General features: G+C 38.4%; 3 long non-coding RNA genes across 12 annotated transcripts; 2 read left to right on the top strand and 1 right to left on the bottom strand.

The window, feature by feature from the left end:
- The first annotated feature begins 3,946 nt into the window (after positions 1-3,946).
- LOC145530100 (uncharacterized) lies at positions 3,947-127,419 on the top strand. Of its 10 annotated transcripts, none has more exons than XR_014071451.1 (6): positions 19,808-20,062; positions 20,536-20,641; positions 36,185-36,310; positions 37,344-37,454; positions 38,086-38,249; positions 39,378-41,209. It is a non-coding gene; the product is annotated as an uncharacterized LOC145530100 (long non-coding RNA). The 10 variants fall into 10 exon arrangements; XR_014071452.1 differs by lacking the exons at positions 19,808-20,062; positions 38,086-38,249; positions 39,378-41,209 and adding exons at positions 45,750-45,912; positions 72,784-72,844; positions 74,028-75,194 and having other exon boundaries at positions 20,546-20,641; XR_014071450.1 differs by lacking the exons at positions 20,536-20,641; positions 38,086-38,249; positions 39,378-41,209 and adding exons at positions 20,231-20,491; positions 45,750-47,084 and having other exon boundaries at positions 19,841-20,062.
- A 471-nt stretch (positions 127,420-127,890) lies between these two features.
- LOC145530102 (uncharacterized) lies at positions 127,891-138,635 on the bottom strand. Its single transcript, XR_014071458.1, has 3 exons — positions 138,513-138,635; positions 137,248-137,316; positions 127,891-128,787 (listed from the first exon to the last, which is right to left on the bottom strand). It is a non-coding gene; the product is annotated as an uncharacterized LOC145530102 (long non-coding RNA).
- Positions 135,076-151,655, top strand: LOC145530101 (uncharacterized). The gene is made up of 5 exons (XR_014071457.1): positions 135,076-135,318; positions 140,876-140,983; positions 141,858-141,944; positions 149,214-149,324; positions 150,235-151,655. It is a non-coding gene; the product is annotated as an uncharacterized LOC145530101 (long non-coding RNA).
- Positions 151,656-243,793: the final 92,138 nt, after the last annotated feature.

Genomic DNA, 243,793 nt, shown 5'->3' with positions numbered 1-243,793 from the left:
AACCCTAACAAAGTATCTTTGTATAGTTAAGTCTGTGATTTGGCCGACAAGATAATACTTCCACAATGATTTTTCATGTCTGATATAAAAATACAAAATAAGAAGTTAAAATTAAAAATTATTGTGGAATACCTAGGGAGAAATTAAGTGTATTTAAATTGTGTATATCTAACAGTTTTTAAAAGCACAAAAGTTTGTTGCCTGTTAAATTAGATCTCATTGCTCTTAAAAGATAATGTGTTTTTGGAAATCAGATAGTTATTCTGATTCTTTTAAGTAGATTCACTATTTCCTTTTCAATAGATGCTAGGAAAACCTTATTCTCCTTTGGGTTTTAGATCAAAGAAATATTTATTAAGTTAGAAAGTCCTACTTTAAATAAACACACATATCTACACAATGGCAGTGGGAATATTCATTTGTAAGGTCCTTTTCTGCTGTGGTTTCATACTACTCAACGATTCACAAAGCTCTGATTGATAACAATATCTTTCTTGAGGAGACCACGATAGTATGACAGAAAAATAAGTCTACATCCATCTTTTTATAGAGACTATAAAATAGTTTGAGTTAATGCTAAAGGATATTAATATCAATATAGTCCAAACACTATTTAAAGATTCAGTTTGCTATCAAAGATAAGGTTTCCTTATTCTGCAGTTTAATTAGCAAGGAGGAAGCATTTTATCTGAAATACTGATTTTCTAATTTAGTTTGCTGGAAGGTATAGAAATATGATTGAAGGCTTTTTTATTTTTATTTTTCTAATTTTAAATAAACGTGTGGCGGCAATGGAAACAGGACAAAATTTAAAAAGCCTTAATTATCCCAAGAGGGAGTCGCTTCCAGCAAATGCAAACCAATCACCAGAATGGCACACCAAGAGGAAGCGCCGTGTATTCACAGTAGAGGGCGCTGTCTTCTAGTTCTACCTCAAGCTAAAAGAGAAGGTCACTCAGTCTATTGATAAATCACACTGCCGTGATTCCTAACTGACAGCTCAAACTAACATCAAGCTGGATGAGGGAGAACAAAAGGCCATCAAGCAGCCATTTTCTTGACACTTTTATTCAATCACCAGCAGATTGCTTACGACAGCAATAGCAGCTGTTTTGTCTTCATCTTTCCACATTTGATAAAAGGTGTCAACTCAAATTTTTGTAAATAATTCACTTACCCCTACTGCACACACCAGCACTGTTCAGCATATGTATTTTGTGTGAGCTGATCACTGAGGCAGGTCAGAGCTCAATGACATCCGCTGAAGGTCATCTGTGAGCTAAAGGGAAGTCTCGATAAAGCTATACAGTCCCTCAAGGTCAGAGATAAGAACTACGGGTAGGTATTCGTGATGGGAACAAAAGGTTCAACAACAGGGAGAAAAAGTATGAAAATGCTTCCTTTAATATACGAGTGCTTTTCTTTGTTTAAGAAACCTCATTGCTAGCTCCTTGGTCAATTATCAATGGAAGGTATTTGTAAAGCCACCTAAGAGATTAAACATCTAAATTGTTCTTTCAAAAGTTTGAAAAAAAAAATTATTTGTAGCATGCTATTCATCATGACTGTACGGCAGCCAGCACTGCAATTCGTTTCTATGTTCTTTTTAAAAGAATCATAAAAAGAGTGTCAAAAATTAATACAGTTAGATAGAATTTCATTTATCTAGTTCATTTAAAATTCTACCCTGAAATGCATTTAGGCTTGAGAGCCGAGAAAAAAATAGAGAAAGAAGGTGTTTTATATCATAAGAGCTTCATTTGCTTTAAGGGCTTAGAGAAACTAATAGAGAAATCCTTGAATTATTGCAATAAGATACTCTATCTGGTGTTGGCAGTAGCTAAAAGTGCTGAGATTAAAAATGATACATCCTTCAATGCTGGGTTGTTTTTTCAGTTACATTACTCACAAAATAAATCTAAACAACAAATAGTCACTATTTGGTTTATATTTTCTAATAGGAAAGTCCATGTGCTTTTGAGATCCTGTCTTAGCTCCAACTGCAGGGGGATTTATTACCTGTAATTGATGTGCACAGAGATCAAAGAGCAGCTTCCTTACATTTGCTCCTATTCTTTCTCCCTCAGAAATCGGGGGGCAATAACTTACTATTTCATTGGAATAAGTGTAAAAGAATGAAATGAACCTGGATAAGGTATTGCCACAGTAATCCAGGGCATTAAAAACATTTAAAGAATCCAAATGAGTAATCCAGTTTCTGATGTAAATTTAATTCCCACAAGAAGAATTAATATTTTCCCATTGATAAAGTAGGGGACAAACTAAGATTTAGAAGAACGTTTTAATCTTCTGAATTTACAAGTGCAGTGTTACTTTCTCATGTTCTCTCTAGGTTATTATACATTGGCATCTTCTGTCACTGAACATACATCATTATATATTAGAACTCGTCTTATGTACATTCCTTATCTTCCCAACTGGATTGTGGGAAGGCAAGGGCAAGAGCCATTTTTTAATAATCGTGCAACATTGATACTTTTATATTTTCATAAAGCATACAAAGTACTTGCAAATCTTATTTGATCTTCATAATAATCTCATGAGGGGGTCAGATCAAAGATATTGTAGACAAGGCAACTCAGGTCCAGAGATGCACAAGATAACCCTACATGTATGTTAGTGGAGGCAGTACTTGACACAAGGTTTTCCAGAAGGTACCCCAGTGCTCTTTCCCATAATCTCAATATATAGAGAGAATCAAAGAGACTCCTAGCAAGGGGTCCCAAGATGGAGCAGAGTGCTGGCACATGGCAGATATTGAATACACTGTTAAATATTTAGCTCAGAGATATGTACAAGGCACTCAAAAGTGTTTGCTATTTTTATTGATAACAATGGTTTGGGCAGTAGATCAATTCCAAAGTAAATATGTCTCCAGGACAAGAAAACGAAAAGTGTAATGTCTTTGGTCTGTAGGAGCTTTCATACTAGGCAGGGGCTGGATGTGTTTTCATGATGAAGAGTTAAGTTCCTTGATGGTAAAATGGGGATAATAGTCACTGTTTTATTATTTCATCAGATTGCTGTGAGGATCAAAAGAGACGGTAATGTGAAAGCATTTTGTGAGCTGTGAAGTGCCATATATACAGGTGAACTGCTTTGTTGTGAGGAAGGCAGTACCTGATTACTGCCAGGTGAGGGCGATATGGAGGTGAGAGGAAGGTCTTCCTGGAGGAGTGTGGGAAATACTGAAAGCTTGATGGAAAAAAAAAAATGGCATTTCAAGAAAGCTGGGAGATGTAAACCCAAAGCTGGAGGTGGAAAAGAATAAGCAATATGCGGCTTATTGTGAGGATGGTGATTGCTCTCCATTTGATTAATTGCATATGAGGAAATCAGAGAAGACTTTAAGGGAGCTAACCAAATTCTTCAAGAGAAAAATGACTTCCATGCACACAGGGAATGTGTAACTATTGGGAGAGAAAGGGTTCTTCAGATACTGTATAATAATAACAATGTCTTACTTTACTGGGTACATGCTATATGTCTCATATTATTCTAAGTAAATTACATAAATTAACTCATGTAATCTTCGTAACTGGAGAAACTGTTACTATTTAGCAGCTAACTGTGACTTTAAAAGCTTATCCAGGTCACATCACCAAGAAACTGGAGAGCAGAACTCAGCCTCGGGAGATATGGCCTCAGAGTCTGGCTCCCACGCTTTTGTGGTTGTGATGCATTGTTAAGTTCAAAAACACATCAAATGTAGTGATATTAGGTGTGTTTACTTTGTGAGAATCTGATTTATGCAATTTTCTGTATGTATCTTATACTTAAGTTAGTGCTACAGTTAAAAAATATTCTATATATCTAAAGAAGGAAAGAGTAGAAAGATACATACAAAATTTTAATCTGATTATCTTTGATTATGAGGAATAGGAATAATTTCAGTTTTCTTATTTTAGTTGTCTCTGTTTTCTAGATATTTGACAGTTATACTGTAAAATTTTTGCAAGAAGAAGTACTGTTGTAAGCAAACAAGGAAAATTTCTGGTGAGGAGGAAATGAAACCAATATTGATTTAACAATAACTGTGAGTGGTATCATATTTATTATTTATCTGGTTCTCAAAATAACCATTTGAAGAGTTTGGTACTATCTGTTGCCATTTAAGCATAAAGTGAATTTCAGAGAGATAAATAAGCCCACATCACACACAGCATTCAGCGCACAACCAAAAGACACAGGATTTGAATCTAGGACTGATTCCAAAACCTAGTAAAAAACAGAGGTGAGAATTCAAACATGGAGAAAAGAAATTCTAGATGGTAAGTTCTAATATGTTGTAGTAGGACAATTAATCACCTTGAAAAATTGCTAAACAAAAAGAAAGCAAAAAGTAAAGATTTTCTATTATATAAAGGCCAATATAGTTTGAAGTTTAATAAGCGGGTTATGGATTCTTTAATGGAACTTACTGGGAAAAGGGAATAGCTTCATTTTTTGACTCATCATTGATGTTTGCCCTAAACAGAGCTGAATAAATCATCGAATTTTGTGCATGACCCTGGGAAGTTTGATTTAAAAATATTATTAATTTTTATTCTATATAAAGATTTTTGGTTTGATTTTGCTTTCATTTTATTTTGTTTTACCCTGTAACCATGTTAACATCCCTCCCCCCTCCTTTTTTTTTTATAGCAACAGCACCCATTTTTTTCTGGACATTTTATAGTAACTATATTGGACATGAAGCAATTATGTGACTGCCCAATTTAGAAGAACTAAAATGACCAAAGCAGTTAAAGATTTTAAGTGTTTTTTGCAGAACTGGGCAGAGAAGTGAAGAAAGAGACAATGGATTCTGATGAGTATAATAAGAAGGGGAAAACATTAAGTTTTCCAGTTTTAAAACAGACAAAACCACAAACCAGGCGTGTGACCTTGGCCAGATTATTTGAACTCATTGTTCTTCTGTGAACCAAGTGTAAGGTAGCGTGAAAAAGACAGTCTCTGGGCCACGAAAACTCTGTATTTGACTTGAGGTGCTTTGGCTAAATAAATTATGTCTTTATTAGTTCAGTCTGTGACAAAAAGATGAAATTCAGTTCCCTGCAAAAGATGTTTTAAAGGTTCATTCTGTTTTTCCTCCCGCAAATTTTCTCATCTACCCAGGTGAACACTTCACAGTTTATTGCTCACTTCTTAGGAATTTGGGTAGTTGATAATAATAATAATAATAAACATGTATTTTTGCTTTCAGTAGATAAAAGCGCAGAAGGGAAAAACCTATTTTTTTTTTTTTAACAAATTTCATGATATTCTTCCATGTAGTTGTGTAGATATGGCTTTACACTTTCTGTTTTTATATATCCTGGTATTTATTGTTTTCTTGTTTGTATCAGTGAAATGACTGGTTCTGGGAAAACACAGGGCTAATTCAAGAAAATATAACTTATGAGGTTGATGATAACTCTGAGAAAATTTCAGAATGTATGGCTAAACAAATAGTTTTTGAGTAATTGAAAAGCAAATGGTTTTTGGTACTTCTTAGAACTCAACAAATTAATAAAATGTATGAGAGTCTCCCAAGATATTCAAATATTCCCACCTTAATGAGCCTTTATTGATCACCCTACTTGGAATTGTAACATTTTGTATTCTCCACCCTGCCTCATTTTTCTCCTTAGCACTTTCTGTCATCTGAGGTACTATTTTATTACATATTTTGTGCTTTCCTCTAGAATGTAAACTTCACTAAGAAAGGTGTCCCCCCTTCCCCAACGCTGTTCTCTTAGCAGCTGTATTCTCAGCATCTAGGACAGTCTATACTACATACTAGGTGCTGAAAGCAGAATTATCTCTGTGAAGATATTGACATACAGACTGAATGATAATACTGTTATTTGGATTGAATGATCAGTGTCCTAAAGACAATCTCAAGAAAGGTCTCAGGTGCACTAAGTACTTAATAGCTCTGATGATTCTCACTAAAGGCTGTTGAAAATACAAAAGCCAGGCTGAGAAAAACTTTCTGATAAACCTAAGCAAGGAAGAACCACTATACAATGACATAACCAACTTTAACTTGATTTTTGAGGGACTAAAATGCTGAACTCAAGCAAGAAAGTTAAAGCATAATGGAAAAAAATATATAATCTCATTTATTGAGTTGAAAGAGTTGTATAGCAGAGAATAATTTTTTTAACTTTCCAAGACCACGGTTTTTTCTCTTCTGTATTAGAGGGACCTGACTAGATGTTACTTCTCTTCTAGGTACTGAGATTTCTTGATGTTCCAAAGCTAAGGAGTGGGCAGTTGAATAGAAGTCATGGCAGTAAACAGCAGAGGTAGCAGTTATGAGAGTGCCAATAAGGGGCCAATAAGACAAGGGCCAATAGTGGTTGAAGGGAGGGCTCAGTTGGAGCTGTGGGTAGAGGAAGTAGAAGAGGAAGAGGAAGAGAAGATATCCTCGCCCTCATCTCTGTGCTCTTGCAACATTTTCTCCTCTCTCTCATTTCTGCTTTGATAGGAACACTCATTGTCTTTGGGGAATGAAGCAAAGCAAACCAAAACAAAAACCTGCCATGTCTTTTAAAAAAGTTTTATTTTATTAAAGTATAGTTGATTTACAATGTTGTGTTAATTTCTGCTTTACAGCAAAGTGATTCCGTTATACTATGTGCTGTGCTGTGCTCAGTCGCTCAGTTGTGTCTGACTGCAACCCCAGGGACTGTAGCCCGCCAGGCTCCTCTGTCCATGGGGATTCTCCAGGCAAGAATACTGGAGTGGGTTGCCATGCCCGCCTCCAGGGGATCTTCCCAACCCAGGGATTGAGCCCGGGTCTTCCGCATTGTGGGTGGATTCTTTACCATCTGATACGTTCTTTAGCATATTCTTTTCCATTGTGGTTTATTATAGGATATTGAATGTAATTCTCTGTGCACTACAGTAGGACCTTGTTGCTTATTCATTCTATGTATAAGAGTTTCCATCTGCTAATCCCAAACTCCCAATCCATCCCTCCCCTGGCAACCACAAGTCTGGGTCTGTGAGTCTGTTTCTGTTTCATAGATAAGTTCATTTGTGTCATATTTTAGATTCCACATATAAGTGAGATCGTATGATATTTGTCTTTTTCTGTCTGACTTTTTAATACTTCACTTAGTTGACAATCCTGAGGTCCATCCATATGGCTGCAAATGGCATTATTTCATTCTTAACCTTCCAAGTCTTGAATAAAGCTGGTAATGGCATTCCACTAGTAAACTGAACAATTGTTGTCAGGAAAGTTTTGTGCCGGTGCTTCAAAATTTAGCTAACAGGACATACTCTAAAATGAGCTGGCATTTCTTTATATGATAAAGAAGTGCCTCTAAGGTGGAGAATATCAGATTTTATTAAGGTAGCTAGTGCTTCAGTTGTGTAGGCTAGTGGTTCTCAGACCTCAGTGTGTCAGAAACACCTGAAGTCTTGTTAAACACATTGTTTTGGGTCCTACTCTCAGAGCTTCTAATCCAGTAGGTCCAGATTGGACTCAAGAATATGCATTTCTAACAGGTCCCAGTTGATGCTGATGCTGTAGTTCCGGGACCACACTGAGAACTGCTGTGCAGGCTGTGTTCTACACTAGGACTCCTGGCAATGGGGGTGAGCAGAGGATGCAATCCACAGGTTGTCTTGCCTGGAAGTCCCATCAAGGAGCCCCTGCGGCCCTGCTTTGAGGATTTAAGATTCTGTTACATTCAAGTATGGAAAACAATATTAAACTCACTGTTGATACAACCCACTATTCTTTTCAAAGAAGGGAGATAGACTCAATGAGGAAAACATGTGGAATGCAATAGGCTTTGGTTGCAATTCTTTTTCATAACTGCTACCATTTTTCAGTGAAGTGTGTGTGTGCTCAGTAGCTCGGTCATGTTTAACTCTTTATAATCCCATGGACTGTAGCCCACCAGGCTCCTCTGTCCATGGACTTTTTCAGGCAAGAATACTGGAGTGGGTTGCCATGCCCTCCTCCAGGGGATCTTCCTGACCCAGGGATTGAACTAGAGCCTCCTGCATTTCCTGCATTGCAGGTAGATTCTTTTACCTCTGAGCCACTGGGGAAGCCTGAGAAGAGGAGAAATATCATTGGCCCTTAAGTCAAGAGACTTAGATTCTAGGCCCTGCATTGACTTTAACTAGTTGTGTGGTCTTAGACAAGTCACTTAATCTCCTGGATTCAGTTTTCTTATCTGTAAAATGAGAATGTCAGGCTATGTAATATTTAAGATCTCTTCCTGCTTTAAAATTCATTTGGTATGATTTTAAGTCACAGGGAGCATTTGCATCACAATGGCAATTGACCAGCTTCTCTTTGGGACAATTATACTGCTTTGGAGAGTTGTTCTTTATCATTGAAGGAAAAGTCTTAGTGATTCAAATTTTCTCAGAAATTGAATGCACAGTTTCTAATAGTCGCTAACACAATATTCAATAATACTCTATCATTTCCCTTTCTTTATTCCTAAATTAATGATTCTTTGACAAAATTTGAGTGTTTTATTTTTAGTTCAGATTAGAAAAGTCTGTTTTTTTTGGAAAATGTAAGAAAAATTCAGACCCATTATTTGGTACTTGTAATCCCATCTCTTGCTCTGGTTGTTTATGCATTTTGCCACCAGATAGCAGAATTACTCTTAAAATCTTTTTATGACTTAGATGGGTTTATTACTTTTTGAAGATTCTTTGATAGAGAAATGTGGGAGAAGAAATCCTCTTTGCTTTTCTCTGAGGATAATTGGTAGTAGAGAAAAAAGTCTTCTTGAGTGAATCCATTTAAAAATGCTGGCCAAAATGTAATCAGGAAAAAAAGGCTTGAGTGGGCTTTATCTTGAAAAATAAAGTTAACAGTTATAAAAATATATTCAATTACTTTTACATTTTAACCAAATTTAGATTTTATTTTCAACTATGTACCAAAAAATGAATCAAGATTTTTTGGGAGGAGGGGGACAGAATCTAGTTTGCGTTTTGTTGGTTCAGCTCCGCCTCCTGGAGGAATAGCTCATTTCTTGGCTTATTTGCATACTATAATCATAAAAAGTTATTTTTGTAAAATTATTCAACGACTTTGTCAGTGTTCGCATAGGCATCCCTTAATTCTTTGATATTTGAATCTATCTCTTAAGAAACACATGGAATCATTATACTTGTTGAAATTTCTGTTTTTCAGTTGTTGACTGGTTTAACTCTACAGTTGCTTTGCAGGTGCTATAAGTCTTATGACAGTATGTCCCTTGACTTCATGGAATCCTGGATTTTTGGTAAGATTTGCAGTTTTGTTTTGCTGTTTACAAAAACATGTTAATCTGAAATGTGGGTATAGACATTAGTGTTTTGGGAAAAAGGGTTGATTTTCTAGGAGAAGCATTATTTAAGCTGTATAAACAATTGGCCTGAAACCTGTTTGTGTATGTGTATGTGCGTATATACTCTATAAGAAAATATACAGGCTTTCAATATATGTTTGTTTAATATTTTAAAAGCATTTTCAAATTCAATTTTGTTTCCATTTATTAAAAGCATACAAAACCCTTATCAGTAAAATTAAGCCCAAACTCAGTGGCTTAAAACAGCAATCATTAATTCTCATGGATATGCATATTGCCTGGGTATTAGGTGGTATACAGTGAGTAGAGGTAGGAGGGAATTTTGAATGAGCATTAGTTTTTTTTTCAAGATTAATTATTGTGCTGGATCTTTATTGCTGCATGCAGGCTTTTTCTAGTTGCAGTGAGTAGGGGATATTCTTCTTTGTAGTGCACGGGCTTCTCATTGCAGTGGCTTCTCCTTGCGTAGCTCAGGCTCTGGTTGTATAGGCTTCAGTAGTTGCAGTACATAGGCTCAGCAGCTGTGGCACATGGGCTTAGTTGCTCCTCGGCATTAGGTATCTTCCTGGATCAAGGATTGAACCCATGACCCCTGCGCTGGCAGACGGATTCTTAACCACTAGATCACCAGGGAAGCCTGAGGATTAGTCTTATAAGTGGTCAGTTCAACAGGGATTTATTTTTTCTGGTATGGTATATTGACTTTCTATGAAGCAAACTTCTATACTGTCTGGATTCTAATCCTGGTTCTGTTCCATACTAACTTTGTTATCTTGGATAATTTACGTATCTTTCAACGCCTTCATTGCTTCATCTGTTCAGTGGGGATAATAATAAGACTCATTTCACTGTTTTTTCATGAGGACTGAATGAGGTAAGCAACCTAATACATATAGGGTGTTTAAGAAATGTTAAAGTTATTGTTGTAAAGAGAAAAAGTTCTCTTACTATTATTAAAAGGCTAATGAGTTGGGTAAAGGGGGAGGGAAAAAGCATGGAGTTGGAGAAAGAGGTAATGTTTGAATTTATCTCTAGTACTCCTATTATATAAATCAAAGAAGTTAATATAAAGAATGTTTTACTTTAATAAATACAGTAAAATTTTGTTAGTATATTTTCTTAATGATAATTAATGGAGTTTCCCTGATGGCTCAGATGCAAAGAATCTGCCTACAATGCAGGAGACCCAGGTTTGATCCCTGGGTCAGGAAGAGACCCTGGAGAAAGAAATGGCTATCCACTACACTATTCTTGCCTGAAGAATTCCATGGACAGAGGAGCCTGGTGAGCCCAGTCCATGGGGTCACAAGAATTGGACATCCAGTTGACGTACTTCAAATCCCAAAAGATGATACTATTAACGTGCTGCACTCAGTTGAGTTCAGTTCAGTTGCTCAGTCGTGTCTGACTCTTTGTGAGACCTCCCTGTCTGACTCTTTGTGCCAGGCCTCCCTGTCCATCACCAACTCCCGGAGTTTACTCAAACTCATGTCCATTGAGTTGGTGATGCCATCCAACATTTCATCGTCTGTCGTCCCCTTCTTCTCCTGCCTTCAATCTTGCCCAGCTTCAGGGTCTTTTCAAATGAGTCATCAGGTGGCCAAAGTACTGAAGTTTCAGCTTCAACATCAGTCTTTCCAATGAATATTCAGAACTGATTCCTTTAGGATAGACTGGTTGGATTTCCTTGCAGTCCAAGGGACTCTCAAGAGTCTTCTCCAACACCACAGTTCAAAAGCATCAATTCTTCTGTGCTCAGCTTTCTTCATAGTCCAACCCTCACATCCATACATGACTACTGGAAAAACCATAGCCTTGACTAGACGAACCTTTGTTGGCAAAGTAATGTCTCTGCTTTTTAATATGTTGTCTATGTTGGTCATAACTCTTCTTCCAAGGAGTAAACGTCTTTCAATTTCATGGCTGCAGTCACCATCTGCAGTGGTTTTGGAGCCCTCAAAAATAAAGTCTGTCACTGTTTCCACTGTTTCCCCATCTATTTTCCATGAAATGATGGGACCAGATGTCATGATCTTAATTTTCTGAATGTTGAGTTTTAAGCCAGCTTTTTCACTCTCCTCTTTCACTTTCATCAAGAGGCTCTTTAGTTCTTCTTCACTTTCTGCTATAAGGGTGGTGTCATCTCCATATCTGAGGTTATTGATATTTCTCCTGGCAATCTTGATTGCAGCTTGTGCTTCCTCCAGCTCAGCGTTTCTCATGATGTACTCTGCATATAAGTTAAATAAGCAGGGTTACAATATACAGCCTTGATGTACTCCTTTTCCTATTTGGAACCAGTCTGTTGTTCCATGTCCAATTCTAACTGTTGCTTCCTGACCTGCATACATGTTTCTCAAGAGACAGGTCAGGTGGTCTGGTATTCCCATCTCTTTAAGAATTTTTCAGAATTTGTTGTGGTCCACACAGTCAAAGGCTTTGGCATAGTCAATAAAGCAGAAATAGATGTTTTTCTAGAACTCTCTTGCTTTTTCAGTGATCCAACGGATGTTGGCAATTTGATCTCTGGTTCCTCTGCCTTTTCTAAAACCAGCTTTAACATCTGGACATTCACAGTTCACGTACTATTAAAGCTTTGCCTGGAGAATTTTGAGCATTACTTTACTAGCATGTGAGATGAGTGCAATTGTGCAGTAGTTTGGGCATTCTTTGGCATTTCTTTTCTAAGGGATTGGAATGAAAACTGACCTTTTCCAGTTCTGTGGCCACTGGTGAGTTTTCCAAATTTGCTGGCATATTGAGTGTAGCACTTTCACAGCATCATCTTTTAGTATTTGAAATAGCTCAACTGGAATTCCATCACCTCCACTAGCTTTGTTTGTAGTGATGCTTCCTAAGGCCCACCTGACTTCGTATTCCAGGATGTCTGGCTCTAGGTTGGTGATCACACCCTTGTGATTATCTGGGTCATGAATATCCTTTTGGTATAATTCTTCTGTGTATTCTTGCCACCTCTTCTTAGTATCTTCTGCTTCTGTTAGGTCCATACCATTTCTGTCCTTTATTGAGCCCATCTTTGCATGAAATGTTCCCTTGGTGTCTCTAATTTTCATAAAGAGATCTCTAGACTTTCCCATTCTATTGTTTTCCTCTGTTTCTTTGCACTGATTGCTGAAGAAGCCTTTCTTATCTCTCCTTGCTATTTTTTGGAACTCTGCATTCAAATGGGTGTATCTTTCCTTTTCTCTTTTGCCTTTCACTTCTCTTCTATTCACAGCTATTTGTAAGGCCTCGTCAGACAACCATTTTGCCTTTTTGCATTTCTTTTTCTTGGTGATGGTTTTGATCCCTGCCTCCTGTACAATGTCATGAACCTCTGTCCATAGTTCTTCAGGCACTCTGTCTATCAGATCTAATCTCTTGAATCTATTTGTCACTTCTACAGTATAATCATAAGGGATTGCTTTAGGTCATACCTGAATGGTCTAGCACTCAATCTGCCAGCAAATTTGGTAAACTCCACAGTGGCCGCAGGACTGGAAAATGTCAATTTTCATTCCAATCCCAGTGAAGGGCAATGCCAAAGAATGTTCAAACAACTGCACAGTTGCGCTCATCTTACATGCTTACAAAGTGATGCTCAAAATCCTTCAAGCGAGGCTTCAACAATATGTGAACCAAGAACTTCCAGATGTTCAAGCTGGTTTTAGAAAAGGCAGAGGAACCAGAAGTCAGATTGTCATTTGTTGGATCATAGAAAAAGCAAGAGAATTTCAGAAAAACATTTACTTCTGCTTCATTGACTATGCTAAAACCTTTGAGTTTGTGGATCACAACAAACTGTGGAAAATTCTTAAAGATATGGGAATATCAGAAAAAACTTACTTGCCTCCTGAGAAACCTGTATGTAGGTCAAGAAGCAATAGTTAGAACTGGACATGGAACAATGGACTGGTTCCAAATTGAGAAAGGAGTTCGTCAAGGCTGTATATTGTCACTCTGCTTATTTAACTTCTATACAGAGTACATTATGCAAAATGCCAGGCTGGATGAAGCACACTCTGAAATCAAGATTGCTGGGAGAAATATCAGTAACCTCAGATACGCAGATGACACTACCCTTATGGCAGAAAGTGGAGAGGAATTAAAAAGTCTCTTGGTGAAGGGGAAAGAGGAGAGTGAAAAATTTGGCTTAAAACTCAACATTCAAAAATGAAGATCATGACATCTGGTCCCATCACCTTATGGCAGCTCATGGCAAGTAGATGGGGAAACAATGGAAACAGTGACAAACTTTATTTTCTTGGGCTCCAAAATCACTGTGGACGGTGATTGAAACTATGAAATTAAAGGACACTTGCTCCTTGGAAGAAAAGAAATGATGAATCTACCTGTGCTGTTCTTGGTTGCTCAGTCATGTCTGACTCTTTGAGGCCCCATGGACTGTAGCCCATCAGGCTTCTCTGTCCATGGGGATTCTCCAGGAAAGAATACTGGAGTGGGTGCCATGCCCACCTCAAGGGGATCCTCCAATCCAGGGACTGAACCCAGGTCTCTCACATTGAAGGCAGATTCTTGTTCAATCCCTAGGTCAGGAAGATTCCCCTGGAGAAGGGAATGCTGCCCACTCCAGTATTCTTGCCTGGAGAATTCCATGACAGAGGAGCCTGGTGGGCTACAGTCTGACAAAGCTAGGTAGCATATTAAAAAGCAAAGACAGTACTTATATGGTCAAAGTTATGGTTTTTCCAGTAGTCATGTATGGATGTGAGAGCTGGACCATAAAAAAGGCTGAGCGCTGAAGAATTGATGCCTTCGAACTGTGGTGCTGGAAAAGACTCTGGAGAGTCCCTTGGACAGAAAGGAGATCCAACTAGTCCATCCTAAAGGAAATCAGTCCTGAATATTCATTGGAAGGACTGATGCTGAAGCTGAAACTCCAATACTTTGGCTACCTGATGTGAAGAGCTGACTCATTGGAAAAGACCCTGCTGGGAAAGATTGAAGGCAGGAGGAGAAGGGGATTCCTGAGGATGAGATGGTTGGATGGCATCACCGACTCAATGGACATGAGTTTGAGCAGACTCCAGAAAATGGTGAAGGACAAAGAAGCCTGGCGTGCTGCAGTCCATAGGGTCACAAAGAGTCAGATATGACTGAGTGACTGAACAATGATAATAATTAATAATATAAATATGTTGCATATTCATTAAATACAGTGCCATTTACTGTGTACCAGACTCTTTCCAAGAACTTAACAAATATTAACTCATTTAATTCTCCTAGCACCCCTAAGAGATAGGTATGATTATTGTCTCCATTTTATAGATGAGGAAATCTAGGCACGGGCCTGAGAGGTTGTATGACTTTCCCGAAGAGTGAGTGACAGAGCTGTGATTCAAATGCACGTGGATCTGGCTGAAGAGTTTGTGGTATTAAGGCTGTGGGGCTTGTCTGTTACAGGGAGCAGCATCTTAGATGGTCTAAAATATATTTAACTTATGGATTGAGTTTAAAGACTTGGCTTTATTCTCTCTTTCTGAACCTGGAGGTTTTGAAGTGGTCCTATATTCTCTGTCCCTTTTGTCCTATGTTCTCCCCTCCGTGCAGCTTATTCCAGGGTGGAAAAGCGATTCCGTGAGCATCAGCTGCAAGCTGCTGGTGGCTCACTTCGTACACATGTGGAGCCTTCCCCAGGCTCATTGACTGTTCATTCTCCTACATACGAGGTTGAGAATCGGATCACCATATTGTGTTGTTTTTGCTCTTCAGTAATAGTGTTTTTATTGCTAACTGAAAGAATATGTGTGCTGGGTGCCAAGATGCTTCAGTTGTGACAACTCTTTGCGACCCTATGAACTGTAGCCTGCTGGGCTCCTCTGTCCATGGGATTCTCCAGGTAAGAATACTGGAGTGGGTTGCCATGCCCCCCTCAGGGGATCTTCCCGACCCAGGAATCGAACCTGCATCTCTTATGTCTTCTTCATTGGCAGCTGGGTTCTTTACCACTAGCACCACCTGGGAAGCCCCCAAAAAATATGGGATGAGTGAAAACAACCTGGGTTCTACATCTAACTCTACTCTGTACATCTAACTAGTCTGTAGATCTACTCTGTACATCTCTACTCTTTACATCTAACTCTACTCTTGTAGAAGACTCTTGAAAGTCCCTTGGACTGCAGGAGATCCAACCAGTCCATCCTAAAGGAAATCAGTCCTGGGTGTTCATTGGAAGGACTGATGCTGAAGCTGCAACTCCAATATTTTGGCCACCTGATGTGAAGAACTGACTCATCTGAAAAGACCCTGATGCTGGGAAAGATTGAGGGTGGGAGGAGAATGGGACGACAGAGGATGATATGTTTGGATGGCATCACTGACTCAGTGGATGTGAGCTGAGTAAACTCTGGGAGTTGGTAATGGACAGGGAGGCCCAGTGTGCTGCCATCCATGGGGTCACAAAGAGTCAGACACAACTGAGTGACTGAACTGAACTGAACTACTCTGTACAAAGGAGAACATACCATGCTAATAAATCTACTATACAAAAATTACATGCACACAAGGCAAAGAATGCTGTTTATAAATCTAACTGAATTAAACTTCACTTTGGTACCTTTCAGGGGTCATAGTTCAGACAGGAGGAGTATACAGTTCTGAAATGCTATCCTGTGGGTCAGCATTGCAGGTGATTGCCCATTTGAGTTCAAACATGATGTCTTATAATAAACTTAGCTGAAGTTCTGAAATAGCCACTTAAGACTGCAAATTGTCATGGGTGGGCTGGTTGATATGTGCAGCGATGCTCAGTATTTGGAATTACATATTTTTATTTGGTTTTGTTTACATCTCAGCTGAAGCAGCTCTCTTTGATTCAACCAAGATAGGGTGGTTTTTATTAAAAATTTAACACATATCTCATAGCAATATTTACTTTAATGTGGTAAATCAAGGAATTCTTCTTTTTTTGAATGAGATATGTTGGTGAGATAAACTCAGTGCTATAAGGTAAATATTAACTTTATAATGAAAACTGCAGAATGCCTTGTCTGGCAGGCCCCTTGTATCTGTATTTCACTCAGGAGATGGAAGTCGTGCATACTTCTTGCTCTACCTTGTGTGAGAGCGTGAGAGGCAATGGTTTAGATTTTAATCCTTAGTTATCTGCCCTAGCTCTCTTTATAGTGCCATCTCATCCTGTGTTCTTCAGCTTCTAATTTTAAAAATATTGAATATGTTTACTCATGCAAAAGATGAGCTGATTCAAGAGTTATAAAAGTACAACTAGGCACTTTTGCCTGCAGTAATCCATGGAGGAAATGCAAACTTGGTAGGCAAAACTCATGGGTAAAAAGGAGATTTTTGAAAGTTTTGAAGTTAAAAAGAAATCTGGGAACTCTGATGTACACGCCCTAAAACATTTCCAATTAGAAAATGTTTGAGTGGAGTTCAAAGGACACCTGTGATCGTTTTGATAAAGTTACTGTTGTAGAAAGAACTGAGATATACTACTTTTCGCCATGGTGATTGTCCATGTATGGGTACCTTCATGCAGTGGCACCAGTCATGAATCCTATAAGTGACCTATTAATAACGGAGATATGAATGAAATGTGCTGCCTAGAAAATGAGGTTGCCTGGCTCTCATAAAATACCATTTTCTTTTCATAATTTACGGGATCTGTTGTCCAAGGAGATGAAGTGTTTCATGTTGGTCAGTTTGGGCTCTGCAAAGGCCTGCTACTATGTGGGATATTTTTAATGGTTGACTGATAAAACATGGTTTCCTGCAACTCAGCCCTTTTTTGATTACAAACATCAAGGCTACAAACACAATTTCTTACTTAGGTTCTTTCTTGAGTAGTTACAAAGACTGTAAGTTAAATAAAGCGACCAAATGATACATTTTTATTGCATGCTATTTAACCTGTGAGAAATTCAGAATTTAACATGGTCCTTGCTCTCAAGAGGCTGATAGTCTCAGAAGCAAAAGATTAATTCCCTGTAAAATCTATGTTAATTAACCAATTGCATAAATTTTTAAAAATGTTGAACTGTTGTTGTGATTTATTATACCAGTTCTTTTCTTAAAATTGAAGTATAGTTGATTTACAATGTTGTGCTGATTTCTTGTGTACAGAAAAGTGTGTGTGTGTGTATGTGTCTGTGTAAGGAATCTAAAAAAAAGATATGAATGAACTTACAAAACAGAAAAAGACTCACAGATGCATGGAAAACAAATTTATGGTTACCAAAGGGGCAGGGTAGGGGTGGGATAAATCAACAGCTTGAGATTAACAGATACACACTACTATACATTAGAAAATACATAAAAAACACCAAGGACCTACTGTATAGTAAAGGAAACTATATCCAATATTTTGTAATAACCTGTAATGGGAAAGAATCTGAGAAACAATTCCATCAATTTTTATATAGTTGATTCCCATAAGGAATCATACTCAGAATAAATGCATTTCTAATCTTTCCTCAAAACTCATGCATGTTGAGTTACTAGCAGTAAACAAGGGATGCAACGAGTGGATTTGAAATACTTTAGCTCATCCAGTGTGTACAATAGATGATAGAAAGTTTCCATCTTTAAACTTCAAAGTTTCCATCGTCTGTGTATGTTCAAAGCAGAAGAGAGTGCTCAAACTATATCCATTCTTAGAGATTTGCAAAGTGCTTTACAAAATGAGTCATATAATCAAGTCTGTAAATAATTTGTGTATAAGGAAGCTGTGGTACATATACACAATGGAATATTACTCAGCCATTAAAAAAATACATTTGAATCGGTTCTATTGAGATGGATGAAACTGGAGCCCATTATACAGAGTGAAGTAAGCCAGAAAGAAAAACACTAATACAGTATACTAATGCATATATATGGAATTTGAAAGATGGTAACGATAACCCTATATGCGAGACAGAATAAGAGACACAGATGCATAGAACAGTCTTATGGACTCTGAGGGAGAAGGTGAGGGTGGGACGTTCTGGGAGAATAGCATTGAAACATGTTTATTATCATATGTGAAACAGAACACCATTCCATGTTTGATGCATGAGACAAAGGCTCAGGGCCGGGGCAATGGGATGACCCAGAGGGTTGGGATGGGGAGGGAGGTGGATGGGGGGTCCAGGAAGGGGAACACATGTAAACCCATGGCTGATTCATGTCAATGTATGGCAAAAACTATTACAATATTGTAAAGTAATTAGCGCCCAACTAAAATAAATAAATTTATAAAAAAAAACAAGGAAAAAAAAAAAGAATGTTGCAAAAATTTCATTTGACTTCCTACATGTGCATAATCTTGTTCTCTTTTTGATACCTTCCACATCCTCTCTGTCCAGGCTCTTTGCTTTCCTGTTGTGACAAGGCAAATATTGGCAACATTTTTTTGCATTCCCATTCCAGGCCTATAAGTAAGTATTATGACAAGAGCAGTTGCGGTCTCAGTCAGACTAAGACAGGGGAGGACACGTGTGAGTACAGGTTGTGTTCTCATTGTGTTAGTACTGGATTTCCGGTGTGGACAGGAAGTGAAGAGATTTGAACTCACTTTTAAGGCTACAGAGTGGTGGCTGGGACAGGGCACACGCGTGGTGATGTGGATAACCCTCCTGCTGCAAATCATCCTTTATTTTATAAAGAAAGGTTTCTGTTTCTCTCTTCCATACCATACCCCAGTTCTTTTTGGGAAAAACCTATTTGTCATTTTGTAGGTCAAAAAAATAAAAAAAAGCGGTGTCCAATATCAGCAATTTCAAATGGTTCCAAAAGAAGATAATACAGTGTCTAAGCTGGAGATGGATTGAATTTTTCCCGTCATCTCTGCACCTCCCTTGGAATGTGACCTTGAGCAAGTCTCTTAATCTGGAAAAGCTTTATTTTTCACACTTGTAAAATAGGGTAAAACATATACTCCCTCATAGGCTTGTTGGGAATATCAAATTATTAATTAATAATGCATAGATATTTGTGCCTAGCATGTAATAAACACACAGTCTAAGTGATGTCTAGGACACTTCTTATTTATTACTTCAATTTCTGAGTCTAGCACCGTTCGTGTTTGTACTAGGAACTCAGTAATGTTTGTTCAATTAGAAAACAGCCAGGTTGAAGCCTATGGTTATGGTAAATGCCCATCAAATACTTATTGCATGAGTGAGTGGTTCTTGTCCCAGATTAAATGGCCCAGAGAACCACCTGGGAGTTACTCATCGCAGAGTTAACTCTGAGAATTCTAGCCTGCGGGAGTTCCACTTGAAACAGGGATTCTCATGAAAAGCAAATCAAAAGTGAATTTGAAGGAGAAGCAAAATACATTATTTCTTATTAGGTCTGCTGTTTGATTTTCATTAGGCATCCTGCCTGATTCTTATTAGGACAGCCCTGATTTCTTTTAGGTCTTGGTCATTTAGGGTCAGTGCTCATGTGCTATATAATGATGTCATTATTTGCCTTTATTACATACATGATGTAGGTAATGATTCAGGGTTTATTCCAGAAAATAATCCTAAGTACCTAATGCTGATTGGCTTAATGATACAAAAACTAATTTGGAAAGAATGGAAGGTTTCCTAGGGCACAGCTGATGATGTGAATGTGAAAAGGCTTCATTTCCCACATTTAAAGAATGGAAACAACATGCAATTACGTGTTCTTCGATGAGGTGTTTTCTTTGAAATGGTAGAACTTGGAAACTCTCCACATGAGAAAGGTGGAAAAATTGAAGTCATTGTACCAAGGTCAGTTTTCCTTTTTTATTTCCTTTATTCTTGTTATATTTATTCTTGGCTATAAACATATGCTTTCTCATTTTTTCTCTTTCTTTTAATATGAAAACCTAATGGGGAGACCGATGAGATTGGCCGAGACTGTGAAATTAAAATGAACTTTGTAATTTTGTTTATCAGCTTGGGGTCAACGACACAGAAATTTTGCCGGTTACAGATGTAAATAGGAGCATGGGTTCCGTGTGTTGCACTCGTTCATGCAGAAGGCGGCCCACTCCCGCCCCCTGTCAGAGCCCGCCTCCCGCCAGTCAACAGTTAGCCAGTTAAATAAGCCACCTTGGGGTTCTTCGTGACCGTTCTGCTTGGCACCCTGAGGTGCTGATCCAGGCTCTTTCAGAGAGATTTGTTCTTGGATCTGATGCTTGTGATGCACTAAGACAGGTGAGAAACTGGGCATCCCGCTTTTTAAAAATTCTTTTCCTTAGGATGGGTTGGACTAGGAGAGCTGAGAGAGTGGTCCCAGTCACTCACCACAGACGTATTTCAAGTGCCAACTTCACTGACTTGAGTTTTTCAACTGGCCTTCGTTAGGTGAGTAAATGACCACTATTTCTGTTATTTGATTTTTGGAATTGCCCTTATCTCACAACGCCTGATTTCTCTCCCCCCACTTGGGACTTCCTTGATGGCTCAGACAGTAAGGAATTTGCCTGAAATGCAGGACACCCCGGTTCGATCCCTGGATCAGGAAGATCCCCTGGAGAAGGAAATGGTTACCCCCTCTGGTATTCTTGCCTGGAGAACTCCATGGACAGAGGAGCCTGGCGGGCTACAGTCCACGGAGCCCCAGAGTCGGTCACAATGAACGACTAACACTCTCTTTCTATCCACCCACTTACCAGGTGTTTGCAGTCACATACTCTTGTCTATTTTCCTGGGTGTTGTTTTATTCTCACCATTTCTTTGGTTTTGCCAATTCTTGAATTTTTTTCCCCCATGGCTGTTTTCCCCAGTAAGATTACTTTTATACCTGGAGGAGGAGATTGTAAATATGATAGTTAAACATAAGGAGTTCAGTTTCTCCTGTTCACTTTTTTCCTTCTCTGAAGAGGCACTGTCAATATCTTCTCTCCTGTCATTTATCAGACACTAAAATGGCCTGTTTCCAAACTTTATAAATTCCCTTCTCATTGGATTTTAAGCTTTGTATTCTGTTACCTAATATCTCTATTTGTTGTTGTCAAAAGTAGTTCTTCCCAATTTGTATATTTGTTTTTCAGTGTTTGGGGCAGAAAACCAGAGAGCAACGTGAATCCAAGAAAGAGAAAAGAGAACAGAATCAGGGGAGCTGAGTTTAAGCTTTGACCTTGCTGGTTTGTTGAAAGTCTTTGGGCCAGTCCTGACCACTCTCAGCTCATAGTCCTGACATGTAAAATAAGTGGTTTAAAATGGAACTTCCAAGGTCATTTCCAGTGGAGACTGGATCTTTTTCTCATCTATGAAATGGTCATACCATTAACACCTGCCTTGTAGAATATAGACTTGGGATTAAATCAGATTTTTTTTGTGTATGTTTTACATGGTCTCTGTCATTGAGTAGGAGGTCAGAAAGTCGGTAACAGTAAACCCTGCAACAGCACTAATTAGATACATTCTTCTGTCCAGCCCTGTTCTCAACTAAACTTTCTTTTCCTTCTGTTGGACATTGTGAGCTAAGAGAAAGTAACTTGGAGGGAAGAGAGTTCTCAGGGTGGTCACTGAGAAGCTAGGTCTCTGGGTTCTCAGTATTCTTCTAGCCTATTCACCTTGGATCAGATCATCAAAATGAAGCTGGAGTCCTGAAATCAGTGTCACCTGTCTTGGGAGTTCCAACCAGTCGGAGGACGTAGAATCTGTGTGTAAAACAAGGTGGTCAACCCCTCCCAGACAGCCTCAAACAGCAGCTAGCATGAAGTCAGATTTGAATTATGTGGCCAAAGCCTAGAACAGCCCCGTTAGTTGTGCAGACTCATCCCAGTTACCTGGCTCATTTTGCAAGAACAAGACCCTGCATTTTATACATTTCCAGTTTTTAGACCCCATTCATGATATTTAGTTCATTTGTGGGTGAAATATATCTGTTAACAGAGAGAGCTTTACATATTCCGCAAATCCAAGGCCCTAAGTATAGACACCTTTTCTTACAGTTTCATGCCTCATTTCTTCGATTTAGAATCATTCAAGGCTATTTTGGTACCAAGTAATAGAAGTCTAACTCAAACTAGCTTAAACCTCAGAGAAGATTTATTACCTCAAATATTTGAAAAGTCAGGCCTAGTTGCATCCAGGTATTCAAAAGTCAGTTAGAACTTGGTCTTTTTCTCTCATTCTCTGTCACATCTCTTGTCAAAACTTTTCTATCTTCTGTTAAAGTCTCAGACAGTTTCTTGCCTTGTGGTGGCATAAGTAAACCCAGCCCTTCATTCAACTAGCTTTAAATCTGGCAGATAGAGAAACTTTCTTCCATAACTGTGCTGGCTAAGGTCACATCATTTTTCCCCATCCAATCGGTTTGTCCAGCTGGATGGAAGATATTGAATAATCCAGTGATCACCCCACTACTGGTTTGGGGTCAGCCCTATATGGACCAAATGGGTTAAGGCAGATACAGTCTGGTATTCCCAAAGGAAATAGGATTCCTTTACCACAGTCTTCTGCTGGACAGGTAAAACAATGGAAACCATCAAAGATCTCTTTTCCTGGAATTTGGCACTTAAAATAAGAAGCAGACTCACAGACATAGAAAACAAACTTATGGTTACCAAAGGGAAGAGGTGGTAGGGGGATAAATTGGGAGTTTGGGATTGACATATACACATTACTATATTTAAAATAGAAAAGCAACAAAGATCAACTACTATAGCACAGGGAACTCTGCTATATTTTCTATAATAATCTAAATGGGAAAAGAATTTGAAAAAGTTATACATATATATGTATAACTGAATCACTCTTGTACACCTAAAACCAGCACAACATTGTGAATCAGCTATAGACCCATATAAAATACAAATTAAAAAACGATAGAGAAAGCTTAAACATAAAAATTTTTAAAAATGAAAAATACTTTTAATTGTTCAGTTGAATGTTTAAAATAAATCTTAATGGTTTCTATGTTGAATGCCCCGCAGATGTCAGCCTTTACAGTGATGACTAGAAACATGGAAACATGCTAGTTATATAATGATAGGTAGAAAAATATGAAACACAAATTTTATGTTTACAATGGTCACAGTTATACAGATCAAGTCTGGAAGGGAAATTTAAAATATGAAAATAGTTATTTTAGTATGAAAATGTTTAGTGTTTTCCTTTTAAAAAAGTACCTTTACTTAAAGAAGTTTCTGAAAAGAAAAGAGAAAGCAAAGCGAATGAATGAAAGTTGACCTCATTAGACAGAACGTGTGCAGTTTGTCTTGACATCATGACAACTGCCTTTAGCGTATTTGTAGTAGCTTCGAGAGAGATTCCTGTGTCCTTCATAGTGTAGTGCCTGGGTCAAACATTCCACTTTCTCACTGAAGACTAGCCCTGCATTCACTGATTTTATACATTACCAAGATATTACACTTTTATTTAATCTTACTAGATATTAATCCTTCACATTTTCTCACCTTGATATCCTTCACTTTGATTTCTGCTTTCTCCATAGCATAGAATTAAATTATCCAATCTCTCCTCCCATCCTCACTTCAAGGTTTTACCAGTCAGTTATGAGATCAGGGACTGTTGGGGATAGGATCAGAATGACACCTAAGCAATGCAATCAGGTTCCTGAGCTCCTGCAATTTTCCATTCTGATTTAAGAATCTTGAAACTTGAGGGATTTCCCTGGTGGTCCAGCAGTTAAAAACCTTCCTTCCAATGCATGGGATGTGGGTTCAATTCCTGGTTGGGGAACTAAGATCCCACATGACATAGGGCAACTAAATTCACATGCTGCAACTAGACAGCCTGTGAGCCACAGCTACAGAAAGTGCATCCCCCTCAACAAAGACCCAGGACAGCCAAAGAAAATAAAAGAACCTTGAAACTTGAAAGCCTGCCTATCAGTATTCTTTGATCATTTGCCTATTTATTTTTATTTTGGGTTCCTTATATTACCCCTTTGAACGAAATAAAAGAACAAGTCAACTGACTTAATGAATAAGACATTCCAGTATATAGAAATTAAATCTCTGGGATATTTTTCTTTACTTTCAAAGTAATCTTTTGATCTATGCTTTTTCTTTCTATTCTGAGTGTATTATTATTTATGGAAGAATTCTCAAAATTTGTTGTTATTTGCTATTTCTATATAATGAAAGTGAAAGTGTTAGTCAGGCATGTCCAACTCTTTGTGACCTCATGAACTATAGCCCACCAGGCTCCTCTGTCCATGGGGATTCTCCAGGCAAGAATACTGGAGTGGGTTGCCATTTAACCCTCCAGGGGATTTTCCTGACCCAGGGATCAAACCTGGGTCTCCTGCGTTGCAGGAGATTCTTTATCTTCTGAGCCACCAGAGATAATCTATATTATAATATTCCTATTGAATCTTAGTCTGTATTGTTTACCCATCGTTACTCTTATGAATTCCTCTGGACCTTCATGTATCCTCAAAATCTATCTTTGAGAGAATAGGTGTGACTTTGCTATTTTAGAACTGGGCCCCACTACTTCCCCAGGTGTCTGACTGTAACCTCGTCACTTATTGATCTGAGTATTTGTTTTCTCAGCTGTAAAAATGGGGATGATTATGTCTACTTTTCTTGATTGTAGCAGGTATTGAGTGAAAAATATTAGATTGATAAGAGGAACCTGACTATATTTGACCTGTGAAAGTGGTCGTTTCAGGTGGCTGGTATTTATAAAGTCTGAGCACAGTACAGTAGGTCCTGGTTCCATAGATAGTGTGTATTGCAGTGATAGGGGTAGAGAGCACAGAAAGTTTAGGAAAATAAGAGGTCTAGTTTGCAGTTCTGATACACAAAACCTCTGTTATCATTCAATCCAAGTTAAATGGAAGAGTTCGCCCTGGCTCTGGGCCAGACTGAGGCAACATTCAATGGTAAGCAACTCTTAGCAAGTTGGAGGGGATTGGTGGACCCTGTGAAGATAAAAGATACATGTAGCCTTGGATGAAAACCTTGAGTGGTAGATGAGAGCCTCCAATGAGATACAACTTATCATACCTGAGGCCATAGAGTTCTCTAAAATGTTCTCCAGTAATATCAGGTATTTTAGGGTCCATCTATGGTATTTATATGAAAACACTTACAAGCAGAGGTTAAACAAAGTTCTTGTACTAAAAAGTTTCATTAGATTGAAATAAAATGGAAATGGCAAATGAAATACAATTAGTAACTCTGTGTGGTTCAGAGAGAAAGTCTGTGCTTCCATGTTGAGCATTTGCAAACAGAAAGGCTGAGACCCCTTCAATGTTAACATGTCAGCATCAAGGTGGACATGTGAGCTGTCCAGCATGAGATGAAGAACAGACACTCCTTTGTCATTTAATACAGTGATGAGAGTCAATGATCAAAAGCTAGAGGTAAGAGTTATGATGACAAGATTGAGTAAAACCATGTAAGCAATCAGTACTGACAGTCTTAATTACAGAGATACATTTGGATATAGGCTCAGCCACACAGGAGAAAAATGGATGGATGGTGGACCTGGAGGAGGAATGGAGGTGATGGAAACCAAAAGAATCCCTTTCTTACCACCTTTCTTATCCACAAGCTTTCTCAAGGAAAGCCTTTAAAAATGGAAGAAGGGGGATACAAAGAAAAGTATCCTCTTTCTCTCTCTTAAACCTTTGGTTTGCCTCCTTCTGTTCAGTAAAGAACTTTTTCAACAGTACTTCATTTGATCCATACAACAGTCCAAAAACAGAGACTGAATGAAAGTCTTGATTTCATGTGACAGTTGAAGTGACTAAGCCTCAACAAAATTCAGCGATTTACCTGAGGTTGATCTTAGATTTTAAGTTGGGTGTTTCATCTCCCAACATGTTTCTGTTTTCACTAAGGCATTTTATTCTCATGAATTATTTGATGTTGAACTACACTTTTTGCTACATAGCAAAAAGTATACCATAGTATAATATAGTATACCAGACTATACTATATATAGTATACCAGGCTATACTGTACACATCTAGTATAATGTCTATTACTAGACATTAATAGAAATTTTCTAGTAATATCTATTAAAAGGAAATTTGGAATCTGGGCAGCGGAGCAGTATTGGATTAGAAATCAAACAATATATGTCTAATTAATTCAATGAATACGTGATTAATATTTGGCAGTTGCATTTTCATTACAATGTAATTAATTAGAATTTCTAGATAAACAACTTCATGCAGTTGCTGTGAGAATTAAATGTGATAATGTATGTGAAAGTGTCTAGCACAGTGACTGGCAGTTAGGAGGGACTCAGTTATTTGAATATGAATCTTATCAAGACTCATTTTCATGAAAATTTCTTTGAGGTAAAATTTTACCCTTTGGTAAGGAATGAACAATGGAGAAAAGCCATAGAATGCTACCAATAATAACTAACTTCTAAAAAGCAAAGCTCAGGGTTTCAGTTTGGAATCTCTCCCTGCATATCTTGTCATCATCTCAAAATTGCTGCCTCTAAAAAGTAATTTCTAATCTTCTCATGTGAAATATCAATAACCGCAGATATGCAGATGACACCACCCTTATGGTAGAAAGTGAAGAAGAACTAAAGAGCTTCTTGATGAAAGTGAAAGAGGAGAGTGAAAAAGTTGGCTTAAAGCTCAACATTCAGAAAACTAAGATCATGGCATCCAGTCCTGTCACTTTATGGCAAATAGATGAGGAAACAGTGGAAACAGTGGCAGACTTTTATTTTCTGGGTTCCAAAATCGCTGCAGATGGTGACTGCAGCCATGAAATTAAAAGACCCTTGCTCCTTGGAAGAAAAGTTATGACCAACCTAGACAGAATATTAAAAAGCAGAGACATTACTTTGTCAACAAAGGTCTGTCTAGACAAGGCTATGGTTTTTCCAGTAGCCATGTATGGATGTGAGAGTTGGACTATAAAGAAAGCTGAGCACAAAAGAATTGATGCTTTAGAACTGCGGTGTTGGAGAAGACTCTTGAGAGTCCCTTGGACTGCAAGGAGACCCAACCAGTCATCCCAAAGGAAATCAGTTCTGAATATTCATTGGAAGGACTGATGTTGAAGCTGAAACTCCAATACTTTGGCCACCTGATGCAAAGAGCTGACTTGTTTGAAAAGACCCTGTTGCTGGGAAAGATTGAAGGTGTGAGGAGAAGGGGACGACAGAGGATGGCATCACCGACTCAATGGATGTGAGTTTGAGTAAACTCCGGGAGTCGGTGATGGACAGGGAGGCCTGGTGTGCTGCAGTCCATGGGGTCACAAAGAGTTGGACATGACTGAGCAACTGAACTGAACTGAATCCTCCCATGTACTTTTTCCTCTCATTCTTTTCTTTTTCTAACAGAGCCAATCAGATTCCAAGTCATGAATTCTCTCTTCCTTTCAAATACCAGTGGCCAAATTCTTTTAAATTCTCTTCTGAAAGGTTCCATTTTAGTTATCTTCCCTCCGTTTCTTCTACTACTGATCTCCCCAGGTTTTTGTCAACTCATAAGTGAATTACTACCTCTGAAAAGTCTCCATCTTCTTGATCTTGTCCATGTTGGAGACTTTCTTGGACCAATTTTCCTGAATTCCCACTTTTATTATAATAATATTGTGATTAAGAAATTTCCAGCCTTCTGAAACTATTATATATAGAATGGGTAAACAAGAAGGTCCTATTGTGTAGCACAAGGAACTATATTCAATATCCTGGATAAACCATAGTGGAAAAAAGAAAAAAAAAAATTCAGGCTTCCCAGTATCTCATGCACCAAGTCTAATATCCTGTTGGTTTTCAATTACTTTTATAATCTGATCTCTTCCAATTTTTCTAAACACAATATCAAGTCACATATCATCTAGAAGTTTGAAAATCCAACCTTACATTTGGTTTCCTTTTTTTCCTTTTTCTTCTGTGTTTATCAATTACTTAATGCTGTTCTATACTATTTAAGTGGAGGAGGGCATGGCAACCTACTCCAGTATTCTTGCCTGGAGAATTCCATTGTCAGAGAAGCCTGGCAGGCTACAAGTCCATAGGGTCACACAGAGTTGGACGTGACTGAAGTGACTCAGCATGAACACATACTATTTAGGAACTGCTTCTACTTTCCTGGCTTTATTAAGACATAACTGACAAATAAATATTGTATATATTTAAGATGTATAGCTTGGTATCTTGGTAATGAAATAATGACCACAATCTAGCTAATTAACACATTCATTATCTCACATAGTTACCATTTTTTTTTTCTTTTTCTGGGTAAAAATACTTAATATTGATATTTACCCTCTTAGTAGATTTCAATATGTTTTTGTTAATATACTCACCTTGCTCTAGGTAGATCTCCAGAATTTATTCATCTTGCACATCTGAATGTTTTTACTTTTTGTCCAGCATCTCCCCATTTCTCCTCCCCCACATCCCTCAGCAACCAGCATTCTGCTGTCTGCTTCTATGACTTTAAATACTTTAGAGTTCAAATGTGAGTGAGATAATACAATATTTGTCTGTGTCTGGCTTATTTAACTATGAAAGTGTGTAACTTACTCAGTTGTGTCTGACACTTTTTGACTCCATGGACTGTACCCTGCCAGGCTCCTCTGTCCATGGAATTCTCCAGGCAAGAATGCTGGAGTGGGTTGCCATTCCCTTCTTCAGGGGATCTTCCTGACCCAGGGATTGAACCTGGATCTTTTACGTTGCAGGCAGATTCTTTACCATCTGAACCACCAGGGAAGCCCATATTTAATTACACATCAGTATAATGTCCTCCAAGTTGATCCATCTTGTTGCAAATGGCAAGATTTCCAACTGTTTTAAGGCTGAATAGTATTCCATTGTGTATTGCAATTTCTTTATCTTTTTCTCTGTTGATAGACACTTGGGTTGTTTTTGCTTCTTGACTACTGTGAATAATGCTGCAGTGAACATGGGAGTGCAGATATCTCTTTGAGATACTGACTTATTTCCTTCAAATATGTACCTGGAACGGGTATTGCTGGATGATATATTAGTTCTATTTTCAATTTTTAAGGAGCTCCTTTACTGTTTTCCATAACGGCTCTAACCAATTCACATTTCCACCAGTGTGTACAGGGTTCCCTTTTTTCCCGCATCATTATCAGCATGTTGTCTTTTGTCATTTTGATAATGGTCACAACAATCACTTCTTTTATTTGTTTGCTTTCTATCTCAGTTCTTATTTACCATTAGGATAAGAGTTCCTATGCTGTACTTACGTGCTTCTAACAGAATCTAAACTAATTCTAAAAATATTGTAGTAGCTCAATAGATATTTATCAAATTGAAATGGATTTAAGTAGAATCTACCCATGGAATTTTGTTTTAAGGTATGTATAAAAGGCTTGCACAGAGCTGTCATCAGGTGGCGGCAAAAAATTGCTTGTCACATAATTTGCATATAATTGTAAATTATGACCTTATATGACTTAAACTTTTTTAAGCTTTCCAGTTTGTGTGTGTGTACTTTAATTGAAATATATTCTGAATAATATCAATGCATTAGCCAATTGTATAATTTTTATGGTTAGGGCAAATGTACAATCTTTTGAGAATTAGAGATACCTCAAGGGCATAATTTTAAATAAATGTGTTTTGGATTTAAAATGAAAAAAGAATGCTAATATTCACCAATATTTTAAAAGAAGAGATGTGTCCCAAATACTCAAAGATCCTGTGATGTTGGGAACCAGGTAAGTTTTGGCATAAGCTGTGTAGAAACCTTATCATGGTATGATTTTTTGGTTAAATTTCCATCATTGGTCCTTTTCATGAATATTTATTTAAATCTCAATGGAAATCATTGCTCATCTGAAAGGGAGTTAACAATCCTTAATAGCTTCTTCTGATTTGATTGATGTTTTTGTCACTTTCCTTGAAGTAAATAGGTTCCATTAGCATACCAAATATGCTATCTGTCCTTTTACCTCTACAGGCATGTAACTGACCACTCACTTAAGATTTAAATATCCCACCTAGGGTTTTATTGTCAGTTCAGGGTCAATGTTTCTAGGGAGAAAAGGAAAGAGCTTTATTTAACTAGTGAGTAGTTAAAAAAATGTAGGGAAAATAGTTTTCTTGATAATAAAATCCACCCCAGTTAGATCAGTTATTTACTCTACCATCAAAGTGTGCAAAATATAAAAATAGTTGAGATTACTGAAATCAGTGTGTATCGAGGAAAAAATTGAAAAAAATACTGGGGATGATTGGGAAGTGGTTAAAATATTCAGTAATCTTGAATAAAAGAGATAAAAGTAATTCTTGAAAATAAGGTGTGGCATCCGGAGATCAATAAATCTGAGCAACAGACCATTTCATACATATTCTCTCAGAGAGTAAATGAATCCCAGAGAGACATGTGTGAAGTTGTGGTTGCCTTTTCAGACCACTAGCATTCAGGGTTGATTAAAGAGTCTGAGTGGCCTGGAAGAGGTCACTCTTGGGACACTCCTAATTTTTCTAAGGCACTTGGGTACCATTCAGATGTGCTTGTGGTCATTGAGAAACCAGAAGTGCTCTACACCCAGAAATTCACTCCTCCCAGCACAAATTCCTTTTTGATTAAATTTCATGGAGACTCTGAGTATATTTGCTCTAATCACGTATAACAGTTCATGAACACAGAGATCAAGAAGGGGATGTGTGATGGGAGATCAGGGGCAGACCAAGTGGCCCAATACAGCCCTGGTAGAATGAATGGGCTTTGGATGAGTCTGATGCTTTCAGGTGTGGAGAAGCAAGGCTAAGTTTGTTTGCTTGACCAATTGTTTACAAAAATGTTCCTTAATGATGCCAAATTTTTTTTTTTAGCAAATTTATTAATAATAGCAAAAATGTTAAAAAAAACACAGCAATCCAAATGTCCATCAACAGGTAGGTGGATAAATTGTGGATTAGTCATGCAATGTAATACTACTTAGCAATAAAAAGGGGGAAACTCCTTATCTCATAGTCATATAATAAGAGAAAGAATATAAATTTTAAGATTCTGTTTATATTAAATAGTAAAACTGGCAAAACTAGACCCCAGTATTTAGCAAAGTGTCTTGGGTCATAAAATTATACAGGAATGCAAGGAAGTAATTACCACAAATGGCAGGAGAGTGGTTACCTTTAAGGAAGGTCAAGTGAGTGAAAGTCGCTCAGTCATGTCCAACTCTTTGCGACCCCATGGCCTATACAGTCCATGGAATTTTCCATGCCAGAATACTGGAGTGGGAAGTCTTTCCCTACTCCAGAGGATCTTCCCAGCCCAGGGATCGAACCCAGGTATCCCTCATTGCAGGTGAATTCTTTACCAGCTGAGCTATCAGGGAAGCCCAGGGAAGGGGCACAAAAGGAGGTCCTGGGGTTCCAACAGTATCCTCCATTTTTTTTTTCTTAATGTATATATTTTAGTGAAGTATAGTGGACTTACAATATTTCAGGTGAAACCGCAAGGTGATTCATATACATATGTGTATACATATACATACACTTGAGTCATGAAATTATACAGGAATGCATATAATGCATATAATGTGTATACACACATACACATATGTGTATATGTGTTATACATATACACATATATTATTTTTCAGATAATTTTCCATTGTAGTTTATTACAAGATACTGACTATAGTTCTCTGTGCTACACAGTAAATTTTTGTTGCTTGTTGCATGTCTATTTTTTAAAATTAGAAATCTAGCATTCTATTCATACTAAGTCAAACAAGTGAAATCAAAATGTCGTAAATTTTTTAGTTAGGCAAAAATTCATAAGTTTTCTAAAATATATATATATATAATACATACTACTTATATATATGTATACAAAAGCTTTTCTACTACACTTTATTAAGGCTTGAGAACATCAAAAAAAGAAGGGATGGAAAAATTGGAAAACATAAATTAAGTGAAATGGAAGCACTGAATATGAAATAGAAAAAGTGAAACAAGCTAGATAAAAGTAAAAGAGCATCATACAGTCCAGTTGGTTTTAGCATGGCTGCTCATTAGAAACATATCTGGAGCTTTGGAGAGAAAAAAGCAATACCTGGGCATTTGTGATGCCAGACTTTTAAAAGACCTCAAAGGAATTGATTTAAGTTTTTAATTATAGAGAAATGGAATGGTATGTAGAACAAATAACTCTGTGCTTCAAGTAGTAAGCCTTTGACTCCCAGTTCTGACACTTTAATGTAGATACTCTCTGAGTTTGTTTCTTTTCTCAGGGAGAAAAAAAAAGCTGTGAGAACAATTCAGTGAGATAATAATGTAGAATGTGAACACACTTTACAAAGGGTAAATTTTCAATCAGATAAAGTGTAATTTTGAGATCACTTTCTAGTTTCAAGATGGACTTGCTCCTACCAAGGGTACCACACTAGCAGACTGAATCTTAGATGACTTTCTGCCACTTAGATGATCCCCTGGACCAGAAATGCTGTCTGTGCAGTCAGCTGATCCCCAGAAGTGGAGCCAGCTCTGGGCTCTGTACTTACTTCCTTGTTACTTCTCATCTTAAACAAGGTCGACTATGTGGTCCCAGCCAGTCAGGTGCTTTCTATTTTTTCTCTCTTGTTCTTTATTTTTTTTATCCTGTACAAGCTTCCTGACTTCTGTCTCATTTTGCAATTCTTCAAGTGGAGATTGTCTGCTTCATAAAGTGTTAAATAGAGTTTGTATCATCGAAATTGTCTTCTCTAGTCATGTGTTAGCACACCTATTTCAAACAACTCTTTGTTTTGAAATAACAATAATTTCAGATTTATAGAAAAGGTGCATAAATTAGTACAACACTTGCAGATACTTCCACCCTGATCCTCAAATGTTACCATTTTACTGCATTTGCTTAGTCCTTCCCTTTCTTCTGTCTCTGTTGCTCTCTTTCTGTTTCTTTCATAAAAAGCTTTTTTGTCTTATTTATTTGGTTGTGCTGGGTCTTAGCTGTGGCATGTGGGATCTAGTTCCCTGACCAGGAACCTAGGCCCCCTGCAAACCTGGGCCCCCTGCATTGGGATCTTTGAGTCTTAGCCACTGGACCACCAAGGAAGTCCCTCTCTCTCTATTTGCTTGGATTTTTTTCAGAACCATTTGAGAATAAATTGTGGGGATAATTCCTTGTTCCCCCTAACTGCTTCAGTATGTGTTTTCTAAAATTGAGGACATTTTCTTACATAATCACAGTACACAATAAGGAAATTAACAGTTAATATAGTACCATTATCCAGTTTACAGAGCTATTCAAATCTCACCAGTTGCTTTCTAATGTCTGAGATTTACTTCTATCAAATGGTCAACAGTTTTAGAAATATGCACCAGAACACATCTGATTGCTAGGAGTCAGAGAAGATGGAAAGGAAAAATAATAAAAACAAAGTATGGTAGTTTTACTCTCTGAATAAAAGCTCTTTCTCTTTTTAAAAAAAAGAAAATTCCTTCTAAAAATACTGTGTCCATCTTTGCATAGATTGTCATCTCTGGAGAAGTGATGAGTATTTATCCACTAGTTCATACCTCATGAATTCAGTAAATTCAGTGAATTTATTGAGTTGCCACTATATGCCAAATAGTCTGCTTAAGTAGTAGGAAAACTGAACTATGGTTTTAGCCTGAAAAGAGCTCTGAGTACTGTTGGGAAGATACTCTTTTCAATATGGATAAATAATTGATTCAATACCACGTGAAGAGGAGAGAGGAAAAGACAAAACAAAGTCTCTCCTTTACATGATTTTAGACACAAAAGGGACAATATAATTTCATGAGTTGTGTTGCTAATGATTGGGACATAGGTGAAGGACTGTTTGTTTGCCTGGCTTAAGGAAAACATATTCTTAAGTCCCATAAGTCCAGAGATGCAGTGTTAACTCACTTTCTATTTCTCTATTATTGGGAATCATGTGTCTGAATCAATAGATTCAGATTTTTTTTGAAATTTGGATAAATATTATTTTAAAGGTTATAGCATAAGAAACATAGAATGGAAATTTTTCTATAAAATCTCACATTCTTCTTTATTGTTGAAACTAAGATAATCATTTGTTCTAATTATATTTCCTTTGTCCTTATATTTATTTAGATAGAGTATAATATAAAAGGAGAAATATACAAAATAATTTTGAGATATATGCATTTCCAGGAGATATGTACTTTGGGAAATAGGATATTCTAATGTAGTCATTTTTTACAATGACTTAGCAAGACATATATGTGCTAAAATAAATACTGAAGCACAAAAAGCACTAAAACTAAATTCAATTAACTTATTAATGCTGATGGTGGATGACTTTACATTTTTTGTAACAGTAGACAAGGGATGTATAAAAAGAGGCATCTTTAACTGATTCGATAGACCTATGATTATCTTTCAAGGATGAAGTTTATTTCCACCTCAGCCAGGATCTATAAGAGCAATGATACACAACAAGTCACACACACATGGACAGTGCAGTGAATAAAGAAAAAGGAAATATCCAGATATCACTTAAGCCTAGAATACTGCATTAGATATTAGGTGCCTCAGAACCAATAATTTGAAGAAAAATTGGAGCTAGGCCAGGAGAAAGCAATTGCAATGATTAAGAGAAGGAAGGGATTAATTTATAAGAAAAGATTTAAGTAGACAAATATATAGCTAGGCAAGTAATGACTACATGGTATATTATAAGATTCTACAAATATTTGCAAGTTAAAGAGGTGGGAGTAGAATTATTTAAAATGATATAAAAGAGTAAGTTACCAGGAGTAATTTAGTCAGAAGAACTCTTTGACATTGAAAATCATTAGTTGTTGGAAAACTCTTCTAATAGGAAGTTAAAAGTACTTATTCTTTCTGAAGATTTGAACTGAGGTGGGAAATAATTCTTGATTGAGAGTAGTGGTTTTATGGTAAGTGGAAAGACTGATCAAGTCATTCGACTCCATCCTTCTTCATGAACAAAGACATCAAAGATACTAAATCTAAGATTGGTTAACATAGTGTCTACCAATCACTCAAAAGTTCATGTTAATTGCTAGTGCCCAATAACATGTTTAAATAATGCTACAAAATTAAACTCCCCATTATAAGCAACTTCAGCAATTTGTTATCTTTATTTGAGGGGTCATAATTGGTTTGAGGCTTCATATTTTCATTGCAAACAGTGCCTATCATGATGTGTTGGGCAACCATTGTGACCTCATATACACTTTTAAGGTAGAAAGCCATATTTACTTTGCAAGCAGGGTGTTTATATTTGAATTGATTCCAGAAAAAAAAATTGAGATGTTTACTTGTCCCGCTTCTGATCTGGAAGATTTGTTTACATGTATGAAAAGACTTTTCCACTGCTTCATGCCCCACCAAACTGGCTGTCAAATAAAAAGGTTTATTTGAGGTGTTCTGTCATTTCAGTTCCTATTTCTGTCTTGGTTTAGACCCTTTTCATTTCCCAGGAGTTCAGTGCAAGAGCTCACAGTCTCTAACATCATCATTATCCATTTTCTGCTGCTCCTCTACCTTGCTACCAGAGACACCTTTCTAATGCAAATATGATAGTGTCTTGTTGGCTCATAAATACTCTGTGGATCACAATTACCTACAGGATTAAGTTTAAACCATTTATTCAGGTCCTTCCAGGATCTGTTCTCGATTTACTTTTTTCAGCCTCATCTCTAGTTCCTTCCTGGGTTTCAGGTCCTAGAGACTGCCCAGTCTTTCTCACCCCACCTCTGCTCATGCTGATCTTTTTGCCTAAATCCTTCTCACCCTCCATGGTTCCACTCAGATCCATTCAAAAGAAACTTTCATACGAGCATAGTTTTTCAACTTTTTGCATTTCTGGTAGCATTTGTGTTGCTTACATGACTCAAATTAGTTTTGTGTCTCCTTTTCCCCTGACGTTACCTTTTTTTGAGAACAAAATCAGGATCTTATTCACCAGCACACTCCTGAACATGTGGCCTTGTACATTCTAGGTTCCTAATACATTTTTATGGAACGACAGAATGCTCACCATCTTCATGTGGAAGAGATCCCAGAAATGATGGCAAAACAGATGAGTTTTTCCAACCATATTGGATTCTCCTAAGGTCTCCAAGAGGGTAAAGTATAATACACAATTATTTTTAGGTTTCCTTAGGCAGTTTTAAGATGTGACTCAATTTAAGCAACATAAATGTGTAATAGTCTATGACACACTTCATCCTTTACAATATTCTGACTCTTGAGCTGTGTGCTTTTCTTTTCAGCCATTATCTCCACCAGATGTATTATACAATTATTTAATCAGTTATGAGTTCTTTTCTATCCTTGCATTCTGGACTGTGAGCATCATGGAAGTAGTGTTTTCTTTTTTGTTCATTTTTTATCCCCACTGCTCTCAGCAATGCTTGACAAAGAGCAAGTGTTTAAGTACTTTTGAAAAAGTAAATGGTCTTACATTGTATCATTTATGTTATTAAAAGAGCTACTTATTTTGTTACTGTCAAGTTTTGGACCATTACATTTAACATTTTATAAAGCACAAAGCTTTGAGTCATCCAGAAAACTCACACTGATTCCTCACAATTTTTATTTTTATGGAGGAAGTGATTGCCCACTATCCATGAATGTTAGATTAGTTATTAATAATAGCAGTCTTGCAGAACAGAAAAATGTTAAAGATTTATCTATAAGGTCTTAGAATTTTTACAGAAAATGGTATAAACATGAAATCCAACTCAGCTTCCCCAATAATTGTTTGACTTTGGGGATAAAAATGAATCTAATTTGACATTATTTTTGGCACATCATTGTACATCATTTGTTTTTCATCATCCTTGTTCTTTTCACTGTCATTGAAAAAGCTGTTCCAATTCCTTTTGAAACTAGCATATCATGCCAGTAGAATTTTTAAAAGGACTTACACATTTTAAAAGCTGGGCTTCAGGAGGAAAAGTCAAATGTATACCTGCCTTAAATTGTATGGGATAATCATAGAGCCTTTGATCTTAGGTTGGCAACTTGCCCCAGACACTGTGCTCACCATCCACACGTGTACATATGGATTTTGTTAAAGGACTTTTAAAGTGAATATGTTCTACTATCTCCCTTTAAAAATTAAGTCAACGCTTTTTCTGTCTTTTCTCTTTTTAGGATATGAACATCTAAGTATTTATGAAAGTGAAAGTCAGTCAGTTGTGTCTGACTCTTGCGACCCTATGGACTTGTAGCCCACCAGGCTCCTTTGTTCATGGAATTCTCCAGGCAAGAATACTAGAGTGGGTTGCCATTCTCTTCTCCAGAGGAGAAGAGAACCTGGGATCGAACCCAGGCCTCTCATATTGCGGGCAGATTCTTTACTGTCTGAGCCATTATCAAAAAATTTTGCATTGTATTTGTAATGAAGAGAGATGGAAATCATAGTTAATATAGAAGTGAATAGTAACATAATTTTTGTGTTTTAAAAATTTTCCTGAGATTTTTAGGGCATTATTGTTTGTCCTCTTAATATCTGGAGGGAATACTTGATTTCCTTTAAAGAGATGGCTTAATTTCTTGCTTTATTACCACTACCTCTCTCTGTGTGAATGTGTGTGTATGTATGTGTGTGTATTGTCTTGTTTTTATTTATTGTTTATTGATAATTTGGGGCTTTGATATACTAGATTTTCTCCAAATAGAAGATAGAATTTTCTTTGGACTTTCAGGATTTGTACACATATCAAAGTTTTGTTAGGGTTAAAATCGGGTATTTTTAGTGAAAGTTGCTCAGTCGTGTCCAACTCTTTGCAATCTCATGGAATTCTCCAGGCCAGAATACTGGAGCGAGTAGTCTTTCCCTTCTCCAGAGGATCTTCCCAACACAGAAATTGAACCCAGGTCTCCCCCATTGCAGGCTAATTCTTTACCAGCTGAGCCACAAGAGAAGCCCCAGAATATTGGAGTCGGTAGCCTATCCCTTCTCCAGCGTATCTGCCCAACCCAGCAATCAAACTGGGGTTTCCTGCATTGCAGGTGGATTCTCTACCAACTGCACTATGAGGGAAGCCTGAAAATCAGGTATAGTAATGCCTAATTGAGGAGGAGAGTTTTTATTTTCTTTTAAAAGAGTGAAGCATTAATTTTGACCGTTTTATAGATTTACCAATTAAAAATGCCAAATTCAGGAAGCACACTTTACAGATAAAATTAGATTACAATCATTAGCATGACTCTCTACATGCTAATTTACAGATAAAGGAATGCCAAAGTTAAGGCAAATTTGAGACATATCATTAAGAAGAGATTGGCAAATGAGATATGAAAAAAAGAAGAGATTGGAAAGAATTCTGAATTCATAAAAGCACAAACTCTGCACCTAGTTTTGCTACAGGTTTTTCTCTGATCTTGGCAAGTCACTAGCTCCATTTGTCTTAGGGTTCTCATCTGTAAAATTGTAGTCATCAGACTTGACACTGCCTTTCTTAAAAGGAGATGTTATGAGGATGGATAAGGTAATGCATTGTGGTAAAATGCTTTGAGGTCCTGAGAAGAAAGGTGTTACATATATACAGAGTATTATCTCACATGAAAAATAGCTGCAGAATTTTAAATATAGCTACTAAGAGGCACAAGCAACTCCTAATCTATATTTTTATGCAAAGTGGAAAATTTCTTGCTAAAAAGAAGTGATGTTCACAATTTGATTAGCAAATACATCATCACCTCTTACTCTTATTTTGTCACTAACACACTTTTAAAACTTAACGAGTTATCAAACTTCCTATCACTGCATCCTGTTCTTCCCACTGGGAACTTGGGAGTCATCTTCAGTTCTTTTCTCTTTCTTGGCCCCTTAATCCTTACTACTTTTTGTGGGTACTATTTGTTAACTCTCTGTTTCTTTCTCTTTCTATCCCTGTGCACCTCCAGGAAGTTATAGTGGCTAACAGATCACATCCAGGAGCCAGATCACTTGAATTCAAATTCCAGATCCTTCATATACTATGCAAATTAGACATCTTATTTAACCACCCTTGGCCTTAATTTCATCATCTATAAAATGGGTATAATGATGATACTTATCTAAAGAGGTTGTAGAGGGAAATAAGTAAGCTAATACATGTAAAGTTGCCTGTGACTATGCCTGGCACATAGTAGGGTGCTTTTCAGGTGGCTCAGTGATAAAAGAACTGCCTGCAAATGCAGGCTGCATGGGTTTGATCTCTGGGTCAGGAAGATCCCCTGGAGGAGGAAATGGCAACCCATTCCAGTCTTCTTGCCTGGATAATCTCATGGCTAGAGTCTCCTGGAGGGCTACAGTCCATGGGGTCTCAAAGAGTCGGACGTGATTGAATGACTGAACACACAAGCACAGCACACAGTAAGTTCTCAATTAAGTTTAGCTGCTTTTATTATAAAGACACTTGCAATCATCTTGTATTCATTTATTATTCTTTACATTTATTAGGTAATAGCCTTCCAATAGCTGATTTTTACAACACAATTGAATTTTCTTTTTAAACTTATTCTTTTTCCAATTTTGTCTTTTTTTTGCTTTTTTTTGACATTCTAAATAAGCTGGTACTTACTTGAAAATGAATATGAAAATTAAGTAAATGTCCATACATACGGTTGTTGTTCAGTCGCTCAGTGTTGTCAGACTCTCTGCAACACCATGGACTGTAGCACCATACATTTGAGGTTTAAACAGATCCAGAGATGTTGCCAAGTGGACAGGAGAGGTGAAGTTGTGTTCTTCAGATCTGTGGTCTTCCATGTTTCTTCTTGGTTTTCATCCTTTGAAATGTCTTAACTTCCATGTTCTGTGTACTCTTCAATAAAGTAAATTTGTTCTAAGCTTTTACTATATTCCGTGCACTTTTCTAGGCTGAAGGACACAGAAATTAATAAAACCCTTGAATGTTCATTCTCTCCGAACTCACATTTTAATGACTGCAATCTTTTTGATAATAGTATACAGAGGTTTTAAAGATATAAACCAAGGAAAAACAAACACTTTCTGTAAAGGGTCAGACAGAAAATATTTTAGGGTTTGTGGGCCACACATGACCCTTACTGTATACTCTCTCTTTTTTCCCCTTTACAATCTTTTTAAAATGTAAAAACAATTCTTAGCTCAACATCCTTTTTCAATTTTGCATCAAATCCTCCCCAAGCTCCCAAATGATCATCTTCTAGTTCCTAACCTTGTTGTTCAGTCACTCAGTCATGTCCTACTCTTTGCGACGCCATGGACTGCAGCACGCTAGTCTTCCCTCTTCACCAGCTCCCAGAGCTTGCTCAAACTCATGTCCATTGAATCAGTGATGCCATCCAACCATCTCATCCTCTGTCACCCTCTTCTTCTCTTGCCCTCAGTCTTTCCCAGCATCAAGATCTTTTTCAATGAGTCGGCTCTTTGCATTAGGTGGCCAAAGTATTGGAGCTTCAGTTTCAGCATCAGTCCTTCCAATGAATATTCAGGACTGATTTCCTTTAGGATTGACTGGTTTGATCTCCTTGCAGTCCAAGGGACTCTCAGAGTTTTCTCTAACACCACACTTCAAAAGCATCAATTCTTTGGCACTCAGCCTTCTTTATGGTCCAACTCTCACATCCTTACATAATACTGGAGAAACCATAGCTCTGACTAGATGGACCTTTGTTGGCAAAGTGGTGTGTCTGGTTTTTATTAATGCAGTGTAGGTTTGTCTTAGCTTTTCTTCCAAGGAGCAAATGTATTTTAATTTCATGGCTACAGTCTCTATCTGCAGTGATTTTGGAGCCCAAGAAAATAGTCTGCTACTGTTTCCATTGTTTCCCTCTCTATTTGCCATGAAGTGATGGGACCAAATGGGACCAGATGATCTGTTTTTTGAATGTTGAGTTTTAAGCCAGCTTTTTCACTCTCCTCTTTCACCTTCATGAAGAAACACTTTAGTTCCTCTTCACTTTCTGTCAGGAAGGTGTCATCTGCACATCTGAAGTTATTGATGTTTCTCCCAGCAATCTTTATTCCACCTTGTAATTGACCCAACACAGCATTTCTCATACTCTGCATATAAGTTAAACAAGCAGGATGATGATATATAGCCTTGATGTACTCCTTTCCCAACTTGGAACCAGTCCCTTGTTCCATGGCTGGTTCTAACTGTTGCTTCTTGGTTTCTCAGGAGGCAGGTAAGGTGGTCTGGGATTCCCATCTCTTGAAGAATTTTCCACAGTTTGTTGTGATCCACAGAATAAAAAGCTTTAGTGTAGTCAATGAAGCAGAAGTAGATGTTTTTCTAGAATTCCCTTTCTTTTTCTGTGATCCTGTGGATGTTGAGAATTTGATCTCTGGTTCCTCTGCCTCTTCTAAATCCAGCTTGTACATCTGAAGTTCTTGATTCACTCATTGTTGAAGCCTAGCTTGAAGGATTTTGAGCATTATTTTGCTAGCATGTGAAATGAGTGTAATTGTGTAGTATTTTCAACATTCTTTGGCATTGCCCTTCTTTGAGATTGGAAAACTGACCTTTTCCAGTCCTGTGGCCACTGCTGAGTTTTCCAAATTTGCTGGCACATTGAGTGCAGCACTTGAAATCAAACTTCTAATATTCCTCAAGAACCACTTGCATCCACCCAGACTATCTACCCTCATTGCCAATAATGTAGTCTGGTGTGATCCTTCAAGCAGGTCTATATCCCTGTCATTTTTCACCATTGTATCCTCTGTTTCCACTTTGAGCTCCTCCATTTATTTTTGAAAAAATATGCCAACCCTTTTCCTGCTTCACATCTCTGCTTCTCTATGGAGCCTTTTCCAGTAATTCCCTCCTTCTTCTGACCTATCTAATCACCAACAATATTAACTTATCAGCGTATTCAGTTCAGTTCATTTCAGTCTCTCAGCCATGTCTGACTCTTTGTGACACCGTGGACTGCAGCATGCCAGGCTTCCCTGTCCATCACCAACTCCCAGAGCTTGCTCAAACTCATGTCCATTGAGTCAATGATGCCATCCAACCATCTCACCCTCTGTCGTCCCCTTCTCTTCCTGCCTTCAATCTTTCCCAGCATCAGGGTCTCTTTTCCAGTGAGTCAGTTCTTCACACCAGATGGCCAAAGTATTGGAGTTTCAGTCCTTCCAATGAATATTCAAGACTGATTTCCTTTAGGATGGACTGGTTGGATGTCCTTGCAGTCCAAGGGACTCTCAAGAGTCTTCTACAACACCACAATTCAAAAACATCAATTCTTTGGTGTTCAGCTTTCTTTACATTTTTTTACATTCTTTACTCTTTTTTTTTACATTCTTTATATTCTTCACATTTACATCATTTACATTTCTTTACATCAGCACATTGTGTAGATCATTAATGTTCAACTGACCCTGATTATGCACTGGATGTGTTTGTATTTTTACGTACAGTGAACTTTATATTGCTTTTTAAATCAGGGTGAGGCATTCATTATCTATACCTAAGTGAGGAGTCTGGAGACCTTTTTTTCTTTGCTGTGGGCACTGTAAATTAGACAGAAATGGGTCTTGTATGTGTAGAGTTCTCTGACAGGCTTCTGAAATTATCCTTTGTTGATTTTACAGTTCCAAAGCACATGCCTCCTCTGACTTCCTGTTTAGTCTCTTAGGTCCCCAAATTTTTCATGAATTGACATGTCTGCTCTTTTTTTTCTCAACTCTTCCTCTCAAAACTTTAATAAAATCTATTAATTTGGGCTTACCTGGTTGTTCAGCAGTAAAAGGATCCTACCAGAAAATGCAGGAGACGTGGGTTCAATCCCTGGCTTGGGAAGATCCCCTGGAGAAGGAAATAATAACCCAATTCAGTATTCTTGCTGGGAGAATCCCAGGACAGAGGAGCCTGGTGGAATGCAGTCCTTAGTCCATGGAGTTGCAAAGAGTTGGACACGACTGAGTTATTGAGCATACAGATGTCCTATTAATTAATGCTGTGTGTTTGTGCATGTATGTGTGTATAGAATGGGATGTTAGGGGAGGGAGGTTGGCATCTGTCAAAATTGTACAGGAGGGAAACAGTATATCTATAAATAGGTTTCTTGGAGGCAGAATTAAACATGAGACTGAAAAGTTACTTCTCTAGAAAATACAAAAATCTCTAAGAGGGTTTCAGACTTCCATAGATCCAGGTTTTGGATTTGAGCCAACTTATTTACATCTCATGGGACAAGTTGACCCCACCTCATATCTGGGTTAGACACATAATGTTATAAATTAATAAGGATAATTTTTATTGTATTCATTTGCAATTTTCATTATTTAGAGCTACAGGTTATCTTCAGTAGAATACCATGGAGTGTTTTTAGAATACTAGGCCCATCTCCAGGTTTACCAAAAGAATCTTTGGGGTTGAGTATAGAAATTTTTGTGCACATTATAGTTTAAGAACCGCTACCTTTGAAGCATATCTCCTATTTTGTGTATATTTCCTCTTTAGACTATGGTTATCTTGAGAGCAATAATATTTTATATTTTTGCAAAATTTATGGGATTTCTATTTAATTTGTAAGTCCCTTGGCAACCATCCCATCACAAATGCTCAATAAATATTGTTAAAATGAAGTGGAATTATGACAAATGTATTTGCCATTTTACACACTTCCAGAAAATCTCACAAAATCTCAGAAAAAAAAAAATATATATGTAACTATGAAAATGCATGCTCTCTTTGCTCTCTTCTTTTGAGGTTTCTGAGCACCAATGCATTAAACGACAGTTGAACTATGGTGGGAATTGACAAAACTATTATCTTATAAGGCAAATATAGTATCCTTCCAAACCTCCAAATTGTGGCCAATTGTAAGTCTTCTGATCATGTCAAATGACCTTTGCCCCAGGCACGGTGGTAAAACTGTGAGAAGAGTAAAACTTCACAGATCTTTTGGTCCAATAATCTCCATAGTTGCTAGTGGCTCTTTACACTTCAGACCCATAAGGCCAGCTTCCTTCTTGTTCTTAGTTGCAAAGTCGTGTCCAACTCTTTGCAACCCCACGGACTTCAGCATGCCAGGCTTCGCTGTCCTTCACTATCTCCTGGAGTTCGCTCAAACTCATGTCCATTGAGTAGGTGATGCCATCTAACCGTCTCCTCAGCCGCCCTCTTCTTTTGTCTTCAATCTTTCCCAGCATCAGGGTCTTTTCCAGTGAGTCAGTTCTTCCCATCAGGTGGCCAGAGTATTGAAGCTTCATCTTCAATATCAGTCCTTTCAATGAATATTCACAGTTGATTTCATTTAGGATTGATTGGTTTGATCTCCTTGCAATCCAAGGGATTCTTAAGAGTCTTCTCCAGCACCACAATTCAAACACATCAATTTTTGGGCACTCAGCCTTCTTTATGTCTTTTTTAATGTCTAATAAGACTCCAGTGATCTTGCCTGGAGAATCCCAGGGACGGGGGAGCCTGGTGCGCTGCCATCTATGGGGTTGCACAGAGTCGGACACGACTAAAGCGACTTAGCAGCAGCAAGCACCTGAAACTCAACCTTCCCGTTGCTCAGATCAATGTCCTTGGAGTAATTTTCAGTTCCTTTTCCTTTTTTGGACCAGATCTTCCACATGAGCAAATATTTTGGTGTTGCTTTCAAAATATGTGTGTAGAACCCAATAACTCTTTAATTTTTTTATCCCTGGTCCAAGTCACCATCATCTTTGGCCCAGATCATTGTATTAGCCTCCTAACTGGTCTTTCTACTTCCACATTTGTCTCTTTTGGTCTGTTCTCAACCCAACAACCCCTGAGAGAAACACTTACCAGATTATGTTATTACTTGGTTCAAAACTCAGTGCTTTCCATTTCACTCAAAGCTGAAGTTCTTACAAGAAAAATCAGTTTTATTTCAGCAACATAGCCAGTTTTATTTTAGCAACATAATATAACCATATTAGAAGGAAAAAAATGGTGAACTTAAACATGACATACTAGTTAAGCTCCTTTAAATTAGTTCTTACTATGGGCATTTAAAAAAAGAATTTCTCACCATAAACATGCATTTGTTATACTTTATCCATTAATATTTATTAAAATATGTACCAAGCATAGTGTTTATGTATTAATATTTATTTATTAAGTGAAAATGAAAGTCGCTCAGTCATGTCTGACTCTTTGTGACCGCATGGACTATACAGCCCATGGAATTCTCCAGGCCAGAATACTGGAGTGGGTAGCCTTTCCCTTTTCCAGGGGAATCTTTCCAACCCAGGGATCAAACCCAGGTCTCCTGCATTGCAGGCAGATTCTTTACCAACTGAGCTATCAGGGAAGCCCCAATTATTAAGGATGGCTCAGTATTTGACCAAGCACTGTGAATATCCAAGAGTGGGTGGAAGACAAGGTTAATTGCAGACCACTGGGAAAGCTGGGTAGAGCTGGGACAGCTAACCACTGGAATTACAGGAAACTTTTTGCTTCCTTTAGCTTACTTACTGCTAGAGATTATAATCTTTGCTGACTTTTTCTTTAGAAAGAAAAGTGTTATTACTCTTTTAGTTTTGTTTTAAATATTTCTTCTTTCTTTAGTGTATTGCCTTTCTAACTTGTTATGATTGTAATGTAGGTCATCTTTGGAGAAGATGAGTGAAAGAATTGAAATTTGGACATTGTCTTCATAATTTTTACATCACTTTGCAATTACACTCCGAAAGAAGAATGTGAATCCTACAATGAAAAGAAAATCCACCAATTTCAACATAGTGGATATTTGAAACCAAATAGAAAAAGTAAGTTTTATTCTTCTAAAAAAATTAATATCCATGTCAGTTGAGAGTGCCAAATCTTAACCATTAGATCACCAGGGAAATTGAGACAGTGTTATAAAGATAAAACTAAAAATAAATCCATAGCCTACTTGTAAATGGTTATTACAGATTTGGCACACTTTTATATTTTAATATGTGATAATATGAAATGATATTAAATGACTAATAACCAAATACTTTACAAACATTGGCACCTTTTATAGAATGATGAGAAAATCTGTGATTTCCTCAGTTTTCCAACACTTAAAAAAAAGTAAACCCAGAATTGTAGGAAATAAAGTTTTTACATCTTTTAAAAAAAAAATCTAAAAGTCTCTCTGGGACCTGATAGCCTATAGAAAATGTTACACTACTGTATGCCTTTCAAGGATTAGAAGAAGTACTGTAGCCAGCCAGGCAGCCTTCACTGTATTAGTGTTATGGCTGTACAGTCATATATTTTAGTATGTTATTTTCTTTTCAAAGGAAAAATTGGAAAGTAGTACTTAGGCTAAAATATAATCCTATCAATTTTACATAAAATATTGATAAGAAAAAAAAATTTAGCATCTATGGTGTGAATTCACTAGACGGCATAAAATACAAATATATAGATTAAGGAAAGTTAGCATAATCCTTTTATGAGAACTAAAATCAATTACATGTCAGCTTTGTAGTATTATAAATGTATTTAGTCAGCATAGAATTTTTCCAGCAGTGTTTCCTGCAGATTGAAATTGACTAACCAGATGTTAAATATTAAATAGAACTAATCAAAGCATGGTTCAAGAGGCTTTAAAAACAATGATCAAAGGGAGCTATTTATTACCTGATTCATGTTACTGCTGAAATATTGGTTCTGTGATTTTATATTTAAACTTAGTTTTTTCAAGATCCTGTTTTCTAGCTTTACGTGAACAATAATTAATGTTAATAAATTAACTCATAAACTATGTAATTGGATCATTGTGCATAATCATGGTTGGAAACTTGACCAAGAAATTTAAAGCTCAATTCATAGAAATAAAACCTTAGTGGGATATTTAGTACATATATAAAGTTTAGCAATAGCATAAGTATTGAAAAATACTAGAATTTATTTGGTCCATGTTTGCACACACACACACACACACACACACAAATAAAAACAAAAAGGTGAACAGTAAGAGATCTCTTGGAACAATCATCTGCTCAGGCCTTTTACTTTCATGAAAGCAGTTATTCAACTTTTAAAAATATATAAATAATGATTTGGGGGGAATATTTCCAGAAAAGGCATTTTATAGCCACTCATAAACTTATCTCATTATACTCCATTGTGCCAACATCTTTGCTTATGTTTAGCAATAACTTTTCATAAGAGTTTATTTGAGCTTATTTTTCTCTTAGTACATATATGGGAAAGCAGAGCTGATAGACTTTTCAGTACCTGATGTTACTAATTTTACTATTATCACAATATTTCATATAATTTAAGAAAATATCTTTCAAAATTTAAAGATAATGATAATCAATGAAATTCATACTATTCACACATCATTAAATATATTTTACTAACATATAAAGTTTTTTTTTTGTATTTCATGTTGAAAGAAAAAGAGAAATGAGGTCACAGTACTGAAACTATTCAGAATCAATACAACTTTCTTCATAAATTTTCTTGCTCTACTAAGTTGTTTTTCAGCCAATTTTCAGGTGATTTGCTTTAAATTAATCATATTCTGCTGATAATCACTTTTAAGCAATTATTATTACAAATTTTCAAGGGAAAAAATCTGTTTTGATGTAGGTGACATTGATTCTTCTGCAGAAATGAAGATTCTTCTACAGAAATAACATTTGCAGATGCTCTGCCTTGATTATGTTGTTTCATTATACTTTTAAAAGCAAATCAAGACAAATTTATTCACTGGAGCTGCTGCTGCTGCTAAGTCGCTTCAGTCGTATCCGACTCTGTGCGACCCCATAGACGGCAGCCCACCAGGCTCCGCCGTCCCTGGGATCCTCCAGGCAAGAACTGGAGTGGGTTGCCATTGCCTTCTCCAATGCATGAAAGTGAAAAGTGAAAGTGAAGTTGCTTAGTCATGTCCGACTTTTCGTGACCCCATGGACTGCAGCCTACCAGGCTCCTCCGTCCATGGGATTTTCCAGGCAGGAGTACTGGAGTGAGGTGCCATTGCCTTCTCCATTCACTGGAGAGAACGGTATATATTCATATACCCCAACTATGCATGTCTATCATTAAATTTCATTAATACATTGTCTTAAAATGACCCTTTCAACTGATACAAAACCCACTGTCTTCAAAATTTCTTCCCCCAGATGGTTCATATTCCACACTTAAACCTCCTTTTGTCTTTCCTCCTCAGTTTTATTGAGATACAGTTGACATATAACAGTGTATTAGCTTTAGATTTACAACACAATGATTTGATATATGTATATATTGCAAAATGATCACCACTTTAGTTAACATCCATAACCTCTCATAGTTACAATTTATTTTTATGATGAGAACTTATAAGATTTACTCTCTTAACAACTTTCAGACATACACTTCAGTAGTGTTTACTGTAGTTGCCATGCTGAACGTTATATCCCCAAACTTATTTTTCTTATGATTGGAAGATTATACCTTCTGACCATCTGCACCCATTTCGCCCACCCTCTACCTTCCACCTCTGAAAACCACCAATCTGTCCTTTGTATGGACTTCCCTGGTAGCTCAGCTGGTAAAGAATCCAACTGCAATGCAGAAGACCCTGGTTTGATTCCTGTCCTCTGTATGGGGGCTTCCCAGGTGATGCTAGTGGTAAAGGACCCGCCTGCCAATGCAGGAAATATAGAGGATGTGGGTTCGATCCCAGGGTCATGAAGATCCCCTGGAAGAGGGCATGGCCACCCACTTCAGTATTCTTGCTTGGAGAATCCCATGGACAGAGGAGCGTGGTGGGCTACAGTCCATGGAGTCGCAGAGAGTTGGATACGACTGAAGGACTTAGCACGCAGGCACATACTCTCTGTATCTATGAGTTTGGTGTTTAAAGAGTCCACATATAAGTGAGATCATAAAGCATTTGTCATTCTCTGCCTGACTTCCTTCATTTAGCATAATATGCTCAAGGCATGTGGTCACAAATGGCAGATTTCCTTCTTTTTTTAATGACTGAATAATATATTATTGTGTATATATATATCTCACATTTTATTTAGCTATTCATCCATTGATGGTCATTTAGGTTGTTCCCTTTTCTTGGCCATTATAAATAAAGCTTCAATAAACATGGAGGTGCACTATCTATTTGAAATAGTGGTTTCATTTCCTTTGGATAAATATCCAGAAGTGGGATTGCTGGAGCATGTGGTAGTTCTACTTTTAATTTTTTGAGGCATCTCCATACTGTTTGCTGTAGTGGTTGCATCAATTTACATTCCCACCAACAGTGTACAAGTATCTTTTCCCTCCACATTCTTGTCAATACTGTTGTTAATATCACTTGTCTTTTTGATTATAGTTATTCTAGCAAGTGTGAGATGATGTCTCATTGTGATTTTGATTTGCATTTCCCTGATGGCTAGTGATCTTGAGCACTCTCAGTAATTTAGATTATATGATTATACATTAGTTTTTGTTCTCTTGTTGTTTCATTTATTTTAGCTTCCAAACCAGTATGAATGTTGTTGAACAAAAATTTTTCGAAGGCCTTATATTTGTATACATACTTTGTACGTAAATGCGTATGTACATCATTATGGGATCGTGGTCTATTGAACTTTATTTCATACTAGTTAGCTGCTAGTCGCATCAACCACTTGTGATTATCAGATTGAACTATGCCTCCTTGGACTTCCTTGCCTGTGTTCTTGTTCTAGTAGACACTCTTCTCTTGTTTCTTTGCCTGGTTAACACAGTCTCATCCTTCAGAATGTCTGAGCTTCCCTTGGAAGTTGCCTCTGATTCACACATCCAGGTCAATTCCTTTCCTTGGGGCTCCCAAGTCACTTTTAAGATCACACTGTTTTGTTTTTCTGTGTCTGTAGTCTGGGGGCTTCCCTTGTAGCTCAGTCAGTAAAGAATCTGCCTGCAATGCAGGAGACCCAGGTTTGATTCCTGGGTTGGGAAGATCCCCAGGAGAAGGAAATTGAAATCTACCTCAGTATTCTTGTCTGGAGAATCCCATGGACAGAAGAGCCTGGCAGGCTACAGACCATGGGGTCTCAAGAGTTGGACATGACTTAGTGACAAAACCACCACCCAACCTAGTAACTTTGTAGAAATAGGGATTCAGCATATTTTGGATTACCTTGAACAAGTTCCTTAACCTCTTTTGTATATGTCAATTTCCTCATCTATAAAATAGGGATAAAAACAGATCTGCCTTTTTGTGAGAATTAAATGAAATAACAGTCTGGTTTACCCAGTCTCTTGGCATGTGATAAAAATTGCATGAATATTAGCTAGTCATGGCTCTTGCATGAATTAAATTTATCTCAACTCTTCATGAATCTCATTTGTTTTCATTTTACACCACCTGTTGATGCAAAATTTCAGAGTTCAGGCTCTGATGTGAGAAGAACTTTCATTTGTCTTAAATGCACTTCTCCAAGTTTTGAAATGCCTCATTTTAGCATTCCAGTAATTTAAAAAATAAACTTGGAAAATAATTCCACTCATTATGCATCTATCTAAAATATTTCAAATTTTAAATCAACATTTCATTATGCATTTCCCTTTCTTCTTAATGTTCAGTATATTTTAAATGATTTTTAATTCAGCAAGCAAATCAATTCATCTTTACTTATTGATCCCTCATAGGTGTCACAATACTATGATGAATACACAAATATAAGAGAGAGACTTACAGTCTAATCAGGGGTAATAATACTAATGTATGCACAAAATTGGAGCTTCCCTGGTGACTCAGTGGTAAAGAATCATCTGCCAATGCGGGAGACCTGAGTTCGATCCCTGGGTCAGGAAGATCCCCTGCAGAAGGAAATGGCAATCCTCTCCAGTATTCTTGCCTGGGAAATCCCATAGAGAGAGGAGACTGGTGGGCTACAGTTCATGAGGTCACAAAAGAGTCAGACATGACTCAGCAACTAAACAACAGGAATTCACAAAATTAGCAAATAAGCAATATTTGTGTGTTATGTACTTTACTGTAGTATTTTTGAATAGAACAGAAGAGATATATAAATGAAAGCTGAAATAATTATGAATGGTTACATGAAGAAGGGGATATGTTAGCTGGATGTTATATCTGAATAGGTATATCAGGGAGTAGAAAATGCAAACGGATTTTCTTTTCTTTGCAAAAAGAGTCAAAGGGATTAAAAAGGGTAAAAGCCAGGATGCAGAAAGAGGTTTCAAGAAGAAGAGGGTAAAAATTATCTTTGCTTCACAAATGTATAAAAATAACACTATCTTTAAGCCTGCTTAATATTACAATCTACAGTTATAAGAGAATACATTTATAAAAAGGAAAATTTAACTTCCAAAAAAGAGTTTTAAGGCAGAAATCATTGCTTAAATGAAGCCATATATCCTTTAATGTTCGTAAGTTTTGCTTACATAATATTGGGCACAAAATGGTAAATAGGAGCATCCCTCAAACACTGTAGCAAGAGCAGTAAAGAGGGTGTGGGGTACATCCACATCTCTACAAATGACCTAGTTTTGTTCCTTTTTGTGGCTGAGTAATATTCCATTGTATCTATGTACCACATCTTTTTTATCCATTCATCTGTTGACAGACATCTAAGTTGCTTCTATGTCTTGACTATTGTAAAAAGTGCTGCTATAAACATTGGGGTGGATGTGTCTTTTTGAATTATGGTTTTCTTAATGCACTGTGGTGTCCTAAATGGAAGGGAAACCCAAAAGGAAGGGGATATATGTATGCATATGGCTAATTCACTTTGCTGTGCAGTAGAAGCTAACACAACATTGTAAAGCAACTACACTCCAATAAAAATTAACTAAAAACAGAGAGAGTGTGGGGTGGTGGGAAGGTATTTTATTTGGAATACTTCATGGTATTTACATTTCTTCATTGCCCACTGTGCCCACTGGGGGCACTGTGCCCACAGAACCCCCTCCCCCTCCACCTTGTTTTTTTTTTTCCAGTTTGGATATTAGTTAGGAGTTCTGGTAAAAAGACATTAAAATTGTCTTCTTTGCTTCACCATGACATTAAGGTGAAGACTGGAGAAGGCACAGATGGAGTCACAAGGGCTCAGATAGTCTTGAGAAAACAAAGGTGACAAGTATAAGGGATTTATTTGGCAAAGCCTGTTTGAGAAATTTGTCATTTAAAACCTAAACATTGAGAAAGGAAACAGAAATGAAAGAGTGATTGTTCTGACACTGTCATGACACAACCTTGCGGATGACAATAGAGGGACCAAAACAGCATGGACACAGAGACCATCAGTAGAACTAAAAGAACACAAGGTCTCAAATCTGGATCAGACATAAGTGGGCATATTTTATTATCCATTTGGAGTTAAGAAATTTTAGCAGGTCTCTAATGAGAAATTTTAAGTATAGTCAGAATTTCACTTTATACACTGTATTAGTTATATGCATATAATTATGCTTTAATTAACTGTACAATTACATAGCTATATACAATTTTATTTTAAAGTATTGTTTTCATTTTTAGTGTGTTCATGAAGTTACTTCAAATTAAAATGAATCATTTCAGACTCTTCATATGATTTTTGAGAATGACAATGATGCCCATTGAATATTCTCTGATTGTTATAATTAAGATTCTTGTGCCCAGAGCAGGGAAAATGGGGTAAATGACAACCACTTAGAGAAAGTTGCTTTGGAAAGACTCTCTGAGTATGCTACACATTATGTAAGGAATCTAGGTTTTCTGAGTGGCAGTTTTTTATGTAGTAGGTTTTGTGTGCTTAACAGATTAACTGCTTCTTATGTTATTCTTTCTCCCAGGATTCAGGAAAGAAAATGACATAATAGGTTTTTTTTTCCCTGGGATCACAGTAAACCTTAGTCAAACTCAGTTGCTCCTTGGGAGGTAAAGAGCGAACTAACCTATGTTTCTACAAGTTAGAAAATCATTTACATTTATTACCTTTGCACGCTGAGGCCCCAAAGCCTCAGAGCTATGATTCTCCAAATCACTGCATTCTAAGCTTGACTGATTGGTTTAAAAGCTTGTGAGAGATTTATAATGATTCACTGTGTAAGCCAATGATTTTATATTTAAGACAGGAGACCACTTATAAATGACAGAAAACTTTAGATTCTCTTTAGAGTCAGCAGGTGACCAACTGTTTTCATAGGTTTAGATAAAAACAGCATTTCCTTTGCATTGTTTGAACCCTAAATTTATAAAACACACACATATTATAACGTATATTATTTTTTTTTTTTATTTGCATGTGCTCTCAGTCATGTCTGACTCTTTGCAACCCCATGGACTGTAGCCTGCCAGGCTCTTTTGTCCATGGAGTTTTCCAGGCAAGAATACTGGAGTGTGTTGCCATTTTACAAGTATTGTAATGTTAGCTCCCAATTTATAGTGTTACCTTTGGATAATTTAGCTATATTAATATCTATGTATATTCACTATAAGAACTTTAACAATTCCGTTGGTTTGAATCTTTTCTTATTTACTCATAAACTTGGATTGCTTCCCCAAATTTCAAATTTGTTATTTAAATGGCAGATATTGCTGTACAGTAAGTTTGGAATAATAACTATGCTTAATTCATTGTGCTATTTGACAATAACATGTAATGAAAGTGTAAAAGTCACTCAATCGTGTCCGACTCTTTGAGGGTCCAGGGAATTCTCTAGGCCAGACTACTGGAGCGGGTAGCCTTTCCCTTCTCCAGGGCATCTTCCCAACCCAGGGATGGAACCCAGTTCTGCATTGCAGGCAGGTTCTTTACCAGCTGAGCCACAAGGGAAGCCCAATAATACTGGAGTGGGTAGACTATCCTTTCTCCAGCAGATCTTCCCGATCCAGGAATCGAACTGGGGTCTCCTGTATTGCAGGCAGATTCTTGATCAACTGAGCTATCAGGGAAGCCCAACATGTAATAGCATTGTCTTTTACTATTTACAAGTTTATATAAATAAACTGCCTTTATATATGGTATTGGTAGAGACCAGGGACGGCGGAGCCTGGTGGGCTGCCATCTATGGGGTCGCACAGAGTTGGACACGACTGAAGCAACTTAGCAGCAGTAGCAGCAGAGACCAAACAATATTGATGGAGTACACGTTTAAAAAATATAAAACTTTATATGATGTTTTATCTTCTTTGATTAGAATGTAAGATTTGTGAGAACGATCAAATATTTCCATTAGGATATTATCAAGAGTAATAAAGTTATTAAGGGTAATTAAAAAAGACTGCAGAAATATCTATTTTATCAACACTCTGAGTCTCTGTCAACCGGTGTGTTTCCTTTCCACCAGGAATGCCAAAGGCTCAACTGGACTGAAAGCAACATTCATGAGGGTGCAGTTTCTAGTGTTTTTATTAGAAGAAAATTAGGTCAAGCCATCGCTCTAGTCTGCCTCATTAACCACAATTCAAGCCACCTTGTTCTCTCTGCATCTCTACAGCCAAGTTCCTCTAGCTTATCTCTTGTTCTCTGGTTCCTTTCATTCCTCTCATCGTCCTTCTGCCTGAGATACAACTGGCTTTCTACTGCTGTCTTCTTCCCCAGGCTCCTGCCTATCAGATCAGTCTGCACTGGTCTCTCCACATGACCTGATACTGCTCTGTCGTATCTTGAAAAAATGCCCCAGCATTATCCCAAGTCCAGTTTAGTATTTAAGAGCACAGCCCTTACACTCTGCTCTCCCTTCTTTCATCTGTTAGCTGTATTCCTTTGGTCAGGTTACTTAACCTCTCTGAGCCTCAGTTTTCTTGTTTGTAAAGGAGGCAAATAATATATATCTAAAATGATTTGTGATGAATACTGAAAAAAAGCTAATTCATGAAAAGTGCCCAGCACCATTCTTGGCACAGTGAAGTCTCTTAGTCATATCCGACTCTTTTGTGACCCCATAGATTCCCCCATCCATGGGATTTTCCAGGCAAGAATACTGGAATGGGTTGCCATTTCATTTTTCCAGGGGATCTTTGTGAAAGTTTTAATTGCTCAGTCATGTCTGCCTCTTTGTGACCCCAAGGACTATAGTCCACCAGGCTCCTCTTGCCCTGGAGTTCTCTAGGCAAGAATACAGCAGTGGGTAGCCATTCTCTTCTCCAGGGGATCTTCCCTACTTAGGGATCGGACCCACATCTCCTGCATTGTAGGCTGATTCCTTACCTTCTGAGCCACCAGGGAAGTCCAAGTAAATCAATACTATTATTATTAAATTTATTCTAATAAATTTAAGTTATTAGATTAAGATTAGATTATTATTAAATTAAAATTAAATTTCATTAACTTGTTACCCTAATAGAATAGCCTCCTCCCATACAAAATAATTTCCCTAGAATCTCTTTATAAGAGGCGTGCATGCGTGCTAAATGGCTTTAGTCAAGTCTGACTCTTTGTGACCCTATGGACCATAGCCCACCAGGCTCCTCTATCCATGGGATTCTTCAGGCAAGAATACTGGAATGGATTGCCATGCTCTCCTCCAGGGGATCTTCTCTACCCAAGGATCGAACCTGTGTCTCTTACATTTCCTGCACTGGCAGCCAGGTTCTTTACCACTAGCATCACCTAGGAAGCCCCCTTTATAATAGGGACCACTCTCAAATTTCTATAGTTCTTGTTTCTTGAAGTGGTTATTCTCCCCTTACTAGAGTTCATATATATCCATCTGTGTACCTAAATATCGTGAAAGACTGTCACAGGCTTTGCTTAAAGTTCACAAATACAATGCCAATGGATTTTTACTGAACTACTAATGTAGCTTATTCAAGAAATCAATGAGGTGAATCCTTCTTGGTTAACTCACATTGTCTTCCAGGAGCTTCCAAATACCCCTTTAGTCATTTGCTATAGATTCTTACCTAGATTTGTTGTCAAAGTCTTGGCCTGGCATTTGCAGAATCTACCTTTCCTTTTTGTTAATTGTGACTCATCCTCCTCCTTCCCCATCCCATCTCTGTTCTTTGAACATTCTCTTTTCTATTCTCTTTGATTATTATTTGAAGGTTGCTGTCAATGGCTAGGAAACCCCTTTTGCAACATCTCTCAATAATCGACTATAATTTGTTTAGACCAGGAAATTGAACTTGGCAGAACAGTAAGTTGCTCTCTTCAATTGCTCTCCTAATCTTAGGATTTGCTTTTTTCTTACCATCGTTAATCGGTAAGCTAATTACTTCCACATCTCCTGTTCTTTCCCATCCACTTCTTACTCACTTCTGTGGCGACCATCCCTTTCTTTCATGCTCCAGCAAATGTGAAAGTTTGTGTGCTGCATCTGTCATTGGAGGGGCTTGCTTACCTTATGAATGTGGTTTATTTGGTTTCCCTGTGACCCTGTGATGGACTCCACAAAAGTTATGATTTCTGTATATTTACCTGGATTTTCTCATTGTTAGGTCAATGACATGCTCTGAGGCTCTCTGCATCATAAGTGGAAGAGAAACTGCTCCTCATCCCACATTTTTAAATCCTTTGGAACACCTTTGGCATAACCAATCTAGAAAAACTACTTTCTTGAAGATTTTCATGAGTTTTCTATTGGTGCATTAGTCAGCCTTGCTTCTGTAACAAATTACCCCAAATTAGCAGTCACTTAAATAACTATTTTTTATGCAACATATGGTTTGTTGTGGGTTGATTGGTGCTCCTCTGGCTTACTTTTCTCAGATTTATTGGGCTACCTGTCTATCCCTACTTGTCTCTCCACCTGTCAGAACCCAGGGGAAGAGACAGCCACAGTTTGGGATGTGCAGAAGGAAATGATAAGAATACTCATGAAACTCACTATGTCTCTAAAAGTATCTACATAAATGTTACAGAGACTCCCTACACTCACATTTTATTTTCCATTCACATCCAAGGGAAGATATCTACTCCTTTCACTAGAGGCTTGGGCAAGTCACATGCCAAGGAATAGGAATATACAGTCTTCTTTCAGGTAAGGGGAGGTGGGGGTAAATAATTATGAAGCAGAATACAGCCTACCCAATACGCTGATTAAAATATATATATTTTTTCTCACATTTGCCTTGCCTGCAATATTTGAATTCTCTTACTTGCACAATTTTATTGGTTGGAAAGATTTTTTTCTTCAGGAAATTGTTTTAAACCACAAGAAAATATATAATTTTACATAATAAGAAGCCAAGAGGAGATGGAATCTAGACAGCATGTTAGAGCTGTGAACTATTCTCTTCTCCCTCCAGTTTGAGTTGGCCTTGTTCTTGTATCAGCTTCACTCATGGGTGCAAGATGGCTGCCAAGGGTAGCTGTTGTGCCATGTTGCCTTGGGCATGACTAGAACACTGCATTATTCAGGAATTCTTCCCTTCAATATGATTGAGCCAAGATGGGAAGTGTGTACTCCCTGGACTAATGTCAGCTTCCAGGGGGAGTTTATTAGCCTGGGTGGTTTAATCATCTGAGGTAGAACTGATATTGCAGAGTCAATCACAATGTTCATTAAAGCTATCTTGATCTTATGTCTTCCTAGGGTTCTTTGTTTCTTTCCTCTATGTGTAAACACACACATATGGACACACACTATTCAGAGTCTCCTCTTTTTTACACTATGTCCACACTCAAGGGGCAAAGAAGTCATGCAAGGGTGTGAGTAGCAGGAGGTGGGAGCAGTTGGGGTCCATGTTAGAATTTGTATGCTACAGTTCTCAACCTGCAAGTTTGAAAATTAAGTATTTGAAGGTTTCTGAAAGGTGCCTGATTCTTGGAAAATTTTCTATAAAGGGGCAGGATTATAGTCTCTCCTAATAGTTGTGAAGGCACTCTTAAGAGTGTACATATATATATATACATACACACATATATATTTTTTTTTACTGTGCTGGCTCTTTGTTGCTGCATGGCTTTTTCTCTGAGTTGTCGCAAGTGGAGGGTATTCTCTAGTGGTACACGGGCTTCTCATCGTGGTGGCTTCTCTTGTGGATCATGGGCTGTAGGGAGTGTGGACTTCAGTAGTTGTGGCTCTCAGGCTCTAGAGCACAGGCTCAATAATGGGGTGCACGGAGTTAGTTGCTCCTCTGTATGTGGGATCTTCCCAGATTCAGGGTCAAACCCATGTCTAGTGTGTTGGCAGGTGGATTCTTTACCACTGAGTCACCTGGGAAGCCCAAGAATGTATATTTTTGTATACATCTAATAGCTCTTATAACTGCTGCCTTGGTATACAGTTATTTGTGTATATATTTAACTTTAGTACAGCATTATAAGTTTTTGGAAGGCAGAGACAAATCCTTTTATATTCAGAAAGTGCTGGATACCTAGAATGATGCCTTGCTCAGAGAGATAATAAGTTATTTTCTCCCCGGGCTCCCATCAGTTTAGTTCAGTCGTGTCCAACTCTTTGTGACCCCATGGATTGCAGCACACCAGGCTTCCCTGTCCATCACCAGCTCCCCATGGTCTCATATATCTGTACTACAGCTCATCTCAAACTATGTTACAACTTGTTGAATAAACTATTTCTTCTACTAGGTGGAGTGTTCCTTGAGGGGGAAAAAAGACTTGGAGACTTTTTCTTTTTTATTCTTCCCCTCCTTCCTGGCTCCCCTCTCCTCCACCAATGTCCTCTTATGAAACACCAAGTACAGTGCTTGGCTTATACCATATGCTCAAGAAATGATAGCATTGTGAATGGGCTTCCCCTGGTAGCTCAGCTGGTAAACAATCCAGCGGCAATGCAGGAGACCTGAGTTCGATTCCTGGGTTGGGAAGATCCCATGGAGGAGAGCTTGGCAACCAACTCCAGTATTCTTGCCTGGAGAATCCCCATGGCCAGAGGAGCCTGGCAGACTAAGTCCAGGGGGTCTAAACTAAGCACACATGGTGAGTGTGTAAGAAATACTTATTCAGAAGCAAATTTACAAAGAAATTTTAGGAGGTAGTATCTACCACTAAAATCATATGGAATCATACAAAAGAAGTTTAAAAAGGTATAATCCCCCCCCATTTTTACTTAAAAGAAAAGTTTCTAAAATAAATCAATTGATTTTTGAAAACAAGTGGATTGCAGAGTACAAAAGGAACCATGGTACACTAAAACTACAGAGCTGAGGTTATGGTTCCCTTCTGATCCATGAAATTGCTGAAGCCTCTTCAACGGAAAACAGGCATGTTTAGTATCTGTTGCTGTTTATTATTGTGTTGAGTTTGATATCTTGACAATCTGACATAATCTACCTCATTAGGATTGTTGTAGGGATCAAAAGAGGTATTATGTAGAAAGTATTTAGCACAGTTAATTTCACAGCAATTTGAATTTTGGATTCTTTAAATGTTGTTGAGTCATTTTGCCAGCCTTCAGTGAAAGCAAAAAGGAGAATCTCCATGAATTCTCTTTCCAGGAAGTCTGATATCTGACACTTGAAATGCAAGAGGAATTTGAATCAGTGTACTATTTCTGTGAGTTAAATATGAATTTTGAATTTTTATTATGATTATGAGAATAAAAGAATCAATGGCCTTACTGGGGTTGAGTATTTTTTGGTGAGAGTTGGGTAAGGAAAAGAGTGGGCTATTTCCTCCTGAAATCTTGCCTTGTTGATAGCTGCCTGTTGAAGGGTTTCCAGGTAACCTCTAGTGACTCGAGTGACTAGCTCTTAGCTTAGTATACAGGAAGTGCTTAATAAAAGCCAATGGATTTGATTAATTAATAAAATTGGCCCCAGGTTCAGGATTCTTCAACAGATAGTGAACTTTCCAATGTAGAGACCACAAATTATTGTCTGTATCTCCAGGTCTCAGCAGAGTCCAGGCTTCACAAGGGTTGAAAAGGAATGTCTCAGCTGACAGGAAGTGTCTCATTTCCGATTTTCAAAGAATATCATTTACAGTTTGCTGGTTTGAGCAAGTGTTTGTACCTTGTCCATCATGTTCAGTGATTGAAGAGAGGGCCACATGTTGACTCCATTTCATCCTGGACACTCCCTTCATGAGCCCTGTGGTCTGGTTTCATCTCTCACAGTTCTGCTAATCTGTTCTCTTCCCACTATTTTTAATGTTACAAAGCATGTATAGCATAACATTTACCATTTAAAACCTTTGAATGTGTACAATTCAATGTACCTGATGGCTTTAAGTACATTTACTATGTTGTGCAACCATCAACACCATCCAACTCCAGAACGTTTTCATCAGTCCCAGACAGAACTCTGTACTCATTAAACATCCCCATTCTCCACCCCTGCCTCACAACACACACCCAGTCCCCCACCTCACCCTTCCCTCCAGAGCTTGGCATTCTCTATCCTACTTTCTGTCATTGTGAATTTGCCTTTTCTAGGTATTTCATGTAAGTGGGATCATATAATATTTATTTTAATGGACAAATGTATCTGTTATTTTGGTTAGCATAATGTCCTCGATGTTCATTTACACTGCAGCAAGGGTCAGAATTTCATTCCTTTCTAAGGCTGAATAATATGCCATTGTATGTATATATGTAGATTTTATTTATTGATTCCTCTGTCAGTGGATATTTGTTAGGGGAATCACTGACCGAAGCTGCCTGCCCTGGCCAGGCATCATGGTAACCATTTGCATGAGTTATCTTACACAGGAGGTCCTGGTAAGAAACTTGGAATGATTATAACTGGCTACCACCAACTGGAAGAATTTGGGAAAGGTCAAAAGGAGAGAGGAGAGGAGAGTCCAGTCCATTTGTTTTACCAACTTCCCAGAATCCTTTTTGGCTGGAATCCTTCTTGGCTGAGTGTTGCACACACCACCAGGAAAGACTCTGGGTCAGAATGATTGGCCAAAGAACCTGGGAGCCAACTCATAATCATAAAACCTGAGACAGCGGGCAGAGTGGCAGAGCAGTCCTCCTGGGTTCTCTTACCCTTCTGATCCCCGCCCACGTGTCCCTTCCCAATAAAGCCTCTTGCTCGGTCAGTGCATGTGTGTCCGAGTGTTAGACAAAAGCCCACTCTTCAGTCCTGGAAGGGGCTCTCCCTTCATGTAACACATTTGTGTTGTTTCCACATTTGGCTACTGTGAATAATGTTTCTCTGAACACTGGTGCACAAATACTTGTTCTTATCACTGATTTCAATTCTTCTGAGCATGTACCCAGTAATGGAATCGTTGGATTGCATGGTAATTGTACATTTATCTATTTTCCATAGCAGCCACAGCAGTTTATGTTTCTCCCAGCAATGCACAAATGTTCCATTTTCTCCCATTCTCTCCAATACTTGTCCTTTCCTATCCTTTTGTTCCCTTCCCTTTTCTACTTCTTCTCCCTCTTTCCTTCCCCATCTCCTCCTCTTCCTCCTTCTTCTTCATCATCATTTTAAATTGTTTTAATAATAGCCATTCCAATGGATGTGAAGTAGTATCTTATTGTGGTTTTGATTTGCATTTCCCTTAATGATTACTCATCTTGAACATCTTTTCATGTTCTTATTGGCCATTTGTATATGTTTTTAGATAATTTGCTATTAAATCCACTAACTGGCCTTCTTCGGAGAAGGCAATGGCACCCCACTCCAGTATTCTTGCCTGGAAAATCCCATGGACGGAGGAGCCTGGCAGGCTGCAGTCTGTGAGGTCACTAAGAGTCGGATACGACTGAGCATCCTTGCTTTCACTTTTCACTTTCGTGCATTGGAGGAGGAAATGGCAACCCACTCCAGTGTTCTTGCCTGGAGAATCCCAGGGACAGGGGAGCCTGGAGGGCTGCCGTCTATGGGGTCGCACAGAGTCAGACACGACTGGCTTCAGCAGCAGCAGCAGCAGCAGCACTTCTTAGATTCAGTGGTGTCTCTCAGCTGCTAACCTCCTTGAATCTGTTGCTATTTATTTGTGCATTAGTACTTTTTCCTTGACTCAGTATCATCTCTCAGTGCTTTGAAACGGCAGGTACCACAGTCTCCTCAACAATTACTCTTTTGCCTGTATCTTCTTTGTTCTCTTTACTGGATGTGAGTGACCAAAACTCAGGGTCCGATGGTTCCACTCCTGGGACCTCTTTCTCACTGTATATTTTAAGACAATCTTTTCAAGCTCTCAATTTCTGGTCAAATACCTTCAGCTGCCTCTAATATATTTGTTCTTGGTTACTTCCAGTTGACTTCCAGTAACTTCCAGCACTGTTACTGTTAATTCCAGCACAACATATGCAGTTGACCTCCAAACAACACCGGGGGTTAGGGGCCCTAACCCTTTGCATAACTGAAAATCCATATATAACTTACAATCATCTCCCCGTATCCGTGGTTTCACGTTCTAAGATTCAGCAACCATGGATTATAAGGGCGATCTCGGAACTAAAAATTCTTGAAGCAGACCTGAAGTCAGTTTTCTTACTAGGGAACACTCAGACTTGTCTATGGAGAACAGCTCCTCAGAGAAACCAAGTTTCCAGGAACCTGGGCTCGGATGCACCCACCGGATCTCTTCGTGGATGGCGTCCAGCTGCTCCTGAAGCGTCACAGACAGAGTCTCGGCATCACCCTGCCCGCTGGGCGACAGCAGAGCGGCCGAGCTGAAGAGGGTGACCCTGTCGCCCTCGCCGTCAGACACGTCCATGTCACTCTTGAACGCCTGGGCCACATTGGTCGGCACGCTGGCTTGCTTTGCGCACTCGCAGTCCCATTCTTTCAGGGTCTGCACCTGGGCACGAGAGGACCACGTCTCATCAGTGACATTCAGGGCAGCTCAAGTCTATGAGGAACTGAACACAATTTTACATGGAAGCCCTGACTTTGGATAAATGGGCCATGCTTATGAGACGCTCGGAGAAGGCAATGGCACCCCACTCCAGTACTCTTGCCTGGAAAATCCCATGGACGGAGGAGCCTGGTAGGCTACAGTCCATGGGGTCGCTAAGAGTCGGACACGACTGAGCGACTTCACTTCACTTGTGATGGACAGGGAAGCCTGGTGTGCTGCAGTCTGTGGGGCCGCAGAGAGTTGGACACATCTGAAAGACTGAATGACAACAACACTGGAAAAAAATCTGTATGTAAGTGGAATAAATCCATATTGTTCAGGGGTCAACTGTATGCCACTTAGATTGTCATTCGGGTATCACCAACTCTTTCTCAGTTTCTATTCACTGTCCTGGTTTTGATCTTTGTGTACTTTTGGTTTTATCTTTATTTCCTCTATCTTTATCATCCATATCAACTAGTTTCCAGCTCTGTTTTATCCTTCCTTCACAGTTTAAAACTTTATTCTGAGTTGGTGCAAGCTAAAACATTCCCATGATTGGTTGCCATACTTTCTGTCTAATGATTTACTATTTGTGAAAGAATTCATTAAACCTGAGGTAAGATGTGCAATTGTGTTGGTTAGCACCATGCCTTGCACGTAAGAAGCAGTCAGTAAATACTTGCTGAATGATTTGAGTTCTCTCTGACTATTGCACATTAGTCAGCATACAAGTCTATAGTCATTTATTGTTAAATTTCATCCTAACACGTATTCTGTTTAAGAGGAAAAAAAGAGTATAGATTTCAGAAGAAATGCAAGGAATATACAATTAAGTTTTCCTAGAATGTACCACATACTAATGCCTTAAAAATGTAAATTATGCTCTGTGCTTTTAAAAATGTTATACTTAAAAGGTTTTTAAAATTTAAAATGGTCTAGTCTTGCTTACATTTGGTATCAGATATAAGTGATTAATAATTCCATGTTCGCTGAATTCTTGATTTGTTTCCTGTGTCAGAGATTTGAGACTATTAAGAGGCGATTAGGGAGGATATCCTTGAAGTCTCCTTCACACCAAGAATCTCCCTTTTTTTTTGGTTCACTTAACTTAATGTGGGAGTTGCTTGTGATATTTTCTACATTTCACCTTCTGAGGTTATGGGCCCCATTCATATGCCATATCTCCCTCTCAGATGAGTAAGTATGACTTTTATGAATTTTTCTTCACTTGTAGAATTTAATTTACATGAATAATTAGTAAAGGACCAAGTGAAATTCCTCTCTCCCTGCACAAACAATCTTAAGAAAATCAACTGCAAACTTTTTCCTTTAATATTTTTTTCTTTGCACCTTTAAATTTATTGCTTGCTGCAAAGAAGCGAAATAAAAAGAAATATAAGGTACTACAACATACGGCTCTTTTGCATATTGATATCTGAATAATTACCTTAGGACATATTGAGTTATAATATGAAATACTATTCCCTCAGGACATTATCTTAAAGTATTTTACTTATTTAGCATATAGTTCAATATTTTAGAATTATGTAAAGAGTATAGTTGTTCACCGATATGGAGTGTGCTGGCAGAAACAAAAAATTAGAAGGACCTAAAAGGAAAAGGGAATTGTTCTCGGAACATTAAGAGTATTTAAATGCTGTTGCAATATAGTTTGGGCCTCCCTGGTGGCTCAATGGCAAAGAATCCACCTGTAGTGAAAGAGTCAGAGGAGACTTGGGTTTGATCCTTGGGTTGGGAAGCTCCCTGGACAAGGAAATGGCAATCCACTCCAATGTTCTTGTCTGGAGAATCCCATGGACAGAGGAGGCTGGCAGACTACAGACCATAGGGTTGCAAAGAGTCAGATACAACTGAAGCGACTAAGCACACAATATGGGTTGGTCAATTATAATAGAGAAGGCAGCAGTGAGTCTGTATAGAGAGTTAGTATGTGCATATTTTCCATTTAAAGTGTGTTTCACATGGGATTCTGTTTGATATCCATACCTGTAATCCTATCTTTTTAAATCCCATTTACATACAACCAGAAGTCAGTATTTTTTTTTTTTTTTTTACACTACAAAGGCTTGAAAGAGATGTCAAAGAAATAGTGTCTGAAAACTAAGAACTACACTGTTCATACTGTGAGTCAGTGGCCTGCTGGGAATTGAATACAACAGAGCACGGCTGTGCAGTGCAGGCTGATGTGGATGTGATGTGACACATCGGGTGCCTGCTTCTTAGAACCTGCTCCGAGCAGTCTAGTTTGTTGTTGTTCAGTCGCTAAGTCATGTCTGACTCTTTTGCAACTCCTTGGTCTGTCCATGGGATTTTCCAGGCAAGAACACTGGCGTGGATTGTCATTTCCTTCTCCAGGAGATCTTTCTGACCTAGAAATTGAACCTGCGGCTCCTACTACATTTCTGCGTGGCAGGCAGGTTCTTTACCACTGGGACCGTTTAGGCGGCTGGAGTACACAGACTGGGTAGCTTATATGTGTACTAAGTTGCTTCAGTCGTGTCCGACTCTTTATGAACCTATGGACTGTAGTCCACCAGGCTCCTCTGTCTATGGGATTTTCTGGGCAAGAATACTGGATTGGATTGCCATTGGGTAGCTTACAACAGAAATTTATTGCTCACAGTTCTGGAGGCTGGGAAGTCCGAGATCAAGACATCAGCATGGTCATATGCTCTTAAAAGCCTTTTTTTTCTGGCTCATAACCAGTGCCTTCTTGCTGTGTCCTCACATGGTGGAAGGGGGTAGGAAGCTCCCTGGAGCCTGAATAAGAGCATGTATCCAACTGATGAAGGCTCCAGCCTCATGGCTTAAACACCTCCCAATGTCCCATCTCCTGATACCATCACAATGGCTATTAGGGTCTTATATGAATTTTATGGGACACAAAACTTCAGATCATAGCAGGTTATGTGTTCCCTAATAAGCCTAGACCAGAGGAAAGCCCACCAATGTCAGGAATACCGTGGCAAAGCTGAACATACTGGAGCATTGCTTTTTCCCATTCCATGGGCTATGTGACTGTCACCACGTTATTTAAAATCTCCAACTCCCAGTTTCCTCACCTGTAAAGTTAATTGCGTGAAATAAATGAGATCATGCAAGAAAAGTGCCCTTTTATTTCCTGAGGTTATTACTATTATTGTTGTTGCTATAATGAGACCGGATTTTTACATTCATAAAAAATAATTACTGCCAGTCAGCTATTAATAATCATAATCTGCAGCATGAATTCCACATGAAAGGGTAAAATGAAAACAAACCTTTATTTAACATCTGAGGTCATGAAGTGTGTTTGCTTTTAAAGTTGTTTTTGATATGCCTTCTTCAAGGTTTAGGAAATTAAAAATGATCATACATATTTGTTTAAATAATTTTCATCATGTGGCTGTTTTGTAACCAAGGGTGTATTTTGTTCACCTCGTTTATCATAAAATTGGTCAATTTCTATTTTTAATGCTCTGAAATAGTTATTTCTCAGTTTCTGCTGTTTGAGAAAAAATATTATCCTACTTTTACAGATGAGGCAACCCATATGCAGGTTACACAGTAGGATAGATGTTATATTCTAGGTTTAGTGGCAAAGCAAAAATGAAGTTGAGTTACTTTTTTCCCTGGATCTTGCTAGCTTCACTACTTTTTGTGCTGCTGTTGTAAAAAGAACACGAGGAAATTTTCAGCAATGAGAACTAAATTATGGATATTTAGCATGTCTTATACCAACCTACCAAAACCTGAGTTGACTTCTACTATGTTATCAAATCATTTTATAAAGTGCATATATTTCTCATCTATTAGTGCTTTAGCCAGTGCCTTCTAAATTTCAACAGTAAGATGACCAAAGGAAATGTAAGTTGCCATGTATTAAAAATCAATTGAAATAACATTTCAACCTTCAGATGCAGCAAATTCTCTGAGAAAATTAAGTGCAATCCAAGTGATAGCAGTGATCGGTCATGGGCTATTCTAATCAATTAAATGTGTGATTCTTAAGGCTTGCCAAGTTAGACTTTGCTATCTGGATGGACCCTTCTCTGACCCTTCTTCTCTTTTCTATACCTCATTTCTTAGTTACCTGTTACTTTCCTGCCTTGGTTCCTCTTGTCACAGAGGGAATGTATCCCCAGTTAATTTACATTTAGGTTACTAAATGTTTTTGTACAAGACCAGGTAATACTAGACTCAAAGAAGCAAGTCTCTAACAAGGTGATTTCGGGCACTGTGATATTTGGGTGGGAAAAATATTTTGCTGGCGGCAGAGTCTTTAGCTCCACCTCAGATCGTATCCACTTTCTCTCTAGGGCTGTCTCTGCTCTTACCTGTTTCCGGGTAGGTGTGTCTATCTGTGATTCTGTAGAAATGCCAATTGGGTCAACTTGTCTAATGAGGAATGAGAACTCCTGATTAGCTGTTGTTTCAGGATGACTGAAATGTTGAGTCAGGCAAAGTAGACGATGATGAAATCTGCCTATGTGAGATGGAGAGGGCTTGATGAAGGGTAGAGATGGATGGAAGGCCATGCCTGTCAAAGTGTAATAAGAAGAGAATTGTGAAAATGGGTGATAAGTTCAGGGATTGTTCAAAGCCTGCTATGTGATGATCTATGGGGAGATACATAGTAATGACTGATTGAAATCAGACTGTGGAGGGTTTGAGGGTCATTGCGAGGAGTTTGGCCTTGAGCCTGTAGGCAGTAGGACTGTGGAATTTCTCAATCTGTACCCCCTATAGCCACTGGATGCCCTCACAGGAGGTAGTCACCACCCAAGGACTGCAGAAAAATCATAGTATTTGGAATCAGAATTCTTGGGTCAAACCTCTTAAAGACTGTGTGGTCTTGGGCAAATTATTGAAGCATAGAACTGGTGAACTAGTTCCCCTGCTTTATAAAATAGTGCTGTATGTTGGAGTTCAAGCTGGTCTGGTCCAGTTAAATAGAGTGTGACAGGTACATTAGGACTAGGCTTGGAACATCCCTCCACTAGGGTGGGACACAAGCAGAGCACAGGTGCTGGAGGAAGGCTCTCTATTTGGGAGACTAGAAGATCCAGCAGCAGATGCAAATCCAAATGTCATCTCCTCTGAAAAAAAATCTCAAAATCAGTTATTTGCAGCCACTTCTCAGCTTCTGCAGTTTGTTCTATGTGCTTTTATTATAACATTAATTGTCTTATGCTAGTATTAAATATATGAATATTGTATGTTTGAAATGCTCTTTTGGTTGGAGGTAATAAAACCACAGAGGGTAGTGTTAGGAGAAAAGGCAATTTAAAGTCTACTGAGGTGAAGAGAGAAGGGAGTCAGGGTCCCCAAGAGTTGGAAATGTACCTGAGCTCAGGTAGTGACTTGAAATTAGTAATAAAAAGTTATTAGAAATCCAGGCACCATTTTCGTCAGGTTCATTTTTCTTATTCTACAGACCAGCTTCTCTGCTTCCCTGTCCCCTACTGAGACACATGGTGACTCAAAATTGACAAGTTGCAATTCTAATCACCTACAGAGATGAACTGGTGTTCCCTGAATCTCAGTTTCAGATTCTCTGGAGAAACGCATCTGGTGGTTCATTCTTGGCTCACTTGTCTCTGCTATCCAATCCACTGTGTCCAGAGGAATGGAGTCACGTGACTCTTGTCTGTCTGTAGACACTGACCTTCTGAGTGGGAACAGCTTTCTGGGCAGGGACAGTCAGTTTTGGGGCTGGACAGACACTTCAAAGGGTTTCCATGACATCGATTTTCTGCGTCTTCAAGGTTACAGACCATGATTCATTGATGTGTTTGTCACTAGTACTTTGCATACTATTTTGCCCATACCTAATAAGCATTGATATGTCAGTGCCTTGCACATTCTGAGCTTCCCTGATGGCTCAGCGGTAAGGAATCCACTTGTAATGCAGGAGATGCAGGAGAGGTGGGTTCCCTGGGTCGGGAAGATCCTCTGGAGAAGAAAATGGCAACCCACTCCAGTATTCTTGCCTGGAAAAATCCTATGGACAGAGGACCCTGGTGGGCTACAGTCCATGGGGTCACAAAGAGTCTGACATGGTTGAGCATGCACACACTAATAAGAATTGATACATTTTTGGTAAATAAATAAAATCACTCCTGGCTAAGATCAGAATTCCTCATAAAATAGTAATATTTGCAGAATTCAATATTTTCAAGAGACTTTTGTAATCAGCTTATGACATCATCCCAATAATCTTGTGAGTGATTAGATATGTTGTTATCATGTAAGTAATGATCATAAACATGACAGTGTCTAAGATTATGGAGAAGTTCAATTCTATAATAAGAATGAATATTGCAATCAAATAATCAAAAATATCCTGATTTTCATTTAAAAATAGATTGATGACTTCTTCCTCCTATTCATCTGAACTTAACATGCATGGGTTTAGTTTCTGCTCATGACAAATTGGTCATATTTGGACTATCCATTAATAAAAGTAGAAAGTTTATGATACAGGCAGTTATCTAAATGATTGCAGTTATCTTTGAGCAAAAGTTTTGTTTTATTTTGGTTAATTTGGTTTCTTCAGTGGAGAGAGGAGCAACAGAACTTTCTGAGTAATTTATTGAACTTTTCATTTTATTTATGGAATGCTAACTCAAGTAGTAAATAATAAATAAAATATAATTTGTGATTTTTAGACAGTTTTGGAAAAATTATTTTAAAAAGCATGGCCACCTATGTATACTTCAAGTTTGAAGATAATTTATAATCAAGTTGTAAAGTCCTAAAAATAGGCAAAACGTTGTATTAAGAGGTATATACTAATATTATTTGTTAGTTGACTACTGATTATCTTATGAAGAAGAAAAGATTAAACAACCATCTCATAATAATAATAATTAGACAAAGGTTTACTGAAGTCCAATCTTTATGAGCTTCTGTGGAATAAAGATAGTAAAGGTTAAAGTAAAGTGCAAATATTTAAAAGATATTTTGACATTTTCCCCAGGAAAGAAGATAATAGCTATAAAGTAGAGAACAAATAAATGATGGTAAAACAATCATTTGTTTATCCTGATCACTTGTTTGCTTTTAGTAATTTTTAAGAGATTTATGAGTCTCTATCTTTGTACTTCAGCGACAAGTAGATTCATTATGATCATTAGTTTCCTGCGGCGTTGTTATATCAGGTATATTTTCATCAGGACTGCTGGTGAAATTATCAACCATAATATTAAGATTAGAATAAACAAGAGATTCTTTCCTTATCCAATCAATTCACATTTTCATTTCATTAAAGTGTAAGATGGCACTGTTAGTAAATTGCTATTTAGACTATTACCAGGCTGTGTTAATAGTCTTAATTTATCAACATTTATTTTAACCTTTGCTATAAAGCCTTGCAAATAAAGCTGATCATTATTAATTTTTAGGTAAAAACAAAACTAATATTTTGTGCCCGAGTTCATCACAGTCTGTTTCTAGCAGAAGATTACATTCTTGAAATGATTTTCTCCTATGTGTGTGTGTCTTCTTTATAAGTCCAACCTGTTTTCTTACATATTTGTATGTATGGATATAACTTTTAAATAAACACTCTGGTAAAGTGTTGTGCTATATAATGAAGTATGATTCTGGAAGGAACCTGGGCTTTGAATATAGAAGACCTAGGTTTGAATATTGGACCTGCTCATTACAAATAAATAAGTTTGGATAATTTAACCTCTAAGCTTCACTTTCCTCATCTGTACAATGCAATAACACCACCTATCTTGTAGGTGCTCTAGAAATGGCCACACTGGTTATGTAAATTACAATTTAAGTACAGTGGCTAAAGGGAACACATACTTTAAAGATTTTTTGGCCATGTGATATTTTTTGAAGTATAGTTGATTTACATTATTATATTAGTTTTAGGTAAGCAACATAGTGATTCAATATTTTTTAGATTATATGCCATTTAAAGTTATTGCAAAATAATGGCTCTATATCCCTGTGCTGTACAGTATATCCTTGATGGTACTGTGGTGTTTTGAGGTCAATCAGACATTTCTTTACATGTGAATAATTCAGTGCAAAACAGGCTCTGATTTTTTTGCAGAATTAGCATGACACCATCATTATGCCACCCTGGTGCATTAGTTCAAAAGCATAAAATTGAAATGTTAAGTTTTTGTGACATAATTTTAATTATGAATCTCCATTTTAGTTTACACTTACCTATGAAAAATCAAAGATGACTTGTCATACAGCATTTTCTTTAGTCCATTGTTAGCACAGACTCAACACAGTATCAAATATTTTATGGAGAGATAAATGAATACATAAGGATGTGGGTGGCAGAGTCTTAATGTAGGTACTGGATCCATCTGGTGAAATATTTCATCCAAACCTTCCTTGGAAGTCATTAAGCTCCATGGGGAGAAGGGCTTTCTAGCCAAAATGATTAATTAGTGTCCTGTGAAGCCTAAATCTGTTTTACTGTTTCTCTGGGCTTCCTCCCACAATTTTACTCCTGTTTTCTGATTGGTCAGTGGTTGCAGTTGCAGTCAGTCTTACTTTAGGAGTTAAGTACTTATGTTCATGAGATAGGTATCTCAGATCAAAGACTGAAATGCCCTAACAGGGAAGGTCCCTTCAGCGAATCACAGCTCCTTGTCGCTCTTTTCAGACAGGATGATGTTTTAAATCGATCCTGTAGGTTGGCATTGGAATGTAGGCTAGGAAATCAGGCATAATAGTATAAGCAAACTGTTAATTTCTAATCATATGTTTTCCTTTACAACTATTTTGATTATAAATATATGTAGAGAGCATATTAAAAAGCAGAGACAATTACTTTGCCAACAAAGGTCCACCTAGTCAAGGCTATGGTTTTTCTATTGGTCATGTATGGATGTGAGAGTTGGACTATAAAGAAAGCTGAGCGCTGAAGAATTGATGCTTTTGAACTGTGGTGTTGGAGAAGACTCTTGAGAGTCCCTTGGACTGCAAGGAGATCCAACCAGTCCATCCTAAAGGAGATCAGTCCTGGGTGTTCATTGGAAGGACTGATGCTGAAGCTGAAACTCCAATACTTTGGCCACCTGATGTGAAGAGCTGACTTCACTGGGAAAGACCCTGATGCTGGGAAAGATTGAGGGCAGGAGGAGAAGGGGACAACAGAGGTTGAGATGGCTGGATGGCATCATCCACTCAATGGACAATGGTTTGGGAGGACTCAGGGAGTTGGTGATGGACAGGGAGGCCTGGCGTGCTGCGGTTCATGGGGTTGCAAAGAGTCAGACACAACTGAGAGACTGAACTGAACTGAACTGAACTGAAGGCGTTCAGGAGATTTTTTCATTAAAAAAAATTATTGAAAGTCTACTAAATGTCAGACCCCAAGCTGGCCTCTGAAAATGATACTGATTTTATCCTTAAAGGTAGTAAACATACACACAAACACACACATAGCATGATAAGGTATACAGTTTTGGATGTCACAAAAGAGAAGCAGATAAAGTACTCTATGAGTAGATGGACAAATGGTGTACAACAAACAAGGCCAAGCATGTAGTTAAGGCATTCAATAAAATTTAGCTCATTTCCTTTCCTTTCACTAGTTGGAAGGATTACTTTTTGTATATTATAGGTGTGTGATTGTGTATGTGAGTGTATATGCATACTTATGAAATGTATGAAGTATATTTCATACATACATACTGGATTTGGGTATTAGAAGATGGTGGGTAAAAGATATTCTAGATAAAGAGCATAGTGTATGTTAAGAAATTAGAGGCTGGAAATTGCATAAGGGAAAAATCTGCTTGTTTAGTTTCTTGGAGCATAGGATTTGTAATGAGTTGTGAAGAATAAGGTTAGAAGGAAGTTGAAGGATTGTGATGGTGTTAAGGTGAGTGTTCCCTGGATCACCTTACAATAGTGTCTATTCTGGCAATATTTGTAAGTCAGCACATCTGAAAAAAAATAAGCTCCCATGTGAATTAAGTGAGGGTTTATATATTAAAAAATACTATTTCTAATTTTTGTTTGCCCAAAATTCAGAGTATCATGACTGGTGAAAATAACTTCTGAGACTTGGACATTGTCCGATGCATCAGCCAGGGTAAGTTATGTTGTGCTGGAATAATGAAGCCTAAATCTCTGTGGCTCATTCCACCATGGTTTCTTTCTCACACAATGTATTCTGTCTTAAAAGAACTGGCATAACATTCCAGGATGCTTTGATAGTCCAACTCTTCCCTATTTAAATATTCTCCCATGGTTTCTATGGCAGGGAAAAAGTGTGTGTGTGTACTAAGTTGTGTTTGACTCTTTGTCACCCAAGGACTGCAGCCTGGCAGGCTCCTCTGTCCATGGAATTTTCCTGGCAAGAATACTGGAGTGGGTTGCCATTTCCTCCTCCAAGTAAGCTGGACAATAAAGCACTCCAGCAAGCAATCATTTCCCCGTGGCACATGTTACATGCCATTTCCATTTACACAATTTCACTGGCTACAGCAGGTCATTTGGTGCTGCCTATCTTTTCTTCATATTGTCTGCTTCTGCAAAGTATAGATTTTATTTCATTTATGTTATTTTTCCCCAATGCCTGGCATTCAATAAATGGTTTTCATTTTATTTTTCTTTAAACACTTTTATTAAACAAATACTTCATGATGAATATAAGTATTAAAATAATACAAAGGTGAATAAAATGGAAAGTGAAAATGTTCCTTCTCATAATGTTTCAAGAATGAATGGATGAAAGATATATTTTAAGCTCTTTAGTACAGCATATAAGATCTCTTACCAGTTGAACCTAATTTATCTTTTAAGTCCATTTTCCAACATTTACCCACATGGATTATTTTCTGTTAAACACATTCCCAAATATTACAATACATTCTTCCACACCAATGAGTCTTTTCTTTTCCTTCTTTCTTTCTTTCTATCATGATCAAATAAAAATAACGTAAAATTTACTATCTTAACTATTTTAAGTGTATAGCTTGCTGTTTTATTTGCCTGGAACTTTCATTCACTTTTCTACACTGGTAAAACTTCCTTTGTGAAGCTTTAAAAACTCTTCTTGACAGTCCTAACCCCCTCCATGCTTCTGTAACACCTTGTGTGGACTTGTCTTATCTGTCTCTTCTCTCAGCCTGGGTTCCTCAAAGGCAAGGAGGGTCTGATACACCCTGAATGCCCACTGCCAACACAGGGACTGTGCAAAGAAAGTGCTTCATCAGCTGTTCCAACACTCCCTTGTATCCTTGATATTTGTTTCTGTTTAATTTTTCCATCAGCCTGGAATCAAGATTGCTGGGAAAATATCAATAACCTCAGATATGCAGATGATATCACCCTAATGGCAGAAAGTGAAGAGGAACTAAAGAGCCTCTTGAAGAAGGTGAAAGAGCAGAGTGAATATGCTGGCTTAAAACTCAACATTCAAAAAACTAAGCTCATGACATCCGGTCCCATCACATCATGGCAAATAGGTGGGGAAAAATGGAAAGAGTTGACAGAATTTATTTTCCTGGGCTCCAAAATCACTGTGGACATTGACTAAAGCCATGAAATTAAAAGACGCTTGCTCCTTGGAAGAAAAACTATGACAACCCTAAACCTAAACAAGCAGCATATTAAAAAGCAGAGACATTACTTTGCCGACAAAAGTTTTTTTAGTTAAAGGTATAGTTTTTCTAGTAGTCACGTACAGATGTGGGAGTTGGGCCATAAAAAAGGCTGAGCACCGAAGAACTGATGCTTTCTAACTGTGGTGTTGGAGAAGACTGTTGAGAGTCCCTTGGAGCAGGGAGAACAAGCCAGTCAATCCTAAAGGAAATCAACCCTGAATATTCATTGGAAGGACTGAAGCTAAAGCTTCAATACTTTGGCCACCTGATGCAAAGAGCCAACTCATTGGAAAAGTCCCTGATGCTGGGAAAGATTGAAGGCAGGAAAAGGGGGCGACAAAGGGTGAGGTGGTTGGATGGCATCATCGACTCAATGGACATGAATTTGGGCAAACTCCAGAAGATAGTGAAGGACAGGGAAGACTGGCATACTGCAGTCCATGGGGTCGCAAAGAGTCGGACACGACTGAGCTACTGAACAACAATAACAATCCTCCTCTATACACACTCAATACTCGCCTGTTCTCCTAAAGTCCCCACCTGATCCTCTGGACACAGTCTTAGCCCTCTCCTCTGCCTTGCCTTCAAACGTCTTGAGAAAGAATTGCCCACACTTGCTGCTCCTACTTTCTCACTTCTGTTTCAATTTTTGATATTCAAGTTTTGATAGACTTCTACTTGGTGTATACTTTCAGAAGTTCACAGCAATGATCTAGAAGATCTGGCAAATGATCTAAATGCCAAACCCAATTACAGTGTTTCAGTTCTTATTTTTAAATAACCCTTCTGATATATTTTAAAAAGTTGAATTAAAGTAATACTTGCTCGTGGTAACAACTGTTTTCCACCCTCTTCCTCATCCCTTCCCCCATTCCCATCTCAACTCCTTTTCCCCAAACAAGACTTACTTAAAAATTTTCAACAGTTTCATCTAGTGGTAGCTTCCGCATCTAAAACTATTATGAGTAGACTGATATTTCTTGTTGTGTAATTAAAAATATAATCAACTAAGTGTCTCCAGGACATAGGAATATGTTCCATTTTCGAATTTCTCTTTATATTTCTATCAAAATAGTTATACTTTTGCTTATTGTTCCATTCATAGCAGTTATTCCTTAATCCTACTTTGTAATATATCATCATTCTCTTAGTTTCCCTTCCACTTCCTAACTCCTGACATATATGCTTTTGCTGTGTCACATTGTGTGCAAAGGACATATTTATGTAAGTCTCCTTGTACACATGTGAGAATTCTCTGCATATATATATTAATATATATAATTTCTAGTTTTTGTTTGTATGAACACCAGGTGACGCAGTGATAAAGAGCCTGCCTGCAATGCAGGAGACCAGGTTTGACCCCAGGGTTGGGAAGATCCCTTGGAGAAGAAAATGGCATCCCGCTCTAGTATCCTTGCCTGGAAAATTCCAAGGACAGAGGAGCCTGGTGGGATACAGTTCACAGGGTACCAAAGAGTCAGACATGACTGAGTGACAGAGCACACATGAATATTTTCAACTTTAGTTAGTGATTAAATTAGTTGTTGGACCACTAAATTTAAATAATTTTTATTTTAAGTATTATTTAAATTAGTTGTTTAAATTAGTGGTTGGATCAGTTTTCACTTCCAACAGCAGAATAAGTATCCTCATTTTTTATCCTCACTATTACTAGTATTATCAGACCATTTTTTTTGTTTTTTTTTTAAGCAGAAGGATCTATTACTTGCAGCAAGTAAGTAGAACACCAGAGATCTTTCCCAAAGCATTGTCTTCCCAAACAGCAAAATTAAGGAAGTTTTAAGCTAAGGATACATGCATATTCATCCATCAGACTTTAAGTTTTGCCAAAACGTGTGTGTAATAGAATCACATTGTCACAATTAATTTTCTATTATTCTCAAATTTGTGGACATCCTTTGTCAAGTTTTTCTCCTTTCCCATTATCTTTTACCCTGTGTTTTTACATTAAAATTTTTTACCATCATTTTTATGGTGGCTTGAGAAGTTGAAATTAACATGCATGTTAAATTAGTCATGTTGCTTACTTTTATTTCATTGCATTTCAGTTTCATTGCATTGCAATGTCAGCTCTCAAGACGCACAGAACTGTGTTACTAAGGACTACGTGTCCATAGTATACACACATCTATTTCACCCCTGTATTGGATCTACTCTGATCCAAAAAAGTTGAGATGTTCCCATGTGTGTGCTTTGCTTTGCTGCTATTTTCTCCTTTATAATTTCAAAGTGCTGGATTTCATGTTTTTCTAAAATTTTTCAGATCAATATACTCATCAATCTTCAATTCTACCTGAAATTTTGGGGGATGGGGAAATCAAAAGCAGAAACTATCTCTACTTTCACAAAGATCACTCATCATTATGAATGACTTCCAAATCCACTGGCTTTTTCTTAGTTTTGTCATTTCTGACCTCTTCACAGTATTTGACAGTGTTGACTATTTTATCCTTAAAATTCTCTCATCTCTTGTCTTTTATATGACACAATAAACTTGGACAAATTACATACTGATCCATTTATTTCTTAATGTGTCAAGTGTCTCCTGCATGTCAAGGAGAGTATGTTGATTTAGATAAAGTAATAATAGTTTTTTCCTAATAGTCCAGTATCCTTTTGATTTGCTAATTTGTTAAATCGGATAGAGATGGAGCAAAATATTTTTCTGAGCTATACGTACAATTTGTATGTAGATTTCAGGCTTAGTTTTCAAAGTAATTCCTTTAATTTTCAACACTTGATTAAATGCCAGGATTTAAGTTGATTAAGGTCCAGTTTGAGGAAAATATTGCTGGCAAGTTATAAGACAAGAAGAAATAACATCCAAATGTAATATGTTGAGTTTGTAAAAAAAAAAAAAATCCAGAATAAATAAACAAAGAGAAACTTAAAGGTTTATATGAAATCTGGAATAAACAGAGAGAAACTTGAGGTTTATGTGAAATCTGGAAATAAAGAACACATATGAACTATTTGCAACTGTACCTAATATTTAGAGGACTTGACTGAGTTAAATAATAGCTCTACTGCCAAAACTCAACCTCAGTTTTAAATGATTTTTGGGGGTTTGATAGTGAGAAGAGGGAATATTTATGGTATAGAAAACTGATTATGTGCACAGTAGCAAAGATACTTCATGGCAACCCATTCCATATTCTTGCCTGGAGAATCCCAGGGACAGAGGAGCCTGGTGGGCTATGGTCCACAGTGTCGCAAAGAGGTGGACTTGACTGAAGCGAATTAGCATGCACATCTTCCAGGCAACATTCAAAACAGAGCAGAAGGAATTTGCCCTTTAGAGACACAAGTAGTCACAGTTTCTCCAGGTGCCATTCTATAGACATGTGAGGTTCACCACTGATACTATTAATACAAATAACAGCATTTTTGAGGGAAGTGAAATTGATAAACAGCATGAAACTGAGACATGAAAAATCCACTCCTTAAAGCCTGAACCTAGAACAGCTGAAAACAGAGACTGAGTCATATTGTTGTGACAAAGTGGACTTGATTAGGACTGTGGACTTAAAGCAGTGTGATTACAAAACTGGCAAAGTCAAGCAAAAAGGAAGATTCACACAACACTTCCAAAAGCCTTCTGGAGGTCCAGTAGAACTTTCTAGTCTTCGCTTCCACTTCTACCTTTTTATGCTTCATTGGTCTGACCAAACTAGACAGTAAAACTTGTAGCTTTACTATTGCTGTAAAGTTCTGAAAATTTTAGATCCCCCTTTCTGTTAAATTTATTACTATATTAGTGTTTACACATCTTTAGAAATTTGGAAAATTGTAGTTTCTGCCTTTGTTATTCTTCTGGGTGATAATTTGTCTTTGTTTGCTAACTCTTCCTCTTGAATTTCAAAAATTACTTACTTATTCATTATTATCATTGACATTTCCTGTGCTTTCATTTGTTTCTCTACCACTGACTGTTTCCTCAATTTCATTATTATCAAACAGCCCTTCTATGATAGACTGCTGTTCCCCATCTTCATATTGATTAATTTCATTTTCACATGCATCATTCTGATTTCCAACATCTTCAGAAGATGAGTCATTTGCAAAGACAGATTTTCATTAGTGGAGCCATCCTCGGAGTCAGAATGTGATGGTCTGTTCGCAGGAATATTGTTTGCTCCTCTGTGTCTTTCATTATCTCTTGGAAGGGATGTGCCTGATGTAGTTGCTTAGTCATTATCCAAGTAATTAAAATCAAATGTACTTATTTTGTAGATTAAACAAGAACATTCTTTATTATGATTGTTTGCAATTGAAGCTTCAGGGACATTTTAGGCTAGATATTACATTAAATATTATTTTCCATTTAAATTAAAACATTTAATCAGAAATTCTGAAAAGCAAGATATGTAAGCTAATGCTTTGTATGTGAAAATCACGAAGATGCAGTTCTTCATGTAATATTCTTTTGTGAAGTTAATACGCAACAAGGTTTAAGAGGTTCTCAACACTGATTATAGATTCCAATCACTAACGTAGTTATTGTTGTGTGTGTCTAAGTTTCCAAATAGTTTATAAACTGTTTAGAACTGGGTTCCTTTAAAATTTTTAATTATTTTTCCCCCCACTGTAGGGACATTGTTATAAGTAAGGACATTTTGGATAATTAACTGATTACAATTTCTATGTAAAAATGTGCAATCTGATAGCTACGTTAGCATTGGAAAGAAAGAAATTATCTTGTGTACCCCAAAACTATGAAGTCTATGTGATCAAAGTGTGTGTCTGTTTCTCATGTTAGATGATCAAGGGGTTTGGTGACTGGGAGCTCTGGGGTCATATAAAAATGCAGTTCAAGAGTGAGGAAAGTTTAAGGGTCTGGAGGAGAAAGCCTAAGGAACCTGCACTCCATGGATAGCATGTGGAGGGGCTTGTCTTTATTGAAAGTGGGTTGGCAAATATCATAGCTGAAGTAGTTAAGAGCCAGAAGAAGGAAGAGTGTGGATTTTTCACATACAGGTCTTGAGGCAGTGAACCCCATTGACTGGGCTATAAGGATTCTGGCTTCTTGAGGTAAATCAGAATGAAAGTGAAAAGAAAGTGAAAGTGAAGTTGCTCAGTCGTGTCCGACTCTTTGCGACCCCATGGACTGTAGCCTACCAGGCACCTCTATCCATGGGATTTTCCAGGCAAGAGTACTGGAGTGGGGTGCCATTTCCTTCTCCAGGGTTCTTCCCTACCCAGGGATCGAGCCCGGGTCTCCTGCATTGTAGGCAATGCTTTTACCGTCTGAGCCACGATAAGAGAGGACAAACAGGGAACTAAGAAAGTGTGAGAGTTCACTAGAATCAGCATAAAAAGCAAACACTGCAGAAATATAGTTACGTCTCTCACATGGCAAGGGTTAGGCCAAGAGCCTTTCGGGTCTGCTAGCTACACAGAAGGAAGGTAGAGTTGTTTCAGAGGAACAGCTGCAAGGTACCACTGTGAGGAATTGTAGTTTGGGGACAACTCAGAGCAAGGCAGCATTAAGCCTAGTGAGGGGAAAGAGGTACTGTGATTCTCCACTTTCAGCCCCAGGGATATCAGAAGCCACACAGCTCTAGGAGCTGTGAGGAAGGAGGTTTCAGTTAGGCTTTGAAAAATCTTTAGTAGAGGGGGATACTGTAGATCCAATTGGATGTCTTAGTCAGTTAGAATACTGGAACAAGAAAGCCATGGACTGGATGACTTAAACAACAAATACTTATTTTCCATAGGCCTAATAGCTGGAAATCGGAAATCAGGGAGCCAGAATCATCAACTTCGAGTGAGGGCTCTCTTCCTGGCTTGCAGGCAACCACCTTCTTGCTATGTCCACACATGGCAGAGAGAGAGAAAAAGAGTAAGCTTTCTCTGTCTCTTAAAAGGGTAGTGGTCCCATCATGAGAGCCCATCTCCACTTATCATCAAGTTGTGGATTAGGGTTTCTGCATATGAATGTTGAGGGGACACACACAATTGGTCCATAGCACTAAGCGATGCAGGCTTTCCCAGTGGCTCAGTGGTAAAGAATCTGCTTGCAATGCAGGAGACACAGGAGATGCAGGTTTGATCTCTGGGTTAAGAACAGCCCTAGAGATGGGCATGGCAACCTACTCCAGTATTCTTGCTGAGAAAATTCCATGGACAGAGTCTGGTGGGCTACAGTCCATACAGTTGCAAAGTGTCAGACAGGACTGAAGCAAATGAGCACACACATGTGCACTAGGTTATGCTGTCCTTTGGAAGGCGTTGTTTAATAAGTTTTTGTAGCTGAAGGGAAAACAAATCTACTCTCTTTTTCATCCTGAGGCAGATAGATACTCAGCAGACCCTATTTCTAGAGCCTGACTTGACCATACTGCCTCTGAAAGGTTGGGCCTGGTCCCCATACCATAGTGGTGGGGGATGGATTCAGACACTGCCCAGGCCTAGTGCTGACTTAAGTAACAAAAACCCATGTCAACTTGCGATAATGGTGATTTGGAGGCCCTGCTGGGTATTTTTGCCTCATTCTTGACTTATCTGTTGAATTTGGGTCTACTCAGTTGAACCATTTATAATTTCTCTTGATTTTTTTTAACTAATTAATTTTTTCAGTTAATTTCTTTTTGTACTGTTTACTAGCTTTATCCATTCAGTCCTTCTGTGCATGTGTGTGTGTACAACATAAAGTGTATTTTAACTCACAGTTAAAATTGAAAATTTTTAGTGGAACTATACTATCTAGGGTTTTGTCTTAAGATTTTAAGAGAATCTCTTCAAACTACAGTTCTATTGTGTGTACCACACAGCTTATGTCATGTACAGTGAGTTCCTTATTCTAATAAAAGATAAAAACAAAGCAAATGTATTTAGTTGTTACTGACATTGAGTATGATATTTTCCCTCTTCTTTAAGCAAGTTAAAATTATTAAAAGAATAATTATGAGTGACCATTGTAGGAAAAATGAATTGCCTTACTGTGATTCTATTATTAATAAGAAAAATGAAGTTGACAAAACAAAAGACTGTATCTGAGGTCTGCAATAGAAACTACAAAACCCAGACATCTACTTAAAATAAAAAAATACCAGCTGATAGATTCTAAATGATCATAATTTGGGCATATATAAAGGAAAATGCAAGGCACATTGTAAAAATGAAAATCATTTTTACATGATTAGGTGCTGCTACAAATATCATTTTCATATCCCATTTTCAATCATCTTACTTTTTGATAAAATTTAGAACATTCATGGTGGTAAAATACTACCTCCTGATTTTTAAAAGTCACACAGAACCAATAGTGAAGTACTGGCTTAATCACCCATCCCTCCTCACCATCTATTTAAGGCTGTGTTCTTTGTTTCAAGGTCCTGTTGAAATAAAACAGAATGAAATTAGTGACCTTCATACCGACTTCCCTAACCAGCTTCTGGCAACCGACCCAGCCATCAGTCTGTCAATAGCTTGTGCCGTTTCAGATTTCATTCGCAAAAAGAAAAAAGAAAACACTCAGTTCCTTGTCATAAACATCGTATTTCAATTGTTTCTTTTAAAAAAGCTAATTACATTTACACATGTTATATACTAATGGAGACTTATTTTGTTGGTAAGCTTTCTGCAGAAGTGAAACTTAATTGGAAATATTTTATATGAGGCATATGGAGAAAGCTGCATTAGTGAAGCAAAATATTTATAATTCTTCCCTGTTTGGTTTAGATTTGTCAATCTTTTCCCTTCTTTACATAAAACAACATCTTGCATACAAACTGTTTAAAAGTTGGAATAGTGGCATTCCAAATGGAGCAAGACACAGGGAACTATAGTTAAACTGAGAAAAGAAAATGTAGGTAAAGGCGAAAAATGCTGTCATCTAAGATTTGGATGCCTGGGAAGAGCTTCAAGGTCTTAAAAGATGAAGAATTGCTAGTTTCTGTGAATAAAAACAGAGAAGGGCACACAGCTCAATCTTTATCTTTTAATCTTTGTCCTAAATTTAAACTAGTTTGTTTAATAGCTTATTTCATCTTTTTTTCCCCCATCTTGACGTTCCTATCTTTTCAATAAGAACTTAAAAAAAATCCCATCTTTCTGTTTTTCTTTGCTTCATGTATTTATTTTCCTGCCTATCTTCAAGAGTGGCACATTGAAAATCTTGTCCTTTTTAAAGATACCCTCAGTTGTTTCTGTAGAATATTGCAGAAATTCTTGACATTCTGTCCCACAGAAGTCTTCTGCAGAATCATAAGCTATTTAGTTTCAGCTGTACCAGCAAATAATGCCTCCTTTTCGGTAGTGGATTTTCTATTAGTGAATTCCTCGGGGTGTGACACATTTCCTGACTCAGATTTCCTGAAGTCACAAACATTTTATTATTTCCTTTATTCTTTCATGACTTTGCATTTCATCCCCTGTAATATTTATGATCCCTGGATCCTAGATGTTTCCTCACTGTGACCTTAAAATTACTTCTCATCCAGGCTAAAATTCTTGTGTTTGGTCCAGAATGGCCTCATTTGGCTGTGGTTCTGTGCCTTTGAAGATTTGTTACATCAAGGGTTAACATTTTAGTCTTAAGGAAAACTCTAACTCCAGGATTATTTCTAATATTTTATATTTTTAATGCAATACTTGAGGGGATTGTTGAGCCTTATTAGATTTGATGTAAAGGAAATTTTGTGTTTGAGTTGGTACAGCGTGATAGGAGGAACAACTCAACATGTTTTTCAAAAAGCAGTTACTAGTGTGTCTTTGAGGGAATTTCTTCTGTATTTCAGACAACCTAACGTAGTTACTGTTTTGAGAGGCAGGCTGAAGATAGGAAGAGATGGCTTATATCTATTTTCTAGACTTCCACAGTCTGTTGTGTACACTTGTCTTATTTTCTTCCCCAATCTTCTCTCGAAGTTGGAACAATCTGTCATTTAAAATATGCTATGCCTAGAAAGAGTTGTCTCATAATATTTTAAATATTTTCTCTTGAAGTTGATACTTTCAAAAATAATTTTTTCCATATACTCATCTACCTGTTATTCTGTTGAGGCAAGAGCAGACTCCTTAGTCTATCTAGAAATATCCCCCTGGGACTCTTTTCCACCTAAAACGAACAAATCCAGAAAGCTATGAGACCAGAGATCTTGTTGAAGAGCAGTGCGGTGAGAAAGAGCTTCTGGCCTTAGTGGGGTCAGATGCTAGCTCGAGCTTAGTGCATTAGGACAACTTGCTAAACTTTATGAAGTCTCAGTTTATCCATCCATCAAATGGGGGTAACAATATGCATTGCAAGGATTAAATCCTTCTCTGCTCTCTTGTCTCCAATCTCCTGGGATTAACATTCTTGGCGCATTAACAGAAAACAAACAACAAACAAAAAATGTCTTCTGCAGTTCTCGCCTCCCACTCTTTTTTCCTTATGGCTTGAACATCACTGAGCAAAAATGGAAACCAGAGTGTTTTCTGCCACATTTATGTAGTCCAAGATGCTGCCTGGCTGGGTTGGTCTAATGTAACTTGAAATCTCATAAGCTGACAGTTGTATAGAGCAAACTGAATTGGCCTAGGGAACCCTGACCTACTTCTCAAATAAATCTCCACAGGATAAAGTTACATGGTACAGTTGAACAATAACATTCTATGGAGCCAGCACTATTTCGGTTCCCATTCTGATTCTTCCATCCAGGCTGTGGTGTCTTTGCCTTGTCCTGTGGTGTGTTTGCCTTGTCCTCCCCAAGTCTTCTTTTCCTTGTCTGCAAATGATGCTAACTGTATTTCCTGTTCAGATTGCCAATTATATGGAATTGGGTGTATGTAATATCTGGAGTAGGTTGTCGGGGTGGGTGTGAGTTTTAACCTTAAATTTGCCACCCCCACCACCTCCCTGGGTGAATAGGCCAGATTACTAAATGGGTATGTCAAAATTAGACATTTTAGAAAGGAATTACCATTTTTAAAAAATATTTCCCCAAACATATCAGGAGTGTAAAGAAGTTAAGTGAAAGTCCAGAATATTATTTCACAAACTGTCTTTTGGTGCCACTTTCAGAGAAAGAGGAGAGTTGGAAGCAGGGTACACTCTACCATTTGGTGATTTGTTTTGTTCCTTTGACATGTGAAGAATGAAAGGCTGAGACTTATTTGGGCTCCCTGGAAGGTAGAATGAAGGACTGGGTAACAATTTCTTTCTCTTAAAAGATTTTTTCCAAGATCTAGAAATAATCCAAATTTATAGTAGATATTCCTGACTGTTAAAGACTGCAGAGCATTCTGGGAGTTAAGTGAAGTGAGTCTCAGAGTTTCTGAAAACATGTTAAGACTCCAGTCAGACAGCAGATGGCAACTGACCTTTGAGGGGTTGCATACCAAATTGGGTTAAAACCCTATTCAGGGAGACAAAGTTTCAGATGTGTGTTTTACAAAAGAAACTTGAAGCTTTTCTATCATTTAGAATGTTTGTTGTGCTTAAGTTGCTTCCCCCTTTTGAGTCAGAAGGGTGCAATTCCAGGTTAATTTGTAGCTTCTTTAATTGTATGGGGGAGCTTTTGCCTCATAAGGTTCCATGAAATAATGAGCAGATAAGAAAGCCCTATGGCATCTGCATAGGAGTCCATGACACATTTATCTGCATACAAAGGCTCTTTTCATTTCTAAGGAGTAATAGAGACAAATAAAATTAAAAAAGAAAATACACTGGATTGAATGACAAAGGAAATAGTGGTGCCCCCTGAAGGTTTGCGCTGGACCTCCCTGGCCTGAAGGCTGTGACAGGGCTTGCTAAATGGCAGGCGGTGGCTGTACTTCGGCTGTCAGGGTTTCAGCAATTGTCACTGTCAAAACGTAGCACATTCATTATTCAGGTACAAAACTATAATTAAGAACATTGGCCAAGAAAGGGGGAGGGGAATTGGACGGTTCAGGGAGTTGGAAGTAGGATAAAGAGCAGTTCTCCTCTAGGTCACTAGTTCAAACTTGGCCCATCTTGGTAATGACTGACAGTCATTAATAGATGATGGCTGTTTGATGGCCTATATGAGTAGGTGCCCATATCAGAAAAGTCACCATTGTAATTGGCATTAATTGGCACTTCTGTTGGCAGCGTCAGCCGAGAGGCTGAAGATTGAATGGGCTATAGCGAGTGAATTATCCTCTCATCCGGAGAAGTGGGCCTCCCAGGGCCGAGATGAAGCACCGTCGCAGGGCATTGTGGGAAAGCGGCTGCGGTCCCGGCTCCTCCGGCGCTGCAAACAGAGGGCAGCCGTGTGCAGTGCTCTCCCTTTGGCACCTGCCTTGTTGAGCACTGAATCTACTTAAAAATCCGTCGTTACCAAAATGAAACAATGGGCCTCGGAAGAGGAAAGGGGCCCAAGTGTGAGATAATGAGAAGTACCTCTGGGGCACCATCCTCCCCTGGCTTTTTTCTTGTGAAGGCCGTTGGTGAGAGAGGTGAGCAGCCTCGGATGTGATCTGCAGCCATGACTTGATTGTAATTTGAGCTTAAAAATAATATACTCTGTTTGGAAATGAAAAAGCTAAAGGCTGTCTTAACGGCCTGCAGTAAAACACTGTTGAACAAGCCACCATGTTGACTTTTTATAGTTGAAAATTAAAGGTCCACTGTAATGATTTTTTGCTCTTCATTGATTTAAGGACCCAGTCTAATAATAATTTAGACTCAACTTTTCATCTCTGCGTAGATTGATGATTTGTAAGCTCTTTCTGGCAACTGTCTCTGTAATACCAATGAAATGTCTTTTTATTCATCTTAGTTTTTGGCTCAACTCCCTCATAATTAGCTTTTAGGTCAAAGGAACAAGTATTAAGACTAAATTTCTGTGGATATCAACTCCTAAAGGACATTTCACAGCAGTAGTACCAGTTACTATTTCTTTAGGATTTTTCATTTATCTTATATTTATGCTGAGGTAAAGTATTTGGGCAGTGTGTTTCCTAAAAGAATTAAACATCAGAAAGAAGTTTATTTGTACTTTAAATGGTTATTGTTTTCAGGTTTCACCCAGGCAGATTGCTAAAAGTACAGTTAACACAAAGCAAAACAGAAAAATGTTTAAAGAATAGAAAAGTGTAATGGTTTCATTTGAATTATTATTTAAATTAGAAGAAAAGGTATTCCCGTGGTCTTATCTGCAAAATAAGAGCACTTTTTCCTAAATAGGAAAAGTTGTGTCTTATAATATTTATATTTTTTATTCAAATAATTTTGTTCAGTTTCCTTTTTTGAGGTGATTTGGACTTACATCTGAAACTAAACATCTCATTTCCTTGTTACTTTTTTTTGTTTAAAATTTCTGCTTCCCAACCTTGTAATTTTCTGGGGTTTTAGCGTTGTAAAGTAAATGTGGAAGTTTAACTATAGGTGGCGCTCTTGCATACAGCTTGTTTTTAGAAACATCCCTCTACATAGAATGAGTTTGGCAGGCAAGTTTAATGGAAGCTGCTTAATAGTATACATTATATATCATAAATTCTACTTAATGATTCTGCCCAGATAAAGAGCCATGAGCCCATTCTTCAATGATTGATATGCTTGTTTCATCCAAATTACCACCATTTGGTATATTATGACTTTTATTAGCAATCCAAGAATTTTAACAAGTAGATCATGGCTCACCCACATTAAAGTGTGAGAGAAATTTGGATCTTTCCATTCTCTCCCCAACTGCAGAGATGTCACCCTTTATGTTTCCCATGTTCAAAATAAAATTTTCAAGACATGATTAAAGGAAGGTGGACAGTATACTAAAAAGGCCAATTCACTGTCTTGGTTGAAAGCTGATGGATGAATGATTCTCACACCAACTCAAGTAAAGGGATGTTTACAAGTCAAAATGGTACCCAATGATTTGACAAAATTCATTATGCTAAGAAAATTACCCGTTATACATATTATCATTAATTTCAGCTGAAGGAAAAATACCATGGAGATTTTAATGTTTGAGAAAGAGACTAGATTAAGAAAGGGGATGAACTGCATGTGTACTTGAGAGAGGTGGCAGGAAAATGAAAGAAAAAAGAGGAGATTAGGGAACAGAGAGAGGAGGAAGACTTTTTCCTAAGGAGCAAGCTGATAGGCTGTTTCTAGGATGGCAGAGTCTTTCCTCTGGTGAGTATTAAAGCTCCTCTCTGGAGGGAATTCCAGGGATGCTGGTGTTCTTCCCAGAGGGTCCTCATAATTTGGTTTACATCTAGTTTCAAAGAATGGTATTTTGCTAATTGGTTAAATCTGTCCTGTGGCTTGTGTGTGTGTGTGTGCGCCCCGTCACGTCCAACTCTTTGCGACCTCATGGACCGTAACCTACCAGGCTCCTCTGTCCATGGAATTTTCCAAGTAAGAACACTGGAGTGGGTTGCTATTTCCTACTCCAGGGGTTCTTCTTGACCCAGGGATTGAACCTGTGTCTCTTGCGCTGGCAGGCAGATTTTTTACCACTGAACCACCTATTCTGCTTACCAAGTATCTCAAAGAAAATGTTGAAGAAAATTCATTGCTTCCATTCTGTAAATCTCTTCATGCTATTTTGAAAAATCTGGGGATAAATGAATTGCCTCTGATCCAAGTTATATATCACCTTAGTGCACTAAATGAACAAAAACCTCTTTCTGTTTGACGTTTCATATTGAGAGAGCGCTTCTTGATTTTTTTCCCCAGCCTTTACATAACAAGTTAAAAATAACCCTCCTTGATGACTTAGTGGCATGAACTGAGATTAGAACTTCAAAGACATTTGCACACAAGATGCACTTATTGTTCTTGTGGTCCCTTTAAATGTTCTAAAATGTCATGTTAAAAATGTCATTGCCATTTATTTACTTCTTCTTGTTCTATATTTGTTTGTATGGAATGCAAAATCTCCACTTTTAAGACCTTCACATTTCCCCTTAAAATAACAGTTCACATTTACAAGAAACCAAACTTTCTCTGTACAGAGAGGAAGGTCATAGTTCACCAATCATAATTCTATACTTTTCAAACACAAAATTAGCAGTTTGATGCTAAATATAGAGCACACAAGAAAATGCTTATCTTAATAGTGAGTGGGATATATCTAACACAGCAAAATTTCTGAGGTCGTTTTCTGTTTTTAATGGGTGAGTAGATTAATATTGCATTGTCCCCTCTCCAGCCAGCACCCCATTTTATAAGACCAAAAGAAATGATGGGGAGTTTCCAAAAAAAAAAGTCCTTTCAGTATCTACCTCTTTCCGTTAATGTCAATACTTTAGCAATGATGCTGTTCACATCAGCAGTTTGGTACAATGGGCCCCAAGTTAGCTAGGAAAATTTATTCATCAGCAAACCGTTATCAAATGCCTAGGTGCTAGGCAGTGTTTTAAATATATGGATAATTTAATCTTCCTTCTAACTCTGAGAAGCAGTGTTATCAGGCTTGTGTTACAAATGGAAATCTGCGACACAGAAAGCTTGAATAAGCGGGCGAGTGAGGTTCCATAGCTAATGACCAGCACTTCTGGGATCTGATGACCGCCAACTGACTGTGGAGTGGGCATGTTCACCCGTCACTGAGACAGCTTCTCAGTGCTGCCAGGAGCTTTGGGGGAATACATACACAAGAGCATATGTTTGGTGGTGAACCTACTTCTACAACTGGGCACTTCCAGAGATTTTCTTTGTTTTCTGGGTGTTTGGTCATAAGTCTTTAACTAGGACTTGAGGTTCAGAGCTCAAGAGAAACAAAGGGAGCTTCATGTGATTATGAAATGATTTTGCAGGGTCCTCGGAACTAAGACAAGGGATTTGGAATCTTAGCCTTATGCATTTCAGGACAATTTTACTTGTATTTTCTTACTGGTGGAAGGATTTCTGCCAACTTTGATAAATGGAAGGAAGTGAAAAAGCTAAGGCAGGGAACCAAAAAAGTTATTTTTCTTTACATTTTAAAAATTGAAGTATAGTTGATTTACAATGCTGTATCAATTACTGCTGTATAGCAAAGTGGCTCAGTTATACATATATATATATGTATCCATTCTTTTCATATTCTTTTCCATTATGATTTACCACAGAATATTGACTATAGATCCCTGTGTTATACAGTAGGACCTTGTTGTTTATCCATTTTATATATACCAGTTTGCATTTGCTAATCACAAACTTCCAATCCATCCCTCTTCAACCTCTCCCCCTTGACACCACAAGTCTCTTCTCTATGTCGCTGAGTCTGTTTCTGTTTTGTAGATAAGTTTATTTGTGTCATATTTTAGATTCCACATACAAGTGCTGTCATAAGGTACTTTTTTTCTCTTTCTGACTTACTTCACTTAGCATGATAATCTCTAGTTGTGTCCCGAAGAAGTTATTTTTCTGCTTTGAGCTTGTTGGACTATGAGGACGGAGACAGAAATAGGGAGTCCAATAGGAATTCAAGCTGGGAAAATGTCCTGTGCTTCATCAGTATTGCTACGGTAGTTGCTTTGAGCATTGAAGAATTCTCAAAATATCAGATACGCAGAGAGTCAAATAAAGCCATTAAATGCTGTTGGGAAATTTTCTCCATGGGTCTTTCTCTGCACTTTTTTTCAGGCAGAGGCACTCATTGCTTGTGTTCTGAACTATCTTTCCAGGCATGTTTATATAGTGAACAGCCTTGGAAGACAGAGATAGAGTCTCCCTCTGGTGCAAAGGGCAGGCATGTTTACTGTCCGTTACAATAAATAATTCAGGAAACCCAAGTTCAGGGTTTTTCTCCTCTAAGGCAATCTCCTACACATTCAGGTGTCACCTGACCTTCTTTGCATCCTCCTGTGGGAACTGGAGCTTGGGAAACCTAAGTAAAAATATTGATACTGTAGCTACTGCATTTAACTTCCATTTTTTCTGAGCTAATAGTATTGTGTCTTCTGCCAGCATCTGTGAGACTACAGCAGACCAACTGGGTAGCTTGCAAATAGGGTTATATCTTAGACTTTATAGTGCTTGAGAAATACATCCTAATGTTGAAAGATCATTGATTATTCCTTGGATGATATTTTCTTTTCACTGATGTGTATAATTGAATTTCGGAGAAGGCAATGGCACCCCACTCCAGTACTCTTGCCTGGAAAATCCCATGGACGGAGGAGCCTGGTAGGCTACAGTCCATGGGGTCGCTAAGAGTCGGACACGACTGAGCGACTTCACTTTCACTTTTCCCTTTCATGCACTGGAGAAGGAACTGGCAACCCACTCCAGTATTCTTGCCTGGAGAATCCCAGGGACGGCAGAGCCTGGTGGGCTGCCGTCTATGGGGTCGCACAGAGTCGGACACGACTGAAGCGACTTAGCAGCAGCAGCAGCATGATTGAATTTAGCTGTCACTTCTATAATATATTCCTATTGATTATATAATTTATACTTTGAAAAATTTCCAAGCAAATTCAATGATTTCTTCCTCAGTTTACCTTCTTTCTTTGCCCACACACATTCTTTAACACCCTTTTACTTCAGCACATTCAAATTTTGGTACTCATATCCAAGAAGAAAAAATATGCATAGGGCTGTGTCAGGGAGAACTGAGAAAAACACAGCCAAGACTCACTGGAAGATTGTATGGGAGACAATTTGGAAATCATTGTTTGAAACCATTACATCTCTGCAAGGTGATCAAACTCCGTTTCCCCTCCACCATGAGCACAGAATATTTTATTCATCAGAGACCTTCCATTTAGTTTAGTAACAAAGTGGTTTAACAGAGTTCTTGATTAGTATTAGGACACCTAACTTTTAGTCTTTACTTGGTCAAGAGCGCTGTGTCAGCAAAATGTCTCATTGTCTCTTTTATGAAAAAATGGGGATAATAAACCTTGCCACCTGCCTGCCTCACAGCAATATTGAGAATACTAATGAGAGTCTCTTGAGAGATCTTGAAATCTGCAGAAGGAGTATGCTATATAAATACGCAGCACCAAATCATATCATTTTAGATAGCTCACAGAAAGCATTTGGGCTAATCCCCTCTTTTTTCCGTGGAAGAAACCAAGGTCCAGAAAGGTGAACTGCCTGGTCTAAGATCATAGACTTGGTTAGTGTGTAACAAAGAACAGGAAGCTCAGTCACCCAGTTTTCGGTTTTTAAAAGAGCTGCTTACTAGTAGGAAAAAAAGATGAATAACCCCAGGGAGTTCTAGATATACAGTGATGTTATTCCCTTAGTGACTTGATATAAGGTGGGTTGTTCCCCAGAGGCAAGTCAATTTGGTAATTGCAGTTCATCAAGAATTTTACTTGCATCAGATTGATATTTGGCTTTAGGCAGTTGTACCGATTCTACCTAAGTGAATGGCATTCTTGAAGATACCCTTGGAAGAAGAGCTGGTACCTCAATTACGTGTGAAAGGAATTGATGAACTTTTTCAGGTGACTGTGGCTCAATATGAGGCATATACATGTGAATATGCCGTCCTTTTCAGACCCCCATATTTTCGCTTTAGTAATTTACTTGGTGTGATTGGTTTCCTCCAACTGCTTTGAATGTTTGCTAGTGTACACTTGCCAAGGAGCCTCAGCATCTTCCCTGGGCTCTGTGGTGCCAATGACAGCTGAGAGCTGTCACACAGCCAAAACTCACGGGAAACTGTTTACCCATATCCAGGTGCAAACATGGGGGCCCAAACCTGCCTCACTTATTATGTCGGTGCTCTAATTAGGTACTAATTAAATATTGTGGCTGGAAACTTCCTCTTTCTGTGGTATGGAAGCCTCATTTAAAGCAAACGCTATTGAACCAAAACAGACAAATATGTTAAGTCATCAGGAATTTCCAGGTGTCTTACTGGTAGCTCAGCTGGTAAAGAATTTCCCTGCAATGCAGAAGACCTCGGTTTGATCCCTGGATTGGGAAGATCCCCTGGAGAAGGAAACAGCTATCCACCCCAGTATTCTGGCCCGGAGAATTCCATGGGCTACAGTCCATGAGATTGCAGAGTCAGACATGACTGAGCGACTTTCACTTCACTTCACTTTATGCTCTTAAGTGATCTTTCATTCAATATGTAGTAACCCAGCTCTCAAAAGTTTGTTCACATACCATTTGGAAATATGTCTATTCTGGGCTTGGTCAATTCAGGACACCAGAATTTTAATCTTCATTTGTTTCTTAATTTTTGCAATTAAATTTTAAACTAAAGGGAAGAATTTTTGAAAAAGATCATAGGGTTTGTGGAGACTGACTGAAATTGGATCCTGAAAAATAGCACCTGTGTTTTACTGAATGTACAACATACACTAAAGGAAACACAGTGAACTTCTAATAACAGGTTTTAGTCCTACAAAGAGCTGACATGGCAAGGGGATTAGTCTCTGTTCTGGTTCAGCCCAGCATCCCTTCAGAGAGCCCAACATGGCTCTTGCCTCAGATCATCTTCCCCCAAATCACCAAATCCCGTTCCACTTGCAGGATGTTCCCTCTAAATAACATATTTTGCAGTCCCTCTAAAAGTCCCAGCTGCCTGAGCTGTCAGTGACTGGGCTGTCACTGTGATGCTACTATGCTGTCTTTGCAACTTTGAATATCTTTGTTCTCTTCCTTGTGTTCTCCGTCTGCCATGACTAGCGATGCATCTGGTGTGAAAGGAACAATTTAAATACACTTTGGTAAGAGCACCAATGGACCACCTCCCTTGTCCTTTCCCCACCCCTCCCTTGCATAGTGCCATGATGTGACCAGCGAAACACCATTTATCATTGTCAGGAACATGTGGCTCCAAGCCATTATGTGTTTCTTTAATTCACTTCCAATATAGGTAGATAGAGATGTGCTGTTTATCTGATAAGACACATTGGCAATAGTCTCCTGCTTTTGACGTGTCCCTGCCTTAATTTGGACTAAATAAGTTACTAATGATGATACTAACAATTCACATTTATTGAACACTTACAGTGTGCTAAGACATTGTTTTATTATAACTTATAGTTTATATGTTTTATTATAACTTATGTAATCCTCAAAACATAGAGGATAGATATTCATCTGTCTACGTGATTGTTTCTTTCAGCAGCAATAAGGGGACAAGTACACACAAAAAATATTTAAAGCTAAAGTTTGATGATTCTGGGACTTCCCTGGTGGTTCAGCTGTAAAGAATCCACCTACAGTGCAAGAAACCCGGTTCCATCCCTAGGTTGAGAAGATCCCCTGGAGAAGGAAGTGGCTACTCACTCCATCATTCTTGCCTGGGAAATCCCATGGACATAGGAGCCTGGTGGGCTACAGTCCATGGGGTCACAAAAGATATGGACATGATTTAGTGACTAAACAATAACAAATGATGATTCTATTGAGTGTCCTATGTTAAAGCAGAGGTGATCTGAGAAGTGTCTGGTGTTGTAATCTTGTGTCAATTGTGATAACTACACATGGGTCCCGGTGTTTAAAGGAAGATTGTCTTGGATAGGAGAAAAGAAATCTTTCCAAATGTTTTGCAGAGACTAAACAGATAACTTTCTAAAATGTCAGTAAAGTATACAATTTATTGGCATGATCAAATGAGACTGTGTGGGAATACTTTGTGATTGAATAGGTTTATATTGTTGTGTAATTGTTAAAACTAAATTACAGTATCATTAGGCTATAGGTGGATACTTATTTAGAAGAAGTGAGGGAATGGAGCAGTTTTTTTTTCCCAATATCAGATATATAGTTCATGCGGGGGTCAAGGATCCAGCTTGTATTAGGATTTCCAAGGCAAAATAGAACAACTGTTTAGGCAATGGTACTAAGTATAAGCCTTCCTTCAAATGAAAAAAAAAAAAAAACATAAAAATGATACCAGTTTGTGGTTTGACTTTTAACATTAGGTATGTTATTTCTTAAAAGAAATTACACAGAAAATTAAAATTTTACATAGCCTAAAAGATACATACGTCCATTCCCTTTACCATTTCCATTTGTTGTTATATTTAAAAAATGTGTCCTGTATTAAAATTATGTCTCATCATAGTTTTCTTCTGATAGCTTCTAAGTTTATTCTAGGACTGACAAGGGTGTGCATCCTCAGTCGCTCAGTCATGTCTGACTCTTTGTGACCCCATGGACTATAGCCCACCTATCAGGCTCTTCTGAAATTTTCTAGGCAAGAATCCTGGAGTGGGTTACCATTTCCTACTACAGAGGATCTTCTCAACCCAGAGATTGAACCTGCATCTCCTGCACTGGCAGGAAGATTCTTTTCCACTGAGCTACCTGGAAAGCCCAGAACTGACAAGGGAATAATCTCCAAAATATACAAACAGCTCATACAGCTCAATTGAAAACAACCCAATCAAAACGATCTAAATAGACATTTCTCCAAAGAAGACATATAGATGGCCAAAAGGCATATGAAAAGATATTCAACATTGCTAATTATTAGAGAAATGCAAATCAAAACTAGAATGAGGTATTACCTTGCACTAGTCAGAATGGCCATCATCAAAAAGTCCACAAGTAATAAATGCTGGAGAGAGTACAGAGAAAAAGGAGTCCTCCTACACTGCTGGTGGGATTGTAAATTGGTACAGCCACTATGGAGAAGAGTATGGAGGTTGCTTTAAAAACTAAAAATAGAGCTACCCTATGGTCCTGCAATTCCACTACTGGGCATATATCTGGAGAAAATCATAATTTGAAATGACACTTGCACCCCAATGTTCATGGCAGACTGTTTACAATAGTTAAGACATGGAAGCAAGCTAAATATTTATACACACACAATGGAATATTACTCAGCCAAATTTTTGATTTATCTGGCATTTAAGTGAGCAATGCAAAGAAATAGAGAAAAGAAATAGAATGGGAAAGACTAGAAATCTTTTCAAGAAGATTGGAGATATCAAGAGAACATTTCATGCAAGGATGGGCACAATAAAGGACAGAAACAGTAAGGACTAAACCGAAGCGGAAGAGATTAAGAAGAGGTGGCAAGACTACACGGAAGAACTATACAAAAAAAGTCTTAATGACCCAGATAACCATGATGGTGTGGTCACTTACCTATAGCAAGACATCCTGGAGAGTGAAGTCAAATGGGCCTTAGAAAGCATTACTACAAGCAATATTAGTGGAGGGTTTGGAATTCTAGTTGAGCTATTTAAAATCCTAAGAGACTATGCTGTTAAAGTGCTGCACTCAATATGCCAGCAAATTTGGAAAACTCAATAGTTCCCACTTTTCTGGAAAAGGTCAATTCTCATTCCAGTCCCAAAGAAGGGAAATGCCAAAGAATGTTCAAAGTACTGCACAGTTGTGCTCATTTCACATGCTAGCAAGGTTATGCTCAAAATTCTTCAAGTGAGGCTTCAGCAGTACATGAACCAAGCACTTCCAGATGTAAGCTGGGTTTAGAAAAGGCAGAAGAACCACAAAATCGAATTGTCAACATTCGTTGGATCATAAAAAAGCAAGGAAATTCCAGAAAAACATACACTTTTGCTTCATTGACTACGCTAAAGCCTTTGACTGTGTGGATCACAACAAACTGGAAAATTCTTAAAGAGATGGGAATACCAGACCACCTTACCTGCCTCCTGAGAAGCCCATATGCAGGACAAGAAGCAACAGTTAGAAGCAGACATAGAACAACGAACTAGTTCCGAATTGGGAAAGGAGTACGTCAAGGGTGTATATTCTCACCCTGATTATTTTACTTATTTGCAGAGTACATCACGCCAAATGCCAGGCTGGATGAATAATAAGCTGGAATCAAGATTTCAGGGAGAAATATCAACAATCTCAATTTTGCAGATGATGCCACTTTAATGGCAGAAAGCAGAGGAGCTAAAGAACTTTTTGATGAGGATGAAAGAGGAGAGTGAAAAAACTGGCTTAAAACTTAACATTCAAAAAACTAAGATCATGGCATCTGGTCCCATCATTTCATGGCAAATAGAAGGGGGAAAAGTGGAAACAGTGACACATTTTATTTTGGGGGGCTCCAAAATCACCTGCTGATGTTGTCTGCAGCCATGAAATTGAAAGATGCTTGCTCCTTGGAAGAAAAGCTATGACAAACCTAGACAGTGTATTACAAAGCAAAAACATTACTTTGCCAACAAAGGTCCATATAGTCAAAGCCATATTTTTTCCAGTAATCATGTATGCATGTAAGAATTGAACCATAAAAAGTCTGAGTGCTGAAGAATTAATGCTTTCAGATTATAAGGTTGGAGAAGACTCCGGAGAGTCCCTTGGACTGCAAGGAAATCAAACCAGTCAATCCTAAAGGAAATCAACCCTGAATATTCACTGAAGGACTGATGCTGAAGCTGAAGCTCCAGTACGTTGGTTATCTAATGTGAAGAGATGACTCATTGGAAAAAACCATGATGCTGGGAAAAATTGAAGGCAGGAGGAGAAAGGGGCGGCAGAGGATGAGATGATTAGATAGTATCACTGACTCAATGGACATGAAATTGAGCAAACTCCGGGAGAGAGTGAACGACAAGGAGGCCTGGCCTGCTGCAGTCCATGGGGTTTGCAGAGAGTCACACGATTTACTGACTGAATAACAACAGAAAGACCGAGGTCATTATCTAACTTTATTATTATTATTTTTTAAAAACAATGACAATTTGCCCTAGTCCTATTTATTTAACAGTTCAGATTTGATTTGAAATGACATTTTTATCATATGATTAATCACTATGTACTTCCAGGAATGTCTCTTCTGTTTCACTGATCTCATTACATATTCTTATACCACATAGTTTTAATCATGATAGCTGTATAATACATTCCCAAATCTTTTACTGCACTTTTCTCCTTCTCTCTCTCGTCAGCCTTCTCTTTCCTTTCAAATTGTCCTAAATATTTTTAATGTTCTTACATACTTATTATTAACATAATCATTCCGAATAAAAAAAATCTTCTGGGATTTGAAAGAGAGTTGCATTAAATTTATGCAATAATTTAGGGAGAACTAGTCTTGTTACAACATTGAATCTTCATATTTAAGACAAGTTTTATCTTTTCATTTATTCAAGTCTTGTCTCTGTCCCTTAGTACAATTTTATAGTTTTCTTATTATAGGACTTATATATTTCTTTATCTATATATTTTGGGGAATAAAAACATATTTTAAATGTATACTGTTATATAACTTGTTAAATGTTTAACTACTTGTGAATGAGATCTCATTTTTTACAAATATTCTTTTAAAAGTATTTTTTATTTGGCTTGAAGGATTATCAGAGGGAAAAGATAGTCATATTTCACAAAATGATTACAAAAGAATGTTTTAAGTTTTCATCAATGATGGACCAAGTAAACTTTACTGATATGTACTAATGAATACAATATGGCAATGAAAATGATGACATGGATCCACATTTACTGAGATAAAAAGGATGATCATAGCATATTGTTGAGTGAAAAACATTAAAGAATACCATTTGGCATGATATAATTATTGAAACATCATATGTACATAATCCATAATGTACAGAAATGTTTGGAGAGAGGTCTAACATGATTATTTTCCAAAGTATTAACTAGAAAGAGATTATTTCTGCATGGCAGTTTTGGGGATGATTTTTATCTTCTTTTGTACATTGTTTTTCAGTGGCATTTATCACATTTTCCAAAACAGTGATGCAGTATAACACAGACAGAAAACATTAGACATTGTATAAGGGTTAAAAAGAAACACAAAAACTTACGGTTTAGCATCATGTTTTCCTTGTAAAGACATTCTTATGGATTTGATACAATGTTTATGAGTAGCCTTGAAAATAGCTTATAATTTTATTAGGTCTACTAAAATCTATTCAGCCTGCAAAATTGTTAGTAATTCGGTTTACTTAAGCTGTACCAATCACACTGGCAGTAACATCCTCACGTCTGAAGGACAGGATGACTTGTACTGGATTTCTTTGCTGTGCCATCATAAGTCTATCCTTGAGTTATTAATAGCACTCTGCTTCTCTCCAGCTGAAAATGAAAGCATCTAATACTGTATTGGTTATTTTTAAAATTCCATGTGAAGCTTTAAAGGTGTTAGCATTTAAATAAAACCTTTTTAAATAAAAGAAGTAAGCTATGATGGCAAATTTTTTTTTCTACTTCCAAAATAAAAGAAGTAAGTGATGATGGCAAATTATTTTTTTCTACTTCCATAGTTTGTTTTTATAATTTGAGTCATATCCCTGACAAGTAAAGATGGAATTAAGTTGAACTAAGCCTCATGCCACGTATCTAACATAATTTCTATAGTTGATAATCATTTTATGAATTGATAGAGTTAGTTATAAAATTGCTAAATTTCCTTATTGACAATGTGATCATCATTGTTCTTATAACCACCAGAACACTGATTATTACATTCTTACAATGTGTCAAACATGCTTTATGTGTATAATCTTACTATTCTTTACATATATAATCTTACTACCAACTATTTCTGAAGTAGGCATTGCTATGAGACCATAGAGATGGGGATTGTGAGGCTCAGAGACCAAGGAACCTGTAGGTCATCACATGGGTTCAGGAGAAGTTGGTATTTGCCCAAGGCCAAATCGCCTACGAATTTCAAACTTCAAGAAAATATTAGCAGTCTCCAAAGATTTAATTTCCAATGACACTACCCTTATTTTTCCTTTTGTTTACCGTTCTTATATTATGCAGTTGCCTTTTCTAATTACCTCCCCAAAGGGTGATTCAAGAAGAGATTAAAGGTTGTACAATCACTTCATATTGTTAGAGAGGGTAATCAAGAATCAGTTAAGTGTGACTTGGTCTAAATGCACACAGTGACTTGTCTACATTTTGCTTCATTGACAAAAATTTATCCAACATTTACTTTGACAAAAATTTATCCAACATTCCAGATGTTGTTTTATGTACTTTCAGTTCAGTTCAGTTCAGTCGCTCACTCATGTCTGACTCTTTGCGACCCCATGGACTCCAGCATGCCAGGCTTCCCTGTCCATCACCAACTCCCAGAGCTTACTCAAATTCATGTCCATTTCATTGATGATGCCATCCGACCATCTCATCCTCTGTCGTTGCCTTCTCCTCACATCTTTAATCTTTCCAAGCATCAGGGTCTTTTCAAATGAGTCAGTTCTTCGCATCAGGTGGCCAAAGTATTGGAGTTTCAGCTTCAACATCAGTCCTTCCAATGAATATTCAGGACGGTATTCCTTTAGGATGAACAGGTTGGATTTCCTTGCAGTCCAAAGAACTCTCCGAGTCTTCTCCAACACCACAGTTCAAAAGCATCAATTCGTTGGCACTAAGCTTTCTTTATAGTTCAACTCTCACATCCATACATGACTACTGTAAAAAACATAGCCTTGACTAGACGGATCTTTGTTGGCAAAGTAATGTCTTTGCTTTTTAATATGCTGTCTAGGTTGGACATAGCTTTTCTTCCAAGGAGTAAGCGTCTTTTAATTTCATTGCTGCAGTCACCATCTGCAGTGATTTTTGAGCCCCCCAAAATAAAGTCTCTCACTGTTTCATTGTTTCCCATCTGTTTGCCATGAAGTGATGGGACTGGATGCCATGATCTTAGTTTTCTGAATGTTGAGTTTTAATCCAATTTTTTTCACTCTCCTCTTTCACTTTCATCAAGAGGCTCCTTAGTTCTTCTTCGCTTTCTGCCATAAGGATGGTGTCATCTGTGTATCTGAGGTTATTGATATTTCTCCCAGCAATTTTGATTCCAGCTTGTGCTTCATCCAGCCTGACATTTCGCATGATGTACTTTGCATATAAGTTAAATAAGCTGGGTGACAATATACAGCCTTGACATACTCCTTTCCTGATTTGGAACCAGTTCGTTGTTCTATATCTGGTTCTCACTGTTGCTTCTTGACCTGAATGCAGATTTCTCAGGAGGCAGGTAAGGTGGTCTGGTATTCCCATCTCTTTAAGAATTTTCCACAGTTTGTTGTTATCCACACAGTCAAAGACTTCAGCGTAGTCAATAAAGCAGAAATAGATGTTTTTCTGGAACTCTCTTGCTTTTTTCAATGATCCAGCGGATGTTGGCAATTTGATCTCAGGTTCCTCTGCCTTTTCTAAATCCAAGTTGAATATCTGGCAGCTCATGGTTCATGTACTGTTGAAGCCTGGCTTAGAGAATTTTGAGCATTACTTTGCTAGTGTGTGAGATGAGTACAATTGTGCAGTAGTTTGAACATTCTTTGGCATTACCTTTCTTTGGGATTGGAATGAGAACTGACCTTTTCCAGAAATGTGGGCACTGTTGAGTTTTCCAAATTGCTGGCATGTAGAGTGCAGCACTTTAACAACATTGTCTCCTAGGATTTTAAATAGCTCAACAAGAATTCCATCCCCTCCACTAATATTGTTTGTAGTAATACTTCCTAAGGCCCATTTGACTTCACTCTCCAGGATGTCTTGCTCCAGGTAAGTGACCACACCATCATGGTTATCTCGGTCATTAAGATTTTTCTTGTATAGTTCTTCTGTGTATTCTTGCCATATCTTCTTAATCTCTTCTGCTTCTGTTTGGTCTTTACTGTTTCTGTCCTTTATTTGCCCATCCTTGAATGAAATGTTCCCTTGATATCTCTGATTTTCTTGAAGAGGTCTCTAGTCTTTCCCATTCTATTGTTTTCCTTTATTTTTTTGCATTGGTCACTGAGAAAGGCTTTGTTATTTCTCCATGCTGTTCTTTGGAACTCTGCATTCAAATGGGTATATCTTTCCTTTTCTCCTTTGCCTTTAGTGTCTCTTCTTTTCTTAGTTATTTGTAAGGCCTCCGCAGACAACCATATTTCCTTTTTGCATTTCTTTTTCTTGGGGATGGTCTTGATTACTGCCTCCTGTACAATGTCATGAACCTCCATCCATAGTTATTCAGGCACTCTATCAGATCTAATCCCTTGAATCTATTTCTCACTTCCACTGTATAATCGTAAGGAATTTGGTTTAGGTCATACCTGAATGGTCTAGTGGTTTTCCCTACTTTCTTCAATTTAAGTCTGAATTTGGCAATAAGGAGTTCATAATCTGAGCCACAGTCAGCTCCCAGTATTGCTTTTGTTGACTGTATAGAGCTTCTCTGTCTTTGGCTGCAAAGAATATATTCAATCTGATTTCAGTATTGACCATCTGGTGATGTCCATGTGTAGAGTTGTCTCTTATGTTGTTGGAAGAGGGTGTTTGTTATGACCAGTGCATTTGCTTAGCAAAACTCTTGTTAGCTTTTGCCCTGCTTCATTTTGTACTCCAAGGCCAAATTTGCCTGTTACTTCAGGTATCTCTTGACTTCCTACTTTTGCATTCCAGTCCCCTGTAATGAAGAGGATATCTTTTCTGGGTGTTAGTTCTAGAAGGTCTTGTAGGTCTTCATAGAATCGTTCAACTTCAGCTTCTTTAGCATTACTGGTTGGGGCATAGACTTGGATTACTGTGATATTGAATGGTTTGCCTTGGAAATGAACAGAGATCATTCTGTCATTTTTAAGATTGCACCCAAGTACTGCATTTCAGACACCTTTGTTGACTATGAGGGCTACCCCATTTCTTCTAGGGATTCTTGCTCACAGTAGTAGATATAATGGTCATCTGAGTTAAATATACTTTACAAGTATAAATTTAATCCTGCTGATAGCTCAGTGAAGCAGGTATATTATCATCCCCACTGGACAGATGAGAAAACTGAGGCATCCTAAAGTTGAGCAACAGAGCCACTGTCACATATTTAGCAAGTGCCAGGGTTGGAGTGCCGGTCACTGGGCAAGTCTTTGCCCTCATTCACTCTGCCATGTTGCCTCGAACAAGAATCCAGGGCTGTTGGTTTCCACTTATTTTTTCTCTTACCATGTTGGCCAATTATTTCAATTTGTGTTTAGAAAATGAGTTCTCTGGACTGTGCCATTGAAAAATAACTAGTTTTATACATTTTCAAAAAATGAACTTCAGAAATACTGTTAAAAAGTAACCATAGTCTAAACAGGGGGCACTGTATATTTTTAAAATGATATTCTGAAGCAGTGTTTATGGTTATATAGGCTTCCCTGGTGGCTCAGATGGTAAAGCATCTGCCTACAATGCAGGAGACCCAGGTTCATTCCCTGGGCCGGGAAGACCCCCTGGAGAAGGAAATGGCAACCCACTCCAGTACTCTTGCCTGGAAAATTCCATGGACAGAGGAGCCTTGTAGGTTACAGTCCATGGGGTTGCAAAGAGTCGGACACAACTGAGCATTTTCAGTTCAGTTCACTTCAGGACTTTCTTAGGGCTTCCCTGGTGGCTCAGCAGTAAAGAATCCTCCCACAATGCAGGAGACGCAGGAGATGAGGGTTCGATTCCTGGGTCAGGAAGATCCTCTGGAGGAAAGCATGGCAACCCACTCTGGTATTCTTGCCTGGAGAATCCTATGGACAGAGGAGCCTGGCTAGCTACAGTCCATGGGGTCCCAAAGAGTCAGACACTACTGAAGCGACTAAGCATGCACACAGAACTTTCTTATTGATGACAGCTTTTCCACCAATACCTGCTGATCTTCCATAATGCTAATTTACACCCAGTGTTGACACTTGCCAGACTGTCTTTGCAAGCATAAATATTAGACATACCAAAATTTGATTCTGGCTTATTCTTTACTTTGAATAAAGAGATCTAAAAATTAATCTGTACGAGCTGCGTTTCATTTTCTATGAGTAGAGGTCAAGTATATCAGGGCAAGCGTAGTATTAAAGGTAATCTAGGGTGTCAAAGTAAATGTATTAGGTAAGCAGTTTTAAAAATTTTAACTTTCGTAGGATACACAAACTTTGAATGTTTTATTTTCCACTATCTTGCAACAGACCTTTGTGAAATAAAGCATTAGTTCTTCCTGGGTTATATATATATGTGTTTAACTCATTTTTTTGTAAATGGGCCATTAGGGAAAAGAGCTTGTAGTTTCAACATCTCTGAGTCCACTTACTAGTGATGTGACTTTGAGCAAGTTACTTTATTTTCTACAGACTTTAGTTTCCTCATGTGTACAACAGAAATCTTATTCCTAAATCATGGACTTGTGAGGATTGAATAAGATGATACATTTAATCTGTTTTGTTAATAGAAGCTGCAATTTATTTTTAAAGTGTCATCAAATGATGTTAATTCTACTGACTGATTCAGCACCCAGTGGTGAGGCAGGGTACAGCAATGGGTCACATGCTTGATTATGATTTACTCCATTGGATTTTAATCTGAGCTCTACTAGTATACTCACTGTGAGAGCCAGGACAAATGTCTGGGACTCAGACGCTTGTACAATCCAAGAGCTGAACTAGGAAAGCTCTCAAGTCCTTACCAGGTAAGAGTTTATGTTTGGAATGTTCTGAACCACTTGCAGTCTAGTGATCTGAGCCCAAGGTTAGGATTACAAGTCTTGGAGCTAAAATGTTCATATTTGACACTGATTATGTATAAAAATGAAAATCGCATAACTTTATAAACACCTTTTCCCCCTCTAAAAATGAGAATTGATATAACTAAGCAAAGACTGTCATTCAAATCCAGAAATTCTCGATCTTTTTTAAAAGCAACAGAATCCTTTTACAATTACAGTTATAAGGGAAACCCCAATATGTAAAAAAGTTTACCAAATACATAAAATACGTAAAAATGCAGATTCTTTCCTAAAATAAAGACCTAGCAATTGAACTCATTGTCTTTCTCTCTAAACCCACTCTTCTTTACTCCTTATTACCCAGTTGGTTAAGACAGTACCTGTGAATTATCTTGGACTTTTGTTCATACTTCCTCTAATATATCATTGATCACCAAGAAAATTTTACCTTCTGTATAATTCTTGAATCCTTTTTTTCCCTGTCCACGCTCACGGCCACTCTGCTCCTTCAGCCCTCTTGTTTGGCCTATTATAATAACCATCACGTTGGTCCTCCTCTAATCCATTATACCACTGCCAAGGGGTCTTTTTGATATACAAACCTGAATGCAGCCATTTCTCCTCCCATTTACCTGCCACAAGGACCTCTAGAGCACTCTGATAAGATATGGGGTCTCTGGTGAAAATTTTTAAAGAAGACGTAGAATTGTAGTCATCTGCATTCACTCTTGGGCTTTCCAGGTAGCTCAGCTGGTAAAGAATACGCCTGCAATTCAGGAGAACCCTGTTTGATTCCTGGATCAGGAAGATCTGCTGGAGAAGGAATAGGCTTGGTTTTCATAGTGTTTTAAGGTGGGAAGAAACACCAGAAATCCCCCTGGGTCAAACATCTATCACTGAGTCAGTCCAATTTATAACCTCCCCTTCTTCAGATAAAGTCTATTCTGTCAGTGTTCTCTTTCCTCTTTTGAAAGTACAGTCTAAGTTTATAGTTTTTTTTGTTTTTTTGCCAGCCGTACATTAAGTTGTGTCAGTGTGTACATTGTAGTCTATTGAACTCATGTAATTACTGTAAACCTACAACAGCTTTACAAAAATACATTTAGTATTTGCCAGGGCAAATCCTTAAGCAGTTTTCTTTCTAAAAATATCCTTGATTATCAGGCACGTTATTCGTCCAGAAGAACTTTAGATTCATTTTGTCAAAAAGCTCTGTTGACGTTTTCAGTGGAAAAACTCTTAACTTTGTAGATTAAGAAAGAACTGACATTTAACCAGTATTAAATCATCTTAATAACTTCTATGCTTTTCTATTTTATTTGTTTAAAAACTTCTTGTGGTTTTTCATGTAAATCTGCATATTTTGTGTTTAATTTATTCCTAGATACTCTATATATTTTGGTGCAATTGTGAGTGGGATTTAAAAATTACATATTTCTAATTGAATATTGCTGATATTTAGAAATAAACTGTCTTTAGTGTATTTCTTTATTGGACCATTTGTAGAAAATGTACATGGATCCTTGATTTTATATCAAAGCCTGGTTACTTATAAAAAATTCCCTTCCTCTTCAAGATCAATTATAACTCTCGGAAAGTGAAGTCAATTTTATTTTTAGAATTTCTTCCCTCTTAGTTTACTTTCCCAGTTAGAGTCTATGCCTGTATGATTCATATATTTTCCCTGCATTTCTGAGAGTACAACTTAACATTGAGCCCTCATATTTTTTTTTTTCCTTTTTGAGTGTAAGTTACTCAGAGGATATGATTAATGCTTCTTCCATAGAGCAAAAGTGCCAAATACCATGACTGTAACTATAACAATGAATTTGATCTTTTCCGTTCCGTGTTCATCAGACTCCCCATGAATGTGACTTATACAACATATCTAGGCTTTTAAAAGTTTCTGTTGGTGATTCCTTTAACAATTCTTTGTCTTCATCATAAGGGGAATTGCTCTCACATAAAGTGAGCTGAACTTTATCATTTGTGTATATCCAGCTAAATCACTTCTATAAATAGCACAATCTCTGTTATTCATCATTGTTAGGAAACAAGCTATTTGGTTAAGTAAATTTTCTGAGAACTTTATCTCTTCAAGGGTCAGAACTTAAAATTTATTTCATATTTACATCTTTCCAAAATACATGCAACATAATATATGATATTTATTTTCCAACCTTGGTAGCTAGATTCTTTAAAAACACAGTACTGGAGAAATTTAGCCATTAAATGTAAAAGATGATGAGAGCTAACTGATGTTTAAGTAAAGCTATTCAGGCTCTTATAATATTTCTACACTAAAATTGTGTGTTTAAACAGTGAGTGGATATGTTCACTAAACTAGTAGAGAACAATTAAATTAAGAAAATATCAATGATGTTTTAGAAATGTTAAGTAACAATGGTAATTTGTACTAATTTTTACTTACTATCCGTTTGTTAGTGGAATATTGTCTTCCAGTCAATGAGAAGCTTAAACAGCAATTTAGTTTTACTTTGTTGCAGATAATAAGTTTTGTAGGAGGTACTTATTTTTCATAACTTGTTGTTACCTCTTGTGTTCCCCTCAAATTCATATGTTGAATTTCTAACCTCCGGTATATCAGAAAGGGTCTTTACAGAGGTAACCAAGCTAAAAGGAGGTCATTGGTGTGTTCCTTAATGTAGTATGACTACTATTGGAGAAGGAAATGGCAACCCACTCCAGTACTCTTGCCTGGAAAATCCCGTGGACAGAGGAGCCTGGTAGGCTGCAGTCTGTGGGGTCGCACAGAGTCGGACACGACTGAGCGACTTCACTTTCACTTTTCACTTTCATGCATTGGAGAAGGAAATGGCAACCCACTCCAGTGTTCTTGCCTGGAGAATCCCAGGGACAGGGGAGCCTGGTGGGCTTCTATCTATGGGATCCCACAGAGTCGGACACGACTGAAGTGACTTAGCAGCAGCAGCAGTGTCCTTATAAAAAGCAGAAATGTGGAGACATATACACACATACACACACACTAACACACAGAAGATGCTATTTGATCCTTAAGGCAGAGATGTGGGTAATGCATCTATAGCCAATAAATGCCAGAGACTGCCAGCTGAGGAGAGAGGCAGGAACATATTCTCCCTTATAGATCTCAGATGGAATCAGTCCTGCTGACAGCAGGATCTCAGACTTCCAGAATTGTGAAATAATAAATTTCTAGTCTTTAAGCCATTCGGTTTGTGGTACTTTGCCCTGGCAGCCTTAGGGGACCAATGCAGTGGTCTTCCATCAACAGTTAATGTCTTGATGATTTTATGAAGAGGATTACTGACTACAACCCTGTAGGTCCCATCTTCCATATCTCACCATGGTTTCAGAGACTTAGAACAGCTTAGCTCCTGAAGATGAAAAGGGCATAGGATATTTGTAGGTATGTATACGCCCACCCCTCATATAGCCAAGATCCATCCACCCTCCCATTGATTCATCCATGCATCTATCATTTACACATCTATCCAATATTTACTGAGTGTTTGCCATGTGCCAGGCTATGTGCTAGGCTCTGGGGATACAGCAGGTAAAGGAGACATTGGCTTTACCCTGTAAAACTTGCATTGTAGCAATTACATGCTGTGTTCATACAATTTGCTAGGATCACATTAGCTCAGTTCATGAAAACTGCAAACAATAAGATATGAAACCCTCTTAAGCTGGTCTACCATCCCTGATGGCTCAGATGGTAAAGCATCTGCCTGCAATGCAGGAGATGGGGATTCAATCCCTGGGTCAGGAAGATCCCTTGGAGAAGGGAATGACAACTCACTCCAGTTTCCTTGCCTGGAGAATTCCATGGACAGAGAAGCCTGGTGGGTTACAAGTCCACGGGATTTGCAAAGAGGCAGACATGACTGAGTGACTAACACTAAACAGGTCTACATATTGTCCTTCACTGGTACGCTGACTAGACTGCAGTTACAATGCCTAAGTTTACTTTTTCTGATCATTTTGTTTTCCCTAAGGATTTTAGCATGAGTACTTGCTAAATCCTCTACCTCCTATTCTTCTTGCTCCATTTTCTCTTTTAACATCAATAATAATATAGTTTATAGTCTGCATAGTCTTGAAAGGCAATGATAATGACTCCAGAAAAGGACTGTCAAGATTAATTCTCATACACTAGTACTAATGGTTGAAGAGAAAACTCTCCTGTCATTCATTCAGCGAATATTTATATTTTCACCTTTTCTAGCCGATGGTTGCTATGGTGAAAGTGCCCATGTAAGTGATACAGAAAATATAGATGACTGAGTACCAGTCCTAGCAGTGGGGTTGAAATTTAGTTTTTAGAAAAGAAAAGCCCTACCTCAGTCTGCCTTTGGGTCATTCTTTTTCTCATAAGAAGGTGGAGGGATGCATGTGCAGCTGCAGGACCTCTAGGGAAGCTGCCTTTCTATGAATTTAATTAATAAATCAAAGGTGAGTGCTGTCTCTCCCAGGTGTTTTCTTGCCCGCAAAATCACCCTCCTGACTGCTCTCATCAGTGTCCTTTGACTTCTCAGCAGTAAACAAAGCATCCTGTATTACTGCATCCCAACTCCTCTCTCTGGTTGGAAATAAGTGTCCTTGCAGAGAGCAAAGGGAGACCCCTCCCCTCTCCAGTGACCTGGTTAGGGCAATGTTTCCAGGACTTGTCTGGTGAGAGATATGGAATCAGAAGCCTGGGGACTTATTTTTAATAAACATTCCCAGTGATTTCTGTAATTAGGCACATTTGAAAAATTGTGTGCTATAGCTTCTTGAGATATCAGTACCTCAATTGTTTTATATCCTGCTCAATAAAAGCCTGTATTTTCTAAATATTAAAACCAAAACAAACCTAGTAACAGGGAAAGTCACACGGCAACATAGGCAAAAATTTAGAGATTCTGTGTTTAACCTCAGTTGACTAATAGTTCAGGACAAATTCCGTAGCTTTTATGGGTCTTTGTACAAAACAAAGAGATTGAATCACATTCATTAATTCTTCATTTATTTAACCACTTATCAAATATGTGTTGAGGCCCTACTGTGTGTTAGCTCTTATTCTAGTTCTTGGGGAAATAGTACAGAGTAATCATTTATTTACTCTGTGTGTATTAGTCGCTCAGTTGTGTCCAACTCTTTGTGACACCATGGACTATAGCCTGCTCCTTTCTCAGTTATCACCCACCTACCCGGCATCTTGTACTTGGTGGAAGAACAGCACTTTGTATTGTTATATTGTACTATTGTTATAGGAGGAGGCAACGGCAATCCACTTCAGTATCCTTGCCTTGAAAATCCCATGAACAGAGGAGCCTGGCAGACAGAGGGTCGCAAAGAGTTGGATAAGACTGAGCAACTGAGCATATTCTTATCACAGTGCTTTTTTTCCCGGTCATGCTTCAGTTGTTCAATAAAAATCTGAAATTTATTCTATTGAAAGAAGTGTTTTCCTAACAGAGCTATGACAAATCTCATCCTAAAGACCTTGGTGAAATTATCCAGACTCCAACCAGCTTCTATTTGGCTTTCAGGATGAAATGAGGTGAGAAGTTAATATTAGATAATGCCATTCTGAAGCCAAGATGGAGAAGTCTAACTGGGCTATACTGAAGTTGAATCATGAACGAGGTCTCCAAATAACTTAGTCAAGGAGCCTACATTCTCGAGTGAAACAACAAAATGCCCCAAAGTTATGAGTGCAAGATCTTCAGATGAAAGATTGGTAGAGTTGTAGCTAGGATGGGGGCTAATTTTGTTTCACTCACCTCAGTATATTTGTTTCTCATTCAACATGACTCCCTACATTGATTGCCATAAAAAATTTGGATCATTTTGTCTTCCAGCTAGGTCCCAACAAGATCACACCGATGGTTCTCCAAGCCTGACCTTTCCTTGATGTCTCCTAAGGTTATAATACAGATTTGGGGGGGCATCTGGCTAATTTCCAAAAGTCCTTTAAATTCAATATCCTGAATTTTAAACAATTAGGCTCTTTAAGTACTGAAAAGTCCTTGAGATGAGTGAGCAACACTTTTCCTGTAGCTTTCCCAAACTGTCTTTGGATCTGGATTTATTGCCATTCTGTGAGAATCTTTAAATTCATATCTTGACTGAGTTATGAAGAGCAGTGGTTTTAGGTGTCTCATTCCCACAGAGCACCGTCTTTAAGGTCAAGAGGATAATTTAAAATTGGAATGGAGGTCTGTTCGGAGGGGTCGGAATCTATTCTGAGGGCTAATTATCTTTTGTTGCTGGTTTATCCTTAGGCCTCTGAGTCATAGGCTGTTATTTCATTTGCTAAAGGCAAAGAAGAGAAAATCTTGAAAATTTATAAAACATAGTAAACAAATTAAGACAGAAAAATTGTCAAACTTTATGTTTTTTTCAAATTGAAATATAGTTGATTTACTGTGTTGTGTTAGTTTCATATGTACAGCAAAGTGATATGAGTGAATATATATATATATATATATATATATACACATATTCAATTCTTTTCCATTATTGGTTATTACAAGATACTGAATATAGTTTCCCCTGTTACACAGAAGGTCTCTTGTTAGTTACCTATTTTACAGATAGTTGTGTATATCTGTTAATCCCAAAGGCTTAATTCATCCTTTTCCCATCCCCTTTTCCCTTAGATAACCATACATTTGTTTTCTCTGCCTCTGAATTGGTTTCTGCTTCATAAATAAGTTCATTTGTATCATTTGCTTTAACAAAGAGCAAATCCATTGTCTGAAACAAAATAAAAAAACATGTTGCCCAAAGCTTCCTGGCTTTGGTGAGGCCTCCTGGATGTGAGATCCTTGCTCAAAGTCCTGGGAGGAGAGAGGAGACACTTGGGGCTCCAGGACTGTGAGATCAGCATACGGCCCGGACCTCTGAGTCCCGCCCCTCCTCCAACAATGCAGCTGCAATCAGAGGTATGAATGCGGGGCAGAAACATTCTTCTAAAATATATCATCTTAGCACAGGGAACTCTTCTCAATGCTATGTGGCTGCTTGGATGGGAGGCAAGTTTAGGGGAGAATTGACACATACATATGTATGACTGAGTCCCTTTGCTGTCCCCCTGAAACTATCACAACATTGTTAATCGGCTATACCCCAATATAAAATAAAAAGTTAAAAAAATACATCATCTTAGGCACGTCACAGTCTCTCTTTCTTATTTTATCAACTACTAAAAGAAGAAAATAAGACCAACAGCAGAGCATGGCTGATAGGATTGAATATGAAATTATAAAACAATAGTCTTGCACAAACCCGACACAGAGTAGGGAGTCAAATAGTATTTCCTGGATCGATGGCCATGTATAATAGAACCTGTATGGGCATATTTCTTAAATGTAGAAAATAAGCTTTGAATTTACAGGTTATTTGGACTTAAAATGTATCTTGTTAGGACCAAAGAAATAGTGTTGAAAATATGTGGGGTCCATCTCTGACGATGCAGGAGTATATCAACTGAGCCTTGGCAGGCTTGGATTAGAGGTACTCAGACGCTAGCCCATGGAATGATTTGAGGTTCCCACCTGTAGAAATGAAAATGCATAAATGTCATAACTCTTCTTGTGTGTTACTGGGCAGGCAACTCCTGTTCCATACCTCACTCTGCCACCCGCTATCTGATGTGTTGTCACCTCCTCAATTATCTAATCCTTTGCTTTGATTCATTCCCTCACAGTGTGTTTGTCCTCTTGTAAAAGCTACCTGTCTTGCACAGGGTTGCTTATAGACCTCATATCAGATTTCGAGGACTGCAAGATTTGATTCCTCTCTTCTCCTCCGTATTTTACAATAATTTGACATTGGTGAAAAAACAGGCAGCCATCGTTTTATTACAGATGCTACTGCGCCGCAGCTCTCTGAGTTTAACCCAGCGAATAGTTGTCCTTTGTCTCAGCAGTGTTTCCATTTTTGATATATGTTTTCGATACTTAAGATCATGCAAAATCAGACAACATTACAGAAGAGTCGCTACTTGGGCTATTGTGATTTTTAATAATTTTCTTCGTCCCTATGCTACATCTACAAATGGTAAATCTATGAAAGTAAATAATTGAAAGACGTTAGAATCAATATTTTTCTTGCAGTATTTATCAAATTAAGAATTTTTTACCTTTATATTTCTTGATGGGTTATACTTCTATTATATCTGCATGTCTGTTCTGATCCTTTCATCTATTAGAGCAATCATCAAAATTTATATTTTGTTAGTTACATTATTTATATTTTATTAGTCAGTCAGATTTTGTCTGAATAATAATTTGACTGTATTCTCCTCTATGTGTTCTTGCACATACATTGAGAATGAATACCCTCTTTTGAGAAAGTTTCTGTCATTGGAGAGGGAAAATAATATTTATTTGAGATTAAATTTTTTTTCTTTTTGACCATGCCACAGGGCATGTGGGATCCTAGCTTCCTGACAGAGATCGAATCCATGCCCCCTGCAATGTAAATGAGGAGTCTTAACCACTGTACCACCTGGGAAATCCTGAAAATATTATTTATTGAATGCCTGCCTACTGTTTGCCAGGTGCTTTATGTAAATTGGGCTTCCCCTGTGGCTCAGCTGGTAAAGAATATGCCGGGGAACCTGGGTTTGATCCTTGGTGTTGGGAAGATACCCTGGAGAAGGAAAAGCCTACCCACTGCTGTATTCTGGCCTGGAGAATTCCACGGACTGTATAGTCCATGGTCTGCAAAGAGTCGGACAGGACTGAGTGATTTTCACTTTCACTTTATGTAAATTATCTTGGTTAATCTTCGTGGCATGCTTCCATTTATTGTCCCCATTTTACAGATGAGGAAACAGGGGCTCACAGAAATGGCAGAACCAGAAGCTGAACTTGGCCCTGTTAAAGTACACACTGTGCTCTTTCCACCCTATCCGGTGACTGTGATTCCCGGTCAGATGTGGGGCTCAGGCTGAACACTGGCAGCAAAGAAGCAGCCTCAGTGTGGTTTTCATTGCCCCCTTTTCATGAAAGTGATTTCTAAAAAAGTTTGTTTGTCTCACTTTTGCATGTTGGGTATATTGAAAGGGTTACTGAAGAGGTAATCTCTAGATTGTATACATTAAATCCATATATATGTAATATCTAGGTTATATATAATTATGTGTCATTAGCTAGATATTATATAAAACTATTATGTATAATTAAGATATATGTATATATATATGAATCTGCCATCTTTACTCTCCAAAGTGGGATCTCAGCATACATACTGATAGATGTAGAGAAAGTGTGGAGATTCTTGGTATTTGTAGAGATCAAAATGGATATTGATGTTGATTGGCCATGATTGACCTCAGAAGAGAAAAAGAACTGAGCACTCTTTTTTTTTCTGCTGTTCTTTGCATAGTTTTAGAAAAGCATTGGGTTGGCTTTGCTTTACAAAAGTCAAGGAAGCAACCATCACCTTACAGTGCGTAAAGAACGACCAGTAAAAAGAGATTGGCTAGAGTTCAGCTAGACCTGAGTTCAAAGTACAGCTCTTCAACTTGATGGCTGTCTCATCTTGGGAGTGTTACCTGCCCTCTCTGAATATTAGTTTCATTATCTGTAAAAATGGGTTGATAATATCTTGTAGGAGTGTTATAAGGCTTATTTGAGGTATCACACTTCAAAACACATAGTGGAGACCTTGCATATAGTAAGTACTCTTATCAAAGTTAACATCCTTCCTTCATCTCATATCAGCTTTATTTTATAAGCTGGAACACACAAAAAATGATTTTATGAAACTTGTGAAACTATTAGAAGTGTCTTGCTTCTATTTGTATGAGATGACCTTTTAAAAATCCTTTAATCTGCAGATAGTATTGTATGCTAATTATAAAATTAATTGTTATTATTGTATTTATTCAGCTCAGTTCAGTTCAGTCGCTCAGTCGTGTCCGACTCTCTGCGACCCCATGAATTGCAGCACGCCAGGCCTCTCTGTCCATCACCAACTCCCGGAGTCTACCCAAACCCATGTTCATCGAGTCGGTGATGCCATCCAACCATTTCATCCTCTGTCGTCCCCTTCTCCTCCCGCACCCAATCCTACCCAGCATTAGGGTCTTTTCCAATGAGTCAACACTTCGCATGAGGTGGCCAAAGTATTGGAGCTTCAGCTTCAACATCAGACCTTCCAATGAACACCCAGGATTGATCTCTTTTAGGATGGATTGATTGGATCTCCTTGCAGTCCAAGGGACGCTCAAGAGTCTCCTCCAACACCACAGTTCAAAAGCATCAATTCTTTGGCGCTCAGCTTTCTTCACCGTCCAACTATCACATCCATACATGACCACTGGAAAAACCATAGCCTTGACTAGACGGACTTTTGTTGGCAAAGTAATGTCTCTGCTTTTAAACATGCTATCTAGGTTGGCCATAACCTTCCTTCCAAGGAGTAAGCGTCTTTTAATTTCATGGCTGCAGTCACCATCAGCAGTGATTCTGGAGCCCAAAAAAGTAAAGTCTGACACTGTTTCCATTGTTTCCCCATCTATTTCCCATGGAGTGATGGGACCAGATGCCATGATCTTAGTTTTCTGAACGTTGAGCTTTAAGCCAACTTTTTCACTCTCCTCCTTCACCTTCATCAAGAGGCTCTTTAGTTCTTCTTCACTTTCTGCCATAAGGGTGGTGTCATCCGCATATCTGAGGTTATTGATATTTCTCCCAGCAATCTTGATTCCAGCTTGTGTTTCTTCCAGCCCAGCGTTTCTCATGATGTACTCTGCATATAAGTTAAATAAGCAGGGTGACAATATACAGCCTTGACGTACTCCTTTTCCTATTTGGAACCAGTCTGTTGTTCCATGTCCAGTTCTAACTGTTGTATTTATTATTGTATGTTAATTTATAAAAAAATTTTAAAATGCCTTAATATATTAAGTTCAAGATATACTTGTATAAGATCTTTCATTTCTTACTGTCTCTATTTATTTATTTTATTACTCCTGATTGTCCTTCATCCATTAACCATTCAAACAAGTACTTATTGATAGCCTTATATGTCAGCATGAAGTTACAGAGAAGAAACACAAGATGGTTCTCTGTCTTCAAGGTAATTATACTTTAATGAGGAAAAATTGGCACATGAAAACAATGAAAAAATGAACACGTGAAAACAACTCAAGAACAAGTAACTAATGCATGGAAATATTTATTATAACGCCAAAGGAAGTCTAGACAAGTTTCAGAGTCCGGGATATAAATGGGGCTTGAGGAAAGGAAAGGATTTGGACAAGCAAGAGAAAATTAAATGCATTAGAGGGGCTTCCTTGGTAGCTCAGCTAGTAAAGAATCTGCTTGCAAAGCAGGAGACCCCGGTTTGATTCCTGGGTCAGGAAAATCCCTTGGAGAAGGGATAGACTACCCACTCCAGTATTCTTGGGCTTTCTTAGTGGCTCAGCTGGTAAAGAATTTGCTTGCAATGAGGGAGACCTGGGTTCGATCCCTGGGTTGGGAAGATCTCTGGAGAAGGAAAAGGCTACCCAATCCAATATTCTGGCCTGGAGAATCCCATGGATTGTATAGTCACTCAGACGTGACTGAGCTATTTTCACTTTCAAGAATAGACTGACCAATGTATGGGAGCATGGAATGTGGGAGAATATTGAGGAAATTTTCTTCCCTGCAACTCAGGGCAAGGATAGAGGGCAGTGAGGAGTGAATATTAAGTTGGACCCTCAAGAAGAAATGGATTCAGTGCATGCAGATTCTCATCCTTACAGCTTCTGTCTTCTTGTGTCCTTTTAATTGTGTACAAGCTGAAGCATCTTGTGGATGGACCTGAATCTGGACAAACCTTGAGCAAATTATTCATTTTCTCTTTCTCTGTTTTCTGTATGGTGTATAATTGACAGGATAATAGTATCTAGCTTATCAGGTTTTTCCAAAGTTAAAATAAGCTAATGTGTATAATGCATTTAGAACTGGTCATTGGAAACACTAATAAATGCTAGATTTTGCATTTTAAATAATCTTTAAAATGAAGAGCTGTACAAGATTTTTAAGTGTAAAGAGAGATCAACAGATGCATGCATGCGTGTGCCTGGGTGTATGTATGTATGGCTTAAAGTTCTCTATTTGGCCAATCTAGATTACTTACTAGATTCATGTACTAGGATACCTCTTCCCTTCCTTTCATAGTTGGAATATCCTGTGTAACTCCTTGGTGTGTGTTCTTTGTTTTACAGACCAGCTCTTTGACTAAGGGATCTAATTAATCTAGATGAAACATGCTTTTCATTTTTTTGTGTCTTCTTTGCCTCCCCTTTAAAAAACAATATGTTGTGGCCCATTGACATATGTTCTACAGGAATTAGATATAATAGTATGAGCTGCCTTATAGGTAGTCAGATGTAATGGTTCTGACTTCAGAAGGGAAGTCTGGGCTGGAGACTGATGGGGAATAATGAAAGGTGCTGCAATAACCATGAGAATGATTACCTGCCCTAAAGGAAGGGGCATACTGTGAAAAGAGATCTTTCAGGAACTCAACCTTTAAAGGTAGGTAAAGAAGTAGAACTCACAAAATATCTCAAGAGATAGGAGAAGGTGTGCAAGAAATTGTGAATGTGTGTTAAGGCCCAGGAGATAGTCTTTAAAGTGAGAAAATATATAAAAGTTTTACGTGCAAGGGTGGTCCAGGAAGATAAGGAAGAAGAGGGATGGTTTGATTTGACATCTAGGAGGTCACTTATTTTCTAAGTGAGGGAAAGTGTAGAATAAGGGAATTAGAGAAAGAGAGGTTTGGAGAAAGAACGAGACTGGCACTTTACAAGAACAGATCACTTTTAATGAGGCGAGAAGGGGCAGCAGCCAGATTAGTGAGCTGCTGCACTAACCCAAGAAAAGAGTAAGTATATATAGGCATATATGTAGAAATCTACCATCTTAAGGGGGCCTGTTCCTCTCCAAGGTTGTTCAGATTAGTTATCTCTTAAACGGCTGGGGCAAGGAATTCTGGAGATCAGCCACAGGCTGGGACCGGCTGGGAGCTGGGCGTAATCAACCTTAATGTCCATTTTTTTCTTTGGGTGAGAGTTCTTTGTTTTGCATAGAATGGTGGGGAGGACCCGGAGGGGAGTTTTAACTCCAGGCTATTTTGAGCCATGTAGAAGGAAGTGGCAACCCACTCTAGTATTCTTGCCTAGAGAAGCCCGGTGGACAGAGGAGCCTGGTGGGCTGCTGTCCATAGGGTCGCATAGAGTCGGACACACCTGAAGCAACTTAGCATGCATGTATGCATTGGAGAAGGAAATGGCAACCCACTCCAGTATTCCTGCTGGAGAATCCCAGGGACGGAGGAGCCTGGTGGGCTGCCGTCTGTGGGGTCACACAGAGTTGGACACAACTGAAATGACTTAGCAGCAGCAGCAGCAGCAGCAACTTTCTTTCAGAAAGTGTGTCAGTAAATTGGTGGATTGAGATATAAGTGGGAAGGCAGCAAGCATAGACTAGTCTTTCAAGAAGTTTGTAAGAGATGGGAAGAAAGGAAGAGAAAACGAGTCGGGAGGAAAGGGGGACATCCCGTCTGTTTGTCTATCTGGCCATCCTAAGGAAAGGAAGACTCTGTTCATGATCTGCTTTGTCTCCCTGGTAAGAGTAGGCAGAATTCAGTCCCGATGTCTTCTCCTTAAGAGATGTTATTAACAACTTCAGCTGAGCGCCCATTGCATGTTGTGAAGATACACACACAGATGTGTTACAGCACTCACCACTCTGGTGGTCACTTTGGTGTTTGTCTCTGAACAGGTTTCGGTTATTTGAATGAAGACACTGTGTCTTCATGATCTTTAAATTCCCAGTCTCTACCATAGTGCCCAGCATGTATTAGTTGCTCATGAAGGAGGAAACAGAACAGACTCCATCTTGAAAGCAGGACTCCATCTTGGGCCGGACTGCAGACTTTGAACTATATGCCCAGTATCTATGCAAACGACATACTAACTGGAAAACCAGACCCCTCTGGATGGAAGACCCCCAGGGCTCATACCTAGACTCTCTGACACCTAAAAGAATACCCTAATTACCTGTGTAACCAAATAGAATCATAAATTCTATTATGCTTATTGGGGTATGACCACAGGCCTATTGATAATTGTCCACTGTTAACTACCTAGGCTTAAGGCATATGAATCACAGGTTTAAGGCATACGAATCACAGGTTAACTTTGACTGTATCTTTCTTTTCCTTTGTTCAGACTAGTTTCAGAAAATTTGGGGAGGTGGGTTTGAACATGTACACTTAGGGTATATAAGGTTTTCACAAAAACTGGTCAGATTCCTTGGCTAAGAGGAGACTCTGTCTTAAGCCCGCCGGTGTAATGAACTGCCCTCCACTATCTGCATTGTTCTTCTGAGTGAGTTTGTTTCCCAGAACGCGTGGCTACAGCACTCAGATTTGCTCTTTGAAAGTATGAATGAACAAGACAAGGTAAACAGGTGAGCGAGGAGTCCTGTGGGAAGGTTAGTCTGGAAGCAGATGTAGAGGAAGCCAGGTGGGTGAAAGAGGACGCAGTGAAGCCCGCTTGAAGGTGCGAGATAACCTACTTAGAAGGGCTTGGTGTCCGAACTCAGGGACTAAAGAAGAAGAGGCTGTTTTAAGAACGACTTTAATGGAAGACATGCCCAAGTTTGGATAAAAAAGAAGAAAGAATCAAAGATAACGGATGTCTAATCTTTAAGAAGAATAACGTGGAAAGCGAAATCTTGATGGTGGGGTTTGGGAAAGGCAAAGAGCACAGTGATGGGGGATGAGTTGGAGTTTTCGTTTGTTGGGTGGTCTCCTGAGCAGTCTTTTATTTTTGTCTCCATGCCCTGTTCTTGGATCTTTCCCAGCAGCATGCTGTCTCCCCGCTCCCCTCTCTTTTTTGCTTTTGTTTTTGGTACTTGTGTCAAGCAGCTACCTCTTCTCTAGTCATTTCCTTTCTACAAGAGAAAAGAAACATTTCTTCAATAAAGACTTTCAGCACTGGTCCTCCACTTACATCAAAAACATGTCAGAATAAAGTGAAACTTCCAGCTACTAAGATTTAACAAGCACGGCACAACTTGACCGAACTTGAAATGTCTCCTTAAAGTGTTTTCTAAGAAATACCATTTATTGGTCAGACAGGATAATCTATGTAGAACATCAGATGTATCCATCTGTGTTTATACATTTATTTTTAAACAAACGTCCACATTTGGGTCTTTACCATTCCTTGGCAGTAGAACACGGACTCTTCTTTTTAGATTAGATTAATTTCACTCTGCTTGGTAGAACTTGCATTTACTTAGCAGCATTTGCTTTTCTTAAAAAAGTTAATTTTATTTATTTATTGGCTGCACCAGGTCTTTGTTTCTGCACAGACTTTTGTATAGTTGTGGCGAGCAGGGGCTACTCTCTAGTTCTCTTGTTGTGGAGTATGGGCTCTACGGTGTGTGGGGTTCAGTAGTCTGCAAAGCAAGGGCTCAATAGTTGAAGCTCCCAGGCCCTAGAGCACAGGCTCAGTTGTGGTGCAAGGGCTTAGTTACTCCTGGGTGTGTGGGATCTTCCCGGGCCAGAGATTGAACCCATGTCTCCTACATTGGCAGGTAGATTCTGTACACCACTGAGCCACCAGGGAAGCCCTATAGAAAGCTTTTTGATAAGAATTAGAAATTAATCTGAAGCTTCCATTCATTTTAAGAGTAAAAAAGATGAAAAGATTGGTATTATGAAGAAGAGAGCAACTGATTTGGCAGAAGGAAGGTTAGCTATTATCATTCACCATTCATCACCATCCATTTCCCCAACGTAGCCCCTGTCTAAATCTCTTGAAGGCCACCTTCACTTCTTTTCTCTCTTTCCTTGCCACACCGATAAAATCGGTCATCCCCTCAGCAATAAGCATGTAAAATGACTTCTTTTGTAGGACAAACCCTTTGTGTGTAAATAATTTGTTAGCCCCCTCCTCCCCACAAGCATTGTGTTGGAAAAAAATATCCAACATAAATTGATTGTATAGATAGCCTGATTGTAAAGCAAGATTAATATGAAAACACAAGGAGTCTGCAATAAAACCTACTAACTTAAATCATTCACATTTGTGTACAAGCATTCATATTTAGCAACAGTCCCAAGGCTGAGATTAAAGCTGTTTGGTAGGTTACTTCAAGGCCTTTTTATTGCTAAATCTTATTATGTCTCTAAAATGTAGAAATTAATCACCTGTCATCAAAGCTGCAGTGGATTATTGACTTCTAAATGTCTCTACAAATTGATTCATGACAGAATGAAACAGGAGACTGAACTAGCATTGAAATTCCTTTGCATGTGATAAAAAAAGGTCTATTAAAAGCATTTCAACAAATGCTGCCTATTAGGTAATCATCACAAAGTACTTTCCTATCAAAATGAGGTGCTTCTGGAATAGTTTTGATGAGATACATTTTTTTTCCAACAGAGATATGGTAACATGAAATTATTCTGAAACCCCAGGAAGATGATTTTGAAATCCATTTAATTTTTATATTACAGAGCACATGACTTATTTCTTAGTTCTAACACAATATAAAGATGGTTAGGAAAAATCTACTTCATTTGTATGTATGTTTTTGTATGTGCACATGTGTCAGATAGACCCTCAAGTTTATTTGGGTTAAGAATTTGGGAGAATGTTTGTAATCTACAGTAATGGGGTTACAGTAATTTTTGTCATAAGGATTCCTTCCATTGTCTCACTGTATTTTGGCTATGTCCTGTCTCCTTGTCCCTATTAGTTTAAATCAATGGTTCTTGAAACAAATCAGTTTTGCTTCCCAGGGGATATTAGGTTAAGTTTGGAGATATTTTTTGGTTGTCATAACTGGTGTGTGTTTGGGGTGCTAGTGGCATGAAGTGGGTGGAGGCCAGGGATGCCGCTAAATGTCTCACCATGCACAGAACAACCTCCCACAACACAGAATTACCCAACCCAAAGTGTCAATGGTGCCAAAGCTGTGAAATTGGTTTACAATAAGATTTCAAGAAGACAGTCCTTGAATGGATTTAGGGGGAGGTTTTAAGTAGAATCCAGAACATTTTCTTTAATCAAAATTGCCTCCTTACTTTAGTCCACTGGTCTTTCCTTTTTGGTAAACATTTAACTGCCAGTGATGATTTCCTTTCTTTGCAGATTTTTCTCCCAGGGAGCTTCTCCTTCCATTCTTTGCTCTATCCACACTCCACACACATCAGTTTCCCCTCCAACTGAACTCAGCTTTTTATCTTTTTTAGCTTTGTAGAGACTCTCAAGGGTCAATAGAATGAACACTCACTGAACTAATCTCTGACCAAAGTACACTCTGATGTTTGATTAACATTCAAGGAGAGGAATAACTATTTTTGATTACTATTACTACTTTTGATTAGCAGGAGAGGGAACAGTATGGAGTAGGAGATTTCTATTTTGGGTTTCTGTCTTGGAAGACTATCAGTTCAACGCAAGTACCCCAAACAATTTATGAATGTTTCATGAGTAACCAGTGTTACTATTTGATAATATTGCTTTGGACAACACGCAAGTTAAAAAAAAATATTGCTTCCACCAGACTGTGAGCTCCACAAAGCCAAGAACAACATTTTATCTTTTCTTGAATCTCAGTGCTTAGATCTTTGAATAACTGAATGTATTTTAATCCTTAATATTCAAGAATAACTTAAGACAAGCACAAAATTTAATGTATAAAGTCTTTGTGGTGATCACAACATCATACGCATGTCTTACAGGCAGAGATACAATCATACAGTATTGATAAATATTTTTCCTATCCGCCTTATGTCCTGACCAGTTCCAGGAATACATCATGCTCTCTCCTTACTCTGGGCTTTTCTAAAAGCAATTCCCTTTGCTGGGGAGGCATTCTGTTAACATCAGATCTTCTAGGACTGCCTGTAACTTGGAGCACTTTGCCTGAGTTCCTGTGGTTCTAACCATGATTAATAGACCTACCTGTTTACTCACTTAGATTTTGCTCTAGACAACCAGCTCCTTGAGGACATGGGTTGTGTCTTGATCATCATTGAATGCCCCCAAACTTAGCACAGAATGTGGAACTGGCTTGTAATTGTCATCCACCAAATGTATGGGGCGTGAGAGAGGAAAAGTGGAATGTTTCATTTGGATTAAACTGAAAACCTCTTCCATCAGTATAGGTAGCACAACTGACATAAACCTGTGAAGAGCTGTTTTCCATAAGGGACCAACAGGTAGGGTGCTACTGAGCGGGTCACAGAGTCCCCAAACAAAGGGGCCCAGGCTGTGGTAGCTGCATGCAGCCCAGACAGTCTCTTCTCCTAAATTGTGAAGCATGAGGAGGAAAGGCTACCAAAGTCACATATGACAGCTGACTCTGCAGCCCTGAATTCTGCTTCATATTTCATCAAAAAGAGGGATTCCATTTCTTCTTCAGGATCTTGAGGGAATAAAACTAATGCCGTGAGTAGATAATACACTGGAGTTTTGTTTTCCCAGAAAAATTGGTTTTGAAGAGTCAGAGCTGTCCAAAGATCAAAAAAAGGCTGTGTTTGGGATAGGATGCTCCTGGTCTCTGTCTCTACAGGCTGGGTGAGAGGGGCAGAGACCCTGGACAGGGATGTGGGCATTCAGCTGGGTGTTGAACCCATGCCCCTGTGAGACTCCTCATCACTGTGAGACTCAGCGATGTTGTATGTCCCTGGTGTAGAACTTACAACCCTTTCCTGGAATCCAAGAAACACCTTTACAGCAGTCACCAGGTAAAGATGAGGGATCCCTGGATAAGGTCAAAAACTCCAACCAGGCTCCTCTCACAGGAAGTCATACCCCTTCTGTCCACAGAAGTCCCTATACACAAAGGGCTTCCCTGTCACCTTGGAGACCTCTGGGGCGACTCCTTATTGTTAGCTGGACTGTTGATACAAGGCGTGCACGCACATCAAGGGAATTCCTCACCTGGTTTCACACAGGAGCATCCATTTCCATTTCTCTCCCTCTCCCCGCCCCTCCCTCTCGGCTCAGTCTCTCTCTCTTCGAGTCTCAGTTTTCTGTCTAGCTGAAGATCTAGCACAACCTGTGAAACGGTGGAGAGATGTAATGAAACTAATGCCCTGTCTCTATGGAAGACTCAAAATACGTGCAATTAAGTGTTAGGCAACTAAGGCAGAAGATTGAACATGGAGTCTAGAGAGATTACCCTGATATATAAAGATGGTTTTAGACTTTGGACTCGATTTGTCAAAGAGCCTGGGATAAGCTTCAATTCAGGCATAACAGCTTCTGGTAGAGATTTACCTGTACTGCTCTAAAGATGGTGAGCATTTATCAATGCTTCATGCATAATTATTCTGTTACATTCCTTTTCAAGTCTCCTGAGCAATCTCTTCGGAGATATTCTGGGGAAAGTGGTGGCAGTGATCTTGAACTGTTAGCCCTTTGCAGTCTGATTGCCATCAACCATTTCAGGGTGTATATTATCTGTGTATTTATGCTATGAGGCTTTCTCTAGTGCTAGTTTTTTTTTTTTTTTTTTTTTGTCTTTCAAAACTCCTAGATCATTTCTGGCACTAGTTCCTGAAATATTTACAGGGAGCTAGTTAAATTTTAACTGATATTTAGGGAAAATTTTCCTTAGCAAAGACTGTTTATGCAAAACTCCATCTCATAAAGAATCTCCAGTCTTTTTGAATACCAGAGAACTTAAAAGTGAGTTTTTGGGCTGAATTCATATGTCTTTGTCTCTCTTTTAGTTGATTTTGGCAACACCTCACATGTAACCCAAGACCAAAATAAAGTTGTGTTCGGAAGGCAGTCACGATTCAGTGATCTTATCCTGCAGAACGCCTTCTCCTGGCGTTGACATCATATGATTTGGTAAGCGGTTTACACATTGGCTCCTGTGATTTTCAAGGGGCTTTTATGATCTGCCAAGTGGACAAATGTCAACAGGCTTTAAGGATTGATTTACCAGGATTTCTGTCTCTTGTGAACAGATTACTGTAGCTCATAAGAAAACACATGTAAACAAGCCCAGCAATCTTAGTGGAAAATGTGGTTCCCACCAGACGTGGTGACTTGATCAGTAGTCCTAGCAGAGAGGTTTCTGCCCTACTCGGTCCTTCAGGAGTCACAGCTTTCCCTTTTACACAACCATCCTGGAAAGGCTCCGAGCCTACACTGCCTCTGTGCAGCCAGAGGATAAAAGTGGTGAGGTGTGAGCACCCAGGAGCCCAAGGCTCATAGGCTGCAACTCTTGCCGGAAACTCCTGCTCTTCTTTTTTTTTTTCCTGGCACTCGCCTCCCAGACTTGACCCTTGGGACCTTGAACCTGTTTGTATAACCATAGGTGATGCCCTGCCATGGACTTGGTACAAGGGCAGCAGGCAGGCAGTTCTCAGCTTCAAGTGAGAACTAAACTGAACACCTTGGCAAGCTGTTGGAATTACTGATCTCTTACTTTTTGTAAAAGAAAAAAAAGTCATGTCAAATTGTGGCAATTTAGGTCTTTTAATTTCTGTGTTTGAAAGTCTTTGTGTCTTAATTCTGGTCCTTTAAAAAAAAAAAAAACTTTACCCATGATGAAGAGCAAAAGGAAGACAAAAGACAAGGGGCCTTGGTTCTCCAGCCTTGCTTTGTCAAGTACCTAACCATTTTGTTGCTAAGATATGGAAGCACACTCTCCATGCTGTCCAGGGACCACGGCAGTTTTGGGGGGACTGGAAGAAAGACACAGCAGAGGAAATACAGCCCCATCTGCTTGCATAGAGACCCTTCTAGAACTAGCACGTGGGCTGTTTTTAGCATCTCCACAGCTGTCCCAAGGATGTGGGAAGGGGTTGGTTGCTGTTGTTTAGTTGCCAGGTCGTGTCCGACCCTTTGTTACTCCATGAACTGTAGCTCTCCAGGCTCTTCTGTTCACGGATTTCCAGGCAAGAATACTGAAGTGGATTTCCATTTCCTTTTCCAGGGAATCTTTAACCCAGGGATCGAACCTGCGTCTCCTACACTACAGGCAGATTCTTCTACCACTGAGCCACCTGCGAAGTAGGACAGCCTAATTGACATATTCCCTTTCATCCTGGCTCTATGTCCCCCAGGCATAGAAATCTGGAGTTCGCAAGGGTGTGTTGAATGTAGATTCTCTCTAAAATTTCCATTTGCTGTGGATTTGCATACAATATTTATCTCTTCCACTTAGACTGGCTTTTCAACCTTAAGGAAATGACTTAATGTCTGTTTAAAAGGGAGATACTACTATTAAAATATATCACAGAAGCTTAAAGGGAAGGTGAATTAAGAAACCTATATAAAAAGCCTTGCACACAGGAGACACTCAAAAAACCTTAATGCGTGCTTCCCATCTGAGTAAACCTGAGGCTTCTATCAGTTCCTGCCTGTGTGGACCTCTGCCCACTCATGCGGGCTCTTTCAGATCTCTTCTAAGCCCGGTCGGATGGGCCCCAGACATATGACATGGGCCAATCGGATTGAATTGGAACTTTCAGTTTTGCCTTGAATTGGTTCCCCTGTGTCGGCAGTCTGTGTGATAGCAACCCTCTCCTTCAGGGAGAAAGAGGCTGTGTGGGCATGGGTATTATCTTCATAAATGCAGAATAAAACGACATCAGCAGGATATTTCAGTGAAATATCTCGTTTGAACTTTCCTATTCATTGGCTCTTTTATGCATTCGCAGCCAGGGGTTTTGAGCCGATGCATTTGATTGCTCTCATGTACTGAGTGGAGAGACAGCAAAGAGGGGATTCCTGTAGATTCTTAACTCGTTGACAAAGGCTGTTGTGACTGTGGCAAGCCCCGGCGCTGACAGCCAGTTTCAGTCCTTTGTTGGGGTTAAGAGAGGGAGACAAGACAGGGATAGAGGAGGATGAAATTTTAATAGAGATACTGAGTCTGAAAAGCGCCAGAAGAGGGAAGCCAGGGGCTCTTGGGGCATCACCAATGGGACTCTGGACTCAGAGACCCTCAGTTCCTTCCTGCCTCTTCCTCTGCTGGGCATGCATTCTGTGACTCGGCTGCCTCCTCTGTGACCAGCATGCTGGGCCAAGCAAGTCTCAGGAGATACTCAGGCTAGGCTCAGGACCATCAGCTGTGCAGTCGTGGGCACACCCCATCACTTTATCTCTTTTCTGTGGCTATGTGCTTTTTAATTTGTAGGAATCATTTACACATAAACAGGCTTGCCTTGAGGTTCCATTGCGAAAAGACACCTTATAAATAAAGTGTTATGACATAAATGTAGCACCATCATTTATTTTCTTCACTCAGAATTTATAACAGGAATGATCTTATGCTGAGTATCTTACTGGGGACCATTCTGGGCCTGGGATAAGGGTAGGGAGCATGGAGTGGGTGGAGAGGAAGAGATGTTGAAGCTAATTGTATTGGGTTGGCCAAAATATCACTCGGATTTTTCTGTGACATCTTTACCAAAAAACCGAACTTTTTGGCCAACTCTATACTTACCACTGAAAAAGCAAGTGTGAAGTCAGTTTGGTTATCATTTTGTTGTTTTTCAGTTAAGTCATGTCCAACTCTTTGTGCCCCCATGGACTGCAGCATACCAGGCTTCCCTGTCCTTTACCATCTCCCGGAATTTGCTCAAATTCATGTCCATCGAGTTGGTGATGCCATCCAATCATCTCATCCTCTGTGCCCCCTTATCGCTGTGATGTATTAAATCTGTGAAAGACAGAACATGTTCTAGCCAAGCTTCCTTTCTAATGGCGTGTCTCAGCTGTGTAACTGGGTCACAGAGCTAACAAGATGGACATCTGGGTTCTCTCCACTCCCTTAGTCTCTCAGCTTACCTTTAGGAGCAGCACAGAGCTATTTACCAGGCCGTTGGTTTCAAGCTGGAAAGAGTTTCATTCAGGGTGGCAAATGGGTTTTTGACAGACTGAACTGACACTCGAAGAAATCTCCAGTGGCCTTTGGTTCCTATCATGCCCGTGGTGAACCCGCTTAAGACGCCTGATGCCTGTTTTTCTTTTTACTTACCCTGAAGCAATTTCCTGATAGCAAATCTCCCCCACCCTCCCATCCCCAAACCAAGGAGTCCTTGACAGGTGTGGATAACCAGAAAAGGTGAAAGGTAAACCAATAGTAAAATTAATTAATTCTCGAAATGCATCTCTCTTTTTTTTTTTTGGGTATACCCCAGGACTTCTAGTTGGCAATCTCTAGGCTGTTTTAGAGTTTGCTTTAATTTATCTAACTAACGACATGAAAGATATAAAATTGGTAAAACTATAGTGTTTGGCTTGCTTAAATTAAGTTTATGAGCTTTGCTTAAGCCTGCCAAACAAGTTAAATATTTCATGGCTTTCACAGGCTACGGTTCTAATATTTATAACTCTTGTGTACAGATTTCAAAAAATTATAATTACAACTCCCAGGATCCCAGATATAGCAGATGTTCAATATTTTCTACAATGTTGGCAGAAATGCTTCTCATGCTCTTTTTGATCCCCAACCCATGTATTGTATCTGTTGGAACAAGCTGTTGATAAGAAAGTCTACTGTCATTCTTTCATTTTAACGACCTTGGAAAAAAACTCTAATGTAAAATAGGAAGGGAGATGGAAAAGGTGATTGCTACCCTCCTAAAAATATATTACTGCATGGAAATACTGTCTTACCTAAAGGAGAATGACATAAAAGTGCATTTTGCCATAAGCCACATTTTATTTACTTTACGACCACAGTATTTTTCTGTATAATTTCCATCTTTCTTTAATTAAAAATGCAAATTTCCTTTTTGGCTGTGACTGACTTTTCTTGACCCCTTTAAAAAAACAGCTACCTCATTTGCCTTCCAGAAAAAATTTGAAAACCCTCTACCAGTCACTTCTTAAGACTTTGAAGGGCTTTGGATAAAGGTAGTGTGCTATCAACTCTGGTCGTTGTCCTCCCTGGTACACGCATGTATTAATCCAATTTTTTTTGTGTTTGTGTCATATGCAGACTCGGAGAGAATGGGCACAGGAGAAATTAATTTTGTGTTTGGAAGTCTTTGGCTTCTGGGTTCTAGAATGCGTTCCGTGGGATATAGGTTTGGAGGGCTCTGAAATATTGCACTTTTTCTACTTTCCAATTTGCCTGAGGCTAGTCTTGGATAGAAGGGAGACATACTAATTCTAAAATGAAATAGAACTTACTCTACTCTTCATTCAGCTTCTGCACACAATTAGTAGCAAAAAGAGACATAAAAGAATACCACTTATATTTTAGTTGATTTTCTTAGTGTTTTTATTTAAATATTTGAAAGACTTCAGAACTCTCACTCTTTGGGGCCATACTGGTACCTATAATCTGTGAAAGATATTTAAAAAAGTAAAAATTTTCTTAAAAGATTAATGAACCTCAAATTCACAGATTCAAGTATTTCTCTTCCCACAGACTTCTTTGTCTTCATTTTTAGACTCCAACATTAAAAATAACTCTGTGATGAAATGAGATGTGACTTCCAGAAGAGCTTCTAGCCTGAGGAGATGCTCCAGGGGTGTGCTTGGGAGAGGCAGAACTCCTGGAAATGGATGTGTGAGCCGTTGTACTTTTAAGAAACTAAGAATTAGAAAATGTACCCAACATGACTAACTATGACCTTCAGGAATGTGAGCTGGTTTCCAGGAGGCACCCAGCTGGGGAAAGAGCATCTTCCGGATGTGCTGCCTTGGTGCTTACCTTGTGGAGTCAACACAGCCAGATTACCCAGCCACATGGAGTTCCTCTCCACCTGTGTGCTGAGTGCACATGGGCACATTTGAAGGGAGAGTTCCAAGGATGCAGACTAGAAGGCTCCATCAGCTTTTCCCACCTCTTTCCACTCTCCAAGGGTGTGCTCTCCGTGTTCTTCATTGGTTCCGCCTTAGACCTCTTTAAGTGACACTGAAGGGATCATATGAGAGTGTCTGTCATCAGCTCTATATCTATGTTGCTGTTGAGGATAAGGAAACTGAAAGAAGCTCTTTCTAGATGCTGTAAATTTTCTTCAAACTTGCTCTGAGAAATGACCAAAGTCAGGCTGAGGACACGTGGTCATGCTCCAGCTGGTGTGTTCCAGGTAGAAGGGTAGGAAAAGGGCATGGACTGAGTAGCCCAGACATGGGTGCATTCAGAGCCCTGAGGAGGTAATGTAAGACATTTTAGAGATTTCATCTATGAAACAAGGAAAATAGCCATTCTACAGAGTTGTACGATTCTAATGAGTATAGGTTTCCCTGGTGGCTCAGACAGTAAAGAATCTGCCTGCAATGCAGGAGACCCGAGTTCAATCTCTGGGTCAGGAAGACCCCCTGGAGAAGGGAATGGCAACCTACTCCAGTGTTCTTGCCTGGAGAATTTCATGGACAGAGGAGTCTGGCAGGTATAGTCCACGGAGTCACAAAGAGTCGGACACAACTGAGCAACTAACACTTTCACTAATGAGTACACACAGTACCGGGCAACGAGTAGATGCTCGACACTTCTTAACTCTGCTGGATGCTTGGGATACAGAGATAAACAAAGCAGGATCTGTGCCCACAAGTTGTACACACTCTAGTGGAAGAGAGTAACGCTTTATATTAATGTGATTAGCTCCCGGCAACTCTGCTCTTATGGCCTTCTTTGCAAAGAAATTGGATTGACTGGTTCCCCTGGGCTGATGGGCATACTTGCCTGGCCAGATTCTTATCATGAGTTAATTTTAATAAAGAGGAAAGCATTAAATGGTCACGATGATTTCCCAGATATTAATGATGCTAACATTTACAGGTCCAAGGCACTTAACACTTAAAAATCTCTTTCCAATGCATTATATCCTTGAACCTTACAAAGACATTGTAAAGTGGGTAGGACAGGTATTATCTTACTATTTTATAGACAGAAAAACTAGGGCCTGGAGCAGGATTTGAACCCCGATTTCTGACTCCTAGGATGCAGCTCTTTTCGTGATGGCATCGATTTTCTCTTTGACAATACTGAACTAGGGTCTTGTTCAGTAAAATGAAAAGCCCAGAGGCTTTAAAGACTTATGGATTGCCCTATAAAATGTGTGGTTATCTGAAGGATCACATACATGCCATGTTTTCTGTCCTGAGTATGAGTAATGCTTAGGCCAAGTCCAAGGCCTGGAGAAATCAGTGTTTAAATCCTTAAATACATTTCTTCTGGATGCTACCTAGTCTTCATAATAATAGCCCCATTGCTCAAAATCAGCACCCTACATTCTCATTAGGCATGCCTTATGTGGGCTTCCCCTAGCAAAATCCATTTAATAGCCCACAGAGATTTGTCACGTTGGATTTATCTTGCTGTCAGCTTCCAGAAATGTATAAATGCTACTATCACCCTTTTTCCTTTTTGGATTAAATCTGATTCACTTTCCCAAAGTTGAAATACTTAATAAAACATTTTAAGGCTAGAGAACCTGAAGCAAAGATCATTGCTGTTGGGAAAATAGAGAAAGAAAAAGAGAGAGACATCCTTGGGGAAAAGTTCAGGGCTCTGTCTTACCTTCTAATATATGGTATGCATTATTATGTATTTTGGAAAAATCAGTATTAGGCATGTGCTTGCAAGTTTTAGTAGGTGATTGTTCAAATTATTATGAAACATTTTACACCAACTGCTCAGAGAGCAAAATAGCGCCCTGAGTTGTGGAATCGATTTGCAAACTCATAATGCCTGGGAGGGTCTGGTTGCAGTGTTCTCTTACTTAATTTAGCACGAAGTATTACCTGAGAAATCTCAATGCTTAAAAAAATATCCAAAGACAACTTAATGCTCATCTAGTGCCTAGAAGTAGTTATTTCTGGTTGAAGCCAGTGTTAGGGGATGGTGTGAAAGAGGCGGGTGTGGAATGCAGTGTTTCATGATTTTTCATTGGCTACATTGTCAGTGTTAACGCCTTCCTTTCTATTTTTCTTCCTTAAAATCATTTCAGAGTAAAGGTTGTTGAAAGTATCAAGACATGTTACAGAATTTCTCTAAAGTCACTGAAACATAATGAAAATCACAAATGGGTTAGTAAAGTCACTGCTTCCCTACAGGGTTGAAATGCATTTGTGTGTGTGTGTGTGTGTGTGTGTGTGTGTGTGTGTGTGTGTGTGTGTGCGCCTGTGTTAATTTAGCACACAAGTACATGTCTACACAAGAATATAGGGGTGACCCAGAGGAATGGGATGGGGAGGGAGGTGGGTGGGGGGTCCAGGAAGGGGAACACATGTAAACTCATGGCTGATTCATGTCAATGTATGGCAAAAACTATTACAATATTGTAAAGTAATTAGCCCCCAACTAAAATAAATAAATTTATTAAAAAAAAAAAAACCTATTTAAAAATAATCTTTAAAAAAAAAAAATATAGTTTCTTCTGGGCTTCAATGAAGTTTTTGTGTTTCCACATATAGGTGAAAAGCCCATGTAATCTCATAAAACAAAGTGGAGCAAAACAATGAGACAAAAAACAAAACTTGAGATTTGAAAGATGAGGAAATGCTGTAACATACCTGCTCAGTCTGTTGCTTTTGGCTTTCACTCTTTATTCTTACTTGGAGTGGCTTATCTCCCCTACTCTGGATTAGAAAAAGCAGTATACTGCTTTCTTAAACTACTGCTTGACTATCTGAGTATCTTTGAGAAATAACCCTAGAAACACAGAAACCTTTGAAAGCAAACTTCTATCACAGCTGGTTAGTTTATAGTATATAGTTGTTAGAGGTAAGAACTGTCTTTGGTGGTGCTGTTTGCGGTGTCATTCTTGTGGATAGGAGAAGTGAAAGCACAGTAGGGCCATTTGCTCACAGGTGGATGGCTTTTAGCCTTACTAATACTGTACTGGGTTTTATTTACTCTACAAAAGAAATTATTTTCCAGATTTAAAAAGACTAAGAAAAAGCTGATGAGTTTGAGCAAACTTTAGGAACTTGTGAAGGACAGGGAAGCCTGGCATGCTGCAGCCCCTGGGGTTGAAAAGAGTCCAACACGACTGAGTGACTGAACAATAACACAGAGCATTACAGTACCAGTACCAGTACATTACAGTACCATTACAGTACCAGTACAGTACCAGCGGAAAAAGCATTAGTTTCCCTTTATACTTAAAAACAACAACTGCCAAACACCTCCTGTTACAAAAAGGTAAGTTTTCAGATTTTCCCTCTCACAATGAATTCTGAGCCCTTGTGTGGCAGAGTAGTAATGGAGCCTTACTCTTCACTCTGTGCCCTTTTATACATTTTGAATTTTGTATCATCTGCATCCATTACCTAACAAAAATATTAATATGAAATTAGAAAGGAAGATTTCAAGCAGGATGACCTCAGTGAGTCAGATTTGGAGCAGCGTATTAATGTATTTATTTTTGTCCACACTAATGCCTTTTACAGAGTCAATTTAATTCAGTGCAACAAACAACTACCATGTGCAAAGCTGGGTTGGGGGAGGCCTGGTGGGGTGACAAAGAACCTGCTTTCAAGGAATTTAACACCCAAGTCCACATTAACAGTAGCTATTCCCAAAGTTCAAAGCCTCCCTTTGTTTTTACAAGGGTCTAACCCAGTGTCCATTATCTAACACTACTATCTGGAAAGAGCATATAACAAACTGGTCATATACTGGGGAAATGGTTAAATACAGAGGATATTCGTGAAGGGCTTTCTGTTTTTCCACCCATTCATCAACAGAATATTTGCTACATAAAGCCCAATGCAGATGACCAATGACAAGCATGCAGAATTCCTGCCCTCAAGGCCTTACCATCTAGAGGTAGATTCAATTTCAGACTTCCTGGGTCTTCTGATGTCTGAGACAGGTATTTGAGCTACTGTATCAAAAAACAATGTGGTCTAGGAGATTTTCTTTGTTAGGGCAACCAATTCAAAAACAATATTCCCAAGGTTCAGTTGCTAAGTCGTGTCTGACTCTTTGGGACCCCCCCGAACTGCAGCACGCCAGGCTTCCCTGTCCTTCACTATCTCCCAGAGCTTGCTCAAACTCATGTCTGTTGAGTCAGTGATGCCATCCAACCATCTCATCCTCTGTTGCCCCCTTCTCTTCCTGCCCTCAATTTATCTCAGCATAAGGGTCTTTTCCAATGATCGGCTCTTTGCATCAGGTGGCCAAGGTATTGAAGGTTCAGCTTCAACATCAGTCCTTCCAATGAATATTCAGGGTTGATTTCTTTTGGGATTGATTGCTTTGATCTCCTTGATGTTCAAGGGACTCTCAAGAATCTTCTCCAGCACCACAATTTGAAAGCTTCAATTCTTCTTTGCTCAGCTTTCTTTATAGTCCAACTCTCACATCCGTACATCACTACTGGAAAAACCATATCTTTGTCTCTATGGACCTTTGTTAGGAAAGTGATGTCTCTGCTTTTTAATATGCTGTCTAGGTTTGTCATAGCATTCCTTCCAAGGAGGTTTAGTATAATGCATAAATAAGAATCTTTCAAATATGTATGGTATCTTTTAGACAAATCATTTTTTCCTTCAGGGAGAAGTCATTTATGGGATGAATACACAGAAGACAAATATGATAACAGCTTTAATTCTACACATAGCTCAGATAGAGTAATCCCACATTTTTCTGAAGGTAGTGAGAGTTGCTCAGTTGTGCCCTACTCTTTGTGACCCCATGGAATTTTCCAGGCTAGATTACTGGGGCAGGTAGCTGTTCCCTTCTCCAGGGGATCTTCTCAATCCAAAGATTGAACCCAGGTTCTCCCACATTGCAGGCAGATTCTTTACCAGATGAGCCACCAGATAAGTGGTGAATAATGTAATGTGATTTGTTAATAAAGACTGTTGCCCGAATAGGTAGCAGAAAGATTTCCATCACTTGCAATGAAGAAACATGAATTCTTGAATTCCCACAAAACAAAAAAGGAATTTTAAATGCATCAGCAAATGAGCATCAAGAAAAAAAAGGCTATTATAGAGAAATATTTGATTAGAAAAGCAGAACTATTGTGAGTAGAAGGTGTTCTCTTCCATGAGAGAAAGTGTTTAGAGTTCTGATTTATTTGTGTTGAAAGTTATCTTTTTTTTTTAATGTTGGTAAGAAAAAAGACAGACTGTAAGGCTAACTAATAGTTCAGTGCAAAGCATCTCTTAGGTTCTAATAGTTCACTTACTTTTTTCACTGTGCTTTCATCTTTAAAACGGATATCACTTATGAAAATTAAAAAGTCCTTGTGTTTAAATGTTTATATTCCTAATGTAATATATGCAATATTGCCATAACACATACATTATTACATAATTATTATCACTTGTGGAGGGTAGTTCTGCAAATCAGAATATTTTCTCATTGATTTTACTGTAAAACTTATCATTGGAATGATATCTGCTGTGGACTAAAATAAAGCTGTAATTCTATGTCTTCAGCAAGCTTAGGTTTTCCATAGCAGGATAGAAAAATTGAATCTTAAAAGATTTAATCTTCACTGCCTTTTTCTTTTCGTAGTGGTTCTTTTCCAAAAGCTAATAGAAAGCTTTTGGAGCTTGAATTGCTTTATGTTGTATATTTGTCTTTGTTTTTATAAATTTAATAGTCTGTGAGTTCATTCTCAAACACTAAACCACTACATACTAGAGATGAAATCTGATATGAACCATTCAGCTTTGTATTGCCAGTGATGTTATCAGAGGAGCTACAAGAAGAATTTCTCTAAATGGTCGTATAAATCTCACAAATGTGAAGCTGGTGCTCCGATTTGTAGTCCACGTAACGGGAAGCCTTGTTTGAATGAAGGGGTTGTTGTGATGCTGGGTTGATATTAGATCATTGACACTTAACCCAGTGACTCTTTAGTCTAAAGGAACTACTGATGGAAATGCACTGGGTGTTTTCAGCTTACTTTTCTTCTAATCAAAATTCATGTAGTCACCAAGTCCATAATTAGATAAGAAACAAGCACACTCATAAGAAACACAAGGACATGGGACAACAGGAAAAAAAAACAAAAAACAAGAGAGAACTGCAAAGATCACCATTTAAGGAAGCAAAATTTCTATTAGTAGTGAAAAGGTGCTCTAGTAATTGTTCACTCTGGCCTCCCTGCTCAATCAGGAATCCAGCTCAATTGGTAAAGAATCTGCCTGCAATGCAGAGGAGATGCAGGTTCGATTCCTGGGTCGGGAAGATCTACTGGAGAAGGGATAGGCTACCTACTTCAGTATCCTTGGGCTTCCCTTGTGGTTTAGCTGGTAAAGAATCTGCCTGCAATGTGGGAGACCTGGGTTCAATCTCTGGGTTGGGAAGATCCCCTGGAGAAGGAAATGGCTACCTACTCCAGTATTCTGGCCGAAAGAATTCCATGGACTGTATAGTCCATGAGGTCACAAAGAGTCAGACACGACTGAGCAACACTTCACTCACAGCATATCTAGGTACCATAGATACCTTGCTTGAAAATTGCTGTTTACAATTGGTGCATATAGTCAATTTCACAAGCAGGACTTCCTGGGGAAATGCCAAGGCCAAGACCCTGGATTTGTGTTGTCATACTTGTTGCCCCTCTTACAAACCCCCTACAGCAGATTTTCACAGTCTTTGATTGGTTCCACTTCCTTCAAAGATACTCTTGAACAGAACTTCTCAAACTTTACTGGGCATACAAATCACCTGGAGATCTTGTGAAATGCCAGTTCTGGTTCAGCAGGACAGGTCAGTGTTTCCAACAAGGTCTGGGTGAGTATGCATGAGTTACCAGCTCCTGGGTGATGCTGACTGTTGGTCAGTGGACCACACTAGAATCGCGAGGTTTGACAGGAAGTTCTTCAAGTGTGGCCCCAGTATCAGCAGCGTCAGAACTACCTGGTAATTTGTTAGAAATACCAGTTCTCTTTCTCTACCTTGGCCCTACAAAATCAGAAACTCTGAGGACAGGGCTTAGCTGCCTGTGTTTTCACAAACTCTTCCAGAGACTCAGATATACCCATAAGTTTGAGAACTAGTCTTCTAAACCAACGGTTTTGAACCATGCTTGTATATTACAGAGAACTGGAGCCTAAGAAAATGCAAAGACTTGGGCCTTATTCCAAGCTAGGAACACAAGACACCATTATTATTATTATTATCATCTCCATCTTAAAAATGAGAAAAAGGAAGGATGGTAAAATACTTGTCCAGCTAGGCAGTTAGAGTGGTGGGACTTGGAATGAAATCAAGACTTATCATCCCAGAGTCTTGTTCTTTCAGCTCCCTTTCTCTGACTGCTGAGGGCATTTACAGGATGGAATCCAAAATCAGAGACTAGTATCATTTATACTGTTCAGCCTACTGTGTGGGCCGAAAGCGCCCATCAATCTAGCTTCTTTCAAGAGAACTCTATTCGGAGAGGTCCTTTACATTGTCTGGCATTTCTCCCAATCAGTCACCAAGTATACACTTAATTTCTTTTTAAAAGCCACCTGGTTTTGTTTTTGTTCGTGTGTATGCCTTTTTGTTAAGTGGGTGAAGGATGTGTAATCTATCTCATGCATAATTTGTTTAAGACAAGTCATTAAAAATGCACTAAAGTTTAATATGCTGTATACGTTCCTGCTAGAGTTCTTTTCCCCATGTAAATGTAAATGATTTTGAAAGTTTTAAAAATAGTTTTTAAAGGTTTATTGCATGCCATTGCTCGCAATACCTCATTTTAAAGCTTTAAAATTAACATTTCTTTCATATCAATTTTATCTTCTGTTTGCCTGTTATTGATTTTTTTCTTTTTTTTTTACTCTTTCCGTGTCTAATGGAAACAGAGATAATGGGTCTTCGCTTTGTTTATTCCCTTGCTTATGCAGCAGCATCGTTTTGACGTGGTCAGCATAGCTCTAGGAATAGTGCTTTGAGCTGCTGGAGAAGGAATTTACCAACACACTCCATTTTATTTGTGTCGATGCTGAAAGAATCCTCCCCGTTGCTCCGCTTACCCTGTCACTGTTCCTTTTTGTTTGTTTCATTTAGTTGTGCTTTCGTGAGGCAGCCTCATTTTCCTTCAAGGATATCCTTGTGAGTGATCATCTCGAAAGATATATAACCTCTGAGAGTGACTAGGAAGATCAAACTAACTGCCACCAGCGAGTGGCTTCACCCTGATTCATGAGGCAATCACGACTTCTTACTAATCTCCACCACCAGCACCAGCTCTTTAACCACCGAGAATCCTTGAGGGGGGGAGGAGTGACAGGTTGCTGATCGCCATATTTTATCTTTCAATCCACAAATAATACGCAAAAAGCACACCTTTCATTTATTCCTTAATACATGTGAGATGTATTTATTGAGGTTTCTTTTCAAGGGGTGGGGAAATGCCAAATTCAAAAACGTGAACATTGTCCAAATCTATCAGCAAAAGATTGTCTTTTGTCAAATTTCAATTATCTGTGATAATAAGCATCAAGTAAAGGAACTAGGGAAAAGTAGATATGCAGAATAAAAGGCAAAAAGGAGTGGACCTTCCCCTGACAAATGAACTGTATTATCGTTTGTTATGGAGTTCAACTATCTAGCCCAGTATGGATGAATTAAACCTTATGATAATCACGAAATTTTACGTATTCAATACATTTTATCTCCTTGCCCACCAGATCTTTTTACCAGACTCACCCACAAAGCAGCAGATCGTGTCTGTGATGCAAGTATTAATGAGCAGGGAAATGGCCCACAGGCAGGAAGCTGGAAAGAAGAAAGGGGCCTTGATAAGCCACACATGGATAATTATTCTCTAGATAATTAAAAGCTGACGCTATGCAAGGGATAAAAATCAAAATACTGATAGGGCAAAAAATATTTCTTTTCCCTTGTGGGATTCTCTTCTGAAACTTTCCAGAAATTTGGTTCATGGCATTCTCTGCAGAACGTTCCAGAAATGATCAGAATGAAGCCCTTTTATCCAGTGCTTGGTGACTCCCAAGCATCAGCTTCTGGCTGTTCTTAGGTGCCTGAGCCAGTAGGGGCGCCTGCGGTCCAGAGCAGGGAAATGAACTTGGACTCCATCTCTCTCCCTGATTTGTTGCGCAGCTTTAAACAAGTCACCTTATCACCAGCTCTCCATTTTCTTATCTGTTTAGGCAGGATTATGTTGGCTGCTCACCCAGCAAATATATTTTAAAGATTAATGGAAGAGCACGTGCCTAGTAACTTCGAATTCCTTATGTCGAAGCAATACACCCTTCTTGTCGTACCACTAAAATTAATAAAGAAATATTGAACTCATTTTTATATAATCACGAAACACTACCAACTCAAAGGCTGTATTTTAAGAAGTTTCAAAGAAGTAAGGAACAGGGAAAGTTAAGCATAACTTCTGACCAGTGTTTTTCCTCAGAAGACTGTTGCCTGTGCAACATATCTTGAGGATTTCCCCTAAATCAGTTGATTAGACTTTTAAAATGTTTCTTCTACTCGTTTTCCTCCAACCCATCATCCTTGTTCCTGGCTGTTCAGAATTGAAAGGAGTTGCCTTTCCCCAACAACTGTTTTGAGTCCACTGAGAGCTACTCTTTTCTGTTTTTCCTTTTTAATTAAAAGTATTGAAAGAATTGATGTATAGTCGATTTACAATTTTATAGTAGTTTCAGGTGTATAACGTAATAGCAGCTACTTTTTGTGTGACTTCAGTAACCAATGGTAAGGGAGGACAGTGACCTTAATTTGGCTCCTGAGGATCTGTAAGGAATTAATTAAATACAAGAAATAAAGGGCTAAGAGAAATAACATTAAATGGTTGTGCTTGTGGAGGGCTAGTGTGTATCAGGACTAAAAACAATTTGACTCTACTGGTGGCTTTTCAGAATTCTTCAAGTACAAAATATGTATCTACTTATCATATTACAAGTTAGTAAAATATATACATGGGGCATAGAAAGTACTGGCTTCCCTGGTGGCTGAGCTGGTAAAGAATCTGCCTGCAGTGCGGGAGACCTGGGTTCAGTTCCTGGGTTGGTGAGATCCCATGGAGAAGGGAACAGCTACCCTCTTCGGTATTCTGACCTGGAGAATTCCATGGACTGTATAGTCCATGGGGTCACAAAGAGTCTGACGCAACTGAGCGACTTTCACTTTCACAGAATGTTAGCATCATTTCTGGGTCCTGGTTTTTGTTGTTTAGTCCCTGAGTCATGTCTGACTCTTTGCGATCCCATGGACTGTAGCCCACCAGGCTCCTCTGTCCATGAGATATCCCAGGAAAGAACACTAGAGTGGGCTGTCATTTTCTCCTCTGGGGCATCTTCCTGACCCAGGAATCGAACCCACCTCTCCTGTGTCTCCTGCATCTCCTGCATTGGCAGTGGACTCTCTACCATTGAGCCACTAGGGAAGCCCAAGATACAAAATGGGTCAAAGACATATTTCCAGAAAGAATATAGGCTCATTGAATAGATGAAACTACATGAAATTTAGAAAACTCTAAAATTACTGCACTCATCTTTTTGGAAATTAAAATCTCAACTAAGAACCATGGAAAAAGAGATTTAAAGTCAAAAGATATATACTAGGTAAACCTTTGCTAATTAATGTTTCCCTTCTCATATTGAAAGTATTTTTAAGCCAGATTTACTCCAAATGTTGTATAAACCTCACTAATTATATGCACATACTGAAAATCAGACCATATTAGCACTTAGGTGCAGCTAGCTCAGAAAGAGAATGGGACAAGTATTTAAAAGTTCTTCATAATTTGAAAGAGCCTTTTAGGTCAGGAAATGAGGACTATAACATCTGGTTAAAACTAAAAGAGAATTTTAACTAATTGTTCAAGCTGGACAATAGCCAAAACCCTGGAGTTAGCGCACCTGGATAATATCCATATAATGTTTCTAGAGAAATAGATTCTGGTAAGGAAGCAAATAATGGAACTTTTAAAGATTAATGAGGGAAATGGAGTAATTTTAGGAAACAAATTTATAGAATGATGTCGTATAATAGTGATGTTTGAAGCTTTAGAGGACAAACCAATTTTATAGAGAAAACAAGAAGCACCATGAAATCTGTGTTGTTGTTGTTGTTTAAATGTCTTTAAAGTCCTGTTTACACAAACAGACTGAGTTTAATATTTCAGTTTTCTTCACATATGACATATACTTTCCATTTAGTGAGGTAGATTTAGGTTCACCTTTCATTTCAACTTAGCTAAATATGTCAATTCTCCTAAAATCCAGCGAGAGTATATTAAGTGTGAGTGAGACACAGTTAGTGAAGACAGAAGAGAAAAAGGAAATTTCAAGCTTTAGATAAGAAAAATGAAAATCCTTAGAAAATGTGTTTAGTAACCCTTTGGTACTCTTGTTGCTCAACAACCCAAAAAGAAAAAAAAAGGCCAATAAATTTAAAAATAAGTTACTGAACTAAAAATGATAACTTTCACACAGCACAACTGCACAAATGGATTTCATACTGTGGTATGGTACTGAGTGGTGCAACATTGCTAATGGTATGGAGACTATGTGTAGAAGTTATTTTAAGACTTACTGATAAGACCGTTTCTTGTTCTGTTGCTTGATTCTCATCAGTACGTGCAGTGATCTGTTCAAACTGAGTGCCTTGGCTTCAGATGGGAAATTTGGGGTCAGAAGCAAAATTTTAGTATATAGCTGTGAATTGTAAAGGAAGACTGCTACCAGGAACAGTAAACAAAACACCACAGTTGCCACCACTGAAATCCTAGTGTTAATTAAGGGAGGTATGATATAGCCCTATTTATAGGAACTAACTTGCTTATTGGTATAGCATGCCCAAGCAGTAGGGTTATTGATGCAATACAGATTGGGTTTTAGAGAACCAGTATGGAACTTGAGATTTCTAAATGTAAATTAAAAGCAATGTCTTATGGGTCAGGTAATTCTAGGTATTAGATATAATCAGTTCAACCTCAACTAAAATATTGGAATAAAGAGGGAAAATTACTAATCAGTCACTAGATAATAGAATGAAAAGCCATAGGCATTTAAAAAAGAATAAATAATGATAAGAAAATCTGATTACTTTTTTGACAGAATTCTGAGAGATTAAGTCAATGAAATTGCTATGTTATACTTTGATTTTGGTTTTATAGATCATGAAATTATATTTGCAAATTTTATGCAAATTTACTAAGAGATTAATGTTGCCATGTTCTATAGATGTAGGACAAAGAAAATCCTGTTAATGCCATCGGTTAAAAAAATGTATAAAGAGATTCCAAGGTCATGAATTCTGTGTTTAGAAGAGCTGAATAGTTTCATTCTCTTTTTAGAGCCACATTTCTCACCTCTTTTCGGATGCACATATTCTATAAATGCTTGTGGTTGGTCACAGGAATGGACCATAGAAGGCAGCACACCTACTGACAAAGGTTTATATGGTATTTTCATTATATCATTCATTTTTTCAATGAGTAAGTTTTTGAGCACTTACCATATTGTCCAGATGCTGAAGTATATGGGTTAGATCAGTGAACAAAACAGATGAAATCCATTTTCTAGTGGAGTTTATATTATGGTGGCTAGAGGCATAAAATAAACAAGATAAATATGAAAATGATGTAGTGTGTTAGAAGGTGATCTGTGCTATAGAAAAAAAGATAGATAAGTGTATTGGCTATGTGGGGTAGGATTGCAGTTTTAAGTAGAGTAGTCAGGGTAAGCCCAATTGTGAAGAGGATCTTTGAACGAGAACTTGATGCCATGAGTGAATTCGCCATATGAAGGAGGAGAAGTGTTCCACGTAGGGGAACAGACAATACAAAGGTCCTAAGGACAGAATATGAATCTGGAGAACTCAGTAGTAGATGAGGTCAGAGTTAACAAGGGATCCAATCACATTGTTTTTTTGGCCGCTGTTAGCATTTTAGCTTTTATTCTAAGTGATGGGGAGACATTAGATAAATTTAAACAAGGAGTGAAATGATCTGACTTACTATTTGAATACATCTTTCTGGCAACTGCTGGAAATAGATCCTAAACGGACAAAGATACAAGCAGCATGACCGCTAGGAGGAGGCTCTTATTACTCTATGGGGTTAACTTTCTAGAATAAAATTATTTTCGGAATTGCAGCTTTGAATTTTATAGCCTAAATTCCATGAATACAAACATTTTTATTTCAATATATAGTTAAAGGGATATTATTTCCAAGAGTCATCTATTGAAACAATATTTGATCCTTAAATTTTCAAGATCATAAATCAAATACATAATTTAATTAATGTAATGATTTATGTGTGCAATATTTTACAGCTTTCCATATGCCTTTACAAGGCAAGAACTTATTAAACCATGTAAAGACCCAGTGAAGTTGGAGAGATGATTATCATCTCATTTCAGGTAAAGAGAGTTTATCTTTCAGACTAGTTAGTGGTAGAGCCAGGATAGGGATCCAAGTGTTCTTACTTCAAGCCCAAAGTTCTTTCTACTCTATCACTTTGCTTCAGACTAGCCTTTGAAATTTGTTGTACTAGGACATGACCTACCTTAAAATTACTGTTAATGACTTACAAATGAAGGAAATTTTCAGAAGGTATTATATTAGAGGGGAAGAAGTAGTGTACAGGCAATTAATGAGAAAGAAATAATAAAAATCAATCTTGATAACTTTGATACTTTATTTCCTGACCTTTTACTTTCACCCAGAAGTCAATTTATTCAAATACTACTAGAAATTGGAGCTCACTCAAGGTCAAAAGTTATGGTGGTATGGCTACTAGCCAAAGCTAACTTCATGTCAAAATTATCTTTAAAAAAGCCTATGCTGAAGGTGTCTTCAGGGTCAAATATAAAGGTATTACAAAAACCTTGGGTCAAACACACCTCTTAAAAAATTAAATGATGTGAGGTTGTCAAAAATTAGTAAGATCTGTGGAACTTCATTTAACATGTTAAAACTATCATAGATTATGATTCTTGCCAGTTTTTTAAGCTTTAAAACTCTTTTTCTTAATCAAGTGGAGAAATTGTCCAATTGTTACTTTAAATTTTATTACCAGCATCTGTCTTTTCCCTACCCTATTTGCATCTCAAAACTGCCAAGCAACCCTTCCTATTCTTGCTGAACACAAGATATTTCCTGATATATGATTTCAAACTCCTTAACAAGTGTGACCTTAATTAAGAGTTTGAACTTTGCTCTCTGTCTCTTTGATTCCACAACCATCAGCCAATACTGACCAGTCTTAGAAGTCTCACTTTCCAAGTTGACCAGTAGGCCCACTTGGTTGGGTCCCATTGTGAATACAGCAAATTCATTGTTTCTCCATGTTTCCTCTACTTGAGAGGGAAAAGCAGTGTGAGGAACAAAGTTAGGACAGTTGGGATGCTAAAAGAGCAGAATCTCTCTGTAAATCAAGTACACTAATCAATCTAGATTGAGTGTAAAATGATTTTTATTGAGCTCCTTCAATCTATCAGGCACTGAGCTGTATGCTTTCACATTTATTATTTTGTTTATTTTCTTTCAATCTTATGAGGGGAATGTAAAATATATTTCTATTTTATCCATAGAGAGATTGAGACTCAAAGAATTTAAATAACTCTAAGTTTTTTCTCTAAGAACAATTTTTCTTAGAGATTGTTCGATGCCAAAACAAAACTTGAGACTGTTCGATGCCAAATCTCATAGAACAGTTTTTTTTTCAGTCCTGCTGATTCAAAGTTAATCTCACCCCAGATATTATACATAATCCTCTGAGCCCCACTGCTTTTATATCTTTCACCTTAAATAGAGAAGTGAATGCTTTTGGGTACCTGGAGATGCCATGTTCACAGATACCGTGGCTATAGATTAAATTCACTCTGTGGGCAAGTATCTGTTGGATTGAAGACAGCTCAGTCAATATAAATTGTGGTAAAAACTGAAGTTAATTAGCTGAGATAGATGTATATCCCAGGGCCAAATATTATTCAATGACACCTACCTTATACAAGGGTTCTTCATACAAAACCCAAGACTCCACTTATCAAGAGTGATGGCATAGTTAAAAGTTAGAATCGAAGTTTAAAAACCCCTTATTTTCAGTTTATAGTTTGGTTAAATATGATTACTAAAATGCAATATTATTAAACAGAAACAAAGCCACGAGAGAAAGTAAGAAGATGATGATATTCATCCAAGTAAAATATTAATGACTTCTAAAAGGAATGCTGACAGACTATAGGTAAAATCTGATTAGAAAATTAATGTCAGATGTATTAGTCAGAGATGATCTCTCCATATTGATTTAAATTACATGACTCAAAAGAAGGGCCCCTCCTAAGTCTTGATGTTCTTTCAGCCATACTGACCTCGATTCAGAGCAACATTTGACATTCAGCTTCATCTTCATCCCCGCTGATCTCGAGAACCTATTTGTCTTTCCTTCCCTAAAGTCCAAAAGTTTGTTCCTTCAAGATCTTTATACTTTCTCCAAATTAAAAAGAAAAAGACTAAATTTCCCCCACACTGATTAAAATCATATACCTTAAAAGGTGTCATTTACATTATTTTGGAAATACACCATCACTTAAAAAAAAAAATTGGCTACACCGCACTGGGTCTTCATTGCTGTGCTTGAGCTTTCTCTAGCTGCAGTATGTGGGCTTAATTGCCCCCTCTTACCTCCTCAGGCATGGGATCAATCTTAGTTCCCCAACCAGGGATCAAACCCATGTCCCCTTCATTGGAAGGCAGATTCTTAACCACTGGACCACCAGGGAAGTCCCACACTATCACTTCTTGACATCAGTCACTAAGATGTATCTAACTGTCAGTAAGACTCTACCTTGTAATTTACACAAAGTGAATTTACAAGGAATATTATAACATAAAACATTCCCAGTTCTGTTTTCCCCTCTTTTTTTCTTAATATTTGAGGTCAATTTTATTAAGAAAAGAAATTGCACTTGGCCACAAATTGTTGGATGGTAACCTTTCTTAGGTTTGCACGTTAAAATTTGAAAGTATAATGAGAAAAAAAATGAGATGGGACCAAATGATCTTAAGCCTCTCTCTTTCCTTGTCTCCCTCTCCTCTATTCTTTTTCTTCCCCTTCATCTCTCTCTCATTTGTTCTTCTATTTATTAATCTCCTACATGAAAAAGGCAATAACCTGAATAAATAGGGCAGAATAAACAGGTATGGGCCCTTAAGACCACAGTGAAAAAAGACATCAACACTGATAGATACATATGTGGTGATACACGTGGGTACTCAGCAATACTCTGAAACAACTGCATGTCTATTTAATGAGAAATATGCACTACTCATGATTTTAAGTAAAGATATTTTTAAACTAAATACAAATCAGTGTTTATTATTCTTTCTATTCATTTCCTTTGCATAAAAAGTAAATCCTCTGATATACAATTATTCTTAAAATATTCTGAGAATCAATTCCTATGTGTGTGAAATATGGCATTGGACAGTTTTTTTTATCTTTATCTAAAGCTTTTTAAAAAAACTTTAAAACTTTTTTTTTAAGTTGTTTTAAACTTTATCTGAAGATGTTTTCAAGGACTGACTATAGCACAGGGAACTATACTCAAAATTTTATAACTATAAGGGAAAAGAATCTGAAAAATAGCATATAGAATATATATATATGCATAACTGAATCACTTTATTGTACACCTGAGACTAACACAACATTGTAAATCCACTATACTTCAATACAAAAATAAGTTCTTTTCAGGTCTAAAATACTGTGACATTGAAACATTTCATGAATCATCAGGTTTGGTGTCTATACGCTGCTGGTTTTTTTTTTTTTTTTGCATTATGAATCCCTATTTCAACACTCATAAGAATTACCTTTACCCTTACATCTTAGGATATTTTTGTGCCATTCTTGTTTCCTTGGGATTGACAAGGCGAGCAAACTCAGTTTTAGGTCTTCCAAATTTCAGAGAAGATACACAAAGTACCTAATTTCTGGTGGTTGTTTAATGATGGTATTGATTGATTAAATAAAGAGCTTGAACTCTACTACTAGAGAACCATGTCACATTTGCCTTCATGAAGATCATTCACGGGGAGGGGTGAATTCAGCTAAAAGATAGGGCCATTTGATCTGAGCCAGTGTCCAGGATGGTTTAGGGCCATCTTGCAGTCATCTAGTGGAAAAACTGAACAAAGGAACAAGCTTACAACCGAAGAAGAGAAGGATGCTTCAAAGAGATAGGCAGAGTTTTTTAGTTTTCTTCTATTCATAATATGCTTAAATAGCTTCTTTAAACTTTTAAGCAAATAGCATATAGTGTGGATGATAAAACCTAACCTTGCCTATTTCAACAATAATTCAAAATACTTTTCAAAGATTTTAGATTGAGCAAAACACAAAAGGCAGTTTGTTAAACATTTTCTCTTGATTGTTAAACACATGTATCCACAAAATTATATTTATTATTGATCATTTAGGCTAATATTTATCAAAATTCATTTAGCAGAATCCCTTTAAAATCTAAGAAGTCCTGTGAGTTCATTTTCCCAATACAAATAAAATATTTTCTCTTTAAAACTAGAACACAATATTTTCCCAATAAATTAATTCTACATTTAGAAGGTTCCTCTGAAAATGAACTGTGGTTTTAATAAGGATCTTGAAATTCACTGACATGTGAATGTTCCCATATTAGAGTACAGCTTACATTCATTAGGTGTGTGACTAAATTTCCTGTTTAATTTTAGGTTAATGAAATAAATACTTTAATATAGCTCTATTTTTTTTTCTAATCCTCATAGTTTATGAATGAATAGGGCAGCAATCCAAATTCTAGGCCTCTTACACGGGGTCAGAAGACTGGACTTACTTAGTGGACTATTCATCCCACTTGGAGTACAAAGGAAGTTGTCTGAAATCTTTTGGTAATAACAGAAACGTGATGAAGAAGTCTCATAAGACAAAGCAGGGTTTTCTCTGCTGAAGGGATGTTTCACTGTGAAACCCAGGAGGAGGCTGCCGAATGTGCGCAGTGATCTCTTTTGAGGACTTAAGAATCAGTGGCTTCAATAAGCTATGAGGACAAAGTGAAACGACACCTTTATAGTTTCCAATGGCTCAGAAGACTCCACTTCGACATTTCATTTTACCTTGGCCAACAACTGCAATGAAAAATAGCCCAGACACATGATAGGATATGCCCTTATGCATGATATTTTGTATCAGATATATCAGTCACATTGCAAAGGACTTAGATCAACTTAAAAAAATAAAACCCAATAGAATGATTACAGCCGCTGCCTAGAATGACAAGTATTATCAACAAAAATTAATCAGGCGCATCTTTTAGTGAACTCAATTAATAATGTGCAACAACAGGGTCTCTTTTCTTAAGATGAAAATTAATTAGTGGAGGGAAGGTCACTTGGAGATGCTGACATCACTCATCAGAATGCTCTGGCAGCTCTAATTATTTGTCTTCCAGGCTTGGGTGATCAGAAATTATTGCAATACCTGAGCAACATTTTGAAAAAGCTTTGTGCATGGCTCTTTTAATTAGACCTGGTATTTGATTAATGCAGTGGAAGCGTTTAGATCAGCCTCTTATCATTGAGTGACTTAGAAGTTTTAGGGAATTATACTGTGTGAGACAGGGTCACAGAAGAGGTTTGGAATCTATATATTTTTATTAATAAAGAGTTATAATGTTAAATGAGATTTATCTTTCTCTTATAAGCACTCCATTTATTGCCAAGCCAGATAATGTATGGTATAGAATTTTATGTATTCATATTTCAAGCATTTTTTTTCTTTTTTGCCTCTCAATGAAAATAACCATGCTTGGAGTTTTAGAATTGAACAATTTAATCTGAAAATCTTTCAGGACTTCATGTAGGACAACATCTCAAAGGATGAATATAATTGTATGTCAAAATTCAACATTAAGAAAATTCAGTTAGGGTCTTTTGTGTACAGACATTGCGGGCTCATAACGTAAATATAGAGACAAACTATCCTGGACAAATAGACTCGGAAAAATATCATAATATTGTCAATATTGATATAACTACTTATTTCATGAGTTGAATAATTGCATTTTAAAATTTTGGAGAATTAAAAAATATGTGATAAAACTTGCCTACATTAACTATGTAACTGTTTATATATTTGAGGGGTTTTCATGCAACTTACATGGTATTCATACTAAGCTGATGTTCAAATTAAATGTCAGCTGTGATTTGGCTACATGTTTCTTCAAAGACCACAGGATGAAGTAGAATTAGGGTAAATTTTATAATAACATTTTAATCTGCAGGGTGACATATTCAAACTTTTCAATTTTGCTGCTCACTTACTCACTGACCTAATAGGAAGTAAGTAAGTGTTAGTAAAGAAAGCTGAGCGCAGAAGAATTGATGCTTTTGAACTGTGGTGTTGGAGAAGACTCTTGAGAGTCCCTTGGACAGCAAGGAGATCCAATCAGTTCATCCTAAAGGAAATCAGTCCTGAATATTCATTGGAAGGACTGATGCTGAAGCTGAAGCTCCAATACTTTGGCCACCTGATGCGAAGAACTGACTCATTGGAAAAGATTCTAATGCTGGGAAATATTGAAGGCGGGAGGAGAAGGGGACGGCAGAGGATGAGATGGTTGGATGGCGTCACCGACTCAATGAACATGAGTTTGAGTAAACTCTGGGAGTTGGTGATGGACACGGAGGCCTGGTGTGCTGCAGTCCATGGGTTTGCAAAGAGTCGGACATGATTGAGGGACTGAACTGAACTGAAGTGTTAGTCGCTCAGTTGTGCCTGACTCTTTGCGACCCCGTGGTATGGGTACAGAAACACACGCACATCTTCTTTCAAGAATATAGGTTTCTTTGTGTACTATAGTTGATCCAATTAGAGAAGCAGCATGGGGTAGTAAAAGGCACTTGGCTTTAGATCAGAAAAAATCTGGGGTGAAATCTTGACTCCATTGTTTAACATTTGTGTGATCATGAGAGAGATGCTCAGTCTCTCTGGAGGTCAATGTCTTGGCCTGTAAAAGTAGCCCTAATCTTATGACTAGTAAGGAAAATTAAATGAGATGATGTATTTGGAATGCTTACTGTGTGCTCAGTCACTCAGTCATGTCTGACTCTTTGCAACCCCATGGGCTGTAGCCCTCCAGGCTCCTCTGTCCATGGGATTTTTCTGGACAAGAATACTGGAGTGGGTTGCTGTTTCCTCTTCCAGGGGATCTTCCCAATGCTCTCTATAGTGATCAAAATCTTGCAGGAGTTCAATACATGTTAATTTCATTCGCAATGTTGAACACTGAGGTTTTGATGATCTTTTAGTTATTTGTAAAAGGATCTAAGTGGTTTGCATGATTTTCAGTTTAATAGATCAACCTTGAAACTAGATGGACTCTATTTTAAAACAGTAAATATACCCTTAAAATCAGCAACTTGAGGATATTTATATACCTTAAATGTATCGCTTATAGATTCTAATTAATGATCTATATTAGAATTGTCTGGGATGTAGCCGTGTTTCAGATATTAATGAAAAATAAGGTAACTTGTCCTATACTCACTGGTAAAACATTTGGATACTTATTTCTGCTGATGAATTATGCATGCAAAGTCCGAATGAGGCACACTGATTTATTTTCCCTCTTTTATGCCTTGATTTTCAGGCTGTGTGCAAAGCAGTGTATATTTTTTCTGTCCTGCACTCCCACTGACTATATTATGCTCCTGGGGCTCTTCAAGTGGAGGAGATACGCAGCTCTGCTCACGGATGGCAGGTTGGCCTATAAAGCCAAGGTAGCAAATGGGCATTTGGGAGAAAAGATTTTAAAATTAGTGTCAGATGTGGAATTGTTAGGGCAAAGTACAACATCTCTGCTCAGATGTCAGTTCCAGTCACACTTCTATACCTCTCAAAACCCCGCCATTTAAAAATCTATGAACACACATCTTAAAAACTTCAAATTAAGACCGCTGAGTAGACCTGTAAAATATTGACCCTGGATAACTTAAAAAAAGTATCTAACAAATATTTGTACAACAGTAAACATGTGCCAGGCATTATTCTAGGTTTATTAATGAGAAAGAAAACCCAGAATTAGGAACAGTATGCTGTTTCCAAAAGACAACAGAGTGAAATAAATGAGAAAAAATGCCTGAAATACATGTGCTTGACTGCTTTACATACCAACTGGTATTATACAGTGTCACCTGCTCCCAGTGATAAGAAATGTCAAATCATTAGCTGCCATCGAGAGGAAGGTTTTCTGTTGCTACCCCCATTCAGATTTTCTGGTTAGAGGATCAGTTTCCTTGGAAAAGGGTTTTGTGTTATTGGCTGACTCCAATCCCTGCAGATGCTCCTGTGTCCATCCGTAGAGTCTCCAGATACGTGGGGGCTTCCCAGGTGGTGCTAGTGGTAAAGAACCCGCCTGCCAATGCGGGAGACATAAGAGACACGGGTTCTATCCCTGGGTCGGGAAGATCCCCTGGAGGAGGTCACGGCAACCCACCTTAGGGTTCTTGCCTGGAGAATCCCATGGACAGAGGAGCCTGGTGGGCTATAGTCCCTAGGCTTGCAAAAGAGTTGGACACAACTGAAGCGACTTAGTACACATGAATGCATGCAAGCAGATATCTGAGGACTCTCTACAGCATCTTTCCTCTTCTGTTCCAACTCACTTCCAGGTCTGGGATGGGCTGTGCTGTACTCCACTGTGCCCACAACGCAAGGTGAAGAAGCCAGGGCCACAGGACTTGGAGTCTGGAGACGTGGCTCAATGTTCTGCTCCTGTCACTAACCCATATCTCTAAGCTCTTTAAGGTCACATCTGGCTCTGTAATCCCAGGGGTAGGTATATATTAGATTAGGAGCTCGTCAACATCAGCAGCTATATCTAATTCATATTTGTATCTCTAGGGATAAAGGAAGAAAGGGTGGGAGATAAAATTTCCACACAAGGCAAATCTTCCTTCTACCTTTCCTCATACTGCTTACTTGACGTAGCTTCAACTTCCTACTCAAAGGGCAAATAATTCCCTGCATTATGATAACTAATTGATTTTATTGCTAGAGAAATTAGTACAAAGAGATGGTACCATGAGTAACATTCCACTTCAATGCACATTGAAACTTCTTTTCAACATTCTTTTAAGTAATTTTCCAAAAATGCAACCTCCAGTTCTTAAGTCATGAATATGTTTTGTTGGCCAGCATTTCAGTCTTTTTATCGTAGAAATCATGACAGATCCTTGCTAATTTTATGAAATTTGATTAGCACCTAACAGGAGGAAATGGCAACCCACTCCAGTATTCTTGCCTGGAAAATCCCATGGGCAGAGGAGCCTGGTGGGCTACAGTCCATGGGCTGTAAAGAGTCGGACACTACTGAGCAACTAACACTTTCTTCTTTCTTTCTAACAGTATGAATTGGAGGTTCTTACTAAGCATTGTCAAAGGTAGAAAAATTGAAAAGGTATTGCATGTAAAAGAAGCAAAATATCTTTGAAAAGTTAATAAACTTTTCTTATAAGATGCTAAAGTAAGAATTTTCAGAGTACTGTTTTAGGGACATCCATGTTGATTCGTTTTTTGTATGCCGCAAACTCTGGCTGGCTACGGGAACTTAGACAAGCTGCTTCATCCCCAAGCCTCAGGTACTGTACTTATAAACTGGGCATATGTAGAGAAGAGTTACCTGGGCTCTGCAACTTTTCTCTGTCAAGATGCTAAAAATGGTACCAAGTAACCTAGAAGGTTTCAAAAATCACAAATCTTCTCCTAAGAGAAAGACCCTAACATCCAAACTGCAAAGTGAAATTGTGTTTTCTACAACAACTATTTGTCTAAGGTAATTTGGTGGGTAAATTGTAAGATCATTCAAAATTCAGTGATGACTTAAAAACATCCTACTTTATTTACAGGTGAGTCATCCCGTCCTCCATTTCCTCTAATTGTGTGGTTGACAATTAGAAAAAATTTCCCCTAGGATTATTTATCAAACAGACATACATTTATCCACCTAACTTGCCTGCAAGTTTTAAATATTTAAAGCTGGATAGACTTGAGGTGTTTTCAGATTTGAAATAAAATATGGTACTTTTGAAAAGATTCTATCGTCAACTGTCTTCTGGAACTTGTTTTAATTTATACCATTTGAAGCAAATTATAATAAACAAGCCCTTTTCTTCTTAGTATCATACATCTTATTGTCTCCATGATCTGATGAGTAACTGATTAAATTAACACAACCTTTCTCTGCATTGAGACACGGGGAGTTATTGACAATAGTATATATCACTTCTTAACAAATTCCTCTGTGATTTTTCTCAAGCCTGTTCATCTGCTTCTATTCAATCAATAGAAAATGTTTGTAAGAAAAATACTGCTAGTAAATTCTTATACTTTCTCGGGACACATAATTTAACTTGTCAGAAGTCTTTCCATGTGTATACAATAAGACCTTTCTGTTTGACAAATACAAGGATGCCCAAGTTGTTTTGTCAAATGCATCACCTCAAGTTATATAGCTAACTGTACGCATTTGATCACCTTGCTAACTATTTTAAATCAAGAAACAAAGGAAACTACACATGTATATTAAAACTGATTAGCATTACACCCTAAAGCAATTAAATAAATATTAGAAGAAACTCCCACAACCCTTTGTTTTGCTATAAGGGGCTCAGCTGTGCTCCTTCTAACCCTAACTACATCACTTCAAATTACCAGTAAATTAACAGAGGAACACTTTCAACCTCAGAGCAGATTTGATCCAAATAGTCTTTAAATGCCATTTCTGTTCCTATTAACCTAAAGATCGGCATAACAGATATTTTTTCGAGGCTGCCCAGCAGTCTAGGGCATTAACGGTGAAGTTGTGACAGCACTTTTCATGATGATTTATGATTCCATGTTTAACTTGATTACGCCAATGCTGACTCTGAATACTATTTCAATTAGTGCACAGAAGGTCACATCACAAATATTCCTCTATAATCTATTCCTATTAACACTAATACACAGAGTAACCAAATCTTTTCACCCTTGTTGATTCACATCATCCATAGCCCTAACTGCAGGCTTGTTTACCAGTTTACTGCCTTGGACACTTCCGAAATAGTAATTTTCACTCCTTTGAGTATCATTAATAGCTGTGCTATGACATGGGGAATAAAGCATCTCTCTGCTGGCATTTGTGCATTAATAATTATCAAAGTCTCAGATTTATTAAACAGGAGGTCTGCTTTCTAAACTGCCTGTCTAAAGCATTATTTCATGACCAATTACTAAATAAGTATACAAAAGATTTTTTAGGGAAATGAACCTGGCTTCCTCCTAAAATCAATTTGAGCAACAACTTTCTCTCATTATTGCTCTCTTAACGACTTCAGGGAATTGCTCCCAGATAGATGTAACCAATCATAATCCAGTTTTCTTTTTTGACTAATTTCTATGTCTAATCATTGGGGAAAACAGAGAATATTGGGTCATCAGGTCTTTCTTTTCTACCTGAAAACTGCTTATTAAACAGTCCCTGTGGGACAAAATTAAGACTACAAAGGGGAGTGGAGTTTTACGGGAAAAAAAAAGTTTTCAATTTGTCCAAAGGTTAAAGTGAAACCAACTGCTGGAGACAAAATCCACACATCATTTAAACAATTAGTGAGGAATGTTCAAAGACTTTATGTTCAAAGTGCACACAATTTGTATTTTAAGTCATATGTGGAGGGAATCTAGACTTAAAGTTAATTAACAATAAACCAAGAGGGCTTCATCGCAGACGTTTAACTGCACAGAGAGGCCGGCGTCCAGCTGAGAGCGTGGCAGGAAGCGGGACGGGGGAGTGGCATGTCACCGTGCCCAGTGGGTCCCCAATAAATGCCTTATTAACAACGATGATGTCAGTCTTGCAAAATATTAAAGGGCCTTGTCCCTGTGGCTTGCATTTTCTTGTTTAAGTGACCTGAAAAACACTTTTTATAGCAAGGTATTTATGGAAGGAAAAAAAATATCAATAGTATTATTTCACAACCCACTATTGCCAATTCATTGGCAATCTTGCTTTCAAGGATTCTCCAGCAATCAAAAATCATATTGACATTCCTCTCATAGCTAATTTTACTGATTTTTCATGAGATACTCAATGAAAGCTTAGTGCCTATGAGAGCAAAAAAAAAAGCTTTCCTTTTTTGGTGGGCGAGACTGAATTTGAATGATTATGGCACTTTTTAAAAGCCAAAATAATGGACAGAATTTATAAAAATACAATTGACATGAACTTTTTTGTTTTTAAAAAGATTTTCTTTCAAAAGTTGAAGTATAGTTGATTTACAGTGTGTTAGTTTCTGGTGTACAGCAAAGTGATTTAGGTTTTTATACATATACTCTCTTCACATGATCGTCTGTTATAGGATAGTGAACATAGTTTCTTGTGCTATACAGTAGGTCTTTGTTGTTTATATATTTGCGGTACAGTAGTTTGTATACTGGAGAAGGAAATGGCAACCCACTCCTGTATTCTTGCCTGGAGAATCCCAGGGATGGGGGAACCTGGTGGGCTGCCGTCTGTGGGGTCGCACAGAGTCGGACATGACTGAGTGACTTCCCTTTCACTTTTCTCTTTCATGCATTGGAGAAGGAAATGGCAGCCCACTCCAGTGTTCTTGCCTGGAGAATCCCAGGGACAGGGGAGCCTGGTGGGCTGCTATCTATGGGGTCGCACAGAGTCGGACACAACTGAAGCGACTTAGCAGCAGCGGCGGCAGCAGCAGCAGCAGTTTGTATATGCTAATCCCAAATTCCTAATTTATTCCTCCTCCACCTCCTCTTTCCCCTTTAGTAACCCTAAGTTTGTTTTTTATGTGTATGTCTGTTTCTGTTTTGTCATTCAGTTCATTTGTATGATAATTTTGATTCCACATATAAATGATTCCATATAATATTTGTCTTTCTCTGTCTTTCACTTACTATGATGATCTCTAGTTCCATCCTAGAGATGGCCTTTTTTCTTTTCAGTGATTTTATACAATTGCTCCACTTCAGCCAGAGGTAGACAGCTAGCCAATACTGATTACGTATTGATCCATCCGCTTGTCCCCATGTACCCACACATTTACTTCCCTTCATGGTTCCTTTCCTATCGTCCACCCTTTTCCCTACGCTGGATTTCTAGGTCATCTTTCAGGCCGAGGTCTCATAATTCAAAGGAATTCATCATCTCTACTAATCCTTGCTAGAATGCTGCTGCTGCTGCTGCTAAGTCGTTTCAGTCGTGTCCGACTCTGTGCGACCCCGTAGACGGCAGCCCACCAGGCTCCCCTGTCCCTGGGATTCTCCAGGCAAGAACACTGGAGTGGGCTGCCATTTCCTTCTCCAATGCATGAAAGAGAAAAGTGAAAGGGAAGTCACTCAGTCGTGTCCGACTCCTAGCAACCCCATGGACTGCAGCCTACCAGGCTCCTCCCTCCATGGGATTCTCCAGGCAAGAGTACTGGAGTGGGCTGCCATTGCCTTGCTAGACTATTAACTGACAAATAAGACAGTATCCCACACTGAATCAACATGTACCCCCATCCATAGATGTATTAATAAAAAAAGGGAATTTTAGAGAATCATAAAAAAACTACACTAGTAAAATGATGTGGGTTGGGATAATGATTTGTGGATGAGGGTGCTGCTAAATAATTTCTTTAATCCAACAGAGAAGTTCTCTGTTACATCTGTAAAACTTTCCCTGGTCTTTGGAAGGCTAGAGATTCAGAAACCACATGCCTAGGAAGATGTACTCCTGTCTCTGAAATGGGCCTGTCTGGTCTTTCATGTAGAGGATCCCCACAGCCAGAAGGAAAATTGACTTGAAGCTCATAAATATCCAACTGTCTATTATTTTACTGTTACAAAGTTAACTCCAACAATCTGAGAAACTGGGTAGAAATCACCCCTTATGACAATGTACATAAAAGTGCTGTGTGTGGTGCCTGGCACATAATAACTGCTCAAGGAAAATTAGTTTTCTTCCTCTCATTCTCTTTATCGGTTCTCATTCTCCCTCTGTCACTCCCCCTACCATGCACTCAACTTTCAAAGATGAATTATCTCAAAGGTGAAAGTCAGTTATTCTGGAGGCTTGCATTCTTTGCATTTTCTAATCTCCCATCCCCCACACCCTTCCCCATGGTTCATGTCGAAACAGCTGGAACAAAGGCTAAGTTGCAAAGACTTTTAAATAAAGGATTCACTTTCCATTCCAGTACTGGAATGCTGATTGAAAACTTATTTAGGAGTAGAGTTAAAAATCCAGAAGGGAGAGAGGAGAAGAATTTCGTACCAGGGTAGCAAATAGGAAAGAAAATCATCTGATTTCTCTTCGTTGCCTGAAGACACACTCATGGGGGCTTAAGTATGGACTGGTAAAGATGAATGAACCTCCTTATTGTTGCATTAATAGGATAGTTAGAGTTAAGGATCAGTGAACACTTATTCTTATAATAAAAGCTTTCTTTAGTTTTCCATATAAATGTACTTCTTTGTATAATAGTATCTGTGTAGTAATCATAAGTGATGCTTAGCCTACACGTCTGAGTGATTAGGGAATAGTTATAAATTTTTATATGCATATATCCATATCTCCACGTGGAGAGAACCTGCCTTCCTTTTACAGGTGGTTCATAAAAAGATTGTAATAGGAAAGATCCACTTCAAATGAAAGGTTGAGCTGTTACGTCTAGATGGAGAGCGATCACAGAGATTAGCCCCTTGCCCTGAGTAATTTATAAAAAGCAAATGAGGGACTGGTGCTACGAAAATAAATATAATTAACCCACTTAGAAAAACCTTCACCCTTGTTACAGACAGTTTCTGCTGCCATCAGACCAACTAGAGTCTCATGCAAATACATTAAGAGAAAGATTCCAAGATTTTAAAGTTTCTTTCTAATTTCTTCATAAATAATTGGGCTGTAGAAGAATAGCCTATTTTTCAAACTCTGAATAAGCACCTCATGTATATGAGCCAGTTCATAATTTTTGCACAGATGTCACACTCCACAGGATATAAAAACAAACTAAAGATAGCCGGCCATATAACGTGTAGATATATCATCGTTACAGATGCTCGGTAGGGCTTGTGCATTTTTTTTCTCCTAAACAAATCTCAAATCTACATATTTTGAAGATATAAATTTCTCATTTGTTATTCTTGGACATGTTCTTTCTTTTTTTTTTTAGGGAATTTTTAAAAAGTTCCAGACCCACAAAGCTGGTGTGAAACTGTCAGGGCTAGAGAAAGAAGCCCCCATTTCTACACAAAGAAGATGCAACAAAGACAGTGTGTTTTTCTGACACTGCCTATGAGAGCCTGCTTAGTGAGAATGAACAGCGTCCTCCTCAATGAATTCAGGCTTTTGGCTCAGCCATTTGGGGTCCTGTCTGCTGACAAAGAGCCTGCAAATGTTATTGGCACGTGTAATTTACTGTAAATCTTCCTTTCAGGCCTGAAACACACAACTGTGCCTTACTGAGAACTGAGAGGAAGAGGGGGAAATCTTTCCTAGATGGTTTTTTTTCCTGTTTGTGTGCACGACCAATTCATTTGAGCAGAACCATTCTGTTGGTGGACTGATGAAATCATGTGAGTGCCTCTCCACTGTGTCTCTATAATTCCCCTAAACTGAGGGTTGAATGAGATTAGGTGCTCATCTGAGGATTCGGGGTCAGCTGCTTTGTAAAAGGGACAATGTCAAATATTGATCACAATCCTTCCCTCAGGAAATGCCCAAAGAGGAAATGTCCAGGTGGCATTTTGGTGGCAGAATATTGTCCTTAGGAGGGGGTAGGATCCAACAGCCTGAGTTTGAATCTTGACTCTTCTATTTCTTAGTGTGACATTAATTGAATTATTTAACTTACAAAGCCTCAGTTTTCACACCTGTAAAATTGGAACCGTATGAGTATGTAACTGTAAGTTACTGTGAGAATTAAATAAAATATTGCATCTAAAGTGCTGGCACACAGATCTTAACCCTTTGTTTTCATTGTTGCCATTCTACATACTACCTGGAAGGAATCACTATGGATGATTCTGCTACATTCCTCTGTAGATTGATGGCTGAAATGTTTTCAACATGTGTCATATTTGAGGGGCTTATCTCTGATCTCTATCTCCCATCTCTTTCAGTAAAGGTGGTAGCATAAGGAAGAATAGGGCATATTTATTCAGTAGCAGGGGCTTCCCAGGTGGTGCTATTGGTAAAGAACCTACCTGCCAATGCAGGAGACATAAAAGAATTGGGTTTGATCCCTGGGTTGGGAAGATTCTTTGGAGGAGGGCATGGCAACCCACTCCAGTATTCTTACCTGGAGAATCCCATGGGCAGAGGAGCCTGGTAGGCTATAGTCTATTGGGTCGCGAAGAGTCAGACACAACTGAAGTGACTTAGCATGTATGCATGCAGTAACAAAGCTTTGTAAACAATTTTTCTCCCCACCTATTGCTATTCTAACTTTTGCTTTGTCCTTTCCTCTTTCTTTGGGTAAGACCATCAAGTGCCTACACCTGCAGTATAAATTTACCTCAAAAACTCCATTATGGAGAAAGCCTTGAAATGATAGTGGAAATGACGAATACTGTATGTGGGTAGGGGGCACAGGAGTGCCATCTGAGAAAGATAAGGAAGACTGAAACTATTCTGGAGACTGGCAAAGGTAAAGGCTCTTTCCTCTAAAAGTGGAATGGCAAGAAGTATGGATTCAGGCAACACTTGAGCTGGAAGGGGTGGTGAGGAGGTCTGAATCTGCATTTCAGGTAACCCTGTACACTCTGGCAGTATGACCTTACACAGGTCATAAATTTATCCCTCGTGATATTTAATTTTCTCATGCATATGATCATAACACCTGCCTCACAAGTGTGTTGTTAGAATCTAGGAAATGATTTTATTTCAGATGAAAACCCTTGGCGATTATGAATATTACTGTATGACAGATATTCATAACAATTTATTTGATAACTAAATAATAATTTAATAATGTCTGTTAAGATTCTTCAAAACTGTGGAAGAATGATATTATGAGGATGAATGAGAATGAGAAAACAGGTTTTAAAACCTGAAAGGATGTAAGTTTAGAAGCAACCGACGAACCTAACTGTCTGGGTTTAGAAGCTTTTTTTCTACAAAGTTTGTACGAAATACAAGGAAAAATAAAGAGAAGCACTACTTCAAATGGAAGGAAGAAAACCAAAGGCGCTCACTCTTCTAGAGATGACATAGTTGAAGAAAATACTTTGGAGATTTTGGACAATAATAATAATGATTATAACCATATAATAATGGCAATAATAGTAGCTAACTTCTTCACTATCTCATTTGCTTGTGAAACCAAAACAGAATATTGTGGAATGATTCCATAACCAGAATGAAAAATCAATCCTTTAATTATGAAACATCTTTGCAAGTGTCTTGTTTGATATCCATCTTGGAGCTCGGGAGGGGTAGGGAGAGTTATAGAATGAACACCTGCAGAACGACCATCTTCTGGACAATGAACGCTTATGAGTTGAATCCAGAGCAGGGGCAAGGAGAAAGAGGGAGGAGAAGAGCAAAAGGGAAGGGAAGGGGAGAATGATATTCCTCAGGCACCTACTATGCTCCAAAACTGTGCAGAACACTTTGTGTATGTCTGCACATTGCAAGGGGTAAAGATAGACCTCTTAGGTCTTTGGAGTCCAGTTTGCAATGCAAAAGTAATAGAAATTAAAGAGATCTAGAACAAGCACTTCCCATGACAAGTTCTAAACTACCTGGATAATTTAGAACATTGGGATGGATAGACTAGGGAGCTGACCCATTATGGTCATTCTTTCATTCTTTGTCCGCATTCTGAAATTCTTACAGAAGTCAGTGAGTAAATGAACGTCTTTACCTTTGGGTTTGGGAACATAATTTCTCTGATGCTAAGAGGAGAATTCGGATTTATTGTATTAATCTTATAAATGATAGATCAGGAGTAACTTTATAAAACATAATGTGATAAAACAAATAATAATATATTTGAGTATCTAAAAGCAGAGTAGTTCCTATAATTTCTTTCTCATTCTTTCCTCTTATTTCCTGTCTTTCTCCTTCCCCTCCTCCCTTCTTTTTCCTTTGTGTGTCCCTTCCTCCCCTCCCTTCTTTCCCTTTCTTTCCTTCTTCTTTCTCTTCCTTCCTTCTAGCTTTTCTTCCTGTTCTCAATAATTGAAAACTAGTTATCTAATACTTTCTGTGACATATCCTTTACTCTGTTAATCCCACTTCTTGTCACAAAATTTGACCTTTTAATAACTGTTCAGTAATTATTTCTTATTATATTGCAATATATTTTCCTAATCAGAGTAAAAAAAAAATTCTCCAACTATAATTGGCATAAATAGGATTAAGGATGTGATGTCTGCATTTACAGTTCCCTGCACTGCCTCTCTCCTTTGTTACAGACTTAAGAAAGACACACAGACATGAAAAGACTGTAGTGGCCTCTCATTTCTGACGTGAAGTTAATTTTTAATAAATGTGTCACTACGAGATGTACATTCTTATTTAAATTAAAAATTTCCCAATAGTGAACAATTTCCCCCAAACAAGCTTTGCTCACTCTATTTTCTGTAGACTTGGGGTAGACATGCTTTTCTCTAAATATTAGAAATGATTTTGATATGTATGTATGGGTTAAATATAATAATTGCTTGCTGTGAATTTTTAAACCTTGGATTTGGAAAAATAATTCTAGTCTTCTTTTGCCCAAACTGACTTTGTCCGTATTGAATACTTCTTATAGAAAATGGCAATGCTTATGGTGCCGAAAGCCAGAGAGCCTCTTGGGGCTGCACTAGTCTGCAGGAAATGAAAAGCTCTTTTCAGACTGAATTTTAGTTGTGTATTGTTATTTGTCTTAGAGTCCATTTATTAGTCCAGAGATAATGTGACAGTTGACTCTTACAGTAACACAGTACTCATTAGCTAGCTTGACAGGGAGGTGCCAACATCCGCTGGAGATTGTATTTTATTAATCTTCATGGCTCATTTGGAAGCCTGGCTGGCTATCTTGTAATGTGCCCTCTTGCTGACTGGGACAGGGATGTGTAGCCATGCTTACGAATGAAGAATATAAACTTGCATGATAGGATCTTTCCCTTTCTTTGACCTGAAATGCAGACTTGTAAAGCTCAAGCAAAATGCTATAATGTCCGGTGAAAATCTCCTTCCTAAGAATCTGTACATCCCTTCCTGATGCTAAATGCCATTTGAATTGAAAACTGCTCAGTGCTTGGTGGATATATATGCTAAAAATCTAAGGACAGATTTAATTACCTTTAAGGTGAATGTTGAAATGTCTTGAAATAGTGTAGTATACCATCATATCTTTGTTTCCTCACTTTTTTTTTTTATGGTGATAAAAATAGTCTTCTGAGTTGATCCAGCTTTCTTTTCAAACAGTGAATTTGCATAAATCATGCTCTTTGGGTCCTGGAAAAATCTTAGCTTGTGTTTGAACAAGCTACATTAAATATGACTCATAGCTTCCAATGCTCTTATTCTGTTGACTTTTTGTTTTTAGCTGGATTTTTGTTGTGTGTTTGGAATTTTATTATACAGAGATCTCTTACAAGGTAGTTGCTTATTGAAAAATGATTTTGATAATAAATACTTTGCAAGAAAGTTGAAGAATTTCCAAACTATCACACTGTGATGTCTTTCTGGACAAATAAGCTATTATTTAATTTCTAAACTTTCCATGGAGTATCCTAAGTCTCTATTTCTCAAAGAGTTTTCACTTATTTCTTACTAATTCAAATGTGTTTTAGTCCATATTAACTGAAAATAGATTCGATTTGGATGTTTTCTTTGGCACTCTGCTAATAAGGCCAATCAAGATGAGATTCCAAGCCTCAGAAAAATGAAATCAACATGTGGTTTAATTCTCACTACTAATACTACCCTGAAAGACTGTTAAGCTTCTGATAGAAAACAATAAAAAACAAGGAAATTCACTGTTAAAATGGCAACATACCATATGTCCTTTAATACCTAATTACAACAGGGGCACAATAAGAGAGTCATTAAACCTGCACCCTATTGTGCATAGGTATCAGAGGACATATGGTGCATTTCAACCATTAGTATGAATTTGATTGCATCTGTGATTTTCTGTTACAACTTTGACTGTATTTTCCAGAAGAAAATGTTGGTAGACATATTGGTCATTGAGAAGAATTGCCAACAATGAGAAACGGGACCATTTTTACCCCTCCAGAGATAGGTGATTATAAATTGCATAAAGGCTTACTAATAACCTTGTTTTCTCTTCTGACTTTCAATGTCTTCTGGTGCATTATTTTCCTGGTTGAAAACTTCTCACTCAAACAAATTATTTTTACTTGCCAGATAAGGGAATTTGATCTGAGTCCTTGCAAAATATGCATTTTCACTTAATATTCCCCGTTATATTGCAAATTTACATGGCCTACATACTGAAAATTGTAGATGATGAAAGGGAGTACCATGTCTATACTTCCTCTTCTTTATCTTATGGAGGTGAAATTAATAGTCAAAATTGGTAATATTTTCTCTTGGACTTGACTTCGAAGTTATGTGTGTGTGTGTGTGTGTGTCTATTTCTATATATATGCATAAATATATATCTGTATATTTAATTTATGTCTATATATGAAATGCATTCTATATACACACACATATACACACACATTCTTAAGACAAATATCAAGTTTGAAGGATCAGGAATTAGTTGAATGAAGGCCCCAGGCTTCACCATTTTTTGTTGTTGTTCAGTCATGAACAACAGTCATGTTGCTCTCTCATGTCCGATTCTTTGCCACCCCTTGGACTGCAGCACCCTATGCTTCCCTGTCCATCACCAACTCCCGGAGCTTGCTTAAACTCATGTCCATTCAGTCAGTGATGCCATCCAACCATCTCATCCTGTTGTCTCCTTCCCCTTCTGCCTTCAGTCTTTCCCAGCATCAGGATCTTTTCTAATGAGTCAGTTCTTCACATCAGGTGGCCAAAGTATTGGAGCTTTGTATTGGAGTATTGGAGCATCAGTCCTTCTAATGAATATTCAGAGTTGATTTCCTTTAGGATTGACTGATTTGATCTCCTTGCAGTCCAAGGGACTCTCAAGAGTCTTCTCCAGTGCCACAGATCAAAAGCATTAGTTCTTCAGCATTCACTGTTTTTCCATACCTCTAATACCTAACTTGTAGTAACATTATCACATGATAGTAACATAGTCATAAAAGCTGTGAGATTTAAGTGCATGATAAATAAAGTGATTTAGATCAGATTCACATTATTTCTCTGAATTTCATCCATTCATCCATTAATTCTTTCATATGACAATATCTACTGGGCCCCTCTGATCTGTTGTGGGCTCTTTTAAATGTTTGGTCAACAACAGTGTGAAAAACAGACAAGCCTTGCCCAACTGTGCATCCTCGTGGATAGAAATAGTTAGACAACTATAGATGTAGTAGTTTCTCAGATGCTGAGAAATGCTATGAAGACAATCATGGCAGTAAGTGTACCAGGGAGTGTGGGTAGGAGATTTGTTGCTTCTCTACTCATAAGCCATTTGTTGATAAGAGTGAAGGGGTGAGAAACTAGCTGGGAGTCCTGGACTTCATGTGATCAGTGGGAAGAGGGATGAAGGGCTGACACTCATCCTGAGGTGGACAGTAGGTGAGGAGGGGTCTTGCTATGGGCGTTGGGAATTTAGGTCCTCTCTCTCACTCTGGGGAGTGCGTGTGTCTGTGCTAAGTCCCTCAGTTGTGTCCGACTCTGTGACCCAATGGACTGTAGCCCTCCAGACTCTTCTGTCCATAGGATTCTCTGGGCAAGAATACTGGAGTGGGTTGCCATGCCCTCTCTAGGGGATCTTTCCAACTCTGGGTAGAGGATGGCCTTATCTGAAATTCCAGGAGCATCTAGACTTTCACTCGTGCCCCCAGAGTTGTAGGTAGAGGGCTAGTCTGGAGATTCTTCTGTCTAGCACATACTGTTTAACCCTGTTCTTGTCCCATAACCAGAATACAGATGACAGAAATTCTGAGGATGTTTACTACTGTTCAGATTTGTTGCTAAGTATATTTTTCCTATAACTGGCAAATCATCATTTAGAAAGCTTGAAAAAATTCTAAGAAGTAAAGTTTCATGTTCCATGAAGTCTTAGTAATCGAGAATGCTGTCATGTGTTAAAAATGTATCCTGGAACACTGCAATGAATTGTTTAGGCTGTAAATATTACATATTGTCTTTGCTATAAAATGCTAGTTTTATCACTATTTACACATGTTGCCCTAATTAGAACACATGCTTTTTTTTTTCCAAAAGACTTCTACCATTTTGGTTTTGGAAACTTTGCTTCTGCAGCTTGCTGCATGCTAGGGACTAGAATCAGATTAGGATCTGGTCCTACACACCGAATTCTTAGAATTTAATTTCATGAGTTTAGGAAATTACTACAATAAATGCTATACCAAGAAGTGAAACTGAACAAGACTCTTGAAGATGATAAGTTTAGTATTATGCAGTTGACGAGAAGTCTTGTCCACCTTAGTTTATATACTTCTTATAGAACTTGTGAAGCCTAGACTTTTCAGCAGAGGGCAGGGAGGTAAACGGGAATCTGTTAGAAACTGGCTTCAGTGAGTAAAAAAAGAGAAGATCGTACAGTGGTGAAGATTCACTATTTGTCCTCATGGAGTCTTAACATAGTAGCCTAATTCGTGATATTTAAATATTGTTTCACTTCTCTTGATCTTCAATTCACCAAAAAAGTAAAAGCCAATTGACTGGGAAATAATTGCAAGTCTACGATATATGAAGTCAAATACTCATTTGATCACTAAGATATAGTTAAGTTACTTTTTCAAATTTTTTTAAGGGACCAACTTTTGATAAGTATTAAAAGGGGTTGCATTTTACTAAGCTTTTGGTGTGATTATGAACTGAGAAATTTTCTAGTGTGTATCACTGAACATAGGTCTTTGTTTCTTACATTTGTTTAAACCTTGCATGAATTTCCAAAACTGGCAATTACATCAGAGACCAGTCACTCCAAGATGTCTCTGAGGCTTGTGAAAACAGATTGAAGTTATTTTTCTCAGCTCTAAGCATTTCCACTAATGCGGTGAAGTGAAGTGAAGTGAAAGTCGCTCAGTCATATCCGACTCTTTGCAACCCCATGGACTCTTCAGTCCGTGAAATTCTCTAGGCCAGAATACTGGAGTGGGTAGCCTTTCCCTTCTTCAGGGGATCTTCCTAACCCAGGGATCGAACCCAGGTCTCCCACACTGCAGGCATATTCTTTACCTGCTGAGCCACAAGGGAAGCACTAATGGGGTAGGACTTAATAAATCAGGAGTCGAAACTTAATATCAGAGGCCTGAATTTGCAACAGAATGATTGGAGGGTCTGGCCCAGGCCCTTTATCCCTCTCTGCTGATAGCATTGTGAATGTAATTCTTGCTACCTGCTTCCTAGTGCAGCATTTGTTGTAGAAAGCATTTGATGAACTAAGACAAAAATATTGCTAACATAATTAACATAACTGATACATTTACACGTAATCTACATTGCACTGGTCACTTAACCAGCCCCTGGATTCCTTAGCACCTATGGACACCCTGCTTAGGACTATGCTAGGTAATCTATCTATCTGTGTTTTTTCACCCCCATCTGTATTGTAAATGGTTCCCTGCTGGCTCAGATGGTAAAGAATCTGCCTGCAATGCAAGAGACCCAAGTTCAGTTCCTGGGTTGGAAAGATCCCCTGGAGAAGGGAATGACTATCCATTCCAGTATTCTTGCCTGGGAAATCCCATGGACAGAGGGATCCTGGTAGGCTATGGTCCATGGGGTCACAAAGAGTCAGACATGACTGAGTGACTAACACGTCACTTTCTATTGTTAATACAGGCTGTCTCCTCCCTTGACTGTGAGTGCAACAATGACAAGGACTGTTGAAACTGTATCTGGTCCATAGTAGATGCAGCAAATGTTTGTTATTCATAAAGGTGAGGACTGATCTTCGCACAAGGTAAATATACCCAGTCAACTGTTATTGTAACTGATCTGCTTGACAGGATCATTATTTATTGAGAAATTAAAAATTTAATCTCCTTTTTTACTTTCTTCTGTGCTAAGAAATTAACCAGAACTTTTTGTTCCCTTGCTTCAAGTTCATTGTTTTGAAGAGCAGAAAATGCTCTCTTTGAGGACATTATGGCAGCCTCCACCAGAGGGACAAGGGTGGGAAAATACTCAGAGAAAGAAAAAGGGGAGTGGCTGCCTCTGGATTAGACAGGAAGTACTCAAGACTAAGAAGGAATGATCCATATTTCTTGGTCCCTTGGCAACATGCAAGACCTGGTGGCAAGGTTCATGGTGCATTTCAGGGGCTGGACTCTTGGCACTGGGGCTCCAGGCTTTGTAAGAATTCCTGGGATGTAGCAGCAGAGCACACACCCCTTCTGCCCCTAATCAGAGAACATTTAAGTTAAGACGATAGCAAAGAATGACTGAGTACCTTAAAGACCGGAAAAAACCCTTCATAACGACTCTGCTTCCTGAAGGTCCCTGGAATCCCCAGAACAATTGGATGATGAGGAAGAGCCTATTATAGTAAGATAAGAAAACTGTGTTTAAAAGGTTTGTCTAAACCATGGTGCCAAGACTATGGCTGCACAGACTGACTGAAGTACAAGCCATAGGTGCTATGGAAATCAGATCAAAATAGATATCCTGTGGGGAGATTTGGGGATTGAAATCCAAGCCCTCTTCTAGACTTTCTCAGTTTTCTTTTTCCTGAAGTATCTCCACAATTCCTCTTTTGGACATTGATTGTCTGCCAGAATCTGAACCTAATCTGCTTTTCAAGCCTTTTCTCTAATTACACTCTTCCCACATTTGACCACATCCAAGTATGTGTGTTCTCCAACATCTTGCCATGTAAGTTAGGATCTTTGAGTAGCCACGCTGAAATCATGCTGCTTTCAGGGCTTTGTACCTCGATGTCACTGTGGTAAATCTGAATCAAGAGTCTTGGCTACTCAAATAGTTTCATTTTCTATTTAAAAAGGAATAAGTACAGATGTGATGAAGAAGAATAATATTAGTTCTTATTTTTGAGATGGTTAGTAATTTTGAAAAATTTAATAGTATTAATATAACACGTAGGCTGAGTGGTGAACATAGAAGGAAACATTGGGAAGAAGTTGGGATAAACAAGACACTAGGGTAGTCTGCCATGCACTGCTTGACAAGCCCTACCTTCTTACTCTCATCTAGATGTATTCGCAAGCTCTAGTATGAACCCTTCCAAAAGAGATGGACGCGAAGTTCAAACAAGATGAAAAGTAACAACAGAGTTTGGACAAAGATAATTAAAATCACTAAGCTCTTAGGGTCCCAGGGCATATGAGGGCCACCATCCAGGCTGGGCATTCCACACTGGGGACCTCTCGAGAATCAGTGTCTAATGGCTTTTGTGATCTCATCTCACCAGAGAAGAAGGAATGCTTAAACCTCTTCCAACATTTTAACCCTCTGAATACAAATGCAGAACCAAGACACAGAAGGAAGCATGCACAGGAGGAAGTCTTGAAATGGCTATATTTTATTTGTCTATTTCAGTCCTTGGCAGATTGAAGTCTAACTTTCAGGGAGATTGGACCCCATGGTTCTTTGTGACTTTAAAAGACAACAAAGCTTATTGCTTCAGTTGAAAACATGGGTCTATTTAAATTAGAGACTTGATTTCTCTTTAATCCTGCCTAAGTTTTTTTTTTTTTAATGCATTATTCAACATGAGTAAGAAATAAATTCGACATCATCTAGAGGTGTAGCCCTTTGAATAACTTTTGATTAGGTTAAGAAAATACTTTAAAAAGTTATTCTTTCCTACCCATGAAGAATGTAAAAATTTCAGTTTCAGTGTACCTTGTGAACCTACTATTGTTACTATGCATGTTAGAGCTAAGTTTTAAAACCATAATTTAATACAGGGTGAAGCAGGTCATGATGCAGACACGCTTATCAATGATTCTGAGGGAACTGAAATATAAAAGATAAAATCAGACATTCATTCTCCAGACATAACATGACTATATAGTTATGTTAGCTTTCTATTTTAAAATGAATTTTGGAGGGAGCAGTTGGAGTCAAGGAACATGAGGTTGTTTCTTGACATCACATAATAATACTACATAACCTTGGTCATGATACTTAACCTTCCTTAGCCTCAGTTTTCTTTTCTGCTAATTAAAAAATTAGTACTGAGCTAATTTCAGTCCTAGGGTTTCTTGTCATCCATATTGATACATACTAATCAATGCATTTTTTGAGGGCAAAATTTTATTTGAAGGGAAGCTTCTAATGGTTTGATAGGACACAGATGACCTGTAGCTGGCATTTTAATTATCTAGAATATTCTATTTTATCTCCTCAGAAGAAAAAGCATAATTGTTGAAGGCCATGAGCTTTTATTAAATGAAGAGATGAGAGAGGCATGCTGTAACCACTGTTTCTTTTCTGCATTTGTACTCTGTCTTCGTAATGAAAGAGAGGCTCTAAAGCAATTTAGTTTGGGAATGGTAAGGTAAGTATATATTATCAAAGATAATAAGATCATATAGAAGTTTGCAGTTATTTCTGAGATCTTTGTATTGCTCACACTTGACAATGAGAGTTTAAGGCGGTTTAAGGTGTGTCACTGGCCACTTTCATTCTTAGGGTCATTTACATAGTATGCTAATAAAAAATAGAATAAAATATTATCCTGTTAATGAACTTAAAAGTAGACCCCTGGTAGAAATATATGATAAATAAATACAATGTCAAGTTAGAAAAAATGTTGTAGTTTCATGTTGTTGGTTTGCAAATTGAATTTTTACATAAAATTTACACTACATGGAACCTCATTATATAGTGATGAGGTCCAGTGTGATCCAAATCATTAAAATCACTGCACTGCTTAATGATTCACTAAGTGGTACTGCGGTGCCATCAATTTAGCGCTAGTTTCATGATTCAAAACACCAGACTGAGACACCAGCAAATCGTATGTGGATCATTAAATTTACAATGAATGTCAGAGATGAAATAAGGGGGAAAAAACACTTTGAGAGATAGGGATAATATGTGCTCTAAGGTGACATACATCAAGATAAATGATCTTATACCACTTGTGCTTGGATAATAATGGGGGGTAGGTTTTTTTTTGGTTATTCCTCATTTCATAATTTCCAGAGGGGCTGGAAGTCTAAACTCCTACGAATTAAAGCAGCTGTCACTTTTTGACTACTCTGTGATCTGTTTCATTTATATTTATAATATATACATTTATATATGCCATTACGCTTTAAACTTAGCTGATTTCGCCTAGACATTATGGCTCATCAGATTTCCTAGCACATTAGTTCAAAATGATTTTTATGGTAGGATGAAATTTAGACTGGGATTCCATGAAAGCTACTAAGAATATAAGGTTTAATTCTGGAAGCATTGATGATATTTTAAATCACACCCTTCATGAATCTCCACATTGTCTTAGTGTTTGCCTTCAGGTATTTATCTGTGTGAAAATCTGTGTACTGTAACTTATAAAATATAACATTAAATATAATAAATAGGTGCTGGATGCTCAAAATTCATAAATTTTGTTGCTTAGGGCATTGGGGAATTCACTTTTGAGAACACTTGTATATAAGATTTGGAATATGAAAGGCAATGATTTCTTTGGGCCAGAAGTAGATCTGCCCACAGGCCCTTTATATAGAATAGGATATGTAAGGCATTATGATTTTTAATAGCTTAACACTGAAAAGCTGAGCAAATAGCTGTGTAGCATCTAACACATTGTTAGCCAGGAGTGTTATTCCTTTGTCAGGAAACCCCTACTGATGAAAATTACAAGAGGCTGGTCTGGAGTGCTCAGACATGTTATTCTGACTTCCGGATCTGGGCAATTGATCAGTCTTAGGATGTAACACAACCTATTTTAGACAATTATACCGGTCAAACACTGTGGACTTTCATGCTGGAGAGAGTGTGAAGAGAAGGGAACTTCTTACCCTGTTGGTGGGGAAGTAAATTGGTATAGCCACTATGGAGAACAGTATGCAGTTTCCTTAAAAATCTAAAAATAGAGTTACCATATGACTCTGCAATCCTAATCCTGGGCATATATGTGGAGGAAAACACGGTCCAGAAGGACAGATGCACCCCAGTGTTCACGGCACCACTGTTTACAATAGCCAAAACATAGAAGCAACCTAGATGTCTATCAAAGAAGAATGGATACAGAGAATGTGGTACATATACACTATGAAATATTACTCACATACACAATAGTATATACACAATGTAATATCCATTAAAAAGAATGAAATAATTCATTTGCAGCATCATTGTTGTTATTCAGTGGCTCAGTCCTGTCCAACACTTTGCGAAGCCAGGGACAGCAGCACGCCAGGCTTCCCCATCCTTCACTATCTCCAAGAGCTTGTTCAAACTCATGTCCATTGAGTCGATGATGCCGTCCAACTCTCTCATCCTCTGTCGCCCCCTTGTCCTGCCCTCAATCTTTCTCAGCATCAGGGTCTTTTCCAATGAGTCAGTTCTTTGCATCAGGTGGCCAAAGTATTGGAGTTTCAACTTCAGCATAAGCCCTTTCAATGAATATTCAGGGTTGATTTCTTTTAGGATTGACTGATTTGATCTCCTTGCTGTCCAAGGAACTCTCAAGAGTCTTCTCCAGCACCACAATTTGAAAGCATCAATTCTTTGGTGCTCAGTCTTCTTTATGGTCAACTTTCACATCCATACACGAATATTGGAAAAACCATAGCTTTGACTAGATAGACAAGAAAATAAAGTTTCTCACTGTTTCCACTTTTTCCCCATCTATTTGCCATGAAGTGATGGGACCTGATGCTATGATCTTAGTTTTTTGAATGTTGAGTTTTAAGCCAGCTTTCTCACTGTCCTCTTTTACTTTCATCAAGAGACTCTTTAGCTCCTCTTTGCTTTCTGCCATTAGGGTGGTATCATCTGCATATCTGAGGTTGTTGGTATTTCTTCCAGTAATCTTGATTTCAATTTGTGCTTCATCCAGCCCAGCATTTTGCATGATGTACTTTGCATATAAGTTAAATAAGTAGCGTGACAATATACAGCCTTGATGTACTCCTTTCCCAATTTTGAACCAGTTTGTTGCTCCATGTCCAGTTCTAACTGTTGCTTCTTGACCAGCATACAGCTTTCTCAGGAGGTAATAAGGTGGTTTGGTATTTCCATCTCTTGAAGAATTTTCCAGTTTGTCATAATCCACACAACCAGAGGCTTTAGCGTAGTCAATGAAGCAGAAGTAGATGTTTTTTTGGAATTTCCTTGCTTTTTCTACGATCCAATGAATGTTGGCAATTTGATCTCTGTCCTCTGCTTTTTCTAAACCCAGCTTGTGCATCTGGAAATGGACCTAGATATTGTCATACTGAGTGAAGTAAGTCAGACAGAGAAGGAGAAATATTGTATGACATCCCTTATATGCAGAATCTAGAAAGAAATGGTACAAATGAACTTATTTACAAAACAGACTCACAGACTAATAGAACGAACTTATGGTTGCCAGGAGGAAGGAACGGAGAGAAGGAATAGTTAGGGAGTTTGGGATCAGCATGTGCACACTGCTATATTTAAAATGGATACCAACAAGATCCTATTGCATAGGACAAGGAACTCTGCTCAGTGTTATGTGGCAGCCCGAATGGAAAGAGAATTTGGATACAGGGCATACATGTATATGTATGGCTGAGTCCCTTTGCTGTCCACTGGAAACTATCACAACATGGTTAATCCAATATAAAAGAAAAAGTTAAAAGAAAAAGCAAAACATTGTGGACTTTCAGATGAGAACTTTGCCCACATGTTACGCTTATTATGTAAAGGTGTACTGAGTAGCCTCTGGGGTCAGGATTTTTACTTTTATAGTTGGCTTGCCTGTTTATGTCTGTTAGGAGAATGGTGTGAACAAGAACAATTGAATTCCTGAGAGACTGAGAAACAGAACTGCAAACCTAAGGGGCTCATGGGGTCATGTTCTTTGTTCTGGTGATTTACTTGTTAAAAAATTCTATGAAAGCAAAAGCTATGGGCTGACAAAAGCAAATGGGCTGATAAAGCCAACAGTGAAGGACAGGGAAGCCTGACAGGCTGCACTTCGTGGGTTCGCAAAGAGTCGGACACAACTTGGTGACTGAATAACAACAACAACAATGATAACTCATGGATGGCCCAAGGCAAGCACTGCTTTCCTTTACTAGTCCAGACTAGACAAGAATATTTTTTCGTCAAGAGACTAGGATAGTTTGATTCTGGTTGCTGGGCTCTGAAATGGAGCACTGAGGAGATTCTTTCTTCTTTCTTGTAAAAATAAAAATGCCTTAAATTCTGCTTTTTTTTGGAGGAAAAGTCCAATCAAAGATAAGAAAAAAGGAAATTTATTCAATGAAAACCTTTAAGATTGATTATTCTACTTAACCTTTGGGATTTTCCCCACTTTCCTGGGGGGCATGAAGTTTTATTCAAGTTGGCTAAATGCTTAAGACATTTCTTCTTTTGGAAAAAGTATTATTAGTAGTAACCATAAAAATGAATTTGAACAGCCCCCCCCCCCCCAACATTTATGAAGCTCTTGGACTATCCAAGTCAAACACAGGACAGCAAACAAATCAAACACCAAAAGACCAAAGGGAACTATAAAAAAGACATGTATTCACTTTGTCCTTGAAAGCATGAAAACAATTTCTAGAATAAACAATTTACGAAAACAGGAAAGGATATTCTGTCAGTCCATGCAGGGTCTGTTATCTAGAAATTGCTTATAGCAGAGGGATATAGATAGTTAGAAGAGAAGATAAAAAGTGTTATTGTGGTCTTCCATAATAAGCCAGAGGACAAGATTGTAAAATGCGGCAGTTTAGAACAGTTCTGAGACAAAACAAATGGTATATAGCATTTCTCCGCTTATCCTGAAATCCACCTCTTGTCAAATACTGGACTCTGAAAGAATGTTCCCTCTTTCTTCTCTACCTCTGAGATTTCTCCTAAATCTATATAAGAAGTATAATATTTTAGAAACTTTCCTGACTTATATGCCCTTAATAATAAATCAGTTTCCCTCTATCAGTGCTGGGTCCACGTAAGAGGGAAAAGAAGTGATCATTTTGGTAAAGAGAAAGATATGCTCTAAGAGAATATTCTTTTCCCTTGGGCAGAGAAAGTGGACCCCCACCTTTCCTTGACAACTCCCTTAATCATCAGACAGGGGGTTTGGTGGGGAAATGATGAGAGGGCTAAGGAAAGAAAGTTGTCAAAAATGTCTCTTAGCATTCCCTCTTTATGGCCTCTAAGATATGAGCGGAGAGGAGGTGGATTAGCCAGGCTAAGGTGCAAAGAAAAAGTAGAAGGTGCTTGTTTTCTGATTTGGTGATGTCTCTGAAGAGACACTGAGCAGGGTATCTAGGCACTCATACGGGGCAGCAGACCAGAGGGTTCAAGCAGATAAAGGTTTTAGTCTGCACCCTGAAACTTCCATGGTGACAATGTGACGTGAATAAAGAGATGAGATCCAGAGGGCAACCCTGGAGCTTGACATGCCAGGGGCTGAGAAGAATATTGGAAGACTGGAGTTGGATAGAGGGTATGACAGAGACTCAGAGGGGTGTAGCACCAGTGAGAATGGAGGAGTAAAGTCCACAGGGTGAGCCATCTAGCAATGGCCAAGCCAAGAACAAAGCCAAGAAAAAATGAACCACTGCTTTGTCAGCCAATATTATTAACTGTAGTGTACAAAGAATGCCCGTATGTGAGGATGAACCAGCCCTTCCACAGAAGATGCCAGAAAGGAATGCATGTCCAAGAGCCAGTGCAAAGTCAAGAAATCTCATTAATCCCCAAACCTTCAAGTTCTGTGTGTCTCACAAAGACAACATTTTGCATGGCAGAAGACAGGGAACAATCTAATGATGAACATATTCCAGAGACTGATTTAAACCAAGAGAAAGACTTTTGATTACTGGCTCCCATACATCTTAATCCATAATGGACTCAATTTAATTTTCCCTCCACTACTTGATTGGTTGGACTTCCCTGGTGGCTCAGACGGTAAAGCATCTGCCTACAATGCGGGAGACCTGGGTTCAGTCCCTGGGTTGGGAAGATCTCCTGGAGAAGGAAATGGCAACTCACTCCAGTACTCTTGCCTGGAAAATCCCATGGACGGAAGAGCCTGGTAGCTACAGTCCATGGGGTCGCAAAGAGTCGGACACGAATGAGCGACTTCACTTTCACTTTACTTGATTGGTTGGGCCTTTATGAGAAAGATCAAATCAGTTATAAAGGAGCCATGTTGTCCTTGCATATTTGTGTTGTAATATGATAAACATATGTAATGGGGCAGAAAATTTAATCATATCAATAGTTGTTAGCTCTCTGGGTTGAAACTAGGAGGAACTGCTCTTCCTTGAGCCTGAACAAAGCTGGAGAGACCAGTGGGATGGAGTCTCTACAATGAGGTCATTAGGCTGGGGGCCAACTGAGTGTGCTGCCCAGACAAGGCCTTGAGGTCCCATAAAGGAACACATATGTCTAGCTTGCAGAGTATATGCAACAGCATAATTATTAAGCCACTGGTGGAAAATTTCAATCTGAAAATGAGAGCATCTGGGATGAATGACTTCTCTGTAAATGTCTGGCTTGTGTCTGAATGATCTGTTTCTCCACCATTGTGAGCATTGACTATCCATAAAAAGCTCATCATGGTCAGAAACAATGTTCGTTCAGCTGTTGGTCAACAATATAAACAGTCTTGTTTGGATCAGGTCTTCCATCTCTTTAATGTGATTCCAGTACTTAATATATTTTGCATACTAATGCCCTTTGACTAGAGAAATATCTTTCTTGCCATCTCTCTTTTAAATTGTGAGCTGTTTCTTTTGCTCAAAAGGAGATGCTGGCTGTTTCTGTAGTTCAGGGATAAGAGGTTGTGCTTCAACCATTTGTTGAAGAATTTAACTTAATCTCATTCTAAGTGGGTTGATTTCCTCTCTTTTATGCGTAGAGATGAGGAGTTAAGAAGAGAATGAAGTAGAAAGGAGAAAGCAAAGAAATGTATAATTATTCCCCCCTTTTAGCATTGCATATATTAGTTTATGCAGGTATCTATTTTTACTTAAACCACTACATTTCTGAACTTTCTAGAACTTTGAAACTTTGTCTAAAACTAGGACGGAGAAGAAATTCTCTGTAAGAATGTTACCTAAATAGCTGTGCTCAGTTCAAGTTCTTAAGATGGGGATTCTGAAAATAGGTATGTATCTTTCAGGTCCCTTTTCTGATAACCCCTATGAGTAAAACATCAATCAATGAGTTCTGAATATCTATGATGGACTAAAGCTATACATAGATCCTATCTCCCACTTCAAGAAATATTCAAGCCATGAAGAGCAGCAAAAATAGCTTGTTTGGGGGGAGCAAGTTGCTGGGGTGTGTGTGGGGAATGGTGCGAAGATCAAACATGGAAAATATTCCTTTTCATACATATATATTGATGAGAGCTTGGACAAGAAGTTGGAAGGTCTGGTTTCTAGTGTTAGTCCACTCCAACGCCATGGGTGACTTTGTCACATCCACTTTCTCACATCTCTAAAATAAACACTGATTTCATGGAGTCTGTGTGAGCAGAAAAAAACCTAAAGCTTGTGGAGATACTTAAGTCATTGTAAACTACTACCCAATCATGAAATATTAACTATATTATAATTTCATTTTTTATATCTTTTTTATATGATTTTTTACATCCTGGAATGTGAAGTCAAGTGGGCCTTAGAAAGCATCACTACGAACAAAGCTAGTGGAGGTGATGGAATTCCAGTTGAGCTATTTCAAATCCTCAAAGGTGATGCTGTGAAAGTGCTGCACTCAATATGCCAGCAAATTTGAAAAACTCAGCAGTGGCCACAGGACTGGAAAAGGTCAGTTTTCGTTCCAATCCCAAAGAAAGGCAATGCTAAAGAATGCTCAAACTACCGCACAGTTGCACTCATCTCACATGCTAGTAAAGTAATGCTCAAATTTCTCCAAGCCAGGCTTCAGCAACATGTGAACCGTGAACTTCCAGATGTTCAAGCTGGTTTTAGAAAAGGCAGAGGAACCAGAGATCAAATTGCCAATATCCGCTGGATCATTGAAAAAGCAAGAGAGTTCCAGAAAAACATCTATTTCTGCTTTATTGACTATGCCAAAGCCTTTGACTGTGTGGATCACAATAAACTGTGGAAAATTCTGAAAGAGATGGGAATACCAGACCATCTGACCTGTCTCTTGAAACACCTGTATGCAGATCAGGAAGCAACAGTTCGAACTGGGCATGGAACAACAGACTGGTTCCAAATAGGAAAAGGAGTATGTCAAGGCTGTATATTGTCACCCTGCTTATTTAACTTATATGCAGAGTACATCATGAGAAACGCTGGGCTGGAAGAAACACAAGCTGGAATCAAGATTGCCGGGAGAAATATCTATAACCTCAGATATGCGGATGACACCACCCTTATGGCAGAAAGTGAAGAACTAAAGAGCCTCCTGATGAAAGTGAAAGAGGAGAGTGAAAAAGTTGGCTTAAAGCTCAACGTTCAGAAAACTAAGATCATGGCATCTGGTCCCATCACTTCATGGGAAATAGATGGGGAAACAGTGGAAACAGTGTCAGACTTTATTTTTTTGGGCTCCAGAATCACTGCTGATGGTGACTGCAGCCTTGAAATTAAAAGACGCTTACTCCTTGGAAGGAAGGTTATGGCCAACCTAGATAGCATATTTAAAAGCAGAGACATTACTTTGCCAACAAAAGTCCGTCTAGTCAAGGCTATGGTTTTTCCAGTGGTCCTGTATGGATGTGAGAGTTGGATGGTGAAGAAAGCTGAGCACCGAAGAATTGATGCTTTTGAGCTGTGGTGTTGGAGAAGACTCTTGAGAGTCCCTTGGACTGCAAGGAGACCCAATCAATCCATCCTGAAAGAGATCAATCCTGGGTGTTCATTGGAAGGTCTGATGTTGAAGCTGAGACTCCAATACTTTGGCCACCTCATGCGAAGTGTTGACTCATTGGAAAAGACCCTGATGCTGGGTAGGATTGGGGGCGGGAGGAGAAGAGGACGACAGAGGATGAGATGGTTGGATGGCATCACTGACTCGATGGACATGGGTTTGGGTGGACTCCAGGAGTTGGTGATGGACAGAGAGGCCTGGCGTGCTGCAATTCATGGGGTTGCAAAGAGTCGGACACGACTGAGTGACTGAACTGAACTGATATGTTTTTTTGACTTTTTAAATATGATTTTTAATTTTTTATATAATTTCATTTTTTATAATTTCATAACTGCATTTTATTCTCAGCTAAATAAATTCTTTTTATTTCCATTATTTGTTCAAAATCACAAAGTTACTGCTTCTCATCATGTTAGAGTTCTTTCCTTATCAGAGTGAGAGGTGCTTTTGGTTCCCCATCTTTTGTAAATACAAGGAAACCCACATCCACATCTATGTTAAGCCTGCGACAGCTGATTGATTGCTAATAACCTTGACAATGTTATTTTTCTTAGAGAAAAAGGAGACTTGATGACTTCTTTGTTCAATTTCACCTGAAGAATAGTCTTGCCTGGTGCACACTGTAAGTGTCATTGGTAGGGAATTGTCCAGGAGGCATTCAGTATGTAAATGTTCTAATTAGATCAATGTAAAAGAGCAGTCGTACATTCTGTTATAGCAGTGTGTCTGGTTCCATTAATAAAACCTCCCGAAGGCATGCACTACTAGTTTTCTCAATTAGTTTGTCCCAGATCATTTCATCTTAGGGTAAGGAGGGGAGGAAGGGTGGAATGAGAGGGTGAAGGGAGGTGGCAAATTTACAGGTATTTTCTCCAGCTCAGAGAGCTGTCCAAATTTGTTCCATATTTGACCTGGTCACTATACTGGTCCTTAGAAAAACCCATCACTGAGTAGTATTTAGGAAAATGAGAAAATCAAACATCTTCTCCTTTCCACTTTTGCTGACAAAACTAATATTGGCAGCACCAACTCTACCTCTCCTCCTCCTCTTCCTCTTCTTCCACCTCCTACATCTCTTTGTTTTCACTTTCCAGAGAAAGTATCACTGTGTAAAATTCCTAGCTAAGTGCCTGGCACATAACAGCAATTTAATTAAGCCTTTGCTCCCTTCCCTTTCTCAAGGATACAGTATGCTCTAGGCCTCAGAAAATGCAAAACAATTATCATGGCTATAGGATGCATGCTAAGGGGAGCCAATTTATAATGATTGATAAGATTGCAATCCTTTCTTTTTACATGTGACTTTGAACTTATGGGATTGTAGAGCTGTTTGTTTACGAAGGATTTGAAAAATTTTAAAGATATGTGGATGAAAGCTTTTTTAACCTCTGGGACTCCAGGCAAGCAGAGTGAAATAAAAGTGTGTAAAATCCTGGCCAACAAAACATATGTGTTGCGTTGTCGGCTGTGTCTGCTGCGTTACCTGTGCTTAGTCATACTGGCTCTGCACCTTTTGTAAAAGAATGTTGCCTGTAGCCTGAAATATACAGGATAGCCCCTTCTCAAGGCTCTGATCAAGGTACAACACTCTTCCCTTGAGACAGAGAAAAAAAATTGCAGAACAGAGAATAACATTAGTCTTGTTGGAGGTTGCTAGGAACACATGACCTGATCTGTGTGGACAGATACAAGAACAAAGGATTCTGACACCAAGAAAATTTGCAACAACCAAACACATCCCCTCCCCCTTTAGTATTTCTGAACTTTTTTCTTCTACCCTATCTTGGAAAAGACCCTGATGCTGGGAAAGACTGAAGGTAGGAGGAGAAGGGGATGACAATGGATGAGATAGTTGGATAGCATCATTGACTCGATGGACATGAGTTTGAGCAAGCTCCGGGAATTGGTGATGGGCAGGGAAGCCTGGCATACTGCAGTCCATTGGGTCACAAAGAGTTGGACACAACTGAGAGACTGAACTGACTGACTACCTTTCTTCTACCCATGCTCCTAAGAGTTCAGAAGTCATGAAAATATGGAGAGCAGCCCCAGGTTGTCTAGTAGAGTAGGGAGCTGAGACAATGGTAATAATGTTAGGAAGGCTAGTAACAGAGGACAGATATAAATGCCTACAAGCTCTGAGCAGTCACACTTTACCTAGTCTACCTAGTCTAGTCACAGAATTTACTTTAATAAGGTGTCCCAACTCTCCATTTGCTCTTCCATCCTTCCTGAAAGATATAAGCCAAGAGGAAGGTGAGGTAGCAGTGAAAGGTTATGATTCCTTGAATTAGATTCAGAAGTGAACACTAGTCATTTATTGCCTGTTTATGATCGCTTACATTTCTGAGACTCAGTTTTCTCATCTGTAAAGTGGAGACATTACCTCTCATGTAATTTACAGGATTATCCCTCTAATGTGATAAAATATATGAAAACCTCATATAAATTTTATTACTTTGTGTTCTTCTTTGCTCATTTTGTGCAGAAGCCACAAATATAATGCTAGTGGAGTCTTTCAGAGTAGCTATTTTGAGGAGGATGACTAAGAAAAAGAACTAAGTAATAATTTAGCATTATCTGTTGGATTATCCTACATAAGAGAAAGAAATTCTTTTTGAGGAGAAACAGAAAGAGGAGGACTACATTAGATTTTTAAAATGTTTTAGTGGTTATGAAATAGTGAGATGAGTGACTACTTTGATTATAAAGTATTTCTCTCAAAGTCTCAATGACCAAGATGAGTAGGCATTCAGTGCAGTGTTATGGTAAAAATTTAAAGGAAGATAACTTGTTGAAGTTGGTTATAATGATGGGCAATTACCATATAAGTTTAAATTTCTTATATTTTCCAACCCTTGACCTACGAAAATAGTGATTTCATCTTGTTTAGCTATTCTAGGAGCAAGAAGTAACAGAATGAATTGTGGAGGTGATCTAGAATGTGTGTTTGGGAATGAGTGAATGAGTTTAGAAAAAGGTAAAGGGATCTAGGTTGCTCAGGAAGACACATTAAAACATCTGTGGATCCAGAATGGAGAGAGTCCAGAGTAGTCGTGAGAGGGTGTGGATACTGGAAAAGTTGGGATAGAGGGAGTGCTGGTCTCTGCTCCGAAAACCTTTCTCCAACTTTTCCATCTGGCTCACTTCTTTCCATCTTTCAAGTCATATCTCAGAGAGCCCTTCCATGTCCAGGCAAAATAGTTTTTCTCCCTCTTATATGCTTTTTTAGTACTCTGTGGGTTTTTTGGGTTTTTTTTTTGCATGACACTTTAGAAAATTGTTATTGTGTCTGTAGGTGTGTTTACATTTCATAAGGACAGGGCCATGTAAACCTTGTTCACTACTATATCTCCAGTGCTTGACATAGTGCTGGACATTCAGGAGATTCAAAATGCCAAAGAGAATAAGGCTGAATAATAAGTCTGAGGGTTAATCAGTGACAACAGTGATTTGTTGAGTATAGAGCTGGATGCTACAGAGGAGAGGAATAATATGAATCAGAGGCCAAGGCAAGCAGAAGAAATAGATCTGGTACTGTGGGCAAAGAGGCAACCAACAACCAGCGTGACTTGAAGAACTGGCAAGAGACAGACTGACTTTGAATTAGAAATAAGAGAAGAGGTGGCTCTATGATATAGTTTTGGAAATGCCCTTTCCAAATAAATGAGAAAGCTGCTTCCTCTTCATCCATAGCCCCATTTTCTGAGCAGGCAGATATTGAGACAAGATAATCTCCACAAGAGAAACCATTAGCAGACATTGTGACTCATGTAGTCAAGTTCTCAAAGAGACAAAAATGTGAGGAGTGAGGTCAGATAAAAGGTAATGAACCCACAAAGGTGCGATAGTCTTGAAGGAAAAGAGGAAGGTGCTGAAGGAGAGCCAGGGGTGGGGTAGAAAAAATAAAGATGAGAGGGTCATCAGCACATTTTCAGAGGAAGTTGGATGAGTGGGAAACTGCACCTAGAGTGGTAGGTGGATATTGAGAAATCAGGGAATCCTTGAGAGAAGACATGGAGTGAAGGAGAGGAAAAATGCTCGCTGTGATGAATACACCCAAGCAGGGCTATGGAGCTGCAGCTTGGCGGCTGCTGCTGCTGCTGCTGCTGCTGCTGCGTCGCTTCAGTCGTGTCCGACTCTGTGTGGCCCCATAGACCGCAGCCCACCAGGCTCCTCTGTCCCTGGGATTCTCCAGGCAAGAATATTGGAGTGGGTTTCCATTTCCTTCTCCAGCTGCAGCTCGGAGTCCCAGGCTATTCAGCAGACCTGGGGTTTCTGACAGACAGAGAGTGTGGCAGTGTTTCCACAGCCTTCTTCCCTAGTTAATTTAAGATAGAAAAGGTAGAGGGTGAAGTCCCTGCCCTAAAATTCAGTGTTGAATTAGGAGAACAAGCAAATCTCTCTCTAATTATTCAAGTTGTTTAATGATATGCTTTAACAGTTATTTTGCTGCATGGCAATTAAATTCAAATGGTAAGTCAGTCACATAAATGAATATAATTAGTAGTGTTTTTGCATAGTTAAATCAAGCATTTAGGAGCCTGTTAGGCAAATGGTGGTCCAGGGAGAAGGCGCATATGTGGCTCATAGCACTTGTGCTAAAGGTAAAGATTGTTGATTGTTTCAAAATTCCCTCCTTGAGGTGGTCCTTAGGTAGGTGGCTTTCCAGTAAGATCATCATATGATTGATTCTACTTATGCTTTATCCTTGTCCTTCTCCCCAAGTGGGGCCACAGAGGAAGAAGCAGGGGTGAGGGGGTAGGGGCTGGGTGAGTAAACACCTTCCTGCCAGGAGAGTATAGAAAGTTCCTGACTTTGAGGAAGTTTCTTGTCATCTCTTGCCTCAGTTTTTCCCCTATTTTATAATATTGAGATATTCCAATTTTATTATTTTGAAATATTTCAAACATAGAGAAATACAAGGGGAAAGAAAGTAACTGTCTCCCCCATTATAAGCTCTAACAGATTTTAATATTTGTTCTGTTTACTTCAGGATTTATAAGAATGAAATAAATGTTCTATTTCAGGTACAAGGAAGCCCCTTTTTGCACCATTCTCTAATCTATTTTTCCTTAATCTAGAATTTCCTTAATTTTCCTTCCACATGTTGAAGTAGGTTTGTATCAGTATTTTATGTACTTTTATACTTTTACAAAATGTATATTTTTTTAAAATAAATACAAATTTTCACGTGTTTTAAAATTTCAAGTAAATTATATGCTATACTCATGAATTTGAAAGGGTTTATTCAGGAGCAAGTTAGGAAATACTTAAGTATCAAAATTAATCCACATATTTTATATATATATACACACACACACACACACACACACACTACTATATATAAAATAGATAAACAACAAGGACTACTGTATAGCACATGGAACTATACTTAAATTTTGTAATAACCTATGGGAAAGACTCTGAAGAAGAATATATATTATATTATATATGTATATATAGTATATATAAGTGAATCGCTTTGTTGTACACCTGACACTAACACAACCTTGGAAATCACCTATACTCCAATTAAAAAAAAAAATGATGCCGCGTGACTTCAGCATTAAGAACATGATGAGGGCTTCCCTAGTGGCTCAGGGGTTAAGAATCTGCCTGTAATGGGGAGACTGCCTGCAATGCAGGAGATGCAGGTTTGATCCCTGGGTTGGGAAGATCCCCTAGAGAAGGAAATGCCAACCTGTCCCAGTATTCTTGCCTGGGAAATTCCATGGACAGAGGAACCTGGAGGACTATAGTCTCTGTGGGAAACAAGAGTCGGACACGACTTAGCGAGTAAACCACCACCACCAATCATTGTACAGATGAAGAATTCTGGAGGTAGGTGATTCCAGGTGAGGTACAGTAGTTCATGGGTATCATCAAAGGCCTGGTCTGTTTGCATCCTTCTCTGCTATGCTCAGGGAGCTAAGTCTCTTTTCTTTGCCTTGTTTTTTCAGGATAGCAAGAAGACAGCAATCAAGAATCATAGTCTCATACAACTCTGCTCTAGGCAGGAGAAAAAGGGTAGAGAGGAAAATATTTCTTGTATTAATTCCACCCCCACCCCCTATATGTACAGGCTGCCTAGTCCTGGGTCCTGGGAATATAATGGATTTAACTCTCATGATGAGGCTATATTTTATGGCACAGTTATTTTTAAAATAGAGAGATTGTACTTGGATAATCTGAGCTAACTCCATGAGCCCTTTTAGGGCAGAGTTTTCTCCAGCTGGTCACAGAATAGAAAGTCAGAGATTCAGAACAAAGTCAATGCCTTGTTGCTTGTGTTTAGATGGGGTATATCACATAGCAAGGTATGCAGGTGGTCACTTAGAACTGAGATAGACCTCTGGAAGACTGCAAGCTTGGAAATAGGTACCTCAGTCCTAAAGTTGCAAGGAACTGAATTCTGACCAGAATGAGCTTGGAAGTAGATTTTTTTCCCAGAGCTTCCAGAAGGTAACAGCCTAGTCAATACTTTGATTTCAAATCTTGAGTTAGTCGAAGCACAAAACTCACCCATGCCATGCCAGACTTGTAACCTGTAGATGGGGAGCTGAATAATGGCTGTATTTTTAAGCTACTAAAGAAGGGAAGTGAAGTCGCTCAGTTGTGTCCAACTCTTTGCAACCCCGTGGACCGTAGCCTCTCAGACTCCTCTGTCCATGGGATTTTCCAAGCAAGGGTACTAGAGTGGGTTGCCATTTCCTTCTCCAGGGGATCTTCCCAACCCAGGGATTGTACCTGGGTCTCCCGCATTGCAGGCAGAAGCTTAATCATCTGAGCCACCAGGGAAGCCCTTAAGCTACTGAGATGGCGGCAATAGAAAACTAACACAACCTAGCCAATAATATTGAGTTAACCAATTAAAATATAGCCAGCAGATAAAATATTATACTGCTACTAAAAACTACATTATCAAAACATATTTAATGACACAGAAAATGTCATATGTTAAGCAAAAAAAAAAGCAAATAAGATGCAAAACTGTATGTTAACTCTAGATAACTATGTATAACTATATGCATGATCCTAAATGTGTATTTGAGATCTTATTAGCCAAGGATCTTGGTCACGTTACTTAACCTCACTATTTTTCAGTGTCTTCTGTAAAATGAACATTTTTTACATATAAAATAAAGATTTTATATTTCACCTCCCAATATGACCTTACTAACTATTTGGTTTCCCTAAAATACAATCAAGGAATGCAAGATGAGTATTTGATTCTTTCCTTTTACTTACTAAGTTGTAGAATAGTAATTTGGTGTTCTATTAACCTGCAAAAATTGACCAATGCGGTTTAGAAAAAACATTATTGTGAACTTAGGGATTTTAAAAAAAATGATCTATTTTAACATTTTATTTCATTGTAGTTATTTTCTGATTGATGCTCCATCAAATTGTTCCATCGTTAGCTAGTGGGAGAACCTTCAAGTTGCCTTCTGTTATTTTCAAATGTAGCCTCACTGGTCTTTGATAACTTCTTTGCTTTAAGGCACAATCCCATATTCCAAACACAGCTTAGCACCTTTCCTGCCTCAGAATGGCAACCAGCCATTTCTCCAAGGAACTCTGACTTGTTTTAATAGGAGATGGTATGTGGAGACCAAAGTATAAGTGATAGCAATAGAGATAATCTGTGCTACTTAGTTCACGTTTTTTTCTGGAAATTTCTTGTGTAACAGCTAGAAAAAATATCTTGTTTACTAACAGTCTGGAGAAGGAAATGGCAACCCACTCCAGTATTCTTGCCTGGAGAATCCCATGGACAGAGGACCCTGGTAGGCTACAGTCCATGGGGTCGCAAAGAGTCGGACATGACTGAGCGACTTCACTTCACTTTACTAATAGCATTAATGTAAAATATTAGCTTGATTCTTCCATCTATGTAATACTTTAAATAACAACATTACCAATACAATGAGACTACTGAACACTCTTTAAGACTTTTCTGTGCTGTTTTTTGTCTTTATGTGTAGTCTGCTAAGAACGTACAGTCCTAGTGCTGTATTTTAAAAGCACTTGATGCAATTAGTCCCTTTGTGATTGTGATTCTAATTTGATATACAGTTACTTGTATGTCAAATTGTATTGAATTATATTGTATTGAAGACAATGGGTACAAGTAAGATTGGTCCTTCTCCTAATAACTTCCAGGGACACATTTGTCAAATTTGTACTTATCCTCATCAACTGGATGTGCTGGATTAGAAGTTCTAATTTATGATGGAGATGGAAGAATATGTCCATGGAAGTGAACTTGAAGGTATTACTATCATCTGAATGTTTTGAACTCTTCATGCCAAAGGTCAGCAGGAAAAAAAAAAAAATACTATGTTGATGGGGGAAATTGAATCATTTTGTACTGAAGATATAATTAAGTTTGCTGTAAGGCAGAGAGGGGTGTGCCTGAAAGAATATTGACTAGAGTGTCTCTTGGAGCATTAAAGCTTAGTGACAATAGTGACAGTGTTGAACAAGCAGTTGAAGCAAACCCAGTAAGAGCAAGTTAACTAAGGTTGCAGACCTCGTAGGGATGGTGGTCTGATTCTCACTCAGGCACGCAAAATGAAGCAGCCAAAATGCTGGTCAAGGATGAGGAAAATTTAGAGTTTAGGGCAATTAAAAAAAGTTACAGACTCAAGACCAGCTGCAGCAATGAGGGATATAATTTATTCAATAAAACTTCCTATAGTAAATCTTTGCAGAGAACACAGCAGGCCACCACCATAAGAGAGACTCTGTGAAGAATTTGCTTTAATGGCAGGCATAGGGGAATCCCCATGTTCCCACATTTTACATTAGCTGCTTCTGAGATGATCAGTTTGGTGTGTATTCTGAGCATCTTTGTGCAGGTTTGACAGTCTTTGTGTAGGTGTGATCTGACAGTATTTTGCCTTGTGATCACATGTGTGCTTCTCACTTTTAGTGGAAACTTGTTCTGTATTCATGCACATCCAACCTGGAACTGCAGGGGCGCTAATGCCTGTGGTCACCTTTGACCAAAAGGTGATAGGAGGCAAAGGAGAAAGTCTTCCTTTTTCAATGTTTAGGTTGATTACTTCAAGAAGCATTTCCTAGGTCTCCTCAGATGGGCTGAAGCATTAAACTCTGGTTACCCTTTTTGATGACTTACTTGATAATGCATCCTTATCTGATTTTATCTCCTTTTGTATTCATTCCCCTTACATCTTTCTTCTACTTCCTAGAATAACTTCCCAAACTATCTGCATACAAACCTTTGTTTTAAACTCTGCTCACAGAGGAATCTTGACTAAAACATGGTAAAAAAAACAGGCTCATTCTTGATTCTATTTTCTGCTGTATCCCTGCTCCTAAGAACAGTCCCTGGCAATTAGTAGGAGCTCAATAAGTATTTGTTAATTAGTAAGTGGATGAATGAATGAATCTCCCTTTTATTTAGACTAACAGAAAAATGAGTATATCGGTTTAACACTTAAGATATCTGGGAGTGAGAAGTGGGTGCAATGGAGTCAAGACAAGCTTCAAGAATGAATTTAAAAGACCTATCCACATATTAAAAAAACTAAGATCATTAGGCTCCATTACTGCATGGCAAATAGAATGGGAAAAGGTGAAAGTAGTGACACATTTCCCCTTTTTGGGCACAAAAATCACTGTGGACTGTGACTGCAGCCATGAAATCAGAAGACAATTGCTTCTTGGCAGGAAAGCGATGACAAAACTAGACAGTGTGTTGAAAAGTAGAGACATTATTCTGCCAACAAAGGTCCATATAGTCAAGGCTATGGTGTTCCCAGTGGTCACATATGGTTGTGAGAGCTGGACTGTAAAGAAGTCAGAACACCGAAGAATTGACGCCTTTGAACTGTGGTGCTGGAGAAGACTCCTGAAAGTCCCATGGACAGCAAGGAGATCAAACCAGTCAATCTTAAGGGAGATCAACCCTGAATATTCACTGGAAGGACTGATGCTGAAGCTGAAGCTCCAGTATTTTGGTCACCTGATGCAAACAGCCAACTCATTGGAAAAGTCCCTGGGAAAGATTGAGGGCAGAAGGAGAAGAGAGCATCAGAGGATGAGATGGCTGGACAGCATCACTGATGCAATGAACATGAACTTGGGCAAACTCCAGGAGCTGGTGAGGGACAGGATGGCCTGGCGTGCTGCAGTCCATGGGGTTGCAAAGAGTCAGACATCACTGGGTGACTGAACAACAACAACAGCAACAATCAACATATTTATTATAGATCTTCCCTTGTTCTCAGATGGTAAAGAATCCACCTGCAATGCAGGAGACCTGGGTTCAATCTTGGGTCAGGAAGATCCTCTGGAGAAGGAAATGGCTACCCACTCCAGTACTGTTGCCTAGAGAAGTCTATGGACATAGGATCCCAACACGCCACAGTCTATGGGGTTGTAAAGAATTGAACACAACCGAACAACTAACGCTTTTATTTGTCACTTTACATATTGCTTGTATAGATTTTTATGTTTATCTTCTAGCATCTAGGAAAAGGATCACTTCTAGTACCAACTGTTTTACATCATGTTTCCTAGAAGCAGGGTCTGAGACAGGGATTCAGGTGGCTATTACTTATTTTCTCAGGAGAAAAGGAGAGAAACAGGTACTTAGGCTAGGATGCCTGTTGGAGTCTAGCCGATGGAGTCTAGCTTTAGCCAATCCATGGGAGCTTCAGGACATGCACTGCAACATCAAACTGGTCTTAATGTAACCTTATCCTTGCCTCCAGGGAGTCACTGACTGTGATCTGTTCCTAGGAGTCAGGGTGAGACATAACCTCCCAGATTAGTCAACTTTTGCTTGGTTGAGGGCAATTACCTGGAGAAGGTTTTACTTTCATATCATTAGTAGCCACCAGTTAGGGAATGGCTACATCAGTCCTGGTCAAAGGGCTCTGGCCAAGACACCAGCAGCATTTACTACAGCAGGAAATACACTTTGAGAGCAAGATAGAGAATTTGACCAAATGGATTAAAATATCAGTTAAGCTAAATTTTCAGGGATACTTTATCTTCCAGGTCGATTCAATTTATACAGTCCTTTTCTCATGAAATTGAATGATGCTGATCGTGCAGACATTTGTTAGTTTAGACACATCTGGATATTACCTCTAAAGACAGCCACAGACATTAGCATGATTTGTATTCAGTAAACTCTATGAATCTCTTTTAAAATTATGGTGTTATTTCCATCAATTAATTCTGCAATTCTTCAAAAGTTTTGAATATCTTGTGCTCTGAATGCTCAGTCATGGGAAGTGAGTACCATCTCCAGTTGCCATCTGCTCAGTCCACATGTCCTCATGGAATCTGCATACTTGTACTTTAAACAAATCAGCAATGCCCTTTTGTTCCCCTGCAGTCTTGGGTTCAGGGTGTTTAAACGTCTTGTCATTTTCACAAGGATTTACAAACTTCTGAGGCACTGGGGGGTCTGACAGGTTGGGTCTCTCAGAGCCTATTAATTCTAAAAAGTCCTTCATCTGAGGTAGCAGCTCAATTAATATCTTCAACAAATTTCTTTGACTCAGTCAACTGAATGCTTTAAAATAAAAGAAATCTCCATGTTCTTGTTATTCGAAATTCTTCTTCTTTCAAAAGTATATAAACTCTTTATGATTAAGGGCATACAAGAGAGAAAATCCCATTTTGATCACTTCTACATTGTGCGATGAACTTGAATTGCACAGTTCATAGCACAGTGGTGTTTTGGAAACAGAATAAGTCATCCTTATTTTTTGACTTCAGTAAATTGCTGACATCTTTCTTTTTCTTTTCACTTCAGGTGTCTAATGGTAGTAGCTCAACTTAGCTTTTCCTGTTTAATCCTGTTTCTCAAATATCTTGGATTCCAAGTCATTAGATTTTATCAGTATTTGAGGGCTAGATAATTGGATAAAAATTTTTCCTTTTCCTTTCTTCTCTTTCCTTTCCTCTTATTTTCTTTGTACCCGTACTTATTTCCCTTCCTTCCTTCCTCCCCTGTTAAAATATTTGATTGCAATCTCCTGGCCACTCTGGGATGGGGGTGGGGTGGGGGTAAGGGGTGAGCTGAGTTTGACCTGTAGGGCTCACTTTTACTTTGGGCCAAATGGATGGCCTTTAATTCTATCCAGCAGAAAGTTTCTGGAGGTGAACAGTAATCTGTAATTTTCATGCTGCACAGAATGAAGAAATATTCAGACAGTTTTTGAACTTAAAACTAAAGTCATCCTTTGGCAATAGCATGCAAGGAACTTTCTAAAACTTAAGTCATTCCTTCATTTCCAGGACAAATTTCTTGGAGTTCTGTGAGAAAATATGTCTTCCTTTAAAGAATTAGCTTTGAGGTCTCAAGAGCAAAACGAACCCATATAGAAAATACTAATAACCAAAACTTCAAGGACAATATGTTGCATCAAATTTATTTATTTAAATCATTTGTTTAAAATACACTTTACTTCTTCTCAATGAATTCAAAGTTGGGGAAAAAAAAGAACAAAAGATAATCAGCCTTTCTGTGACATTCTTTTTATTAGAAAAGAGAATTGAGAGAAGAAGAATAATTCAAGGTATGTTTTTCAGAAGGAAAAACAGAGCTCATTTATGGATTAGATGTGAGTTTGAAAGAGAAATAAGTGTCGAATATTTATTTACGGAAACTGGATGGATCATAATACTATTTCCTGAAACAGGAAAGACTAAAAGTGGAGTATTTGGAAACAGGGCAACGTGGAGAATTTTAGTTTGGAGCACATTAAATTTAGATATTTATGAGACATCTAAGTGGAGAACTGAAAATTCAAAAAGGCCATCGGGTAAAGGAGTTTTGGGCTCAGTAGGATGATCTAAGCTGGAGATAACAGTTTTAGAAGTTGCTTATATAAAGATGGTACTGGAAATCTTAATCATCTAAGAGAGCATAGATAAAAAGATGCCTTACACAGTGCCTGGAATAACTTCAATGACATGAAGTCAGAAGAGTAGAAGAAGCTGGCCAAAGACACTAAGAAGAACTGGTGGCCATATTTCAAAGAAGACCAAGTGCTGGCCGTGCTGAGAATTGCTAGAGGGAGTTGAAAAAGGATGAGGCTAGAAGGGTGCCAATCTGATTTGCAACATGGAAGTTGTGCTGTCTTTGACAAAATTAATTTCAGTGTGATTGTAGGGATGGAGATACCATCAGGGTGGCTGAAGAATGAATGGGGGGTGAGAATTTTGATTCAGAGTTTAGAATCAAGGTTTTGAAGAAGTTTGACTATGCTAGAGAGCAGAGCAAAGGAGTGGTGTTTGGAAGGAAATGAATACTGTTTTTGAAAGATGTGAGGATACTTGAAGGCATTAGTGCTGACTAAGAGTGATTTGGTCTAGATGGAGAAGATGAATATACAAGAAATGGAGAATAATTGAAAAATAAAGTCTGCAGAGATGAGAAAGAAAAGGACATGAAGCTTACATGGAAGAATTTAGCTTCGATAGTAGAAAAGACATTTTTTATGATGTAACAAGGAAAGAAAGGAGTGGACAGAGCTGTGGAAGATTTATGGACTATATAGAGATTTTTAAATTTTTTTCATGTGGAATGAAATTTTCTCTTAGGTTGGGAAAGAGCCATGTACAGAGTTTTCCTAAGTGTCTAGTACCCAAGTATTGCCTCAAACCTTGGAACTCTCTCCAAAGCTCTGTTTGTCACCATTCATAATTTCCCTTTTAATATTCACATAATCCTCAGAAACTCCTCCAGCAGAACTTGGTGGCTTTGGGAAATTCAAACCACTCATCCTCTGAGCTTTTAAAACCATCGACAGCCACTTGCCTCAACCTTAAGGTTAAGAAACACAACACATTAAGAAAAGGATGTTTTTATTTATTTCCAAGCTTATTTGAAGGATGAGACAGAGTATGAGATGGTTGGATGCCATCACCTACTCTATGGACATGAGTGTGAGCAAGCTCCGGGAGGTGGTGATGGACAGGGAAGCCCGGTGTGCTGTAGTCCATGGGGTCGCAAAGAGTCAGACATGACTGAGTGACTGAACTGAACTGAAGCTTATATAATATAGAAAATAATATTTCTCCTTACTTTATCTACATAGTTTTCCAACATTTCACTTCCTTTGGCCCCTAGGGAGTAAAGAAATAAATAGATGCTAACTAACATCTTTACAATAGATAAGATATTCCAGAAATCATTAAATATTCTTTGTAATTTCTAAGATAAGAAGCATGACATTCAAGGAAAAATTTAATCAGTATTATTATGTGTGAGGAATTTTTTAATTCTGACAATACTTCGGTGGTAAGCATTAGGTATTATTAAATACACAATTATTTAAGAATATTTTTTCTTAATCACTGGAAAGATGTGGCAGGTTCATCACACTTCATGGAATATAACACATAGTGTTAACTGATCCTGGAGAAAGATTAGGGCAGACTGGAATTGACACAATAAGTCATTGCATTATCTCCTCTTCTTGACTCTCATTTTTTTTTCCCTTTTCTTGATTCTTTCTTAAGAAGAATGTGTATATGGTGAAAATTAGATCTCCCAAATACCTATGCTAGGCCTTCTTTTATGCCTGTTAATAATTGTGGTATAAAAAGGGAGAAATTCAGGGTCAAGTGTTCTAAAGTACAATTAAAACCATAATAAAAATACAGCAAATTATCACTCCCCAGACTTGAATTTAAGATAAAGGAGGAAATTGCAAGACTAAGATACCATCTGAAATTTGGATGGAGAAAAAAAAATTGCTTGCATAGTTGCTTCATTCTCTTCTTCTTTTCTTGAAGTATAGGTGATTTATGGTACATTAGTTTCAGGTGTACAACATAGTGATGCAACACTTTTACAGATTATACTCCATTTGAAGTTATTACAAAATAATGACTATCGTGCTCTGTGCTATACAATGTATGCCTATTGTTTATTTATTTTATACATAGTAGTTTGTATCTCTTAATCCCCTAACCCTATCTTGCCCCTCCCCTTTACCACTTCCCACTGGTAACCTCGAGTTTGTTCTATATATCTGTGAGTCTGTTTCTGTTTTGTTATAGTCACTTGTTTGTTTCATTTTCAAATTCTACATACAAGTGATAAAATATAGTATATGTCTTTCTCTGTCTGACTTATTTCACTTTGCATAATACCCTCTAGGTCCATCCATGCTGCTGCAGATGGCAGAATTTCATCCTTTTTTTATGGCTGGGGTAGTGTTTCATTGCATATATTTACCACATCCTCCATTGTAAATATATGCCACATCCACTTATTGATGGAGACTTAGGCTGCTCCTGTCTCTTGGCAATTGTAAATAATGCTACAATGAACATTAGGGGTACACGTATCTTCTGCTTTAGTGTTAATGGCTATAGCCATTTATTTATTTATTTTTGGTTGTGCTGGGTCTGTGTTGCTATGCGTGAGTTTTCTCTAGTTGTGGCAAGCAGGGGCTACTCTTGATTGTGGTGCAGGGGCTTCTCACTGTGGAGAATTCTCTTGTTGCAGACCACAGGCTCTAAGCACATGGGCTTCAGTAGTTGCTGCAAGTGGTCTCAGTAGTTGTGGCTCACAGGCCCCAGAGTGCACACGCTGTAGTAGCTGTGGCACAGAAGCTCAGTGGTTCTGGCTTGTGGGCTCTAGAGCATAGGCTCAGTAGTTGAGGTGCATGGGATTAGTTGCTCCATGGCATGTGGAATCTTTTCCAGAACAGGGGTGAAACCCATGACTTCTGCATTGGCAGGCAGATTCTTATCCACTGTACCACAAGGGAAGTCCACAGTACACATATCTTTTCAAATTAGTGTTTTCATTTTCTTTGGATATATACCTAGGGGCTGAATTGCTGGGTCATATGGTAGTTGCATTTCTAGTTTTTTGAGGAAGACTTCATGTTTCCCACAGTGGCTGTACCAGTTTATATTCCCATCAACAGTATACAAGGTTTTTTTTTTTTTTCTCTACATCCTTGCCAACATTTGTCATTAGTGGTCTTTCTGATGATAGCTTTTCTGGTATTTGAGGTGATATCTCATTGTGATTTTTATTCATATTTCTCTGATTATTAGTGATGTTGAAAATCTTTTCATGTGCCTATTGGTTATTCATGTGTCTTCTTTGGGAAAAGGTCTATTCAGGTATTCTGTCCATTTTTTGATCGGGTTGTTTGTTTTTTGATAGTGAGTTGTATGATGTTTATATATTTTGAATATTATCCCCTTATTGGTCATATTATTTGCAAATATTGTCTCCCATTCAGTAGGTTATCTTTTCATTTTGTCAGTGATTTCCTTTGCTGTTCAAATCTTTTAAGTTTAATTTGGTACTTTTGCTTATTTTTGCTTCTGTTTCCTTTGCTTTAGGAGAAAGATCTAAAAAATATTGCTACAATTTATGCCAAAGAATATTCTGCCTGCTTTCTTTCAGGATTTTTATGGTTTCTAGTCTTGCATTTAGGTCTTTAATTCATTTTGAGTTAATTTTTGTATGTTGTGTGAGAAAATGTTCTAATTTCATTCTTTTACATGAAGCTGTCCAGTTTTCGCAGCATCACTTATTGAAGATATTGTGTTATCTGTATTCTATATTCTTCCCTCCTTCATTGTAGATTAATTTATCATAAATGCATGAAAGTGGGGGTAGCAATACTCACATAAAAAGACTTTAAAACAAAGTCTATAAACAAAAACAAACAAGGGCATTATATGATAAAAGGGATCAATACCAGAAAAGGATATAACACTCATTAACATATATACACCTAATACAGGAACACCTAAATATATAAAGCAAATATTAACAGACATAAGTGGATAAATTGTTAATAACACTATAATATTAATACCTCATGTATATCAATGGACAGATCACCCAGATAGAAAATCAATGAGGAAACAGTGGTCTTAAATGACACATAGACCAGTTGGACATAACAGATATCTATAAGACATTTCACCCCCAAAAGGCAAAATACACATTCTCTTAAGTGTACATGAAATATTCTCCAGGATAGACCACATGTTAGGTCACAAAACAAGTTTCAGCAACTTTAAGAGGATAGAAATTATATCAAGCATTTTTTCCTGACCACACAGTGCAAAGCTAGAAATCAATTACAGGAAAAAAATGGAGAAAAATAATCACATGGAGTCTAAACAACATTCTACTAAAAAAAAACCCCCAAAAACCCCACTATGAGTCAATGAAGAAATCAGAAAGGAAATGAAAAAATACCTGGAGACAAATGAAAATGTAAACACAACTTTTCAAAATCTATGGGATATAGCAAAAACAGTTCTAAAAGGAAAGTTTATAGGGATCCTTGTTCTTGAAACAATTCACAATCAATTGAATTCCTGGCTTTTTGGTGACAGGAAAATGTATTCGCCTATCCAAGGCTGTTTTATTGTTGTGTTCTGGAGCTAGTTTTTTTCCTGCCAGCTCAAGGGAGCTTGGGTGGTAGATTATATTGATATTTTCAAAAGATGGACATACATATATATCCTAAATCACTGTATTCTGCTTAAAATATGATACTGATGCTTTTCTGGGTTCTGTGCCCTTTCTTCTTGATAAAGGTGGTTCTGTAAATACAGTAGAAGTGACATTATGTGACTTCTGAGACTAGCTTAAAAAAAAAACAAGATGATTCTTGCTTATATTTTTTTTCCCTTGAGATGTTTGCCTTCAGTTCAATTCTCTGAGGAGGCCCAGAGTAGACCACGCAGAGGTCACATTGAAAGGAACATGTGGAGAAGAACTGAAATGCTCAAACAAAAGCCAGCATCATCTGCCAGATGTGTGAGTAAGGGAGTGAGCCTTCAGCTTATTTCAGTTCCTAGCTTTTGAGTCATTCCAGTTGATCCTTGGTGGGGCATGGATGAGCTGACCCTGCCAACCCCTGCACAAATGCAGATTTGTGAGCCAAGATAACCCACTTGGTTTTAGGAAAGTTTGTTACATAGCAGTAATAACTGGAATAGCTGAGAAAATAAGAGAAGTGAAAAGCAAAGGAGAAAATGAAAAGTATACCCATCTGAATACAGAGTTCCAAAGAATAGCAAGCAGAAATAAGAAAGCCTTCCTAAGTGAACAATGCAAAGAAATAGAGGAAAACAGTATCATGGGAAAGACTAGAGACATTTTCAAGAAAATTAGAGATACAAAGGAAATGCTTCAGGCAAAGACGGGCACAGTAAAGAGCAGAAATGGTATGGACCTAACAGAAACAGAGATATTAAGAAGAGGTGGCAAGATATGCAGAAGAACTGTGCAAAAAAGATATTAATGACCCAGATGGTCATAATGGTGTGATCACTCATCTAGAGCCAGACATCCTGGAGTGTGAAGGCAAGTGGACCTCAGGCAGTATTACGATGGAATTCTAGCTGAGCTATTTTAAATCCTAAAAGATGATGCTATTAAAGTACAATACTCAATATGCAGCAAATTTGGAAATCTCAGTAGTGGCCACAGGACTGGAAAAGATCAGCTTTCATTCCAATCCCAAAGAAGTGCAATGCCAAAGAATGTTCAAACTACCACACAATTGCACTCACTTCACATGCTAGCAAGGTAATGCTCAAAATCCTTCAAGCTTGGCTTCAGCAGTTCGTGAACCATTAACTTTCAGATGTGTAAGCTGGATTTAGAAAAGAGAGAAGAACCAGAAATCAAATTGCCAATATCCATTGAATCATAGAAAAAGCAAACGAATTCTAGAAAAACATCTACTTCATTGCCTTTGACTGGGTGGATCACAAGAAACTGGGAAAATTCTTAAAGACATGGGAATAGCAGATCAACTTACCTGCCTCCTGAGAAACCTGTCTGCAGGCCAAGAAGTAACAGAACCGGACATGGAACAATGGACTGGTTCAAAGTTGGGAAAGAAGTATGTCAGGGTTATACATTGTCACCTTGCTTATTTAACATATATGCCAAGTACATCATGCAAAATGCCAGGCTGGATGAATCACAAGCTGGAATCAAGATTTCTTGGAGAAATATAATAACCTCAGATATACAGATGGCACCACCCTATGGCTAAACAATGAAGTGGAACTAAAGAGCCTCTTGATGAAGGTGAAAGAGGCGAGTGAAAAACTGGCTTAAAATCAACATTCAAAAAACTAAGATAATAGTATCTGGTCCCATCACTTTATGGCAAATATTTGGGGGAAAAATGGAAATAGCGATAGAATTTATTTTTCTTGGGCTTCAAAATCACTGCAGATGGTGACTGCAGCCATGAAATTAAAAGATGCTTGCTCCTTGGAAGAAAAGCTATGACAAACCTAGACAGCATATTAAAAAGCAGAGACACTTTACTGACAAAAGTCCATATAGTCAAATCTATGGTTTTTCCAGTAATCATGTATGGATGTGACAGCTGGACTACAAAGAAAGCTGAGCACTGAAGAATTGATGCTTTTGAAGAGTGGTATTGGAGAAGACCTTTAGAGTCCCTTGGACAGCAAGGAGATCAACCAGTCAATCCTAAAGGAAATCAACCCTGGATATTCATGGAAAGGTCTGATGGTGAAGCTGAAGCTCCAATACTTTGGCCACCTGATGCAAAGAATTGACTCATTGGAAAAGACCCTGATGCTGGGAAAGATTGAGAGCAAGAGAAGAAGGGGACCACAGAGGATGGTTGGATGGCATCATTGACTCAACGGACACGAGGTTGAACAAACTCTCAGAGATAGTGAAGGACAGGGAACCCCTGTGTGCTGTAGGGCATGGGATTGCAAAGAGTCAGACATGACTGAGTGACTGAACAACAAACAATAAGTGGAATAGTTTAATGCAAAAAATAATCCATTTCTCTGTGGTATGTTCATTGTGAACTCTTTCTCCTCATCTATAAAATGATTCAAGTTTCTTGTTTGAAAAAATCCAATTTTTTCCTTTATGCCCTTCTTCCAGGTATAGTCTTAAATATTTCCTATTTTTAAATATTCTAAACTGGAAGCTAGACATATGAGAAAAAATAATAGCCAAAGCTCAATTTACTGGAAATAAAATCTGTGAATGTCTGGTTTGCCAAATATTCCATTTGCAACAAAGTTTTTTACATCAATTGTCTAGTGTTTATTGTGGGTCCCATCAAGGCTGTGGGGTGTCAGGGTACTGAGACTTTTCCTTGTCCCTGCCCTCTCTCCTATACTCTTTCTTTTCTTTGCTGATTCTGGCCTTGTTCTCTGATCCTTTGTTTTTTGCCAATTTCTTCTCCTTTATGTGCTCTTTTCATTCCATAATCTCTTCTCTCTGCCCCTTAGTTGCTCCCTGTGGTTCCCTTAAGTCTCTCTCCCCTGCTTTCACTCTTCAGGAAACACTCCTTCCTAGATCAGCAGTCTGGACTGAGCTGTGTGCCCACTTCCCTTCTCTCTTTTCCTTGCAAAGGCCTGTTTTCTCCACCCCAACCTCTAATTTGTTGGCTTCCCAGAACCAGCTGCAAACTCACATTCTTTAAAATGTTGCTATAAATTCAAAATTAAAAGAAGCCAATTAACAATTCACAAACCTCTGTAAACTTTATAAGGAAAATTATTTTGGCAAGTAGTTAGAATCAGAAAATGTAGCAAATTGGTTACTTGGCAAACTGGTTGGCCAGTCAATGACATAATGTATGGGATCCTTGTTCCTGTTTCCATCAGATCATGTCCATTCTGTACTGAATAAGCAATCTCTTTACAGGAAAGGCAAACTCTACATTCCTGGTGTTATTGACCAGGGTCCATGGCTTTACTAATCAATAGAAATTGACTACAGTCCAGATAAGAAATTCAAGCAAGACTTTATTGAGGCCCTTGCTGCAGCTTTGGGGAACAGAACAAACAAACAAGAGATTCCCTTGCTTGCTTTCTCCACCCTTTAGGTGGTGTTGTGTGCAAGGGGCATATGCAGTAGTACCCTGCCTTTGCTCCCAACACACCATTTTTTGCTCCAGGCTTCTCAAAAATAGCAGTTGGGTGTTTTGGTTTCTGTAACTTTTGGGTCCAAAATTTGCCCCAACTGCGCACGCACAGTTATTTTTAGTCCATACAGTTTCTTAGTATTTTGTTTCTTCAGATGAGGTGTGTCCAGGTGCAAGCATTTCAGCACTGCAGCAAGGGGTGCAAGGTCCCAAGTTTGTCTCACTTGCAGGGCATAAATAGCCTCATCTGATCACTGTGTGCTGCTTTTACATCTTCCTATCATGCCTCTTTGTATCTTATTGAAGTTCTATGACATGGAAGGAATTAGTTTCTTTAAACATCTCACTTCAATGTCTGAGCCCTGATACACACTTTTCTTTTGTTTGCAATACTCTCTCTGCTCTTAACCACTTGTCTTCTGTAGTTACAAGTGTTCACTTTCCCAGGCTGTTTAGATATTTTTGCTGGGCTATCATGTGTTTCCGACTGCCTCTGTACAAACCTCCATCACCAGGAGGACGTTTCATGACAAATGCACTTCTCCACTGGACTATTAGAACTTTGAGGGCAAGAATCAAAACATTCATCTCTGTATAGTCATGATCTGGCATAGATATTGACACATAGTAGGCTCTCAATAAATCTTTCTTAAAAGAATACCATTTACCTAGAAAATATTACTCCTGCCATCTGCTGTTTAAAGATAATTCCTTTGCAGAACCAATTTAAAATTACTCCCTCAGGCTGTATAATAAAGAAACATATAAAGAACAGGTCTGCATTTTGTTTAAGACTTCTACTAAAATCACAGTTCCCCTTGTGGTTTAAAGACCCTTGTATAAATATCCATATTACTAATTTCTCTGAGTTTTAATGGAAGGTAAATGCCTGTATCTAGTGGCCCAAGGCATGCTTCTTATTATTAGATATTTTATCAGATAACAGAAGGTATGCCCCATGCTCCCCCTGTCCCACCAAGTCTGCCTTTACTTGCAGGGAGCTCAGAGCTTAGTTAATTTGTGTGTGTGCTTTTCAATACTCTTGGATTCAAGTCTTAACTCTGTTTCTTCTTACTAGGTCTTAACTTCCTCATATATAAAACTGGGTTATCATAGCTGGTCAAAAGACTCACAAGATTTTTGTGACAATTACATGAAAATTTGTAGGGAGAAATATTTTATAAAGGGCTATCACAATACAGCGATTATTTTTATTTGTTCTTCTTGAAGAACTGATATCTTAAAAATATTTCAGTGCAATATAATATTGAAACACAGAGAGGACTCAAAAATGGTAGATATATTCATTTCCATTTCCTACACTGTAGGTTAACTTTCCTTATTTATATTTTTTATAACGATATTGAACACATAGCCTTAATTGTCAACTTCCTCAAATTCTTTTATGGAAGTAGATGGGGTATGTTAAATCAAATAAAACTTCAGCCAGAAGGAGTTAGTTTGTTCCTGAAAGGTGATTTCATGAGAAATTAGTGAGATTTGTTAATTTTTTCTATAAATGATAATAACTTACATTCAGTTCAGTTCAGTTCAATTGCTCAGTCGTGTCTGACTCTTTGCGACCCCATGAATCACAGCACGTCAGGCTTCCCTGTCCATCACCAACTCCCAAAGCTTACTCAAATTCATGTTCATCAAGTCGGTGATGCCATCCAACCACCTTATCCTCTGTCATCCCCTTCTCCTTCTGCCTTCAATTTTTCCCAGCAACAGGGTCTTTTCCAATGAGTCGGTTCTTGGCATCAGGTGGTCAAAGTATTGGAGTTTCAGCTTTAGCATCAGTCTTTCCAGTGATTATTCAGGACTGATTTCCTTTAGAATGGACTGGTTGGATCTCCTTGCTGTCCAAGAGACTCTCAAGAGTCTTCTCCATCACCGCAGTTCAAAAGCATCAATTCTTCAGTGCTCAGCTTTCTTCACAGTCCAACTCTCACAACCATACATGACTACTGGAAAAATGATAGCTTTGACTAGATGGACCTTTGTTGGCAAAGTAATGTCTCTGCTTTTTAATATGCCGTCTAGGTTGGTCATAGCTTTTCTTCCAAGGAGTAAGCATCTTTTAATTTCGTGGCTGGAGTCACCATCTGCAGTGATTTTGGAGCCCCCCAAAATAAAGTCTGCCACTGTTTCCACTGTTTCTCCATCTATTTGCCATGAAGTGATGGGACCAGATGCCATGATCTTAGTTTCTGAATGTTGAGCTTTAAGCCATCTTTTTCACTCTCCTCTTTCACTTTCATCAAGAAGCTCTTTAGTTCTTCTTTACTTTCTGCCATAAGGGTGGTGTCATCTGCATATCTGAGGTTATTGATATTCCCGGCAATCTTGATTCCAGCTTGTGCTTCATCTAGCCTGGCATTTCAAATGATGTACTTTGCATATGAGTTAAATAAGCAGGGTGACAATATACAACCTTGACGTACTCCTTTCCCAATTTGGAACCAGTCTGTTGATCCATGTCCGGTTCTAACTGTTGCTTCTTGACCTGAATACAGATTTCTCAGGAGGCAGGTAAGGTGGTCTGGTATTCCCATCTCTTTAACTTACATTACTGAGTTCTTATTCTGGGCCCAATTCTGTGGTAAGTGCTTAAATGCATTTTCTTTTAAAATACAACAAACCTGTGAGATAGATACCACTATCTGCATTTCTTGAAGAGGAGAAACTGGTGTTTAAGGAGGTTGAAGAGCTCATATAGCTTTTCAGTAGCTGAACTGAGATTCTCACCCATTGCTAAGCCCATGTGCTTGTCTCCTACCCTGCAAAACATTCAGGTAGACTTCAGAATACATTAGGTTTACAGGAAATGCAAAAGGCTGGAGAAAAATTATTATTTTGAATTTTTTACTGCAATGACTAATCTTTTTTTTCCAGGATTTTTTTCTTTGATATTCTCTCAAAAATGATCCAGTCTATGAATTCTTATATCTTTACTAACAAGTCCTTTACTATCAATTTCCACTTAAGTCTGCTGTTTCTTTTTTTTTTTTTTTGTTCCCCTTCCTGGACCCCCCACCCACCTCCCTCCCCATCCCATCCCTCTGGGTCATCCCATCGCCCTGGCCCTGAGCCCTTGTCTCATGCATCGAACATGGAATGGTGTTCTGTTTCACATATGATAATATACATGTTTCAATGCTATTCTCCCAGAACGTCCCACCCTCACCTTCTCCCTCAGAGTCCATAAAACTGTTCTATACATCTGTGTCTCTTATTCTGTCTCGCATATAGGGTTATCGTTACCATCTTTCAAATTCCATATATATGCATTAGTATACTGTATTGTTGTTTTTCTTTCTGGCTAATTCTCCAGCAACGCAGGAACATAGACCTGAGCATCAATATATAAGTTTGCTGTTTCTTATACTATGATCAATGTGACTGCTTTAGTCCTTTGTTCATAGTTGTATTATTTTTCATTACTATATTTTCAACAGAGTCTAGTGATTATTATGCCATTTCCTTAAATTTTAAAAAGTCAACTGTGATTTTTTAATATCTTGTGATACTCTTGAGCTAAAAATTGAAAGCAGCCTTCAATGTGGTCTTGCCTTAGATGAAAGTCCTACTTCTAGTCACCCTGCACTGTTTAACCAGACTCAAATTGCCCATAATGTTTCTTTTTTTCTTTTTTCTTTGAACTTAAATTCATTCAGCTTTTTGAGTAAAGAACTTATGAGACTGTACAGGTGTTCTTTCCTTATTATAAAGCTTCAATTTCTGAAAATAAGTAAAATCACACCATGAAAATTCTTTCAGTTTACAGAGGTGTTACAACTTACAGATTCATGACACAATTTCTTAGAAAGCCATCCTTCCTAGATTGGTAAAGTATCGTTTACTTCATAAACAACTAAATGACATATGCATTTGTGAAGAGTGAGACACCTGGCCTAAAGTTGGCCAGTGTTAGGAAATATGTCAAAAGACAATGTTTGATCTTTTTAAAAACTTGTATAAATACTTTTTTATAGGATAGAATCATATACATATATATATATATATATACACACACACACATATATATATTTTCTATCCATCTATATACGATATGCATATATCTTTCACAGATATATGAGATTTATATAAATCTCTCTATATAGTTTCATTTTTCATCTATATATTTATATAATTGATAGAAAATGAAATATGACCTGAATCTCTAACTGAATGTTGTGTCTAGATTCATCTGGGTAAATTTTTCATTGCCTTTCAAAGAAGATGTTCTTGTATGTGGAACATGTTATTGTTCACAGAGCTACCCTAGACTTAACCTACCTGTTACCTTTTGTTGGTCTTAAGTCCTTTGTTTTACATTCGTATGTTTCACAGCACTAAGTGATGTGTCTGGCACTTAGCAAACACTAACCATTCTTGTCCTTCTAATCCTCATTGCACACCTCAAATCTAAGCCATCATCACTTCATGTCTACTGTAGCTTTCTACTGTGTCGTCCTCGCTACAGTCTCTTCCCACTCTATCCCACAGGCTCGCACCAGAGTAATAGTTTATACAACTTTACATGCACTATCCCCCTAAAAAAAGCTTTCAAGGACTCTTGCCTTCAAACTCCAACTCCTTTTCAATTTAGCTCTTACCTACTTCCCCACCTTCTTTCCCACTCTTCACCTACATGGATCCTCTGCTGAAACATAATTAATCTACTCATATTAATAGTTTCCGAAACCCAAACCACACAACTTCATGGAATCTTTCTCTCCGTCTATAGTTCTCTCCTCTCCTTTCCATGTACCTCAGCACTTTCTTTCTTTCAGGCTCCACAATCAAATCCCTTCAGCAATTATTAGGTAGGTATTCACTTACTTCACATCATAACTAGCCTTTATCATATATGTCCTGTCTCTCCAGAGAGATGATGTCTCTTGAAGGCAGGATCATCTCTGACTTTGCCTTCTTTCTCCACAGCAGGTCATGAATAAGAGTTGTGATGATTCTCCTCACTAGAGCCAGAACTCTGTGGACTTACTGAGGCAGTTATGTATCAACTTCTCTCTTTGTCTTGCTTTTCCATCCAGATGTGCCCTCAAGCTCCTTGATTTGATTACCCTGGGTCAGAGCCCCCAGAAGTCCTTGCTTCCCTCCCAGAGAATATCAGGTCTGGATCCTGCTCCCTAGAGCCATCTCCTTACCTTTATTTTTCAAACTGAAATAAACTTCAAGTTCACCAGGTCGGTGGTCACTGCTCATTTCTGTCTCCTGTGAACATTCTGTCAAGAACTGCTTTTTACCTACCCATCTTTGTTGAGGATTCTTACTTTCCTCTTAGCACCTAACAAGTTTTATGGGCTCCTTTGGTGGCTCAGATGGTAAAGAATTTGCTTGCAATGCAGTGGACCTGGGTTTGATCCCTGGGTCGGGAAGATCCCCTGGAGAAAGGAATGGCAACCCACTTCAACCCACTTGCTTGGAGAATTCCATGGAGAGAGGATTTTCAAGGCTACAGTCCATGGAGGCAAAGAATCAGACATGACTGAGCAACTAACACACTTACTTAAGAAAACAATTAAAATAAAGTTCTTTTCTTTCTTTCCGAATCACCTCTGACAGCTCCTAAAAGAGCCCAAAACAGCAAAACTTATTTTGGGGGACTTTTGAACAATTTCATTCATAACTATTCAAGAAAACATAGCTGAATATAAAACACCATAAAGTTTGTATTTGCAATAATTTATTCCCCATCCCCCCATCTGTTTGGTGAAACCAGACACCTTGTTAATTACATCCAGCTATTTTACTGGAAAAAACATCCAATTTAGAAACATTTGGCTTTATTAAAAGAAACAAAATGTAACTACAACAGAAGAGAAAAATTGCTTTAATATACTCATGGACTTTATTGCTTCAGTGAGCAGGTGAGGAAGAGAAGCAATTCTTTATTTCCAAATTATAAAGTACGTTCAAATTTGAAGCTGTGAAAATATTGAACTTTTGCTAGAAAAAAATAAATGATTTGAAGCCCTAGTGATCACACAGAGAATCCAGACAATTTGACAGCTATGAATTTATCTCACTTGTGAATGAATAACCTTTGTAACTCACTTGGGACTTAAATATTCCAAACACATTTCCCTGGAAACACTTCAAAAGGCATAGTTCATTTCTGTCTTTACTAAAGAGCTCCTTTGGTTACCTTTAGTTTGCTGGCTTTGTGGTTTGAGTACAGACTTGAAAGTTTGAAAATTAACATAGTTAAAGCTTGCCAGTGGGTTTTACTTCTGTAAGAGTGAAACAAGATTAACTCTTTGATTATTGTATGGTGTAAACAGCCTCTTTTACCTCTGTAATAATGTAACTTCATTGATTCTGTTTACAAAATTTCAACTGTGTCTCTGAGCTAAAGTGCAATATATTTGTATTTAAAAGAAGAAATAGTTTCACCAAAGTGCCGTGTAACAGACCAGAAGGACACCTGATTTAGTTGAGCTCCACTTAGTTCTTAGAGACTTGCTGAAAACAAAGTAGTTTTAAAAGATAGATCCAGGATTTCAGGTCAAGTGCAATGATGGTTCTGGAGAGTTCTTGCATGTATTCTTTCAGAATCAAAAGGTACAAAGGCACTTCTTGCATTGTGCTAGGTTCTGACCATTGCTGGGCTTCCCAGGTGGTGCTAGTGGTAAAGAATCACCTGTCAGTGTAGGAGACACAAGAGACCTGGGTTTGATCCCTGGGTTGGGAAGATCCCCTGGAGGAGAGCATGACAACCCACTCTAGTATTCTTGCCTGGAAAATTCTAAGAACGTTAGAGCCTGGTGGGCTGCAGTCCTTGGGATCGCATGTGTCAGACATGACTGAGCATACCAGCACTTAACCATTGCTATTCAAGCTGTCCTATTTCTTGCACTTAGAACTAATTCATTTTTCCTTGCCCCCACATAGCAGGCAAACTCTGAACACTATTGATGAAGTCAGATTCCTGCCCGCAGATGTGCCAAACCTGTTTCTATACTTTATACTCTAAATACTGCATTAAAATGTATAATTAAGACATTAGTATTCAATTTAAAAATACGCTTGTTTGGGGCAGTTTTGAAATTTTTTTCTCATGTGCCAGACTGTAGATTTTGCTACTTTCCTCTTATTCCCTGGGGAGATTTCATGGAGAAGGAAGCACTTCAGCTTACATGAGAAAAGAGACGTGTCCATTCTAGGTTTGAAGGTCTTTATGGAAATAGATTATACCCAAAATAAATTTTTTAATTTTAGCTTTTAGAAACTGAAATTTAACCTGGGCATGTACTTTTTTCTGACCTCATTAGGAGGAGCTCTTCACTTCAATGAAATTTGTTTTGTAAGTCTCCTTTATTTCAAAATAAATATGCCTTTGCATCTTTAACAAAGGGTAAAGGAAATATCTCAGGATAAGCATTTCCTTCCCTACCTCCCCTTTTCAGCTGGCTTTTGAAGGGCCCTGGCTGGAAATCCTGGTGACCTCTTGGACCACTTCTACCAAATTCTCTTCTTCCTGCCCAGACTCTCTGTGTTCTTTTGCACATGCTCACTGGTGATAAAATTTCAGTCTTCATCTTCAGTTAACTGACTATATCGCCATATCCAGCCCCTGCCCTGGCTTCCCTCCTTTAATTCCAGTCACGTGTTCCATGCATAAATATTCCTCTTGCCTGTCCTACTTCAGTTCATGATACCCAGAGGTCGTAGGATAAACTTTTCCTTGCTAGGGATCATTTTATTGCAAGGGACAGACAGCCTTTCTGATTAGCTTAAGCCAAAGGAGCCATTTGAGGAAAGATCCACAGGCAGGAAGCGCTTCTGGGTTTCATGAGGGAAACGGTACCTGGTGAGTAAGCCAGACCAAGGCAGGTACTCCCTCTCCGCTCTGGGTTTAACGTGTCTCCTCGTTGCTTTTCTTTGTTGATCTGCCAATTTCTCATTCTCCTTTTCTCTCTCTGTGCTGTTCCTATTTCCATACTTTCACATGGCTCCTTCATAGTGTAACCGAGCAGGGCTCTCGGGTGCCTTCCTGTAACAGACTTCCCCCTTCTCCTTCCTTGTCTGTCCTCTACCAGCCTCTTACATGCAGAAAAACGTTTAGCCTTCTAGACTTTCCCTGAGTTCCAAAGAGTTAATTTAATCAGAGTAGTGAGAGAATGCAGAAAGAAAGGAAAACAGTCAAGTAAGACAAAATAATAATAGTTTAGCCACCAAACAGAGTCAAGGACTTCTAGTTCCTCTTCAAGGACTATAGATAATATCCTGAGCCAAGTCCTTTGAGCTATTTTACAGATTCTGAAACCCCTATCAGGTGGAAGAAGTTAACTATACGTTGCCCGCAAGCACATAGATCCCAGACTGGTTGGAACTAGAAGGTTGGTGATGCTGTTTCCCAATTACCTCAGCCCCCATCAATCAGAAGAACATCCACGAGACGATCACAAAGTCCCTTCCTCACCCTGTCTTTCTCTGAAAGCTATCGAGGAGTTGGGGTCTTTGGAGCCCTAGCTTCTTAGACTTCTTGCTTGGCACCCTGCAGTAAATACTGCACTTCACCACAAGCTGGTGTCAGTAGATTGACTTTACTGCATGCTGGTGAGAGGACCCAGGCTTGGTTCAGTAACACATGGGTGCTTGTCAGATCGCTTTAGTCATGTCCGACTCTGTGCGACCCTATGGACTGTAGCCCTCCAGGCTCCTCTGTCCACGGGGATTCTCTAGGCAAGAATACTAGAGTGGGTTGTCATGCCCTCTTCCAGGAGATCTTCCCAACCCAGGGATCGAACCCACGTCTCTCATGTCTCCTGCATTGGCAGGTGGGTTCTTTACCACTAGTGCCACCTGGAAAGCCTGTCAATAACACATAGATTCCCTCAAATGGCTCTCTCAAGGCTGACTTTATATCACCTAGTACCTGTGACCATAATCTTCCCTGATTTCATTTCCAAATTTCTGGGTTTGGATGGCCCATGTGGCCTCATGCAGTCTTCAGTGTGCAGCCCAATTCAATCCATGCTTGGTCAAAAGAAGGATGGGTAATGCAATCTAAGTATGATGTCCTGTAAATAGCTAGGCTCTATTGCTGTGAAGGGACATTTTAGACAGTCAAAGGTGAGCCATCCTTCTAATATCTATTAGTACTATGTCATCAAGAGAACATTTTATGTTGTCCTTCCAAGGGACAATGTTTGCTGCAAGAGGCTCCATTTCTTTATTTCCAGTATGAACATATCTTGCATGTTAACTGTAGTGTGTGGCACAAAGATGGCACTGTCGTAGTCACCCAGGCTTCAATATTTGATGCCACAGATGCTCTTCTTACCAAATCTAAACAATCACCAACTTTTGTCAGGTCTTTCTTCAAAATATCTCTTATTCCCTTTCTTTCTCCATTCCTCCCACTTCTAATCCCCTTTCTGAGATTCTTATCATCTGTCCCCATTTCTCCTATTATAGAAGCTTTTTAATTTTAATTATTCTCCCTATTTCCAATCTCTCTTCTTGCCAATTCATCATTCACATTGCTGACAAGTTGGTCATAAAACACTCTTTCAATCTTGTCATTCCCCTGCTCGAAGACTTCAGCGACTCTTCACAGCCTACCAGATGAAGTCCAAAGGGCTTATTCTGACAGTTTAAAACCTTGACCACCGAGCTGCAACCTTTGCAGACAGCTCTAAGTATTCTTGTCATTGGCCCCGTACCCCAGCTCAACTCTACTTTAAGCAGCCTTGAACTTCCTTGATTTGATGCTTTTGCTGAAACCAACCCTGCTGGCCTGGGATACACTGTTTTCTCTCTCTTCTCTCAATCCCATCCATCATCCAAGTCATCATGCAAGTTCCTTTTTCTCTGTGAAGCCTTCCAAATTCACTCCAGCTCAACTGATCTTTTATTCTTCTTAATTACTATACTTATCTTCCCTCCACTCCATTCATTAAATAGTTCTCTACTTCTAAGAATATAGCTCTATTATTTTATGCAATTTATAAACTTCTCCACAGTTTTGCTTCTTCAATTAGATTTTATATTTTATGGGGCAGAGACCACATCTTTCTCGTTTATTATTCCTCCTCCTGACACTGTTTACCATGCCTGACACATGGTAACAGCTTCTGAAACACTGACTGTTAGAACCAAATCTCTTAGGTCACTTTGCTGCAAAGAGAAATGCATATCCACCTGCTAAGACTTTGTTGATTTTCTGTTTTAATGAGTTGTTCTTACTACAAATAAACCAAATTGGGGAGAGTGCGAATTTATAGGCTTCCAACATAGAAACTGTTTCATTTCATATTAACACTGAAGTTATAGAGTTTTCAGGTTGCAGTATAGTATGTTAAGTGGCGGTGTGGAGGGCAGGTGTGTGAAGCTGTTGACTAACTCCTAATATCTTATTATCCATATATGGAAAAGGGGGTGAAGAGAACTGATTTCCAGGCACAGGAGAATGTCTTATGAATTATGAAGTAAGGCAAAAAGGGAAGGAGTATGTTCAAATGTTAAAATGAAGTGGCCTGTTTCCAAAAGAAATACAAATAATGTAAAAGAGCATTAAGGAAGCATGGTTGATCTGAAGAGTGAACACTTGTTCTACAAGTTCCTAAAGGCTTAGGACAGGGTTCTTTTCAAGGGAAGAACTTCTTCCCTCATCAGAAGTCCTTACTCAGTTCCCTGGGCTGGGAAAATTTTCCTGTGGCAAGAGATCTTTGGTAACAAATTTGGAATAAACTGAAAAACAGAATTTATTTAGAAAAATTTTACCAATTTGCTTGCTTATTCAGTAAATGCAAAACTTGATGGACTAAATACCAATGATACAATGCAATTATAGACAGAGTTCCTTACATCTCATAGGGAGAAGAGTACAAACCAAAATAATTATAAACATAAGACCATAAAAATCAAATACGGGAATTGACATATTTCTGGTACAGGTGAGTTAGGTAGGGTTATTTTCAATTTATCTATGCCTACTTTGCTGAAAACTATACATATGGGTATATGATTGTTTTGAATCTTCCAATATTAAAATAATGCTTATGCTATCAATTAAATTTTTTCCATTCCTTTCTGAATGTGTCATTTCTTTGACATATATGTTCTAAGGACTCTATGATTTTCTACATTTTGATTGTTTTGAGATCTTCTTAATGTAACTGATGTAGCAGTTCCTTAAATGTGTCTTCTTTTGAAAGTTTTAAAAAACTTTTTATTTTATATTGGAGTATAGCCAATTAGCAATGTTGTGATAGTTTCAAGTGAACAGCAAAGTGATTCAGTTACACATATACATGTATCCATTTTCCCCAAACTCCCTAAATGTGTCTTTTTAAAGTTATATAATTCTGGCTCTGGTTGGTTAGTCACCCAGAGCCATGCAGTCTGGAGTGTGAAGTAAAGTGGGCCTTAAGAACCACTGCTGTTAATAAAGCCAGTGGATGCGAAGAAATTCCAGCAGAACTATTTAAGTCCCTAGAGGAGGATGTAATCAAGGTTTTGCATTCATTATGTCAGCAAATCTGGAAGACCTGGCAGTGGCCACAGGACTGGAAAAGGTCAATCCTCATCTCAATTCCCAAGAAAGGTAGTATCAAAGAATGTGCTAACCATCAGACAATTGCACTCATCTCCCATGCTAGTAAGGTTATGCTTAAAATCTTGCATGCTAGGCTCTAGCATTATGCGAATCAAGAACTTTCAGATGTCCAAACTGAGTTTAGAAAAGGAAGAGGAACTAGAGATCAGATTGTCAACATTCACTGTATTAAAGAGAAAACAAGGAAATTTCAGAAAACATCTATCTCTATTTCGACTACACTAAAGCCTTTGACTGTGTGGATCATGACAAATGGTGGAAAGCTCTTAGAGAAATGGGAATATCAAACCATCTTACCTGTCTCTTGAAATATCTGTATGCGGATCAAGAAGCAACAGTTAGAACCCTATATGGAACAACAATTAATTGGTTCAGGATCAAGAAAGAAGTATGATAGGGCTGTCTACTGTCACCCTGTTTGTTTAACCTATATTCTGAGCAAATCCTGGCTACAGTCACCATCTGCAGTGATTTTGGAGCCCCCCAAAATAAAGTCTGTCACTGTTTCCATTGTTTCCCCATCTATTTGCCATGAAGTGATGGGACCAGATGCCATGACTGAAGCCATGAAATTAAAAGACTCTTGCTCCTTGGAAGAAAAGCTATGACCAACCTAGACAGCATATTTAAAAGCAGAGACATTACTTTTCCAACAAAGGTTCATCTAGTCAAAGCTATGATTTTTCTAGTAGTTGTGTATGGATTGAGTGCCAAAGAATTGATGTTTTTGAACTGTGGTATTAGAGAAGACTCTTGAGAGTCCCTTGGACAGCAAGGAGATCCAACCAGTCAATCCTAAAGGAAATGAAGCTCTAATACTTTGGCAACCTGATGCAAAGAATTGACTCATTGGAAAAGACCCTGATGCTGGGAAAAATTGAAGGTGGGGGGAGAAGGGGATGACAGAGGATGAGATGGTTGGATGGCATCACTGACTTGATGGACATGAATTTGAGTAGGCTCCAGGAGTTGGTGATGGACAGGGAAGCCTGGCATGCTGCAGTCCATGGGGTCGCCAAGAGTTGGACATGACTGAGCAACTGAACTGAACTGAGCAAATGATGAGAAATGTCAGGCTGAATGAGTTACAAGCTGGTATGAAGATAGGTGGGAGAAACAGCAACAATCTCAGATATGTGAATGATCCCACTCTAATGGCAGAAAGCAAAGAAGAACTAAAGAGCCTCTTGATGAGGGTGAAGGAGGTGAGAGAGCCAGCTTAAGACTGAATTTACAAAATAAGAAACTAAGGTCATGACATCTGGCCCCATTAATGCATGGCAAATAGAAGGGGAAAAGGTGGAAGTAGCGACAGATTTCCTCTTCTTGGGTTCAAAATCCCTGGGGATGGTGACTCCAGCCATGAAATCAGAAAAGGATTGCTTCTTGGCAGGAAAGTGATGACAAACCTAGACAGGGTCTCTTGAAAGCAGAGACATTACTCTGCTGACAAAGGTCCATATAGTCAAGGCTATGGTCTTCCCAGTGGTCACATACGGTTGTGAGATCAGGACCATAAAGAAGGCAGAACACCAAAGAATTGATGCCTTCAAACTGTGGTGCTGGAGAAGACTCCTGAGAGTCCCTTGGACTGCAAGGATATCAAACAAGTCAATCTTAAGGGAGATCAACTCTGAATACTCACTGGAAGGACTGATGCTAAAGATGAAGTTCCAGTATTTTGATCATCTGATGCGTACAGATGACTCATTGGAAGAGTCCCTGATGCTGGGAAAGATCAAGGGAAGAAGAAGAGGGCATCAGAGGATGAGGTGGCTGGACAGCATCACCGATGCAATGAATGAGAACTTGGGCAAACTTTGCGTGATGGTGAAGGACAGGGAGGCCTAGTGTGCTGCAATTCATGGGGTTGCAAAGAGTCAGACATGACTGGGTGACTGAATAACAGCAACAACAATTCTGACAATGCTAAGCCTGGTCATTCATTCTACATTCTTATGAGTGTATACTATGTGACAGGCCCTGTCAGGACTCATGATAGGAGATGAATCATAGAATCATAGAACTTTGATCAGAAGGGACCATTGAGAGTCTTCCCTTTACAATGACGATACATGCAAAGTTGAAGCTCTGCAGTTACCACGGGTCTTAAGTAGTGGGCTTTTTCCTCCTGGACCTTCTTGAGCCTATGAATGTTTATTAAGCCCTCTGAACAAGGCTTTGCCAACTATCTCTTTAAACCTTGCCTTTTCTGTTGAATTATTGTGTAGTTGATCAATCATGTTTGACTCTTTGCAACCCCATGGACAGTAGCACACCAGGCTTCCCTGTTCTTCACCTTCTCCCGGAGTTTGCTCAAGCTCATGTCCATTGAGTCGGTGATAACATCCAACCATCTCATCCTCTGTCTCCTTCTCCTCTTGCCTTCAATCTCTCCCAGCATCAGGGTCTTTTCCAATGAGTCTGCTCTTCAGGTAGTCAAAATATTGGAGCTTCAGTTCAGCATCAATCCTTCCATGAATATTCAGGATTGATTTCCTTTAGGACTGACTGGTTTGATCTCCTTGCAGTTCAAGGGACTCTCAAGAGTCTTCTCCAGCACTGAAATCCAAAAGCATCAATTCTTCAGTGCTCAGCCTTCTTTGCGGTTCAACTCTCACATCCATATGTGATTTCTGGAAAAAACATAGCTTTGACTGTATGGACCTTTGTTGGCAAAGTAATGTCTCTGCTTTTTAATATGCTGTCTAGGTTTATCATAACTTTTCTTCCAAGGAGCAAGTGTCTTTTAATTTCGTGGCTGCTTTCACCATCCACAGTGATTTTGGAGCACAAGAAAATAAATCTTTGACTGTTTCCGTTGTTTCCATCTATATGCCATGAAGTGATGAGACCAGATGCCATGATCTTAGTTTTTTGAATGTTGAGTTTTAAGCCAGCTTTTCCACCCTCCTCTTTCACCTTCATCAAGAGGCTCTTTAGTTCTTCTTTACTTTCTGCCATAAGGGTGGTGTCATCTGCATATTTGAGGTTATTGATATGTGTCAATAACCTATTCTGTTGAATATGCATCTTTAAAACTGGTGCTTCTCAGAAAGCTCTCTCTTCATTGATAGATTTCTTTACATAACTTTGCTTTTTAATCATCATAGAATTATGTCCATAGTACAATTGTCACTGAAGCTTAACTTATAATAGAAAAATACACTTGGCATAAAATGTCATGTAAGATGAAAGGGGCCACAGTATAGAGAGAAAGCAAAATTAACAAACACCAACCAACCAAATAAAAAATACACTTTTTCTATACTAGTTTTTACAATTGGGAAAAGAATGCCATTATTTCTCTAGAAGGGAAATGACACTGTAAAAAGAGAAATACATAAATATTCAAATAATCATTTTTAATTGAGAATCAAATTTGATAACAGAGGCCCAAATGCTTGAACGATTGCAGCCTGAGAGCCCAAAACACAGCAGGTGACAATGTAAACAAGGCGAGAGAGCTCTCCACGAGGGAGCAAGTGGAGCTGGCTGGACAGTTTCTTCTTGTCTGCCTATTGTGTTGACTTGTCTCTCTCTCCAAACTTAGATAATATTTTTCAATGGAAATACTATTTTTCTGCTTTACTTACAGAGAAGAGTAACTTCTGATAAGTGAGAATAGCAGAATCAGAAAACAGGTGAGATGGTAGTGTCTGCATGTGCGTATGTGAATCTGACCCCAGGTTTCTCAAAATACAAAGACGGTGCTACTACCACTGGGTACTATACAGGAGAATTTACCTGTCAAATCACTTGTGTCCTATTTTCTGTTTCTGAAGCCATAGACTTGTGATCTTCAGACGCATGGGTCCCCTAGAATTCTTCGAACAGGGGATCAAATGTGATAGCAGATGTTCAAATGTTTAGAAGAAGATGTTTGGACATAAAACTGGGCCTGATAAGTTGTGGTAAAAATGTAACAGGTGCATCTGAAAAAAGAAAAAAAAATAAGAAGGGTAAAGAAAAGGAAAGCATTTTTCACTTACAAAAAGAAATCCCTCAAAAATCTATTGAGGCCAAGGAGGATGATCAGCTTAGCTTATATTCATTTAACTGATTTATAGAAATTATAGCTCGGTTTTTATAGCACAAAGACAGTCAAGACAACTTGGCATGGAAATCATTGTTGCTAAAATTTCAGGAAAAAATACAGTATTTGCTGCACTACATTTAATATATATATAATATATACACACACATACTTGCACTTGGAAGGTGAACATTTTAAATGAGAAGTCAGTGGAGAAAGAATATTTGGCATCATTACAAGAGTTGAAGAATCTAGTTCCTATTCTTCCTGCCAAAAAGTTTTTAGGACTTATTCCAGCTCATTCTTTCAGCCAAACACCTACATTTAAAATTTTTTAACATTTCAGAACAAGTATGAAATTACTACCTTGATAATCTGGCACATTTAACTAAAACATCTTTATATTTCTTAAGTAGACATGACTCTAGTAGCAAAATGTAATTTTTTTTCTCTCTCTTTCTTGTTCACCTATCTTCTCCTCACAATTAGGAAAGGAAAGAATATCTTGATCAGATTCAGAATTGTTATAGAGAAGTCTCTGGACCACAACAAAGTGAAAAAAAGCCTAAAAATAAAGACATAGACATGAGAGAACTAGTTTTTCGACTGCTCTGTAGCTCTCCTCCACTAATCCATATGAAGACTATCAAGAGCTTTGGTGCATTTGGAGGTATTTAACACTTAGAATAAAAGCAGGCAACATTCTAGTCTCCTTTTATAGCGATGGATCCAGAGTTAATTAGTTAAGATAAACAAATTAAGTAAAATATCTCGTAAAACAGCAAGTAATAGATTACCCCAAAGCATTCTCATAATACTGCAATTTGTAGAGCTACAAATCTTCTTATCCTTTAACTTCTAAGTATTTGGGTGCATTTTCCACTTGTATAAAACTAAAGGCATACAAGCTTCCGTGATTGTGAAAGAAACAACTTGAGGGGTGTTAAGAGTACATTTGTGAACTTTCCCAATTGAGTTTTTAAAAAGATGGCTTACAAATCTTAGAACATCACCATCCTCTTTACTCTACCAGACAGTGTGCCAATAATTTCTTGGGTGATCATTCTAAAGATATAATAATGCATTTCATTATTAGGCCTAATTAGTCCCCCTCTGCTTTCAATACTATGCTGGTTAATCTTTCTCTCTTCCTTCCTATGACTGATCTGAGAGTTGTTTGCTTTTACATAAAACATCACTAAATATTAATAAAATTTTGGTCGATAGGTTGCATGTACTGAAAAGAATACAATACTGCTAGTCTATGTTGCCAGAGGCTTACATTACTTATCTCCAAACAAAATTTTACTAAGGAAACTCACTGAGTATATATCTAAACACCATATACTCTGAATTGAAGAGGTAAAGAAGTAGGCTGACATATCTTTTTACTTAAACTCAGATTTAAATAAAAGTTTCCTCTAATTTTTAGTAATAATTTTGATGAGATATAATTGAAATGTCATATAATTTACCTTTTAAAGTGTGCAATTTAGGGTTTTTTAAGGTATTCACAGTTGCACAACTTTTTGCTGTTGTTCAGTTGCTAAGTCATGTCCAACTCTTTGCAACCCCATGAACTGCCTTCTCCCAGAATTTGCTCAGACTCATGTCCATTGAGTTGATGATGCCATCCAACCATCTTATCTTCTGTCACCCCCTTCTCTTCCTGTCCTCAATCTTTCCCAGCATCAGGGTCTTTTCCATTGAGTCAGCTCTTCGAATTAGGTGACCAAAGTATTGGAGCTTCAGTTTCAGCATCAGTCCTTTGAATGAATATGCAGAGTTAATTTCCTTTAGGATTGACTGGTTTGACCTCCTTGCAGTCCAAGGTAGTCTCAGGAGTCTTCTCCATCACCATAATTTAAAAGCATCAGTTCTTCGGAATAGTGCACAACTATAACCACTATCTAATTCCAGAACATTTTAATTACATAGAGAAAAACCTTGGGCTTCCCTGGAAGCTCAGCTGGTAAAGAATCTGCCTGCAATGAAGGAAATCCTGGTTCAATTCCTGGGTCAGCAAGATCCTCTGGAGAAGAGATAGGCTACCTACTCCAGTATTCTTGGGCTTCCCTTGTAGTTCAGTTGGTAAAGAATCTGCCTGCAATGTGGGAGACCTGGATTCTATCCCTGGGTTGGGAAGATCCCATGGAAGAGGCCATAGCAACCCATTCCAGTATTCTTGCCTGGAGAATCCCCATGGACACAGGAGCCTGTCAGGCTACAGTCCATGGGGTCGCAAAGAGTTGGACATGATGGAGCAACTAAGCACAGCACAAGAAGAAACCCCATACCCACAGTACCCACTCTCCATCCTTCTTTCTCCTGCGTGTTGACAATCACTAATCTACTTTCTCTCTCTATGGTTATGCTTACTCTGGACATTTCATATAAATAGAATCAGAGACCTTGTAGTCTTTTATGTTTCTTTCACTTGGCATAATTTCAAGTTTCATCCATGCTGTAGCATTTATCAGTATTTCATTTCTTTTTATGGTGAATATTATTTCATGGTATGGATATACCACATCTTCATTCATTCGTCAGTTGATGGATACTTGGCTATTTCTACTTTTTAGTTAGTGTAAATAATGAAGCTTTTAACATTTGCATGCAAGTTTTTTTTGTGTGTGTGGACATAGGTTTTCAGTTCTTTTGGGTATAGACCTAAGGGTAGATTTTCTTGATCGTATGGTAACTTTATGTTTAACAATTTGAGGAATTGCAAAGTGATTTCCAAAGTGAGTGTGCTATTCTACAACCCCACCAGAAATAAGTGAGTTTTCAAATTTCTCTATATTTTAGCCAATACTTGTTACTGTCTATCTATATTGTTTGTATCTATAGTGGAACAGTACTACATTCTATTTACTAGATATTTCATAAAGAAGTTCTGCTTTTACCTTTTCCTATTCCCATGACTCTAGTCTGTTTCAGCCTCGTCTCTTCCTCGAATAAATACAGCCATCTCTTATTTGCTTCCCACCATTGCATCCTTCCTTTCTATACAGTTACAGTGATCTTTCTCCATCTACTACTGGAGAAGAGTGGGGAAAAAGCTCCAGAAAGAATGAAGAAGCTGAGCCAAAGCAGAAATAACACCCAATTGTGGATGTGTCTGGTGGTGAAAGTAAAGTCCAATGCTGTAAAGAATAATATTGCATAGGAACCTGTAATGTTAGGTCCATGAATCAAGGTAAATTGGAAGTGGTCAAATAGGATATGGCAAGGGTGAACATCGACATTTTAGGAATCAGCGAACTAAAGTGGACCAGAATAGGTGAATTTAATTCAGATAACCATTATGTCTACTACTGTGGGCAAGAATCCCTTAGAAGAAATGGAGTAGCCTCATAGTCAACAAAAGAGTCCAAAATGCAGTACTTGGGTGCAATCTCAAAAAGGATACAATAATCTCTGTTCGTCTCCAAGAGAAAACATTCATTATCACAATAATACAAGTGTATGCCCCAACCACTAATGCCAAAGAAGCTGAAATTGAACATTCCATGAAGACCTACAAGACCTTCTAGAACTAACACCAAGAAAAGATGTCCTTATCATCATAAAGTGAAGTGAAGTCGCTCAGTCGTATCTGACTCTTTGTGATCCCATGGACTGTAGCCTGCCAGACTCCATGGGATTTTCTAGGCAAGAGTACTGGAGTGGGTTGCCATTTCTGGAATGCAAAAGTAGGAAGTAAAGAGCTACCTGGAGTAACAGGCAAGTTTGGCCTTGGAGTACAAAATAAAGCAGGTCAAAGGCTAACAGACTTTTGCCAAGAGAACATACTGGTCATAGCAAACACCCTCTTCCAACAACACAAGAGAAGACTCTACACACAGATGTTACCAAGGGGTCAATACCAAAATCAGACTGACTATATTTTTTGCAGCCAAAAAATGGAGAAGCTCCATACAGTCAGCAAAAACAAGACTGGGAGCTGACTGTGGCTCAGTTAGTTGAGCCACAGTTCATAAGGATCATGAACTCCTTATTGCCAAAGTCAGACTTAAATTGAAGAAAGTAGGAAAAACCACTAGACTATTCAAGTATGACCTAAATCAAATCCCTTATGATTATACAGTGGAAGTAACAAAGAGATTCAAGGGATTAGATCTGATAGAGTGCCTGAAGAACTATGGATGGGAGTTTGTAACATTGTACAGGAGGTGGTGATTAAAATTGAGAAAACCTTCCTATGTGAACAATGCAAAGAAATATGGGAAAACAATAGAATGGGAAAGACTAGAGATCTCCTCAAGAAAATGAGAGACACCAAGGGAATATTTCATGCAATGATGAGCACAATAAAGGACAGAAATGGTATGGACCTAACAGAAACAGGAGATATTAAGAAGAGTTGGAAAGAATACACAGAAGAACTATACAAAAAAGATCTTTGTGACCCAGATAACCACGATGGTGTGATCACTCACCTAGAGCCAGACATCCTGGAATGCAAAGTCAAATGGGCCTTAGGAAGTATCACTATAAACATATCTAGTGGAGATGATGGAATTTCAGCTATTTCAAATCCTAAAAGATGATGCTGTGAAAGTGCTGCACTCAATATGCCAGCAAATTTGGAAACTCGGCAGGTGCCACAGGACAGGAAAAGGTCAGTTTTCATTCCAATCTTAAAGAAGGGCAATGTCAAAGAATGTTCAAACTACTGCACACTTGTACTCATTTCACATGCTAGCAAAGTAATGCTCAAAATTCTCTAAGCAAGGCTTCAACAGTAGGTGAACCGAAAACTTCCAGATGTTCAAGCTGAATTTAGAAAGGGCAGAGGATTGCCAACATCCATTGGGTCATAGAAAAAGCAAGCGAATTCCAACAGAACATCTACTTCTACTTTACTGGCTATGCTAAAGCCCTTGACTCTGTGGATCACAATTAACTGTGGAAAATTCTTAAAGAGATGGGAATACCCACCACCTTACCTGCCTCCTGTGAAACCTGTATGCAGGTCAAGAAACAACAATTAGAACTGGATATAGAACAACGGAATAGTTCCAAATTGGGAAAGGAGTACATCAGGACTGTATATCGTCATGCTGCTTATTTAACTCATATGCAGAATACATCATGCGAAATGCTGGGCTAGATAAAGCACAAGCTGGAATCAAGATTGCTGGGAGAAATATCAATAACCTCAGATATGCAGATGACACTACCTTTATGGCAGAAAGTGAAGAGGAACTGAAGAGCCTCTTGATGAAAGTGAAAGAGGAGAGTGAAGAAGCTGGCTTAAAACCCAACATTCAGAAAACTAAGATCATGTCATCTAGTTCCATCACTTAATGGAAAATAGATGGGGAAACAATGGAAACAGTGAGAGCCTTTATTTTCTTGGGCTCCAAAATCACTGCAGATGGTGACTGCAGCCATGAAATTAAAAGACACTTGCTCCTTGGAAGAAAAGCTGTGAAAAATCTAGACAGTATATTAAAAAGCGGAGACATTACTTTGCCAACAAAGGTCCATGTAGTCAAACCTATGGTTTTTCCAGTAGTCATGTATGGATGTGAAAGTTGGACGATAAAGAAGGCTAAGCGCTGAAGAATTGATGCCTTTGAACTGTTGTGTTGGAGAAGACTCTTGAGAGTCCCTCAAACTGCAAGGAGATCAAATCAATCAATCCTGAAGGAAATCAGTCCTGAATATTTATTGGAAGGACTGATGCTAAAGCTGAAACTCAAATACTTTGGCCACCTGATGCGAAGAGTTGGTTCATTAGAAAAGACCCCGATGCTGGGAAAGATTGAAGGCAGGAGGAGAAGGGGATGACAGAGGATGAGATGGTTGGATGGCATCACCGATTCAATGGACATGAGTTTGTGCAAGCTTTAGGAGATGGTGAAGGACAGGGAAGCCTGGCATGCTGCAGTACAGGGGTAGCAAAGAGTTGAACATGAAAGAGCAATTGAAAAACAATGACAGTAATCTCTAAAAATATGTGAAGCAAATGGAAACATTTTTTCAAAAGCCACACTTGCTAGAATTTTTGCTTTGGATAAGCTGCATCTGTGGGAAAAAAAAACCAACAGTAAAAGCTAAGTTTTTTTCAGCTCTTTTGAGTTTGGATTTATATTTCTTTTCAATACATATCTGTGTTTTGTTTTAAAGTTGGTGAAAAAGATCATGCTTCTTTTGGGTTTTTACTGCAAGACATTTAGATTAAAACAGTGGTAAAGCCAAGCAGCTTTCAGATGTTCAGTTCCATTCAGTCGCTCAGTCATGTCCGACTCTTTGCAACCCCATGAACCACAGCACGCCAGGCCTCCCTGTCCATCACCAACTCCTGGAGTTTACCCAAACTCATGTCCATGGAGTCGGTGATGCCACCCAGCCATCTCATCCTCTGTCATCCCCTTCTCCTCCTGCCCTCAATCCTTCCCAGCATCAGGGTCTTTTCCAATGAGTCAACTCTTCACATGAGGTGGCCAAAGTATTGGAGTTTCAGCTTCAACATCAGTCCTTCCAATGAACACCCAGGACTGATCTCCTTTAGGATGGACTGGTGGGATCTCCTTGCAGTCCAAGGGACTCTCAAGAGTCTTCTCCAACACCACAGTTCAAAAGCATCAATTCTTCAGTGCTCAGCTTTCTTCACAGTCCCAACTCTCACATCCATTCATGACTACTGGAAAAACCATAGCCTTGACTAGATGGACCTTTGCTGGCAAAGTAATGTCTCTGCTTTTTAATATGCTATCTAGGTTGGTCATAGCTTTCCTTCCAAGGAGTAAATGTCTTTTAATTTCACGGCTGCAATCACCATCTGCAGTGATTTTGGAGCCCAAAAACATAAAGTCTGACACTGTTTCCACTGTTTCCCCATCTATTTCCCATGAAGTGATGGGATCAGATGCCATGGTCTTAGTTTTCTGAATGTTGAGCTTTAAGCCAACTTTTTCACTCTCCTCTTTCACTTTCACTAAGTGGCTTTTTAGTTCCTCTTCACTTTCTGCCATAAGGGTGGTGTCATCTGCATATCTGAGTTTATTGGTATTTTTCCCGGCAATCTTGATTCCAGCTTGTGCTTCTTTCAGCCCAGCGTTTCTCATGATGTACTCTGAATAAAAGTTAAATAAGCAGGGTGACAATATACAGCCTTGACGTACTCCTTTAACTTATTTTATTGAGTGCATACTATGTACCAAGAGGTTTTCTCCATACTTTCCACATGTGAACTCATCTATTTCGAATAACAAAATTTCTGATGAGGTGAACATGGTTATTATTGAACTCATTTTCACCTTATGCAATAGAGTCACCAAAAAGTTAAGTAACTTGCCCATGGTCCCATAGTTAATAGATGATAGAGCCTAGATTCTAACCAAGGAGTCTAGTTCCCAAGCTCACAAGTGTAGCCACTAAGGTATATTGTCTTTATTTTTTACTTACCATCTGAAATGTATGAGATTTAAAATAAATTTTTTAAATACTGAAAAAGCCATATTCTAGTATTTAGTGTGATTTAGGGTAGTTTAATACTGTTCATGCTGTAATTCTTATATGCTATTATTATATAATACAATAAGAAGGTTGTATATTTAAAAAATCTCTGTTTTTACCACCAAGAAATTTCCAAAATCAATTTTGCCAACAAGGTCCTACTGTACAGATCAAGTGTGGTGGTAGTGGTTTAGTTGCTAAGTCGTGTTTGAGTCTTGCAACTCCGTGGACTATAGCCCACCAGGTTCCTCTGTTCATGGGATTTTCTAGGCAAGAACACTGGAGTGGGTTGCCATTTCCTTCTCCAATAACACAGGGAACTACATTTGATATTCTGTGATAAACCATAATGGAAAAGAACATGAAAAAGAATGTATATGTATGTATAACTGAGTTACTCTGCTCACATTAACAAGAAATTAACACAGCATTGTAAATCAACATTGCTTGAGTAAGATTTTAAAAAGCAGTAACTTAAAAATGCTATTGAATTACTTAAAGGACAACTTCTAAAAGACATCCTTAGAAAAAGACATTTCCTAAAATTTTCATGCAAGTTGATGTCCTATTATCATATTGCCTGCCCGTTTATGTGCTACCTCCTCCCCCACCTCTTTTTAACCATCTAACAGAGCATTTTGTGTTTCTGAACATTTACATTCAATTTGCTAAATGTCACCGAGGAAAAATAAAATGGAGAGGACATCAGTTAATAATGTACTCCTACTTTCCGTCATCCCATGATTCCACGTCTTGCCATGGTGACCTAATTTGCCATGACAGGAACATGGTCCTGGTTTCAGAACATTCCAACTGTAGCAATCACTAAACCTTACTGGGAATTTTTTGCCCCCTTAGCAAATTGAACCAGATTGCTTTTCTCAGGCTTGTTTCAGATGGATATCTGTGACAAGGGGGGAGGGGATGATGGAGAATTGATGAGTGACTCTTTTATATTAAAAATATTAGAAATATAGTGAAACATAATGTAACAGAGTGGCTGATTTTTCCTGTTTAACTAGACCTGACGAGAAAAGATTCCAAAGAATATTTTGTTAATGCTTCCTAGTTGTGTGAACAAATCCCTCAGTCCCCCAACTCTAAAATGAGGATAATACTAATGACAATAACTTCTATACATAAAAATAATAATACTTATATTTCAGGATTGATCAGACAATTAGATAAGAATTCACTCTAAGTAACATTTAAAACAATATCCAGTATTCAGAACCTACTGTATAGGACAGAGAATTCTACTTAATGATCTGTGTTGACCTAAATGGGGAGGAAATCTAAAAAGGAGTGGATATATATGTATATATACATATAATTGATTCACTTTGCTACACAACATTGTGAAGCAACCATATGCCAATAAAAAATAAAACAAAACTCAGTATTCAAAAATATTAATTTTAATTATTATAATTTTAACATTTTTGAAATAAAAGTGTTCATTCTATGTTCATAAGAATAAGAAATTTTTTAATATCTTGGCTAATCAAAAACTATAATATAATAGATTGTATTGCATTCCTATAACAACTTATGAGCATCAGTGCTTGATCATAAGTATGTAATACATATGTATATCCCAGGGATCACTGACCCACACATAAAAGTGTTATCAAGATTAACAGCTGATTTTTTTTTCCATTTGAATTTTTTATTTTGTATTGGAGTACAACCGATTGAGGAGGGCATGGCAACCCACTCCAGTATTCTTGCTTGGAGAATCCCAGGGACAGAGGAGCCTGGTGGGCTACGGTGCATAGAGTCGCACAGAGTTGGACACAATTGAAGCGCCTTAGCACGCACTCACACACGCATGCATAGTCAATTAACAATGTTGTGATAGTATCAGGTGAACAGCAAAGGAACTCAGCCATATATATATGGGTATACATTCTCCCTGAACCCCCTTGTATCCAGGCTGCCATATAACATTGAGCAGAGTTTCATGTGCTATACAGTAAGTCACTGTTAGTTATCCATTTTAAATACAGCAGTATGTACACAACTATCCCTTCCCCCTGGGAACCATAACAGCTGGCTTTTGACAGCATGGGTATCCTGCTTCTTTGACCCGGGATGTCTGCTCCCACCCTTTCACATTTCTCCTGGGAGGCTCAAGTGTCTGGAAAAGTTTCACTTATTACTAAATAAGCATCCTTGTCAATAGGCCCCACCAGGGCTCTGTTCAGGGAGACCTCAGGAGTGTCCAGAGTTGTATTGCCTCCCAGGTTTGTCACCTTTTGTCATCTGTGTCCCTCATAGAGTCTCAGTTTGTTGTCTCCCTAACCCTCTCCCATAGCAGAGTTGTTGTTTAGTCGCTAAGTCATGTCTGACTCTTTTGCAACCCCATGGACTATAACCTGCTGAGCTCCTCTGTCCAGGGGATTTCCCAGGCAAGAATACTGGAGTGGGTGCCATTTCCTTCTCCAGAGGATCTTCCTGACCCAGGGATCAAACCTGCATCTCTTGCTTGGCAGGCAGATTCTTTACCACTGGGCCACTAGGGAAGCCCTCACATAGGAGAGTACTGTGGGCACTGTCTCCAAGATGCCAAAAAGACACTTTTTAAATCACCCCTCTTTGAATCACATCATCTTCAGCATTTCAACATTTCACCTCAAGTGTGAATCACAGGCTTCTTTCCCGGGAAGGAGAATCTTAATGCTTTCTGGAACAGGAGTATTTACATCCCCAACGATTCTTTTGAGTTCTTAGTGAGGCTGTAGCTTGGTGGAGGGCTCTCCAGATTACACTTTTATTTTTAATTTGTCAGTAAGTGGACTGGGAGCCTGAGCAGCAGATCTCAAAGTTTTGCTCTTAAGATGCCTTTTCTCTGTTAAAGAATTATTGAAGAAGCTTTTGATTATATAAATTCTTGCTGTTTACTTATTAGAACTGAAAATTGAGAAATTTTTTTAAAAAGTATTGAAGATTCATTTTAGTATGTCAATAAGCAGCTCACTACATGTTAACATAAATTACATATTTTCATTAAAAAATGCTATTTTCTGAAATAAAGAAAAATCAGTGAGAGGAATGGAACTGCTTAATATTTTTGTGAATGTCTGGCATCATAGGAGACAGCTGAAGTCTCACATATGCTTCTGTATTCAGTGTTGGAGAAGACTCTTGAGAGTCCCTTGGATTGCAAGGAGATCCAACCAGTACATCCTAAAGGAGATCAGTCTGGGTGTTCATTGGAAGGACTGATGTTGAAGCTGAAACTCCAATATTTTGGCCACCTGATGCAAAGAGCTGACTCATTTAAAAGACCCTGATGCTGGGAAAGATTGAAGGCAGGAGGAGAAGGGGATGACAGAGGATGAGATGGTTCGAGGACATCACCAACCCAATGGACATGAGTTTGGGTGGACTCCGGGAGTTGATGATAGACAGGGAGGCCTGGCATGCTGTGGTTCATGGGGTCGCAAAGAGTCGGACACGACTGAGTGACTGAACTGAACTGAACTGATTTAGCCTTTTGTACTATCACACATCATGTAGCTCTGGAAAACTCCACTATACACTAGTGAAAGAATAAGAGTGAAAAAGGCAAACTATGCTACTATTACCAGGATGGTTTTGATCTTTCATTCATGAGGGGAACTCCCTGGATCCCACTTTGAGAAATTCTCCATTCAAGTTCAGTATTTTACTCTACCACGAAATCTCAGAATAGAAGGTAGACAAAAACTGCCTTTACCAGCCTTTGGGATTGTGGGGAAACTAAAGGGGAGAGGATTTAGGAAAGGGAGGGCAGGGATATATGTGGTCTCCCCCTGAGCCCAAGTGTAGCCTTTGTAACTTTGGGAGCAACTTCTATCGGTGGTGACCCTAGGGGATAGCTCAGAGGACCAGCAAGCATGCTTTGTTGAGGGAGGTGTGACTCTAGCTTTCTTAGGCTGTCCATTGTACCCAGGTAGAGTGGGCTTCTTGGTGGCTCAGGCAGTAAAGAATCTGCCTGCAATAAGCGAGACCCAGTTTCGATCCCTGGGTTGAGAAGATCTCCTGGAGAAGGGAATGGCTACTCATTTCAGTATTCTTGCCTGGAGAATTCCATGGACAGAGAGATTGGTGGGCTTATAGTCCGTGGGGTGGCAAAGAGTCTTACCCGACTGAGCCACTAACACTTTCACTTTCAGAGTGGCAGGCAAATGATGGGTGGATTAAAAATGGAGTCTAAATGGGATTGGCCAAGGAAATCATGGTAGTGGGGGTGCAGTGCCATATTGCAGAGCATGGTGAGAAGACAGCTGCGACAGGACCAGAGCTCCTCAGCACTCACAGGAGTCCAGTGGTATCTGATCAACAGAGACTGAAGACACCACCAAGAGATGGGAGAATCCACCACAGATACTAACCGAGAACAGTGGGCCTGTTGAGACTGGCAGCTAGAGGACAGTTGGAAAGACCAACTGTCTTTCCTGTTGGTCCCTGGCAGAATGTAGTTCCCCTTCCTCCCTCCCTCAGGAGGCCCCTTTGGGTCCACTTCTCCATTTGCCCAGTTGCCGTCTTGGTGAGAATCCGAATGTGGTAGAAGAAATCAGACAGGTTGGACATTTATGTAAAAAAAAAAAGGTTATGTTTTTTCTTTGTGAGTCTGTTTATGTTTTGTTATATTAACCTTTTGTCATCCTATTTAGGTTCCACATACAAGTGAACACAGTTTTTGTCTTTGTTGTTGTTGTCTGACTTATTTCATTTCTAAGCATGATACCCAGAGGTGATGGGGTGAAATAGTGAAGGGGACTGAGAGGTACAGACCATCAGTTATAAAATAAATAAGTCACCAGGATGTAATGTACAGCACAGGGACTATAGTCAGTAACAGTATAGTAACTCTGATGCATAATCTATAAAAATATTAAATCACTGTGTTGCACACTGGAAACTAATATAATTTTGTATGTCAACTATACTTCAATAAAAATGGAGAAAAAAAGTTTGCTATCTTTAAAAGATTCAAATTAATAGAATGACAGAAATTAGTAGATTATAAAAAGCAGAGACATTACTTTGCCAACAAAGGTCCGTCTAGTCAAGGCTATGGTTTTTCCAGTGGTCATGTATGGATGTGAGAGTTGGACGGTGAAGAAAGCTGAGTGCTAAAGAATTGATGCTTTTGAACTGTGGTGTTGGAGAAGACTCTTGAGAGTCCCTTGGACTGCAAGGAGATCCCACCAGGCCATCCTAAAGGAGATCAGTCCTGGGTGTTCATTGGAAGGACTGATGTTGAAGCTGAAACTCCAATATTTTGGCCACCTCATGCGAAGAGTTGACTCATTGGAAAAGACTCTGATGCTGGGAAGGATTGGGGGCAGGAGGAGAAGGGGACGACAGAGGATGAGATGGCTGGATGGCATCACCAACTCCATGGACATGAGTTTGGGTAAACTCCAGGAGTTGGTGATAGACAGGGAGGCCTGGCGTGCTGCGATTCATGGGGTCGCAAAGAGTTGGACACGACTGAACTGAACTGAACTACTAAATGTATTTGTTTTAAATTCCCCTGCTACCTTTATATGTTGGGATCTTATAAATGAGCTCAGATAGTCATTGTGAATGCTTGCTAAGTCATTTCAGTCGTGTCCGTCTCTTAGTGACCCCATGGACTGTAGCCTTCCAGGCTCCTCTCTCCATGGGATTCTCCAGGCAAGAATACTGGAGTGGGTTCCCATGCCCTCCTCCAGGGATCTTCCCAACGCAGGGGTCAAACCCACATCTCATATGTCTCCTGAATTGGCAGGCAGGTTCTTTACCACTAGTGCCACCTGGGAAGCCCCACAGATAATAGAAATAACAAAAAACACTATATTTCTTTGCATTTTTGAGTGAATATGCTTATATTAGTAACCCCACCACAGTTCAAAACAATCCAAGAAGCCCTTTAAGAAAAGACGTTGTACTCCTCCTCTGTTACTTTTGCCTCTCTCTGAGCCTCTATGTTCTAAACTCATCTCCTTTTAAACAAGATTCTCATGCATACTTTCTTCTGAATATAAAGCCTGCAAAAGTTTCTGATCTGTCAACTCCCAGCTAAACTTTTTGAGCCTATAATAACTAGAATACACTACTTTTCTCTATTTGTGTTTGCAGGTATAATTTTAATACTACATTCTAGTCAAAATCTTTTAATTGTTTGCGTTGTAAGACTTGAAGGTCAAAGCATTCTTTTCAATGAAATTAGGAGCTGGGGTTTGTCCCCCTGCTATTTTTATTCTTTATAAAGTTGCTGTTTACAATAGTGTGCCTGACTTGTGTTATGTACTGAATTCCTGCTGTTAATCCCTCCAGACACGTTCCCCATCCTGTTCACTGATTATCCCTTTGTGCTTCTGAGGGAATTTATTTGGAACAGAGCCTTGGTTTTCCTTGCTCGCTGATTCCTCATCCACTGAATTTCACCACTGGGGCGCACTAGCTGAGTATCGGAGAGACAGCACAAAGACTGGGGTATATATTTCTCTGGCTCTTAGCTCACAGAGTTGCCAAGGGCTAGCTGCAGACTTTAATCTGAGGTCACAAGTTCTGTCAACTCACCCTCTGCTCATAGCCTTCTTGGTTCCTGGTCCTTTAGGCCTGGGGATGATAATGGCCGTCTACTCCTACTAGCTCTGGGTCCTGCACTCTCCCTATGTCATCCCTACATTCTGCCCACAGCTTGTAAATGGTTTATTGAACATCCTCTCATAGCCTAGTGAGCCATCTGTTCCTACCAGGTCTGTGACTGATATAGGTGCATATGCTCAGTTTTCTCAAGCCCCTCTTATCATACAGATGGTACATCTAGAACTTAAAATCTAAAGCGGTTTATCAGCTAAGTGTATGGTTTGCTTCTTGAATCTAGAGCTTGATTTTCCAGCTTCTTAAAATCAGTGGAGGAGCAAGCCCTTCAGACCATGTTTGGGAGCTTTGCTGTTTCCTTCCTTCTCACTCTTCCTTTCTCATTTCCTTCCTTCCTTCCTTCCTTTCTTTTTTCCTCCTTCCTTTCTTCTTTTTTCTTTCTTACCAACTTTCTTCTCAATCATGAGTTTCAATATGGTAAACTCCATCCCAACAATTCTGTGTGGACTGGCAATAGTAAAAGGGCTTTAAGACAATTAATATCATAGAATTTTTTTTCTTCTGAACCAAGATAAAGCTTTTAAGACAGTTCTTTCTTATATTGGGTGATAAAAATTTAGTGGCTATGCTGTTTCAGATGTCAGACCCAATACATGGTGGAAAGCTGTTGAAAATAGCTCTTGAGTTAAATCTAGGTAAAACTGGTGGTATGGAACTGTAATTGATAAGAATAGGGTTTTGGCTAGTAACATCTTAAGCTGACCATCAGTTAAGGATAATGAAACCCATCCATGAGAATTCTGAGTATGAATTGACTCACAGCAGAGAAGGCATCAAATCAAGTTCATCATCCCTTAAATAAAGAGCAAGCATTCGATTTCAGGCTAATATTATAACTGAGGCTTTGTAAAAGCTATCTTGAATATTACATGAAGATGGCTGTCAAGATAACTGTGTATTCAATGGCGCATCGAGGAATTTCCTATTGACAGGATAAAACACTGGGACCAAAGCAGCTGCTGGTGTGATGCTGCTGCTTTACACGTGCTTGGAGTGATTCTGCCAAATGCGTTCTCATTTGCATTTTAGTTCATAAAAGAATTCTTGTTTCTCTTAAGGAGTACAGTAAAAAATATTCAAAATATAGAATCTTAATTTGCAATTTCTCTGTATATAAATATCAGATAATTAAAATAGGGATCTCATCTATGGAGACTATTTCACTGTAAATAAATTAGTCAACCATCAAATTACTTAATAGTTGCCTTACTGTGGCTATTGAGAAGTGTACATTAAACTCTAGGCTTCATTTTATATTTCCAATGTCGATCCAAGGCACTTGCTTTCATGAGAGTTTGATCAGAGCCTGCTACTAAGTTTGACAGAAGTCCCCCAGTCACTAAGTCAGAGGCTTCCATTCCTTCAGTAGTGTTAGTTGCTCAGTTGTGTCTGATTCTTTGCAATCCCGTGGACTGAAGCTTGCCAGGTTCCTCTGTCCATGGCATTCTCCAGGCAAGAATACTGGAGTGGGTTGCCATTCCCTTCTCCAGGGATCTTCCTGACCCAGGGATGGAACCTGGACCTCCTGCATTGCAGGCAGATTCTTTACCATATGAGCCACCAGGGAAGCCCTAGACTGCTCTCATCTTCTATTTAGCAAAATCCTACCAACTGTTCAAACCAAAGATAAATGACAGTCTGTCAGGAAGTTTTACCAAATACCCCACATCCTAATGAATCGCCAGTTTACATTTTTTTTAAGCACAAAATATTACATGCACCTTTACCTTTATTTCCTTCTGCTTTATAATATAGTAATATTACATGTAAGTTTCTTAAAAGTTATGTGTTACTTTAAAAAGTCCAGTACATGTACAGTTTCTTGTGCTTAATCAAGATTGTCGAATACATGAATTAGATTCTGCAAGTAATTATTTTATTTTAATGCACATACTCCTAAGTATGGTGTTCAGTGATAATAAAATGTTCCAGGCAAGATACAGATAGATTGAAAATGCCTAGCATGTCACAAATAGAGTAACTAAAAAAGAAAGGTACTTTTCTCCTGATCTAACTTTAAAAGAGAAAGTACTTTGAGACATCTCTTAAAGAGAATTTGCCTTTCTTATTGGAAACATTTCAGTGAAGATATGAGGAATTTTGAAAGTGATAGCCCCTGTTCATGCAAAGAAAGAATCTTTGAATTACATTTGTTTTCAACAGGTTTGGGAAACTGAAATTTGTTCATGTTAACACAGAAAATTCTGACGAGCAACAATTCCCTTGCTGGAAACCACTCTTTGGTGCAAGGTTTTCACGTACAGCATGCAAATGCGTGTCATGTCCATAAATCCAATCACAAATGATGGTTTTATGACCAAACTGTATTTCTTCCAAACAAAGTGGTGGTAATATTTTTAAAAATCTGCAAGCCCTTTGAGAGTCTTCAAAAAGAATTTCATCATCTTTTCTCATTGAAGTGAAGATATTTATAACTGAGAGGATGCTATATTGCCACTATGGGGAAGAATTGCATTCCCCACCTAAAATATAGCCACCAATAGTGTACATGTTTTGCATTTAGCATTCAAAATATATGGGGAACAAGATCTAAGTAGATGCAGTAGGATCTAGAAATTAGCCTAAGTCAGCTCTGGAGACCAGATTTAGGGAGGACTGTAAATCACACCCTTGGAATAGAACATTACTGTTCAGAATACTCCAAAATGGACCATGGATCAAAACCCTTTTTCTAGTTATTTATTCCCTAGGTTCTATCAGACCATATCTGTGGTTTCATAGAAATGAACTACTCAGGTTTAAATGCCATGTTAGGATTTTTCTGTAAACATTGGGTCTCACTGATACAAAGTTCCCTGAGGGCCTATATCTGTATTTTCATAAAGGTTAAACCTAAAGAATATTCTTATCCACAAGGCATTTGCTTTTCCCCTTCCTACTTCCTTGTAGAAGACATGCTTTTAACGGGTATTTTTTTAAAGTTCCTTGAAAAGCTATATTGCACATTCTAGTACATGATTTCTAGGAATATTTATGCCATAATTTTGAAGAACTCCTAGTGATTTTAATACTTTGGCAAAGGGCACTGTGAAGCACTATTTTGGAAGACATTTTCCTGAATTTATTGACTAGCATCCACTGTGCCTTCCCCAGTGACCTACGATTTAGATGAGCTCTGTTGTAAACCCAGTAGAGGCTTGATGCTTCCTCTCTGGGCTAGAATTTCAAAATAATAATGGAGATCATGGGAAAGTGGGCCGGGAAGATGGACCTGAAGTTCACGTTAAGTTGAGCCTTTCTCCATATGTTCTGTGGTCCACATCCTTGAGTTGTTAAGTGGAACAAAGGTGTAAACTTCACATGCAAGGCAGATATTTGAATATGTGAACCTACTTATCTATCTTTTTGGAGCACTTAGGTTCTGTGTTTAACTGCCGCATTGGTGAGAATGTTCCATCATTCGTTTGTTCAAAGGGTGCTTTCTGAGGATCAGCTGTGGTCCAGGCACACTCTCGTGCTCTGGTTGCCATGGTGAACAAGACAAGCCTGCATCCTCATGGGGCTTGCATCTAGTAGAGGAGAGAGGCAATGCACATGAAAACAAGCGTATGATATAATTCTAGAGAGTGATAAGTACCACGATGAAAAAGAAATAAGTCTAGGATTTCTTTTCAGTAGGTTGTCATGGGACAATACATAACAAGTGAAAATATATAACATCTATGTTATGGTCATATATTTTATTTGAGACCACCACTTTAATTTAGGGCATGCAGGAAATATCATCTCAGTGCTGAAGGAGCTTTCTTGGTCTATTACACACGTCTATTTTGGTTTCTGTCAGGAAGTACCCATGGAGCACTTTATGTAAACTCCACCACCATGGCAATTCTACAGCAACATTTAGGATAGCGTAATGTGTCAGGTAGCACAGCTCCTCAGTACAGATGCCAAAGTCCTCCTTGGGCTGTTGATTCCATTTGTGAAATGTAAATCTCCTAGCTTTGGCTAGAAATATGCTTTCAGGCAACTTGGTGAGAAATACGCCTTTTGAGGATTCTTGGAAAGATCAGGGAAGAGTTCTTTTTCAGTAGACTCCAGGATTAAGGCTTAGTGAGACAACTTCTTACTGGTTTGTCTGGACTTCGCTTATCTTCAGGACGCAATTGGCTGTTATTCTGAACCTTTAATCTTGTTTGTCAGCAGAAGGTGTCAAAGCGTACCAGCATTTGAATCCCCAAAAGTAAAATGGCTGACACTTTTCAGCATCCCCGCTTCAAACATTATTTAAATCTCTTTGTAGACCCAAGTTTTTAGAATGGAGGCTATAGCCATGTCTTTATTCCTAGCAGTACTGGTGTCAGTGTGCAACCTTGGCTGTTGACATGCATATTGTTTTCTCTTGGAGAAATCATTCTGGCTGATTCCACCCTTACCCCATCAGCATTCTTGTAGGCCCAGAACTAGGTGAGAGGAAAATATCAGAGAGATTAAACCAGTGGGATCTCTGGGTACAAAACACTAGAATGTCGCCATGAGACTTAGGTCTTATATTCTTTAAAGATTTCCATTTTGTCTCTACTATACTTCCACAATGTAAGTCATATTTCATCGAAAAGCTGCGTATTCATATTACCCCTAGGATACTTGAACTTCATATGATTTCTCCCAAATCTAGGGAAGTTTGTTGATAAGTAAGTTGGAAGATAAAACAGCCTCTTACACAATATTACACATTAGTTTTCCTTTTTCCTTTCCCTTTACCAATAAAAGAATGTTGAAAGAAGCTTAGTGTTTTGATGAGGGTAAATACAAAATGACTTAAGACATGGTGCCACAACAGAAATTATATAATTTGGAAGTACATTATCAAATGTGAAAATTTAACATTTTTGCTTTTCATACAAACATTCATATTCTATGACAAACAAGATATAAAAACTGAATATATCCATTTGGGAAAATTTTTAATCTTTCATAATGGTAAATTGGCATAACATGAAACTTACATGAGATGTTAAGTATGACTGTTGTATTTTTAAACTAATTTTGAAATATAGCTCATGAAAGAGAATTTTATATATGAAATTTTTGCTGAATGGAGAGGTCAGATGAAATGTGCTAGAACAATGTGAGGCAAAAATTAGAAGTACATCATGACCTCTAAATGCATTTGCTCACATTTATTAAAATATATTTTACATATGATTTTCAATGTTCTTCCTCTTCTTTCATGAAATTCTTTGAAGCAAGAGAGCAACTTTAAAACATTGATAGGAACCCAGGGCTCAGGTTGGGTAGTAAAGCTATAGAAGAGTCTTGTGATTCAGCCTCTGCCAAATGTGGTTCTAAATTAGAGGCTGCAGCCAGAGGAAACTTGAGGACATTAGAATGCAGCATAAAGAAGTCATTCTGGACTTTCTAGTGTATTAAAACTTCTCCATAGTTAATAAATAAATTCATGAAGTCAGAGGGACACGGAGTCTCAATGTGAAGTAGAAGAGCAAAGATTCAAAGTTTTTGGGTCTAGTCACAGCCTCAATTAACTCCAGGAGTCTTAGTTAAGCAGCCTTCTTGAAGGTCATTTTCCGCTGCTGACAATGGATAGGATTCTGAATACTGAAGATTCAGCAGATACTGTATTTGGTATGTGCTAATTTACTGGAACTATATGATCTGATCTCATCAAGAAACTTTTGGGTTTGTCACAGGCTGATTCTGATAAGCTCACTCCCTTCAGCAAGGCAAACGAGGAAGTCATTTATGTAAGCGGAGATTCATTTTAGACTGACTCAGTTTTCTGAGATGAAAGGGAGGACTTCGAAGATATAATTTCCACTGAATTTAACTTGCTGAATCAGACATCAGTCAAACAGTGACTGGCACATAGTAGGAACTCAAGTTAAAATCGTTGAAATGATATTTTGATGTTGAAAATCACCTTTAAATTTGTTTCCATTTTATTTTAGAAGTGAAAAATGAAATCTGTGAATTTGGTAAAATGTTAATTTTTTCTCTCACTGACTGCTTATCTATTTTACATTTTCACACTTTGTGAAGTTTCAGAGAAGAAGTCAAAGGAGATGAAGGCCCAGTCTGCCAATTTTTTGTTAGCAACTTAGATTCATGATTTAGCAGGATTTGAGTTTTAAGCAGTTGTTTGAAAGATGTCTTAGCTTTATGGGTGCATTGATTTTTGCAATCTCTGCTCTGTCAGTGTCTTGGATAACAGAGCATATATTTTGCTTGTTGTACTTTATTACTTTAATTCTGTTAAAATGTTTTGGGATCTGTGTCATTTTTATGTGCTGGTATTATTTTTGAGTATTTTTTTATACTTCTTTTTCTGGGCTTTCATTATTTATTTTACATAATGAGGCTGAAATATCAGTCAATCTCATAATGTTATCATGAGATTAAAGAAATTATGCAAAAAGAAAATACATTTCTATAGATCTAGGATTGAATCTCCTATTCTTTAGGAACCCCAAAACACCTCTAGGTTCTTAGCCCACAGTTGTTAATGAAAATACATGTAAACCAGCAAGTGCCAACCATGGACCATGAGAATGACAGGTAACTAGAATGGCAACTCATAGGGTCCTCTCTTGATTAACTTATTCCATTTTTTTTCCCCATAGAAGATATCTTTAAGGTGGAAGAAAACATTTGGTCCTGTGGAATGGTGATATCTTTTACTGGGACTAATTCTTACACTCAGAGCCAAAGAAAGATTTCCATTTAATTCTGGATGACAAAGGCAAACTACAGTTAGAGGAAATGAGGTTCAAATCTACCTCTGTTTTCTACATAAATAGTGAACATGGTCACTAACACTTAGCTTTTTAAAATGCAGGTGCTACTCCAGTGTAAAGGTAAATATGCAATAACGTTTGTTTTCATGTATTGAATCCTATGAAGATTTCCTAAATCCCCTAAATATCCCAGCTTCAAAGTCTTTCATGGTTAGAATTCATAGCAGCCAGGGCTACCCTGATGGCTCAGTGAGTGAAAAATTCACCTGCAATGCAGGAGATACAGGAGACCCAGGTTCCATCCTTGGGTTGGGAAGATCCTCTGGAGGAGGAAATGGCAACTCACTCCAGTATTCTTGCCTGGAAAATCCCATGGACAGAGGAGCCTGGTGGGCTACCATCCAAAGGATCACAAAGAGTCGGACATGACTGAGCAACCAAGCACATAGCACATCATGATTTACCATTTTAAACAAACTGCATAACATCTACATGACAAAACCGCAGAGTATAAAGATTTTTTTCTGAAGTCTAAGCTACCACATTTTATAATTTTAATTCAAAGAAATAAAGGAAGTGTATTTGAGTGATTTCTGGCCTGTAAGGAATAACTGGGCAGATGAACTCTTAAGAAAAGAACTACAAACCCCAGCTGACGCTAGAGAATATAACAATGTTTGAAGCAGCTATTATGAGCATTCTTGGGGAATCTTTGAAAACATCTTATCCCATGATAACTGTGTATTATTTGTCACTATGTTAGATGTGAAATAGAAAATGGGAACAAGTGGTATGAAAAATAAAAGGTCAGAATGTGTCTATTAAGCTGTTTGGAAAGTGCATGAAAGAAGTGAGCATCTGGAAAGCACAGTTGTTTCAGGAACTAGCAGTCATGGTTAACTACGAAGCAGCTATGTCAATAATGCAGTGACATCAGCGTCCCCATCAAGGAAAGTCATAACCACCTCAGGGACGTGATGAGGTGTTGAAATGTGTGTAGATTGTTCTTGATTAAGGTGGAAGGAGGCTGGAATTCTGGTTCTCTTGCTGAATGAATTGTCATCTTCTACACAGTATTCTATCCAAATGGCATTAAAAACATAAGTAGATATATAAGCAGACAGACAGTAGACATGTGTTGACTATTAATTGTCTAGATCAGGTTCACTTGGTTTCATTGTGCAATAAAATTTTGTTATGTAGAAAAACGTTCTGATTTTTTCCTTGGGTGGATATCAGAGAAGACTGTTTCAATAGTCCCTGTGTATGTGCATGCTAAGTTCCTTCAGTCAGGTCTGACTTATTGTGACTCCAAGGACTGTCGTCAACCAGGCTCCTTTGTCCATGGGATTCTCCAGGCAAGAATACTGGAGTGGCTTGCCATGCCCTCCTCTAGGGGATCTTCCCGACCCAGGGATTGAACCTGGGTCTCTTATGTTTCCTGCATTGGCAATGGGGTTCTTTACCACTAGCACCACCTGGCAAGTCCACAGAGGTAAATAAACAATTCTGTCAAGGTTGTACTTGATTTAGAAACACTTTTGTATTTTTCCCCTCTTACCTCCTTTACACGGATTAAAAATACCATTGAGGAAAAATGATTTGAGAAAGTTAGAATTATACTAACTTATTTTGTTTTCTAAATGGTCTTCATTTATGAGATAATTCTACTTTTACTCTCTCTTGGCAAGCCTGATTTAATAATCCAGTTCCAAAAAAGAAAACCAAAGGAAACAATTTTAAGAAATCATCTGAGAGTTAAACTTTTTATTAATAGTGAAAAAATGTTAAGGGAGAGAAATGAAGAAAGACTTCATTTCACTAAAATCTGCTTCCAAGTTATGATTACCTAATTGATCTATGTCAAAGAAAATGGAAAACTTCCTTTATTTTCTTATGCTTAGTGATCAGAATGCAGCTTAAAAGAGGAATTTGAAATAAAACCACCAATTATAATTTAAGTTCCTTCAAGAAAGATTTTTAGTGGTAGGCAAAAATTATGTCCAATAGAAAGAGAAAGTAGTTACACTCACTGCAAGGATAAAAAAATGTAATATAAATCAAGAAAGACCCACTTTCACACACAGAAGGAGAAATAAGCATGGGTTTTAGTTTGTGGTACAGTATGAGTTAGTAATGGAGTTAGTCACTCAGTCAATTCCAACCCTTTGTGACTCCATGGAGCCCACTAGGTTCCTCTGTCCATGGAATTGTCCAGGCAAGAATACTGGAGTGGGTAGTCATTCCTTTCTGCAGGGGATCTTTCGAACCCAGGGATCAAACCCGGGTGTGTAGGCTTCCTGAATAACAATATTTATGGAAGAATTTTTAAATAAAAAGATTTCCTCCTCATAATAAAAAACATGTATTAAAACTTAACAATATAAAATTCTATGTCAGGTTTTTTTCTTCTCTGTAGTTAATAATCCAAGATAAAATTGATTTGAACACACTCACAACAGACTCTATAAATTAGAGCAATAAAATACTGAAAATAGCAAAATGTGTATTGGTAAAGAAAGAGCAGGTTAGTAAGTCACTGAAAGGTTTCCTGTTGACACAGAGTAATAATACTAAGAAGGATTTGTTACCTCCTTTTCAATTAAGGCAGGCTTCATGCAAGAAGCCAACATCAGCAACATCTTCTACCAGGAAGTAATAAATGCCTTACCTTACAATTTTAGAAAATAAACAGGAGATCCCTGTCCTAGCCACGCCCCACAACCCCTTCAGTTTGGTGTTTTTCAAGTTGTTCTTAGACATATTTATCATCCGTTTTCCATGATCAATCAAGTACAAAAGTAATAATAACAAAAACAACAATCACCACAATATCAGAAACAGATTTGACTAGCACTTAACTTTTAAACTGTTTTTCTAGAATCTATTTCACTTATCTTCACAAATCCCTGTGAAGTTGAGCAAGTATTACTACTTCTTTTTAAACTATGGCATCTAGATTGAGGAAAGTCAAATGGCCTTCACCAAGGTCATAGGATTAGTCAGTTAGGAGGTGGGAGTTGAAGTTCCTAACTAGTTCTTCAAATAAAGGGTGAATCAGAGATAGTCCTGGAGTGGGCTAGACCTGGTGTGAGTGCTGGGCCTGCCACCATCCCATGAGATGTGCACATACCTGTCCTTGACTGAAATGACGGTTGACTTGATTGGAGGTTCAGGGCCATGATTTTGGAGCCCAAGAAAATAAAATTTGTCATTGCTTCCATTTTTCCCCCCTTCTATTTGCCAGGATCCAATGAATGCTGGCAATTTGATCTCTGGTTCCTCTGCTTTTTCTAGACCCCACTTGTACATCTGGAGTTTCTTAATTCACTTACTGCTGAAACCCAATTTGAAGGATTTTGAGCATTACCTTGCTAGCCTGTGATATGAGCACAATTGTGCAGTAGTTTGAACATTCTTTGGCATTGCCCTTCTTCAGGATTGGATTGAAAACTGACATTTTCCAGTTCTGTGGCCACTGCTGAATTTTCTAAATTTGCTGGTATATTGAGTGCAGCACTTTAATAGAATCATCTTTTAGAATTTTAAATAACTCAGGTGGAATTCCATCACCTCCACTAGCTTTGTTCATAGTAATGCTTCTTAAGGTCCACTTGCCTTCACATTCCAGGATGTCTGACTCTGGGTGAGTGACCATACCTTCATGGTTATCTGGGTCATTAGGACCTTTTCTGTAGCGTTCTTCAGTGTATTCTTGCCACCTCTTCTTAATCTTTTCTGCTTTTGTTAGGGACATGACTATATACAAGTAAAATGAAATGGATAATGAAATTGAAATTTCATCTGGGTAGACAACTAATCAGGTTCATCCTTATTTAGCAGGTTTTCCCCTATCCAGAAAAAATTCCTTAACACCTTATATCTCTATTCTCTTTCATTTGCAGTTTGTCCATGCATCGTGTATTTCATACACACACACACATTTATTTACATGTACACATCCCTTCTATATTACTATTTTAAAATATTTTCCTCAATTGTCTAATACTTCCCTTTATTTTTAAAACAGAAGTTGTTTGATTTTATTCTTTGTGAGCCAGAGATTTATGTAACTGAATTTATCTTCAATTATTGTGTGCTAATTAAAAAAAAATTAATTAATTTATTTTAATTGGAGGCCAATTACTTTACAATATTGTTGTGGTTTTTGCCATACATTGACATGAATCAGCCATGGATGTACATGTGCCCCCATCACAAATTCCCCTCCTACCTCCCACCCCATCCCATTCCTCTGGGTTGTCCCAATGCACCAGCTTTGAGTGCCCTGTTTCATGCATAGAACTTGGACTGGTCATCTATTTCACATATGGTAAAATACATGTTTCAATGCTATTCTCTCAAATCATTCCACCCTCACCTTCTGCCACAAAGTCCAAAAGTCTTTTCTTTATATCTGTGCCTATTTTTCTGTCTCACACATAGGGTCATTGTTAACCATCTTTCTAAATTCCATATATATGTGTTAATATACTGTATTGTGTTTTTCTTTCTGATTTACTTCACTCTATATAATAGGCCCCAGTTTCATCCACCTCATTAGAACTGCTTCCCTTTTATAATACTTATGTTTTTGTTCTCTCTTTTCTTATTGAACATATTATTTATAAATTAAGCTCTCACCTCTTTGAGAAGGTAGAGTTTGAGAAATTTTTGAATAACTGAAGTACTTGACTCATCAACATGGTTTTCACTTGAAGATTGTCTTATTTCAAATTAACTTCTTGAATTTCAGTTGATTATTTTCTCCTCCAACACACTGTTACAAAAGATAACCATTTTTCATGATTTTAAGTGACCTTTGAGCTTAGGGTTTATAATGGTAACATAGTGGAATATTTTTTAATCCACTAGATTGTATTGGATTAAAGGAATATTCCAATAGAAAGTAGTTGGTACCGGTATAAACTGTAATGTGAGCACTGTTATCTGCATTCACTTTAAGAATTACTTGGTAAGTGCAAAGCAGTTAAGCATTAAGACATGACAGGCATTGCATTTGGGGGAAATTATTATACTTCTCAGATGTCTTGAGAGGTTCAGGCCAAAGGCTGAGTGGCTTCAACCACCCAAGAAGTATAATAAACCCTCAAGAACTGCACCACCTGTCATATCTTATTGCTATTATGAAATGGAAATCATGAAACCAAAACAGGGGGAAAAGGTTAGATCTGTGCCCTTGCTGGGGATTACTTACATGCCTATGACATCACTGACAGTTCTATCTGTGTCCAGAGAATTCTAAAGCTATTGCATAATTATTGCACAAACAACACAACTCATTTGAAACTGCTGCTTCAGCATTCTACAATGCCAACTTTGTCATCTACTAGTCCCCCAATGTCCTCTTTTCGCAGAAATCATATTGGTGCTCTTAATCCCAAGCTTTCCCCTTTCACTGATCATACAGCTCCAGAAGCTGGGGAGGGTGAGTGAGAGGAGGTAGAGGTTGTTATGTAGAAATAATCTTGCCCCCTAGAGGACTGGAGGCATTTGGTTCCTTGCATGCCTTGCAACACCCCAAGGTCATTATCTCATGATAATCACATCTCCTGGAGTTGCCTTCTTGCTTAAGTGTAACACTAAATTTTAATTACAATGAAATAGAGCTCTTCTGGTAGTTTACACAACATCTTGTGTTCTCATTGCCAGATGGAAATAAGGCAGAGCTTTTACTGTAATCGCATGTGGTGGTCCTGGGCTCCAATGCAATAAACACATATTGTTGGTTTGTTGAGAAAAGCACTTTGCTTCACAGAACTATCTACTTATTTTTGGTGTATTTTGAGCTGACAATTTATGGGAAAGATTTCTGCTTTGTTTAAAAATACTGAAACATAGTAACACTCCCCCCACTCCAATTTGACTGTAATGGGTAAATTTAATGAGAAAATAAAAATAGAGTGTAGCCCATGATAGAGGAGACAGATTGTTTTATATGTAGGATTTAATTTTCACAGTTTCTCTTTAGTTATTCGTGTTATTTTGACTCTCATACCTGAATGTACATTTTTTAATAATATCGTATTTTCTCATGGATTTACTATATTTCACAAGTGATTACCATGAATATCTTTGTTTTAGCATTTGGGCAGCTGCTTGGGCTTTCCTATCATTCCTGACTGTTGGTAAAGAAACAGTTACTCAAGACACTCAAAGAGTGTCAAGGTGGACTTTATTCCAGGGCGGCACACCCACTGCAGTGGGGGAGGGACTGCATTCAACTCTGAATACAATAAGGAAAGGTGGGAATTTCTAACCAAGGAGTAGGGTGGGAGTCGGGATGCTGCTGCTAAGTCACTTCAGTCGTGTCCGACTCTGTGCGACCCCATAGACGGCAGCTCACCAGGCTCCGCCGTCCCTAGGATTCTCCAGGCAAGAATACTGGAGTGGGTTGCCATTTCCTTCTCCAATGCATGAAAGGGAAAAGTGAAAGTGAAGTCACTCAGTCGTGTCCGACTCTTAGCGACCCCATGGACTGTAGCCTACCAGGCTCCTCCGTCCATGGGATTTTCCAGGCAAGAGTACTGGAGTGGGGTGCCATTGCCTTCTCCGGGGAGTCGGGATAGAAAGTTACTAAGAGGAAACATCCGTTGTGCCTGAAACTAACACAACATTATAAATCAACTATAGTCCAATAAAAATTTTTTTAAAAAAGGGAACATCTGGGTAAAGCCGGGGATTTCAGCTAACTCAGGATTCTTGCTGAAGGCAAGACAGTATGATCAGGCTGGGCATGGTGGAGGATGAAGAACCTGACTGGGTATCAAGGGTAATCAGATTTGGAGGATGGGAAATTCTGGTTAAACCATCTTATCAAGATCCTTGTTAAAACTGGACAATGAGGAGCCAAAAAAGGAAGTGCAAAAGTTGAGTACTGGTTGAAAAAATTGCTCAGAGGAGTCTGATTAGAGTCTGGGCAAGGAGGAAATTTTTGTCATTGCTTCTTAACCAGTATTTGTTTGTCAGATAGGTGCACGGTCCTTAGAAAAACTGAAAACCTTGCCTGAGCACTTCAAGGGAAGAGAAGAGGTGGAGATCCAACTATTAAAGATATAGTTTAAAAAGTAAAAAATATAAAGTGTGAATAAATAATCTTGAGAATATTTTTCTATTCTTATTGATTTGTCACAAAATTCTAAACAAAACAGCATTTTTGTTTGTTGTTTTTGTTTGTTGTCACTAGGTCGTATCTGACTCTGCAACCCCACAGGCTTCCAGGCTCTTCTTGCCATTTCCTTGGCAAGAGTAGTGGAGTGGGTTGCTATTTCCTTCTCCAGGAGATCTTCCTGACCCAGGGATCGAACCCATGTCGATCCTGGCAAGGAGGTTTGGCAAGAGTTTTCTTTACCACTGAACCACCACTGACTGCAAACAACAACCTTGCAGTCAAAAGAAAACACAAAATAAGTATCCTAACCACTGTTCCTTCCTTCCGTGTTGCTGCTATTAGCCATGCCTGTTATAATGTGGCTGTTAAAATTCCAGAGTTTCTGTTCCATGGGCACCAGACTACAAAATTCCTTTCTCCCTTGTTCATGCTGCAGTATTCACTCAAGTCCCTTCTTATTCTTCCAGAATATAAGGCTTACCTTCGTTAGGGCCTGGCCTGCAATGCTTCTTCACAGATGCTTGGCAAACCTCTCACCAACTTCAAATCTTTGCTTACAAGTCATTCTCTCAAGGAGATGAATGTTGACCCTCTATTTAAAATTGTAAACTTCCCCCTGGTTACTCCTGGATCACTCTTTTCTTGCAGTGCTTTGTCTTTCTTCCATAGCATTTATCATCTTCTAAGCTACTGCTGATGGTGATTGCAGCCATGAAATTAAAAGACGCTTACTCCTTGGAAGGAAGGTTGTGGCCAACCTAGATAGCATATTTAAAAGCAGAGACATTACTTTGCCAACAAAAGTCCATCTAGTCAAGGCTATGGTTTTTCCAGTGGTCATGTATGGATGTGAGATTTGGACGGTGAAGAAAGATGAGTGCCGCAGAATTGATGCTTTTGAACTGTGGTGTTGGAGAAGACTCTTGAGCGTCCCTTGGACTGCAAGGAGATCCAATCAATCCATCCTAAAGGAGATCAATCCTGGGTGTTCATTAGAAGGACTGATGTTGAAGCTGAAACTCTAATACTTTGGCCACCTCATGCAAAGAGCTGACTCATTGGAAAAGACCCTAATGCTGGGTAGTATTGGGGGCAGGAGGAGAAGGGGACGACAGAGGATGAGATGGTTGGATGGCATCACTGACTCAATGGACATGGGCTTGGATAGACTCCAGGACTTGGTGATGAACAGAGAGGCCTGGTGTGCTGCATTTCATGGGGTTGCAAAAAGTCGGAGATTACTGAGCGACTGAACTGAACTGAACTGAAGCTACTGGTGAAACTGAAGTATCTAGGACGATGCTTTGGTACATAGTAACTGTTCAATCAAAATCTTTTGAATGAATGAACGAGTGAATAATCAAAGTAGAAGTAAGATTCCCCAGAGCTTTTGGCAATCCCTAAGACTTCAAAGTAGGACCTAGGCTGGGTTTTTCACCACCGAGGCTTGTCCTAAACAATATATGGAAAAGGTAAGTACAATTCCAGCTCCTTACTTCAAAATACAAAGAGCTCTTGCAAGCAGTATTAGAAAATGGCCTTTCTTTGGGTAAATTTTCTTCAGAAAGAGGTCCAATCATTATGCCCTTAATATTTGCTTGTCACGAAATATTTTAAAATATCCAATATCATATCTGTAATATTGTTTTAGATTCAAGTGTTTAAATATATATTGCCTTATTCACTTTACTGAATGTTGGTTATTTTCTCAGATTCTCCTACATAGTAAAAAACATGTTACCCAAGTGTATCAATTTATGTTTTCATTTGTAATATTATTATAAGCAATTCTGTAAATTTATAATCATTCCATTGCATGTTAATCCATGATCGAGTAATATTCTATTATCAAATCCTGAATGATGATGCTGTGAAAGTGCTGCACTCGATATGCCAGCAAATCTGGAAAACTCAGCAGTGGCCACAGGACTGGAAAAGGTCAGTTTGCATTCCAATCCCAAAGAAAGGCAATGCTAAAGAATGCTCAAACTACCGCACAATTGCACTCATTTCACATGCTAGTAAAGTAATGCTCAAAATTCTCCAAGCCAGGCTTCAGCAATACATGAATCGTGAACTTCCAAATGTTCAAGCTGGTTTTAGAAAAGGCAGAGGAACCAGAGATCAAATTGCCAACATCCGCTGGATCATCGAAAAAGCAAGAGAGTTCCAGAAAAACATCTATTTCTGCTTTATTGACTATGCCAAAGCCTTTGACTGTGTGGATCACAATAAACTGTGGAAAATTCTGAAAGAGATGGGAATACCAGACCATCTGACCTGTCTCTTGAGAAACCTGTATGCAGGTCAGGAAGCAACAGTTCGAACTGGACATGGAACAACAGACTGGTTCCAAATAGGAAAAGGAGTACATCAAGGCTGTATACTGTCACCCTGCTTATTTAACTTATATGCAGAGTACATCATGAGAAACGCTGGGCTGGAGGAAGCACAAGCTGGAATCAAGATTGCTGGGAGAAATATCAATAACCTCAGATATGCAGATGACACCACCCTTATGGCAGAAAGTGAAGAAGAACTAAAGAACCTCTTGATGAAACTGAGAGAGGAGAGT

This window comes from Giraffa tippelskirchi, chromosome 12 (assembly GCF_054371585.1).
Source record: "Giraffa tippelskirchi isolate mGirTip1 chromosome 12, T2T-mGirTip1v1.2.pri, whole genome shotgun sequence".
NCBI lineage: Eukaryota > Metazoa > Chordata > Mammalia > Artiodactyla > Giraffidae > Giraffa > Giraffa tippelskirchi.
This window is presented reverse-complemented; position numbering and strand designations above follow the sequence as displayed.